Raw genomic sequence first — 288,358 nt, 5'->3', positions numbered from 1 at the left:
TGGTGCAGTGGATATTACTTTACGAGCTACCTAAAGTAATGAAGGAAATAAATTAGAAGATCTATAGTCACATGTAAGGTAATAGAGGGATTATCTAGAATTGATTATATCTTCATACAAAGATGACAATTCTTTGGCATTGTTGTCAAAGAGGGATATATAAGCCTAAGGAAAAAGAAATATACATCTACCTAGTAAGAGGGAGAAAGTATAAAGGTAGATATAAGAATCGAGAAGAAAGAGATGGATATACCTAAATATCAGAAAGAGGGAGTGATATTCTACAAGAGGGAGCTATAAGTCAAAGGGAGAAGAAGCAGTAAAGAAACTTGACAAAGCTCACATTACCCTACAAGAGGAAGGACATATACTACACTAATAGAGGGAGAAATTTCAAAGATTTATTTTCTTTTTGGTATTATTGTTGGTATTGGTTTTCCATTAATGACAAAGAGGGAGATTTTTGATATGAGATTGTTTTGAAGTGAAGAACCTGTAATGAAACAACCATTATTTTGTCAATGATGTCAAGCTTGCTACCTACTAGGGAGACATAACATTTTTTCTAAATGCTATGATTTAGTTGATTAATTAAGATGATTTGAAAAGATTAGATAACAATAGCACCTAGAGAAAGGTTGAGTTATTCGGTATGTAAAAGAAGAATTAAGACCAAGTAAGACATTTTTACTATAGTGTATTGTTTATCTACTTAAAGTCTAAAATGAAAGATTACTCAAGTTAAGACTAGAAGAAGATCAAGTATGAAAAGTGTTTGCCAAGACTTGCTAAGCAATCAGTGTAAGCCAAGAAAAAATTAATAGAACTCGAGTGAAAATAAAGAGATGATGAGAAAAGATGAAAAATAGTTCAAGCCAAGTGATTGTTAATATATGTCGAGTGACATTTAATTGGTGTCGAGCATTAGTAAACTTTAGTGTTCTCCAAGTAAACTAGTGTTGGCCAAGTGATAGAATAGTATAGATGCCAAGTGATAGCATATTGATGTTGAGTACCAATAAACATGTTAAATCAAAAATTGGATGAATTTGAGCTAACTATTTTATTTTCTTGAATTATGTGAAGTGCATGGAAGATAACTATGATGAGTTGGTGGTACAAAATTCAAGGTAAACTATTTTGAGGTAAATTCAAGGAAGGTTGTAGAAGGAGTTTCTAGAGGAAACAAATAAAAAAGTGGGTAGATCCAGTGTATCCTATATAATTCTACCTAACCCTAAAATGGATGATTATGGTTAACTGGCAAAAGATCTAAATTCTCTATTTATATAGATAGTTGGTTAGAAGCAAATTTTGTCATGTGTGAGAACCTAAGGAAGATAAGGAGTATATGGTTTTTCTTCATTCAGTGGTCGAACAGAAGTGACTACAGTTGTCATGCAAAGTGAGAAGGATTAAGTGTATGAATGCTTAAAGGGTGAACAAGGTATCAGAGCTGAAGTGTGTGAATGCCAAGCAAAATGGAGGACCAAAATAGAGATATGTAATCTACAAGTGAGTTGTAATTTGTTATCAAATCAAGCCTTATTGTTACTTTTTAATCATTGTATTAGTTAAGGGTAAATCCTTTGGATTAAGGTTGACCTAATAGTTATTTGTAAATCCTTTAATTAGGTGACATTTTAATGGAATGGTCTAAAGTCCTCTAATAAGGCTCACTCTTAATAGGGTGATTGAAATCCTTTAATCAGGGCACATTTAACAATGTGTATTGTAACCTTTAGCAAGGTTGGCCTTTCATAAGGTGTCACTTCAGAAGAGTGAGAATTAGTAGCATATTACTAGTGGTTTTTTCCAAATTGGATTTTCATGTAAAATCATTGTGTCAAATGTGTTATTAAATCTGTTATGTTTTATGTTTACATTTTTGCAAAGTTGTTTTGACCTAGGATAGTAATCTACAAAGTTTAAGTATGGTATGATCTAATGGATGCATGCATGATGAGGTTTTATGGATATGGGTTTACTAAGCATTGAAAAAAATTATTTGTACATCTAGACCTTGGATAACTGATTCACAACCCCCCCCCCCCCCCCCCCAAGTTATTCTAAAGAATTCTAACATTTCAATTATGTTTTTAATGCTATGATGGAGACTATAAGAGGAGATAAAAAGGATTTCAAGTGGATGCAAGGAGCTAACAAGAGTTTTGAGACTTTGAAGCAAAAGGTTGTTGAGTTACCTGTATTGGCTTTACTTATTTTTAATAAGATATTTTAAGTTGAATGTGATGCAAGTGCTAGTGCAATAGAAGTTGTGTTGAGTCAAGAAGGTAAACCTATTTCTTTCTTAAGTGAAAAGTTGAATGATGCTAAAAGGAAGTATTTTGTGTATGATAAAGAGTTCTATGCTATTGTTAAATCCATGAAGAAGTGTAGACATTATTTTATTTTTAAAGATTTTGTATTGTATATTGATCATAAGGCTTTACAGTATTTGGAAAGTCAACATAAGTTGAATCAGAAACATGTAAAGTGGGTCGAGTACTTGCAGAGTTTCACATTTGTGATAAAGCATAAAAGTGGAGTCACTAACTTGTTGTAGATGCATTAAGTCAAAGATGTTCTTTATTGACCAAGATGAAGGTTGAAGCTCTTGGTTTTGATGAGATGGAGTTGTATGACAATGATCCTAGTTTTTCTAAGGCATGCAAAGAGTGGAGAGCACTAAATCTATAAGATCAACCACGTAAGTATGTTGATTATTTCATTCAAGAAGGTATGTTGTTCAAAGGAATTCAGTTGTGTATACCAAGAAATTCTATTAGAATTAATTTGATTAAAGAAAGGCATTGTAGTGGATTGGATGGCCATTTTGGTATTGATAAGACATTGAGTTTCCTTAAAGACAAGTATTATTGGCCATGTGTGTATAAGGATATTTATAAGTTTGTAGGAGTTGTGGAATTTGTCAAGTTGCAAAAGGAGTAAGTCAAAATATTAAATTATATACACCTATTTATGTTCTTGAGAAACCTTGGACTGACATTAGTATGGATTTTGTTCTTGGGTTACCTAAGACAACAAGAGGGTATGATGTCATATTTGTTGTTGTGGATAGATTTTCCAAGATGACACATTTCATACCATGTAAGAAGACATTTAATGCAGTGCATGTTGAGGAGTTTTTCTTCAAAGAGATTGTTAGATTGCATGGCTTACCAAGAAATATTATCTCTAACAAAGACAACAAGTTTGTTTGTTATATATAGAGGACTTTGTGGAAGAACATGGATACCGAGTTGAGGTTTAGTTCTACATTCCATCCAAAAACAAATGGACAAATAGAGGTTGTAAATTGAAGCTTGGGTGAATTGTTGAGATGTTTAGTTGGAGATAAGTTGAGTAATTGGGATATGGTATTTGAATAAGTCAATTTTTCATATAATAATTATGTGCATGGGAGTATTGGGAAAACACCTTTTCAGATTGTTGCTAGAATGTAGTCTAGAGGTATATTAGATTTGAGGGATGTTGTTGGTGAAGAGAAGAGAAGTGTTGAAGGGGAAGTATTTGCTAATTTTACGAATTCTTTGCATAAGGAAATGAATCAGAGGTTGGAACCAAGTAATCAAAAGTATAAAGAGAATGTAGAAAAGTATAAGAGACATCATATTTTCAAAGTTGGAGATGAGCTAATGGTTCATTTGAAGAAATGTAGATTTCTTGTTGGAACATATAGTAAGTTGCAAATGAAGAAGTTTGGCCCTTATAAGATCTTGAGGAAGTTTGATAGTGGTAATTCTTATGAAGTTGAGCTACTTGATGACATGGATATATCTCCTATATTCAATGTTGTTGATTTGTATAAGTATCATGAGTTAGATCATGAAGTTTGTGTACCAGATGATTATCCTAAGAAGATGAAAGATATTGAACAGATATTGGATCAGAGAGTAGGAAAGAGTATACAAGGAAAAGATTACTATAAATATGTGATGAAGTGGAAGAATAGACTAGTGGAAGATGCTACATGGATTTCTCAATTTGAGTTAGGTTCAGCTTAGGTTGTGGCATCTCAATGATTTGAGAGAATCATTTCTTTCAATCTTGGTTGTCTAATGCAAGAACATTTTGAGTTTCTTTGCTATCCTTTTGATCTTTTTGCATTCAATTAGTTATTTTTGAGTTATAGTTGTTGTCAAGTTCTAAAATTAATTGAGTGGAGTGATTGTCGAGTGCAATAATGATTGAGTTCCCTATGGTGGCTGAGTTTCTTCTTTGGCCGAGTTCTTGTGGTTGTCAAGTTCCTTCAAGTATTGAGTGAGCTCATTGATTTGCTAATGCTCAATTCCTTCTTTGACCAAGTTTGTCTATGATTGGTTCCTAGTATGAGCTAACTTGTTTATTTAATTTGTGATGTGAATTTAATGTAAGGATTTTCCATTGGGATGCATGTAGACCACTATGAGGTCAGCCTTCTCTATTGTAAATATCTAGAATCTTTGGTAAGTCATTTTGGCAAGTATACATAGAGGTGTCTAGGCTTAGGTTAGGCAGTGCTTAGAGCGTTCGGAAAGAAATGTGAATGATCATAGAGGAGAAAGTTTAGAATCAGAATTTGCAGAGATCATGGGCCTTGAATTTGAAATTTTTATTTCTTTTGTTGGACACAACCTAGAAGGCCTCATAGTTGGGCATGTTTGCAGATAATATGATGAATCAATAATGAAAGTTGATGTTTCTCTCTCTCCTTAGTGTTTTCCTTTGTTATTTTCTTCTATTATATTTACTTGACAAGGTGTTTGGACAATTAGGTGTGCCTTTAGCCCTAATTCTCCAACCATCCCTATGTCATAGAAAGTCAAGGTAATGTAACCATTCTCATATCTATATAATTTTAAAGGTGACTATTGATTTTTAAGTTATAACTACTTCTAGAAGAATTATGAATAATATTGATTGTATCTAAGACCCTTTAGTTTATTTTATGATGTGTCTCACTTTTTATAGCTTATTTAACTCCAAAACTTTTGTTTGGATTTTGGGATGCCTTCTTTAAATAGATTATGCTTGTATTGCTTCTCTATTCATGAAATATTCATTGCACACTCTATTTTATATTTTTATAGCAGCCATTTATGAACATATAGATACACTAATGGTTGGTCTACATAAGCCTTGTGGTTTCTACTCTAAAATAACATATGCTTCAAAGTCTTCGAGTGTCTTCAAATCGAGTCATCCTTTGCATCTTCATCTTTTTCCAATCTTTTCTCCACCCTATGCTCAAAGACTCGGCTTATAAAATCTTGAAGATTGCACTAGTATGCAATCCAATCCCAAACACCATTTTTTCTTCCCATACATCTATTACACCCCACTAAAGAAAACTTTGGCTTGGGATACCAATTCTAATTATCAATAGTTTTCTTTTTTAGCAAACCTGATGGGACCACAGATTATGCTTCATAAAATGCTCATTGATTCAACAATCAAGTGCATCATTGTGTGAATTTATGTTAATATCATATTAGAAAGGTTAATCTAGGTCATGCCTCTCATGAATAGTCATGGAGGACTTTGATGATTCTATATAGGTTGTGAAGAATAAGGTGAAGAAGCTAGAAGAAAAGTATTAGAAGAAAAAGAAGGAAATCAAGACCTTGTTTGAATTCATAAACAGCATGACTCATCCAGTGAGAGAAGAAGGTTCATCTTTTTGTTCCTCCAACCATTGTTCCATCTAAAGAAATGGATGATATTGATAGTATCAAGTGAATTTCTCAAGGTGTTGTTAGCCATACTTGACCTCCCGCCAAAAATTGAATTTTTAGGTGATCAACATGTCCAACGGTCATATTTTCAAAAATTCTAATATTCTAATGTTATAGGGATACATTAAAAATCTTAGCTTATCCTTATATCCCTAAGTTTTAAGCCTTTCATGATATGTCCTAGTGAATGTTTCAAGTCATGACCATGTAACTACCTTTCATTACCTAGCCATGGGTTGTTAGCACTTAACCATCAAGGAAGTCATGAAGTTGTGAAATAGCTAAATCTACAATGAACACATATTCATAGCATTTTATGTTTTCATATGGTTTTATGTTCCAACTTTGCGATCAAGCCATGGCAGTCATAATTCATGTGGACCACAAGGTCGTGGGTGGTTAGGCTTAACCATGATAAAGGTAGCAATGCAATGATTCCCTTTATTTCTTGTTCATAGGGTTAAGGCATTTAATTTAATGATAAGTTGTGATTGAGCTATTTCATTTTAATGTTGGCTTCATCACAAGGTCACACTGAGTGAAGGGTTGACCATGATTAAGGTTGTGAGGTGGTGAAGGCCTATTGTGTGCATAGTCGTAGGGTTATGATCTTGACTCAAGGTTTAAGTTGTGATGTTGTGAGCTTTCCTCATTCACATGATCACAGAGAGGTTAGTGTTAATCATGGTCAAATCTTCGATACTATAAAAGATCTTGTTCAAATGGTTGCAATGAGTTTAAGATAATCCCATGTTAAGGTGGTGATTAGCGGTGGCAGTTTGGCTCATAGTTTTGTACGGTCTTAGACATTTAATGCTAGTAGGATATTAAGTTGTGGTGGTGTGATAAAGTAAAGGGCTCTAGCTTCATAGTGTCATAGGTAAGATAAATTTCAAATCTATAACCGTGATGATGGTGTGACGAGTCATTTTCATGAAATTGCAGGGTCACGACAGTTAAGGAAATAAAGTGATGAAAGGTTGTGAAGTAGTGATAATAGTTAGTTTGATGGTGTTGTGACTTCACAAGGTTAAAATGGCTAATGAAGATAAAGGTGGCAAAGCTGCCACTAGGGCAAAGACACATGTCAATGTAAGTTTGAATATTGGGATGAGGTGGCATAATGTTTTAATATCATTGGGCTATGTGGCAGGATGGATGATTGATTTTGTTTGATTTTCTCACATATATGATTTGGCAATAATCAAAAATACATAACCAAAAGCTCTTTAATGAATAGATCGATCTTTTGATCATCTGAAACTGCTATTTTGCATTCCCCATGCCTAGTGAATGAATTTTATATCTTCTTACTACTTTGGGTTATCCATCTACCCAATCTTTTAGTTATGGCCATCATTTTTGTCCCTTCTAAAGTTGAATATGCACATAGGGATCAGATTTTTGCATATGGACCTACACTGATCAAATCTTTTTGTTATCTACATTGATGTCTATCTTCTATAACTTGATGGTAGTGGTTTATTTTCTTGGCTTATAGTGGAAGTTTCTCAGTTGTGCTTGAACTATAAAAGTGAGTTTTGTATCCTTTCCAAGGGTTGTTCTTTTTCTAATTCTATAGCAGCAATTTTCTATAATCTACTACTATAATTTCCCTCACCTCTAAATTAATATAATTCTTTGTTGTATCTCTTTCTTCCATTGATATATTATGCAATACCTTCTTGCTTTGTTTTAATGTGTTGTCTTTATTCTTCAATTGTATGATTGTATCCTACTTGGCCCTTTGAGTGATATAGAGTGAAGTATATTCCTTATAGCATTCTTGTGGTTTCTGATCTATATGTAGTTATTGAGTTAAGAAAGGATTGAATCCATATATTTTGAGGTTATATTGATGAATTGTGCATTCTTAGATAGAAATAAGATTGAACATACTATTTTGGTGTATAATCCTCTTTAGATTAGATTAGGTAGTTTTCTTTCATGCATTCCTTCTCCCTTTTACTCTCAAAGAGTAGTTAGGTGCACCTTGATAGTAAGGAAGTCAGCCTTCTCTAGAGACTCAATCTCACAGTTCAAGTCTATAGCTTGGAGATTGTTTCCATGTTTCACAACGTTGCCTTTAGGTAAAAACTTTAGGCAAGGTTGCAAGATTTTGTGACAAGTGCATACGTTTGGGTGAAAATAATACAAAAGGAAGCATTCAAATGCATAGAATAATTGGTGCTAGTTCACACTAGAGTGTTATCTATACTCTTCAAGATCTAATGCATGGATGAGTCATGGGAGGACAAGCACATTAATCAAGATGAGGTGATATTAGATACACAAAATCTGATGGAGACTCACAAACAAGAATTGACAATAGTGGATTTGTTAATGAATGGGATGCATATGACTTCCTTTGGTGGTATAATGCAATGATCACAGCCAAGAAAACATTTAAAATCTTCGCCAATGATTTTTCTCAGTGTAGAACAGTAGTCAACAACATCTGACAATGGGTTTTTAACACAGTTGCATCCTTTTTGTTAGAAATATTGATAGAAAATGGAATAACAATGGATGATTTTAGAAGCAAGTTGGAGGAATTATTTGAGTTGAATTCTGTTGAGAGAGATGATTTTGAAAAATTCTCCATTTTCTTGAATACCATGCATGCCACTTGGAACTTGTTACCAAATCAAAAGGAAAATTTAGGAAAAGTTGAAAGTGTAGTGATAGTTCTGTAGTTCAAAGAAGAATCAACACCAAACATTAATGCAAAAGAGTTAGAGATAGTGTTGGATCGATTCCATACTTTCAGGCAAAAGAGTCGAGGATAGATGTATTTACTACATAGTGGGTGTATGTGGTGGTCATTTATTTCACCCTTCTCTCTTCCTAAGTAAGCATGCATAGTGGCATGATTTGGTCCATCAGTTATTATTTTCATTTAGGCCACTTATTTTATTCGAGGATCTATATAGATGCATCACTTCTCATTTGTAAAAGATAGGATTTTGAGATTGTTTCCTTGAGCTACTAAGAAAAAAAAAATTCATTGATTTTTAGTGAATACTTGATGTGTAGAAAAAATGTTGAGGTTGGGGTTGGTAAAAAAAATGTTGTGATTGGTAGAAAAAATGTTAGAGTTTGAGGTTGGTAGAAAAAATGTTGTGATTGCAATGGAAATTATGATGGTATTTTGATGAGTTTGATTGGTTCATACTTTTGACATTTTAGTGGATTGTAAGTCATTGTGCAAAGTTAGCCTAAACTCCTTTCATGCATATGCTTAACTTCTATCATTCACATACTTTTCCTTATGGTTGTGTTTGTGGTGGTACAAAAATATTTTACAAAACCATTTAGCAATGCAATTCACATGTAGTTGTAGCATAACTTGGCAAAATAGATCTTGGTAATTACAAATTTTGTACACCAAAGTACTCTCTATTGTTGTCATTACCCATAGGATTAGAATAGAATTTTCAAAACCCATCCCCCTTTCATTTTTTCATATTATGTGAAAATCCTTTTAAAAAGTACTTCATTGCAAACCTTTTGATAGCTCCCACGTCCAACTTGACTTAAAATGAACCTGAGAAAATATACATAAGGCCCCTTGTGATCATTATAAAATCACATCAACCACCAAGCTTATCTACAACCAAGCCCTAACATAGAAGAAATCTTGGAGTCATCATATGATCTTCTCACAACCTTAGCATACACAAGACCTTATTAAAGAGAGGATAAGATACCTCTTATTTTTGTTCTATTTTTTGGTGGGTCATAAAATTTACCTTCAATAGTGTTCTCTAACCAACAATGGCCTTATGTACTAATAATTAATGATCAAGTCAATAATAAGCGTCTATGTCAACAAACCTATAATGTCTATGTTTCAAATATGGTGGCAAATCAATGTAATTCACGACCCTCCCTAAACAAACCTCAACAAAAAAGTTAGCAAAATAAAGTGAAATCTAGTCATTATTTGGATAATGATCATTAGCATCAAGAAAGCATGGGTATATCAACATTAACATAGCAAGATCCTCATATCTAGTAATGCTCCCTTCATATACTTATGATTAACATAAAAAGGAAAATATTCTCATTTCAAGGTATCTTTGGGCACTAAATCATGTACCTCATTGAGAAAAATTTTAGAAGAAGCCTCTCACCTCTTCCTAACAAGAATAATCTCATTAGTGGTTACACCGTAAATTTCATCCCTGTTACTAATCAGGCTATCAAGAATGGACTGACAACTATTCTTCTAAACACTAGAGCTACTAGCATTGTTTATCAAATCTCTCAATATCTAGATCTCTTGATTAGTTCATGAACAAGGGGGAAATGGTCAATTTATCATGATGTGGATAATAATATCTATGTACCTAAAAAAAAATTTAAAATTAATGTCAAGTGATTTCTATATTATTTTTCTAAAATTTAAAAATAATTAAAGTGCAACTACATTCTTGAACTAGAATTGTTAGTGTAAATAATTAATTATTATTACACTTTACTTAAGTTTACTTAGGATAATGCATTTTTATATTAGTTGTCATGTAGACACTTAGGAATATGCATAGACATATGATTTGTCTTGTTGACAACATAGGAGTTAGCAACTTATTTGAGCACATGGTGTCTACAACATCTCTTTATGAGATACTCCTATGTAAACTTATCCTCTTAGCATCACACAAACTCTTGTACTCAATGGAGGATTAACCACTCTTGGTGGATATGTGCTTAGTTGTGATGTTTATCTCTTTGTTGACTCCTAGTCATTCTAGATGCCTTTATATATAGGCACTTCTAGGGTGTATTCATATCATATCCAATTATTAGATATCCATTATCATTTTAATCATTATTGAGATTCTCATTGGATCACTATTTGTCTCTCTTGTGCTATCTATTAAGCTTCTTAGTCTTGGTGTCAAATTATTACCTTAGGAAATTTTTTACATGGTATCAGAGCTATACCAAATTCTTACATGGGATCAAAGATATACCAAATTTGTACATGGTATCAGAGCCACAGGAGCTTCGTTGCATAGCCATTGGAGAGATTTTTTTTGCAGGTCAAGATTGGAGCTTGGTGGTGCAAATCAAATGTTGACATTAGATTCATAAGGTCAAAAAAACTACAAATCAACTTTCATTTCATCAAAGTCGGACACCTAAGGTGAAATCTAGAGTCATTTGATTTTTGGAGGTGCAACGGTAGTGATTCAAGAAAAATAATTAAAGAGGTGATTTTCAAACAGTGATATCTCCCTCATACAAACTCCTTTTTTCGAGTTATTTTTTTTGTTTTGGGGTAGAATTGTGTGAACTACACATTGGTGTAGGATGTTTGAGATCTTTTTTCTTGAATTTTTTTGCAAATCACAAATCCCAATTTTTGCAACTTTAAAGGCTTAGTTCAGGCTCATCTAGACACATATTCAGGTGCTATTTTTTTGAAAGTGCATAATTTTTTTTCTACTTTCTAGATCTAGTATCAGTTTGGAATAATTTTGAGTAACATAGTACTTTCATAATTTGGTATTTTTTGGCCTATTTTGGCACTTCTAATTAGATCCTTGAGAAATATTATGTGTTGTATTATTGAGTTTGATACAGCTTCATATGTTTTGTTGTAACCATCAAAATTAGAAGTCCACTTACACCCTAAATTGGGAAGTGGTCATTTTAATCACACTAAATATAAAGTTCCAAATCATGCATTGGGGGGGTTTCTTTGATTTTTTTGCATTTTGGGGGTGCATACATTATTTGATCTCATGGAGTCATGTCAAAAGTCTCACTTTGGTTTAAGATTCAAATTGACAAAAAGGAACTATCAAAAATGGAGTGCTTTGATGATTGATCATCTAAGAGAATATAAGGAAGTGTTTCCTTATCTATATTCTAAGATATTTCCACCTAATACTAATTGGGGACATCTGTCTCTTCTTCTTCACTTTATTTATAATAAGGAATATTTTTCTCCCCTTAGTAAGGTAAGTAGTTCTCATAACATTTGGATGTGTCTTTGGGAAGCATATGGAGATCCACGAGTCCCTCCATTACTAGAGGACATCCTACCTCCAGTCACTCTAGTTGTGGTACCTACAACTCCAGTTGAGATCATACCTCCTAATTCTCCTATTGCTTCTATTGATCCAATTCCAGCCACAAATGCTCCTAATAATGCAGCAAGAAACACCATGTCTTCCTATTTCAGCTTCATGGGATGACTTCCTTCTAGACATTAAAGTGTTGTTTGTGGAGTCTTACATTGAAAATGCGGGAGACATTATTAATGACATCCATCTTCTCTTTGTTGATGAGAATTCTTCTTCACTTGTTATGAGGGAACACTCTGACCCTCAACCACTTGATCTTTCTTTTGTGATTGACATGATTGTGGACACTTCTTTTTAGCAGTTGGAGGAGGACTCTTTTACTTCAAAAGAGACATATCAGTCTTTGGAGATTGTATTCCATTCTCCTCAAACATCATATCTTTTGAGAATTATTCCTACTAGTTGGGGAGAATTCCCTACTACACCTATGGCACCACTTCTTCCTACAAGGAGGAACATCATTCAGTTTTCATGGTGCAACTTCCTCAAAAATCAAGGAGCTTCTTTCATGGGTGTGCAGTCATCATTGATGGGAGGCTACATTTCTTCTCTTCCCATATCTTCCTATGAGGATGACTCCTTTTCTTTGGACTTTGATTCACTTTTATACATGGAAATGTTACCTTGTTTTCCACCTTCTTTTAGGGATCCACTAGATTGGCTTGTGGCATCTACATTCATCAAGGACTTGTCAACATATGAGCAAACTTTAGAGGCAGCAACCATATCATACTACATATGGATTCCTCATCCATCTTCCTATCCACAATGGGCAGTATACTTGCACCTATACTTGGTGTATCTCCTTCCTAAAGGGAGAAATGTCATTTGTAGGCATTTGATACTTTTTTGTCTTCATGACATCCTTGTAGGAGATTATTCAATATGGGGGATACCATCATCTATTTTTTCTTATGGGGGATATATGCTTGTATATGCATGATGCATGTCATACTAGGGAGGTCTTGATTACTCCATCCTTGCATGCATCTTTAATTTCTTCATCTCTCTTTTTGGAGAAGGCTTTTCCCATGAGGTTTTCCCTCCTTTATTTTCAAAGAGATTGCATTGCATCACATTATATGTAGAGCATTACATTTGTACATGGGTACCTAACATGACCTAGTAGTCGGGACCCACATTGCATCTTACATTTAGCTTTGTGAGCTTAAGTGCATTCCACTAAGTTGCACTTAAGGGGGGAGGAAGAGATCCATCTACATATTGAGAAACTTTTTCATTCATTAATTCTCACCATTTTTTAACTAAACATGTGGCATAATTATGTGGTATTAATTTTGGAACCTTAATGTTTCCCATAATGCAAGGAAAGAAAGATAAAAGCAAGAAGAAAGGAAGAATATCCACTATCATTTTGATCATTATTGAGATTCTCATTTGATCACTATTTGTCTCTCTTGTGCTATCTATTGAGCTTTTTGATCTTGGTGTTGAATTATTGTCTTAGGAAAATTCTTACATGGTATCAGAGCTATGCCAAATTCTTACAAGAATCAATCACTAAACTTAAATGTAAATAAACAAAATAAGTTAAATAAATTAAAAATTCTATGTATGTATATGTATGCATATAAATCTCTATGTGTGTCACACACGCACATAACATGTATATGGGTCATATCTATTCATATACATGTGTGTATGAATCATGATCTACATACATATATTGACATGAAAGACATGATATACATAAAACATATATTCATATACATGTATGCAGATGCATATACATAGACATGTATATTGATACATATACATATATACCTATATAGACATATAGGTTTATACACACACACATATATGTGTGTATATGTATATACACATACATACATACATACATATATATATATGTATATGTATATACACATGTATATATGTATATGCACATATATACATGTGTGTATAACTAAAAATATTAAATATAAAAAAACAAAAATATATACTTTAAAACATAGAAGTGTATACATATAAAATACTTTTAGAAGGAAAGCAATGTCTAAAAGGCAAAAGTTACCACTTCCAAAACTTCCAAAACCCTACCCTCTAAGTGAAAATGATGAGAGAAATTTCATATGAGGTTATAAAATCCTAAACTTTCGTACTTATGATCCAAAAAAAGTTACCCTCAAAATTTATTTCATTTTTTATATTAAAAAAAAGAGAACTTTAGTTTGAAAGCAATTTAAATGAGTACTTTTGATCGAAAGTGTTAAAGGTTTGATCGAAACTTTTGAGCAATTTCTATTGAAACTACTTGATACAATTTACGGGTTTGACACCTTTTGAGGAAATATTTCCTCCAAGATAGTGTAACCCAAGAAACATAGCACTATAAAAAAAATTGTGTTTTAGAAAAAATACTATTTTTCTAATTCTAGATGATTTATATGCCTATATGTATCCTATCTATCCACTATTATCCTTTTTCACAAAAGACCTAAGCAACATTTGGTTTTTGTCAATTGAAGAATTATTCCTCTTAACCTCAATCCACTAATGCCCTTTTTCACAAAAGACCTAACCAACTTTTGTTGTTTTTCAATTGGAGATTTTTCTCTCTTAGCCTAAGTCAACTATTAACTTTTGTTGTTTTTCAATTGGAGATTTTTCTCTCTTAGCCTAAATCAACTGTTACCCTTTTTCACAAAAAAACTAAGCAACATTTGGTATTTGTCAATTTTTAAAAAAAAATCCCTCTTAACCTCATTAGTCCACCATTACCATTTTTCATAACAGACCTTAGCAACAATTGGTGTTTTCCAATTAGGTATTTCTTCTTCTTAACCTCAATTCAACCATGAGTAGACTAGGAGGAATCAATAGAAATCTAATTCACTTCTTCAAAGGGGTGATATCTACCTCATGTGGAGAGATCCATCTCCATAGAGATCTGAGCTTAGGTTGTACTTGCATAGTTGATTGTCTCCTAAGCCAATGGTTATGCGGCAACATATATGAACCTGCTCTAATTTCAAAGGGGTGGTATATCATTGGGAGAGATCTATCTCCACAGATATTCAAGCTTGGGTTGTACTTTCATATCTAGTTGTCCCCTTAGCCAATGGTTATAGGGCAACATATATGCACCAACTCCCTTTGTTTGTAATGTAAGTGATTTATAATTATGCAATAGGGAAGTTCATTTTTGTGGCACCGTAGAGGACATCGTCTCCATAGAACCCATGAACCCCTTTTTAACACCATGTCCTTGTTCTCTTTGGATTCAAGCGTTGGGATGAATAAAGACCTAGCATAGAAGGAAAAAAATGATTTTATCATCCAAAGGGTCTTTTGGTATTTTTACACTATTAAGAAACAAAATACTTAACACTAAGATAATAAAGATCACAATAACCTAATGATTAGCTATTTCCCATAAATAGTTATTTGTTCTTTAGATTTGGACCCAACTTCAACAAAATCATAAAAGATTTTCTACTATTTTGGATCTACAAAACCAAGGTGGGTGCACCTGAGGGATGAAAGATTTTGCAACTTGGTACTACACACACATTTCACTCATTGCATGACATTTTTAACAATACACATCCCTTATAGCACATTGGTATTAGAGCCATCTACTTAAGAAGACTAGTTTGAAGGTACTAGAAGCACAAAGATTGAGATGTCTAAAAGAGAAGTACCCAAGCTCAATAGAGATAACTTTCCTACATGGAAAATTTTAATGAATCTATACTTGGAGATCATGCAGAATCTACCATTTTAGTGGAACATGTTGATCCAGTTGGAGTTCTAACTATTGAAGATATGAAGAAGAAGAAAGAACACAATCAAACGAGGTGGAGATTGCCTCTACCCTAAGCTATTCCAAATTTGATGATATCAAAGGTCTTGATATTGCAAATAAAATGTGAGATTCCCTAGCCACCATCTATGGAGGAGACAAAAATATTTAAAGAGCCAAATCTGAGAGTCTCAGAGGTAAGTATGATGATATGAGAGTGGAAGAAGGTGAAAATATTGCTCAATATGTTGTTAGAATAAAAGAATTTTTTAGTGCAATAAGAGGAGCTACTGGTCATATAGATGATGATATTGTGTTAAGAAAAGTCTTGAGAAAACTACTGCCTATTTATGTTGTTAGATTTCCTTCAATTCAAGAACTAAAATATATTCTAGGAAATGATCTAACCCTTGAAGGTCTGGTAGGGAGACTCACTAATTTTGAGCTATCTAACTTTGATAATTAAAAACTTGAGTCTTGAATTTTCTTTCAAATCTAAGTTGTTATTGAAGGACTCTAATGAGGTGAAGCAGAAGAAGAGGAAGATAAAGATAAAATATGTTGGAGTTGAGGAAAGCCAACTTCGAAGACGCCAAGATCACCTGCATGCGAAACCTATCAAAGAGAAGCCATAGAAGGGAAGAGCATAGAGCATGGGCAAAAAACCCTAAACGGACATGAGAGCCATCATAATGCAAACACAAGAAGAAATGTATTTACAATAAGAAATGATGTGATGTTGTTGTTCAAATACAATGAGAGAGAGCCCGAATATAAAGAGCTCATGGAAGCTTGTAGAACAAGCTGGAAGGTGGTAGAAGATAAGTGTGACAACTAGAAGGGAACAAACTCCCGTGTTGTCAACAACTAACCACTACATGCATTAAATACAAAAGTATTAAATAAATGCATGACCTAAGTAAGCTTAAGTAATAGAATAAATAATTAAATATTAATTATTTACTCTAACACCCCCCCTTAAGTGCAACTTAGGGAAATGCCTTAAGCTCACAAAACAAGGATGAAATGCATAATGGGTCCCGGCAACGAGGCCATTTTAGGTACCCAAGTACAATGCAAGAAAATGCAACCTCTGTAAGCAGGGAAAGAGAGAAAACCACATGGGAAAAACCCTCCCCTAAAAAGAGGTAAGAACCCAGTGAAGAGCTGAAGAAGTCTCCAACTAGGGAAATTGTCCCCTAAATCAGGAACAAAGAGTGATCATGAAGAAGCAGCATCACTGAAGCATGAAGAAGTTGCAAATCTGCCAAACTGCTGATCTGAAGAAACCTCCATGGAAGAAGAAGGCACGAACTGAGCATGTCTATATGGTAGATGATCCATCTCACCGAAATGCATAGGTAGCCAACCACTGCAATCGCCTTGTACATAGGATCAACCACTGAATACATAGTTCACACTATCGAACCATCGAATCATGGATGCATTAGAACACAACATAACCCCCCCTTAATGTAGACGAGGTGTGATGACAGGCAACTGAGAAGGTGAGCCAAAATCTCCTGCAAACGAACCAAGAACGAGGAAAGAGGAAAAGAGATACAGACACCGATAAAGACACGGTCTAACTGACTCTGCATGGGGCTAATGTCGTGGAAGGGACACTCACTTGACAAAGGGAGAATGCCTAAAACAGCAAACAAATAATCCCCCCCATGGTGCTTTATGAAATAGTGCAAGTACAACTGACTCAAAACAACGTTCATGACTCCCAGAATGCAAAAGTGACACTTTATCTCAGTGCGAAACAAAAAGGTGCTTCAAAAAGATAGCTATAATGATCATAACTGAAAAATAGCTGAACCAAAAGAAAGTACAGCCGAAAAGAAAGCAAACCATGCCAGGAAAACGATCCTCGGGCCTAAAACAGTCAAAATATCCACCATATAGCTAAAACGCCAAAACTATGATAGAAAGAGCAGAGGCCAAAAAACAAAGAAAAATAACTACATTTCTGAAAATATGAGAAAACCAGCTTTCCAAAAATATAAAGTTTTCCAAAAACAGACATGGGACGCAAAAGATATGATTGCCGGAGTCAAAAATAGGACTTCGGACTTCAACAGAAAAAACAAGCAATAAAAAAGCATCAAAACCTAAAAATACCTACACCAAAATCTTCGTCTCGGAACCAGCTTTTTGGTGCTTCTTTCGGATCGGAAAAATATCTCCGTATGCAAAAGTTATGGCCAAAAAACCACAAGTAGGTCCAAAAGTGAATCAGGCGAGGTGCATGCAAGGGCTGATGCAGCGCTGACGTCAGCATTTGACGGGAAAAAATTTGACGGCCCGTCACCCATCGCTGCAAAAAAGAGTGCCACGTGGCACGCCACGTGGCAAAACTGACGTGGCAGGGGTGACGTGGCGGGTCCACGTGGCAAGGTGCCACGTGGCGCCCAGGCCACGTGTCACCCCCGCAGTGGCTGATTCGGCTGACGGTGCTGCACAGCTATCGAGCGGAGGACTGGGCAGAGCGAAGGCGACGGAACCAGGAGGAGGTGGCCGCAGGGGCGGCGGACTAGGATGCGCCGCCGGTGGAGATCCACAGTCAGGCGACGGCCGGGAGGAGGTCGGGCCACGACGGAGCGCGGGCGGCGCTGCCTGCTGCGGCCGCTACGGGCTGCGTGCAGGTGGCGCGGCGGTGCGCCCCAAAAAGTTTTTTTTTTTTGTTTTTCTCAAGCCGTGCGTCCGTACGATCTGTACGGCAGCAACCCTAGAGGCCTCAAAAAATCGCCAAAATTGCCCTGTCTCCAAAAATGACAAGTTTTATATGAATCCTGACTGCAAACGGCCTTCCGGATCCATTGGTGATGTCCGTTTGGTCCCAAAGTGCTCCGAAAAATTTTTGATCCCCTGATTTGAAAAAAAATTGCACAAACAAACTAGGGTTTGTGACTCCAAATCATGGCTTCAAAATTTCTTCAACGAAGCTGCAGCAGGAAGGCTCTGATACCATGTTGGAGTTGAGGAAAGCCAACTCCGAAGACGCCAAGATCACCTGCATGCGAAACCTATCAAAGAGAAGCCATAGAAGGGAAGAGCATGGAGCACGGGCAAAAAACCCTAAATAGACATGAGAGCCATCATAATGCAAACACAAGAAGAAATGTATTTACAATAAGAAATGATGTGATGTTGTTGTTCAAATACAATGAGAGAGAGCCCGAATATAAAGAGCTCATGGAAGCTTGTAGAACAAGCTGGAAGGTGGTAGAAGATAAGTGTGACAACTAGAAGGGAACAAACTCCCGTGTTGTCAACAACTAACCACTACATGCATTAAATACAAAAGTATTAAATAAATGCATGACCTAAGTAAGCTTAAGTAATAGAATAAATAATTAAATATTAATTATTTACTCTAACAAAATATGTGTCTAGTGACAGTGATACAAATGAGGAAGATGTTGAACAATTGGAAGCACTAATGGCAAAGAGATTCCATAGAGAAAAAGGCAAGTTCAAAGGTAAGTTACCCATCATTTATTTCAATTGAAATGAGGTTAGTCATATTGCTGCAAGATGTACACATAAGAAGAACTATAGAGGTGGTGACAAGTACAAGATTGGAAGAGAAGATGACAACAAAGATTACAAAGATAAAGGCAAAAGGTCATGCTACATAGCTAAAGAGGAAACAAGGGATGACTCTGATAAACATAATGATGAAGTGGTGTATGTTACAATGAATAATGAATCTGATGAAGATGAGGCAATTGCACTTGTGACTTGTGTGAGCAAAAATGATAAATGGATTATTGATAGTGGATGCTCACATCACATGACTGGAGACAAAAGTAAGTTCATTACCTTAAATTGTTATGATGGAAATGGTATAAGATTTGGTAATGATGCACCACGTTTGATAAAAGGAAAAGGTTCTATCAAACTCCTAGATAAGATTTCCTGTGACAATACTTACTATGTTGAAGGACTAAACTATAACTTGTTGAGTGTGTCACAATTGAATAATTTGGGATGCAAGGTTGAATTTGGAAAAAAGACTACTAAGATATATGACACAAATGGGAAATTGATTGGAAAAGGTGATCAAACTAGAATTAATCTATTCTATCTTGATATAGAGGATGCTACTTGTCTTGTTGTAAAATTTGATGATGAATGTCTTTGGCACAAGGGTTGTGTCATGTTAATTTTGATAACTTGGTTAGTATCTAATGTTGTTAGATTTTCTTCAGTTCAAGAACTGAAATATATTATAGGAAATGATCTAACCCTTGAAGGTCTAGTAGGGAGACTCACTACTTTTGAGCTATCTAACTTTGATAATTAAAAACTTGAGAGTCTTGAACTTGCTTTCAAAGCTAAGTTGTTATTGAAGGACTCTAATGAGGTGAAGCAGAAGAAGAGGAAGATAAAGATAAAATATGTGTCTAGTGACAATGATACAAATGAGGAAGATGTTGAACAATTGGAAGCACTAATGGCAAAGAGATTCCATAGAGAAAAAGTCAAGTTCAAAGGTAAGTTACCCATCATTTATTTCAATTGAAATGAGGTTAGTCATATTGTTGTTGGATGTACACATAAGAAGAACTACAGAGGTGGTGACAAGTACAAGATTGGAAGAGAAGATGACAACAAAGATTACAAAGATAAAGGCAAAAGGTCATGCTACATAGCTAAAGAGGAAACAAGGGATGACTCTGATAAACATGATGATGAAGTGGTGTATGTTACAATGAATAACGAATCTAATGAAGATGAGGCAACTACACTTGTGACTTGTGTGAGCAAAAATTGATAAATGGATCATTGACAGTGGATGCTCACATCACATGACTGGAGACAAAAGTAAGTTCATTATCTTAAATTGTTATGATGGAAATGGTATAAGATTTGGTAATGATGCACCATGTTTGATAAAAGGAAAAGGTTCTATCAAACTCGTAGATAAGATTTCCTGTGACAATACTTACTATGTTGAAGGACTAAACTATAACTTGTTGAGTGTGTCACAATTGAACAATTTGGGATGCAAGGTTGAATTTGGAAACAAGACTACTAAGATATATGACACAAATGGGAAATTGATTGGAAAAGGTGATCAAACTAGAATTAATCTATTCTATCTTGATATAGAGGATGCTACTTGTCTTGTTGTAAAATTTGATGATGTATGGCTTTGGCACAAGAGGTTGTGTCATGTTAATTTTGATAACTTGGTTAATATCAGTAACATGAAGAAAGTTAGAATTTTCCTAAGTTGAAGAAGCCTGATAATGTGGTGTGCTGTCAGCTAGGCAAAATGACAAAGTTAAGCTTTAAGAGTAAAACCTATACCTCCAAAGAAATACTAGAGATTGTTCATACTAACTTGTGTGGACTGATTTAAGTGCAAAGCTACAAGGGAGATAAGTACATAATGTTATTTGTTGATGATTACTCTAGGATGATGATAGTTATATTTTTTAAATAAAAATATGATGCCTTTCAAATGTTTAACTGGTACTTGGCAAGAGTTGATAAAGAAATAGGTAAGAATCTAAAATGTTTAAGATCAGACAGGGGAGGATAATTCACATCAAATGAATTTGAGATGTTCTGCAATGATGAAGGAATCAAAAGATAGACATCTGCCCCTAGGACCCCTATACAAAATGGAATAGTTGAAAGGAGAAACAAGTCTATAATGGACTATGCTAGAACACTCATGATGGAGAAGAATGTTACTTTTAAATGCTAGAGAGAAGCTATAAGTACTGCTATCTATACCTTGAACAATGTGCAAATCAAGAAAGATACTCATTCAACACCTTTTGAACTATGGTATGGATATCCACCCAATGTAAAATATTTTAAGGTATTTGGAAGTAAGTGTTACATTTTTAAAGATGTTAGGAATGGAAAACTTGATGCAAAAAGTGAAGAAGGTATATTCCTAGGATATTCCACAAGAAGAAAATCTTATAAGTGTTTGATACTAACACTAACGAAATTGTGGAAAGTGTAAATATGAATTTTGATGTATTTATAGAAGTACATGAGGCTAAACCTATGAAAAAGCCAAAAGAATAAAAATCATTTGTATGCTTTTATGAAGGAGTGCCTGCTGAAGAAGATGTTGCAAATTAAGTTACAAATCAACAGAAAGTTTCACTAACTACCGAGTCACACCTTATGAATGTTGATTTGCATTCAGGAACTAAGTTGCATTCAAATGTCAAGTTATAGAATTAAGAAGATGAACACTCTAATTTTGAGATTAGCACACATGAAAGAGATGGTAAGATACCTGATAGAGATATACATAGTGATTCTGAAACTGAAAGACAAATTAAAGAAACAAGAGTTGAACCAAGATTGTCTAAATATGTCAAAAGACATTATCCTACTACTCAAATCATTGGAGATAAAGATGCTAGACCAATGACAAGAAATAGATTGAGAAGTGAATCATGTTTACTGAGCATGAAGGAACCCAAAATAGTGAAAGATGGATAAGAAGATGTGGACTAGTACAAAACCATGGAAGAAGAGATTGAACAAATAGAGAAGAACAAAACATGGAGTCTAATTCCTAGACTAGAAGACAAAAATGTGAGTGGCGCCAAGTGGGTATTCAGAAAAAAACTAGATGAGAATAGTGAAGTCACAAGAAATAAAGAAAGATTAGTTTGCAAGGGATATGCACAAGAAGAAGGAATTTATTATGGAGAGACATTTGCCCCTATTTCTAGATTGGAAGGAATAAGAACTCTCCTTGCTTATGCTACATATAAAGGTTTCAAAGTTTACCAAATGGATGTTAAATCTACATTCCTAAATGGCATACTAGAGGAAGAAGTTTATATAGAATAGCCAGAAGGTTTTGTTGATGATAAAAATAAGAACATGGTATGTAGACTACATGAAGCTCTATATGGTTTGAAACAAGCACCTAGAGCATGATATGAGAGATTTCATAATTATCTTGTGAAGATTGGATTTGAAAGGACTGATTCCAACAATAATCTATACATAAAGATAGAGAAAGGAAAAGGTATCTTGTTGTCTAAAATATTTGTTGATGATATCATATTTGGAGGACAAGATGTTTTATGTAAGGATTTTTCAAATTAGATGAAGCAAGAAGTCTAAATGTCTATGTTTGGAGAAATCAAATTTTTTTGTGGGTTTGCAAGTATATCAGATGAAGCATGGTATATATATCACTCAGTCAAAGTATGTCAAGGAAATATTAAAAACTTATGGATTATAGGATTTCAAACCAGTAAGTACACCTATGGTGACATGACACAAGTTGTCAAAGAATGATGATTCTGCTGAGGTGAATCAAACATTATATAGGTCTATGATTGGAAAATTACAATATGTCGTACATAGCAAACTTGAAATTGCATTATTTGTAAGGATATTTGCAAGATTCTCTACTAATCCCAGGGAGAATCATTTAATGGTTGTGAAGATAATAATGAGATATCTGAAAGGAATAGAAGAGTTTGGTCTGTACTACAAGAAGAATGAAAATTTTGAATTGAGAGCCTACATTGATACAAATTGGGCTAGAAACATTGATGATAGAAAGAGCACCAGTGGAGGAGCATTTTTTTTAGGCAAGAGACTAGTTACATGGACTAGCAAGAAACAAAGTTGTATTTCACAATCTACTGCAAAAACTAAATATGTTGTTGTTGTTGTAAACTACACAAACATTGTATGGATCAAACAACTACTCAAAAGAATGAAGGAAAATATCACAAAACCAGTGATACTTTATTGTGATAATACAAATGTGATCAATATATCAAAGAATCCAGTGATGCACACAAAGACAAAGCACATTGCAATCAAGTATCATTACTTGAGAGAGTTAGTTCAAGATAAAGAAGTGAAGATGGAATATGTCAACACAAAGGAGCAAATTGATGATATCTTCACAAAACCATTACCTAAGGATGCTCATGAGTATCTAAGAGATAAATTATGGGTGATACCCCTATCAAAGGCTATCTAAGTAACAAGAGGAGTGCCCTACATCAAGAAAGCTAACATTCATATGTTACAAATTGATGCAGAGGATCTTATTTTAGGAGCTACCTAAAGTAATCATCGAACTAAAACTTCAAAATAGTCACAAGCAAGGTAACAAAGGGAGAAACTAAAGAAACTACAAAATCTTATATCTACATATTTTTAGACGAAAAATTTTTGGTATATGTCTTTGGCATTGTTGTCAAAGAGGGAGATGTTCTACTGATCAAGAGCCAAAACAAAGAAAGGAGATATTGATCAAGAGCTAGAAAAGATAGATCAAAGCAATGTATAATCACAGAGGGAGATATTTGTTATAAATTTTGAGGGAGATATCAAGAGATTGTTGTCAAAGAGCTAAAGAGTTCTACTAATATTAGAGGGAGATCAGATAATTGTTGATGTTTCTGATTAGAAGAGGACACATGTATGATGAGGGAGATAGAGAAGAATGTAAGAAAGATGGAGAAATCCTAATCTATCTAGTAAGAGGGAGATACAAAAAGGAACTCAGAGGGAGTTATAAGAAAGAGTTTTGTAACTTAATTAGAAGATGGAAGTTGCTAATAGAGGGAGAAATTTTGATACAAGTTTCTTTTTGGTATTGTCTTATTGTTTTAACCTAGTTAGTTTGGTTGAATAAGTTGTTCATCATTTGATTGACTTAGTTAATCCATTTGGTTTGCCATCAATATCAAAGAGGGAGATTGTTGAGATTTGATTGAAAAGATCATTATTGAAAGAGATTATTGAAAGAGGGAGATTGTTGAAGAAGACTATGTGTTTCAATTATTAATTTTTCATTGATGTCAAACTTGTTATTTGTTGGTAAGACAACTGCTTTACATTTCAAGTACTGCCGATTAGTTGATTGATGAAGAGGATTTGACCAATAAGATGTAACAAAAGAACCTAGAGGAAAGCTTGAGTTATGATTATGTAATGAAGTACAAGGATCAGTTAAGACAATGATGACATGATTTATTGATAATCTACTTAAGGTTACAAATGTTGGCTGCACTTAGAAAGTTTAGAAGAACAAGTTTGTCTGCCAAGCTTGATTGAGTGGATAGTAGGTGCCGAGAAAAAGACAATGCAAGCTAAGTAGAAAGTTAGTTGGATCCGAATGAAAGAAAATTCTAGTAGATGTCGAGCAAGATAGTTGATGCCGAGCAAAGTTTAGTTGATGTTGAGCATCAATAAACTTTAGTTGATGCCAAGTGAGCTCATAATAAATGTTGAGCAATGTTGTATGTGTTGAGCATCAGAAGGTTGATAATATCAAGCTATTGCATTATGTTAATGATCAAAGATTCACTGAATCTAAGCCAACAAGTTTGTTTTCTTGAAACTTGTGAACCAAGAGGAAGATAAGGTTGATGAGCTAGTGGCACAAAACGCGATGTAAACAATTTTTGAGGCAAATTCAAATGGATTCTAGGAGAAGTTTCTAGAAGAGATACAAGATATGGGTTAGATACATTGTATCCTACCTAATCCATCCAAACCCTAATTTGGATGATGAAAATGAGCAAGAAAGTATCCTAATTTCATATTTATAGGAGTTTCTAGTCATAAAAAAAAAGTTGTCATGTGCGAGAACCTAAGGAAGAGGAGTCAAGGTTTTTTTTTCATCAAGTGACCTAAGAGGAGAATCTACAATGGAATGTTAAGCAAAAGGGCTTAAGGAGATGAATTCTTGAAGGGTGAACAAGCTATCAGAGCTATAAAGTATGAAAGCCAAGCAGAAATAAGGACTAAACAAAGATCTATAATTTGCAAGAGAAGTTGTAAGTTGTATCAGATGAAAGCTTTACTGTTACTCTCTAATAATTGTATCAATCTAGGATAAATCTTATGGATTAAGGTTGACCTAACAGTCATTTGTAAATCCTTTAACCAAGTGGCATTCTAAGTGAATAGCCTAAAGTCCTCTAACAAGGCTTACTTCTAATAAGGTGATTGAAATCCCTTAACCGGGTCACATTTAACAGTCTGTATTGTAACCTTTAATAGGGTTGGTCTTTCATAGGGTATCACTTTAGAAGAGTAAAAAGGAGTAGCATGTTACTGGTGGTTTTTCCCAAATTGGGTTTCCATGTAAATCATTGTATCAAGTGTGTTGATGAATCTATTATGTTTTGTGCTTAACATTTATGCAAGTTGATTTGACAGTAACCTGCAAGTTTTAGTGATTGCATAATCTTATGGATGCATGCATGGATATGAATGTTTTATGGGTTCACTAAGTTGTTAAAAGTTTTATTTATACATCTGGACCTTGGATAACTGATTCAACCCCCCCCCCCCCCCACCCTCTCAGTTGTTCTAAAGTATTCCAATAGTATCCTATTCCCTCTCTCCTCATATGCTTTTAGTATTTCTTCAAACTTGGCATTGAGTTCTAGGAATTTATTTTTCTCTTTTCCAACAACCACCATCCCAAAGTTCATCATTTCTTTATTCATTTTATTCACCTCCTCACTGTCCACTTCATTTTCTCTGTATACCTTGAGAGTGCCCGTATGTTCAACATTTGAAATTTCTTGTATCATGGTTTTGTCTCTTTTTTCAATAGACCAAATCACCAATGCTCAGTGATCATTGTTGTACTTTCTCCTCTATGTGCTTGCAAAATCTCCTCAATTTTATACTAGACATCCTTTTCTTTTCTAACAGAGTCAAAAATCATAGCATTAGCTATGTCCCACTCAGGTAATATCAAAACTCCTAACTCTTTCAATAATTGTCTTCCCCCTTTAGGGGTCAATTATGAAAATTCCTCCATGAAATTGGTCTTAACCTCTTCCTCAATCTCAAAGTCCAACTTATTTGGTTTCTCTTCTTTTATTGATTTGCACTTATTCTCAAAATTGCCAATGTTTCTTCTCCATAAAAAGTGTGCAAAGTCTCTAGATTTCACAAAAAAATTATCATCAATGAATTTTTTAGAGGCTTGTGCAATTATAGGGTCTATCTCCCTAACTCTATAGTCTACAACAAAAATGTCAAAAGATGCTATAGGAGGCTCTTCAGGTATTCCTCCTTTTATATCAATAGTTGTAATGAAAATGTTTCCTTCCCCTCTAATCTATCTCAGTTGTTCTCTTAGAGATGCCTCATCACCTATTTTATGTGGAGTTTAGGATGGTGAATATTCTCCTGCATGGGAAGATGATCCTTCATACTTTATCTGATTCTGGAAATTTTTTCTTGTCAAGATGGTCCTTGTTCCAACCTCTATTTTTTGGGGGAATTTGTGTCAAGTGGACTTTCTATGCTTGGCCTTTTGTATGGAGGAACATATTGTATATTCTGAGCCACAACATATCTAGCCTTTTTTTGTAATGTATATTGACCTAGAGTTACAATTATTCTACTATTTAAACTTCTTTCCACCTTAGCATCTTTTTTTGGATGTGCCTTTGCTATAATTTCTTTCTTCTCATTCAAGGTTTGCATAATTCTAGCAAAATTATTCATCAACATATCCATTTTGGCCCCCCAATAGTTCTTATCTACCAAAGGATCATATTTGGGCTCAAACGCATTTATAAAGTCCAAGGCTTTGCTTTAACTATCCATTTTTATTTTCTAACTTCCTTCTCCTATAGTGAGAATTTGTTTCTAATTATATCCTTAGGGAAATATACAGTTTATGTAAGAGCCTTAGCCTTACTTATTTTCCTGAGGAGATCATAGAATCCCTCTAGATCAATATAACAAGCATGGGATTGGGCCATTTGATACTTATCTAAAAATTTCCCCAAGCTTCATCATGTCTTAACAAACACAAAATCATGGATAACAGTAACCATTCAAAAGAATGCACCTTTAGACTTTCCTAGAAAATCCCTTTCATTAGTTGACCCAATTTTCCATAACAATTCTACAATTCCCACATTCAAAGGCACCTAGTAGGGGAGCACATGGGATTTTCCCAAGAAGCCATTAACTTTAAAAATAGTAGAAATAGCATAGGGGATGATATGTCCCCAATTATGACTTACCAACAGCCCTTTGGCATGATCTTTAGGTCTGATTAATTCTAACAGGGGTTGTGGTATTCTAGGGCTATCCCCTCTCAACAACAATCTAAGCCTTGAAGCAAAGTATCTATCAAATTTGACAAAACTAGCATCAATGACCTCCCATGTTATGTCTACACTCCACAACTGAACTAGGATTCGTTCTCCATCTCTCTCCAATTCCAATTTCATCTCTTTGGAGAAGAAAGTAACTCCTTTATATAGACATATATACATCAATAATGAGTACCAAAAAAAAGGCCTATTAACCTTAGCCTGTGCTATTTTAATTAGTCCATTTTGAATCTCTTCAGCTAAAAAAGTAGCAAAATTCAGAATTGAACTCATTCCATACTGTAAAGTTTGAGCTATAATGAGAACAATAGAGCCTTGAATGTGATATTGCTCATCCATTCCAAAGATTTTGCAAAGATAAAAATATAAGGTTTGTGCCCTAGGATTAAAATACTTTTTCAGCAAGGGTTCTGGGGTATTCAGCATGACCAAAGGCAATGATCCAATCTTAATAAAATGTTGTTGTAATGGCCCTCCCCTTAGATATGTCCATTGTGCATCATATCTGGCCTGATGGTCTTCCATGTCAATCTTCTCATGAACAACATGGTTATGGTTTAGCTTGAATACTTCTCTGATTAGTTTGGGTGAAACCCTAAAAAGGTTATCTCCTACATGGTTCTTTACAACTCTAGTAATTGGGTCATATTTCTTAGCCATGTCTATTTGTAGATCACCATCAAAGAAGACTCCAAGGACAATCAATTTGCATATATCAAATTCCAAAGCATTACTCATTGGAGTATCCAAATTTTTTTTTGTAAACCACTTCTTAAAAAGTTCTAAACCTCCCACTAAGACCTCTACATCTCTCAAGTAATTTTTCCTATCATAGAAACCCTCACTAACTAACAACCTAGGGTTTTTTTGAATGAATTCTCTACCCTTTGTTAATTTGTTTACTAATGGAGGTATTTGTTCTAGAAAATCATCATTAACTGCCCTTTTTAAGTAATCTACCTTGCCAAAAAAGTCCTTGCGAGGAGGCATTTTCAATTTACCCTAGCACAATTCACAATTTTTCAATTCTTAGAAGTTTCAAAGAAGTTACCCACTTCTTTTTGCCCTTTAGTCACTTTGCAAATTTCTAAAAACCTTGAAAATTCTTGCCTTAGCTTTTGGAAATGCCTGCACTGTGAGAATTTTACAATTGTGTGGCTTAATAATGATGAATTAGGCAATATACTACAATGTTAAGGTCACATGAAGTGGCACTAAACTGAATTAATGCTTCAGACATTCAATTTCAAGTTATGCTTTTAAGTTTAAATTTCCTTCGTCAATCATAAAGCATTGAATGGCTTGATTTGAAAATAAGAAGGTTGTGTTAAAACTTTAGAAAATATGCCATGCATCAAATAGGTGCATTCCTACATTACATAAACCTTGAGCACTTTCACAAAGCAGTGAAGCACTGATCATTGATCTTCTAAAGATCAACAATCATTAAAATTCATTACAACTTGACAAATATGGCTTTAAGATTACGACCCCACTAACACACTCATTTCTAGCTTAGCAAATACATGTGTTGTTTCACCAATCACTATGTTCCATATCATCATCCTTTTCCACCCTGGTGTGATTCGACGATCTCCTTTATGATAGGTCCCACTTTTCCACATGACGTGCAAGTGCTTTACCACTTTGTTTAAAGTTCTTTCACTTTGATGATGTAGATAAGTGCTACCCATTGATCTTCCAAAGATCAACAGTGTGATAATCTTGCCCCTTTTTATTCAGTCAACAAAATCTAACCAATAAATGCATTGCCTTTATCCAACGTGTTTGACATTTTCCAACTGTACACGCTATATTAATACCTTTCACAGCTATGGGTTCATGACATCATCATATGCTACGTGTCTTGCAGGCATTTTCCCGCATTACATAAACCTTGAGCTTGTTCATATTACAGTCATACACCACCTGTTGATCTTGAGAAGATCAATGGTGTACAAACCTTATGTTCTTTAAACTATGAAAACCTCCTTTATGACGTCACTGAAGGCATGTGTCACCAAGGCGCTTTATCACTTTGGTTAAAATCTGCACATCTTCACAAAATGGTAATAAGCCCACCGTTGATCTTATGAAGATTGATGGCTTAATGATATGGTAGGAAAAGTAACCCCACTACTTCACTCAACCAATGATATTTTTGGAAAATGGAACGTGCATTGACCCTTACTAATAGCTCTGAAAAAGTTCTGACAATTTACTAACAAGTTCTAGTCTTTGTGGCATAATTACAATCCAATGTCACCAAGTGCTACGTGGTACAAAGGTGCTTTCCCGCATCACATAAACTTCAAGAAAATTCATCTAGAGGGCATGCATTCATCGTTGATCTTGCAAAGATCAATGGTCATCCCAAACAAACCACCGCAGTTAAGATATTTCGCCAAATTCTTAGGAAATAACCATGGTTAGGGCATTATGTATATGAAAAGTTTTATTTCACAGAAAGTAATAAAATAAATTTGGGAAAAATAAAAACTTAGGATAAGATTCTCCCGCACAATTTTATTTAAAATATTACCTTTGATTACTTTGAGGGTTAGGGCAAGACAAAACAAGGGCTTATGGAACTAAGCAAATTTCATCTAAGGTTTTGACAAATTTCACAAGACTTCAAAACCCTAAACTAAGGTGTTTTACCTTAAGGTATAACAAAACATAAAGGGTGAAAAACCAGGCCAACATAGTCTAAAACAATAACTAGTTGTAGATGTGTTTAGGTGTCAATAATTTCCAGATAGTTGTCAAGTTTATGTGTGCATTGTCAACCATGAAGTAGTTTGTTGTCAATCTAATTGATAGTCATTTATGAATCTTGGTGGGTCAAGATATTGTATAAATATGCATCTATTATTCAATGATAACAAGCTTCATGTTTGGTTTTTATGTTTTTTTACTGTTGTTCCATTTTTTAATATGTTATCAAAGCCATCTTCGTGTTAATTATGTGTGTTACAAAAGAAGCAATCAAGGGGATGAGGCCTAGAAAAGAGCCACCAAATTTTAGTGGTGGTGATAATTTCATTAAAGATGAACTTATTTTATTTTGAGGAGGGCAATGGTTTGAACATAGGAAAGGATGTAATAAAGGCTAGATAGATGCTCAATAGTTTGAGGTGCTAATGGATCAGAGAAACTATACCTCAATGGGGTTATGAAACACATGTGTTAATTGATGTCCAATAGTTTAGGGAGATATAAAAATTTGGAAGCTTGGCATCCTACATTTACGAGGCTTATGAGACATTTCATGTGGAAATGGTGTCTAATGGTGTTTTGAAGCTGGATGATAGCTACATGACTATACTTGCAGTTGGGAGCAACTTGAGGAAGTCTTACTGGTCTATGAACAATCTTTCAAAGAACAATTTCTACATAATTTTTTTCTAGTCGTCACATTAAGTGGGGGCGTTGGAGTTAATTTTCCAATAGTCATAAGTGATTGTTGCATATGTGTCAACCTATGTTTGAGTTGCTGACAACATAAGTTGAATTCAGGTGTGAGTCATAGAGTTTTTGTTTTAAAAAAATAACTAGTTATATATGTGTTTGAGTTACGTATCAATAAGTTCCAATTAGCTATCAAGTTTATGTGTGTGTTATCAATCATGAAGTAGTTTTTTGTCAATCTAACTGGTATTCATTTAGGAATTTTGGTGGGTCAAGCTATTGTACAAATATAAATCTATTATTCAATGATAACAAGCTTCATATTTAGTTTTTGTGTTTGTTAATTATTGCTCTGTTTTTTAATAGTCTTGCCAACAAGAAGAAATTCAATCATTCACATAACCTCAGATAGATCTTAATAAATCTTCATATGAGTACATGGTCTTGGAGGAAGCCCTCCCAGTCACTCATGCAAATCTCTCAAACATGCACAACATAGGAGAGTAGTTATCCTTTATAAGGGGATCAAAATTTGTAAGAAGATGATCACTTTACTTTTTTGTTGATATTATTATAAATTTAAATAGAAATTTTGTATTTGTTCTGTATGTTTTTATCTTCAAGTCAAAACTAAAAAGATAGAAAAAAAAAAAAAAAAAACATAGATCCAATTTTTACATTGCTATTGTGATTTTCTTGTTGCTACTCATTATTTTGTGACTTTTTCATTAATAATATTATCTTCATGTGTCATCTATTTAATTATTTTAATTCCTATATTATTAATTAATTATGACTCCAAATTTTGTGACTTTTTTTTTATAATATTGTCTTCATGTGTCATTTAATTATTTTAATTCTTATTACGCCATAGGCATTTTCTATATGAAGTGTAGAACCCACTTTATTCAATCCATGGTTGAAATAGCATGAAAAATAATGAACGGCCATAGGAACAATCCCATCCCTCTATTCTCGCCAACTTACAAATGTGATGTAAATAGCTTGCCTGGATTGATGCAGCACTAGATTAGCCAACCGTCAAAGTATCTCTATCAAAAGTTGAATAGGTGTGATCGTACAAGTGGGGAAATCTAGAAAATACACATGTTGATACCCCAATTTTTCATTGATGGAAGGATTTAAATGGACGCTTGATATACATTACTATTGTGATTTTCTTGCTGCTACTCATTATTTTGTGATTTTCATTAATAATATTATCTTCATGTGTCGTCTATTTAATTATTTTAATTCCTATATTATTAATTAATTATGACTCCAAATTTTGTGACTTTTTTTCTTTATAATATTATCTTCATGTGTCATTTAATTATTTTAATTCTTATTATGCCATAGGCATTTTCTATATAAAGTGTAGAATCCACTTTATTCAATCCATGGTTGAAATAGCATGACAAATAATGAACGACCATAGGAACAATCTCGTCCCTCTATTCCTGCCAACTTACAAATGTGATGTAAATAGCTTGCCTGGACTGATGCAGCACTAGATTAGCCAACCATAAAAGTATCTCTATCAAAAGTTGAATAGGTGTGATCGTACAGGTGGGGAAATCTAGACCATCACCTGTTGATACCACAATTTTTCATTGATGGAAGGATTTAAATGGACACTTGATCACAAACCTAGGTCAGTGCTTTAAAAAACATCAGTTTGACAAGAGTAGATTTTCTCTGATGTTTTCCCATCTTGAATGATCACTCGAAGCCTTGAATTTTTGGCATTCAAATAGTCTTTGATAAAATCTTATCTCTACATTATGGTCAAACAAAACAAGAACCAGCACAGTTGTCTATGCAAATCTATTTCGTGGCGTAGTTTGGTTGATTTGCTCAAACAGAAGCGATGTCCTCCATGACAGTTAAATCTTTAAATAGGGTTAACATGCCTAGAAATAGGAAATAGGAAAGAGATGAGATTTAATTCTCATATGGTACATTACCAAGAGTACCCAATTACTGTTATAGGGAGTCTAAGATCTTTTTCTTGTGTTTTTTTCTTAATTATTATTTAGAAAGTTTTAAAAATGAAAATGTACATGTACTAATATTCCATCACACATGTACTAATATTTCATCACACATGTACTAATAGTTGATCATCTTCTAACTTCTTTTGGTTAGTGATTGACCCATTCACATACCATTGTTGGAACATTTCATAAAGAGTAATGGACCTTTGGCCACAAGTATTGACATTTTTTAGTGAACGACTATTGGTGCAAGAACATAGCATCACACAACACTATGAAAATGTCATCTTTTGATGACTTGGTGATCAACAATCTCTAGGAGAGATTTGTGAATACCCAGAAGCTGAAACCTTAGCTTTAAGAAATTCAATCACATACACTGAAAAAGGATTCAAAATTTGACTATTGTTTTAGTAGTTCTAGCTGCACAAAGCTTGGGTGGCTATTAGGTATTCTCACCTATAAAACAAAACAAAACAAGGGAAATGATGTATATCAAATGCCAGATATAAGGATAAACAATTATCATTGAGATCTCCCAAGCCTTTTTCCTACAAGGAATTAGTTGAACCTAAAATGTGACACCTACAACCAATAGATGTATAGAAAATATTAATCAACCAGCTCAAGGTTACTCTTTTTTTAAAAATGGGAAATGAAGAAGTGATGTTACTATTATGTTGTGTATAAGATAAGATAAGATAAATTTATTAATCTCCAAAAGGAGACCAATGAGGGTCTAAGGGACTAGAAATAGTACAAAAGAAAATGCTAGCAAGGGGAGCACCAAACGATGTTCGAAGAAAGAACATGAAAGAGAAACAACAAAAGAACTAAGAAAAGGAATAACAACAACTACGAACTCCTCATGGGAAAGAAGTAGTCCATAATGGAAAGGTGGGCATTAGAGAAATTAGGTACTCTAGAAGGTCATTGTTGAGTGTGATCTATGTAGGAACTCACAGATCTGGTGTAACCCGAGATAGTACAAGGAGGTCACTTCAATCCTCGGGTACGGATTGTAGGACTAAAGAAAGAGGTGATGAGCTATGTAGGGGTTGATGTCGAGCAAAGCTAGAGCCGTATAGTGTGCTCATGAAGCTGCATAGTCTCTTGAAGGTAGAGTGCAAAGTGTTGGTCAATATATCTGAAGAATGAGGGAAGAGACTGACACTCTCTAAACAAGTAGTAGAATCTCCCTCAGATCTCATAGTAAATGGGACAACAAAAAATAAAGTGAGACTTGGTCTCAACCTCCTCAAAGTGACAAAGCTAACATATCTTGTCCTCCCTCTAGATCTGGTGATCATTCTAAATACATAGCTGGTGAGATCCCACTCTAAAAGATCCCAAGGAGATGAGAAGAGCGTGAGTCCAATGACAAGTGAGGTATCAGGGGCATAGGATGATCCCATCCTAGATATTAAGGAAGTGCTCAACATAGAAGGCTGTTGTCTATAGATGTCAAGTCTAACATGCTCATTCAACTCCCACTAAGGTGGAAGAAGATGGGCTAGAGCATCTAGAGAAAACTAAAAGGGGGGAAGATGATCCAAACTAATACCAATCAAACCCAAGAGGGTAGAGACTTAGGTGTACTAGCAACGAGACTTGTGTCCAGAGTTTGAACCCGTAACCTCCATAGAGGAACAATAAGCCAAGTAGGAATATCTATGACAATCATCAGAGGAATCAACAAAGCTCTGAAGCTGATGAAGAAGCCAAAATAAATCAAAGATGGTCCCCAATTTGAAAGGGTAAGCACTAAACTCTGCTAGAACGATGTTTTGTGGTGTGGACCGGTGACACCTAATAATGCACTGAAGGAAAAGAGTTTGGACTCTCTCAACAGAGGCTCAATCAGAATCCAAGAGGGAGGGGCCCCAAACAGTAGAGCCATAAAGGACAGTCGGCTTGACTAGGGAGTCAAGAAGGGACATCTTAGTCATGGTGTCCTGGAAGTGGTGTCGAAAACATTGTCACTCAAGAATAGGGAGGGATTCAAGCCCCTTATGACTCTAGGCTACATGGCTAGTCTTAGGCTGAACTGAGGTCCAGAAAACTTAACCCCCAAGTAAGTATATGAAGATGCAATCTCGATCTCAGTACCTTGGAAGTAAAAATGGTGGTGTGATGTCCTCAAACAATTGAAGACCATAACCTGAGTCTTTCCCAAATTTACAACAAGCTCACGTGAGTTGTAGAAAGAGGCCAAGCCATCAAGGAGTCATTGAAGACCATCGAGGGAAGGTGCTAGGAGAATCACATCATCAGCTAATAGGAGAATAGAGATCAACACCTAATGCAAGTAACAACCATTGCTAGGGAGTGAGCGATCATGGAGAAATGCCTCAAGCTCATTGATGTAGATGCTAAAGAGAGTGGGGGAGAGAGGGCAACCCTATTTCACCCCGATAGTGCTCTGGATAGGGTCGGAGAAGCCCTGTGGAGTCCTGAATCTTCCCACAACACCCTTCTATAACCTCATAATAGCTATAAGGAGAATCTCTGAGATCCCGATGTCCATAAGACACTGAAAGAGAGTCGCCCAGGGAATAGAGTCGAAGGCATTGTGAAAGTCAACAAAATAGCAATAAACTTTTGTCGAGCAGTGGCGAGCCTCCTCAATGATGGCTCGTAAGGTCAAAGTGTGATCAATGGTCTAAAAATCTATATGAACCTAGCCTGACCTCTAGCTCGAAAATGTCATTGATCGAGCTCTCTAGACAGGATACCATTCAGCACAATCACATAGAGTTTGGAGAAGGTATGCCCAACCATAATGGTCCTATAGTTCTCAGGGTCAGAAGTTGGCCCGAATTTATGGAGCGGATAGATAATATGTCATGACCAAGAGTTGGAAAAGCCGACACAAAGCACTCAATTATAGAGCACTATAAGAAAGGGACCCAAGACAAAGATACCCAACTTGAAGAATTCAACTTGGAATTCTTCCTCATTTAGAGTTCTGCTACTGTTCATAACTCTAACTACCTCAAAAATGTAGGAAAAGGAGAAGAGGTGACAACGGATGGGGGGAGAGAATGAGATGGAGAGGAGGCTAGCCAGGAATATCATAGAGGGTAGAGGTGTGGGCGGCAAGGGAGTGAAGCTCCAAAGTGGAGGGAGGGGGGGTGGCAAGGAAACATGGTGTGCCAAAAGAGCTTTGGAGACTAGAAGAACGTGGCACAAAGAGATCTACACTGTAGCAAAGTGAACTTATATTTCTTATAGTGAAGAAAGTGGTGGTAGTCAAGCCTCAATTGAGAGGAAGAGGAGGAAGAAGTGAGTGGATCAAAGCGAAGCATGTGGTGAAAGGATTTGCAGTCCTCATCAAACCACTAGTTCATGGGGCAAGATCTACAAGTGGGGTGAGGGGTGAGCAAGGAGGTGCAATGGGGAATGGAGAGAAGGGAAAACTCCACAAGACAGATGCAAGTGAGTGGAAGATGGAGGTGATGTCCCCAGAGTTAGAGAAGGGGTCCTAGCAAAGAAGTCGTCAAAGGTGATGGATGAAGAGCTCCACGCCACCATCGATGAAGCAAAAAGAAGTGCGAGCATGGAGGGGAAAAAGGTGGGAGACCGCTAGAAGATGAGGGGCAAGAAGAAGTGAATAAGAAAGGGAGAAGAGGTGTCAAGGATCCCCACAAGGTGATGCTAAGGAGGGTATGGTCATCTAGAGGAAGACAAGAGATGGTAAAGTGGAAAATGAGAGGGATGAAGGAGGTCATAGAGAGAACACAGTCCACAATGCTAGCACCACCACCATGTGGCCAACAAGTGAAGAGTACAGAGCCAGGAAACTAAAAGAACCCATTCAAAATCACCAAGTCAGATGATTCACAAAGATGAAGTGAATTTTGACCATACCTAGTGAAGGGCCCCTAACAATCCTCAAAGAGCCGATGCAGACCCACAAAACTAGGATCAGAAGCAATCATACACATGGAATCAGCCCTACGATCATGGAGGGGAGGTTGTAGGTCTCTAGTCTATGCGTTAACGTCTCCCAAAATGTTGATGTCCCTCATGGAAAAGAATCTAGTAATGTTCTCAAGAAGGTCCTTATAGGGGTCCCCACTCTCAATGTTGTGAACTGCATAGTACGAAGATGTTAGCGGGAAGTAGTAGACAGCGATATAGGTATCACTATAGAGTGAGGTCCCTCAATCAATGTGAATCCACATGAACCTGGCATAGCTATCAACGTGAACCAAGGAAATAGTATTGAAAAGGTGGTCCCGAATAAGATAGGCAACCCCACCAGAACACCAGACCTCATCTCTAAAAGAGAAGAGCCACTAATAGCTTGAAATATTAGGAAGAGGATGCCTAGAACTCTCATGTGTCTCTATAATAAAAAGGAGGTCGACATAACCAATAGTGTCGTTAAGTAAGCTAGGCATAGACCAGAGGATACCATTACCGTTCCAACAATTAAGGCACAAAGAGCCTATGCTCAACTATCGTTGAGCCTATCATTTGGTCTTAGAGGCTACCCTTGAAACCTAGCCTATAGGAAAGGTGTCGCAAATTACTGCTTTAAGATTTTTTACGCTGCATATTTACCCTCTTGTCAAGCTACCATAACGAGGGCACGAGCTTGCTTGAGTTCTGCCACTTGTGATCGGGTGAGGTCCTCATCTAGGTAGATCTAAGGGGAAAGAGAGAATAACTTTCTCTTTTCCTTGAGAGCCCGCAACCTATCAGAGAGGGAGAGGAAGCAGATGAAGAGAGTACCATCTAGGCCTAACCAACACCTGTCAAGAGTGATGTCTGAAATGTCTAGTTGATCCTTAAGGAAAGAGTATCCAGCAGTTGAGGGATCATCAATGGAGGGGAGATGAGGCATTTCATATTAAAATGCATTCATCAAAGGCTTATTGATAAAGAGGGGCATGAAGGTTAGATCAAACCCGATGCTTGGGAATTGGGAGGAGATCATTCAACAAAGTGGACGAACTCAAATTTGCATTAACAAGTCCCTTGCAACCCACTGACAACTTACCTACAACATATTTCATGCTTACAACTCAATCATTGCTACTTCATATTCCATGATTAGCACTATATTTTATAGCTTTTTGTTAGATAGCCATGTACCTTGAATATGTTTCTCTATTTTTGATGCTCAACTATTGTCATGAATTTTAATACCTTCAAAAAAAATATAACCCTAATATGTTTTATGAAAGCACCCATCACCATTGATATCCTCTCCTCAAAGGAAGGCAAATGTATGATGACCCTCTTTTTCTTGGTTGGGGATTCACCCATCTAATCTATAAAGAATCTCTTTTTTTTCAAAAATTTAACAATGAACAAAATATAGATGTATTAATCAAAATGAAAAGATGTTAGAATATTATATTTCTTTCTCAAATAACTTCACTCTTCATAAGCTGCAAATATTATTTTAGATTAAAATTATACAAATTATTTTTAGTATTTTTTGAAATTTATTATATATATTATAATATGAAGTTTCAACAATCCATAGTATCATTTTGACAAGATTTCTCGATTTAACTATGTAACAAAATCATCAACAACATATTTCCAATAATGTGCATGGGTAGAACCAATATGTTTTTAATGTATCTCTTTAATTTAAATAGATGAATAGTAACAACCAAAATATGGCTTAAAATTTAAAAAGTTCATAAAAATCATCAAAATATTTAATCTATGTTAATCTTTAAGGTTCTTACATTTTTTTTCTTGGGGTAGCTTGGAAATCTTCTACTAAAAGGAAATTAAAGAGCTTTGAGAAGCCTAGTTGACATTATTCTTTTCATGGAAAGATTGTCAAGGGAAAATTTTACACAATTAATGTTGATATAATGGTGATTATTGAGCCTCTATTTGGAGGGCAGGGGGGGAATTGTGTGGTTGGTGTTGCTTTGTGTATGTGAGGCTTAGGAATGAAAATTTTGTATGGGAAATGTGTGAAGAGAGAAAGCACCTAAGGATCAACGCATGTCTCCTCGAAAAAGGGATGTATTGCATACTTACACAACACCCCTATTACAATATTGCTAATATAGTCATCTCATCTCCCTGTTCTTGAAATTTGGGTGAGACTCGATGTACTTATGAGACTATAAGTACGATTGTGTGGGTGTATTCATGAATTGGAAATGGTTGTGTTGTCTTTGCATTCCTTGTGAGACCTAGTTTTCAAAAGGGCCCCCTAGCTCAAAAATGTGTTTTCTAAAAAGACCCCTAGTTAGGATGTAGGCCCCCCTTTGGCTATGTTATCGTATTTGCATTGTAGATACTAGGTGGAGCTCTACATAATCACCTCCTTCAAGGATGGATAGGAATATGACAACTCCAAAAATAAGTAAAAACTATTTTAATAAAACTTATGTCGACAAGTTATTATTTAGGTGCAAATATAAATTTCTAGTCTTACATATGTATTTTATGCAAATATTAATGATTGAAAATACTATTTACCTTTCAAAATAGATATTAAAAAAATGGTCATATTGAGTAATGTTACTTTATTATAATAATTTGTCGATGAAATATCAATGGTTTGAAATTATTTTATATGGTTATTTATACATATGATGAAATATCATTTTAGTAAATAGGAAACACGTGATGAAAGATTATTAGCATTAATATATATATATATATATATATATATATATATATATATATATATACTTAGTTTTATGCGCATTGATATTCTTTATTAAAATTGGCATATTTAAGCATTCATATTTATATATTGGAGAGATAGGAATAGAAAGAGGGAGAGGTGCATAGGGGGGGAGAGAGAGAGAGAGAGAGTAATGAGTTCATGATGAATAACTATGGGGAAAAATCAGTTATTCCCATACACTTACAAAAACTTTTGATTTGTTGGTTAGTACTTAACAACCATCAACCACCTCTTAAGATATGTCAGTTAAAACGCAATAAATTGCCATAGCAATTACAAACATGAAAGCAGAGAAATCCTAACACAATCAAGAAACTGGAAAACCCATGAAGAAGCTATTTCTCATAAAATAAAATAAATGTAGTCTAGAATCACATTGGTTAAGGTCATTTTGTACAACAAGGCTATTTTCTTGAAATTATCACTACAACATGAAGGGGTACTTCAAGTAGGCTTCACTGATAGGGTGGCTACACCCTAGAAATATAATTAGGCTCATTGCTAATAGAATAAGGCCCACTACCAACAAAAGTATGGTCAATATAAATGATAGATGAAGTAAGAACCACCACAAAATATAGTTTTTGAACCTCTACAATTATACTCTGTTATTGTTTGTACCTCCTCCAATCAACTAATTGAGTATATTCACACATGTATCATATATCAATCATATATAAGAAACAAGATCACATGAGTTGTATACAAAAACTTAAATTTGAATACGTGCTTGCTTGCATCCTTCTTCAAATGATACTTTACTTATACTCAATGTGTTAGGATTAGTAAATTAGAAAAAAAAAATAAAGCACACAACAGAGAATGCATAACACAAAGACTTCATGTAGTTCACCCAATCCCTAGACTATGTCCACCAAACATCAAGTCCAATATTATCATCTAGTGATTTCAACCTGATTACAATCTACAATCCATCGCAATTGAGTACTGTTGCAAGAAGATATTAAATCATCATCACAATCAAAGAATCCCAACCCCGATGAGAATACATGGCAAGCGTACTGTACTTGCATGCTCAGTCACCACAAGCTAACACGATGCACACCACAAATTTGTCAACTAATTTTTTTTTGAGCTAGATCACACCACCTCGAGAAATATAAATCTTCTTGAGCACTTCGACATGCTACAATGATATTTGAATCCAATGGTTATGATGAAGACACAAGCAAAAGAGACATTGTGCTTAAAATCAAACCAACATATATGCATCACAAAGGAACAAACTAGAAAATGATCAATACCACCACTAAGACACAAAATACTAAAATAATTAATTCTCAACATTGATAAGATACAAAACTCAATACCCTGGCTATTGGTGAAAGATAATCAATGTGCAACCAATTGATACACCAATCATATGCCAAACTGACAATACACAACCACCAATACATCTCAGCTTAAGAGAAAGATGTTGACATCAATGACAACCATCAACCTCACATTCTCATAGAGAGAGACGTGAATATGGAGAGAGGGAGAGAGAGAGAGAGAGAGAGAGTACATATATGTATAGATTGAGGGACAAATGTGGAGATGTTGAGACTTAAAGGTATAGGAAGAGGGTGATGGAGCAATGAATGGATAGAGAGATTGAGATGTTTCTAGATATAAAAAGAGTAGAGGAAGACAGGGATGGAGATGAACATGGAGTGAGAGGAATAGGAGAAAAGTAGATAGAGAGATAAAAATAGATCGAGGTAAATATAGAAAGAGATCCATAGGGAGACATAGAGAAGGATAGATAGAAAGAGATCATTGAAAAATGAATAGAGTACCATTAGGACAATTCTTAATGAACTCATCCTCAATGATACGAGCCCCTCGACAAAATTAAATGAAGAAACGATGTAACTAGTTGAGAAATAAAGGAGTAGTGAGAAAGTTGGCTTCCCTATGCCGAGGGTTTCAATCATAATTATTTTAAATTTTAAGTCTCCAAACCATAGTGGCCTGACTTGCCTATTTAATGCGCAAGTCTTACAAATTCAAGGGAGGAGTTATTATTAGTTTCCTTGTAAAAATTGTGACCATTTCAAATGGGTTTTACATGTCAAATAATGATTTGTCTATTTGATTTGTCTCAAATGAAGGCTTATTCCTCTAGAATATTTTTTAAGAAATAGGTCCATAAACCCCATGTTCTAAGAAGCTTGAAAACTAGAAGAGATAAAGTTGGATTACACGCCTAATGAATCCATTCTCTATCCATTTATACTATCATGCCAAAACAAATAATTTACATGATCTAATTTTCAGTTACTTCAGAAAATTTATTGAAGAAATATGCAATCTTGGTGAAACAACTCCTCCTGGATAGGGAAAGAAGAATGTGTAGTAATCAGTAGTGGTGTTGTTCTTTGATTTCAGTAAGAGCTCCATGTTCTCCTTAATAAAGGAACATAATATTCTTCCTCTTGATTCCATGCAGTGTACACTCTACATTGCTCAAATTCCATCTCCATAATTTTGAAGACATAAAAAACCCTCATAACTTCACCGTGATGAACAAATCACACTATAAAGGTTTTTTTTATTGTAGAATGTCGATTTCAGTTCACTTTACACTAGAAATGTCCCTACACCTCTTTTGGAGCGTCATGATAGTAGTTGTTTGAAATGATAATTCTCAGCACATTATTTTTTTTAAGTATAATTTTCACATTTTCTATAGTTTTGTAAATATCTAAAATGTCCCTGATAGAGAGAGATGGATGGATAGAGAGAGGAAGATAAATTTAGATATGCAGGTGGGAGATGAAGATAGCTATAGAAATGAATATAAAGTGAGGATAAGAGAGAAATAGATAGACCGATAAAGATAGATTCAAAGGTATTTATATAGAAAGAGATCTACAAAGACAGAGAAGGAGAGATTGAGAGGGAGAGAGAGAAATAAATATAGATGGCAAGATAGATGGATAAAGAAATAACGAGATATAGAAAGGATGAAAGAAAGAGATAAGTAAAGAGGCAAATTCTTACTTGACCTTCCAAACCTCTACGGCATACCCATTGCACACTAAGGTGTGATTGCTAGTATTAATTAATTATGACTCCCGTTTGAGTCGTGATGTCCACCTTTATGAAGTTCTAAGTAGCATTGGCAGACTTAGGTGTGGTGGTCATGAAACCAAATCATCATCTAATCTGGTCTTTAGATTGCATGCACAGAATTGGATTCATTATCTAAATTGGTACTTCAATTGCATGCACTGCAATTACATTAAATAGTACAGGGAAAGAGACTGCGAGCTTCAATGATGGATACGATATTGTTCTAGATCCTTCTAATTATCATTTTAAAAAAGCTCCAAAAATTGACAACACATGTACTAATAGCTGATAACATATGTACTAATAGCCGATCAAACATGTATTAATACTTTATCATTTTTTAGCTTTCTTGGTTGCTGATTGATCCAGTTGTACAAAAAGTACTCTTTTTTTGGTGAGCAGCTATTGAGGGGTGAACATAACAATTCCAGACTGAAATGACACTTTTCGACCACTTTGCACTCTACGACTTCTACAGATAGCTCCGTACATGTGGAAACACCTAAATCTTAGTTTTAAGCTCTTCAGTCACTTTACCAAAAAGCTTGACAAATTTCGACATACAAAATTAATCTGGACAGCTACTAGATCTCTTCCCCTACATAATTTTCGTGTGCTCGAGAAACCACAATGTGAAATCCATTTGTTGAGCCCAGGAAGACTCAATTTGCTTACTGTTTGTTTGTATCAACGGCTTTCTGTGGGTGACGGTCTCTTATACATGGGTAGGCGAATTCAAATAAATTTGTATAATTTTCATTGATCCGATTTACACCTACACTAATGATAGTACAGTTCTGACTGTACGTGTAAAGTCTTGAATTGTGCTTTTGGAGGGGTTACAATGAGATGCAAGCATTGGGTCTGCCAATCAAATCTGTGAGTAATTACTACATCTAGACACATAATTTGCACACCCCTCTCTACATATTGGATTATTTGATGATTATTTTTAAGCAAGCAGTCTCCTATTTGAGATAATTACATCTTGAAACTCGCAGTCACCTATTTGACATTATTACATCTCGCTCCCAGAATATTGCAGTCTGTATATATCGCCGGCACTATTTTGAATTTTCATTACGAAATACATGACGAACTCAAAGACAAAATACAGAAGGGATACAAGACTGAAAACAACAATGTTCCTATTTTTAATAAAGTAGTGCATGTCCTGTAAGGTTTAGAATTTTTGCCCTACGTGTTCATTGCCATTTCTGACAACACGAGTGTTTTATATGGATTCTGAGCCTTGTTCAGAGCATGTTTTCTTAGGACAGAAAGTCTGTCAAAGTTCCAAATCCTGTTTGCAATGTATATCACATAATATCATTTTTCTGTCTTGTAATTACTCCGCAAACAAATATTTAGGACACTTACTTTAATCATGCAACTACAGCTTGCCATTGAGAATTTGAATTTTCTCCACATAACCATTGCTCATGTTTGTTCCCAAAAGCTTCTAGCTAAATTCATTTATTAATCAAAAAAGAAGGATCGTAAACATCGATTATTTGCATATTATTTAACTGTTTCTTGTTTTAACTAAGTTTCAGTTTTACATTTACTTTAGAGGTCTTGGCGGACATAGACTGTCTGCAGATGATTAAACCCGTCCACAGCATTTTCAACTTGCGTTGTGTGTGTACTGTCGATACACCTATTGGCATGCCCAGTGCACCTCAGGCTGCAACTGCTAGCATAGTAAGGTCAACATGATCATTCTATTTCTTGTAATTTACTGAAACTATTGCATGATAAATCATTAATAGCCTCCACAGTAACCTCCATAAATGTTAATAAGTTACATAAGTTAGCATGAAACTTTGAAATAATATTTTTCTGAAAAAATTTATTCTTTAGAATAAATACTGCCAATCTGATGTTTGGTATTCCTTCTCTGTGATCCATTACACTTTCAGTTACTCAGTCAAATTGAGCTATATAGCCCAAACTCTCTCAAAACATTTGCCTGTATAAGGTCATAGGTTAGCATGAAACTTTGAAATACCATAATTCTGAACATTGTTATTATTTAGAATAAATACTGCCAATCTGATGTTTGATATTCCTTCTCTGTGATCCATTACACTTTCAGTTATTCAGTCAAATAACTTGAGCAATATAGCCCAAACTCTCAAATAATTTGCCTGTATAAGATCATTACAAAAATTGCTTGAACTGCTTTTTCATCCTAAATTTATCAGCTTTGCCGAGCTAAGTTGCCAAAACAGGAACGGGAACAGGCACGGGCACTGGATACGAAATGTTGGTACAGCAGAAATGTTTTTAAAGGGTTAAGTACGTTTTTGGTACGTTCATACAAATTTACATACATACATTTAAAGACACACATATACATATGCAGCTAACAATAGAATTAAGTTTAGAATGTCATATACAAATACATATCCTAAAGAGAATCATGACAAATTTCAAATTTTAATTCATTTCCTTCTAATTGAAATTCAGGTTTCAGTATCAAATAGATCAACCTAGAATCTCATGATAGATAAGTTCAGAGTTCGCTAATCGGCAATGTAGATCTTAAAAATATCTAAACGATCAAAATAGAATCATTAAACATTTTGATATTTAAAAACACAAATCCAAAATGTGTACCCACAAGAAATTTGTTTCAGAATCCGATACCAGTAGTATCTTACCCAGAATTGCCCCAAACAAAATCCCACTTTCACCAACTTTGTTGCCAAGCAATTCCGAAAATCCTAAACAAAATGTTCCAAATCTTTCATAAGCTAAATGCTTTTCCCATTAGCAGGTCTAGATTGAAAACTTTTTTAAAACTACGTCTGTCAATGTTACGTAAATTTTTCAAATGCAATTTTTAGTTTTCTGATAAATTCCGTCTCTGGGCCAATATTCTAACAATTTGACCTCTAATACAATCTCCTTTCCAAGTAATCAGTTATACTTTCTGCAATTCCATCACTGCTACTTCCACTAAAATAACCTAAGGTGCACACAGACTACCCCTGCAGAAAACGAAGCCCATTTTTGTGTGCACTTCCTTTTTACCGGTGAATTGAAGGTTCTATTGGACCCTCAGCCTCTGGAACTCAACAGGGCCTCCATTCTCCAGGTGCATAAGCTCAATTGTTCACAGGGTAACTCAATCCTGGGTCTTCATTGCAGTAATGCAACTGTTTCACCACCCAGTGAAATCAAACGGACCCATTTTACTGCAATTTACCAAATCATATCATATGGCTTTTAACCTAAATTAGTCAGATAAGAAAAGTCTGTAAATTCACTACAATCCAATATACTAGATTGGGTTTTGTTTACCTACTAAAATTCCCAACTCATAACAAGATTGAGTTGGCCACCAGGGTGGTTTTCATTATCAAGTCTTTTAGCCAATTTGCTAATTTTTCATCTGATTTTTCACACCACTTCAAAACATAGATTCTCTATTTCACAGATTTTCTAGAACTTAAAGGTCACCAAATCTTTATGTATACTGCACATCAAATTGTTACCCATGCATACATTTGAAAGATAAATATTTTATACAATGCACATAAAATTGTTAAAAAATACAGACGTTTACAGTAAAATTTAAATATAAAATTGATGTTAACAACCAATAATTTTTATACATGCAGATATTTAGGAAATATATTCTAGTATTAGAAACAGTAAATCCTAGTCCCATCGGCGCAATAAGGCCACATCTAGACTTATAAATTTTAGAAATGTAATCCAAGATTTCAAGCGAACTTCATTAGAAACAGCTCATAACCAAAACGTGGGGGAAATGTCTTTAACTATTCTTCTACATCAATATTAGGCTTATTTTTTTGAAAAATAAGGTGGATTGTAGTACCGTTTTAAGACATTATCCATCGCTTCAGATTTTCCCCTTTGGCAAAGCCTAAAATACTGTGACAAAAAAGTAAATAAGATTTTGAAAAGCCTTTTAAATGCCAAAAAATTGGAAAAAAGAGGTAAAGGTTAAAATGCTTATAGTTCCATGGAATACTGAGATGGTTAGTCACTACGTCTGCCAAAAAGACCATTTAAAAACAATTATTATTATTAGTTACCACTTATATATTCCAGTTTCTTAAAAAACAATTAAGCTCTCAAAATTTTTGAGATATTAAGGAAAATTTTATTAAAGAATCATTAGATTTACATATCACCCAGGATAGGAAAATGATATATCATGTTTACATATGATTCCATGAAACACTGAAATGGATAATCAGTGAGCCCAATAGAAAGTGATGGTGTTTTCTCCCAAGTAAATTCAATGACAACCCTTCAATTTCTCTCAAACCCTAAAAGCCCTTGAAAATGTTCAAAGAGAAAAATTAAGACCAAAATGCATTAGATTTATAAATCCCATGAATACCACAACAGATATTCAACGACCCCAGCAAAAAATGAATTTTCCACTTCCACTTTAAACGTTCAAAATCAATTAAATCCTAAAAGCTCTTCAAAACGTTGAAAAGATGAAAAAAGGCGATAAAATCCATTAATTCGCATGCCATTGCCATCACCTGTATTTCAAAATGTGTACTCAACAAGCCCACCGCGCGACAAAAGGCATTAAACTTTAGATATTCACAGCTACACTCTCGTGAACGCTGAAATCCTTTGAAATTGTGTTAAGAGATTCTTTGATAAAAAGGATCATTGAAATTACATAGAAATACAAGCCCAATCAAAAAGTTTTTCTGTTTTTTATTATTTCTCTCAAACCCTACGAAACCAAGAAATTAAGATAGATATTATAAAAGGGAAAAATGCATAGATATACTTTTAATACTACGGAAACACTGAATAGGTACTCATCGAACCCGAAAAAGGGGAAAAAGTTTCCTTAAGATTTTTATCCGAAATCAAACCTTCGATTTCCCTAAAAACATCTATTTTACAAAAAACCCCTAAGAACTACTAAAATACCCACAAAGTAGGGCAACTATATCATTTACAATACCGATCGGCTTTCTTCTTCACTCTTGCGTTCAACGCCTCTTCTGCAGTTTTCGGATTGGACTCTCCAGCATACCCAAATTTTTTCGCCTCCACAGGGAATAGCTCTTCGTAATTCTTGCGCGAGGTTGGATCGATTGTGGACACAGGATTAGTATTACTAGTATTGGTATTTTCTTGTTTTTCTGCTGCCGAAACACCATCTTCTACTTCGGCAACAACCTTTTTCTTGTGCTTTTTGGACTTTTTTATGGCCTTCTCTGGTCCTAAACCGCCCTTGAATGTGAGCTTTCCTCCCTTCACTCGTTCGTAGGGTGTCGACATTCTCAAAAGCCAGCTCTCTGCAGATGAACTGAAAGAAAATCGTAAAGAGTTCCCCGTCGATCAGTGCAGAAATATTTCTCGAGAGCTTTTCATGCGTGGAAAGCAAAGCGTTTGTATGGCTTTGGGGGCTTCTATGAAAATCGAAGATAAATGAAAAAGAAGTCGATGTTAAAATGGTTTATGGTTTTACTAATGATTGAGGTTAAAATGATTGGCTTTTAGATTTTTCAAATATTTTATAATACAAATATTTAAAAAATAAAAGATTGGGTGAATATAAGATCACAATTAGGTCTTGTTGGTAAACAGATTTGTCCTCTTTTGTTTTTTATGAAGATATGACTCTTAATGCCTGAATGATGAACAATATCTATTTACAACAGTTGAAAAACCTCCTTTTTTTTTTTGATTACTGGCTTCTCTTTGAATTGGTAAGTACAGCTCCCTATGTGAATGATGTTCAAGGAATTATGTTTTATTCCTAAGACTAATGTGAGGTATGCTCTTAACCCGAGAGCAGAAGAGGCAAACCAAATTAAGCCTAACTAGAACTTAATTCAGTCAAGAAATACTTCTAAATACTGAAACAAATTCACGTATCCACACCTCTTATGAATCCATAAATCTATTCGCATAAGACTAGAACAAATTGAAATTCAAATCTGGACTACAACTGATGGATCAGGAAAAATTAACAGAATCTTTTAGTCAAATGAATTATAACAATACTTATTACATTCATTCGTATTCCAGAAAACAGGGGAAATGAAACTCTGTTCTTTCTTAGTTCTCTATAACACAGAAAGGAAATACTAACTAATCACAATACCTACTGGAACGAAAAATGATTGAAACAAAGTGCCATTCAATTGTCTCTGCAACAAATAGTACTTCACACCAAAATTTTGCCAACCTTTGATTAACCATTAAATTTCATACATATAGGATTTGAGAGATGATCGTTACAATAGGAATATCAATCGGTTCATCTTCTCTAGATGACAAATGGGAAAATGCCAATTTATCATATCAAAACATTAACAAAGATTTCAAAATTTACAATAGAAAATGAAGGGGGGGTAATCTGAATCACTTGGACTTCTTCCCCTATTCAATTTTAGTCCTATATGTTTTAGCAGCCACTATGATGGGAATCAATTCTTCATGATTGGGTACTTGCACGTTAGTGAAGCTCAAAAGCCACCTTGAATGTTCTAGAGCTAGTTCTTTTACTTCATTCAGCTGACTTGTCACTTCTTCAGCAGCCACGTGCACGCACCCGCAAAGTGTTTGCATTCTGTCACTCTATTTTGACTGCTCGAAGCTATCCCGGACAGATTACTCAAATATGTAGAGAAATTATTCTTCATCACTTCTACATTAATAAAGGATTTCCTTAGCCCACTGGTTTGTGGCTCAGTGTGCAATCCTCGCATAAGCTCAAATGCTCTGTCCTGGGTCTTCTTTGCTTCGTCCCTTGTTTCTCTGAGTCCCTTCTTAGCTTCTTGAATCATCTCTAGCTTGAACTACATACTTTGGAGCCATTCATTTAGGGGCTCATTTCCTTTCTTAAAATCTTCGCTTCAACTGCATCCTTTTCTTTCATCTGAATAACCATTTTTAGGAGAGAAATGCAATCTATACACCTCTCCCTTTCTTCAGCCAAGGCATTACTGTTAGACATAATATTATCCTTCTCAGTTTCTAGTTGAAGGATAATGTTTCCAATTTGATCGATTATGGAAACTCCATCTACATTGAGTTTCTCGATCCATTCCTTTCCAATCTAACCCAAATGTCTATCTTTCTGGAGCTATGATATGAAAGCTTGTACCTCTTCTACTGAAGGATTTTTAGTAGCAGGCACACCAGTAATAATTGCCAATGGAACAACCAATTGCCTGATAAACCTTCTTAACTCTTCTATTTCAGCTTTCATTCTAATCTTTGACAACTTGAGGTTCTCCAGTTGCTCTTCTATCACCTCATTACCCGATTTTCATAGGCCTACTTTTGTATCATGTCGAGCCTCTCCAAGATCAATTGAATGCAGAGTGAAGTCCTTTGGCATCATATCTTCAATTCTCCCTGCCTTGTTTGGTTTTGCCACCTCCATAGTTAAGTGCCCTATTTCTAGATCTTGTTCCAAAATTGACAAGGTCTTCTGCTTTTTAGCTTTCACTATGGCAGATCTTGAGTGAACCACTTGAGATACAACATCCTTTGAAGGAACAGTTTCATCTTTCCTTTTCCTCTTCTTTTCCAAAGTGTCCTCGAGCCAAGACTTTGTACTAATCACTTTGGAGGTCGTTCCAAGTGATTCAATGCTGAACATCTTCTTCTTTACTGGAGTCGTTGTCACTGTAGTTACAGAAAAGAGGTTCTCTGGATCTCGAGAAAGAAGTTGAGACGAACTTGGAGCTTTCTCTTCTTCTTGAGTTCTCTTTGCAACTTCATTAGACTTAGTGGATTCACTACTACTACTTTTATCATCTCCAATCTCTAATATTTGAATAGGAGAACCAACGGCCTTTTGAACAGAAGCGCTTACAGATGGAGTAAGGCTATGATGAGGGGATAAGACAGTGGTGCCATGAGGAGATGGAGTTGAAGAAGGCTGAGGGGATGAGCGTAGAGTGGCATGTGGAGATGAGACTAGAGCAGGAGCTCCATCTTTCTGCTCTTCTGTTCCTTTTTCAGCTTTAGCTTGAGCTCCAATGACTGGTAGTGATCCGCCTTGATAGGTTGGGGCTATTAGAACATTCTTTTCCGGGGGTTGATCACCTCCTCCTGCAGATTGGGCTAGTCCTTGAGTAGTTGTGGTAGTAGCACTGGGTGTGGCACTTTGAGATGAAGCAGAAGTAGCTGCAAGTGGAGAAGCTTGAGTAGTTTTACTCTTGCTCTAGCCTTTCTTAGCTGTCCACTCAACCCACTTCTCAGTCCTTTTGATAATTCTTGCCATCATGACATCGAAGTCTTCTTCTATGTCAACATATGGTTCAAAACTAATGGGAGTATTCCTCAACTTAGTCAAATATGTATTACTGTACATATTTTGACCATCATCTTCCAATCCTTCCACATCTAAATTTATACCATATGTCTTTACGTGATCAATTGTAAATCTGGCAAAGGCACGATCTCGACTCTCCAATTCATTCTTACAATCTACCCAATAATCCTCCATGGTTGTCACATGTTTGATTACACTTCCAATTTGGAGCACATCTCTAGCATATCCATTAGGATCAAACAGGGGCCTTACTACTTCATACTCTTCCAATTTGTATTTATTCTCAAATGCTTTGAGTATATTCTTTGCATCTGATTTGGTTTCACAACTGTATGCTCCAACTTTTATAGGGAATTCATACCCTTTCTTCCTCAAGCTGGCACTCAACACGTTCACTTGGATTGCTTTCCTCACTATCTCCACGAGCACGATCATATCATCTGGATACCTGGGCAGCTTCAATGGAAATCCATCAAAAACTGCAAGATGCAAATAAGAAAATGATGAGAACTGAATGAAATAACTGCCAAATTGACCGATGGTCGCCATCGCTTCCGGACTGAATCTCCACTCCGGACACCCTTGGAGCTCCCTGCAAATCCTCATGGTGAATGCATCATTTACCCGGATATACTCCACATAACTATTTTGTAATTGTAAGCATGGATAAAACTCATAACTTTTTACATTATCAGGAAAATTCTCAATTCTAGGGAGTCCCAGCCACATTTGGAGAGAAGCCAACATGTATATCAAGAAAGAGGACATATAAAATGAATTATAAAACTTAGCTGCACTAAGCGCCCTAGAAAGATGTTCATTGACCTCATATGCCCAATCAATATACTGTGTATCTAAGAAAATAACTTGCACCAAAAAGAAGTACTGCTCTACAAAATTAAAAGCTTCTACCTCACCTTTGAGTCGATGCGACAGAACCAAAATGTCAACAATTTCTAGTTTGAGGTTTGTTCTGAAAAGAGTTTTAGGGACTTTACTCTTAGCTCCCCTTGGCTTTTGAAACCAAGATTGCATGATCTCCTTCCTCCAGACCATCTTCTTTAGAGAGAACTCGGACATAGCTCCTCCCATCGTCAAATCAGAGAACTCCTCCTATTCTAGAATCCACAAGCAATTCACTACTGCTTGACGATCAATTGAAATCAACACCGTTTGATCAGGCAATAGAATTTGCTTTGTATCCGAGTTGTAATGATTGATGCATTCCAAAATCAACTCTGGGGCTTGTATTGCTACAGGAAACCCAGTTGCTTCCACTAATCCGCTTCTCCGAAGTTTCTCCATTATGGGATGAATTGGCTTTGCTCTTAATCTCCTTTGAAAATCTTGCATATCATAAAAATGGAGTGAACTATCTATGATAGTCAACCACGCTGACTTAATTCCACCCAATCCATCGAAACCACGAATCTTGTTGCCATTTTATTTGATGTATGATAGCAAAAATTCAAACAATTGCAAATGATACAAGAAGTAAACTCTGTAACTTTGAAAATTACTTGAAAGCACTATCCAATACAACAGTATAATAGTAAAATGGTAGTTTGAAAATCTGTTACTTCCCTCTTTATAAAATAACCCTAGATTTGCCCGTTGAATTTCATAAATCACACCACACGAGCGAAATTAAGGGTAAATCTGTTGGATTGGTGGATGTAAAGGTTCTAACGGATTTATCTATGTCTTTTCACTATTTTCATTGGCTTAACGGTAACTTTCATTAATTACTGGTTTACTTTCCATTTCATCCATCTTTCGAAAAAACAAGAACGGATTACTTCCTAGGGCAAAATCCGCTTAACTCAATTCTGCTTGCAAAAACCTTATCAATTCACTGATTTGCTTCTATTTACTTGCCCAAAATAATCTGCAATCAATTCACATACTTACCACGCTTGCAAGAATGATTTTTTCTTCAAATGCAAAAAATGACCTTCGAGGGTAGAAAACCCACGGCGGAGAAGCTGATTTTCGATTTTCCTCTTAAGCTTTCGTTTTTACCTTTTCTACCCTAAGCACTTTACTACAAGCCCTCAGAAAACATAAAAGAGGCTTTGCAAGAAAAAAATGGAACCCGCTAGTAATTTTATCCTTCTATTTAGGCCTTTGCAAAAAACTTACTTCTTGGTTCAAAGCCCGCCAAAGGAGAAACTACTTCTGAGTTTTCTGCCGATGCTTATCCCACTCATCCTAATGAGTTATGAGTAATTTCCACTATGAAAACATGATGATATTTGAATGATTTAACCATAATTTGGCTTACCTATCCTTGTTTTAGCCTACAATTAGCAGCTATGGATCCCTGCAGAGTTTCACCTTCTGGGTGCGAAAACCCGCTATGGAGAAGAAGAAACTTGATTTTCCACCAATGACCATCGTTTTACTTCTTCTTCCCTATCCACTTTAATTTAAGCCTTCAAAAAAAAAAATTTGACTTCGCAAGTGAGAGGTGGGGCCCACTAGCTCTCCTTATCCCTTTACATACACCTTTTCGAAAAATTGATTTCTGACTTCAGAACCCGTCCCGGAGAAGCTCTTCCCTGATTTTCTGCCAATCACTATTTTGGTTAGTTTTCAGACTTTAAAATGATTCTCGTTGTGTAATCATGACATCATTTGAATGATCTTTTCATAACATGATTCGTTTTACTTCAATAAAGCTTACAAATAACATTCGCCAGTCTTTGCGAAAATTCACCTTTGGGGTGTGAAAATTCGCTAAGGAGAAGTCAAAACCTAATTTTTTGCCAATTCAATTTTCTCTATCTCCAGATTAAATGAGCTGCAAGAAAATCAAATGATGTAGCACAATTCGAGAATCTCCATTGAGTATGGCTCTAAATTACCTCTAAGATTCATGACAATCAAGAAATACCCACCTGGGCTATATGTGACACAGGAGAAGGGAAAAGATGAAAACCCGATGGAGAAACTCAACATCTAAAGAGGAAAGACATATTGATCAGACTTTGACAAAACATGACATTAGTTCACTTTCCACTTTGCAAAATTTGTATATGTTGAAAAGTGGGGCAACAGATCTCAATTGAGCATTGACCGAAAAGCTAAAAATAACAATACAAAGAGTCATTTAAGTGATAAGAACAACTTAAGGAGGTCAAGGGGTCATCTCGTTCACCCCATAGATCAATGGGTTAAGGTGACATCAAGAATGGACCTCCCATAATTAGCTTTATTATCTTCATTCGTTGTCTCTTTCTTCATTACATGGTGAAGAAATCACCAATGCTAATCAAGGAGCCATTTAGAAGAAGTAGGTGCAAGCCAACCACTTCTACCACAAGTTGGTCATCTCATGCCCCCATAACCTATCATACAAAAGTAGTGCCCCTAGGAGGAGACAAGGAAGAGTGGTGTCTAAATGGGCTACTCCTACCACAAGAACAACAATGAGAAATTTGGCATTTAAGAGACTAAGAGCATTGAGCAGAGAAGCTTTGGCTTAACTCTAGTTGTAGAAGGAAGAAATGGCGGAGGGCACCATAATAGCAATACTAAGACATTATCCCAATGATAAAGTAGATCCTAGACATAATCCACCTTGAAGACCACTCTACTTGTCTAAATTTAAATATATAACATATTAGAATACATAATAGCTTCAACTTAAAGTGAAACATTATTATCAAGAAAGTAACGAGAAAAAAAATTACAATTTCTTTCCGTAAGGAAACTAAAATCTCACCCTAAAAGCATACTAAAATTGAGTATAATTTCCCCAAAAGGGTCATATGCAAAGAGAAAGCCTTGGAATAGAAGAGGCCAACAAAATCATGAATCCAACTCCAAAGGTGTTGGGCACAACAACATAACAAAAAAAGATGTTTAAGTGAATTTCATTACCCACAAAATGTACAACAATGTTTTTGAACACCCTATGTGGTAGAGATGAGACCCCACAAGCAAGCTATGGAAAAGAATACACCAAGTAAAGGGAGTGATCTTAGGCTCAATAATAACTAACCTAATATTGTGAAATTTGTGTTGTCAAACTAACAAAGGTCACTACAAATGCTACAACAAATTCAAAGCAAAAACCATGGGAAGGTGTAGAGAAAGCCAATAAGAACCAAAATATGGGTTGTAATTGCCAAAAAAAAGCTATGCCAAGGGCCCATTTCTAATATTTCCACCAAGGCTTGGTATAATGGATACTAATTTTATGAATCATAGCCGAGGCTTATCTTCCACACAGTTCACACAATCCAAGAAATCAAACTTGTCAACTCAAATTCACTGAATTTATGATCTTTCTTATAATATTGACACTCGGCATTAACTTACTTTTGATGCTCGGCACAAACTGTGTTGCTCAACATCCACTATCAAATCACTCAGCACGAACTAAAGTTTACTGGTGCTCGACATCAACTAAACTTTACTCAGCTTACGTTGTATCACTCGGCATACACTAAAATTTGACTTTTCTTGACTCCAACTAATTTTCTTCTAAGGTTACACTAACTTTGTTCGACACCTATTGTGCAAATTGTTAAGCTTGACATACACAATTTGTTTTGCTTGTTCTTCTAAACTTAATTAGTGTATCCATCCTTTGCAACCTTAAGTAGATAATCAATACACTATAATATCACTATCTTAACTGATCTTTGTACTCCTTTTCCATATCATAACTCAACCTTTCCTCTAGGTGCTATTGTTACCTCATTTGATCAAATCCTCTTCATCAATCAAACAAATGATAGCACTCAAATCATCTAAGAAATTGTCTTACCATCAAGTAGTAGGTTTGACATCAGTGACAAAACAATGATTGAAACACATTTTCATACTTGTATCAATCTATTTTCAACAATCTCCCTCTTTGGCATTGATGGCAAACCAAAATTAATCAATACAACCAACAATTATACCAAAAAGAAAATAATTTCTTGTATTGAAATCTCTCCCTCTATCAACAACTTTCATCTTCTGAATAGGTTACAAAAATTCTATTTCGATCAACATACAATCAATCAACTCATCCCTATGACTCCCTCTTGATCACTTCTTATATCTCCTTCAACACTATCTCCTTCTTGCTAGGTAGATTTCTCTATAGTAATCAGTAGGTACACTAGCTCCCTTTCAGTAGATATTCCATGTGTCTTCTATCTGTATCTTCTATAATCTCTCTCTCTAGAGTATTGGATTTCTCCCTTGATTTCTCAATACTTTGTCTTTCTCCCTCTATTTATGTTTTTCTCCCTCTTTGACAACAATGCCAAAGACTTCTCATCTTAATATGTAGATATGAACATTTTTTAGTCTCTCCCTCTATCACTTAGCTTGTGACTAATTTCTAGCTCCAGCTCTTTGATTACTTTAAGAAACTCCTAAAGTAAGATCCACTACATCAACGTGTAACATATGTCAATCATTATGTTTGATGCAAGGCACTTCTCATGTTTCTTAAATAGCCTTGGATAGGGGTATCACCCCTAGTTTACCTCTTAGATACTCATAAACATCCTTAGGTAATACTTTTGTGAAGATATCAACTATTTTCTCTTTTGTGTTAACATATTCCATCTTCACCTTTTTATCGAACTAACTCTCTTAAGTAATGATACTTGATTGTAATGTGCTTAGTCTTTGTATGCATCATAGGATTCTTTCATATATTAACACTTGTATTATCACAATAAAGTATCATAGGTTCAATGATTTCCTCCTTCATAGCTTTGAATAGTTGTTTGATCCATACAATGTTTGTACAATTTATTGCAGCAATAATATATTCAGCTTCAACGATAGATTGAGATATGCAATTTTGTTTCTTGCTAGTCCATGTAACTACTCTTTTTCCTAAGAAAAATGCTCCTCCATTAGTGTTCTTTCTATCATCAATATTTCCAGCTCAATCAACACCAATGTAGGCTCAAAATTTAAATTTCTCATTTTTCTTATAGTCTAGACCATAGTCTTTTATTCCTTTTAGATATCTCATTATTCTCTTAACAACCATCAAATGATTCTCCCTAGTATTAACAGATAATCTTGCAACTATCCCAACAAATAATGCAATATAAGGTCTATTGTGTACTACATATTATAATTTGTCAATCATAGATATGTGCAATGTTTGATTCACCTCAACCGAATCATCATTCTTTGACAATTTATGTCATGTCACCATAGGTGTGCTTATTGGCTTGAAATCTTCCAATCTAAAAGTTCTTAATATCTTCTTTACATACTTTGACCGAGTGATGTATTTACCATATTTCATCTGGTGTACTTGCAAACCCACAAAGAACTTGATCTCTCCAAACATAGACATTTCAAATTATTTCTTTATTTCATCTGCAAAAGCCTTACATGAAGCATCCTGACCTCCAAATATGATATCATCAACAAAAATTTCAGATAGTAAAATACCTTCTCCTTTCTTTGTCTTCAAGTACAGATTGTTTTTATCATCAGTCCTCTCAAATCTAATCTTCACAAGATAATTATGAAGCCTTTCATACCATGCTCTTGGTGCTTGCTTCAAACCATATAAATCTTTGTGTAGTCTACATGCCTTTTTTTTATTGTTAGCATCAACAAATCCTTCTAGTTTTTCTATATAAACCTCCTCTTCTAATATATCATTCAAAAATGTAGATTTAATATCCATTTGATAAACTTTGAAACCTTTGTATATAGAGTAAGCAAGCAGAGTTCTTATAATACTAGAAGAAAAAGGAGAGCTATAGAGGATGCTTCATCCTCTTCATCGAATCAGACTACAAAGGCTACCCCACTCCATAAGTACAAATGTACAACACAATGTCGTTGCTCCATTGCAAAATCAGAACAACAAGAAGACAAAAGAGCCACATCCTACTCCCATTCATATACCAGACCCTATGGTCACCAGAGTTCCAGCCAAGTCAGCATACACCCCTCTCAACATTGTAGATCAAATAAAAAGAACCAATATTAGTGTTCCTATGTGGGATGTTCTTGCAATACCATCTTAATTACAATTATGCAACAAGAAGTAATGATTGTCAGAGTACAGACCAAACTAGCTACCATGGACAATGCAACAAGTTTGGTACACCCAACAAAGGAAGGAGATACATTTAAGAAAAATAAACCTCCTCCCTTTTATGTCTTTTTTATTATAGGGGACAAACTAGTTCACAATTGCATGATTGATTCTAGAGCTAGTAGTTTTGTAATGCCTAAATGTATTGTTGACCTCCTTGGTATTAAGTATGAACCAATGGTTAGGGATGTAATTTAGTTGGATGGTAGCTCTGTTAAGATAGTAGGAATCCTAAGACATGTAGAAATGGCATTACATGCATGCCTTGGTTGTACTGTCACACTAGACATATCAGTAGTTGAGGTTGATCCATAATTTTCCATTTACCTTTCTAGGGACTTCACTACATAGATAGGTGGTTATATTGATTCAGATTGGTCTTATATGTTCTTCAAAACAAGATATGGGACAAAAGCCTCCCTAAGAGTAGAGCCTTTAGCCCTTAACCATATAGAAGTTTATACTCCTAGCCCCATAAACATGAATTGCACAATCTAAGAGGAAGATGAAGGATACATAACTCATGAACATGATACTTCCTTAGCAGAGGTCCTCGATTACCTTTTGGATGAGTGGGCTGCTACATATCAATTTGACCCAATGCAAGAGGTTGTAGAGATGGGTGTTGGAACATATTGCATATTTGAGGAGAATGCTCCTATTCCCAATCTCATGAAAATAGAAGAAGATGTAGGGCCCATTTGCCATTGCACCAAAAGCCATGACTGTTAGTGAAACCAGGCCAAAACCAGGCTCTGATACCAATTGTAAGGCCCATTTGCCGTTGCACCAAAAGCCATGACTGTTAGTGAACATGGAACACCACATAATTAACCACCTGTGGGCAGGGGAGCACGTCGCATCACCCAACAGAAGATACAAATGGATTGTGGAGTATGTTCTTTGATGGTTCAAGAAACAAAAATGGTTCAGGTGCTGGTGTTATGTCGGTTTCACTGAATTTGGAGAAATATAACTTTTCATATAGGCTCCAATTCAGTTGCACTAATAATGTGGCAGAATATGAAGCTCTGATCCAAGGTCTCCAACAAGCACAAATGAGAGGTATCAAACTCTTAAAAGTATTTGGGGATAGTGAGTTGGTTGTTAATCAAATTGGAAATTAGAATTTCACGAAGAACAACCTTCTCAAATCATACAAACATAGAGTTTAGGATCTACTTGAAGGCTTTTAGGCTTTCAATATTTAGAGTGTCCCAAGAAACAAAAATAAACATATTGATAGGTTTACAGCCATTGGTGCTCATTATGATATACCAGAACATGTTACTGATGAAAAGAAGCAACAAATCAGAATTGTTGTAAGGGCTATTGTCCTAGATAATTTCACAAATTGGCAAGTATTTGATTCTGATTTACAGATTGTTAATTTCTTGCAAAATGAAGAAGAGTTCTCTACTAGAAATCAATCCAAGTTGCAAAGTCAGTATGGGGACCAAATTATGAACCTAAACTCCAAAAAATTGCCTAAAGGTCTAATCACCTTAGAGGGCATTTTCAACTCTAATGACCAAGCAAAAGGCAAAGGTTCAAACCTAACCACAAAGAGGGATGACTACACACTTGTCACTATTGTTGATGGAAAGACTCTTAACTTGGGAAAGGTATGCACTGATGTTGAACAAGAAATTTTCATTAATTTATGTCAAGAATTCAATGATGTTATTACTTGGACATATGAAGATTTAAAGGGTTTTGACCCAAGTTTATTTCAGCATACCATAGATTTAAACCATGATGCTAAGCCTATTAGACAAAAGCAAAGGCCAGCTAACCCAAAGATTGAACCTTTTATGAGAAAGGAACTATCCAAACTTATAGAAGACAATATCATTTTTCCTATTAAGCACTCTTCATGGGTAGCCAATCTTGTTCCTGTTAGAAAACAGAATGGAGAAATCAAATTGTGTGTAGATTTTAGGGATCTTAATAAGGCTTCTCTTAAATATCACCATCCCTTTCCTTCTATGGAACAAATTCTATCCAAAGTTAGTGGCTCAGAAAGGTTTTCTTTCTTAGATGGTTTTTCAAGCTATAATCAGTTGTTGGTCCAAGAGTCAAATAGATATGAGACAACATTCACTACCAAATGGGGTGCCTATTTTTATTGTAAGATACCATTTGGACTAACCAATGCAGGTGCCACATTTCAGAAGGAAATGGAGATGGCCTTCAAGGGTGTGCTAGAAAATTTTGTACTAGTTTATCTTAATGATATAACTGTCTTCTCAAAACATGCAGCAGATCATTTGAGATAGGTATTTTAAATATGCAAAGAGTATGGTGTGTCCCTAAATATCAAGGCGTGTGTGTTTGCCACTGACCAAGCAAAGCTCCTAGGACATATTGTGTTAATAAATGAGCTAACAATAGATCTAGAGAGATTAGAAGCAATTCTCTCTACCACTTCCTAGTCATAAGAAAGAATTATAGAGCTTTCTTGTTAGGATCAACTTTGTAAGAAGGTTCATCCTTTCTCTTGCCTCCATGGTGAAGCCTCTCACAGCTTTGTTGAATAAGAATATGATGTTTACTTGGACCAAGGAGGGGAAGGCTAGTTTTGAAGAGATCAATAAATTAATTGCATCAACTCCCACTTTGGTCAATCCCAAGTTTGATAGAGACTTTGTCTTTTACTCCCTTGAAGGAGAATCAAGTATATCACCTATTCTAACACAGTTGAATGATGAGAATTTGGAGCAGCCCATTGCTTTCTTTAGTGAGGTGCTTAAGGATTATGAAGGAAGACACAACTATGTAGAGAAACAAGTCCTTGCTATTGTAAGGGCTCTCAAAAAATTCATACATCTTTTGTCTCACAACAAGGTTCAACTCTTGGTTCCACATGCAAGTGTAAAGGAGTTCCAGCTGAACAAAGATATCAATGAAAAAAGAGTTGGATGGATCACAAAAGTTGTAGAATATGACATTGATATCAGGATCACCAAACTTGTGAGAGGTAGGGGATTGTGTGAGCAAATGGTCTCTTCTTTTGAGACACCCGACAAAGCTGCCCTCTTAATATAGGATGATCAACCAACAGAGAATAAAAATTAGAATGATTGGTTGCATGATATGACTACTTTCTTGGTAGAGGGAAGATATCCACATGGCCTAAATAGAGCTAAGAGAAGACAATTCAGATTGTAGTCTATCCCTTATGTCTTGGTGGATGGAATATTGTTTAGGAAGGGTTCTGATAGGGTCCTATCGAGGTGTATCAAAACAGATCAAATCAATAGGCTATTAAAACAGTTTCATGATAGGCCTATTGGTGGTCATTTCTTAGCTAGGTTTGCAGCAATGAAGATAATCAAGGCTTGTTATTATTGGCCAAATATTTTTAATGATTGCCACAAACATGTGAGGAAATGTGAGAAATGTGCTTTCTTCTCAGGAAAGGAAAGATTGGTCACCCTTCCTCTCCATCCCATCTAAGTAGACCAACCCTTTGCACAATGGGGTTTGGATTTTATTGGTCCAATAAACCCGCCCTCTAGTGTTGGTCACAAATGGATCTTGGTAGCCACAAATTATTTCACAAGATGGACAGAGGCAGTAGCTCTAAAAGATGCAACAGAAGCTTCAATGTTTGAGTTCCTTGATGGAATAGTGACCAGATTTGGCATTCCATCAACCATCACATTAGATAATGCCAAATCTTTTATTGGAAGTCATATATTCTCATGGGCTCTAGAATATGGAATCTATTGGAGCACTTCCTCGAACTATTATCCCCAAGGGAATGGCTTGGTAGAATCCTCTAATAAGAACCTCATCAGAATAATGAAGAGGACAATTGAAGACAATCAGAGGTGTTGGCATGCTAAGTTGAAGACAATTGAGGACAATTGAAGAACCTAAGAGAGAAATTAAGAACTCACCCTTCATGCTAGTATATGGAAGGGAAGAAGAGCTTCTTATTTTACTTGAGTTTCCCTCTCTTGAACTATCTCATCAATTGGAGCTAGTTGAGGATGATGTTATGATAGTCAAGCTAGCTGAAATAATGGAACTGAAGGAAAAAAGACAAGAAGTTGTGCATACACTTGAGGTACATCAACAACAGATCAAAAGAAGCTTTGAAAAGAAGGTTATGGCTAGAATCTTCAAGGAAGGAGACCTTATCCTCAAATGTGATGATAATAGAGCTAAGTTAGGTAGGCACTCCAAATTTGATGCGATGTGGAGTTGTCCATATATTATCATCAACTGCAAAGAGGCCAATACTTTCCATCTATCCATGCCTAATGGTGAAGTTCTCCCAATCTCAACCATTCACCTTAAACCTTGCTTTTAGAGGAGGTTAAAGGTTTTTTGTACATATTAGAATTGTTTTATTACTTTCCAATATGTGCACAAGCATAATTTTCTCATTTGGAGCTTTTCCAGGCCTTTCAGAGTTCCCTAGAGTTTTTCTTTTGTAGTTATAATTTTTTGTGAAATTGCAAGTGGGATAATACACCATTTCTTGTTGATGTCTCTGTGCCAATGGATGCTTCAACTTACTAGTCTTATGCATAGCAGGCTTGCATCCCCTCTGAGTCACCAAAATTGTCTCTCGCCAAAAAATTGAATTTTAATGCCAAAGTCCACCTAACAGTCACTTTCCATATTTAAATATTCAAATTCCATGGGAATACGAGATAAATAAATGAAATAAACTTTATTTTACTTCTTATTTTTCCTAAGTTAACTTTTTGACTCCCAGAACTTTTCAGACTGTCAGATCTTACATAGATCCATGGCGGGTAGTTTCCTGCATTATGAAATTGCTCAAACTTTAAGCAATGTGGGTGAGCGCCTCACTACCATGTGGCATGTGGGACTATTTTCTCTTTGTGGGTCATAGAAAAGGAAAAGCTATCAGTCGAGTTGGCATTTTGATTAGTCGTTGCTTTTTAGCATTTTGTGTTCTGTCAAAATTTCTAACAATGCAGGAAAGAAACTTTCCATCATGTGGATTCGTGGGTCTAGCTTCTTCAGTGGGCCACCGCAAACAAGGTGGATGAGTTGTCAAAGCATGTTGGCATATGGAGAAAGTTTGGTGTTATGTCATTGGTCAAAGGTATTGACATGGACAATTTGTTGGTTGCATGTTTCTAGGTTGTCTAATCTTAGATGGATCCACGATAAGTGTTTCCTCGCTTCCTGAAGATGCGATATGTTTAAACATTATGGGGAAGCGACAATGCGATGTGTGGCATGTAGGACCTATTTCCAATTTGGGCCACCAAGATTTAAAAGATAGTGCTAATCACAGTGCCATTTAGGGCTGAGGTGGAAAGTATGTGCCAGTTACTTCATGTTGATTCGTCAGAAGGGTTGACATGCTTGATGAGGGTAGATGTGAAGTGTCTGGTGGGCCTAAAAGTTTTAAAAGAAAACACCACGATAACTAAGATCTTCCATGATCATTGATATTGTGGAGATCGACGATTAATGCTTTCCTATATTTTGAAGTTGCGAGGATTTTAGACAGTGTAGGAATTTTTCTAATCGCCACGTGTCCTCATGGACCCAGTTTGAAAGAAAGGCAGTCATAGTTAAAGTTAACAGTTATGTGACATCATGGTTAAGTTAAAATGTTGGCATGGTTAGTAGGTTATGTGGTCGAACGCGTGAGGACCCTACGAGGTTGCAGAAAGATAAGGGGCTATTGGCCCATGTGGCTTATCCCGGTTGCAAAAATCGGTTGACCTATTGACCTTTCTAACTCATGAGACAGAAACAAAGGGAAGAGATATTTTCTTGAAAGATCTGATTTTCATGATCGATTTAACCACTTTCCAATGAATGTCATGCCTAGTGAACAAAGGAAAACACTCCACCAACTTTGGTTTTATCCATCTACTTGGTTAGAATGATTTAATGGTGTCGTTTTATCTTCTCAATGCTCTATTTTTGAAAAATGTTCAATTTTATTCTATTTGAATCTATGCCAAGATCATATTTTCTCCAAATCTCTATAAGACTTAATGGCAGTGGTTGTGGAGTAAATTTAGGATAGAAAATATCTTATTTATGCTTGAGCTATAAAGGTAGTTTTTGTAAATTTTGTTAGGGTCGACTCTTCTCTATTTTATTGATATTGCTTTACAAGTTAATTGTAAATTCCCTTTGCCTTTGAACCTATAAGACATTCTACTTTATCTCCTCTAGACATTGATGTATTGTGCAAGATTTGTTTGCTTCTCATTAATGTATTGTGGATATCGGTAATCTTGCATAACCGTATCTCCTTTTGGCCTATGAATGATTTATAAGTGAATTCTCTTCGTCGTTGTGTCATTTATTTGAGTTTTCTAATCTACATGTCTCGATGTGTATATCTTTGGTGTCATGATGGTTCAAAAGTGTATGTATGGGCAGAGATTGGTTTGAACACTCTATTTTGGTGCATCACCCCTTAGGTTAAAATAGGTAGATTTTCTTTCATTGCATTCCTTCTCCCTTTTCCTCTCCAAGAGTAGTTAGGTCCACCTTGATAGAAAAGGAAGTAGACCTTCTCCAGAGACTCAACCTCACAGTTCAAGACCCATAGCTTGGAGGTTGTTTCCATGTTTCACAAGGTTGTCCTTAAGTAAAAACTTTGGACAAGGGTGCAAACTTTTGTGACAAAAATTATATGAACAAAGATATGGAATTAATCTTTAACCATGATATGACTGTGAAGCCCAAATTTCAACATTTGAAAGAACTAGACCTTTTCAAATATCATTTCTACCAAGAATTGGACACCAAAGAATGGATTCATATCATACTAAGTAGAATTCATGATGGAAAAATGTGGATGGAATATAATGTAGTTGATATTTTAGTCGACCTTATTCATGAGGTAATTGGTCTTATCAAACAAGGTCGTGTACCTATAGGTGAGAAACTTGTTAAGAAGAAGGTCAAAAGCTACACAAAAGTAGTTTATAATGGGAAGCCCATGGTGATCAACAGCATTAAACAAGATGAAGTAAGATTTCTAAGAAGAATCATTTCCTACTCCATATGTGCAAGTTCTAAGATTGATGAATTGTCAGCAGGATTCATATATGTAGCCTATAGATTTGTGTTGAGAAGGAACAAGTTAATCTTAGTGAAATTCTAAGAATGCAACTTCTTGAAAACTTGGAGAAAATCAAGAGGAATAAGAATGGTGTATTCAAATTTCAATCATTAATCAATCATATATTCTTTTATTTACTTAAAATATTTCCATACTTATTAGTTACTAAAATTATGAGCAGTGAGAAATGTACCATGGAGAAGATTACAGATGTATATAGAAGAAAACCCACAGATAAAATCTTGGATAGTGGAAATTTGATAATGAATATATTTTAGAATAGGATGAGACAAAGATTCAGAATTGCACCTACAATTGTAGAAAGATTTAAAGACAATATATGTGTTATGGTTGATATAAATTCAACTCATATTCAAGTAGTAGAACCTCGAGAAACATTTCTTGATCCCTGACCTTATGAGTTAAGTGATGATGTATCTATTGGATATATAAATCTATTGTTGAACTCTGAGAAGGACTAAACTGAGTATAGATTTGGGACTTGTGAAGAAATTACCCAATCAGCCCATCAAGCATCTTTAGAGAAAGCCTCTTACAAGAAGATAGAGACAATAATGAAAAAATAATTAAGGCAATTAGGTAGACCATGAAACAAGGAATAACATATGTGCAACCTTTATTAGTGTCTATTGCAGAGACATCCTCAGAACAGAGCATTCCATATCTTGTAGTGTTAGATGTATAGCCAAGTGATCCGAAGAGGAAATCAGAAAGATTAGTGGAAGCTATGACTAAAAAGACAAAAAGAGTCAAGCAATAGGCTACTAGACTAGGAAAGAGACAAAAGACATTATTGACAATTATTGAATCTAGTGAAGAACAAGAAAAAGAACAAGAAGCTAAAAAGGTAGAGAAAGTAACTACTTCTAAACAAAAAACAAGTAAAGCAAAGCAACCTTGGAAGCCGAAGATTGAAAAGATAAATTCAGCCATTGCTAATGAAGGAAACTTTGTTCATATGAACAAATTTTATGATTTGTATAATGATATTGAGAAAGATCATATTGATATCTCTACTATGAGATATATAATAGCTAACAATATGAAACTTAAGGATATTGAAGGTGTGATAAATTAGAAGGTCTATGATAGACTCATAGAGAAGAAGGTACCAGCTTGAAAAGAAGACAGAGCTTTTGAAGTCTATGATAAGGACCATATGCAAGACTAATGATGAAGAAGAAGTCAGGAATTTGTTTAGTAGTCTGGCACCTTACTTAAGAAACAAGGTGAGACCATTTCTATTTATGGTGGGTGAGAAGGATAAGATAAGAAGTGAAATAGCGGTAGCTATCAATCAAATGTTGACAGAATCTAAGGCAACACCTTCACCAACACTTAGACCTTTAGAAGTTTTAGTAAGTGGTTATACAATGCAGATTGATCAGGCCAATGTTACTATTAACATTGATGATACTAACCCTTTTAAGAGTTCCAAATACCCTGAATCTCATGTTGATGTTATTGAAGATCAATTGAAACAAATTGAAGAAGAGAATAGGCTTTTAGAAGAAGACAAGAGAAAAATAGAAGAAGCTAAGCAGAATTTGCTTAAAGATGAAATGAAAAGAAGAGTTGAGGAAGAAAGGAAGAAGAGATGAGAGGAGGAAGAAAAGAAAGAAAAAGAAAGAAAAGAGAAAGAAGAGAGAAGAGTCAAAGAGGCAGCAAAGAAGAAGCAAAGGGAAGATGAATCTAAACCTTCTAGTTCATCTACTCCACTTTTTCTTGCTAGCCTAACAAGTGATGATGATGATCAAATGAACTTGATCTCATCTCTATCAAAACTTATTCAAAAGAACATAACAGTGAAGAGCTTGCAAAGAACCTTAATGGAGGTAACTGATAGATTACACAATACTCTGGAAATCTAGCATACAGAGGCAGATCCTGAACAAAGAGCATAGGCAATGTTGAAATCTTTTGATAAAGAATTTACAATTTTTTTGAATGTTGCAGAGTCAAAGGCACAAATTTCACATGATGCTAATTTATTTAGCACCATTTTTCAGAACATCAAGAATGATTTGCTAAGTCTTGATACTTGTATCAAGGAACTTTGGAAATGTCAACAAGATGGAAAACTATTGTACTTTAAGTGTGCCTTATCTCATAAGTTGACTAAGGATTTTGATACTAAAATTGAAGGAAAGTTGAGTGAGCTAGAGGCTCTATCAAACTAGATACAACAACCTTCTAACAAAGTTGATGACTTTGAAAGACAAGTGGCCAATGTTCGTAGTGACATCAGGAAACTAGACTTCGAAAAGAATAAATTTTGAAGAAAGAATCAGAATTTAGAGAGTCTATTTCTCTAAGGATATATATTGTTGAGAAATAGTTAGAGGAGTGTGTCAAATCCAAGGAAACCTATTCAAACTTTTTATACTTCGATCTTAATGCATTTGAGATTGCATTATATGCCTTATGTGAAATTCTCAACTTTGCTGAAATAGCCAAGGATACATGGACAAAAAGTATAAACAGTCTCAAGGAAAATTTTGATGGTTGTATGAAGATATTATCAGCTTAAAGCATATGATTATAGTTTTTTGAGAGCAGATGGACAATTTTTGACATTCTAACCTTTGTCATTGATGTCAAAGGGGGAGAATATGCATAAGAAAATTGTAAATAAGGTAAAGGGGAAAAGATAAAATTGTAAGGTATGAAATCATATTGAAAGGGAGAGCATATGTAAGATGGATAAGTTGTAAAAGTTAATTAGTGTATTGTTAATGTAATATTTTGGACAAGGTTTTGATACTTTTGATACTTAGTCAATTTTCCATATTTTGTTGCCACCATTGTCAAAGGGGGAGATTGTTGACAATTGGCTAATAAAGATATGTAATTGTTGTCATTTATGGCAACACATGATGTACATCCTTGTAGGAAATCTCAAAAATAAAGATACTAAGCTTTTGGTACTTAGAAAATTGTCTAAGTATAAAATTGGTTTACAGTAGTATATTGTTTTGTATGTAACTTGTTACTAACATCATATTATGATTGAGGAAGTTAGATGGAGATAGTATACATGTTGATGATGGTGTGTATAACTTTGAAAGTCAATACAGATTGTACAAAAAAAAGATATTTGTGTTTTACCAGTGATACAGAACAATGGAATTATTAAAGGTAAAGGAATTATTTTGTTTACAAAATAATTACTTGACCAATTAGGGCCGACATCCTAGACGTTTACTCTAAGTTAGAAAAGTGTATTTTGGTCTTAGCCAACCCATCAGCAATTTGTGAAAAGACATGCTATTTATGCAAAATACATCTTGCGATAAGTAGTGTGAAAATAGTGTAAATGTGCATTTTGTATTGTGATGCAAACTTTTGTCAAAGCAATACATGCAAAGTTTTGAGAATTTGTTTTTGTGACTTGAAATCAAGTTGAAGATCAGAGATCAGTCAAGAAAGAAGTTACAACACCTAGATACTAGAAGACTAATTACTTGTTTTGGTAGTGAGCTCTTCTTGTAATTGGAAGTGCATGTTTGAGTTGTGGACTCATCTTACATCTACTATACTACAACTCCTAACAAGGTTGGAATCTCCTAACAAGGATTCAAAGTCTCCTAAAAGGGAATCTCTATACTAAATTTTCTCATTGACTCCTAACAAGGTCCATCCTCTAACAAGGAACATATATATTAGTATATTATCTAGCAGGTATCATCCCCACTAGAGTTTTTCCTTGGCCAGGGTTTTCCTAGTTAACAAAATATGGTGTTATGGATTATCTTTGTGCATGGTTACTATTATTTTTCAGCATTACTTATTTACTTTCTTATGTATGGTTCAAAGTAATAAATAATATCTAGTTGGCAACTAAAGTTTGTAAATTACTAATTCACGCCCCCCCCCCCCCCCCCCCCCCCCTAGTAATTCCTATTTCTAACAATTCTCATCTAAAAAATCAGCAATTACATCATCCTCCCACAAACACTTGGTTGGAGGCAAATTGTATCCCCTCATTTGTTTCAATGCAGTCGTAACCACACCATAAGGGTCATATGTTCTAGCAAGGGTAGTTAGCAATTTATAATCTCTTAAAAAGGCATCAGTCTCCTCAATTTCCTTTTTTCCAATATCAAAATCCCCAACTTTGGAGCATCTACACAAAAAGGTGTCTTTCCTGACATTACAACCTAAATATTTTGTATTCAAAGACATTAACTTCCATAAAAGCTCCATAATCCCTAATCTTTCTAGAACATATTTTGGGAGAATATCGGGTGGCTAAGGGCATCCATAAACCCTAATGACTATGTATTCTTCAAAAAGAAATACACTTCCCTAGCCATGCCCTAATTGTTTTCCCTCATCATAACACAGATTTGGCTTAACCAATTTCCTAACACTCCTAGGTACTGTTTCTACTATAGCCCCTAACATGTTCATAATAGGGTATATAAAATCATTACAGAAAGAAATAGTGTTAGAATAAGGGTAGAATATTTGCCATACCCTTGTCCACCATTGTATAGGTAGTCTTTCTCCCCATTCCTCTGTGCTCTCAAAGAAACTTTGATCAATGAATTGTACATTCTTGTACATAATCAAGTGCATGAACAATGAGTAGTGATGGAATTTGAAATTTTCCATCCTTCCCTCTTGTGTTGCAACAATCTCATCGTGAATTCTGCTAACTATGTATGCAACATAATTATGCCCTACATTAGTGTATAGGTCCTAAATGTTCAATGCCATAATGTATAGTGCACTAGTAGCATTCATGGTTCCATCTAAACCTAGGGCATAATTTAATCTAAACATTATGTTCGAAAAATACCTCTAAAAATATTCAAGAGGCATAAAGTCTCCCACCACCTTCTTCTTTGGTATTTGTCCTTTTTCCTTCTTTGACATTGGGATGTGTCAGGTCATAGCTCTACCCATGTAGAAATTATTATGACTACTAAAATTCTCATTGAATTTGTCAATGACAATTGGTAAAGACATAGGTGCTTGCAAGTCAAAAGCTATGAATGTTTCTTTTTCCAATGCACAAAGTATACTATTATCCCTACTGTGAAATGACTTGTTGATAGGGTTGTATGACTATATTAATACCTTCACTAAATCTACATCAACAAACACTTTAGGCATAATTAATTTCCCCAAATTCCTAGTCCAAGGGTTGCATATTGGAACCTTTTCCACCCTATTCTTATAGAAGTACCAGAAGAGCTCGCTTCCATTTCTGTCAGGTACCTCTACATCTCTACAAAATGAGTAGGGATCTCTAAATGCATGATCATTAGCTGATTGGAGATTAGATGATTCTAGTAAAATTTGTAACCACTCATCTACAAAAAGACTAGGGTTTTTTGCTTTTGACATAGACTGCTCAATTTGAGCCTGTGCTATCAATTCCCCTTCTTTTTGTGCCATAGCTCCATAGTATCACAACAATCCTAAATTCTATATGATGAAATTTTCTCTGCATCTCAATAGTCACTCTAACATTTCAAACACTATACAACTGGTAATGAAAATTCTTGTTCTTCTTATAATTTATTCATTTCTACAAATGGGAGCATGGCATTAATGTCATTAAAACTGGCATGCTTAAAATCCTTTCAATCCTTGAAAAGTTGGCAATGTCTTCACTTTTTTATTGTTCGTACTTCCAGCTCACATTTTTTTTTCCAACTTAGACATGGTCATTTTAATTCTATTTTGTGCTTGTAAAACTAAAGGTTGTGAAGTAGTGATCCCCTTTTATCTCTACTTCTCCATGGTTTCTTACTTTTCTTTTTTCCTAGTTGTGACCACGCGAAAATGGATCCTTTGACTGTTTCACAACTTCTCGACTTGAATCACTAATTGTTATGTTAACGTTGCAATGTTGCGATGAGAAATCAATCTCTAGGTCATAACTCTATTTTTTCATTCACTACATGGACGTATTGTTGGTCTAAATTTTCAAATGATAGAAATCATTTCCTTGGATATAAAATCTTTAGATTGTCTCCATGAATTGATAAATAGGGTTTCTAGATAAGTTGTTTGTTTGCAACCCTTTGAAAGTTTTATGAAAACCCTATGTCTTTTTCCCTTCATGAACGGTCGAGTGTGAAATGTTTAAAATTTTAAATCAGGCGAATATTCTGCTCCCTTTATATCTTATGTGCCCTAATCTACTTTTCCTCCCAAAATTTCTCCGTTGTTTGATCTAAGTAGATACACTGTTGTCGTTTCCTCGTTATGAAAACATGGGCACTCTTTATGTATAGCGAGGTAGTGAGTGCCTGAAAGTGTAAAATGAGACCACAAGATGAAGACATGACAGGCAAAAAATTTTAACTAACCATTCAGTCACAGACACCTAGAAAATGCTATCGGATCAGGAAAAGGGACCCAGTTGGAGACAATCAAAAATCGGTGTCGGAATGATGATTTCTCCGATATCTAACTATCTCGCTATCATAAAAGTTTGTCATATCATCGTTAGCAAAGTAGCGAGGTGCCGCAAAATCAAAAGCACGATGGCCTCGAAATTTATCAGTAACTATGGTATGACCAGGTGGCATGACAAGCAATAATTGTTGTCAGAAATAGTTGGCATGAACGATAACAATTTGATAGATCTTTGTATTTCATGGCACCAAGTTCTTTTCAATTCATCAGAGCTCGCTACCTTGCTATCGAAAAAACCTAACTCCTCGTTGTTAGCGAAGTAAAAAGGCACCGTAAAAACTAATAGCTGGTGCGACCTGAGGATACGTGGATGGCTGACCAGGCTCGAAGCAAGGTTTTATTGATTGCCAGCAGTGCAATTTCTCCTACGTCAACAATGTCTTGGACCTGTAAAAGAATTTGAGAGATCCCAATCGCCAGATCAAGTTTCAATCAACGATCCTCGCCATTTCGCTATAAAGAGTTGCATGATGTTTAGTCTTTGCGACATAACGAGTGTAGGGCCCACCACTTTTTAGGAAACTTCGTGCAGCTTCCCCACCTTTGATTCAATCTCATATCAATGGCCATCGTCTTCTCACCATGAAGAGTTGCTAGGGAGATACATATAGATACATAGCGAATAAGGGCCCACTACCATCTTTCTAAGAAAGTACAGTAACATATCATCTGCTAGATTAAGATCAGATCGATGGTTGTCATTGCTTCGCTATGGCAAGTTGCTCATTCTTTATGCATAGCAAAGTAGCGACCTGCCGACACATGTCCTCAGTTGCTAGCGGATCCAGACAGAAGCACCATCAAGGAAAGAGTTGTGTACGTGGGAGATTCTCATTGGATTAGACGGCCAACTTGTCAAGTGTGATACCTAGTTGTCTCTCTCTGTACCCCATGATCGTATGATTTTAAGATTGACAACAAAGTTTTAAATACTGAAGGTGGTGGCATTCTGCACATTAATAAGATGTGAAAAGTTTCGCATCTGAAGTTAATAACAGAGTATAACAGTCAAGATTTTCTCAGTTTCACCTTGCACGAACAAAGATTTTGAAATCTTTTTTAAACAAAGATAATTACTGTAAGGACTGAGATAAATCTAGCACGAGTGTGAAGCGATTGGTTCAAAGATAAATTGCAAAATTACAAAGAGCAAAAAACTTCAAGTTCATTCTCATGCCATAGTTTCCCATTTTTTTCAGTCTTGTATGGTTTAATCAAAGCATGGTTCCAAAGAGTTCACTAGATCTTGGGTTGTGGATAGCAGAGGGATTACTTGGTAAAAATACTTGAGCCTGGGATTGTAATATCCCGCATACCAGTTTGAACTTGTTTGCAAAAAAGAAGTGTTTTGTCTCGTGTAGAAGTATTCGGATTTTTGATAAAGGAAAAGTAGTAATCCTGAGTGTTTTTCTTAAAGTTTCATCTCTTTGAAACTATGGTAAGATGTCGTAGTCAAATAACCAAGGTTTTGAGAAGGATAATGAATGAACTTGGTAAGATAACAACCCTCTCAACGGTAACATCATCCTTTAAACAAATTTTCAAGATATCATAGCCTGATGCTAGGGTAGCAAAAATGTGTGGGGTCCTGTGCATAGTTTTTGAGGAAGATGAAGATTTCATACTCACGAGTGTGATCTTTCTCACTTTTTGTTAGCCTACACCTTTTTTGTATCAGTGGATGGAAAATTTTGGTCAAAGGGTGGTTTAAAAAGTAGACATGGCTGGGAAGCAGAAGTTACCCATTTTGTTATATTTGACAGCCACATTGTCTCCCTACTCCAAGGTTGTGCACTAAGTAACTTTTCCACTATTTATGAAGCCCGACATGATCAGAGAAGAGTGGGAAGTAAGGATGAATTTCACAAAGCAGTTATCTTGACAAAACCCACGGGTCAAGGATAGAGTGCAATCATCAGAATAGATTTTGTCAGGGACAAGCTTAGCAGTTACATATATGACAGAATCACCGTTGGAGCAAAATCAATGAAAGAAGGTGATAGATAGAAGCCCGCAAGAGAATGTGTGATTGGCATAACTTCTTGTTAGTCTTTTTCTTTTTTACGGATGTCTATGTCTTCCTTTTGTAAAAGACACCTGTCACTTTCTCTTAGCCTGAAGCTTGTTGCATCTCACACTATTTAAGTGAGATTCCAAGGCTAAAAAAGGGTCTGAATTCTATTTTTCTAAGTGATATGCTTAATCTATCTTTGGTCCAATGTTTTAAAAGCAAGTTTGTGATGTATTTTCTCTGTTATTTCTCTGAGAATACATGAATACATAATGATATGTGTTTCTTTCTGAAGGTCATTCTAAGTCTATTGTAAATTATATACAATTTTCAAGGAAAATGAATACAAATTTTGAACTGTCCCCATATCAGTTCTTTCTGAACTTTGTCTCCTTTTGATTACTTGGTTATCTTGATGTTGTATAGGTAAAGGCCTATGCAATTGAATGCAATCCAGTTAAGTTGTATATATGTTTATCACTACTGTTAATTCAATGGATTAAGTAAAAGCTTTGGTGAATGTGATAAGGTTGCTATAGTAGTGGAAAGGGTTTTGAATGATAAATTCTGATAAGAATTGCTGATAAAATTTGTTGTAAGGCAACAAATTAGATCTAAGGATTTGCTGTAGACTCTGAACCCCAATGGATTAGGCACTGATCAAAATTGATCCAGCTGAAAGAGGAGTATGTCACAAATGGTTATCGAAAATGCATAATTAAATCAATTTTACTTTTGTTTCCTGTAGATCTTAAAAGTTGGCATGTACTTGTCTGCATGGAATGTTTTAGCTTCAGTTAGCCACTATTGTTGAGAACATCTATAGATCTATAGAAGAATTTTTGGCCATATCTATTATATGGGATGTATTTATCAAGTTATCAAGAATTGTGTATGTATTCGAGGATTTGTGATGAGAATCAGAATGAAACGAGAAATAATCCTCATATAGTTTTCTCAGTCTTGAATCATCCCTGGGTATACCCACCCTAGTTTTGCAGAGCCAGAAGAGTAAAAAACCACCTTTGGTTTTGTTGAAGTTGGGCCCAAATGCTTTGCACATGCAATTGTTAACAAGAATTGGCTAGTCTTTATATTGTATGAGTACTGTCATCTTGGTATTAAGCATTTTGCTGCTTAGTAGTTTTAGTCCATTTTAAAACACCAACAAAATGGTGACTCTGCTGGGGACTGTATTGAATCAAAATGACAAAAAAACCTAGAGAATTTAAGAATGGATTCAATATAGTAAGAAGATGTGCATGGAAATGTTGCAAGAGTAAGCTCTTTGATGTGTTTTTCCAATTTTCTTACTTAGTTGTCATGCACCCAGTATGTTTTATCCAGTTATGCAGATTGTGTTGTTATTAAGTGTTATTTTCAATCAATTCAATCGATTGTGGTTTTCAGAATACTGATGTAAGATCAAAGTCAGAATTGTTGAATAAAGGTTTCTCTCTTCTAAGTGTTTTGAAGATTTACAAAATTTTACAAAGTTGACAATTCAGTTCAGATCTGTAGTGTTATGAATCATGTTTAAAATCTTTTTCACAATAGTGAGTGGAGACTCTCTCAAAAGGATCTTTGAACCATTGTAGATCGGTGATGTATAAATTGTATTCAAGAATTTTCAATTGAATCAGACAAATTTGAAAGTAGTGTTGAAATTTTTAAACGGAAGAGAGAGTATATAAGTTTCTGACTAGTAAGTTTCAAAGTGTTGTTTGATTTACTGTTAAAAGTTTTTGAAATGATAAATGCAAATCACTGCTGTGATTTCATTTCTATCCTCAAGGAGATGGCGACTCTATAAGGTTATGATCAGTGGTGTGAGGAATTCATGTTAGCACCAAACCAATTAGTAGATCGATGGTTTCATGCAACAACACTAAAGGTATTCTCATTTTCATGTATTTTCTTTTTATGAGAATTGATTGTTATACGAGTGTGCTCTCCGTCAAGTGAAGTTTTAGCACTAAGAAGAGGAGAATGGTTTTAAGGTTATACATTTCATTAGATCAGTTTCAGTTGGTTGTTTTTAAAGTGGTGAATTGTATTTCAGAAGTTGAAATGGGTAGAAGCGTATAAGATCTGCTACAAAATATAAATTAGAGGTTGTTAAAGCTAAATGAGGTTCAAATTTTGTTAAGAATGTCAAGATTCATTTCATCTAGTATGCAGCCCGTTAATGAAATTCCTAGATCCATTTCTACCAAGTGGTATATGCCATTAAGTTTTAATGGTATTCATGGTTTTCCAAATGTCATTCCCAATGATGTTAGAAAAAGTTTGCCTAAGTTCAGTGGAAACCATCTTGTTACAGCCAGTCACCATGTTGAGTTGTTTGCTGATTTGATGGGTGACTACGAAATTGCTCAGGAGGACTTGCATATGAAGTTATTTGTTCAAACCTTAGAAGGTGATGCTAGAGACTAGTTTTCTTTTCTGCTAGCATGCTCTATTTCATCTTGGAGTAAATTGCATTCTGCCTTCATGGAGCAATTTGAAGAAAGGGTAAGCGTATCTAACTCTTATGATAAGTTCTTGAAGATTCATATTTAGAGTGATGAACTTGTTTCTCATTTTAACATCAAATTTGCAAGAGTTTTGAATGAAATCCTTAAGAATTATAGACCTGATGATCAAATTTTTTTAGCAGTGTATTTTGATGCATTTGACAAGAAAATGAATTATCTACTAAGGGATAAAGAACCATAGACATTATATCAGGCTTTTGTGATTGCTAGGGATATTGAAAATAACTTGAGATACAGATTGACTAAAGGTCATTTTTCTATGTATGACTGCCAGTATAATGTATTTGAAAGAAAGGATAAATATGGTGTTGATGCTTCAGTTTCAAATAAGCATATCCATACCCCTACTGTAAGTTTTAATCAAATGAAAAATTTTGATCAGAATATGTGTGTAGGTAAGGTTAGCTTGGTTACAAATGACAACACACATGCTCATGATGCTACAACAATAGGATGTATCTCAGACCTTGATAGGGTTCAGCAATGTGTTGATATTGGAGATCAAGAATTAGATACATTAGCAAGTTCTTGTGATATTGATTGTATATATGATTCTGTTGCTAATGAAGTTTCTGCACCTAGATCTTAGTTTTGTGCAAATGAGAAAACTAGAAGTTATCCTTCTGATCATGGACCTGATGTTATTGATCCAACCGACCATGAAGAGATAACACAATATGATAAGGTTGATCAGCAAAACATGCAGGAAATGAACTATCTTATTAAGAGATGGTATTATGCTGAGAATGTTTTAAAAATTAAAATGGAAAAATATGCATCTCAACATAAGGATGAAGAAGTTGGAAGCCAATTTTTAAATGATGATAATGAAATTGTTGACCCAATGTGTTATCAAGACGAATTGTATGAAGGAGATGATGAGAGTGGTAACTTGAATCATAGTGAGGACAATGACACAATATGTTCAACTTCATATGAGTCTGATACTAAATGGGAGGAAGAGAGTAATGATGATAGTGAACACTCTTTTGAAGATAAGGGTATGAATTCCTCTTTTGAATCTGAAAAAGAAAGTGCATCTCAGTTTTTGTGTTACACGAATCAATTAGCAAATGAAAAATATGAAAGTGATTTATCCACAAAGTATGAAGATAAAGAGATGGTAAGGTCAGTTGATGCTAATAACTTCGAATATGGAGATTTCAGGGAAGAGTTGTCAAGTGCTTTTATATTAGACAATAAAGATTGAACATATAGTGGGATGTTTAGGAATGAATCACAGTCTGTTTATAATGGTTATCCTAAACAAGCTAATAAAGAGGATGTAATTATGGACACTATATATTTGATAGAAGAAATAAACAGGGAGTCTTCATATAGTTCTGACTTTTCTTCATACGATGAAATTTTCCATGACGATAAAATGGGTAGTGAATTTAAAGTATATGATAACGCTTTATATGATGATGCTTGTGAGGATGATCAACCAATTTTTTGTCAAAACGTTCAAAGAGGGTCACTGCATGGAGTTATCAATCCTCTATTTGAAGAAGACCTAGAAAGTCCAGATTTAGTTGAGAATGAGTTTAATGATGATACATTATCTTACTGTTGTGAGGGATCAGATTTTTCTACTTCTTGATATGATGGTGAAAATATTGTTGAGATGGCATCTTATGAAATTTATGACAAGGTGTCTGATGAAGATGTTTAAATTCAGCATGCACCTTGTAATGAAATTTATGATGAATATTCTAATGAGGTGACTAACCCACTTGTTGATCTCAGAGAATCACTTAAAGGTCTCATATTAGTTTCAGATTCTGACGTTGATGATATATATGAGTACTAGTCAGATTGTTCTTCAGAGTACCATCAGGGTATGCACATGGATACACAATTTGAAGGTATGAGTGATCCTTTTCCTCAAGTTGAATATGAAACTTTCATTTTTGAGATTGACAACATGTATAAGTCATTAAATAAAGAGGATTTTCAGTTTGGTATTTTTAAGCATGCTGGTCAGAACTTTCATGATGAGCAAATGTTTGAAGATGAAGCAAATTTTTATATGCATTGTGGAAGTCAAGGTCTAGATTCAGTTTTTCTAAGTGGGAGATTCAAGATATATATCTTATTGGTGAAACTGATATAAGTGATAATCCCAATTTATCTCATGCGAGTTCAGATGAAAATCATGTTTATGATAGAGGTAAAACTTTTTATTGAATTCTGGTGGCCTGGGGCCATCATTTTGACGTAACCTTAGTGGTAGCTTCTTGCTTTTTATGAAGCCATTCGAAAAAGAAAATTTTGGGACTCTATATGTGGTCTGCTTCTCCCAGAATTTCTGAGCCCTCATTTGAATCTAGAGAATTCAATGTCCCCAGACAGAGCCACTGTTGGTCTAAATTTTCAAATGATAGAAATCCTTTGCCTGGATATAAAATCTTTAGATTGTATCCATAAATTGATAAATAGGGTTTCTAGATAAGTTGTTTGTTTGCAACCCTTTGAAAGTTTTATGAAAACCCTATGTCTTTTTCCCTTCATGAACGGTCGAGTGCAAAATGTTTAAAATTTTAAATCAAGCAAATATTATGCTCCCTTTATATCTTTTGTGCCCTGATCTACTTTTCCTCCCAAAATTTCCCAGCCGTCGGATCTAAGTAGATCCACCATTGTCATTTCCTCATTATGAAAACATGGGCACTCTTTATGTATAGCGAGGTAGCAAGTGCCTGAAAGTGTAAAACAAGATCACAAGATGAAGACACGGTAGGCAAAAAATTTTAACTGATCATTTAGTCACGAACACCTAGAAAATGCTGTCAGATCAAGAAAAGGGACCCAGTTGGAGACAATCAAAAATCGATGTCAGAATGATGATTTCTCTGATATCTCGCTATTTCACTATCAAAAAAGTTTTCCATATCACCGTTAGTGAAGTAGCGAGGTGCCGCAAAATCAAAAGCACGCTGGCCTCGAAATTTATCAGTAACTATCGTATGACCAAGTGGCATGACAAGCAATAATTGTTGTCAAAAACTATTGGCATGAACAATAATGATTTGATAGGTCTTTATATTTCACGGTGCCAAGTTCTTTTCAAGTCATCGGAGCTTGCTATCTTGCCATCGAAAAAACCTGACTCCTCGCCGTGAGCAAAGTAGTGAGGCACAGTAAAAACCAATAGCCGATGGGACCTGAGGAAACGTGGATGGCTAACTAGGCTTGAAGCAAGGTTTTGTTGATTGCTAGTAGTGCAATTTCTCCTACGTCAGCAATGTCTTGGACTTGTAAAAGCATTTGAGAGATCCCAATCACCAAATCAAGTTTCAATCAACAATCCTCACCATCTCGCTATAAAGAGTTGCATGATGTTTAGTCTTTGCAACATAGCAAGTGTAGGGCCCACCACTTTTCAGGAAACTTCATGCAGCTTCCCCACCTTTGATTCGATCTCAGATCAACGGTCATCATCTTCTCACCATGAAGAGTTGCTAGGGAGATACATATAGCGACATAGCGAATAAGGGCCCACTGCCATCTTTCTAAGTAAGTACAGTAACATATCATCTGCTAGATTAAGATCAGATTGATGGCTGTCGCTGCTTCGCTATGGCAAGGTACTCTTTCTTTATGCATAGTAAAGTAGCGACCTGCCAACACGTGTCCTCAGTTGCCAGTGGATCCAGACAGAAGTGCCATCAAGGAAAGAGCTGTGTAGATGGGAGATTCTCATTGGATTAGAGGGCCAACTTGTCACGTGTGATACCTAGTTGTCTCTCTCTGTACCCCATGATCGTATGATTTTAAGATTGACAACAAAGTTTTAAATACTGAAGGTGGTGGCATTCTGCACATTAATAAGATGTGAAAAGTTTTGCATGTGAAGTTAATAACAGAGTATAACAGGAAAGATTTTCTCTGTTTCACCTTGCACGAACAAAGATTTTGAAATATTTTTTGAACGAAGATAATTATTGCAAGGACTGAAATAAATCTAGCACAAGTGTGAAGCGATTGGTTCAAAGATAAATTGCAAAATTACGAAGAGGAAAAAACTCCAAGTAAGTTCTCATGCCATAGTTTCCCATTTTTTTTCAATCTTGTATGGTTTAATCAAAGGATGGTTCCAAAGAGTTAACTAGATCTTGGGTTGTGGATAGCAGAGGGATTATTAGGTAAAAATACTTGGGCTTAGGATTGTAATATCCCACATACCAGTTCGAACTGGTTTGCAGAAAAGAAGTGTTTTGTCCTGTGTAGAAGTATTCGGATTTTTGATAGAGGAAAACTAGTAATCCTGAGTGTTTTCTTAAAGTTTCATCTCTTTGAAACTATGGTAAGATGTCATAGTCAAATAACCAAGGTTTTGAGAAGGATAATGAATGAACCTGGTAAGATAATAGCCCTCTCAGTGGTAACATTGTCCTTTAAACAAATTTTCAAGATATCATAGCCTGATGCCAGGGTAGCAGAAATGTGTGGGGTCCTATGCATAGTTTTTGAGGAAGATGAGGAAGATTTCATACTCACGAGTATGATCTTTCTTGATTTTTTTTAGCCTGCACCTTTTTTGTATCAGTGGATGGAAAATTTTGGTCAAAGGGTGGTTAAAAAAGTAGACGTGGCTGGGAAGCAGAAGTTACCCATTTTTTTATATTTGACAGCCACATTGTCTCACTAATCCAAGGTTACGCCCTAAGTAACTTTTCCACTATTTATGAAGCCTGGCATGATCAGAGAAGAGTGGGAAGTAAGGATGAATTTCACAAAGCAGTTATCTTGACAAAACCCATGGATTGAGGATAGAGTGCAATCATCAGAATAGATTTTGTCAGGGACAAGCTTAGCAGTTACATATACAACAAAATCACCATTGGAGCAAAATCAATGAAAGAAGGTGATGGATAGAAGCCCACAAGAGAATGTGTGATTGGCATAACTTCCTGTTAGTCTTTTTCTTTTTGACAGATGTCTGTTTCTTCCTTTTGTAAAAGACACTTGTCACTTTCTCTTAGCCTGAAGCTTGTTGCATCTCACACTATTTAAGTGAGATTCCAAGGCTAAAAAAGGGTCCGAATTCTATTTTTCTAAGTGATATGCTTATTCTATCTTTGGTCCAATGTTTTAAAAGCAAGTTTGTGATGTATTTTCTCTGTTATTTCTCTGAGAATACATGAATACATAATGATATGTGTTTCTTTCTGAAGGTCATTCTAAGTCTATTGTAAATTATATACAATTTTCAAGGAAAATGAATACAAATTTTGAATTGTCCCCATATCAGTTCTTTCTGAACTTTGTCTCCTTTTGATTACTTGGTTATCTTGATGTTGTATAGGTAAAGGCCTATGCAATTGAATGCAATCCAGTTAAGTTGTATATATGTTTATCACTACTGTTAATTCAATGGATTAAGTAAAAGCTTTGGTGAATGTGATAAGGTTGCTATAGTAGTGGAAAAGGTTTTGAATGATAAATTCTGATAAGAATTGCTGATAAAATTTGTTGTAAGGCAACAAATTAGATCTAAGGATTTGTTGTAGACTCTAAACCCCAATGGATTAGACACTGATCAAATTTGATCTAGACGAAAGAGGAGTATGTCACAAATGGTTGTCAAAAATGCAGAATTAAATCAATTTTACTTGTGTTTCCTGTAGATCTTAAAAGTTGGTTTGTACTTGTCTGCATGGAATGTTTTAGCTTTAGTTAGCCACTATTGTCGAGAACATCTACAGATCTACCGAAGAATTTTTGGCCATATCTGTTATATGGGATGTGTTTATCAAGTTATCAAGAATTGTGTATGTATTCGAGGATTTGAGATGAGAATCAGAATGAAACTAGAAATAATCCTCATACAATTTTCTCAGTCTTGAATCATCCCTGGGTATACCCACCCTGGTTTTGCAGAGCCAGAAGAGTAGAAAACCACCTTTGGTTTTGTTGAAGTTGGGCCCAAATGCTTTGGACATGCAATTGTTAACAAGAATTTGCTAGTCTTTAGATTGTATGAGTATTGTCATCTTGGTATTAAGCATTTTGTTTCTTAGTAGTTTTAGTCCATTTTAAAACACCAACACCTATGAAACAACAAACTTTGCATTTAATCCTTTATCTCAACCTCACAATTGTTTATTGTTTAATTTCACTGACCGCAAAGATGTTGCGATAGTTGCACCTTTAACCATGTTCTCATCTTCTCAACCATTTAATACTTTACTTTATTGACCATGGAGATCAAGTGAAACTAATACCTAACATCTCTTTGCAACATTACTGCCTTAAAACCAAACTGTGACTTAACCCTTATGACGACACAAAACTGCTTATCTCCACTTTGTTATTTACTTTCTTAACTATTACTTTAAACTTTTGAAGTGGTAATAACTTTTTGATTGACCGCATCACAACCTCTCCATAGATTATGGCTTTATTTTTTTATCACCTGCGATGGTGTGATGACATAACTTCTAACCTCATCGCCACTTCACAACCGCCAAACACGTAACTCCTTTAAACCGTGCAATATTGTGATGACTGTCATGATTGACTACTATTATATTTCACAGCTTTGCAACCAACAAATTTAACTCATGACCAAATCTTGTGATGGTGTGATGATTATATATCTCTACTTTACTACCTTAACCATGGATTATCTCCAACTACAATCAATGAAGCAATAGCTTTAATCTTGATTGTCTGGGTTACTTTTCACTACATCAAAACTCAACTATTATTTAGTGAAGCATAAGTGACAATGTCACAATTTCTAGCTTATCTCCACTTCGCAACTTAAAACATATTATCTACTTTTTTTCTCACGATGTTGTGAAAACACTTTGGAGTAAACTATAACCTTGTTTGCAGCTAGGCAACTTAAATCTTTAACTCACCTATTAACCTCATGATACTGCAATTATAAGTCATCTCCTCTTTGCTTCTATAATCCCAAGTTAACTTTAACTGCCTGCAATGTTGAGATGACTTTTTGACTTGACCATTATGGTTATCTTTCACACTTTCACAACTTAACTCTTAAGCCAAATACAAGTTGTGATCATGCAATCTTCCCTTAATCTCTTCTTCGCAGCCCAAACTTGAATGTTAGCACTAACACATGTGACACTGTGATGACCTTATTGATGACTATTTCATGACTTTGCGGTCACCAAAATAGTTAGGAAGGAAAATAGAGATATGAAGATATTAACAAGACTTCGCAACATCACATCTTAAAATCCATCTAGGGACATGACTTATAATATATGAAAATGATCAATGGGCTTAGGGATATAAAAATCAACATATAAAAAAAGTTTTTGATGTACCCCTCCCTATTTAATAATTACATGTCAATTTATGAATGATTAATCAAAATGTAAGATATGGTACTAGTTCTAGGTTTTTTTCTTAAGGATGACAACATTTTCAGAAATCCTAAGCAATTTAAAACTAGTTTCTTCCGCATATTCACAAGGTATGACAAAAAATTTTGGTTGGGTAAAAATCAGGCCATTAGAAAGAAGAGATAGATACTAAGGCTAAACTTGTTGGTGGATATGAAGACGCAAAAGCAATAATAATTGTAAGTATTAAGAATGCTTCCAAAGAAAAGAAAAGGAAAAAATGATTGAAGACCTAGAAGTAAAACTAGGCACCCTAGGCAAAGGGAAAGAACCATTACAATTGACACGAGGTCTTGGTGAAGATGAAGAAAAAGATTTTTGTGATGAGGAAGAGGAAGAAGAAGAAGGTGACAAGGGAAAGCCCTAGTTGTTTGTCATGCCACTGCAAAGGAAGGATAAAGGAACAAAGAAGAAGTTGGCAGTGACACCCATCCCTCCACTACCAAACAAGCCAAGGACCAGGGTAGTTGCTAGTGTCGAGCAGTCTACAAAGAAAAATGTAGCGGAAGCTACATAGTCTAGTTCCCCCAAAACTAGGAGAAGGAGATTGGTCAGAGGACCACCTAAAGGGCTATCTAAATCCATTAAAGAGGTATATTCAAATCTACGAGGATCTTTAGGGTTATCTGACTTTAGATTTGTAAAGTATGATATATTAGGTAGTATTGATCAAACTAAGATTGAGGAGAATATGGTGGATTTTTTTTTGAATCATAAGTTAGCTCCTCGAAAAATTGATAAAAGGATACTCAATGATTTGTATGATAGACTAGAAAAGAGATGGCAATAGGAAAAAATAGAGGAGAAAAATATAAGAACTAACATATTAGTTAGAGTTATGCCTGATCTATCACAAGAGCAACAAGACACATTTTTGGAACAATATAGGAGCATATTTATTCCTAAATACAGAATATTTTTTATACTAAAAAATAAAGAGGAAGTTGTACAATAGCAAGATGAGTTTCTTTGGAAAAGCAGTTTTGGGTTAACAACAAAGATAGGAGAGACAAATACTATAAACATCAAAGATGATTACAATAGTGGATAAAGCTCAGGTCTGCAAGGCAGCATGTAACCATTACATGCCGATACTCTTGACACTCCACAAGTTGATGGTGAAGAGAAAGAAACAAGTCTAGATAATAAGATTGTTTCAGCACCTCATATTGAGGAAAACAAAGAATTAAATAAAGTTGAACACTATGACAATTGTTGTCTTGAGCACAGATGCACTAGCACAACCAAGTGGTGAAACTCCCTCACCAACTCACAAAGTAGTGTTGAGCAGTAGTAGTCCTTCACCAAGCAAGAAGAGAACAATAAAAGATGTTTTACCAGATATTGAAGTTAGTCTAAATGAAATTATTGAGATGCCACAATTGGACAATAATTTTGCTGCAAGAAGTTTTGTCAAATAAAAAGAGACAAAAAGAACTAAGAAGGGAGCTTAAGCAGAAGCAGATACGACATGATGTAAAGCATATTTTTGTTGATGCTCTTGACATTCAAAATTTTGATAAAGATGCACCAATAATTAACTAGCTTGTAAATATAGTTAATCAAGTGAATGCTAGTAACATGGAGTCAAATGAGAAATTAATGATTTGGTCTACAAGAAGATTTGAAACTAAGGTTGTGGACAAAGTTTCCATAATTATTTTCGAGTGAAAAGTGTAACTACAAGAGAAAGTACAGGTTATTCTACAACTAATATAGAAGGTACAACATTTGTACACAATTTTTTTAGATGTGCCAAGATTTACAAATAGCATTCAGGCACAAATAAATCAAATTCAAGCTAAGATGAATAGATCCACCGGCATTATTTCAAAGTCAGCATAATCAAGCATTGATCATTTCAATTATCTATTGAATGCTCAAGGCACATTAGTCGAGCTTCAAATAGTTGACAGCAATATGAGATCCAAATTGATCTCTATTCAGGCAATGATGATACTTCATTTGGAGGTCATGCAAAGAGAACTGAAAATAGCCCAGGATCTAATCATAGAAGAGCATAATATTTCAGTGGTTGGTAGTTTAATTGATTTGGCTACAAGTCTTAAATTATAGAATCATGTTTTGGAAGCGGCAAGAACCACATGGGATCATACATTGTCCATGATCATCAAATTTCATAAGGAATTCATTGAGCAATATGGATTACTTCAACCTATTACACCCCAATAGTAGTGACATCAAGTGTTCAAAAACAAGGGGGGAAATGTACAGGAAATAGATTTGATAAAGGGAGAAATAAATTTTTTATTCATTTTTACATTTTTTATTCATTATTCATTCGCATAAGTCATAAGACTTAAGGGGAGAGCTCATTATCATATTGTATTGTAAAGATGTAAATATGACTACGTGTTTTTTCCACTAATTTCAAAGGGGGAGATTGTTGGTATCTCTAACCATTGTTGTCTATTATTGTCAACCACTTAGTCATTTACAAGGTAGAGTCAAATGGTCATCACTGTGACTGAGCTACTCTACATAGGCTGAGTCATGTACATAAGAAAGTATGTACTGAGCTCTATAGGAGTCAAGTAAGTGTATGGTCACTAAGTATCTTAATACAAGCCAAGCTCAATAGCGATCGAGCAAGTTTCAAGCATACAAGTGTCAAGTGACATAGTGTGTGTTGAGCACTATATAGACTGAGCAACAACACTGTCGAGTTTAAGAAAATAGTAAAGGCCGAGCAATGCAGAGTTTACACAAAAGTTAGGAATGGAACATATTATGAGGTAACATGTTTTCAAGCTGACATGGAAGGAAAATTTAATATTTGTAGAGGTTGTTATAGAGATTTTTACATGTGAAAGACATGGATTACATATCCCTATGGTTTGTGATCAATGATTTATATGGAGACGCTACTATGGAACCATCTAGAAACATCTTTATGGAACTCTTTAAATAGAAAAGATCCTAACCTAGATTAGAGCGCGCATGAGTAAGAAAGCAAGAGAAATAATGGAGAAGTGTATGTATGTGAACAAGGAGTAAAAAGGAGGATTGAGATCAAATTAGAAGTCAGTAATAGGGTTGTGTTATCACTTAACAAACCAAGTGACATGTTCATAGTAGTGAAGTGAAAGGGGAAGACAAGTATTATCAGATGAGAGGAGATGATCTATTAGCAAGGAGATGACTTGAAATTAGCTTACATAGTAAATCGAGGGTCGGGTACTGAATCAATTTTAATTGACTTGAGTCAAGATAAATCTTTTAACAAAATGGTCTTAACAAATCTTTGTAAATCTCCTAACAAAGTCCTTTATTTTTTGTAAGTGCTAAATCCTCTGATAAGGTGAGACCTAGCAATCTCTTAAGCTTTTAACAAGGTAGACCCCTCATAGGGTAGATCATATTTTATGATCAAACATTGTAACCATAATAGGTTAACTTTATTACTGCAATAGTGAAGATATGTGGGTGACTGGTCAGTTTAATACTTTAGTAATAAAGGATTGGACATCCTTTCATAATGATTCTATGGTCAAACAACATCATGTATCTTACTTAAAATAGTACACTGAATTCATTTGATTTATCAGTCTGGGAGAGTAAACTTGAAATGGTGACTGCAAAGTATATGCTCTAATTCACCTTTAAAGTCATTACAACTAAACCAAAGACAATGTTGAAGGAAATCTATGCTAGAAGTGGAAATGACAACTTAACTTAAAGCTTAAGATAATGTTACAAATGGTAAACCTATCTATACACCTATGCTACAAGTGTGGCTACAGGAGCAATAAAGTATATCTACTTCAAGAAATCTTAAATCTAATTCATACTTAATCACAAATTGAGTTCACCTTCTGTGTGGGCCCCCACAGAAGAGTGACTGGATTGAAAACTCAAAGACTAAGATCTAAAAACATCATCTATTTATTCATGAAATCATAAGCACAAGATGAAAATAATAGAGTTGTATTCACTACTTGTTGGATTACAAAATGGATTTCTTGAACATCTACTAACTCTTGAAATCACGAACTCCATCTTATTTATATACAACTAGAAAACTGAAATACTAAGAATTAGGATCCTCCCATTTAGGAATACAACAACGTTTAGTTACAGAAACATTTAATACAGGAGCAAACTACATTCACATATACCAAAATATAGGAATGCATGACTATTGGATTTAGACCAAAATAATCGTTGAATGAATTGACTTGGTCTACAATTGCAACTGCCACTTGACTGGAAATGATGGAGCCATTATGAATCTTGTAAGCGGCTAATTGGCTTGACTTTAATGTTGAGTCTTCTTTTTCCCACTAACTTATCCTTTTTTGCAAGAGATTAGTGCACATAAAACCAGCAACGCATACCAAAGGTAAAGATTTATAATAAGTTTTACCACTTAAGCATTATCCTCATCACATGGCTACAAGAATACTACCCCTTTAATGAAGAATGGAAAGAATAACATATTTCATCACACACACACACACACACACACACACACACATATATTCAATATATTTGTTTTCTCTTAAAAGTAGCAAATACACACACAAGCATAGCATAAAAACATGGAACGTCTAAATATTGTTTATGAGAACCCCATGAAATACCAAGTTTTTAAACCTAACAATTAAAAATCATAAACTAAATAACCATAAATTGGACTCATCATTGCCCCTAGCTTAACCTTTTGTTGTTCCCACAGCAAACATAAAGTTCTTGATTCTGGTTGTCATCCTGTAGTCAGAAGTTGTTGTATGTCCAGCGCCTCCCTTGGCAAGACTCCAATAAAATCTTTTGGTTTCCTTGTACCTTTCCCACCTGTTCACTTCTCCTACCATATCATCATTGTCTAAATTTTCTAGTAGAGGAGACAAAAGAAAAGGCTATTGAAATGTAAGTGGAATCTAAAAACTCTCTCTTACTCTTCCCAAGGAGATATACCATGGTGCACATCTATTTTCCATGTTGAGATTAAGAGGTGAATACAACTCCTTATCCCTTTGTTCCTTGGTTAAACTAAGCCAATGCCACTAGATGGAGTTCATGGTTGCAGGCAACTCATCATTAGCTAATTGTTCATACTCATCAAATGTTGCATTACAAAGTGGGTAAATGTGTTTTTTTCCTTTGTTTGAAGGTGCAATCCTTAACCAATGATAATAAGAGGTTCTTGGGTCCTTAAGTTTTGGCCTCACATACAAGGGAATTTTTTTGTCAAATTCCCTATATATCTTGGCTTGGGATTCTCAAATAACTTCATTTTGAATCCAAGAAATAAGAGCTCTCAATTGGATATCCACACTGGTCAATAAAGGATTCCAAACTCTGTTATTCAAAACTGCTAAATTATGGAGAAATAACTCACACTGTAAATCTTAATGGCTGGAGGAGAATTATGAAAAGCTTGGGTAAACTAAAGAGGTTCTTGCAATGATGGGGACCTATCCTACATGATGAAAGTAATCTGGTAATTCAACAACTGTTCCTTCAGAAATAAGTCATATATAGGAGATGGGGACCTACAACTCATTAACTCAGGAATAAGAGATGTTACTATGTTGAGTTTCTCATGCAGTTTCTGCTCTTTCTTCCTATTCAAGGGCTTCCCAATAATGCTCATCTATAACCCTACTCAATTATTTCTTTTTTTGTTTCCATTGTTCTCTTCAGAAGCTAATTGATTAGACAGCTGAAAAATAATAGATAATAGAGACATGAAACTAGATTTATCTAACATAGAGCTAATTCTTCCTTTTTCTGTTGAATGAAAAACAAGGGACTTACCATTTTTAGAACTCACCATTTTCATGGGATCCATCTATAACACCATGGATCTCTTCGTGTTACTGCATCTAATGCATCCAACCCTTTACTCAAAATCCGATCCACCACTTGGTTAACAAAATCCAAGTTAATACCAGGGTTTTCTTCAAACAAATTCTTCTTTGTTGTAGGAGATAATTATGGTTCGTCTTCTTCCATTATAAAATATCCCTCAGGCATCTCATCATTTTCTGAGTCACTCCAAATATTAGTTGTCTGAGGACCCTTAGAGGATGAACCTCTTCTTTGGAATCCAAAATCCTACTTTTCATGGCTAGAGTTATCACCAATTATGATAAAATATCAGTCATTTATTTCACAGGAACCAATTCTTTTTCTATCTCGGGAGATTCCATAAATAATTCCAGTTGAACATTCCTAGGTTCTTTCCTAGTGGATTCAGATTCAGCAGTTAACCCTTCTGGTGATATGTTTGTAGTCACATTGTGCTTTTGTCTACTATTCCTCAATAGAGTTTCATCCTTTTTCTCTGAAACTTTCTACTTCCTAGAAGTGTTTGTGGCTATAGGTGATTGTTCCTTTGTCTGTTGGTGAGTACTAGGGGTACTTTTTCCTTGCTTATCTTTGTTTCTTTGAGAAAACCTTTTTGACGTAGGAGTAGACTTTTCTGTAGAGGCCTTTTCCTCATCCTTATTCTAGGAAAGAGTCCTAAACCTATACTTTTTCTTAAAGGAAGATCTTGGTTCAAGTTCTACAATAATTGTCTTAACCCCTTGTTCAATTTGAATTATTTTCCATACTCTTCGCCCTATTGGCTCTATGATATGTTCTTTAAACCCTTGTGACAAAAAATTGCCCCATGACATTTATGATTGTTCTCTCAAAGTATTTTCAACAATTAGTTTAATTAAGCAATTATTTGAAACAGAGTTAAGTTTACCTTCTTGTACTAGAGCATCCCTCTTCAAAATATTGAACATGAAGCTAGGAACATTTGTGGTCCAATTTTCATCTCATAGACAGCTTCAAAAATTGAAATGAATAGAATGCAAAAGTGTCTGTCATCCTTCGTAAGTGAAATATTTGATAACATGGAATGAACACTGCCAAAGTAGGTTCGAAAAAGAAATTTTGAGCGTACCTTACTTCTTGTCAATATCAAAGGTGGGTCTGTGTGCAGGGTACACTATGTCCTAGTCATTACTGGATCAATTTTTTTAGAAAACTCTTTCCCTTCTTGTGGAAAACCCATAACATCTTCCAATACATCCTATCAAAAGGGTACCTTTAATCCCTTGACCGTGACCACTCCTTCCTTCAATGTTCTCAAAAACTACAATGCAATCTCTCTATCCCAACTGGTGAGCCTCTAAATATAATCAAGCCACCCTCTTTCTTGTAAGTATAAAAGACAAGCTTGATTGTCTAACAAAATATTGTGCACTGTAGGTTCATACTAGAGAATGTCAGCTTCCATCTTTAGGTTGTCAAATTACCCCAAAGCAAAGTTGTAAGAAATTCAGACAAGGAGTTTTTGGAATGGCAAGCAATAGGAAAAACTTTGAAGTGAAAAAGGTTCTAGTATTTGTTGATATTTGGAAAATGAGCTCTCAAATGAATATGAATGCAAGGATATATCACACATTAACTGCTCATAATTACATAACCACAAACTCTATACTAGCCATCCTTGCATGATATGTGTGAAATAAAATTGTAACTCTTTAAAGACCAAAGTAAAGGATGGCAAGAAGTGTGCAAAAGTACAAGTAAGGTTTGAAAAGAATAGAAGAATAAAATATAATAATTCGATGAATATGTAAGACAAAAAAATGAATATATCTCCCCCCCAGCTTAATTTGGCAATTGGTCCCACAATTACACATGTGACAAGGCATAGCTTAAAGTGTGAAAACAAATTAAGAAATAAATACCTCAAGTAGTGTATGAACCTAAAAATGTGCTAAGGGGATTTGTTCTTATCATCCATGAATGGAGAATGATGAAGTGGATGGGTGAAAAGACAAGAAATGATGATGTGGATTTTCATAAAGAAATTATTTATCATGGAGGTGACAAGAACTTTTAAAGAGAAGAACCTAAATGAGTGAAAGGCTCATTTCTAGAGGCTACAAGGGAGGTATTTCCATCGGTAGAAGAGAACAACTATAGGAACTCTACTTTACTTTATGGTTTGTGGTACAATTTCAACCTTTGACCATTGATTGGTAATTTAAATCAAACATGATCAACAATTGAAAGTTGGATCGCTCCACTTGGAAACACAACAACAATTTCATACGGTCCTAACCAACAAGTTTGAAACTTTCCTAGATTGTGATGATACCTAGAATCATAAAGAAGTGTCCAATCCCCCACAAAAAACATGTTGTCCTTGATAAAATTATCATGCCATTATTTTTGTTGATGTTGGATGATTTCGGTGTTATTCAATGTAGATTTGTGCCATTTATCAAGGCCATTTAAACTCAAAATTTGGTATTGTTTTGCAATAGTAAGTTACATACCAAGCTCCAAAGAAGTCCTTAATGTCTTATATTCAAACTCCACAGGCATTACAACTGACCTACCATAGAATAGCTCAAAAGGAGTGAAATTTATTGTAGATTTCAAGGTGGTTCTATAAGCACAAAGAGCTTCAGGAAGGTGTGTGGCTCAATCCTTTTTATGGAGTGCTACTATTTTGATGAGAATGGCTTCCAGCTCCTAGTTAGTAACCTCTACTTGGTCATTAGCTTATGGATGCTAGGGTGATGATTTACCATACCAAATGGTATATTCCTCCATTAAAGCAATTATCATATTAGATGTAAACTAAGCTCCCTAATTAGATGCCAACTCCCTAGGAACACCAAACTATGTAAAGATAGATTCATATAAGAACTTGACAACATTGCTATCCCTTGAATGTTTCATGGTTTGGCCTCTGCCCACTTGGTTACATAATCAATGCAAACTAAAATAAGGATTTACCTTGCGAAGAGGGTTCACTAGGACCTACAAAGTCAATCCCCCATTTATCAAAGGGTGTAATGACTATCTGAGGCTGTAGGGGCATTTCATCTGATTTAGTAGGTCTCCCCAGCATTGACACTTATCAAATTTCTTTGTCTATGTAGCTGCATCCTTGTGTAAACTCGACCAACAACATCTAGTGGTCAATATTTTAAAGGTTGTCTACTTGGCTGCAAAATGACCTCCATAGGACTCATTATGGCATGCCCTTAAGATTCATATGTTTCATTTGTCCTTATGCACCAATACATTACTTGATCAGGACTAGTATAAAACATAAATCTAGAAATCCAAGAATAGTTAAAGCTCTTTTCAGCTAATAACTTCCTTTCATTAGTGGAGAAGTGAACTGGTATCTTTCCTATGGTTAGCTAATTAGCAATATCTACATAACATGGATTTGTACTAACAATAGAAAGAGATGTTCGTCTAGAAAATTGTCATCAATGGTTGCAGGATCATCAGCGACATGCAACTGAGAGAGAAATTCAGCTACCACATTGGCCTTGTTGGGCTTATCTACTATTGTGATATCAAATTCCTACATAGGTAGCAACCAGTGAGCCAATCTTCCTAATATTGCAAGATTATTCATCAAGTACTTTATAGTAGAGTGGTCAGTATCAGCAAATATTTAATATCCAGTAATATAGTGCCTCAATTTATTTAGTGCATAGATAATTGCAAGTAGCTCCTTTTCAATGACTGTGTAGTTGAACTTTGCACCTTGCAACTTTTTATTGATGAAATAAATAGCATGTTCAACTGAATCTATCTTCTGACCTAACCCTCACCTATAGCATAGTCTGAGGCATCTATATGAATGTGGAAAGAAAGTCCCCAATTGGGCCCTCTTAATACTGGTGTTATGGTGAGAACCTCTTTAAGCTATAGGAAGGATGTAGTACACTCAAAGTCCAAGGAAAATTCAAAATCCTTTATTAACAACTTATAAAGGGGTGTTGCGAGTTGATTGAAATTCTTGATGAATCTTCTATAATACTCGGCATGTCTAAGGAAACTTCGCAGTTCCTTTAGCTTCCCTGGCGTGGGCAATGTACTAATTACCTCAATCTTTGTTGGGTCTACTTGGATGCCTTGTGATGAAATAAAATGACCTAATACAACTCCTATTATCATGAAACATTTTTCACTGTTTAGAGAAAGGTTATAGTCTTGGCATGTTTTGAGTACCTTTTTCTAGGCTTGTTTTTGCTTCATCAAAAGTAGTCCCAAAAACAGTAAAATCATCCATATAGATCTCCATATAGTTAGTAGATATATCAGAAAAGATACTTGCAATAGCTCATTGGAATGTGGCTAGGGCATTGCATAAGCCAAAAGGTAGGATTGAGTAGGCAAACATTCCCTATGGACATGTGAAGGTTTTTTTTTCTTGCTCCTCTAGAGCTATTTGTATCTATTTGTAACCACTAAAACTATCTAGGAATAAAAAGTATTTCTTGTCAACTAGGTTATCAAGAACTTGATCTGTAAATGGAAAGGGGAAGTGGTCTTTCTTAGTGGTTGAACTAAGCTCCTTGTAATCCACACAAACTCTACATTTTCCTCCCTTCTTTGGTAATATAACTAGGGGTGAGACCCATTGGCTATCAAAGATGGGGCAGATAAAACCAACACTTAATAGCTTCTACAGTTCATTCTTAACTATATCCCTCAAAATAGGGTTGACTTTCCTCTGAGGTTGTTGGATAGGTTTGAAGTTAGGATTGATGTAGATCTTGTGAGTGTAGAGCATAAGAAATAATCCTTTCATGTCCATGTAGTCCCAAGCGAATGCTTTTTGATTCTCCTACAATAACTACAACACAATTTTCTAATGGGAAGGTGATAGGACATTGCTAACATTCAGCTCTCTTCCTAGACCAACTTTCATCTTAATAACCTTATCTGCCATGAATATTTGAGAAACTAGAGAAGAATCCAACTCATGAGGTAATAATGAGTAAAGGAATTGGGAGGCTTTTGAATGTTGAGGTGTGTTCAAAGGTGGTAATATGGTTTCTAGGATACATTCCTCTTGAGGACACACTTGAGACTCTACTCCATACTCATTCATAATAATGGATGAAACTATCTCATCTTCTTCCCAAGAGGCTACAAATGACTCTCAACCTATCATTGTCAGCTGATGGATGGAATTGACCTTTGGATTATCATCACCCAAGTCTGGCCAGATTATTTGGTTATATTGCAAAGTGATTGAGCAAGGGAGTATAAAGTCAAGTTCTCAGTATGGATACTATTGGATATTGTCATCTTCCCAGATCGGCAAGCTATATAGGCATCTATAGTAGCTAATCATGGTCGCAATAGAATTAAAGGATATCCATCCATGTTAGCCTTTGGGGAGAGGACAAAAAAATCTATTGGGTACTCCCAAGAGGTTAAGGTGACTATGACATCTTCTATCATCCCATCTAGCTTATTAGTAGAACTGTCAGCAAGTTGAAATATGGTTGGTATTTCTCGAAGACCAACAATATGCAATTGAGACAATACCTCTTTTGTCATGACAATTATAGATGCTCCTAGGTCAACTAAAGCATTTTGAACTTGCATCCCATGAATGGTAATAGTAACCAAAGGATTCCCAGGGTCAGAATATTTGGGTAAAGTCAACCTCTCCAACATCAAATTAAATGATTCTCCTAAGACATGAATAGTTTTTGGATCCTTCTTCTTTCTTCCTGGTTGTTTGTTACATGCTTCCTTGATAGCTTTAGTATAGACAGAGACTTCCTTAATACCATCAAGTAATGGTATTTTTACTATCATATGCTTCATCTGATTAAGTAAATCAAATACTGGATGGTTTTCTGTAGGCTGACCTTGTTCTATCAACCTATGAGGAAATGAGGGTTCTTTGGCTATAGGAGAGGTTTGTTAAATCGATGCATCCATTGGTTCAGTTAGGGAATCTTCAACTTCAGTTATTATAGGCTTTTGTGTTGAAGGAAGAGCAGTACCTGACCATAAGAGGATATCATTCAAGGAAATAGCATAGCTTTGTTGTTGTGATGGTTGTTTGGTATTATTAGGATTAGGCTAAACTGGTAGATGAGTATGCTTAGGAGGAGTATTAATGGCTACAGGTGGAGGTATTAGAGTTTGCTGCTGAGGTGGTGTCATTAAGGCTTGTTGACTAGATTGGTTATTACAGATATGAGGTTGTTGCCACCCCTATTGGGGTTGTTGGAAACCCTACTAAGGTTGTTGCCAACCTTGTTGGGGTTGATGCCAACCTTGCTGAGGTTGCTACTAACCTTTCTAGGGTTGTCAATTATTATTCCCACTAAAACCAGTATTCTAAGAATTGTTATTGATTGTCACTTGTTGCCCCACTTTTCATCCACTAAGTAATGGGTTGATTGCAAGGATGAATTTGAGAGCTATGATCGTGCTTTTGCCAAATTCACAGTAGATCAAGTGAAAATGTATAAGGTTGATAATAATGTGGAGGGAGTGGAAGATGATGGGAAGAATATGTATAGTAATACCTATTTAACAAAGCTAAGAAATATTCCTATTAGCTCAGAGCCTTATTAGGATACTGGAGAAGATCTAGATGTCATGATGGCCCAAATTATTAAAAGGACCGGGAAGTGGGTCAAGTTGACTACAACAAGAAGAAGTCAAAGTCAAAGTACCCCCACTCAAGCTTCTCCAACAGCTGCCCCTGCTTCTTCCTCACAAGGTGGCACACCAGGTTGTAACCCTGGGCATAACTCAAGGACCACCTCAACCAACAAGTGGAGGTGATCAACTTCCAGAAAAAAAATATCCCTATGGTTAAGACCTATTAGGATAGCTCCCCCCAGTGATTGGTGCCCAACCAGAGGTTGAGAAGAAGGTGGATTTGCCAAGAAGACTACAGAGATAGAGAAAGGCTAAGAATCCTCAAAGCTCATTTCACAAGCCCAAAAGAATCCCTTCTCCTCGACCATGAAAGCAATTACTCCAATCAGAAGGAAAATGTTTAGCATAGAGTCTCTTGGGAGGACCTCAAAGGTAATAGGCACAAATTCATGGTTGGAAGATACTTTGGATAGGAAGAGAAAGAGAAAGGATGAAGGTGCTCTTAACAAGAATACCTTATCCCTTACTGTCTATTCTGGATCTGCATTGACTAAGGTTAAGAAACAAAAGACCTTGTCTATACTTGGGCAAGACCCTGAAACAAGGCATTTAAAAATGGAGATAGCCAAACCTACTAAAAAAGAAAGGATTGAGGATATGACTATAGATGATTTCACCATGCATTCAATGGATCTTGGGGAATCCAAACACGATACCAAAGTTGGCTTATGGAAGTCTACAAATGAAGTGATCAATGGAGAGCTGGAAAGTCTTATTCTATAGCTAAATCCTTGGGTCTCACCCTTACTGAAGTTCATGGAAGGTGTTATTCTATAGATGCTAAACAAGTCCCCTTGCTTGGACAAATCAAAGATGCTCAAGTAGCCTTAGCTTCTCATTTGGAAAAGAAACTATTATTGACTATCTTGGTTGCAAATATCCCAACAAACTATGGCCTTCTCTTAAGCAAGAGTTTTTGCCGAGATTTAGGAGGAGAAATAAAACTTGACTATTCTCAAGTAGTCATTCACATAGGGAGCAAGAAAGTCAAGTTGGAACCTAAGGAAAAGGCAAAATTTACTGTCTTAAAGTCAGATGACCCTTAAGCACAGGTCCTCTATCAAGAACTAGAGTTTGAAAATTACATGTTGTTTACTAAAGCTACCCTGAATGGACAAGGAATCAAAAATCTGGAACCTAAAATCCTTGGCGAAGAAAAAGAGTCTTTGTCCATATGGACATTAGAATTTGATGGAAGTTGTTCCTCGTCAGGATCTGGCACAAGTGTAGTGTTAATACCTCCCAAAGGAGAACCTGAACCCATGGCTTTCAAATTGGAGTCTGTAAACACTAATAACAATGTAGAGTACGAAGCCTTACTCCTTGGAATAATAGTTGCAAAGATGAAAGCCTAAGGTGATGCAGAACTTATTGTGAGAAAAATTAAAGGGCAATACTCTGTGAAGAACCACAACTTGGAAAACTATAGAAACAAAGTTTGGGATAAAATAGAAGGTCTTGAAACTTTTGCTATTGAAGCAATACCAAGGGAGATGAACACCAAACTTGACTCCTTAGCTGTTTCCGCTTCCTTCCTGCTACCTCACACTAAATTCAAGGATAAGAAATACCAAGTTGAGATTGTATATAGAGTCTCTGTACTAGACAATATAGAATTCTAGCAAGTCTTTGAAGACAACAAGAGTTTGCAATTGTTCTTAGAAAATGACAAAGATACTTGTAAACACTCATCAAAGGAAGATAACCATGAAGACCTCAAACCCGAAAATGATGAAGTCCAATTGTAAGGTAATATCATTCCCCCATATTTTGTATCTTTGGAAAGACTATTTAATAGACACAATGCTTACATCAAGTGAAAGAGAATGGAAAAAGGTCCTACTATAGGCAAGTATGAAGGAGTTAATATAGGAGATACTTATAGTCCCAAAATGATTAACATTGGAAAGTGTTGTTCATCTGAAGAGAAAGAAGCTACTAGACAATTTTTCATAGAATACCAAGATGTATTCACTTGGAGCTATGAAGATTTGAAAACTTATAGGGGTGGGAAGGTAAAACATCAAATTCCCCTGAAGCCTAACATAGTTCCCTTCCGACAGAAATGGAGGAATTATAATCCTAAAGTAGTTGATGCTATATTTAGGGAGGTGGAGAAGATGTTAAGAGCAAGGATTATCTATCCCATTCATCATTCCACCTGGGTAGCCAATATAGTGCCAGTTAGGAAGAAGAATGGAGAAATAAGGATCTGTCTTGACTTCTAGAATTTGAACTAGGCATCCTTTAAAGACAATTTTTCTCTTCCCAACATGGATTACCTATTACAAACAATAGCTAGGGTTGAAATGATGTCCATGCTTGACAGTTTCTCAAGGTACAATCAAATAGAAATGGAGGAGAAAGATCAATACAGAATGTCTTTTACTACTCCCTGGGCTACGTTTGCATACCATAGAATGCCTTTCAGACTCATTAATGTTGGTGCCACATTTCAAAGATGTATGAGAAAAACATTGGCTGATTTAAAAGACCAAATTATTGTTATATACTTGGATGATCTCACTATTTTTTTAAAGAAAAAAATCACATAGAAGATTTGAAGAAGGCATTGCAAAGGTATTGGGAACATGGAATCTCCCTAAATCCAAAAAAATCTATTTTATGTGTTACAGAAGGAAAGCTTCTAGATCATATAGTTTCCTAGGAGGGTATCAAAATCGACCCAAAGTGAGTTGAGGCAATTCGAAGGTTAAGCCTACCACTAAATAAAACAAGAGTTAAGTCATTCTTCAGACAGGTAAATTTCCTCAGAAGAATCATCCCAGATTTTGCAAAAACTACTAAATGTATCGTAGATATGCTGAAAGGGAACTCAAATTTTAAATGGAATGAGGCTGGAAAACAAGCTTTCCATAACATAAAGACCACCATTTCTAATGCTCTAGTACTATGTCATCTAGATTATAAACTAGATTTCATCATTTACTGTTATGCCTCTGAACACACTTTATCAACAATCTTGATGCAAGACGACAAAGAAGGAATACAAGCCCCTATAGCCTTCATGAGTATACCTCTGAAGAACCATAAGTTGAAATAATCACAAATTGAAAAACACGCCTTTGCATCAGTTAAGGCATTGAAGAATTTAAGGTTTTATATCTTGCATTCGCATTTTGTGGTCTACATACTGGACATAGGAGTAAAAAGTGTGTTGACGCAACAGGATATAGGGTGTAATGCTAGAGGGTCTTGGATAGTGAAAATTCAAGAGTATGACATTGAAGTCAAGCCTACTAAGTTAGTGAGAGGTAATGCCTTGTGTAAAGCAATTGCAAAAAATAGAATTGTTGACAAAAAAAGAGGAACAAGGAGAGAAGCAACTAGTACTGGCAATTAGTATGTAAGATTCTTGGTTTGAGAATATTACTTACTGACATACGGAGAATGTCCAAAAGGCATGACAAAAAAACTGAGAAGAGATCTCAAGTTGAAAGCAGCTAAATATGTAATTTGGATGACAAATTGTTTTAAAAGGCTATAGATAATACTTTCCTCTTATGCATCGACAAGAAATAGCAAGAAAAGTTGTTGAGAACCTTCCATGGTGAAGCATGTGCTAGACATTTCTCATCTTCAGTCATGGCTTGCAAAATATTGAGATATTGTTACTACTAGCTAGGAATGTTTAAGGATGCTTACTCCTGGGTGGCAAAATGCGAGAACTATAACATGTTCACCGAACAACCTCAGTTAGCTGCTCTGCCCCTTAGACCTATCATCATTGAAGGTCCTTTCCAACAATGGGGTCTTGATTTCATTGGACCTATCAATCTAGCGTCTAGTGTTGGTCAACAGTAAATTATAACTACAACTGATTGCTTCAGCAAGTTGGTAGAAACCAAAACAACTAAAAAAACTACTTTTGAAGTGGTGTGTGAATTCATTAAAGAAAAGATCCTTTGGTGTCCCCATCAAATTGATGATGGATAGTGTGACATATTTTTCTTCGGTTGAGATCACCAATTTTTGTTTCAAGTATGGCATCACAATCAGCTATTCATTTGATTATTTTTCATAGGGAAATGGTCAAGCTAAATCCGGTTTTAAAAATTTGATGAATATTGTCAAGAAATTGGTTTCAGATAACCAAAAGACCTGGCACAAGAAAATTCACGAAGCATTATGGGCAGATAGAGTAACACCTAAAAGGGCGATCGGTGTATCTCCTTTCGAATTAGTCTATGGAACTAAAGAAAATCTTCCATTACCCTTGGAATTAGCTACAAACAAACTGAGGACTCTAATTGAAGATGATATCTCTAGGAATGGTTTGGAAAAGAGAATTTTGTACTTGAGAAAACTCAAAGAGGAAAGAGAAGAAATCGTAGATCATATCAAACAGCACCAAATACGTGTGAAGAGCTTGTTTGATAAAAGAGCGAGACCACAAAAATTCATGATAGAGGACAATGTGTTACTATGGGATAAGTGAAGAGCACCAAAAGGTATGCATAAGAAATTTGATACTCTGTGGAAAGGCCCATTCACTATTCATCAGGCATTCGAGAACAACTCGTTTAAATTGGCATATCTAGATGGTGAGCTGCTACCCCTAACATACAATGGTCAGGATTTGAAACTTTATCAAATTTCAAATTGAGAGAAGGTAACCCATATATTGTACTATAGTTATGTTTAGTTCCTATTTATGTTTTCCTAGTTAGGTTTCCCTTGCTTTCTCCTTTTCCTTGTTTTTCCTTGCTTTAATTTTGTTGTGTAGCCACCTTTCAATTTTGTGAAACTAGAGATTTTGGATTCCTTGCTTGGGTATTGCTTACCCAAGTCCCTAGTCATAACCATTTGTTGCCCCACTTTTCATCCTCTAACTACTAGGTCAATTGCAAGGATGAATTTGAGAGTCGTGATCGTGCTTTCACCAAACTCACAGTAGATCAAGTGAAAATGTATAACGTTGATATCAATGTGGAGGGAGTGGAAGATGATGGGCAAAATATGTATAATAATACCTATTTAACAAAGCTAAGAAATATTCCTATCAGCTCATAGCCTTATTAGGACACTGGAGAAGGTCTAGATGTCATGATGGTCCAAATTATTAAAAGGACCAGGAAGTGGGTCGAGTGGACTATAGCAAGAAGAAGCTGAAGTAAAAGCACCCCCACTCAAGCTTCTCTAGCATCCGCCCCAGTTTCTTCCTCACAAGGTGGCACATTAGGTGTAACTCTAGCCATAACTCAAGGACCAACTCAACTAGCAGGTGGAGGTGATCAACTTGAAGACAAAAGTATCCCTATGGCTAAGACCTGTCTGGACGGCTCCCCCCAGTGATTGTGTTAGTTTGTGGTGACTGGTTAGGAAAGTAATGGCTAATTTATGACCGACATATAGTAACCCTAAAGTAGTTTAATACTTGTATAAAAGGGCTTAGGGTTAGGGTTGTTTCATAATGGTGATGCAAAATAGGTTCTTGCAGTAGTATTGAGCTGTAAGGGATTACGGATTGTAATCAAGTTGTAATCACTGGATTGTAATAATATCAGACTTGCTATTTGGTGGACATAGCCCAAGGATTGGGTGAACCATGTTAAATCTTGGTGCCTTGTGTTCTTTTCTGTGTGATCTATTATTTTCTGTTATTAGTTATATTTGCATGTAATTGTTATTTTCTGTCCATGGTTTAATTCTAACAGATCTGAGAAGAAGGTGGATAAGCCAAAAGATAGTGTCGCTACTCTGGTTCCCTCACCTCATAGTAGTCCAGTTCCATCTGCAAGCTCTGCACTTCTCCTCCCAAACAACCCTCATTGCAAGTAGTGGACATAGGAGATGGAGGAAGTAGTGATAGCGAGTCCACTGAGTCAGATGAACCAGCCAAGAAGACTGCAGAGACAAAGAAAGGCCAAGAGTCTTCAAAGCTCATTTCATAAGCTCAAAAGAATCCCTTCTCTTCGACTGCGAAAGTAATCACTTTGGTCAGAAGGAAAATGTTTAGAATATAGTCTCTTATGATGGCCTCAAAGGTAATAGGCACAGATTCATGGTTGGAAGATACTTTGGATAGGAAGAAAAAGAGAAAGAATGAAGGTGCTCCTAACAAGGATACCTTATCCCGTGTTTTCCATTATGGAATTGCATTGACTAAGGTTAAGAAATAAAAGACCTTGTCTATACTTAGGCAAGACCCTAAAATAGGGCATTTAACAATGGAGATAGCCAAACCTACTAAAGAAGGAAGGATTGAGGACATGACTACAAATGATTTTACCATGTATTCAATGGATCTTGGCGAAGCTAGACATGATACCAAAGTCAGCTTATGGAAGTCTACAAATGAAGTGATCGAAGGACAGCTAGAAAGCCTTAAGTTGTCAAAGATTCGGATCAAAGCAAAAATATAAGAATTGAATAGTTGCATAAGGCAATTAGTCACCCCTTTGGCAAGCATCTCTGGGATGCCCATTACTAGAGATCCCACCACTACAAATGTCCAAGCACTTATCTCCCAACTCCAAGTACATAAGCATTTTGGGCAAATCGGTAGAGAGTGGAGCGAGAAGATCAAGGTAGAAGGACTATCCATTATAGAGCAGATTGGTAATGCCATATTAAGATTGGAAATAGAAAAAGATAACATATCATCAAATAGAACCACCTTGGCTGCAGAAAAAATCAAGAGTGATGATTGTGTTTCCCTATTAAAGATGATCATCCACATGAAGGTAAAGGAGGTTGTTGAAGAAAAGATTTTTCCTAAAGGAGATGAGCCCCTACTTGAGTTGAGTGGTTTCAGAGCATGTAGTTCAAATCTGAAATGGTCATGGTAGCAGAGGAGGGACTTAAAGAAATTGAAGTCAAAGTAAAGGAGCAAGATAGAGATTATGAACTACTAAGAGGTTTGCATACAAATTTGCAATCTAGTGGACAAGGGAAGGAAATTATTGGAGTAACTGTCATGAAGAAAAATTTCTCCAATTTCATAGATGATCTGACAGGAATGACTTCTAGTCACCGAGATAGAATCTCTAAGCTTCAGAGGCTTGGTGGATGTGTGCACATGGCCATGGAAGAATTACAAGACCAATTGGGCATCGTTAAGGATGTGGCCCGAGAGCATTCTAATGAGATACACTAATGTACACATCCATTAACATGAAGAGCTAATTCCAATCATTGTTGCTACCAAAGCCTATAGGGAAAAGGCAGAAAAAGGAAAGAAGACGAGGTGATTCATATTCTGCCTTTTCATTTTTGTCATGTAATCATTGTAATAAACAAATTGGCTCCTTGCCATTTGTCATTATTTTGAGGAGATGGACCGATTGAACTTCCATTTAATGGTCATCTTGGAATCCTATATGTATGACAATGAAAGATTAATAAAAGGTCAAAAAAAAATTGGCGTGAAGTACTTGATGTTGCAGAGTAAATTGAATGGTATTTTTGTATCAATTATTTTCTATTCCATTTTGGTTAGTTTTTAAATGCTTGTTTTTCTCTTTATTCTAGATTGAAACGAGGAACAAACAGAGCTTCATTCCCCTATTTTGAAACAATGAGATGAATATGATAAGTATTGTCATTATAGGCTTAAAAGAGATCCTTTAGTTGTTTCACTCAATTTAATCTCTCTCTACAATTTAGTTTCTAGATAGATCAGTTAGCCTTAGGGCATATCAACTATGAGTTCAAAAGATGTGTGAGTTCATAGAATTAATCAATTCTCGAAATATCATTGCTTGCTTGAGTTAAATCCCATATAGGTTTGACTTGGTTTACCTCTCCTATTCTTTGGTTAAGAACATACCCTATTTAGATTTAGGAGTAAAAAAAATTCATTGCAAATTTCACAATAGGGAGTTGTACCTAATAATTCAGAGGAAAGTAAGTCTTCTTAGAAGTGACTTTCCAAATATTGTAATCAGATGTTGTTCACAAATTAGGGTTTTAAAGAGTTAAAATTAGAAAGAACAAATTTGTTTACCAACATTACTATTATAATTTTTTAGAGGATCTTGTGGCATACCTTGTCTTTGAGCCCATGGTCGTCGTTCAGCAATGTAGAGCACCTCTCCATTTTCATCAATGCCTTTAAACTCGATAGGTATTGCTTGTGACTCCAGACTTGCATCTACAGTTCATTTTCTTCTCTCTATAATGTGGACAGTATTCTACTAACATGGCATCAACTTCATCCTTCTTCCTTCTCGCTTGCATGGTATCCAGATGTGTCGCTACATCATTAATGATGTCTTGTTTGAAATCAGATAGAAGATTGGATAACTCCATCTTAGATAATCCTGAACGACCATTAGACTTATGTGGTAGGTCTTTAAGTCCCCTACCTTTCTTCACAAGGGCCCTTTAATAATTCAGACATATGTTCTTTATGTTAGCCCAATTTTCCTAAGTAATGTCTCCTCCCACCATAAGGTCTAAGACCTCAATACTTCCATCGATCACACCCTTCAGGGAGAGATGCTTTTGTGATTCCTCATTTAACTGGTGTTGTGTATTATGCTGCAAGTTGAAAATGAACTATGAGACATAATCCTCCAAGGTTTCATTCTCCTTTTGGGACATTTTGAAAATGTCATCCCCTTTTAAATCTCATCCCCTACAGTATTCCTTATATTTTGAAAGGAACATATTGCTCATTGTAGGCCAATCTGCTATAGCATTGGCACCCAACCCCATGAACCATCTCTAAGCAGATTCCTTCAGAGTAGATGGAAACAACTTCATCTTGTGGGCGCCGGTTGTAAAGTCATAACTCCTACAAAGGATGTCAAACTATAAGATAAATGTCTTAGGGTCTTTTGTGATAAGGCCATAGAGTTTAGGTAATGTAGCAATAGGTATGTTCTTCAAATTTTGGTTACCTTGCTGAGTAGGAATAGGAAAAGGAAATGTGGGCTAACGCTGAGCCATTCTTGGAGGACCTACTGCTGGTGGTTGATAGATAACAAGGGCAAGTGGATTGTCTTGATACTCTAGGTCAGCAAAAAGATCATTCAGATGGAATGATTCTTCAGAGGATGGAAGTGAAGGCAATCATTCATGCACATCAGCAAATATGTTCTCAAATGGTTCTTCTTCTTGTATGTTCTCAACTTGGGGTTCCTCAGGTTCTGCATTAAAAATCCTCAAATGGTTCATCTTGAATGATGTGAGGAAAGAATCTCCCAAGGTGGTCTCTTCTTCTTGTTAGGATTAACCTCAAACATAAATAATAATTACATGCAAATATAAACAATACCAATAAATAATAAATCACATAGAGAAGAACACAAGACACCAAGATTTAACGTGGTTCACCCAAACCCTGGGCTATGTCCACCAAACAACAAGTCCAATATTATTATGATCTAGTGATTACAAACTGATTGCAATATGTAATCCCTTACAGCTCAATATTACCGCAAGAAGCAATTTTCACATCACCCATTATGAAAAGATACCTAACCCTAAGCCTTTTTATACAAGTATTTTTGTCACTTTAGGGATACAACATGTCGGCCATATGTCGGCCACAATGTCGGTCAGGGTCCAAAAAAAATTTCCAAAGAATTATGAATATGTACAATACTTCCCTGATCAATCACCACAAATTAACAATCTCCCACTTGGGGACTAATTAGGCTCCACACTAGACAACAATCTCCCACTTGGAGACTAATCCTATAGCAATATCGCTACCACATGGGGCTCCCACTAGATCAAATCACCCTGGACTCAATTGTTCTTTTATTTTGTTCAGTCCAGAAGACCAACTGAAGTTGAAGAGGAATTCAACTTCTCCCTTGTCACTACCTTTGTAAACATATACATTGGATTGTCATCTGTATATATCTTGTCCAACTTTAACTGTTTATCATCCAAAACTGACCGAATGAAATGGTACCGCAACTGAATGTGTTTTGTCTTTAAATGCAGAGCAGAATTCTTCACAAGATGAATACACTCTGACTATCTATAAACAAATAATTATCCTTCCGAGGGTGTCACAATTCTTCCAGGAAGAACTAAAGCCATATCATCTCCTTGGTTGCCTCTTTAGCAACAACATACTATGCCTCTATAGTGGATAACACATTAACCTTCTACAACTGAGAAACCCAGCTCACATCTGCCCCACTAACAATAAATACATAACCTATAATACTTCGCCTAATATCAATACAACTTTTAGTTACAACATTCCCAACTTTCTTTCTCCAAATGGTCCATTCAGGAATACAACTTTTAGTTACAGCAACATTTAATAGAGGAATAAACCACATTCAAATATATTGAAATATAGGAACGCATGGCTGTCGGATTTCCTCCAAAACAACCGTTAAATGAATTTACTCGGCTTGCAATAGCAACCATCACTTGACTGGTGGTTATGAATCTTGAAAGCAATTCGTTGTCTTGACTTTAATGTTGAATCTTCTTTTGCCCGCTAACTTATCCTTTTCTGCAAAAGATTAGCACACACAAAACCTGCAACACATACCAAAGATAAAGATTCATAATAAGTTTTCCACTTAAGCATTATCCTCATCACATGGCTACAGGAACACTACACCATTAAAGCAGAATGGAAAGAATACCATATTTCATCATACATAATCATAGAATATATATATGTATGTATGTATGTACGTATGTATGCACATACATACATATATATGCTCAACATATTCTTTCAGTCCTAAAAGTAGCAAATACAAAGAGAAGCATAGCATAAACACATGGAAAGTCTGAATATTATTTATGAGAACCTCATGAAATACCAAGTTTTTAAACTAGAAAATCATAAACTAAATAACAAAAAATTGGGCTCATCAATGGGTATTGTCCCCACGCTAGTTTTACCTTCACCGTGGAGGGTTTCTAAACAACAAATATCATGTTGTGTGTTTATTTTCATGGTTGTGATAGATCGTATTTATATGTTACAACAGATTTACATTACAAGTTTATTGATAGATGTGAGTGAATTAGTGAAAAATTGAAGTGTTTAAGATTCTGATTCACCCCCTCCCCACGTTTAGTATCTTGTTTATCCTATTTATACCTCCATCAGTCAACAATATATACATACACACGCGTGTGTCTGTGTATCTATACATATACATGTATATATACATTATACATATATGTGTGTGTATGTGTATATATGTATATATTTATGTATATATATGTATGTATATGTATGTATAAGTATATATGCATATATATACACATATACATATATATATATATATATACATATATATATCTGTGTGTGTGTGTGTTTATATATGAATAGTATATATGCATTTGTGAAACCTTGTGATCAAATTTATGTATGCATATACACATGTAAATATATTGGTATACATTAGAATATATAATTAAGCATCAAACACATAAAATGTGTGTTTGTAAGTGTTTATATATTTTATTTTATTTTTGATGGAGGTCATCCACAAACAAGTTTTAGGTACACAATACAGGCCCATGCGTGCTTGAAACCTCTTCAGCTAAGAGCCAAGGACTAAGGAGCATCCACCCTGCCAAATTCACCTAGGGCACAATCTCAGCCTCATTCCTTATGATGTCTTCGAGCCTTGCAATCAACAAGACTTGATCCTTGGTGGGCTCTTTGTGAGCCATTCAAATTCGCTAGTAGACCAAGGGCCCATTGACGTGTTTATATATTTTTAATAATTCAAAAGTGTGATTTATTTCATAATATTCGACTATAAGTCGAAATGCTTAATCGTCTTAAAGGTGGCGAAGAAGTATCTCCTTGCTAATTGAGCTTGCAAGGTGTTTTATTTGTATCATGGGAAGATAATAAAAAGGGAGTTCTTATCTTCGACTCTTCTAGCTCTTACTACCTCTTAGCTCTAAGCTTATGGATTTGCACAATTATTATTCTCCAAGTATTGTTAATCTTTTCACCTATGTGTTCTCTATTAGAAACTGGAAACGACAAGTTATATCCATCCTCATAGATCATTTCTTCATTGTTTAGTTCATTCCAACTGCAAATGTTATGTCTTTATGATCAAGAGGAAGGATTGTTGGTTGATCCAACAAAGTCACAACATTATGTCAAGGATAACTTTATTAGTATATTGATCATTAAAAGAAATCCTTTTAATTTTTTAAAAAAATCTTGTTATGATTACTATATCTATAGCAAAAAATTATTGTCAATCAATTGAATTCACATATTAGAAATATGAGAGATGATGTCAAAAATCAATGTCATTCAACCTAATATTTGTCATCTCTAGTAATTGTCGTTCGATTGAAAATTTTGCATATTAAAAATGTGATATCCATCTATAATCAACATTATTCAATTGGCTCTCCATAAGTATAATGCAAAATATATCAGTTACGGTCAATGACTTTTAACTAATTTTATAGACTATCATTACATAGTACTTATAGTAAGCTTCATTGATTGGAAATTACAACATGACTACCCAAAGGGAAAATATATCCTCAAGTTGGAACATTTGTCATTGTAGATTTTTTCATCACACCAAAAGCACATACTTGTGGTGGAGAGGGATCTCGTCCAAGATATAGTCACTATGCAACACCCCCCCCCCCCCCCCCCCCAACACACACACACACAAAAGAAAGTCGAATAAAACCACGTGCAATGTCAGATTATGCACCTACTAAGTACCATATCAATAAGCCAAGCTTACGTGGACGAAGGGTCTAAGAGTGCAGGAGACTCAAACAAATAACATGCACTCTGATACCATGTAAAAATCGTCATTACACCAAAAGAACGTATTGGTGGTGGAGAGGGGTCTCATCAAGGATGTAGTTGGCATGCCAAGAGTTGTTGGACCATGCATTGGTTCAAAAAATTGATCAAGATGCATTTGTGATCAAGAAACTAAATTGACTTGTATCTACTATGCAATTACAAAACTCAGTAGCATGCATGGTAGAAAAGGACACTTGTCTTATTCTATTTTGATATTCAACTAGTAGTGTGTTTGAATCTAATATTAAGTACAAGGGATTTAATGCAAAGCCATTACTAAACTAAAACATAGTAGCAAAAAAAGAAAACCAAATCATATCCATGTGAATAAAAGGAAGGTAAATTATTTTCATTCAAATGAAAAAACTAAAAAAATCATACATGATCAAATTCTTATTTTGATTAAAAACAAATATTTGTTGGAAGGGTTCTTTCCTAGGTCATTTGACCATTAAAACATTTGAATATTTAACATTTTCTTATTAAGTGTCACCATCCCATTAAGGTCAAAAAATCATTAATATCAATAGACAATGGCAATTAACCTAAAGTTGGTCACGAAGATCAAGAGAGTCAATTGGACTTAATTGTTATATATGTCAACATCACAAATTATTGTTGGCATACCTATAAATGTTGGCCAAGATGGGACAATGCAAAATGCATGTGAACATTAGGTTGCATGAATGATTATGAATTATGAAGGTTCTAAACACAATGTTCAAATGGCAAAAAAGCCTAGCTCTACATCTACACCTCTCATGTAGGTTTGGGGTACATCCAATTGGAAGTTGTGTGGAGTATTGTTGATCAATGGATGGGAGATAAAGCACTTAATGTTGCTCTCCCTCACACAGTTACACCTAGACTTTACAATATTTCTAGAACGTACAAAAGAATAGATAAAGTCTTGTTTATGTATTCCTTGAAAAGATAAGCAAATGATGCTATTGCTTAGTTATTATTCAAATTCATGTGAAATAAATTGATCACTTGATTAATTAGTATTCAAGTTCGTGAGAAGGTAATTAAATGTGTTAGAAGCTTATTATTTGTGAACACTTGAAAGTAGTTATACTTGCTATTTATTAGTTCTTGGGATCATGTGAAGAGAAGTCATTTCCATTCAAGTTATAAATAAACGTAGAAGGAGAAAACTTTGTATTATCAATATTACGATGTAGATTGTGATTGATTTTTATTTGTTATGTTTTAGCATATCACAAAATGAACCATGAATTCCCATCCCTACGGTAATATTTACCACCTTGAATTTTCTTCTAATGGATGTTATCTTTATTGCAAGCAATAGCATGGAAGACAACAATAATGAACAATAATAGAGATAATATTGTCTATGCATAGACAAGTCAAGAAGCTTATGAACAAACTACCACAAGAGTAAAGCACTATTGAGCATATTTGTGCATATTGTTTACAGAAAATGTTTTTAGAGCCCATGAAAGAGAAACAAATTTATCTCATGTCAAATTGTATCAATATCCCAAATCTAAGGTGCAACAACTTATAGAGGTTTTGTGCTTAACATCAAAATCTAATAATAATATTGACATGTCATTCACACATCATCCACCTCTGAGGATTGTTGATGTTTGATAGCTTCAATCAGATAAACCTATATTATAAGATATATTTTTTATATTTATGTCTTTTTTATATTTGAGATATAAGGCTATCGTTGTGTGTGTGTGTGTGTGTGTGTGTGTGTGTGTGTGTGTGTGTGTGTGTGTGTGTGTGTGTGTGTGATATTAAATTTTTTGTTAGATTAATTATTCGATCAATTAATAGACATGTCTATTCATGGCCTATTCTCTATATATAAATCTAAGAGGATGTTGCATTTGGAACACAAATACCTAATAAGGTAGTGTTTAATACATTTGCAGCAGATCCATGAAAATCAACATGGTATTGGAGAAAACTGCAAATGTGAGAAAGGATTGATAAATGAATTTCTTTTATATGAAAACCAAATTCCAAGAACATCCTTCTCATACAAGGATGACACTAATAGTGATACTGCTTGAAATCCGGATGTGCACTTGATTAAAAGCATTCAAATTTTCCTGATGGTTAGCCCATTGCTCGGTAGAATCTGCAAGCGAAATCTTTTCTAAGGTGGCAAAATAATTGTGCAATGAAAGATGCTTTCATATATTCTAAATTGCTTTTGTGGATTATTCAGAGGAGAGGATTTTAAGCAGTCTTGGGAAAACAGTGAATATTGAGCATCGAACTTTCCCAATGTAAAGGATATAATATGTAGAGCATCTGATTCCATCAGGTTGGGAGAAAATCAAGGACACTATAATCCCAATCAGCAACATATAAGGCAAAGATCTAACATGTGTGTTTCTATCAAATAAGCAACATGGCGTTCCATCATAGACGTGACTTTCTCATTGTTTGATCATTTATATGGGATGAAGATAGTACAAAGGCATCAAATAAAAAGATGAAACCTTATTGGCTAGCAAAGGATATTATAAACCACACACATCAATACCAACCCATATGGCATTATTGCCAAATAAAAATCCAAAAGGAAGTTGAAGGAACTAATATGTATTAAAAGATACTAAAAAAAATTAGACAGTTTGCAAGGGCATGGAAACTTCCACTATTGATAAGTAGGAGATGATTTCCACAGCTAGTCAAATTGTGATGTGAATATCAGGATTTAACTGTGTGATTTTTGAGTCAAACTCGATGACCCATGTTTCATGAGTAGTGATTCAACATGAATCCATCTCTCATGAGAATGAATGGAACACTTAGCACTCATTGGATCTAGGTGATGCTCACAGGGGTGAAGCACCGGGACTTCCCGGGAGGTCACCCATCCCAGTACTACTCCAGCCTGAGCGTGCTTAACTACGGAGTTTCCTCCACAGTTAAACCCAAAGCTTGCAACCCCATTTGCAAAACCTTCACCAAGTGTTGTGCCTTATGAACCATTCATTAGAAAGCCCCTTAAGCTCATCAATTGATAAGTAGGAGATGATTTCCACAGCTAGTCAAATTGTGATGTGAATATCAGGATTTAACTGTGTGATTTTTGAGTCAAACTCGATGACCCATGTTTCATGAGTAGTGATTCAACATGAATCCATCTCTCATGAGAATGAATGGAACACTTAGCACTCATTGGATCTAGGTGATGCTCACAGGGGTGAAGCACTGAGACTTCCCGGGAGGTCACCCATCTTAGTACTACTCCAGCCTAAGCGCGCTTAACTACGGAGTTTCCTCCACAGTTAAACCCAAAGCTTGCAACCCCATTTGCAAAACCTTCACCAAGTGTTGTGCCTTATGAACCATTCATTAGAAAGCCCCTTAAGCTCATCAATTGATAAGTAGGAGATGATTTCCACAGCTAATCAAATTGTGATGTGAATATCAGGATTTAACTGTGTGATTTTTGAGTCAAACTCGATGACCCATGTTTCATGAGTAGTGATTCAACATGAATCCATCTCTCATGAGAATGAATGGAACACTTAGCACTCATTGGATCTAGGTGATGCTCACAGGGGTGAAGCACCGGGACTTCCTAGGAGGTCACCCATCCCAGTACTACTCCAGCCTAAGCGCGCTTAACTACGGAGTTTCCTCCACAGTTAAACCCAAAGCTTGCAACCCCATTTGCAAAACCTTCACCAAGTGTTGTGCCTTATGAACCATTCATTAGAAAGCCCCTTAAGCTCGTCAATTGATAAGTAGGAGATGATTTCCACAGCTAGTCAAATTGTGATGTGAATATCAGGATTTAACTGTGTGATTTTTGAGTCAAACTCGATGACCCACAGTTAAATCCTGATATTCACATCACAACTTCCACTATCTCAACAGACTACCATGGAGAAATAATGATGATACGTCACGCATTGTATCGGGTTCGTCATCCAAAATGGAATCTTGGCATGTTGATCGTACACATCAACCACCCCAAGTAATGTGTGTGTGGTGATACATTCTAGTTGACCATTAAATTGGTAAATAATTATCATTTATATTATTGTTTTTGGACTTCTATGATAATACTATATGTATATGAATATGGTGAAATAACATATTATGTATTAATAAATAATATGATATGGAATACAACTCAAGTAAAATTATAAATTTTGAATATGATTAATCATAAATAATAATGTCATTTGGACATTAAAGAATAGGATAATTATATTCTTTCAAGGGTTAGTATTACACCATGAATATCTGATTATTCGTAATATTATTATTATCTTTAAGAATCATAATAGTCTCTCTTATTTGGGTATTTCGTTGCGTATTATAAGAGTTATTTGTCTTGATATTTTCATCCCATAATGTTATTGTAGAAAGAGGGAGATCGGGATTCAAAGGGAGCCTCACATTTCATTAGAGGCAACCTTGAAAGAAAAGGAACAGACAGAGGATGTGATTCAATCAACCTTCGGTGATCTCGGTCTTATTGGTTCAGAGGGAGTAAACCATATTGAGATGGATTCTCTAGTGATCAATAAAATGTAGCAATCAAGAGGATTATGATTCATGAATATACCTTGTGACTATTTGATTTTAATGGGTCCGCCCCCTTGTGTACGTCATGAGGAAGTGACGACTTTCAAATGATGTCACGTATATTTGCAGAAGTTACTGTAAGATGATAACCTTACAATAACTTGTATTATGAGATCAAATAAATTGAGTATATGGTGAATCTCTTGCATCTCAACATTCTAGATGGCCATTTCTCAAAGAATATTTGGTGAATATCATTGATATTCTCAGAAGCCAATACTCTTGATATCAGATGTGATGTCAAATCTCATTTTGAGTGTTTGGTGAATATCATTGATATTCTAGGAGGCCAATACTCTTGATATCAGATGTGATATCAAACCTTATTTCGAGTATTTGGTGAATATCATTGATATTCTAGCAAACCAATACTCAATATCAAATGTGATATCAAAACCTTTTGAGTATTTGGTGAATATTGAATGTCTATATTTTGGGAGACTAGTACTCTTGATATCGTATGCAATATCAAACCATATTTGGGTACGTAATGAATATCATGTATTGATATTTAGGAAGACCAATACTCATGATATCAAATGCAATATCAAATGGTGGAAATCTTTTGAGATATCAAATGAGATGCTTAGAATTGTTGTAATACTATTTTAAAGTAATATTTATTTTTATGTGGTTATCCTTCTAAGCCAAGAGAGAGTGTTGATGTTTGATAGCTTTAGTCGGATAAACCTATATCATATATAAGATTGTGTGTGTGTGTGTGTGTGTGTGTGTGTGTGTGTGTGTGTGTGTGTGTGTGTGTGTGTGTGTTCTCTTTATATTTGAGATATGAAGTTGTGTATATGAGAAAATTAATATTACACACACATATATAAACCGTTTAATCAATGTATAAACATGTCCTATGAAGGGACGTGTCTATTCATATAGCCTATTCTCTATATATAAATCTAAGAGGATGCTGCATTTGGAACACACATAACTAATAAGGCAGTGTTTAATACATTCGCAGCAGATCCATGAAAATCAACATGTATTAATCCAATTTTGTTATCATACAGTTCAATGCTTTGCAATGAATTTAAGCAGCAAGTTTCCAAAACCCCCAAAATGATTAGAAATCATTACACCTTAACACTTGCATCTGAAAGCACAGTAAGCTCAGGACAAGCCAGCAATGTTACAAGGATGTGGAAATTACGATTCTAAGAAAATAGGATTAATGAAACATGCAATGGAATGAGCCAATTGTGTGACAATAAAACCATGCACTACATTTTCAAAACTCAGAAAACATCTCAAAATAAAAATTAGAGAGAACTTCCACCCAAGTCACATTCAAAGTTCCAATCAATGCACGAAGCCACTTATACAATTTTGGTTTTTAACAATATTGTTTCAGCTAAGTAAAGCTGCAGACTAGACAACAACCCTTGCATTTGCTTGATGTCTTTGATGCAGTAACTCACACACAAAACTCCATAGTTGTTACATGATAATCATCTGTGATGATGCATACATTTGTGATCACCACAAAAGCTCATTTGACAAACATTACGAGAATATCTCCTCCATTCTTATCTCTCAAAATATAGCTCATTTAGGAGAGTTCAATCTTCTTTGTCTTCTTCAGAATCTATAATACCAAAAAATAATTTGAAAGTTGCATATAATTTTGACAAAGAATTATCAGGTAAGAGGAAAATTGATTGCTGGTGGTTAACGAACAGTGAAGAGATAGACAGACCTGATCTGACATCTTCACTAATATTGCCTCTTGCCTTCATTTGTCGTTCAAGCATTCGGTAGATCAAAACCCACCAATAAATGTGAAGGACGAGTAAACAAATGAGGAGCGTGTTGAAGATGTAGTAATAAATGGGACCTTCTACTTTGTGTTTCTTTACATCTATACAATTAACAACTTCATAACTGCTCAAACATTAAAAACAAAATAAGTATCATCATATGTGATAAATGATAGGATCAAGAGTATGTACAGTATTGCTAAGACACCAAGATATAATTAAATACTGCAGTCAGATAGAATATCCATTTTATGATTTATCAAGCAAAAAAAGTTGTTAGGTGACACATTATGCAAAAGCAATATTTTTTGTATATTCACTATTAACTATTAGTCTATTTCATCTCAATTATACACAAGATAGATGATACGTTATATTATGCCTGATTAGTTTCAAGTTTTCTAAGTTACAGTGACTTCCAGCTGATTTGCAAATTTGGGCAGTGGATCCTGTTAATGTTTTGGGTGGCAGCAGGAGATATCACCTACCTGTGATGGTTTATCTTGTCAACATTGATGTGGCTGTGTTATTGTTGCCAGCTCATTTCATTGTGGCGGTCATTGTATTTTGAGGCATCAAGTGCTTGTGGAGAGTAATCATCACCTTCAATACTATCACCGTCCCTTCTATTCCGTGGGTGAGCAAGCGTCGGCAGTCTTGTATTCAATTGTTATTCCTGTGCGTGATATAAAAACTTTTAAGTCAAGTGGTCTTCAACTCTATACGGAATTCACTATCTTATCAAAGCATTGATGACATAGTGATGCGTGGATATAAATGATCGCTGAAAAATATGAAACGGCATATTTATGGTAACTGTCATCTGTACATGTGTTGCATTGCTTCACTATGGAGTTGTGTGTTGACTGCCGCCATTCATCTTTCATAACTTGTACTTTTAAGTACCACATGCACAGCATATACTATATAGTATATACTCCCCCCCACCCTGTCCCCCCTGCCTGGAAACTTGTCCCTTCATTCCAACGCCCCCCCATCCCTAGGATGGTGTAACTATGGTTTCAAGTTTCAACCCATGACTTCAATATTTATAAATAAAGCAGCCTCATGGTTAAGAAACAAGAAAACCATGAAAGCTTGGTTAGGAGTTTTGCAAACTTTGAAGAGAAAAACAAACATGGGTAAACAGGGGAGAGAGTTATATTATGAGTATCTCCTATTTCAGGTGAAATTTCTTGCAGAGTTGTTCAGCAAAAATAAAGGACATTTTGTTGATTACCTTAACAATGACAACAAAAACAATATCCCTGGAATTAAAATGCTACAAACTTATATCCACAATATCCTGAAACAACATTTTAAGGACAGCTTTGTAACTTGATATGACCTCAATGCACATATCATTAACTTATACCCAATATGTTAGACAATAAAAATAAAAGACATAAAGGTGACAAAAAATAACCTCACAATCAGCAACTCCAACGATTAAAATTAGAAGAAATCTAGAAACAAGAAAATCACAAAAGGAATCTATATGTCTGACAGAAAATATAAAAATCAATAATGAAAATCTTATTTTAAGTAATAATGATGAAAACATTACAGCCATTTTTAGAAGTTAGGTCAAAACTATTATATTATTTCCATGGTGACCACTAGGTTGGTTCACGAACCAGAAGTAAAATAAACAACAAAAGATACGAGAGATTCAACGGCAATTCTAAGGAGACAGATTAAAGCAAGTCAGGGACATTTTGTATTTAACATGCCTAAAGCCACATAAACCTTCCAACATGGAGTCATGCGGTCTTCAACATTGTAATCATGATTGTTATTCTTAAGAATGTCATTTAGTTATTCTAACATGGAATTAGTTGCACAGAAATCTATTGCAGTTTGAAAGTTAAGATAATATACTGTTCAAAATAACAAGGACCAGAAAATTCAATATAAAAAATTAAAATACTGAATGACCACAAAATTGCAAGTACCAAATAAATGTAAATTAACATGCCTGGTGCTCCAGATAATCCAGAAGGGAAAGTACACAAGGCGAAGCATGAGCCATGAAATGGCAAAAAGGACAAAGCAAATGCTAGGTATCAAGGTAGAGCCAGCGTATTTGAACATCTTGGCTACTTCCAAAAGAACATCGGATGCATCATGAATCGCCAGAACAACAGAACCAACTCTTGAAAACCTAGAAACAAAAATCATCCATCCACGTCAATAGAAATTATCATTCTAAATCATTGTAAAAAATTAAAATTAAAATGCATCCATTTAACTTTTTTGAATAACCATATGCATATTTAATCTCACAACAATGAATAATATAAACAACAGAAAACTGAATAGTTCCTTTTTAATATAAAATAATAAAAAACTTGATATCCATCAATTATTGAATATGAGCTATCAGAGTTAAACTCAATTGATTAAAACATTGGATTCTCATTCTAGTGACCCAAGTTTAAATCCCTTTAGTGACATCTAAGGTGGAATTCTAAGTGGTGAGTCTGGGACTTACATGCCTTCTCAGTTAAATAAAGTTGAATATGATGATTAAGTGGATCTGTCGGTTGAGTTGACCTTAATGGATGAAGGTTCATGGATATGGGACCCCATTTGTGGCTTTAGTAACTTTTGCTAGACTGAAAATTCCTTGAGTCAATTAAAATACTAAAAAATTATTGAATATGAATCTCTAGTCTTCAAAATTATTTCTGAAAACTGAATGCTCATGACAAAACCTATCTTCAAGCAAAGCTGCAAAAGAAAGTGAAAAACACAGTCCAAAAAGTTGAGCTTAATTGGTTAAAGTAGTGAGTTTTCATTGCAGAGATGCAAGTTCAAATACCCATAGGGACATCTAAAAAGTAAATTCTAAATTGTGATTCTTGGTCTTTCATAGTTCTCTTCTTATGTGGATGTAGTTTCTCAATAAGTGGATTCCTAAGTGATGACTCTTGTCTTCCATATGTGTTCTCTAGTGTGTTTTCTTGTAAATAGCTTGTATTGATGTCATATTGATGCTCATACGAGCAGAATATCTGTAAATAATATGCCATAAAAAAAAAGATGAAAAACACCCTAATTTGATGCAAGAGCATCTAGGGTGCAAGGGCAAGCTTGCAACAATCAAAAAGACCTTTTCCTAGTTAGTTGTTATCATCTTCTTCTTTATTTTGCTTGCAACGGTGGACATGCAATTTCCTACGAATTGTGGATGCTTCACGGCCAAGTAACCGCTTCTTCTTAAAAGGTCAATCAAGTACTCACATTTCAAATTTGAGGACCCAAATTCATTTGGGGAAATGATATAGTTGTGGGATGTTCCTAGCATCTAGGATGTCATGTTTCAACTATGAGAAAAATCTGACTAAAATTGTGGAAGTCATGCAATTACAATACTTTTCGAGTGTGGATGGCATGTTTCAAATTTAAGGAAGTTTTGAGTTTAATTTAGCAATTGCAAAATCTTCCTAGCATCTGGAATGTCATGTTTCAAATTTGAGGAAGATAATTCATTGTTCTACAGGGACATGTCCATCCAATACACCTTGCATCCCAAGTAGGGAGACGTTTCTAATACTTCAAGACTTGAAGGAAATGCCCCCTTACAACACCACCACCTCTGTCACCCCTATCAATGACATCAAGTCACTTACCATATGGCTCGTGCCCTTACATATTGTTTGCAACCTTTAACTTCACGATAACTAGTTTACCTTTTATGGGGGCACTAGCATAGATGCTATATTGTGACTTTACCTTGAGGATTTCAGTTCGCCTCAATTTGTATTATTATGTCATGTGCCACCACCCCTGCTCCACCACCTCACAACATTCATCCCCAAATTTAGGCCCTTGGTCTCCATGTCCCCACAACTGTTGCCAAATTCCCCATCAAGAAACGTTGAGGAACTATGGGAAGATTCAACTAAAATTGTGAAAGTTGTGCAATAGGAGGATTTTCCTAGTGTCTGAAATGTCTATTTAAAATTGGAGCAAGGTTCAAGCAAAACTATGAAATTTATGTCCTTGCAGCATTTCCCATGCAATCTTCGAAACATGCGCATCAGCTCTATATCTTTGAAATTTCCTTCAAATTGTTGTTGCAGATATTTTCAAGCAATGTGTATAATATCCACATACCCCTCAAAACTCTACAAATAGGCTTAACTTCCTTCATAAACATGTGATTTTGGAACTTTCTAGTCCAGTGGATATAGCCCTATACCCATCAAATTTCACAACTACTACCAGAATGCAAACTCTCATAAAAAAATGGCAAAGGGGTAGTTTTAAACATCTACAGAAAATCTATGGGCTCAATGAGCATTTTACACTTAACCTAACATGCTTTGACATGGGAAAATTATTTCTGCCCCACTTGTATGACATAAATCAAGATATTTTAACACAATTGGGGAACATTTTTAGGAGTCTTCTATAGATGTTGTAAATATCCTACATAAAGTTAGAGGATTTTGATAAGCGAAAACTAGAGGGATCTTATTTGGTAGATGTAGGTGGAATTGTAAGGCTTGAGAGCAAAGGCCAATATGTGCATTATAACCAGAATATATCCTACAAATGAATTAAGTGTTTTGAGCTTGTTGTAAATGTCTTATTTAGTGAACTATGTGTGTTTTGGTTGCATGATTGGGCAATCTAGTAAGAGGGCTCATGACTGTACCTAGTGGTATCGAAGCAAGTTGTTCACTAAGAGGATTGGTGAGGAAGATTGTGGCCGCATGTTGCTAAGTTGATATTGAGGTAATGTTAAAGGATGTAGGAATTGCAAAACCTAATAGACGTTGCAAGCATGCATTAAGTTATGTTGACTACCAGTTATGAGGTTTTCAATCCATCGCCCCATTGCAAATGGGGACCCCCTCTTTTTGCTGGTAGGTTTAGATAGTAAAGTGAGTTTGGCAACAATCTGGGATGTAGAAGGCCTTCTTGGAGCAAAAACTGAAAATTTGGAAAGGTTGACTAAGTCTACAAGTGAGAAATTGAAATAAAATTTGGAGCCACAAATGTGTGAATATACCTAAGTATGAAAGGGAGATGAGACATCTCTTTGTCCCAAATGAAAAGGAGATGAAACACCTCTTCATCCCAAGTGAAATGGAGATGAGCCCCCTCTTCGTACCTACAAGGACGGAGACAAAGCACCTTCTCATATCAAGTAAGGAACAAAGACTCTTCCCATAAGTTGAACGAAGCCTCTTCCCATCTCAAATTATAAGTGGAGAAAGCACCTTCTCATCTCATATTGGATAGAGGAAGGAGACAAGAAATCGGTTTGATCCTAGCTGGAAGAGCTGAGATTCATACTCATGGGCTCAAAAACCAATCAGATCTGAGTGTTAAACAAGACAAGCCCTGCCCCATATCCAGCGTATGGGTTGAAAGGCATTAAATCTATTTGTATTCGAAATTGGGCCCTGTCCTATTAGCAAACGTGTGGTGTTAATAAAGCCAATGGGCCAAAATTTCTAGGCAAAGCAGCCTTGGAAGATAGTGTATGGGTTGGGGATTGGGTCAAGCTTGATTTGGGCCCCATAAAATGAAACATGTGGCCTCATAAAGCCTATAAACCAAAGCACTCAGGCCCAGACCTGACCTTAACAACCAAATGTTGGACACAAAACTCGAGGTGAGATCATGTATATAATTTCAATGCTGAAAGAATGCACAAAACACAATGCAATTAATAAAGTAAATAGATTAATTAAATGCAGATCTAGGCACAAAACTCAATTCAAGCCCTTGTTATTTGAATTTGCCTCGAGCTTAACACACGAAGGTCTTTTATTTAATGTCCATTAACAATTACAAGGGGAGTTGGATTGATAAAAGGTTTTAAGACTCAAATTTAAAGATGGAATGCATTAATTCTGTGAAATGGATTTAAGTGCTGTGATTTTTTGGCATTCTTAGGCCTCTCATCCTGATGATGGATCATTGAGCATGATCCAAAACGTTGATGGTTAAAAAAGACAATCTCATCCAGAAACATAATATATAAGACTATGGATTGTGGAAATCTATTATTGTTAATGGATTTGAAGTTCGAGGTAGTACCCATTAAATAAGTGATCCCAAGTATTTAAAATCTAAATGGATTAGCAGCTGCCCTACATCCAAACGATTTACTATATAAATAAGGCAGCCATCCATAATTTAGAAAATTATTTTCATTAGGCAAAGCAAAAGTCACAGAGTTTGAACCATCAAGGGGGGCAGATTGTGGAGTTTTCGGACTCATTTGTTTCCAGTGCCATTGACTGGAAGTGCCAAAATTCAGTTTGCAGGTTAGCACCAACTTTTGCACTCATCTACAAACAAATATCAGTCGACTACCAACACCGAAGGCATCAATTTTGACCATTTCCCGCAAGCCCTAGCTTCCAACTTAATCAAAATCACTCAAACACCTCAAGGTTTCATCATTTGCAAAATTTCAGAAGTTAATCATCATTTTCAGGACTACTTCAATCTGTAGCAGGGTTTCTTTGCAGTGTACTTAGTCCTCTTCATGGTAAATCTTATTTAATATGGATGCAATAAAGGACTTAAGATATCTACAGCAAGGGTTTAATCAAGTTCTTATTACTTTTATGGCATATGTTGAATAAATTTCAGGTCTGATACAAATCTCAGAGATCTAATTTCCTGCAATAGCAAGTAGAAACTTTAGATTCAGCATCATATTCATATGATAAAATCAGATATTTGGTTAAGTGTTGGTGTTGCAAGCCTAGGTATGGAGAGAGGAATTGAAACCTCAAGGCCAAAACCCCAAGCCAAGGAAAGGAAGGAAAGCAAGAAGGGCGAAAATCAAAAGTTCAAGGAGGATTGATGTAAAAGAAAATGGTGAAGAGCCCAATCATCCAAGGAGGCAACTTAGAAAATCAAGGTATTGGTGGTATGCAAACCCTCCATCTACACCAACAGAGATTTAATATTGAAGGCTGAGTTGAAAACCGTTTGTTGGAACACCATATAAGATTAAGACAAGAGAGCAAGGGACAAAGATATTTAAAGATGATGTCATTGAGAGGATGAACCATCACAATTGAAGGCTTAGCAATGATTTCACATCAGCAAGGGGTATTTATCAAGCTTCTAGATGAGTATGATGAGGAGGCAGCCCTTTTCTCAAATAATGAGCACATGCCAAGTGTCCCCATGGAGACAATTAATGAGATTGTGTCTAGGTTCATTGATCTGAAAAGAAAATAGGATGAGGGACACAATTCCCAAGGTGGTGAGGTGGTGAGGTGGTGTAGACCCACATGGTCCTAAATTTGCTCATTAGTTAATAAATAAATGACTTATTCTAATTAGCCCATTTGGTGCCAGGTGACATAGGCCCACATGGCCATCTTTTTTATTGGCTCTTGGAAGCACTTGAATTTTCTCAATGGTCTGCTAGGTGGCAACATCTTCTACAAATGCTCTCCTCTTATCGGTGCACTTGTTACTGCACCTTATCTAGTTGTTAAGCGTTTGAGTTTTCTCATTAGTCCTTGAATATCAATGTAATTTTTCTATTAGCCCTCATGGTGATGCATAATTGTAATTGGGTGAGAATATAATATTTGTAGCTATGAAAACCCTAATTAGGGCTTTTGTGGATTGATCTTGGCCCTTGATTTCAAACTAATCTTGGTCATTCATTGTAATGGAGCCCCCTATATAAAGGCTTTATCATATCATTTGTAAGAGAGTTATGTTGGAGAATTGTTACCAACGGACTACCAAAATTGTTCTTTATTCATTGTTGCTCTTCTTGGTGGATATATATGATAATTTTGAGTATTGCATGGTTCTTTGCATGTCTCACTTAGATTAGGATTTCATTTCATGTTGTTTAGAATTAGCTTAGTTGGATGAAAGAAATTGTGGATGTTTACTTGCTTGACTCGAACGAATCCAAGCCACACACCTCTTGCTGATTGTAAGTGTCTTGTGTGGTTAGCTGATGATTGAAAGCACTTAAGTTCAGCTGATATTCAATCTTTAGTTTGCATCCATTTGAAGGGATTGAAGAGGAGATATTAATCTGAAAACCATTTGAGTATTCCTTAGAAGCTTGCACTAGGTGGGTGGAATTGTTGATTAAGTTGCATCTAGTAGAGTCCAAGTTCATCCATGCTTCCTTTCATCCTAGTCAAAAGCAAAAGTAAAATTTTAAGATTGAGTTGAAGTGGAAATTGAAGATCAAAACTATATATTTTTTGCGCTTTGTGAAGCCAAATCTTTAGAAGTGCAAGTAGTTGATATTCATTGAATGAATACATAAGTTCCTTTGTGATAACCAACAAATCACATCATAAAATTGAGTTAAGTCCACATTTAAGAATGGAACTTGAAGGCATTTCATGATCTTACTTTGCAAGCTTAGCATGAGAGATAACCTTATATCAAGATAGAATTGAGTGTTTGGTATTTCATCCCGAAACAGTGTGTATTTGTTTGTGCATGATGTAGTGGAACAAAACTCACATCAACACTACCTTCCAATAGAAACAAAGCTAGGCAAAAGATGTATTGAAGTTAATAGCTTCGGTTAGATAATCGTGAATGACGATAAGTTCAATAAGACTGATATAACTATGTGCATATATATATATGCATACACAAATTAATAATTGAATTTATATCATCATACCAATCTTATTGATGAATCGAACTTCCATTCGTAAATCTGATTGAAACATTATACATTTGTTCCAAGTATATGCTATTTCGATTATCGTTATGTATTGTTAAAATAACGTTATTATTATTTGGAGAATATCAATCTAATCGATATTAGAAATCTCTATAATTGCCACCGATTATAATTGAATGTTTGAGTGATCAGATTTACATTTGATTAAGAAGCATTCCACACCAAAGATAACAAACAGATCATAATTATAATTTATGCATGAATCGGTATGTATAGTCGCCGATCTGATTTGTTACTGATTTGGATTAGCATATATAATGAAGAGGCACGATGATGAATAGATACATCTCCACCTTGGTGGAGACATGCCTATTTACCATTGTACCCCTCTAAAGGATATATATACTCAAATTTGATTGATATGCTAAGCACCAAAATTTGTTAGTGAGGTTGCCGTTGCACCAAAAGACCGATCTGTCAATGCCTGATACAACCACTCAACTTATAGTACACAGGAGGCGGTTAAACCCTTGTCATGGATCCCGAGCAGAGCGCTGAACAAATCTCCAACAATCTCCCCCTCAACGTTACCCGTGGGTCTGAGGATTCAAACCTGTGACCAAGCTCTAATACCACTTGTTAGAATGGGGTTGTCGTTGCACCAAAAGACCAATCTGTCAATGCCCAATACAACCACTTGGGGTTGCCATTGCACCAAAAGACCGATCTGTCAATATACCTAATACAACCACTCAACTTGTAGTACACAAGAGGCAACCCTTGTCACGAATCCCAATGGGAGCACTAAACAGATCTCTAACAATCTACCCCTCAGCATTACATAAGGGTCTGAGGATTCGAACCTGTGACCAAGCTCTAATACCACTTGTTAGAGTGGGGTTGTCATTGCACCAAAAGACTGATTTGTCAATGCCCAATACAACTACTCAACTTATAGTAAACAGGAGGTGGTTAAGCCCTTGTCACGAATCCCAAGGGGAGCGCTGAACAAATCTCTAACAAAATCAACTACTGCAAAGTAATCTGAAGATAGATCACAATATTCATATTCAGAAATCAGTGATACAAATCTGAAACAATATATACCTTCCCATATTTTAAGAGAGATTATTGTCTTGCTCTTGTTACATCCTACAAGTAAGATATAAAAATCAGTAACAACTACATTCTTAAAAGACATATATAGTTTTTTTTTTTTTTTTTTTTAAGAGGGGTAAACGCTTTGACCTGGAGCTATGAACCAATGAGGCCACAAACGGGGGACCTCATCCCCATGAGATTTGAACCTTGATGGCAAGGATAACAACGCAACAACTTAACCATCACAACATGCCACTATTGGCAAAAGACATATATAGTTGAAATCTATAAGAAATCTAATCTTTAACATGGTATCACAATCTTGCTAAGGAAAGATCCAAATAGATTTGAGAATTCAGATCACCCAAAACAAGTATTTAGTCTCTCTTGAAATTGCAATCACATTCCATTCTTCATAATGTTGAGTGTAATCAGATTTGAGGATTGTCTAGAAGGTACAAACGAATTTTCATCATGGAAATTTAGAATCATGATGGTATTGAAAGAAAATAAATTAGACTCATTTGTGAAAGAAAACAAATCAAAACCAAAGAATGTGTTGAAGTTCATGAAAGATCAACCCCACATCTCCCAAGAATCACCTTTCATAGAAGAGAGAAGCAAAAAGCTATGGAGGCTGGAATTGCCAGATCCATAGATGAGACATTCTTGATAAGCAAAAAGAGAGATTGTTATTATAAAAAATTAATGAATAATTTACAAAGAGAGATTGTCCTTATAAAGGAGATCGAAAACCTAAAAAAGGTCTAACCTAGGTTGCATCATAATAATTAATAAAAGAATTAATTATTAGATGCCTAAGCTTTAGCTTAAGTAAAATAGAGTTAATAAGTGACTTAATAATTAAATCAATATGATTTAATTAATAAGTAAATACTTTATTACTCTAACACACCCCCTTAAGATAAACTTAGGGAGTAGCTAAAAACATAGAAACTACTACTGAAGAGAAATTTGGGTCTCGGTAAACAAAGTCTGATGAGGTACCCAAGCACAACCAAATCTCTAAAAATAGGAGAAATAGATAAAACTACATGGGAAAAACCCTACTCCAAAAAGAGATGGAAATAAAATGTTCCAGAAGATAGGAACAAAAGGATGATCATGAAGAACACCACTGAAGCATGATGTTGCAAACACTGTCAAACTGCTAATATGAAGAACCTCCATTGTATAGAATATGACTAAGTAGAGAAGACTAAGTCTGAAGAGCTGATCAATCGAAGATGAAACATATCTTCATGGCCTCCAAAAATAGGAATGAAAGAATGCCTATATGGTAAATGACCCATCTCACCGAAATGCATAGGTATCAAGTCACTGCAATCACCTAGTATATAGGATCAAATACTGAATACATAGCTCACTCCATCGAACCAAGAAAGCAATAGAACCAACATAACCCCCATCTAATGCTGAGAGGTAAGACATGAACACTGAAACTGGATGCAATGTCTCCTGTAGAAAGAAGAACCAAGAACATCGAGAGTGCAAAAGAAGTACAAACACCTATAATGGCGCGTGTCATCGACACATCATGAGGCTAATGCTGTGGGAGGAACACTCATTTGACAAAGGAAGATGGTGAATATGGCCAACATGAACCCCCCAAGGCACTTTATAATGTAGTGCGAGTATAATAAAAGACAAAGATATCCAAGATCCCAAAATGCAATAGAGTGACACTTTATCTCAGTGTGTTTGCAAAAAGACTACAAAAGGATGTCAACAAAGATCAAAAGAGACATAAAGCTGATACAAAAGATAGTACAACCCATGATGAATCATCTAAAGAAATATAATCGATCCCCAGACCTGAAACAATTAAGATATCCATCATAATGCAAAAAAGAAAAAAACTAAATGGGATGTGCCTGGAGCAAAATCAGGAAAATAGATTGTCTCAAGATATGTCTCCTACAGTACAAAATAGAACCTCTGACTTTAATTGCAAAAACAGGCAAACAAACAGCATCAAAAGTCCAAACAAACTGCACCATCTCAACGGGCTCGGAATCAATTTTCCGGCAATATCTCATTTGTGAAAAGCGGAGTCCGAATGAGCAAGTTGTTGGTTCCCAAAACTGCAAATTGGAAATTCAAGAGCCTGCCACTTCTCCGATAGGATTTCTCAATCAGTTCTGGCCAACGAACGGAAATCGCTTAGATTCCCCTGCACTTCGGGCTCTGCTACACCCAGGCGGGTTAACCTTCACCTTGAACACTGACTACTCAATTCAAGGGTTTTCTTATAGCAAATTTAAGCTTTGCAAGTTCCTCGGCTAGCAAGGTCCTTCAACTCGATCAAAATGAAACTGAAACTGGATGTTGAATACTTGATGATTGAATGTTTTGTATAAATTTTGTAAATAATGAATTTGATGCTTGCAGGAGGAATATATTGATTTTCTGACTTCAACAAAAAGACCAGTGCCTTTGCTCATCCGGGCGATAGAGTCAACTTCAGAGAATTTTTACATACAACTCATAATGTTCAATGCACTTGTACTGCTAACAATTTTGATAATCTAGATGCGACAGACCAATTATAATGCAATCTTAAATTAGTCCAGATTGAATTTTAACTCCACTAAGACAAACTGGACACAGTTGGGGAAACAATTAAATATTTCACAACACTTGCGATAATCAAATTTAAAATGGTAACTGACCATGTCTACTTATCTGATAACAAAATCATATACAGAACTCTAAATATAATTATGAAGGACGATTCCCTTGTGGTTTAAATCTCTACACCATTAACAACAAACAAAGAACATTTTTATTTTATTATTAAAATAAAATAATTTTATAATGATAAAATAATGGAATTTTATTATAAAATCATATTGAACCCTTATTCCTCCTTACAATAAAATATAAATATGAAATGCCTCTTCTCAATCTGAATGTTTGGATATCTCCTCCTCTATTTTCATTTGAATATCTCCTTATTTATACTTTAATGAGATAAGGATGTGACTCTTCAAAAAGTCATTTATTTAACAAAATATATTATCACCTTCTTCTATTAAAACCGCACCACTTCATTATTAATAACTAATCGATACTTTCCCTTTATACATCTTGTTTTTTATCCTTTAATGTATTTATTTCTTCAATCTTGCATTTTATCGGGCTCATTTTCTTATAATATAATTGCATCTTTATGAGCACCAACGATTATTAGACATTATCAGTGCAACTTCAATATTATTTCCTTAATATGATACGAATTGATGATAATCTCTACCGATTTAATAGTTTGAGACTTAGGTATGTATCAACTGATTGAGAATGGATGTGGTGGATGCGTGTCACTGAACTGGAATCTCTGCGTGTATAACACTGGCAATGTATTTCTGAAAGGTCCGTATAATATAAAGAAAGCCCATTCTTGATGCGACTTGGAAATGGTATTTCAAACAATCAGGATGTAAAGTCTTCGCTGCCCTTGCCATCATACAAACCTTAGTCGCACTATTCCAAACGGCTCCTTATTATTACCATTTGTGAAACTTTCAGGTCCATTCTCTTTGTATTAAGGTTATTAGATAATGACTTTGCGACTCTTGCTAACTCTGATTCAAAACTATAATTTTCTTCTTATCACCAATCCATAAGTCAATCTCTAGATGTCCAATTGCCACAAGTATATCTCTACCTTGTTTGATTTTAATGTGTCGTCTTCAGATTTGACTCTGTCCATTTGGGCTTTATCAAAATTTCTCAAACTCAACCTAGCTCCTTTAACAATATTTCTCATGAAGTTTAATCACAATCTTTGTGATTATATCAGGCTAAATGTAAATGTGCCTTTTCGTGTCTTTGTCCATGTAAAGCAGTCCCTCCATGGTTGACGGCAAACCATATGGATTAGTATTTGATACATATTCAAAACTGTACATAGAGTCAATTTTGTTTTCTGAGTGTCATTAGAAACCTCATCTGCTTGTCCACCATATATTATCGCAAGGATTTGGAATGGTCAACAATACTTTCCTCCCATTAGTATCATCATACCTTACTGTTGGAGGCTCCCATATTCCTTTAGCTCTGTATCATTTATGTTTGAGTATCTCATCCTAGTCTACTTAGCCACAATCCATAAAAACTTTCCACTTTTGCCCAATCTTAACAAAAATTGGAGACTCAAGTTTTGAGCTCCACCACAAGTTATGGCCAAAAAACCACATATAGGTAAAAAAAGCATTGGAAGGGAAAAATAAAAAAATTTACCGCCTCAAGGTCCATGCCAAAATGTTTCAAAAAACGTGTCCACCAGTACTAGAAATTACCTCAGGAAGCGTGCCAATTTTGAACCAAAATTTTCTTGATTTGCGTGCAAAAAAATCTCAATTTGCACCAAAAATCTCAATATGTATGCCCAAAAATCTCGATTTTCGTACCAAAAATACTAATTTTCGCACCAAAAATCTTTATTTTGGTGCCAAAAACTTTCAACCTGCGTGCCAAAAATCAAAAAATTGCCGCCTTGGGAAACATGTCAAATCTGGAAGCAATATTATTTTTCTCCTAATATTCCAACTATGTCCAAATTGGACAAATTCTATATGAAAATAGGGTTTTGGGGCGCTCTGAGCTCAACGGTGATGTCCATTTGGGTTCAATGTAACCCGAAAATCAGTGATCCCCCCCCCCCCAAAATCAATACAAAATAACTGGAAAAAATAAAACCTTCTAAAAGAAAAAGCACAGATCTGAAAGCCAAGCTAGACCTTTCATAAACAGAACAGGAGCATGAAGATCTGGAGCTCTAATACCATGTTGAAGTTGATGAAAAATCAACCCCACAGCTCCCAAGAATCACCTACATGCAAACACACGTTAAAGAAGAGAGAAGCAAAAAGCTATGGAGGTTGGAATTGTCAAATCCATAGATGAGACATTCTTGATGAGCAAAAAGAGAGATTGCTCTTATCAAAAGTGAATTAACAATTTACAAAGAGATATCATCCTTATAAAAGAGATCGAAACCCTAAAAAAAGTCTAACCTGGGTTGCATCATAATAATTAATAAAAGAATTAATTATTAGATGCCTAAAGTTTAGCTTAAGTGAAATAGAGTTACTAAGTGACTTAAATTTAATCAATATGATTTAATTAATAAGTAAATACTTTATTACCCTAACAGAATGATCCTGAGAAAACCCAATGGATTGAGAACAATAAAAAGGCTATGAAACTTATAGTAGATGCAATTAGGTATCATATAGTACCTCTCTTATCAAAACAAGATAGTGCTACCTAATGTTTAAATCTCTTGAAAGCACATTTAAAACAAACACCACTAGTAGAATCCTTTCTCTAAAGAGGCAACTTAATCATGTAAAAATGAACAAGGGAGAATCTATCACTACATATTTCATGAGAATCACTAAACTGAGAGATCAAATCTCAACAGTTGGAAATCAAATTGATAACAATGAGTTAACATTAATAGCTCTAGGTGGCCTACCAATTTCATGGGCATCATTTATTCAAGGAATAAGTGCAAGGTCAAAACTTCTTAAATTTGATAGGTTGAAAACAAATTGCTAACAAGAAGAATCTAGACTAATGACTAGAGGAAATAATTAACCCGTTAATGAGTATATTCATGTATTAAACACCAATTCTCATAAGAAAGGTAAGAAGAAAAATTTCAAAAGAAAGAAGAATACTTATGGAAAGGGATTATCCAATAAGAAGAAAGACATTTCCCAAGTACAATGTTTCAGATGTGATCAGTATGGACACTATGTAATCAAATGCCATGATAGAACAAAACAACAAGCATCTTTTGCTCAAGTTGAAAAGGCCAATATAGAACATGATTCTGAGAAATCTGTCTTCTACTCAACATTATCAAGCAAAGTAACAAACAAACTCAACACCTGGGTAGTTGATAGTGGATCATCAAGACACATTACGGAATTCACAGAACAAGTAGACACCATGATAGTGAAGAGCACACGATTATACTGAGAAGGGGGTATGAATCAATATATTAAACAAATTTCCCAATTTAAAACTTTTATCTAAATAATAACTTCAAATACTAAAATAAACAATGCACATGAACACAATAACACAATGTTTATTTGTAAACCCAATGTGGGATAAAACTATGGCAAAATAATTGTTTTTATATAGACTTGTTATTTTACAATGATTTGTAGGCTACAACCTACTAGAGGCTCCAACCCCTATATTTATGAGCACCAACTCACTAGAAGCTCCGACTCCCACACTTCATAGGATCTGACCTACTGGAAGCTACTACTCCCACATTTCGCAAGCTCTGACCTACTTGAATTTCCTACTCCCACTGCTAATGGAACTTATCTTCCACCTTTTCTTTTGTTGCTCTTACAACTGATGATGGATACTTTGAAATTTCTCTAACTTTGAAGTCAGTCAATATTTCCTCACACTTTCACTTGTTGCTTTAACATTTATATATATATCAGATTTTAAATCTGATTATATAATATATCCTTTCATATCTTTTCCATTAAGGAAGAGCTTTGAAGTGTACATGACCAAGTCTCCTATGCCATAGCTCACTTGAATTGATGGGGGGATGCACCAATACTTGAATTGAACAAAGAGAAGGTTTGTATAGTCTCTCTTGATGAACACCAATCATAAGAGCAGATTTGAAACTAGAGTTCTTTGGAGAAACAAGAACTTTTCCTTTAGAAAAATGTAACTTGATACTCTTTGTCCTCTAATGCTGAAATTGTGATCAAATTTCTTTTGATTCCTTGAACAAACAAAACCTCACTCATATGAAGAGGGATCCCAAAATCTAGTTAAAGAGAAGTGGCTCCAGCACCTTTTACTCAGTAACTTGTATCATCTCCAATTATCACATGTAAATCGGCTTCTCTTTCTACCAAATCCAAAAGATGCTTTTATCATCTAATGCGACACGGAGCACCACTAGCAATAAGTCAAGTGTTGCTAACATTGCTTGAGCGAGCTGAGATGAATGGAAATCCTCCTAAGTTTGTCACTACATTCCTTTTTAGGTGACATCTCATCCATATTTGCAGCACCAACATGACGTTTAGTTCTTTTGACACAATCTTGAGAAATGTGTCCATACTCGTCACATTTAAACATTTAATGTTAGAGAAATCCTTCTTCAGTTCAAGAGCTGAATCAGAATTAATGTCTCTATTCCTCTTGAAGTGTGAGACAAACCTGTAATCGCAGCAAGGATAAATTGTTGGTTGTCCTCCAGGAGAGATAACGTTAGGTAGAAAGTGCACAAAGTTCCTTCACTGCGAAAAAGAGGGTAGAGGAAGCATTAAGAGGTGTATCTTTCAAAATCCTTGTTGGGGTGAATTTGTTGCAGGTATGAAAAGAGGACCTGCAAATGGAGAGAGAAGCTTGTGAGTTGATAAATACCTAAACTTGTGTTACAAGCTGTAGAGGTTGTAGATTGCAGACAGTAGAAAGGGGGCACAATAATCTGAAAAAGGTATATTTAAAAAAAAATTGATGAAATATTGTGAGAGATTTGTTGCAAATTGGTTCGTGTAACTACAGAGGATTTATAACCTAATTTTTAGAGATTGCTGTTAAGAGAAATACTGTAATAGCAAGAGGACATGTGAGTTTCAGAGAGAGTTTGTAGAAAATTGTGCGAGTGTAAGAAGACGTCCACAGAAACAGGACAAGAAGGGTCATAATGAGACCAGTGACAATTTTATTTTTAAAAGAACAGATAGAAAGAAGGTATGATGAAGTTGTTTTTGAACAGTTGAAAAGAATCCAAGAAAGAATAGATGCATTAGGAATTGAGCAGAGGAAAGGTTGTAGGTAAAACAAAACATGATAAGCAGTCGAATACAGAAAGATTAAAAAAAGGGTTTCATGTTGGTTGGCACGAGGAAAGGATAAATTGTAATCTTTAAGGATAAGACTGTGATGAGCCTGATGAAATGGAGAACCTAGTGAGAGGAAAGTCGTCTTAGAAGAGGACATAGAATAGAGAAATATTGAACAAATAATGAAGAGGAGAAAAGAAGAAATGGATTAGATTGAAACCCATATTTTATCTAATGTTGAGAAGGGAGATCAGGGGAAACACCAAATTCTCAAGCAAGGGGGTTAGGGAAGATAAAAGAGATGAATCATATTGTCTGGTGACAAAGGCAGAGGAAACCCTCATGGAGGGTAATGAAAAGAACAGATTGGCAAGGAAGCAGCAGAGAAGTAGACAAAATGAACCAGATAAAGAAAAGGTTAGGAGGATGGACTTTGAGGGTCCTCTATTTGATGATGAAATCGTTGAAGATAAGGAAATCTCTTGTTAAACAAGGAGATGTGAGAGAGAAATAGATTGTTGGGAGAAGAATAGTTATAGGAACATGAGGAGATGATAAAGAAGATGCAAATGGAAGAAGGTGAATGCCAGATTTGTGAAGACATTGTTGGAAATGGAGAGAGAAAAGTTGCAACAGTGTCGTGTAGATGGTACTGAAGAGAGAAAGATTGTCATAACAAAGTATAGAGAAGAAAAAGATGAAAAGGAAAAGGTTGCAGTGTCTTTTTGAAGGCATAATGATGGAGGATGGAGTCACAACAGAAGATACCAAAGGGGTGACATTATTTTTCTAAGATATGTATCTATGATGTTGATGCTAAGTCACCTTCCGTATAGAAGAAAGGGTTCACGAGAGAGAGAGATTGAAGCAAGATATGGTAGCAACAGTTAAAGAAGATGATGATGGTGTAGAAGTTGTTGCGCGTCCTTTGGAAAGCTGAAGATGTTGGAGAACAAGGAGCAGAGCACAAGAAAATTTGGAAATGTGGGATATGAGAGGGTAGTTGAAACTTGAGATTAAAGATAGAGGTTGTAGCAGACAAAGAAAGCGTTAAGTTTGCAACCAGAAGAATACAAAAAATTAAAACTAAATATAAAAAAGAGCTCTGAAGGAGCTAGAGTCCCTGCCTTTTGAAAGGAAGAGAAGATTGATTTTTGTTTCTCTCATAAGAGAGTAGTGATTGAATGCAGAAGGGGGAGCCCGAGCCTTAGCTGCCTCTATGGACGATCATTACCGAATTCAAAACTTCTATTTGAATCTAGAAACTGGTAGCTTAACTTCAGAAGAATGATCTCTGTTTTGTGTCTGGTACAGAAAGACAGGTATAGTTGACCCACTTTACGATTGGCAACATCCTTACAGTGCCAAACAGAACCTCTATGACATGGTATTGACATTCTTATCCATGCACATGCTAGCAGTGGGTCTATGTTTCAAAAGTTCATTTCCCTCTCTAAATCTTGACCAACTCTAGTTAGAGTTTTGGCCTCTCGATTATTTGCCTTCTAGTTAGAGACAGTTCCAAAATTCATTGCAAACAGTCCGAATGCTTGATTTCCTAATTTTGGCCTTTGTATTATTTGTTTTTTAATTAAAGGTAGAGATTTGAAATTCATTATGCATGAATTTAAAGTGTGGAGAATAGCTTCATGCTGTGTGGTGACATTCTATAGGTTTTTATGCACCAAATTTGTTCATGGCTCTTCCTGTTCTACACCATCTAGTGCACAGTTCCACATTTGATAGGATTTTGCTGCTTGGAGAGGGTGGTATCCACTGTTAACCAGTAAATAAATAAAATTTGCCTTCTTCATTGTGATCTTTTCAGTATTTTTTCTGGTCACATAGCTTAGAAGGTTACCAGCAAAGTAAACAAAATATCTTTTAAAAAGTACTCTACATTCATCAATAATAGACTCAATATAAGAGGTCAATAATATATAATAATATAGTTTAATTTTATGCAATATTATATTAAGATCATGTAATTAATCATAGTTTGATTTTTTTTTTTAGTATAATTAAATTTATAATAATATTATCATTTAATAAACATATTAAATTAAGTTCAATAATGTATTATATAATAATCATAAATGTATGAATAATTGATGAATTTTTAGAAAATAAATAAATAAGGTTTATCATGTTCATTGACATGAGTGAAGCAAATTTTATTGTCTTAACAAATGTAGTCTCATCGATGGAGACAAGAAGTTATGTTGGTGAGAATGTACTAGGAATACTTTAAGCTGACGTCATAACTCCAATCTCTATCTCTTCTATCCTCGCTGATAAAAAGAGCCCTGCCTCCGATCCCTGTGAAATCAATCTGTTCTGGCGATGATAGCTGTCTGATAGGTATTAAAGAAAAATAATACAACTACGATCAGTACTAGAAATGCTTTGAAACTCCTATCCCTGGCTCTGATACTTCCTCCTGACCAACAATCATATCAGGTAAAACTATAGAGTACTCACTAAGGAAACTCTCCTCTAGCTCATTGACTCGCAGTTCAACTTCCAATTATTTGGTGCCGCTAAAAATTACAGAAATCCAGAGGATCCCACAGATATGCATATTTGGTCTATAATTTTATTCTAGGAACAATCAATCCAACAGAACAATGGCAGATATGACATAGCAAAACCTAAGAGCAGATGAAATAGCATTCATGGATTCCCATAATGTCAGGTTCAGTTATCAAAAATGGAGGATGAAGGTGAAGGTGAATATCTGCAAAGAGGAAAGATGGACATCAAAGCAAGAAGGGATAAGAATAAGTCCACTGCAGGCAAAGGTTGTAGAATGCAATGATGCTCTCAGTACTTAGGAGTGGGGAAATTGCGCTTCTCTTGTCAGGCTCCTCATCTTCCCATTGACTTTCTATAAACATGTGATGGAAAACACTCCAAGTCTTTCATACCCATTTTATTCAACTTCTCTCTAGCTGCTTCATTTGTCTGGAAAAAACAGAGACTGTAATTATAAATTAAAATCAAAAGTCATTCTGAATATATTAGTTGCTAATAGTGTTTCTCTTAAGGTTTTTAGTGAAACAGGCATTGGACTAGATTTAACTACTCGTGAATGATTTAGTGCTAGTTCAGACGACGCCCATAAAGGCTATTTTCATTTATGTTTTATCTGGGTTTGGCGTCACAAGTTGTGCTGCTCAAATGTGAGAAGGGCTACAGTGTTCCAAGCACGTAATTGATGGTGATTTTACCCAGATTTTTTGTGGTTTAAGGGGGATGCACACTATATCTGCACAGATTTTCTTTTAAATCTGGATAAGAGAAAGGAAGATTAAGAAACCACAAACCAGCATCAAGATCTTCTTCTGAGAAAGCGCACAGTTTGATATTATTATCTTATTTTTTATTGTTGATTGCTACTGGGGGTTCGTAACCAGTACTTCTGGAGATTAGCAGGGTAGACAGGGCTGTTGATTTCAGATCATGTTGTCCTCAGCTATCTGTGATGAATTCTAGAGTTCTCTGTGAAAAGAAGAAGTCTCTAGAAACTATTTTTTCCAATTTTTTGTCTAAAAATCATTTTTACCCGTCAGTTTTGCCACAAGCCAATAAAAAATTAGAATTTTTGATTAAAAATTAATTAAACAATAAACAGATTTTTTAACTTTAAAAAATGAATATTTTTTGGTAACAAAAATTAATTGTACCCACCACTGAAAACATAAGTTCCCTGCCTATGTATAGGCAAGGACTAATAAACAATACCAACAGAAAACACCAAAAGTACCCTGGGAAAAACCCTCCTCAATGAGGGAAACAACCCTGCCCACCAAAAGTCAATTCTTTATTATGATCTCCAAATCAATTACAAAATCTGTCCTTGAAGAATGAATGTTCAATACTCAATGATCATATATGATCAGAGATAAATTCTCAATACATAAATATGCTATATGAACTCGCAATATATTAAGCTTTACAATCTTAACAGTATTACTCAAACCAACATAGATTTTATACGATCATACCAGACTTGAGGAATGAATGGTAAAAGTTCTGCTACAGCAATAACAAACGATACAGTCTCTCAAATATCTGCAAACCATATATCGAATCAGGAACCCCAATCACCTTCCCACTAGTATCTCCTTTCCAAACCTCATGTGAAGAATGACTATGATAGAATAATAACCGTGGAGAGTCGAAGGTGAAAAGTTATAGGACCATGAATTCCATCTTTTCATAACTGACTAATACTTCAAAATTCCCAGCGACGACTACATAACATGATCACCAAAACGGTGAGAAACTGCCAGCTAGGATGGTTGACTCCAAACTTCTTAATCAGATGCCAAGAGGATAAAAACATGAACCATAAAAGAGCACACATGAATATGAATGACACTGGGGATAATTAAAACGGCACTTGAACACCTCAGAGAATATGACAGCACACCGAAAACTGATCTCGACAGTATATAGAGAACATTATCAACACATCTATAAAATATGAAATATGAAGAAACTTCTGCAATATTGAACCATGCCACTGAGGAGAGCAAGGAAAATGTGAATGGATGTAATTATAGAATATGTCACAATTCATGACAGCGGCATCAGCAGATCTCTATCGCTGCTACCATCTTCAACACTCCCTCTTAGCAAGAGAGAGATCTTCAGAGTGCCTTCTCTTGACAAATGCACATAGCTGCAAACGAGGATCGACATAAAAACGCATCATAGATTTTCTCAATAAACCATTGTTATCTCAGCATACCAATATTCACCATACTTACTCCTAGAGGGTTAAACATAAAAGAAAAGAAATATTCACTATAGCTACTTGTAGAGGGTGAATCGTAAAAACACAAAATGATGGAGACGAAGACATGATATGCCTACTTGCAAAGAGTGCAATCAGGACTTTCACATCAAACTTCTCCCAAAGAATAATGCATTTCCACCACGCCTATTAGCAGAAGGTTGATCCATCATACCTACTTGCAAAGGGCGGAACAAGGGATCTTACCTTGAACTTCTCTCACAAACAAGAACTCATTAACAAGAAATGAGTCGCAGGAGTTGAGACTCTCAGCAAGAGCATCATTTTCCACAATAACAAGCTTATCCCTGAAGTAACTAAACTTCATTCTTGGAAGTGGTCTGGTGAGACTGTCTGCAAATTGTTCCTCTGTAGAAATATACTTAAGCTCAATGGCTTCACTTTGAACCATGTCCCTCAAATAATAATATTTAATTTCTATATGTTTTCTCATGTCATGAAAAACTAAATAAATTAAAAGTTTCGCACAACTTTGATTATCACACATAATCATAGTAGGTTCAGAAAGCTGTCCAAATAAACAAGCAAGTCATTTTTTAAGCCACATTGCTTCTCTTGCAGGCACACAAGCTGCAACATATTCTGCTTCAGCAATGCTATGAGCAATACAAGATTGGTCCTTGCTGCATCGGGAAACCATTGTTGAACCCAAGTCAAAACAACATCCTGAAGTACTCTTACTATTAGGCACACATCCTGCCCAATCTGAATCAGAGAACCCCTCTAAAATCAGTTCAACATCTGAAGCATTTTTTTAACCATATCCTATTGTACCACGAACATATCTCAAAATATGTATGGCTGTTACAAGATGAATTTTCCTTGACTCACACATAAATTGACTTAATGTATTTACAACATAACATATATCTAACCTTGTGTTAGGACCAATTAGTTGCCTATACATAGTAGGATCAACCATATCTGGAACAGTTGCATCCTCATGTAAGTTTTTCAAATTTTATTTCATAGAAGTAACCATAGATTTACAATCTAGTATACCAGATCTTTTCAAGATATCTATTGCACATTTACCTTGACTTAAAATAATTCCATTTGTAGTTTGTTATACCTCAAGCCCAAAGAAATAATGCAATAATCCAGGATCTTTCGTTTTGAATTCTGAAGTATGTTCACTCTTACAATTAATTATAATATCATCACATATTAAGAATAAATCATCAACATAAGGCACAAGGATCAGCACTTTGTTACCATTTACTTGAAAATACAAATTTGGATTTGCATCACTCTTTTGAAAATGCAAACTTAAAGATAGTTATCAATTCTCTCATACCAAGCTCAAAGTCCTCAGTTGAGGCCATACAAAGCCTTTTTCAGCTTGCACACGTGATTCTCTATCATGGATTGCAAACCCTTCATGTTGTTCAACGTAGACCTCCTCTTTGATGACTCCATTTTAAAATGTTGTTTTCACATCTATTTAGTGAAGTTTAAAGCCTTTCACTGCTGCAATAGTTATGATTGGTCTAATAGAAGTATGACGAGCTACAGTTGTCTAGTAACAAATCTAGCCCTATATTTCTCTATACTACCACCAATAGCTTTAATTTTAAATTACCATTTAGAAGAAACCACAAACTTACCTTTTGGTCTTGGAACAACATCCCAAACATCATTTTAAACAATAGAATGATACTCTTACATCATTACATCCTTCCACACTTGCTCATTAGAAGCTTCTTCAACACTTGATGGTTTCGATACAATTATGTAACTCATTAATGCAACATAGCTAACAAACTTTTGAGGTATTTTACTTTCTCTGAAAGTACCACAAGGGGTTGCATATTTTTAAGCTTCCTCTATAATGTTTCTAGCCCATAAAGGTCTTTTCTTACCAGCTGAAGTAGAACAAGGACCTGCTGAAGCGTCTATATAATCAACTGGTTAAATGGACCAGCAAAATCATCTAAAGCTGCATTCTCCTTCTGAATCTTTGAAGGTGGATTTGGATCAAACATGACTAAATCTTGAGAATAATCAGGATTTTCATCATTTCCAATGTCAGATTCTTTGGATAACTTGCAAGCTATATCTTCATCAAATGTAACATCCTTGCTGGTTTCAATTTGTTTTTATCTTGGAATATAAATCTTGTATGTTTTTAAAGAATCACTATAACCAACAAAGATACCTTTCTTTCTTGAAGGTTCCAAATTAGTTCTTTTCTCTTTTGGGATATGAATATAGACTGGAAAACCGATAATTCTAATGTAACTAATGTCTAGTTTGATACAGGAAAATGCTTCATCCTGTATCATATTTTCAAGGACCTAATGAAGACTACAATTTTGAATATGAATTGATGTTCAACAAGCTTCATCCCGAAGAAATGTTTGAAGACTTTGATCATGAATCATTGTCTTCGCTTCCTCAAGAATTGTCTTGTTCTCTCTTTTAACCACACCATTTTGTTGAGGATTGTAGGGAACACAGAACTCCCTCTTAATCTCAGCTTCAACGCAGTAATTGTAAAAAATACCAGATACGAATTCTCCTCAATTATCAGATCTTAAGATCTTAATCCTTTTGTTAGACAGATTTTCAACTAATGCTTTGAATTCTTTAAAATGGGACAACACCTCATCAAATTTTTTGGACTAAAGAATATACATCCAACACTAATGAGAAAAATCAACTATGAATGTAATGTAATACCAAAAGCCACTAAGAGATGCAACAGACATGGGACCACATAAGTTCAAATTAATTAATTCTAGAATATCTTTAGCTTTAGATTTGCAATTATGAAAAGTGCTCTTAATATTCTTACCTAGAGTGCATCCCTTGCAAACTCCTTCATGGTTTTGATTCAGCTTTGGAAGTCCAATTACAGCCTTCACCATAGTGGCTATAGTTTTGAAATGCAAATACCCAAACCTCTTGTGCCATAGATCATTGGATTCTGAAGTATCATGAGAAAGTGCATGAATAGGATGGGCTGAAAGCTCGTAAAGGCTATCATGACAAACCCCAATTTTACAAGCATATCGAAAATCAAAATTATTTTTCCATGCCAAGACTTTACCATTAGCAAACGCAGCATGATAGCCTTTATACTCCAAGGATGCTATGGAAATTGTATTTCTTTTTATGCCTGGTACAAAAAATACATTGCTTAGGTGTAGAGGAATACTAGAATCTAATTTGAAAGATGTACAACCAACACCTTTCACTAAGTAGCTAGCATCATCACCAACAATAACTTGTACATGTGAATCTTTTTCTTTCATGTTAAATAAATGTTTTTTAAACCTAGTGATGTGACAAGATGTGCCACTATCAATCAACCAAGTATCATTATTTGTGGGAATGTTGCTCGAGAGTGCAGAGATGAATAAGAAACCTTCATAAATATTGCTAGACCTTCTTTAAGGAGAGGAATTCTCAACCTTAACGCCAGCAATATGAGGCAATGGTCTTGTAGTACTATCTCTTCCAAGACTGTTAGAATCTGAAAAGATTAATAACCCAGAAAACTACTGCAAAGAATAGATGTCTAAACTATGAATGCAAATGATACAAAATCAAAATAGCAACACAAAGTTAGTCTCCAAGAGAGTAATGCAAATGGTAGAAGCAAAATAGCATTAAGAGGATGCAAAAACAAGAGATGCAAATACAAGCTAGGTAGCATGCTACTATAGACTAGGAAGAGGGAGGAGGTGGCAACACCAACCAATGAGGAGCAACCATCTATCGGACTAAAGATAGCAAAATATCTTCCCAAGATAGCTAATGGATGCTCACATGTAGGAAGGTGACGCCTCGCAACCATTCACCTAATAAGACATGCTTTATTAACCTAAGCGAGATTATTAAAAGTGTAGGAAAAACCTAGCAATATAGGGAAAAATAAATAACCTACTAGGAAATAAAAAACTACACTAACACCCCCCATAAGCGAAGCTTAGGTGGATGTAGAAATGGATCCCAGCAAGTCAAGCCTGATGAGGGTACCCATGTAGATAAAATTCCCCCAAAAGAGAGAGAAAAGAGACCCACCCCCCAAAAAAAGTCAGGACTCTGAGTGAGGGGAAAAGGCCCCCCCAAAAGATGAAGTATCATGCATCCTCAGCAAAGCTCGCAAATGAAGGAACTTGCTCTTAGTGAAGGGTTTAGTGAAGATATCAGCAACCTGCTCGGAAGTCGGACAATAGCGAAGGTCAATGACATGACCATGGATGAGCTCCCGGATGTAGTGCATGTGGACCTCTATGTGTTTGGTCCGCTGATGATGAACCGAATTTCGTGAGATCTGAATGGCACTCTGGTTGTCACAAAATATGACTGATGGGCATCTAATCTGGATACCAAACTCAATGAGAAGATGTTTAAGTCAAATGGCCTCAGTGGCGGCATTTACAACCCCCTAATAATCAGCCACAATAGAAGATAGAGCAATAGCAGACTGCTTTTTGCTCAACCAACAAATAGGACCTGAACCAAGTGAGAAGTTGTAACCTAAAGTAGACTTGCGATCCTAAGAATCACCCACCCAATCTGAATCTATGTAGCCCACCAAATCAAGCTCAATACCTGTTGCATAGTGAATCCCACAACTGTGAGAACCCTGAATGTAGTGAAGGATCCGCTTGGCTGCTTTCCAGTGCAGTTCATGAGGCTCTTGCATGAATCGAGAGACCATGCCTACAACATATGAGATTTCGGGTCTCGTATGAGTCAGATAAATGAGACTCCCAACAAGTTGGCGATACAAAGTGCCATCAACAAGTGGAGAAGAACACTGAGCCTCAAGTTTGACTCCAGAAAGGAAGGGAGTCGGAGCAGGCTTACAGTTAGCCATATGAAATCTTGAGAGTAAATCTAGAGCATACTTGGACTATGTGATGGTGATCCCGGAAAGAGACTGAAAGATCTCAATCCCGAGAAAGTAATGCAACAAGCCCAAGTCAATCATCAAAAAATTGTCCTGAAGGGCCACTTTGACAGCCTTAATAGTGGGTGAAGAACTTCCTATGATCAGCAAGTCATCAACATACAAAACCAAAAATAGAAGTGAATCACCCTATTGGAGAATGTAGACATTAGGATCAAATGGCACTGAGTGAACCCAACTGATACAAGGAAGGAGTCCATCTTGGCATACCAAGCCCGAGGAGCCTGTTTGAGGCAATAGAGAGACTTTCGAAGATGGCACACAAGTGAAGAATCCTGAAGGAATCCCTGTGGCTGCTCCATGTAGAACTCCTCATGAAGGTCACTGTAAAGAAAAGCACTCTTCACATCCATCTGATGTACTCCACAATGATTAGTTGCAACAATGGCAAGAAAAAATCGAATGGAATTCATTCGGGCAACTGGCGCAAAAGTCTCAAAGTAGTCAATCCCAAGAACTTGGGAGAATCCTTTGGCGACCAAGCGAGCCTTGTGTTTGTCAAATGACCCATCTGCTCCAAATTTTGTCCATTAGATCCACTTACATTGAACAAGTTTTCTTCCCTTAGGAAGAGGGACAAGATCCCAAGGGTGAATCCTCATCAAGGAACTATACTCTTCCTGCATAGCTGTATCCCACTCAGGAATACCAAAAGCTTCATGAAAGGACTGTGGATCTGAGGCAGTAGCAATGAAGACATGTGGAGCATCCTGGAATTGTAAACGAGTCCACCTAGTGTCTAATGGATCCCCAACCCAATCACCTGCAGACTGCAAAGTCTATCTAGCCCAAAGTGGACCGGAAGATGGAGAATTTGGAGGGAATCATTAACCTCGGAATGATGACTAGGAGAGGAAGGAGGTGAGTTCTCTAAATCACTCTTTGCATCAGAAGTGGAGGTAGAAGACTGTTCAGGTGAATCTGACTCATCAGAAGATCTATCATGTATTCCAAGTGACTCTAATGTCAAAGTAGGAGTTGGAGAAATGATAGAAAGTGAGCTTGAAGATCCCTCCTCAAACTGAACACTCCTCTCAATGAACAACTCATGTGTAGTAGGGTGGAGCAATTGATAACCCTTCACACCATCAGGATCACCTACAAATATGCAAGGTCTACTCTGCAGATCCAAGGCCTTGCGTTTCTCTACAGGAATGTGGGCTCATGTAGGAGAACCAAAAACTCGAAAGTGCTTAACTGATGGTTTTTGACCTCTCGAAGCTTCAAAAAAAGTAACTCCCTTCAAGGCTCAATGAGGAACACAGTTCTGGATATAACAGGCACAGTTAATGGCCTTTGCCCAATACTACGATGCAAGAGATCTAGAGTGAATCATACAGTTTGCCATTTCCTTCAAGGATCTATTCTTCCGTTTTGCAACACCATTCTACTGAGGATTGTATTGAACTGAATGTTGTAAATCAATCCCCTTTGAAGTGCAAAATCTTTCAAACCGATGGTTGACATACTCACCACCATTGTCTGTGCGCAAAACTTTGATGGCTTTCCTGGATTGCTTTTCTACAAAAATTTTGAAGTCCTGGAAACGATCAAATACCTCTAACTTCTGTTTGAGAAAGTACACCCAAATATATCGAGAAAAATCATCAATGAATATGAAGACATATTAGGCCCTGCTGAAAGAAGGATGTTGAAATGGACCAGGCAAATCACTGTGAACTAACTTTAGTATCTGTGAAGCTCTCCATGCCTTACTTTTGTCAAACTTTTCTTTAGGATGCTTACCAAGAATGCAACCTTGGAAAACACCACCTGAGAACTGAACCGAAGGCAACCCTGTGACCATGCTCTACTGGTTGAGCTGATGCAAATAGCAGAAGTTAAGATGGCCAAACCACTCATGCCATAATTTACTCACATCATTAGAGTGAGTGAGCAAAACAGTCGAAGGAGGATCAAGAACAAAGTGAAAAAACAGATAGAGTCGTGACTGATGATCTGCTCTCCCAACTGCAACTATAGAATCACTATGCAACTCACATATCTCCATTGAATCAGGAGTGAACTCAACCCGCTTGCTTGAACCTGTGTGAGTGATTTGGTATACTGATAGGAGATTAGTTGATAATGAGGGTACACAAAGAACATGATGGAATGTGCCATAGCCCACATCAACAGACCCTCTCCCAAACACCTCAACAGGAGTGTCATCACCCATCAAAATAAAAGGCATAGTAGACGGCTCCAAGGATGCAAGTTCTTCCTTAGATGAAGCCATGTGATGCGAAGCACCTGAATCAAGAACCCAAGTGGATGGTGAGGAAGCAACTACAACCAAAGCCTTGCCCTTTCCTTTCCCCTTGCTGTTTTTTTTTTTGCCTTGTTAGACCCTTCATTAGAACTTTGTTTGATAGACTCAAGAACACTAATATTATTCTTCTCAAGAATGTATGCCAAGTGATCAATTTGTTTCTTCAAACATTTATGTTCATCATGACTGGGTCTTTTACAATAGGCAAATTTGACCTTTTCTTTCTTAGGCTTATCGCCCTTGGAAGATGGGGTATCAATAGTTTCTTTGAAGCAACCGATATCTGATCCTTCTTTTCCTCGCTATTATTTTGTTTCTCATCCTCACAATTGTTGTTACTAATTTGTCCTTTTTGTTCTTTTGTGCCTTGGTTGGCAACCAAGGTATGTGACTTAGAGGACTTAAGAGTACCCATCTAGATTAGCTTGTCCTGTTCTCGAATGAGATTGACAGCAAAATCATCTAAAGATGGCATGGTGAATTGAGTACCAAGTGCACCCTTAGTAGCATAGAAGATAGAAACAAACATAGAATATTCTGAACATAGCTTAGAGAGAATACTAAGAATCAGTTGTTCATCGTTCTTTTCAATTCCACATTGTTTTAACTACAGCCTTAGTGATTTCAATTTGGTGAAGAAATCCTGGATTATGTTGAAATTGCCTGGACTTAAACTAATTAGTTCATTTTCCAACATATGACCCCTCATTGAATCTTGTGTGCCAATTAGTGTTTCTAACTTTGTCCATATTTCATTTGGTGTATCCAAAGACTCAATGTGAAATAGCAAGTCAGGAGAAATAGACAAACACAATGTTCCATATGCCTCATCACATTTGTTAAACCACTTAGGCTTATCTTCATCTTTATCAGGTTCAGTTTCAAGTCCCATAGTTATCCTATTTAATCCAACTTTTTGTAAGTGAATTGTCATTCGTGATTTCCACTCAAAGTAATTGTATGGAGTTAGGATGGGCATATTTGTTTGATCCATGATGAAGAAATGCAGAGAAGAAACGCTAAAAAGAAGACAACCCAGCCACGACAATGCCCCCCTTTTTTTACTCAATCAAAGAACCCCCCCCCCCCCCCCCCCCCAAAGAAATATGATTTGGCACTTTATTTTAGTGCATCTACAACTACCACTAGCAAGAAATACTAAGTGGTCTTGATTTCAATGCATTACAAAAACCCTCACGAAGAGCATATGCTGAAAGCGAAACTTGGGCAGAATACTCAAGGAAACAAATAGCACCACTGTGATCTACTCGAAAAATATGCACTTTCAAAAAAAAATCACCTTGATACGAGGTCGTATGACAAAGTTATGATCCTCTTAAGTTTCCAAAACGAGAACTGTGCAAAGTCACCACTGAGAATTTGCAATTTCTGAAAAATTTATGAATGAAAATCAAAAAGCAACTACACTAGTTGATAGAACACAAAAAAATAGCACAAGAATCGTCAAAATCGAAGTCCATATGAGCAAGAACGAGGCATTTGAAAATTGCATTCAAATCTGCGACTGCCAACGAAGAGGGGTACGGCTGTAGCTTTCCACGCTTGATTCTGCAAAAAGCGTTTTTCCTACTGATGTACAGAAGATGTAGTTGTAGTGTAAATCAGATGCCTTTAACAACAAAAAACGGCCCCAACAACCAAAAACTGACCCCAACAACCAAAAGACGTCATAAAAAAGTTGAATCAGCTACCTAAGTCAATCAATGGCATGCTGGAACCTGCAATATTGATTGAAAACACCAAATATGCAAGTTGGTTGTCTGATTTGAGATTGAAACCCCAATTTCACAACTTGTATGACGGTCTCCGATCTCGGTAAAGTGAAAGCCAAAATATGACTTTTTGAAGCCTCCTGGACGCGTTGGAACAACTAGAAATGTTGCCAATATAACCAGAAATGTTGCAATCACCCAGATTTCATAAAATACATGTGTAAACCCCAGAGATTAAAAATGTTTTTATCAAACTTTTCTGATTCTCAAGATCATCCGAAAATGCAAGAGAAGAGCATACTGGGTCTTTCAAAAAACCTACAATAAGATTTATTAGCCCCCCCCCTTAATCTCTCAAATAAGGAAACTAAAATCTATTCTTGCACATAGAATGGCTTTGATACCATGTTAGAATCTGAAAAGATTAGTAACCCAGAAAACTAGTGCAAAGAATAGATATCTACACTATGAATGCAAATGATGCAAGATCAAAATAGCAACACAGAGTTAGTCTCCAAGAGAGTAATGCAAATGCTAGAAGCAAAATAGCATTAAGAGGATGCAAAAACAAGAGATGCAAATACAAGCTAGGTAGCATGCTTATATAGGCTAGGAAGAGGGAGGAGGTGGCAACACCGATCAATGAGGAGCAACCATCTATCGAACTAAAGATAGTAAAGTATCTTCCCAAGATAGCTAATGGATGCTCACATGTAAGAAGGTAACACCTCGCAACCATTCACCTAATAAGACATGTTTTATTAACCTAAGCGAGATTATTTAAAGTGTAGGAAAAACCTAGCAATATAGGGAAAAATAAATAACCTACTAGGAAATAAAAAACTACACTAACAAAAATGACCAAATTTATCACATATGAAGCACTAAAATCAAGAAAGGTTTCTCTTCTTTCTCTTGAAGTTGATAGCTAACAGAAAATTCTTGTCTCTGAATCTATAAAGCTCCCTTTCTTTCCTTTTTCTTTTGAAGTATTGATGCAGGAGCATCAGCACATGCAAAGGTCCTTATGGAAGATAAAAGGTGGATCAAAGGCAAAGAAGACTATGAACCAATAAATTGGCATGTGTTGAAGCCAATCATGGTCTTAGGAGGCATTGAGGATGGTAAAGATGTAATGAGTCCTAAAGGGCCTATAAGGACCTTAGGATCTCTAAAAATGAATTAAGCGTAGAAAGGACATATGAATTCAAGTGAAGTCTTTAGGAGTCCTAGAAGGATTTAAGGTTTGTTAATTTGGTCTAGAGGACCTAATAGGCAAGTTAGCAAAGTTAAGTAGTTGTTTTAAGCAATAAATTGTAAGTTGGAAAATTCAAATCTTTGAATTCCAACGGTTGGTTCACTTTTGGAGGGAAAGTAGTTTTAGGGAGTTTTATGCATAACCAAGCTCGGAAACCGATCCCAATCAGTTGGGGTAGTTGTTAGGAAGGTAAATAAGTTCAGATGGAGGCATTGTACAGCAGGCAACATTGTGGAACAGTCATTTTGTACGGACTGTGCATGAAAGATCAATAGAAACTCCATTTCGTTGATGAAATCTTGATGTTTTCTATTTAGCTTTGTGATCAAAAGATGTTCTAGCATTAGAGGATATAGTATTTGTATAAAGATCCATTGTACATGCTTTGAAATCACTTGCTGATCCCTGGTCTTGCATATTAGTGCAGACAGCATTAGGAATAGTGCTCTTTCTTTCTAATTTTTGATAAGAACTAATGATAGGATGATCATTCCATGAATGACATTGTTGATTCTCATGGAATGACTCATCCCTGACTTGTACAAAGATGTTCTAACACTAACATGTGCAAATGAGAGTTTGTTGATAGTGATCACCCAAGAAGGAAGTGTGAATGGTGAATGGAAATGCAGGTGTGGAGCAGCAGTAGGGGTTCTGTTGTGAGGTTTTCACACCATCGCCCCAAAATTTTTGGGGAGCCCCTTTTTCGAGCAAGCTTTGGCAATTTTCGAGGATTTTTGGAATTTTTTGGTTGCCTTAGCAAAATTTGGAGTTGTCTAGATGTTTTCTTTTGAATTGATGATTTTACACCTTGGACACCTTTGGGCCAGAAAGGGATTTGGTTTGTTTTCACCCGGTGCAAAACTTGATTTTCCTAAACATGTAATTTTATCCTTAGGCCAAACAGAATTCAACAACATTATTTTTCGATGGTTAAAACAATATTTGGCAGAATAAAATTGCAAATTTTTGGACTTAGATGGATTTTGAAAATTTGATATAATTGTATAAGCTTGAGCATTTTCAAAATGAAATTTTTCGATTTAGTCATTTTGGAAAATCTTGAATTTTTTTGGTGAAAAGGAAATTTTTTATAGTGAAATTGAAATTGAAGTTTGAATTTTGACTGCGAGGAAAAAGATTTATTTTGTTAAAAAATAAAATTGTATTGCAAGATTGAAATTGAATTAAATTGCAAAATTGCATTAATTTGGTTGAAATTTTGTTTAGGGGATTTTAGAAATATTAAAGGAAATTGGTAATTTGGAATTGTAAATCAATTTTGGCTTGCTAGATTTGATTTTAATGATATTTTAATTGCCAAAACACATTAAATGAAAATTTTGGCATCTCCTAGGCTCACCTTGTTTCTATTTTGCAATTTTTGATCAAAACTAGCAATTAAATAGGCCAATTTCACTATAGGGCTAAATAATTTTAATGTTGCATTTAAATCTGGGCCATTAATTAAGGGACTAAATTTTGTTTTCCCTCCAGGCAAGTCACACCACTTGGAGAGGCAAAAAGTTTGGTGTAAGAGGGGCTTCCCCCTTCTTATCTCCACATTTATTCTTTCCACCTCCTCTTGCAAGTTGGAGCGATTTCCTTCTAGGAAGCGAATTTCCAGCTATGGCTATTTTTATTTGGTGGAGGCCTGAATTTTGCAAGATTGGCAACAATTTTGAAGTCTGATTTTTCCTCCAAGGGCTGTGATTTTGAGTGCTGTGGTGAACAATGCGTGAGGGAATAGTGAAATAACCCCGACAGGTTATTGCCTCTTTTAACACCAAAAAATCAAACTTTAAGGGTTAGACATTTCGTCAAACACTTCGTTGACAAGCTCTGATACCACTGTGCTGACCCTTATTAAAATTACAACGAAAAAAAATAACTGATGCAGATTGATGCAATCACAAAGTACATGTAATGTTTTTAACAATTTCCATCATATGTGAGCAATGATAATCAAATTGTAGTTTTTCTTGAATCTAGAACTAAGTCTGCATTAATCATCATCAGGTCTGTACAAGAACAAATCATTTCTTTTAAAAAGAAAACTAATAGAACCTGAATTTCGAATTCCCCATAAAAACGTTGTCAATACACAAGCTGAGCTAGGTTGAGCTTCCAAGTTCACCGCTGTCTGATGAAAAAGGTTATGCTTGACTGATTCCGAACTGGCCCGTGCCCTCCTGCAATGGGTGACCAAAACAAAAAAAAAAAAACAACTGCGGACGTCGATTGTAGGTCCCGCGAATGGAGGTCGGCTCCTGGTTAAACCCTCGACCTGATGTTTCTTAAACTCCTAAGAGTCACGATAATGTGCTGAGGTCATGGAAAGATTTCCGAATCGGAATGGGAGGTTGCGACCCCGTTTTTTCTATTTCGGCTCGTGGATGGACTGGTCTAAAGATTTGCCTGATTTGTGTCGTCACTCCTCATACTCATACTGCGATTTTTTCAACAAATTAACTCCTCCCTCTGAGCTAGTACTCTTGACGCGGGTTAAGACAGATAACGATCCGCTTGCCAATCCGACCAAGGCCTTGCGATCTCTCTATATAAATTTACGTATTCTACAAAAAACGCCCGATTTGTTGTGATCTAAGTCAGACTGGTTACGGGTGAAACCAAGAAGCTACTTGCCATAAAAATTGTGATCCCAATCTGTTAATAGCAACTTCTTCCTCTGTTATTAATGGACCACGAATTTGACCTTAGGTCACCAATCTCTATCCGGGTGAAATGACTGAAATGTCACCTTCTGTTGTGCAATAATTCAGATGATAATTCACATCCTCAAAATTGCTTATCAATGGGAATTCTCGTTCCCAAAGATAATTGAAAATTTGCAGACCAATGACCACAAATCCCTCCAACTGGAATAGAAGTCGAATTCACAAAACCGCCTGTTCAAAATGGGAGCCTTATGTCCTCTATTTAGTCACTTCGCTGAGAAGTTTCTGGAAGTTTTCCGGAATCATCTTTTATGATGTACTTCATTATTAAACTTTATAAAATTAAATAAATAACTTTATAAAGTTAGAGTACAACCTTAATTTAATATTAGAATGAGTAGGCCCCACTTACTAAATTATTATTCTTCGAGAACAAAATTGTAATTATCGGAAGACAAAAATGACCCTCTTCCCATAATCATTTGCCTACGAGAGTCGATGATAGGCAAATCCCTTGTTAAAGTTATGTCGCTAAAAAGGGGACATGACAAATAGTGTCACGGGGGTGAATAGTACGCGGATGAACAGTATCACATGAACAACATCATGGGTGAACAGTGCGCAATGAACAGTGTCACGAGTGAGTAGTGCGTGGATGAACAGTGTCACGTGAATAGTGTGCGGGTGAACAGTGTTGCAAGTGAACAGCTCGTGTGAACAATACCGTGAATAGTGTCTCATGGAGACCAATGTGCCCCCACTTCTTACCTGGTTCCATGTCGATCTTGGCTCCTGTAGTTACTACTACTCCTACACCCCCTTTGACCTATCAAAGGGTCATTGAGACTGATCAAAGTCGAAAATGAGAACCAATGCCTATGGGAAACAATCCATACACTCTCAAAGACCATTGCTGCTCTAAAGGTACAAGTAGATGCTAACTCATCAAATCTTTCAAATTACTCTGCCACTCTCATCTCCAAAACAACAAACATTAAGACCCACTTTGAGATGGTTATAGAACAGCTAGGGGATCTTGACAATTTCAGGAAAAAAACAGGATGAATTGGTGGCTAAAGTTTAGACACACTTCACTTTTGACAGAGATGGAACAAAAGGCCAAATCTTAGGCATCCGTATGCACCAATCCCAAATCTGCCCCCCTCGCGGGTGTAGAAAAGATTGTCCAAGGGCAGATTACTGAGGAGCACTGGCGGCGGGCTTGCAAACTTAACCTCAAAGTTCGAGGCCTCCCCAGCTTTACCACTAATCCTCTAACAGTTAGACAGTCCTTTCTCTCAAACCAACTAGGTATCTCAAATATCACTTCGGACAAGTGTTGGGTGGGCCTACATGGCACCCTTTTTCTACAGTTCCTCTCACTTTCCAACAAATTACAGGCTCTTAGATCAAAGAGGGATCTTTTCGCTCTTCCTTCTAAGATCTTTTTGGATGAGGACCTTACTAGAGCACAGGTTGCAGAGCTCAAGCACTCGAAGGGTCTCATGGTTGAGGCTAGATGAGCCGGGAAATGGGCGGTGATCTAAAACCTCAGAGCTATTATTAGGGATTCCACTCCTAGCTGATGGGAACAAAGATCGGCTCCTCTAGCCAAATGACAATCCCGCCAGCAGTCACATGAAAGAGAACCATCCTCTATTTCTATTCATGTCAACTGCTGGAACAATAACGACACTCTTTGGTCTTTACTTGGTCTGCTTTCGGATGCAGTGGGCTCGGTGGATATTCTAGTTGTTATGGAGACTCATGAGAGTCTGGTCCACCCTCTCTCGGGGTTCTCAAGTTGTCAATGGCTATCTGTTTGCAGGGAGGAGGTTTGGGCATCTGGTGGTGTCCGTGGCTCCAGGGGTGTGGCTTGTCTGATCAAAGATGACCTCGTCAGTGCTACGACTATGGTTCTCTCCAACCACTCAACTAGATTTATGTGGATCCAAATCAGCCACGTTGATCACCATCTCAGGGACATCTTTATAGCAATTTGTTATTACCCACCAACCACCTCTCCTTATGCTATACATGATCCGGCGAATGGTGACCCCCTCTCTGATCTGTACGAGTGCATCTCCAAGTTCTCAAGCTTGGGTGACATCATCATTCTAGGTGACTTCAACGCACAGACTATAGATTTTCAAACCCCTCAGCATGACCGCATTTCAAACTTGACTTGTACCCATGAGACCGATCCTACCAATTTGGGTTTTCAGCACCACTCTCAGGACTCTCTTGGGCCTCTTTCTTCTTACGGTCACCACCTACTCCAACTCTGTGAGTCTTTTGATTTATTGATCCTGAACAGCCTCCCTTGCTTCCTAGGTTCCGAGCTCTTCAATTGCCTTATTGTAGGGGTGCTAGCGTGGTCGACTATGCCATCGCTCCAATGTTCTTTATCCCCTCAATTAGTCGCTTCACCATCAACCGCCTCCCTTTGGCCGATCACACCATCCTTAGCCTAGTTGTTCGCTTCACCCTCCCGCCCTCACCCTCCCCTCTCCACCCCCTGTCCATATCCCTATCCACTGGCCCCCGCACCACTTTCCGCTTCTCGAAATGCGATCGCTATCTCTTCACCTTCCATCTCTGTCGGCTTCTACCCCTTAACCGCTTATCTTTGGCCTCCCATACACCATCTCTAGTTGACCTTTTAGTTGCTAGTATATGGGAGTCTACCCTCCTCTCCATCCCCCACTGCACTTCTCCTTCCCTTTCTCACCCCACTCGCACGAAGTCTTGCCCCATGAATCAGTGGTATGAGGACGAGTGTAAAGCTCTCCACCGCTCCTTGCGTACGTCCTTTGTGACTCAGTCCCCTGACTATACTCAATTGTGCTCCTCTTACCATTGCCTTCTTCGCTACAAGAAGCACTCTTTCGTGGCCTCATAGTGCAAATCCCTCTGTGATACGCTTGCTCGTGACTCAAAAGCCTTATGGCGTACCTTGTTCCCCCGCCCTCGACCCTAGACTGGCACTCACTAGTTTCCCATACATCCACCCTTTATGATATCTCTGGCCACTTGCCCATTCACCCCCCCCTCTCCCCCTCACTACCACCTCTTCACTTTGTCCACCATTCGTGAGGCCATCAGACTCATGAGATGCAGTAGAGCTGCTGATGAGGAAGGATTTCAGGTAGAGCTTTTCAAGCTTGGTACCCCGAATTTGTGTTCCTTTCTTCCAATGCTCTTCAATAGAGTGGTGTGTAACGGATTCCCTGATTCATGGTCGAGACATGTGATTTACTCGATCTATAAGTTTGGGTTGGTTTCAGACCCTAGGAATTATAGAACTATTATGATTGGGCATACCTTTGCAAAGCTATACGCCATGGTCCTGAACTCTATTCTCTCTGAAGAGCTTGACTAGAGACATTGTCAAGCTAGAGGGCAAGTCGGGTTCCGTACTGACTATCAAACTATGGATCACATATTGACACTGCGGGCTATCATCGAGGAAGCTCGACATCGTGCAACAAACTTCTACTTTTGTTTCGTAGACTTTTGTAAGGCTTTTGACTTTGTTCCCCAAGGGGGCCCTTTTCCAAAGGCTAAGAGACATTGGTATTTCAGATATACTTCTGACAATGATTATGAGATTTTATGAGATGGTGGTTGGCAAATTTAGGACTCCTGATGGTTTTCACAACACCATTAGGGTAAAGCAGGGCTTCCCTCTCTCCCCCATGTTGTTCGGTATTTACATTGATGAGCTTGAGACCTTCCTTCGTAAGGCTTCGCTTCCCAAGGATGGTTGCTATTTACATCGGGTCCTAATCTCCATTCTCCTCTTTGTTGATGACGTGGCTCTTTTAGCTTCCTCGCCGGAGGGACTACAGAGGCTATTTGATGCTCTGGCCTCTTACTACGATCAGTGTTAGCTTGTTGTGAACCTGAGCAAGACTCAGGTGATGGTCTTCAACTATCGAAAGACCTCACATCTCCACTTCAGTTTTCAAGGTCAGGCGATCGAGATTGTTTCCTCGTACACTTACCTCGAGGTTAAGAGCTCTAGTCCCCACTTCAACATGAGACTCGCCCACCTACCCAAGGTGACCAAGGGTTTGGGCTCCCTTGCTCTTTTGAAGAGAAAGTATTTCAGACACCACTTTCAGGACATTGCATCCAAGTTATCTCTATTAGACTCTTTGGTCAAACCGATAGTTCTATATGGCTCTACAGTTTGGGGACCTTCTCTTCTTGATTCAAACTGGGCTTCGGTCGAGAGAGTCTAGACCCTTCTTCTTCGTTGGATTATTAAAAGTCATTGATACACTCCTCATAGTATTATCTTGGTCGAGTTTGGCGCTCACCCTTTCAAGGCTAGTGCCATCTTTCATTTGATTTGGTTCCTGCATTGCCTCAAGGGCTTCTTGGACTTAGCTAGTGGTCGCAACAGGTACTCCTATATCGCATACTGCTCCTTCATTGATATTGCCAACTCTGACTTGACAACTAGAGCTCATTGCTGGTACTCCCAAGCCACTACCATATTGAGCTCGATCGGGATTGACATAAATCATCTCCCATCTTACCAATTCTCATTGGATGCTCCCGCCCACCTCCTCCCCTCACAACAGGAGCTGAATGAGCATGTTAGGCTTGACATTTACAGACAGTACATCACTACGACCTGGACTAACCCTCATGGGGGTTTACACGCACAAATAGCCTTTTATTCAAAGCACTTCTTACAAATCCATGATGGGATTATTGCACGTCCTTTCTACTTGAGTCGACACTGGAGTCACGCCCTTCACATCTCCCTGGGGTCTTTTCGAGTCGGTTCACATTGACTTCGGCGCCAGATAGACCACCATTTGACTAGAGACGACTAGATTTGCCAACTTTGCACTTTGTCAGAGACAAAGAACCACTTGAGTTTTAGATGCACTATATACTATAAGATCAAAGACAAGTTCCATTGCTTATTCAGAGATTGCAGATCTCTTTCAGACTTCTTCAGCTGCCTCGACGAGCGGTGTCTAGCACTCTACCTTCGAGAGACTTCACAGCACCGTGACCACACTTTACAGATTTTGCTTCCTCAAAGTCAAGTCTCGGATCAGCTTATCACTGCCTTTTTCTAGCCCATGTCATCCTCCAGGGGCATGAAGCGGCCGCTTGCTACACCCAACTCCAAACATACCAGATTAGTTAGACCTCATCACAAACTCACCTGACAACAGCACCCTACTTCCAGTTATATTCAAAGACAAGCCCGAACCTCTAGTCACTTTGGGCCTTATCCTTCTGTGAAGGATTTCTTTTTACCGAGAAAGGATTTCTAGTCCTTTTCTTTTGTGTTGCTTGTTTTCTTTCTTTGCCTTCTTGTTCGCTCTTTTTCGACCACCGTTTGATGCTCTCGCTAGGTTGCTCTTCTTCCTTGTTGTATCTTTCAGTCCTTTAGACCCTTTTGTTGGTCTCTTGTTGGACATTAATATCATTAAATTATCTTATCTTATCTTCAGCTTGGCAATTTTTTTTTGGTGAAGAGCCCTGATTTTTGCAAGATTGGCAGCGATTTTGAAGTCTGATTTTTCCTCCAAGGGCTGTGATTTCTCCTTCCAGCTTTGGAAATTTTATTTGGTGAAGAGGCAAGGCAATTTAAGGTCTGAATTTTGGCAATTTTGGGCAAATTTGGAGAACCGAAATTCTGATTTAGAGTAGATTTTTCTGCCCTAGGGCAGCTATTTCTTTCAAATTGGGCAATTTTGACAAGGAGGTCAAGATTCAGTGGAAAGGGCAGATTTTTGCAAGCATTCCATTTGGTAAGGCATCATATTTTGTTGGAAGATTGAAATTTCCGAGATCTGATCTAAATGTCAAGAGGCCCGGTTATTGGTAACGGCAAATTTAAGGCAAAATTCTCATTCATTTTTACAAGTGAAGATCAGTTTTAAAGACGGCTTCTATTCCTTGTTCTTGTCTGGTTCGTTTCCCTTATTTTCTTCTTGCACTACTCATCCACCACTTCATTTCCATTGATAGGCTGAAGTTGGGAGATATAAGTGTAGATTTCATGATTGGGCATTTGGAGAGGCAGAAATAAGTAGTAGTCCCACCTCTAGGATTGAAGTTTGGAGATTGATAAGTGTAGAAATAAGACTTGAAGAGGCAGAAATAAGCAAGATTTCATTGATAGAAAAAAGGTTGGAGATCGATAAGTGTAGTCCATGTCATTTAGAACGAAGGGGCAGAAATAAGTGTTTAGGATGGTAGATGTTAGTGCAAGCAAGAATCCAAAAGGAACGACTACCAAAAAAAACAAGACATGATACCTAAGACCACCTTCTCGAACATGAGGTGAATAATTGATACCAATATCGGCATGGTGAACATGGTACAGTTGAAGGACAGATTGAAGGAAGGGCGATCCCCATGGCAAAGAAGATCTACAAGAGTGGAATTGTACACGCGGCAGCTTTCCCTTCTAGCTTGCCATGTCCGAAATTAGTAATGGAGTGTGCATCCCGATTTGATATTGTCACCAAGTCCATTTTTTATGAAGGGAAAAGAGTGATGGCTAACATCAATGGACAAGTGGTCGAAGAAGTATTCAATATTCCCCAGCATAGAGGCATGACGATGGTAACGATGGATCAAACAACCAAGTTCTTTCAGTGTAACCAGGAGGCCTACTTCATTGATCTAGAATAGAATTGGTTAAACGAAGGCAAGAAGGGAGTTACCAAGTCGTCAAAGCTCACCAAGTCAGATTTCAAACCGGAGTATGGCGACCTTATTGTGCTTCTCAGACGATTCATGGGCGTGCCTCAAGGTATGCAATTCGAGAACTGGATGTACTATTTTAATTGAAAATGGAAAGAAAATGTTTGATTGGGCTAGGATCATAAGTGAAAATCTAGAGTTGGAACTTAAGACAGTGCAAAATCAAAAGCAATTCTATATGGGATCCTATCTTTTCTATTCGATTGCAAGATTATATGAAAATCCTGGACTTAAGGCCTTAGGAGTGATTGGTAATGGTCGAGGCAATGTTTGGTTCATGAGTGTTATCCATAGCTTCATTTGCACAACACCAAAGATTATAAGATGTTTTATGACGCCTTTGCCATGAAGACGGTAATAATGATACAAGGGACACCTGCGAGAAGGCTCTCAACGGAAGCAGATGTTGGTTCATCCAATTTCCGCAATTCTCATATATTAGAGTGGCAGGAGGTATAGTTTGTCCCAAGAGACTTCCAAGGTACCCACCCAACAAGATAGTTTTGATGGAGTTGGCTAGGCAACTTGAGCATTATGACAAGAAGATGAAACTTAAGGATGAGACAGGGATTACCTTCTCATTTGGAATAGGCAATGATACTTGCCCCGATCCTGTCGCCTTTGCAGCTGCGGAGAGAGAGTTAGAATGCTTTCATCTAGGATGGTATAGAGCAAGACAAGGATTTGATCCTAATGGTCTTATCAAGGCATCTCACAAAAACACATTCAAACATATTACTACTATAGAAGATTTTTGGGCCAATGCACAGGATGGCTTTCATGTGAGGAAGCTGGCTTTCTCAAGATTGTCAGTGGGCATGATGAGGGCAATCAAATGGAGAGGCTTTGATATTCAAGATCAGCTAGAAGATGATGAAAATGTGCTAAGGGAAGATTATAATATAGTGGATGGAATAGAAATGGGTCCAGTGGATTGGGATGATCATCAAGATCTTTCCTTAGAGGCAGTTACAAAGACAGTTGATTCACACACTGAGTCATGGTACAATGGGAAGTTAAGGCAATTACAAAGTCAAAAGGTACACCTTACTTATGAGAGGATGAAACCGGAGGAAGAAGATCCAGCGGAGTCGGTCGGACAGAATAGTGGGGGTAGTATCCTGCAACAAAGAGTAGTTAAGAGCAAGAAGAGAAATTTGGAAGTTGATTAAAGTAAAGAACATTAGGAGCCTCCAACAAAGAGACAGAATGCAACACCGTCAAAGGGGAGCATAATTGAGGCTAGGAGCCAAGGGGTTAATACAAGTGGACAAAGGGTGTAGTAGAGGTGAAATCTGATTCGGAATCAAGTGGTTACAATGACAACACCGAGTACTCTCCTCTCTCAGAGAACCAACATGGAGATGATATGATAGTCACTAGTGAAGAAGAGGATAGGCCAATTGATATTGAGGAAATAAGCCAGGTGCCTGAGGCCGTTGGTGATGCTTTGCTAGTCGAACCAAATCCAGATTTGGGGAGATGCACTACACCACTATGGTTAAGGCAAATGCTTATGCCAAGAGGTGAGGTGGTGACTATTCGAACACTTGAAGATATTCAAGGGTTAGTGGAAAAGGAAGATAGTGAGAAATAGAAACAAATTGCAAATAAGGTGGCAAAGGTAATCACAAGTGATGATGAGGGTCACTAAAAAGTTCAGATTGCTATGCCAAAGGTTAGCAAGGCAATGGACGAGATTGTAACCCAGGAGTATGAGATAGTAGAGCATAACTTGGGAAGAATCAAGATGACATAGTGTGAGGAGATCCAGGAAAGCATGGTTTCAATTAGAGAAAGATTTGAGGAAGGCAAACGAGAGTTTTGTAAAGTTGGAGGCCAAGAACAAGTATTGGAGAGATTGCTAGCCTATCCAACAGTTGCATCAGGTAGCCCTTCTGCAAGACAGCGGGAGTAACATAGAAGAGATATCAGCTCAGCTGCGCAAAGTCAAGGATTGGATCAAGGATATAATTTAAGATGGGTGAAATTTCTTGTCTTCCTTTATCTTGAGATTCAAGTTATTGGTGGCTATTAGAGACAAATTCAGAACATTTAAAGGGGAGTGGAAGGATTTCCTTCCAGTCAAGGACTTAGTCATTCCCAGGCTACAGGTATTTATTGGGCTACCGGAGATATATTTGGAGAGAACCAAGTTGGTAGAATAAGGAGGAATCAGTACGGTGGAGTCTTGGTATGTTGCCTTGACCATCAGATTGAGGATACTTGAAGAGATACGGAATAAGATTGCATAGCACAGCCCAGGCATTGACACTTCCATTTCAACCATGATGAGTGATGTTGGGGCTGCACTTGATTTTGAAGATATCAAAGAGGAGAATGTCAATGAGACAGAGTTTGGATCGAGATTGGATGAGTTGGGAAAGGTTGCCATCAAGAAGAAGCATTTGGGCACCCTTGATTGGATATGCGAAAGAGTATGAGAAGGATCATGAGAAGACACTGCAAGCAACGAGCAACATGATGAATTCAGTTGAGCTCAAGATGAAGCACACGCCTTGCCCTCCCATGAAGGAAGTCAACGAAATGCTAGCCAAGTTCATTGCTTTGGCTAAAAAAATGAAAGAAAAGGCGAGAATTATATTAGAAGATCATTTGATGTAAGCCCAAGGTGGCAATTTCTCCTTTCTTCTTGGGTAGGATAGGTGTCTGATTCTGATTGGCTACCATTTTGGTGCCTTCTCATTGGTTGCCACTTTTTCTTTTTTTTCGTTGGTCCATTGATGAGGTGGCATCTTCTCATTGGCCAATAGGGTGGCAACCCTAATTAGGGTTTTTGGGATCTAATATGGATCGTTGATTTTGCCTCTTAATCTCTACCATTGGTTGTAATTTTGGCCCCTATATAAGGCCATTTGCTCTCATTTGTAACGGGTTGAAGAAAATTGTTGCCTAAGATAATACCAAAATTGCTTCTCTTATCATTGTTGTGTCTTGCATGGTAATAAGAACACTTGGTGTTATTGCATGGTTTCTACTTCCAATAGTTAGAGTTAAATTTCATTCAATTTGTTAAAGTAGATTTTGTTTCAAGAAAGTTGTTAAGTGTAAGAGTAGATGGATAATTGCATGGTGATATTAGTGGATGTTTGATAGGGATTTGTAGACTAGAACACTAGCATCCTAGCGGCTAGTTAGGAAGCCTCGCGTGGTAATCTAGTATTTTTTCCTTGAATCATTCCATCTATGGAGGTAGAGCCGCTGGTAAGCTTTCATCAGATTTGATCTCCGTCCATTTGTTAATCTTTCCATTCATAGGAGTAGAAGTAAAGCAGCAAGTAGTGTAGTAGTTGGAATTCATTCTTGGAGAAAGTTAGAAAAGCAGAGCATTGCTGGTGGACATACCCTCCATCGTCACCATCAACATCATTTGGCACTCATATATGTTGGAAAGTTAGATTTCATCACCATCGCAGCAAAAGTCCAAGTTATCTTCAAATGAATAACGTAAGACCGCCTATGTGATTAACCAGTAAATCACATTAATATAACTGAGTTAGTATCCACGGGTGTAAGGAACCTTGGAGTTTTTCTCATGTTCTTCATGAGTATTTATTTTTCAAGAGAGGGTTGAGTGTTTGATATTTCATATCAAGTATTCAATTGCTATATGTTATGTAGTGGTACAAAACTTTGACATCAACAAGTTCTAGCCATTGGAGGCTATTGTTCAATGATTGAAAGTGATTGAGCTTTTTGAGGACAAGATGAAACCACCTTTGTTTGATCCCAGGAGTGTGGGAACAACATTGAATTAGAAAGCCCTAGTTTTGAAGGGGTTGGGAAAGCAATTTGGGGCTTATGGTGTTGCAGACACTTTGAGTCTAATTCCTCTTTGAAATATGACATTCATGACCTAAGAAGAGATTGTCTAAAGTGGGAAGACTGGGAAGTGAAAATAACTCAGTTCCTTTGTTAAACTGCTCACTTTTAGGCATTTTTGAGCCACAATATAGTGACAATAGGGTTGGGTCCAAAGGAACCCTAGGTAACCTTTTGATATGTTGAAGAATGGCCAAATGGGTCTCTGAAAACCCATAGAACTATGTTTGGGCTTTCGAAAAGTTGGGAGGAAATCAAGGATCTTTGTCACCAGAGGCCTAATAGCTGAAAACCCATAGAATTAAGTTTGGGCTTTGGAAAAGTTGGGAGGAAATCAAGGATCTTTGTCCCTGGAGGCGTAATAGGGGCAACTAGTCCTAGAGGGCAACTTGAAGAGTTTAGAAGGGTTGGAGAGTTTGGAACAATCTGAAACCCTAAGAATCCTTAAATCCAAGTTATTACCATCCAAACATATCAACCCTAGCACTTGGAACCTTGTTGAGGAGCTCTTGTTAGATTTTGAGGACATTTGAGTACTTAAGGCCTTGGGAAACACTAGTTAACTTTCACAAATTTATGAACTTGTAGTTGGGCCATCCATACACCACCCTTACCTCCACATCAAGTATGAGCTGCAAGAACATGATCATCTTCATGATGATTTCTTCGACCATTTCCTCTTGCTTCTAATTTGTACTCTTCTTAGATGTAATCTGTCCTTAGCCTATCAAATTTTGGAAGCTCGTCTCTTCCACTAACACCCTGAATAAAGGATCTCCAAAAATGGGAAGTCCATTTATAGCAAGCATAAATAAATCTTTATCTGAAAAGCTTTCACCAATAGCACTAAGTTAGTTGGTCCTTCAATTCTGTAATTTGCATCAAGTATACAACTACAGATTCACCTTTTGTCATCTTCACATGCAATAATTGTTGCCTTAATGCAAAAAAATAGACTGGTATTGTTAAATTCATACAAGTCCTCGAGAGTATTGAACATGTCCAAGGTTGATTCCAATTTTGAGATGACAAGAACCAAATGATCCTTAATTGGATCAATCATGATCTTCTCAGCCATAATCTTGTCCTTTTTCCACTGAATTTTCTTAGTATCACCAGATGGCTCTGCAACATCAAAATTGATATCAAAAGATCATTTTCTTCAAGAGCAATCAAAACCCTAGTCTTCCATTAAGCAAAATTTGAAGACCCATCTAACCTATTTCAACTTATAAACCATTCACCATTTTTATGCACAGATAAAGGAGAAATAAAGAACACAAGTGCAGAATACTTCTGGTTCTGGATCGGATTCCTTCAAACCTGCTCGAATACCATGTTAAATTTGCAACCAGAAGTGAAATCAAAAGAAAATACTGAGAGGGGAAGGGGGTGAATTGGTATTTTAAATTTTAACAAGAGTTGGGAAAAATTAATAACAATAAAATAGAGACACTAACACCCAGGATTTATCACGCGAAAACCCCTTTTGGTAAAAACCATGATTCACTAAACTGAAAAGGGCTTCAACCAACTTGGCTTAAGACTGCACCTAGTTTGTCAATGAACTACAACTCAAACATTCAAATAGCTACAACCATAAAACATTAACCTTTTAGGCTAGAAGCAATCAGCTCATCTCACCTACACAAAAATTGAAAGGATCAAAGATTCTAAAATCAGTAGTTACACATTTTACTCTCCCCAAAGTAAGTTCAAAAGGTTTCTTCAAGATGTCATCTTTGCTATCAACACAGGACTGTATGGTACATTCCGCTTCACTGGTTATCTAATTTCACATCTCTTTCACATAAACCTTATTTGTGTGAATGAAGTCTTCAGCCTTAACACTGTGATTCACTCCAGCCACAAAAGATAAACAACACTCATGCACAATATCTGTATACAGCATGACCCTTAAAGATACACCTTTTGAACTTCAGCACACTTAAGAACTAAGTTCCCCTTTTTCAATCACTGCCAATCTGCTCACACACTTTCTCTTTAATGTAACTGCAGACCTTTTCAATAATACAAGCCCAATGAAAAACAGCAGTTAACAACAGCACGCATGGGCATTAAGAATGAAAACTGAGAGTGATTTTTTACTTTAATGTTTTATTTAAAACGTCTAAGTAAATGTTGCTTTTTAAATAAATATTTACACAATATGTAAACTATATAGTGTAAATAGTATATTTGACCCATTTAAGTGATATTTACTCAATGATCAATCAGACATGTCCTATATAGAAAGTTTAAGTTGTCCAACTCAATAACATGTCTTTTTTTAAATATGTCATGCAAACGCATCCAGCGAATGAGATTTACCTCTAGTATGCAAATGCAAATTACTAAAACATGCAAATGCATCTAGAGGGTGAGATTTGCTTTGTCTTACCCAAATGCACGTAAAGTCGAAGCATAGTTTCAACACATGAAAATGCACTTGGAGAGTGTGATTTGCACTTGAAGCCAAAAATAAAACATGCAAATGCATTTGGAGAGTATGATTTTGCACTCGAATGGAAAAGATTGACTGAAGCAAATGAAAAAGGAAGTCGTTTTAAATATGTAAAGGGCTCTCAAGAGTCCAATTTACATGAAAACTCCCTTTTACATGTAAAAACGTCAAATGTAATTGCACTCATAGAGTGTGATTTGCACTTCCAACTCAAATACATGCTTTAATTTAAAAATGTGTTTGCATGTCGAGTGTCTGACTTTTCTCTCCAAGCAAAAATGTTGGAATTTGAGGGAGAAATTAAATATGTAATCACATCCATAGAGTGTGATCTAGCATTTAGATGCATGCAAACACATTCAAAGGGTGTTTTTCCCTCCTTGCACACCAAAACGTCTCATGTAAAGGCATCAAAAGGGCACTTTTTCACCAAAAACGCCTAAAGACAATCACTTTTGCCCATGTGTTTTCATTTGGAGGGCACATTTTAGCATTTGAATGCATGTATATGCATTTGAAGTTCATATTTTTTACCATTTCAAGCAAAAAAGGCTCATGTAAATGCACTTTTAGGGCACGTTTTTTCTCCAAAAACGTCCAAGAACATGTATTTTGCCAAAACGTTTCGCATGTAAAGGAGTTTGGAGATCACATTTTGGCATCTACAAGTAAAAACGCCCATGCATTTGACCTTGGAGATCACGGTTTGCAACTTTGAATTTGCCAAAGGCTCTTAGTTGTTGCATGCATTTGCACTTGGAGAACCCAAATTTGGAGAAGACATGTTCATCTAAACTTCTCTTACCTCCATTTTTGGCTCACTGAGCTTCAAGTAAGCAGAAGGGTTCAACTTTGCTTGTATTTCTTACTTGTTTTGCTACATTATTGCATTCTTTGGCTCATTTTTGTCCATTTGTTCAAATGCAGCCCATGTCTTTTGCATTTTGTCTTTAAATAAGTTTGAAATCCTTTTATTGCAAATGCAAAAAACTCCTCCAAACTCCAAAAACGAAATTGCATGTAAAGAGAAGTTTTGAAGTTTGTCAAGTTTGAGTCAATAGCAAGAGGTATGTTTTTGTTTTGTTCTTAGTTTTCTTGTTTGTTTGTTGCTTGTTTTCTTTTCTTTTTCGGAAGGAAGTTGAGGAATCTCATCCAAGAATGCAAGTGCATATACATGCTTTCACCTTCCATGCCTATCCATACTTCATCCATTCTCCAACACATGCAATAACATCCTCCAAACCCGATTACAAGTTTACCTCAAGTAAAGATGATTCATTTTTACCACAAGTAATGACATCTAGAAAACCCAATTTGGGTGATAACTCACATTTTAAAATGCCAAAACTCTCATTCTACACATATCCAAATGCCTCCAACTTGCATTCTTGGTCACCCAAAGCAAAAACTTCTTTTTGCCCACATGCAATCCACTGTCGTAAACCCGATTTTGGCCATTTTTGCCCAAAATACAACTTCTCCTAAACATTTCCAGCCTTCCAAAGTGTTCAATAAGTATCTAATCCATACTTCAAACACTCATCCCTCATGGATCCGTCATTGTAACTCAAATCCCAAAGTTTTCATGGACCTTTCCAAAGTTTGTCGAATTTATTATGTTGTCCTTTCTTTTCATGGGCTTTGTCCCAATATAAGACCAAGTCAGAAATACTGAAGGCCTTGTTTTGTGCTTTTCTGTCAAACCAACGTTTTACTACCCCTTGATGTTTTGCAAATTTTTCCAGGGCTTCGTCTCTTTTCTCATCTAACTGCATCAGTTGAGTCAACCTGACTTGGACTCTGTCTTCGTTCTCATCATAGTATTCCTGTATGAACCTTAAAGTTGGAATTTTCAATTGAATTGGGAATACAGGGTCTTGTCCATAAACCATATGAAAAGGAGTGATCCCTATGGACTCTTTAACTCTTGTTCTATCTGCCCACAAAGCGTATCTCAGTTGTGTGTGCCAATCTTTTGGGTTCCTGTCTAAAAGTTTTCCAATCACAGTCAAAAGGTTCTTGTTTGTGGATTCTGCTAGGCCATTTCCCTGGGGATAGTAACCTGATGAAAATTTTAAAATAATCCCGTGATCAAATGCCCATGTATGAAATTTCAAAGAAGTGAAAGCAGAACCATTATCACAAACAAAAGCAGAAGGACACCCAAACCTGGTAGTGATTCTTTCCTCTAAAAATTTGATAACAATCTCAGCAGTGCAATTCTTGAAAGCTTGGGCTTCTGACCATCGAGTACAGTAGTCAGTTGCGGTTAGAATATACCTGTGTTGTGCTGAGGAAGGTGGATTGATAGGACCGATGAAGTCAAGTCCCCACATCGCGAAAGGTCTCACCTCGATGATTGGCCGCAGAGGCATTGCCGGATTCCTTTGTCGTTTTGCCGAAGTTTGGCAAACATGACAAATCTTTACGTGCTCGTGAGTATCCTTGAACAAAGTTGGCCAATAATATCCTGCTCTTAGTATCCAATGTGCTGTGGCCAAGTCTGATCCGTGTCCTGTTCCCCATTTATCATGAAAATGTTCCAAAATATTTCTCGCTTCTTCCTTTCCGACACATCTCAAATATATCCCTTCATGATTTTGCTTGTATAATACTGCTCCTTGTAACATATATCTTCTGCTCTTGAATCTCAATGCTCGCTTCTGTACTGGATTCAAATGTGAAGGGCACCGATGATTTAACAAATAGTTGGTTATGTCCTGGTACCATTCATCGGGATGTACATCCTCCAATTCATAAACTTGTTGCACAAGTCCAGGCCCCTCTGATGCCATGGTCTGTGCCAATTGTTGTCCTCTAACCAATTTCATTGGTAGGATTTCTATGTCATATTCTTGGATAGTGGCGACCCACTTGCCTCTTCTTTCTCCAAGCTCACTCTGCATCAGTAGCGTCTTCACTGCTATATCAGGTACAATTGCACGTACTTTACTTCTCAAGATGTAGTGCCTGAATTTCTTCATTGCCTTCACCAAGGCATAAGCTTGCTTCTCCACATTTGGATAATTCAATTCAGCTTCTCTGAAAGGTGCACTCATGAAGGCTATCGGGTGCTCTTCATCTTCTTCATTCTTCTGTGTTAAAATAGCCGCGCATGCATGATCAGAGGCGAAAGAATATATATTGAATGGCCTCTCATAATCTGGACTCACTAGAACTGGTGCATTGATGATAGCATGTTTTATCTCTTCAAATGCCTTCTTAGCTACTGGAGTCCAATCCACTTTTGCATCCTTTTTCAACATGTCATTCATTGGCTTCACGATCTCAGCAAATGCAGATATGAACTTTCTCACAAAGTTGATCTTTCCAAAGAACGATTTGAGCTCCTTCTTACTTCCTGGCATGCCAAGTTTGGAAATTGCTTCCACCCTCTCTGGATCTATCATGATACCTCTTTCTGAAATTATATGTCCTAGCAATTTGCCCTTGGTGACTCCAAACATACATTTCTTCGGGTTCAGAGAAATTCCATACCTACTACATTTCCTGAAAACTTTCCTCAAATCCAGAATGTGATCTTCTCTGTTCTTTGAAAATACGGTTATGTCATCCATGTAGATTATAATGCACTTGTCTTTTAAGTCCTTGAAAGCATAATCCATGGCTCTTTGAAATGTTGCGCCTGCATTGATCAAGCCAAAAGGCATCCTTCTGTATGCAAATGTTCCCCACTTCGTGGTGAAAGCCGTTTTTAACATATCTTCTTCTTCGACTATCACTTGATTGTATCCCGAGTATCCATCCATAAATGACATCATTTGGGCTCCATTTACAATTTGCAAAACCTCGTCTAGTGATGGCAATGGATAATTGTCTTTTTCTGAGGCTCTGTTCAAATTTCTGAAATCTACACATAGTCTTATCTCTCTGTTCTTCTTCCTTACTGGGACAAGATTGGCGACCCACGTTGAATGTCTCACTGGGAAAATGATCCGCGCATCTAGCAACTTCTTTACTTCTTGATATATCAATGGTTCTAACAAAGGATTGACTGGCCTCTGCCGCTGCCTGAATGGCTTACTCCCTTCCTTCAGTGGAATTGTATGTGTGATGATAGAAGGATCATATGTTTTCAAATCTCCATATCCCCAAGCAATTACATCTGGGAATTCCTTCATCAAACTCAATATATCTGCCTTCTCCTTAGGTGTGCAAACTTTCCCAATGTGAACTATTTTGGGACAATCTTCTGTCCCCAAATTAACCTTTTCACACTCATCGCCCCGTGTGGGTTGATACTGCATTTTGTGGAACTGGTCCATGTCAAATATCCTTTCTAACTCAATAATCCCCTTTGGAATAGTATTTTCTTTTAAGCTCATAATTCCTTCTGCATCAATCTCTGCTTCTTCATCCACTTCACCATCTATGATTTGCGCTGTGAAAACATCTGAATTGGTCAAGAATTTGAGGATATGTCTATCATCTTCAAACACTTGAAAATTCTTGACATTGTCTGGTACTAATGGAACCGATGCCAACTCAACTCTGAATTTCTTCAAACCATCCAACTTAATTGGTGCCAGCGAGCTTGCAATCTGTGCGAGGGCATTTGCCACCTGATTGTTCGCTCTATAGCTAAACTTGATATTGAAGGCATCGAAGTCCTCTATCAAATCCCAAACCCTGTTTCTATATCTCTTCAATCTCTTGTCATAGCAGGCGAACTTCTGTTTTATCTGCTCAATTATCAAATATGAGTCCCCAAGAACATGTAGTATTTTGGCACCTTTCTTGATAGCGCATAACAATCCTAAAATCAAAGCTTCATATTCTGCCACATTGTTAGTGCATGAGAATTGCAATCTATGTGCCTCTAAATATGTTGTCCCTGTTGGGCTGACTAACTCAAATCCGGCTCCAGCTCCTTGTTTGGTTCTGGAACCATCGAATCTTAGAGTCCATACTCCATTTCTTTCTAGATGCTTCTCCTTTTGGAGACTCTCTGACTCGTCTATTTCATCATCTTCTTTTATTTCCGCACTGGGTGGTGTAATTTGGTTCTTTGTTTCACCCATCATGTTGCTTTCTGCTTCATCAACTTGTTGAATCTCAACCTTCTCAACTTGTTGAATCTCAACCTTCTGTTTACCATGTTGATCTTCTCGTTTTAGAGCCCCTGGTATTCTCTTTTCCACTTGTTCTAAGGCTACTGTACACAGAGAGCAAGATAACTCCGAGTGGAATGCATTGTGAATTCTGCACCAATTGGGTAATAATAAGTCTCTTACTGGTGTTCGGTTACCCAACTCCATTCCTTGTTGCACGGTCCTAGTCACGAAATTCTTGAAATTTCCAAACATGCCTTCACCCTCATCGGACGAAGCATCTGGATCTGACTCAATTAGGATCTCAGTGGAATCCCTTCCTTTGCTTATGATATTCATTGTCAATCCTTCTACTTTCTTTGGTCTATAGGTGCTCATATTTGTCTCCACAAACAATATTTCGTTTGACTCCCCATTTTCGGTCACTGTCAATTTCAACCTTGGGGTGCTATCAATTCTAATTTGATTCGCCAAACCTTTCCATGGGAGCCACATGTGGGAGAAGTCAGTAGCCATCTATCCATTCAATTTTCTAGCCCAAGCTCTCCCTAGGATCAATCCGTAGGTATCGGCTACATCCACTACTGAAATGTCTACCATGTGTTCCATCCTCGGATCAGATGCCAACTGCATATGTATATTGTGTAATTCTCCTACCACTGGCACTTCCGTTTTATCCAATTGAGTAACTCTTCTGTTGGAGTCCAAAGGCGTGATTCCTAACCTTCTGCAAATGTTCAAAGGCATGACGTTGCTTGATGCTCCTGAATCTATCAAACAATTGTGAAGCAACTTCCCGAACATCCTTACTGACAACAAGAATGGGGTTGGTTCCTCTTTCCCTTGATAATATACCACAGGTGTCTTATGTGCTTGCTTTGGCTTCACTCCGAAATCTATTGTTTGAGTAATCTCTTCCTTCTTCACCTTTTCTTTATTGTTCACCGGATTTTGACTCTTTTGAGTTTGTTGTTCTATAGGCGTCGATCCTTGAGCCACATAAATTGGTTGAGGCCCTAACTGGCCATTGAAACTGCTAATGTCGCCATATGCAACCTCTTGTGTAGGGTTCTCCCCCTCACCATACGAAATTTCTTGAGATGAATTTGTCATATTCGCTCCTAGAGCGTCTTGGATTACATGCACCGAATTAGGAGGAGACCTCCCTTGAGTATGTGTTACTGTACTTTGAGTTTGAGATCCTTGTGGTTTGTTATCCTTCAAATTGTTAAGGAACGTATCCCTAACCTCTGCTATCTTCAGTAATTCGAACAAAGGGAGACTGATCTTGATCTTCCTCATCTCCTCTGTCACACTTTGTCCCAACTTCTTCAATTCTTCGTTATTGACAGTGTTGTTTCCCGTTCTTCCTCTATTTGTTTCTTGTGTCGACTGGACATTCTGTGATCTTTGAACATCTTGATTGTTCTTTTGTGTACCCTGTTGAAAATTCTATTGTCCATTCCCACTGCTATGGTTACTCTGCCTGTATTCAGGGGCATCCCTTGAACCATTTGGTACATTGCTCGCATTGGGGTGTGGAGGTGTATTGAAATTATTCGAGGGAATGGAGGATGTGAAGGGTCCGTCATTCCTCCTGTTGTTTCTCTGATAAAATCTTGCATTGCTAGCCGGTTGTTGAAATGTTTGATTCCCACCTGTTCCTTGAACTAGAACAGTATCCTCCAAAGGTGGGAAAGAAAAATCCGACTCATTGTTATATTCATTTTGATTTATCGCCTCGCTAACTGGCCCATTGGCTGATTCGGGTGGAAATCTTCCTTGGTGCTCTTTATATGCTTCAAATTCTGGCGGGAATGAAAACTCCTCAAAAGTCAAACACTGATCATATCCCGGGGATGGAACAATCTCATACCCCGTGACCTTCACATCTTCCTGACTATTTGACTCATCTTTTATGTTTTGAAACAGGTTAGATGCCCTCTTGAACTCAGCACATCCTAACTCCGAATGTAAATCAGTCTCATGAAATCTGCAATATTTGGACATAGCGGACTCAGCTAGAAATATTCTATCTACCGGTCTATTGTCCGCTGAGGCCTGATTATCAAGTGGCGACACCACATTTCCATTGTTTGGGCCTGTGTTCCAAGTCTTCCTTTGGTTAGACTGATTGCTATATCCTTGGTCTTGTGACTGATTGTTACCTTGATAGTCGTTGTTTTGATAGTTCCTTTGATAACCACCACCTTGATTGTTTCTTTGGTAGTCTCTATCCTGATAATTTCTTTGGTATCCCCCTTCTTGATGGTTTCTTTGATACCCTCCTTGATAACTTCCACCTTGATTCTGGTAATTATTCCCTTGGTTCTGATAATTGCTTCCTTGGTTGTTTCTATGGGAACTTTGGAGTTGATTGTTCTGATTTCTCAAATAGGTGACTTCCGTGGATAGCTTCTTGACTTGGTCAATCAACTCTTTCATCTCATCCTTCTCTTCTTGTGTCCTCGTGGAGGAACCTGCACCTTGTAGATAAACTGGTACTGAGGGTGGTGCTTGAGATAATGGAGGTCCCGGGTGTACCACCAATTGATTTGTAGGAGCTTGGTAAGCAAGTTGTGGAACTGGATTGTTCGGATACCTTACACCTTGAGGTTCTATTCCTTGTTGGCCTAATTGCCTCCCAATCTTGATTGCTTTAGTGTAAGCCTCAGTTAGCGTTGTAGGAGTAGGATTCGCCATCCTTGTGAACATAGCCGTCTGGCTGTCTAAGGCACTGTAGTATGCTTCCAATGCACCCGCCTCTGTTATTGTGTAAGGAGCTTGCAATCTCGTGTAAGCCTTATGGAAACGATCATTGAAGGAACTTATTGACTCTTTATCACGTCTCCTGATGTCCACAAACATTCTATGTAACTCCAGTGGTGTGGTGGGCATACCAAACTTTGCAATAAAGGCTTCCCTGAGTTGAACCCATCCCGTTATTGATGATGCTGGCAAATTGACAAACCAGTAATATGGTTCCTCACTCAATGAATAGGGGAAAAGCCTACATGCAACATCTTCTTCTTGAATTCTTCTGTTGCATAATGCCTCTTGAAACACTTTGATATGCTCTTCTGCTGTGCGGTTAGGGTTATTGACAAAAAACTTGGAGCAAAAAACCTTAGGATTCTTAGGTAGATCATGGTACTGTTGGAATGAAATGGGTGAAGCATTGTTTTGAATCCATGGTGGTTGAGCCATTGTTGGTTGATTGGCTTGAACTTGAACTTGAACTTGAACTGGCGAATTAACCAAAGCTTGGATTGTTTGACCACTTGAGGAGCTAGCCAAGTTTGAGATATCAGCTACCTGACGATTCCTTGACCTTTTGGGAGATTCTAACACAAGTAAGTCTTCTTCTTGGTGTGGTGTATTTCTCAATATCCTCTGTCTCTTATCCGATATCAATCTCTCAAATCTTTCAGGGGAAAAAGATCCAATCTTTCTATCCAGCTTGAATATAGTTCAGACCCGACTCAAGTGATTCTCTAATTCGAGTTTTCTTTGATAATAGCTTGAGCTTGTCTTTGCGCCTTTCTTTCTCTCTCAAGCTTCCTTTCCAATTCTCTTTGGCGTTCCAACTTCCTTTGAATTCTCCTTTCAATAGCTCTTGCTTTCCTTTCTTCTTGATTCAATACTTCAATGGTGTCCAAATACTCTCTGGTGTTTTCACTTTCCTCCCAAGCAATTGAGCCCAAACTGGCTACAAGGTGATCCTGAAGTGTTCTCCAAGTTGCTCTAGGTTGATTTGATCTAGGAAGCACCATTCTTCTTCATACTTATCTTGAAAGTTTCTCAAAAGGGAAAATTTCTTGCCCTCCTAGCGCCAGATAATGTTGATGCGAGTTTTGTGTCACTACATAACATATTAGTAATTGGATGCTTGATACAGAATATCAAATACACAATTCCTCTCTTGAAAAGTTATCTCTCATGGGACATGAGTATAACTCCAATGTTCCTTACACCGTTGGATACTCGCTCAGTTTTATCAATGTGATTTGCTGGTAATCACGTAGGCGGCCTTACGTTTTCTTGTTTGAGAAAAATTTGGATCTTGGTGAGAAAATGGAGATGGTGGTTCAGTGTGAATGCTAGATGATGTTGATGGCGCGATGATGGCAATGTAGGGTGAATGGCGATGGAAGGTGAGAATGCCGATGTTTTGGTTTACTTCTCTAACTAACCTCTTCTAAGCATGAAATTTGGCTGCTCAACTACTCCTACTCCTAAGAATGGAAGGTTAGTAGATGGACAGGGATCGAATCTAATGAAGGCTAACCAGCAGCCCTACCTCCATAGATGCAACGCTTCAAAGGAAAGTAAACTAGATCACCACACAAAGCCTCCCAACCAGCCGCTAGGATGCTAGTGGCCTAGTGTTGACCCCTATCAAACATCTACCAAAGCTACCATGCAATAATCCATTTTATTTTACTCTTACTCTAACAACTTGAAATGAAATTGCTTCAACTTGAAAAGAAAATTTAACTATGTGGAAGTAGAAAACATGTAATAACACCCAATGTTCTTAGTCAACATGCAATGAAAAAGAGAGCACTTTGGTATTATTTTCGCAACAATTTCTCCAACCCCCCCCCTTTACAAATGAGAGCCAATGGCCTTATATAGAGGTCCAAAATACAATGGACGGTAGAGATCAAAACAAGATCGACGATCCAGATTGGATCCCAAAACCCTAATTAGGGTTGCCACCCCATCGGCCAATGAGAAGATGCCACCTCATCAATGGACCAATGAAAAAAGTGCAAAAGTGGCAACCAATGAGAAGGCACCAAAATGGTGGCCAATCAGAAACAAACACTTGTCCTATTCTAGAAGAAAGAGAAAGTTGCCACTTGGGCTTACATAAGATGATCTTCTAATATAATTCTTCCTTTTTCTTTTGTTCTTTTAGCTAAGGCAATGAACTTAGCTAGCCTTTCGTTAACTTCTTCCATAGGAGGACAAGGTGTGTGCTTCGCTCGGAGTTCTGCTGACTTTGCCACGCTGTTTGCTGCTTGTAGTATCCTTTCGTGATCCTTCTCATATTCCTTTGCAAACCCAATAAAAGCATTGAGTGAGGAAAGGGTGTTCAGATGTTTCCTTTTGACGGCAGCCTTTCCTAACTCATCCAATCTCGATCCAAATCCTGTCTCACTAACATCCTCCTCTCTAATACCCTCAAAATCAAGCGCCACCCCAACGTCGCTCATCATGGTCGAAATGGAAGTGTCGACGCTTGGGCCGTGTTGTGCAATCTCATCATGAATTTCTTCAAGTGTTCTGAATCTGGTAGTCAATGCGACATACCAAGATTCAACTATGCTCAATCCTCTCTCATCAACCAACCGGGCTCTTTCCAAATATGCCTCCGGTAGCCTAATGAACGCCTGCAGCCTAGGAATAACCAAATCCTTGATGGGAAGAAAATTCTTCCATTCCTCTTCAAATAATCTGAATTTGTTTCTAACAGTCACCAATGACTGGAATGTTGAGATGAAGGAGGGCAAGAAATTTCGCCCATCTTGGATTGTATCATAGATCCAACCCCTTACTTCATGTAACTGAGCTGATACCTCTTCTGAATTGCTCCCGCTGTCTTGAGGAAGGGCTGCCTGATGCAGCTGTTGGATTGGCTGGCAATCTCTCCAATATTTGTTTTCGGCCTCCAACTTTACTATCCTTTCGTTTGCCTTCCTCAATCTTTCTCTGATTGATGCTATGCCTTCCTGAACCTCCTCACATTCCATATCATCTGTATTTCTTCCCAAATTATGTTCTACTATTTCGTACTCCTGGGCTGCAATCTCATCCGCTGCCTTATTGACTGTTGGTATAGCAATCTGAACCCTTCGGTGACCATCACTGTGGCTTCTGATTACCCTTGCCACCGTATTTGCCATCTGTTTTTGGTTCTCGCTATCATCCTTTTCTATTAGTCTTTGTATATCATCAACTGCGTGAGCCATTACCACCTCGCCTCTCGGCATAAGCATTTGCCTTAACCATAGTGGTGCAGTGCATCTCCCCAAATCCGGATTCGGTTCGACCAACAAAGCATCACCAACGGCCTTAGACACCTGACTTATCTCTTCAATATCAATCGGCCCATCTTCTTCTCTACTAGTTTCTGCCATATTTCCTTGCTGGTTCTCCGAGAGAGGGGAGTACTCCGTACTTTCACTGTAGCCACTTGATTCCGAATCAGAGCTCACCTCCACTGCGGCCCCTTTATCACTCGAATTGACCTCTTGGCTTCTAGCCTTAGTTATACTCTCCCTTGACGGCGCTGCCCGCTGTCTCTTGGCTGGAGGTTCCGAACGTTCTTGGCTTTTCTCTATCTCCAAAGCCCTCTTCTTGCTATTCCTAACTGTCTCCGATTGCCGGCCACTTCCTTCACCCTTCTGTCCGATTGATTCTACTAGACCTTCCTTTGGTTTCATCATCTCATAAGTAAGGAGAACCTTTTGTCTTTGTAGCTTTCTCAACTTGGCATTATACCACGACTCGGTATGCAAATCTACTGTCCTTGTGACTGCCTCCAAGGAAGGATCCTGATGATCGTCCCAATCCACTGGATTCAACTCTGTTCCAACTACTGTCTCATAGTCTTCTCTCAACACACTACGATCATCCTCCAATTGATCGGGAATATCAAGGCCTCTCCATCTGATATCTCTCATCATGTTCACCGACAATCTCGAGAAAGCTAGCTTTCTCACGTGAAAATCATCCTTTGCATTGGCCCAAAAATCCTCTATAGTGGGAACATGCTTAAATTCGCTTCCATGAGATGCCTTGATAAGACCAACAGGGTCGAATCCTTGCCTTGCTCTGTACCATCCTAGATGATACCACTCCAATTCCTTTTCCACAGCCTCAAAGGCGGCCCGATTTGGGCAACTATCATTGCCAATTATAATTGAGAAGGAAACGCCTGTTTTCCCCTCATTCCTCATTACTCTATCATAGTGCTCAAGCTGCCTAGCCAATTCCATCAAAACTACCTTGTTGGGCGGGTATCTTGGAAGCCTCTTGGGACAAACTGTACTTCCTGCCACTCTAATGTATGTGAATTGCGGGAATTGGATGAACCAACTCCCAAACTTCTTAATCCTTGCTTCTGCTTCCGATGAAAGTCTCTTAGCAGGCGCCCCTTGTAATACCCTTACTGTCTTCATGGCGAATGCATCGCAAAACATCTTGTAATCCTTGTTATTGTGCAAATGAAGCTGTGGATAGCATTCATGCACCAAATATTGCCCCGGCCCATTACCAATCTCTCCTAAGGCCCTAAGTCCCGGACTCTCATACAATCTAGCAATTAAGTAAAACAGATAGGATCCCATGTAGAATTGCCTTTCGTTTTGAACTGTTCTAAGTTGCAACTCTAAATTTTCACTTATGATCCTAGCCCAATCAAATTTTCCTTTTCCCTTTTCAATTTCATTAATGAAGAAGTACATCCAGTTTTCGAATTGCATAGCTTGAGCTAGGCCCATGATCCGGCTGAGAAGAACAATGAGATCGCCATATTCCGGCTTGAAATCTGCCACTGTAAGCCTTGTTGATTTGTTAACTCCTTTCCTTCCTTCGTGTATCCAATTCCGCTTTAGATGTGAGAAGTAGGCCTCTTGGTTACCTTGAAATGATTTGGCCGCCTGATCCACCATTACAACTGTCATGCCCTTGCTCTGAGGAATATTAAATGTCTCTTCAATTGCTTGTTCGCCAATGTTGGCCAACACTCTCTTCCCTTCGCCAAAAATGATGGATTTACTGTCTAGATCAAATCTGGATGCACACTCCATAATCAATTCCGGACAAGGCAAAGTAGGAGGAAAAGCTGCTGCATGTACAATTCCGCTCTTGTATATCCTCTTTGCCAAGGGGGATTGTCCTTCCTTTAGTCTGTCCCTCATCTGTATCATGTCCACTGTAGCGATATTAGTATCGGTTATTTTCTTCATTTTCGAGAAGAAGGAAGTTTTGGGCGTCATATCCTCTTTGTCTTTCTTAGCGTTTGCCCGCTTGGGATTCTTACTTGCACTATCATCCTCCATGCTCGTCGCCCTATTACGGGATGGTAGAGTGGTGGACCAAAAGGCAAGAAGAACCAAGTAGTGCAATTCTTAGAAAAGAGCGAAAGAATGGATGTCAGCTTAAGCACTCCTTGCAACTCTAGATGATGACTTTCACCTTAACTAATAATCTTACAGCAACTTTTCGGAACCCGGGATATGACATCAAAGAATTACAAATCCCTTTGCAAATTAGAAAACAAAGCCTCTAAGCTTATCCAACACTTGCCTTCTATGCAAAAATCAAACTTTCCTATGTATCTCTTCTCCCAACAAAATTGCCCAAATCTGATATAAAAATTGCAGCCCCTCTAGAAAATCAGAATTTTGTCTTCCACAAATTTCGGCCTCCACAAAATTCGGCTCCCACAAAATTCGGCTAAGCATGAAAAAAATCTGCCCTTCTACAAAATTCGCCCAAGCAAAGAAGGAGCAAAATCTGTAAAATCTGCCACCTAGGGCACAAATCGCAGCCCACAAAGTGGAGCAAAAATCCCCAAAAACGCAAAAAATCTGGCCCTTAGACAAATCGCCCAACAATGGCAATGGAGAAATTGCCCAAAAATCGCCAAAAAACTGCCTTCCACCAATTTCGCCCAAGTCTGGAAATCTGCCCTTGCTTCAAATTCGCCCAAGCATGAGGAGCAAATGAATTGATGAAAATGAAATGGGAGGGGACTCCCTTTATAGCAGCTTTCACCTTCCTCCCAGGCTGGCCGACTTGGTCCTATAGAGGAAAAAAAACCAAAATTAAAGCTAAGTTAGTGGCCCACTTTAAATACTTTGCCAAAATTTTAATTTTCTAAAATGAAAACTGCACTTTTAATTTACTAATTAACCACAAATTGCAAAACGAAATTAAATGGTGCCTTGGGGATGCTAAAAAATTTCTATTTAATGAGGGTTTGCTAATTAATACATCCTTGAAGTTGAATTTTGGCTAACCAAAAGCCATTTCTTAATATTAATTTACCAATTTCATTAAATACCAAAAGCTTTCAAGGCAAATTTAATCTATTAAAGCCAATTTTTGCAATTTTCCTCTAAATCGATTTTCCTAAATAATTAAAATTTTATGACAAAAAAAATAAAATTGCCTCTAGAGTAAAAATCGATTTTGCAATTTAACTTCATCTTACAAAATTAAATTCTATTTCACCAAAAAAAAAAAATAAGATTTTCCAAGAACCTAAGTCTAACGAAAAATTTCCTTATTTGAAAATCATTCAAATTTACAATTAAATCCAAATTTTCAAAAGAAATCGTCTAAGTACAAAATTCACAATCTTATCCTGCCAAGTTGAAATCAATTTTGAACTTATTCGGCCTAAGGATAGAACTGATAGCTCTAGAAAATCAAGTTGAAACCGGGTGAAAAATACATCTAACCTTCTCCACTGGCCCTAAAGGCGATTAAAAAGGGGGTCCCCAAGATTTTGGGGTGATGTGTGAAAACCTCACAACAGAGTTGGTGTTTGTTTATTGGTATCACCGTTTTCAGCTATTAGATATAAGTGTAGTTAGAGATTTCATCTTGCCCATTACTTGCTCCGTAGATAAGTGGATTCTTTCCTAAAAGATAAGAGGAAAGAATATCAGTAACACCCCTTTCAAAAAATCTCAACTTCTTGCTTACCTTGAGTTGCTCCAAGGAACAGTGAGAAAGGGGAGCCTTCCCTTAAAGGTAGGTGAGACTCTGTCTCATACGTTATGGCTGGTCTATCTATTTTGCAACTGAATTTTCACAAACTATCGGTTGCAAAATATCCACCGGACATGATCTACAAATCAATTACAAAATCTGTCCTTGAAGAGTGAATGTTCAATACTCAATGATCATATATGATCAGAGATATTATTCTCAATACATAAATATGCTATATGAACTCACAATATATTAAGCTTTACAATCTTAGGGTTACTCAAACCAACATAGATTTTATACGATCATACCAGACTTGAAGAATGCATGATAAAAGTTCTTCTACTGCAATAACAGACAATATGGTGTCTCAAATATCTGCAAACCATATCTAGAATTAAAAACCCCAATCACCTTCACACTAGTGTCTCCCTTCCAAACCTCAGCTGAAGAATGACTGTGATAAAATAATAACCATGGAGGGTCGAACGTGAAATGGTAGGGGACCATGAATCCCATCTTTTTGGAACTGATGAATAATTCAAAATTCCCACCGACTACATAACATGATGACCAAAACAGTGAGAAACTGCCACCTAGGATAGTTGACTCCAAACTGCTTACTTGGATGTCAAGAGGATAAAAACATGAACCATAAAGGAGCACACACGAATATAAATGATCCCGGAAATACTTAGAACGGCACTCAAACACCTAAAACAATCTGACAGCATACCCAAAAATAATCTCGATGGTATATAGAAAACATTATCAACACGTCTATAAAATATCAAAATGAAGAACACTTCTACAATATCGAGCCATGCCACTGAAGACAGCAAGGAAAATATGAACAGATGTAATTATATAATTTATCACAATCCATGACAGCAGCATCAGGAGATCTCTATCGCTGCTACCATCTTCAACAGAGAGAAGAGAAAATGTTGCAGCAAAGGATGAGAGAAGAGATGCTACAGTAGATGATAGTAAAGAACACATCACACTAGCAAAGAAGGGCAAATTAAAGGCAGAGGTAACAGTTAGTCCTTTGTATTTCTTTTGATAGTGATGTCATCTTGTATGCAACAGAGATGATGAGAATTGAAGAAGGTGAGGATGTAGAAGAATGTGAAAGAGAAGTGAGTGAAACGAAGAATTTAAATTTCCACAATCTTGCTAGCATAGATTTGTATTCAGATGTTGTAGATGAAATAGAGAGGGAAGAAGATTTTTGCCAGAGGAGACTAGAGCATAGTGTGTTGAACCCCACAAAATGAAGAAGAAAAGTTAAATGGTGGGAAGGTGAAGAGTATTGAATGAAGAAGCCTTTACAAGAGTTGGAACTATGATAGGTCAGCCCTGAAAGAGGGAAGAGGAGAGTAGAGCACAATTGAAGGAGATGGTCGAGAAATGGTAGACATAGGTCCACAAGAGGAAAGAAGCATGAAGAGAAAACATTGCAGGACAAGAGGTCACTTGGCCCAGAAAAATGTTGGAAGAGAAGTGCAATTTCTTCATGAACCTCCTATAGTAATGGAGTTTCTACAAGTTGTTTGCAAGCTGAAAGGACAGTTCTACCATCCAGCTCTGTTTCGTTAGCCTATGCTCACAAACTTCTTACCCCAAGTTTCTAATGGAGAAGCATCCAAGGTGCAAGGACAATCTTGAATCAAACAAAAAAATATTTTCATAGTTAATAGTTATTTTCTTCTTTGTCTTTATTGAAAGGGTGGTCAACCAATTTTTGAAGAATTGTGGATGATTCATGGCCAAATGGTTGTTTCATCCTGTTAAGAGGCCAAGTGGGTACTCACTTTGATATTTGAAGAAGATCTGAGCAAATTTGGCCAAGTTATGCAATTGCAGGTTTTTCCTAGTGTTTAGGATGTCATGATTCAAAGTTGAGAAAGATCCAAATGAAATTGTGAAAGTTGTGCAATTGTGGGATATTCCTACTATTTGGCATGCTATGTTTCAAATTTGAGGCAGATTTGAGTACATTTGGGCAAGTTGTGCGATTACAGGATTTCTTAGTGCCTAGGATATCATGCTTCTAACATGAGGAAGATCCAACTTAAATTGTGAAAGTCATGCAATTGCAAGATTTCCTAGCGTCTACAAAGTTGTCCCTTTAATTTGAGGAAGAGCCAAAGTTTATTTGGGTAATTTATGCAATTGCAGGAATTTACTAGTGTAAGGAATATCATGTCTCGAATTTGAGGAAGATTCAACTGTGAAAATTATGCAATTGCAGGATTTCCATAGCGTTTGGGATTTCATGTTTTGAATTTGAGGAAGATTTGAGCAAAACCATGAAAGTTATGCAATTGCAGAAAGCATGGTTTGCTTTAAGATATTTTGTTATTGCAGAAGCTTTAGGCTTTTATGCAATCTGGATATTATTCACATACCCCCAAATCTCTGCAACATCCACAACATCCCTAACCACAATTTTCTTTAAAAGACCTGCTATTGCAGAACTTTTCATGCTATGTGGTTATTATCCACATAGCCCTCCACAAAAGGCTTAATTTTCCTCCAAATTCATGCAATTTGTGGAACTTTCCAATCAAGCAGATATATCCCTGTACCTCTTGAATTTTTGGTAGTGTAGCTAGAATGCAATTTTTCATCAAAAAACGAAAAAGTGGTGGTTTTAACCAGTTGCATACAGATTCTAAGAATCAATGAGGGTTTGCATGTGTCTTAACATGCTTGGACATGAGAAACCCACCAGTCATTTGTATGCTATAAATAGGGATTATTGAACTCATTTAGGGAGTTTTTTTGGAGTCTTCTACAGAGGATGTAAGTCTTCCATACAAAGTTAGAAGCTTTCAATGAGCAGAAGCTAGAGGGAGCTTGCTAGGTAAATTTAGGTGAAATTGTAAGGTTTGAGAGCTGAGGCCAATGAGAGTATGATAACTAAAATGTATTCTTGCACATGAATAAAGTGCTGTGAATGTGTTATTTGTGAACTGTATGTTTTGGTTGCATGACTGGGTGATGTAGTGGAGGACCCCCTGGTGACTGCACTGTAGTTGGTTTCATTTGACTTGACTGGTTCTCAAAATTCCTAAATTAGGTACTTCGGTCAAAAGAGTAGATATCAATGTAGTTTTGTTTCATTTAGTTTATTACCTAACAGGTTTTCCAGTTTATTAATTAACTGTTACTTGGCTCATTGTTAAACATAGTAACAAGAATCACCATGAAATCATCTGAATTGCCAGTTTGGCGATTCGATTCATGGTTCCCAATTTTTTGTGAGCCAGTGAATCAGATCAGTGATTTCATGGCATGAATCGCATGAATCAGCGATTCATGCAATTCATGCAAAAAATGGCCTAAATAGCCTTCCTGAATCACGAAAAATCGGCCGCGTGGATAGGGAAAAAGTCAAGTCAAATTATAATAAAAACACTTTTTTTTTTCATTTCCTCTTTGATAGACATACGTTTCATAGATCTTCATCTTACATACATTTATGATTTGATGTCTTATGGATCTTCATCTTACACACATTCTATGATTTGACTCATTATGATCCTATGATTTCTATTTACTTCAGCTTCAATTTACATGTTACATGTAACGTAGTTACATATGTGATGGATTTATCATTTATTTTCCATATTTATGTATGTTAGCTTCTATTTGATGATCTTATAGTGTGTTTAGGTTATATTCAATAAAGGGTGCATGAAATAAGTTTAAATTGTTAAAATCTCTCAATTTTCAGAGCTTTTTAAATTTGTCGATTCACCAATTCGCAATCTGATTTGGCCTTGCCGATTCCGATCCGAATTACTTTGTCGTTAAACAATGATATGTTATATATTTCATAAAGCAGATTGTTTAGTCTGTACTATAATACATAAATCTCAACTAAAGGTAGGCAAATATGGAGAAAGAAATCATTGAATAGAAACAATAGCAATATCCAGATCCCAAACTAATCCAAAGAAAACCCAAAGTAAACAAAAGGAAATGGAAATTTTATCCAATCAGTCTGAACCTACTATTTTATAACAGCATATAATGCTGAGATCATGAAAGAAGAAACAAAAACAAACCTTAGCAAATATGATGCTAAAATGAGAATCAAAGTTGCTACATGATGAGACATGCTCACTCCAAAGTCTGATCGTCTTGTCTCCCAGAAAACTAAAGCAACAATACTGTACACATAGAAACCTGCTATGTACATGTAAAGGAGCTTTAACTTTGTCCTGCCAACCATTGCATCGCAGAATAAGAATGATGGTCAAGCAAAATGCATGCCAAAATTACATATTCTTCGGAAACAGAGTACATGATGACATTTTATAGCAAAAATTGTGTCTAACAATACACATTGTACTTAAAGAAGTGCTTAATAAAAATAGACAGCCTTACTTTACTTTTTGATCTGGCCAACTCTGGTCTCCAGGCCCAACCCAAAATTTGTGTGTGCTTGTAAACCATGGCTCATTGTAAGTCACAACCAACACCAATGATTCTGCCACAAAGTAATACAATAACTTCCAGGCAGATTCTTTAAATTTTTTGTGGCGTTTTTTGAGATCTTCTATTTGATTTTCACTTAAACCTTTCTTAGATCCCAGCACAAGCCACCTCCCTAGCCTCTGCAACTCTTCAGATATGTGAAAAACTTAAAATGTGTCGATATTATTACTAAAGAGACACTAAACTGAGAAGTTAAAATACATACCTAAATCAGTAAAATGTTCAATTCTATAACCATAAAAAGATAGGATTGTCTCAGCTTGGAAAAAGTTCTCAATGGCTAAAAAATCTTCTTTGTGGATTTATTTTCGTTAAACTCAATGGGTTGGAAATTTGAAGAGGAAAAGATATAACAATGAGTTAGTATTTTTATCTCAATTTGATAATTGCAACTTTTCTTCCTACTCATCAAGTATATTATTTTGTTTGGTTTTCATTATGTTACATTTTCAAGCATAATGGCTATTTTGATAACTACTAGTGCATGAGGACATATAGAAAGAGTTGGCCTCTTGCTGCTGAGCCAAAAACAGAAACAGTATTCTAAAATATTGCACAAACATTTAGTAAGCACTTCTACCCATAATCTACCAAATGATAAGACTGATCTTTCATAATATGTGAACATCATCCACCAATAATTCGCTATAAGATTGTTTATAGGATCAAGGTGACTAATTAAGATAGATTTACAGCTAAAAAGCATAGAAAATCGGGAAGCTTCATTTTTCTAATTTAGTTGTTTCTAAATTCAAATAGCACAACACTTCACTGCATGGGCCCATATTTGGAATAATATATGAAAAGGGTAAATTAAAAATATATAATATCATATCAAAAATGGACATACAGTTTTTGTAATTTTAATAGCTTCCTTTTTATTCACATTTTTCATTGAGCTTTCAGTACCTCCTATTTTTCATTTGAACTCTATTTTTTCATTTGAAAGCAGATTTCATTGGCATGCCAGACAACAAGTTTAAATGACACATAAAATTAACAGGCCACATTCAAAAAGATTCAAACCTGTTTTCTGCTCTCATGGTATTATATGTTCTCTAATAACTTAATATCAAGGGAACTAGGCTAACACAAACAGCCAGAAATGTATGATGTGCTAGGTCAGATCGATCTTAACATGCAAACTATAAAAGTAAAATTCATAAAGGTTGGTGCAAGCCAAGATAGAAGAACAACTAAATATTAGCAATGCAAATAATCCTAGCAAATCCCAAAAAGTTTTAGCACTGTACAAAATCCTAAAATTTGTCATTACCAGTGAAACAAAATTTTAATTAAATGCTTCAAAATAATATACTTTCGTATTAATTTCCCTATCAGGTGTTTGTTATAAAGCATTTTCCTAATACTACCTAGAAAAAACATGAGCCACCCTGACTTAAAATCAACACCTTTTAAAGGTAACCCAAATAATGCTATTTCTGGAGGCCTTTATAGAAACCACACAAGCCATCCTAGATTCATATTTTGCAGGCTACCATCAACTATATTTTTTAGACTTAGGCAATTTGCAAATTTTTACTTGTGGCCAGTCTTCAGACAAAGCAATACCAAGAAGCTCACAGCAGAATCTAAGATCCAATCCTATCTGATATCTTCAAGTCAAGCTGCCACTTTCACAAGAAGCTCACAGCAGAATCTAAGATCCAATCCTATCTGATATCTTCAAGTGAAGCTGCCACTTTCACAATAGCTTCTACCATCATTCCAAAAGAAAATTCACCTGCATCACCAAAGCTTCGGCCAAGCATTTCTCCTATTTTCATAATTGAGAGGAATGTATAGTGAAGGTATGGATCACCCCCAACACCAAGCTAGCAGATAACTTTCAGATTATTGTCAATGAAGAAAGAACCAAACAACTATTTTAGTCATCTAGATTTTTCTTGACCCAATCATGGGTAACTAGTCTAATTATGGAGGTTTTTGTTTTCATCTATCTTTTTCATTGCATCTTTTTTCCCCCATGTTGGCTGCTTAGTTTTTGATGTCCTTGCCTTCTTCCTTTTCCACTTCCTTTTTTGCACTGCTTTGTTTTTGGGATGTCAGGGGCATTAATTGCAAGTCTTTGCAGCTCTATTGTTCAATATCCTTAATTGATAGGCCCAGTTTATTCATTTCCCTCTCCCCTTCAGAAATTATCATTTTCCTTTCTCCTATGCCCCCCTCCCTTTTGTGACCTCACACATCACCCCATTGCAAATGTAGACACCCTCTTTTGCTTGGTAATTTGCCACCTTCCTTGATTTTGATTGCATGATAGTTGTTTTTGGCTTCTGCATTTTCTCCTTAGAAAAGCAAGCAAATCATCTGTTTCAGGTCTTAGATCCATGAGCAAAACATGAGTTGGGCATGAAAGGCAAAACTATACAAATTTCACAAGGTTGTCAAAAGATTGTCAAACAAGTGATAAAATGTTGTCAGCTAAGGGAATTGCTTCACAAATGAGAGATGTCGGTCTAAAATTCAAGAATTAAAATGAAGAAGTCTAGGGGTGAAGAAAAACGTGGATAAAGATGAAGCAATTCCGAAATATGAGCCATTACAATTCAATCTACATTGGAAATGCTAAAGTGTAAATCATAATTCAAGTTGCTAGGTGTTGATGTGAGTTTTGTTCCACTACAACATGCTGAATCAAATACTCAATGTTTTGTAGCGAAACATCAAAGACTCAATCCTCCCTCGAATGAAGCCATCTCTCATGCTAAGCTTGCAACGTAAGCTCATGAAATGACTTCAAGGTTCCTTCAATTGAGGACACTCGCTCTGTGAAATAATGTGATTTGCTGGTTATCACAAAGGGAATTGCACTATTCATTCAATGGATATCAACTCTTGCACTTCTAAATATTTGGCTTCAGAATGTGCAATGAAAATATAGTTTGATTTTTGAATTTTCTACTTTGCTCAAACTTAAAATTGCTAAATTTGACTACTTCTACTTCTAACTATGAAAGCAATGAATCATGGATAGACTTGGACTCTACTAGATGTAGCTTGATCAACGACTCCACCCACCTAGTGCAAGCTTCTAAGGAACACTCAAATGGCTTTCAAATTGATATCCCCTCTCCAACCCCATCAAATGGATGCAAACTAAAAATTGAGTATCAATTGAACTTAAGTTCATTCAATCATCAGCTAAACACACAAGGCACTCTTACAATCAGCAAGAGGTTAGTGGCCCGGATTCGTTCAAGTCAAGCAAACAATCATCCACAACTACTTCCATCCAACTAACTAATTCAACATGAAACGAAATCTATTCCAAGTGAAAGATTGAGGAAACCATGCAACACTTCGAAGCAACATTAAGTAATTCACCATGAGAACCAACAATGAAGTATCCATTACTTTGTCAAGCATTATAGCATGTTAGCAACAATTTGGTCAAGTCCTTCTGTTTATGTTTGGTAGCTTCAATCGAATAAAACTATGAGATATTACTATTGAAGATATATATACACATATATATATTTATTATATATGAGATATAACTTATATATATGAGATAGGAATTTATATATATCTAAAAATTATTATGTGAGAATTTTTATAATAATGGCATGTATATATAAGATAAGATAAGATAAAATAAATATATTAATGTCCAACAAAAGACCACAAAAAGGTTTATGGTACTAAAAGATTACAGCAGGATATCTGACAACAGAAGGACCACCAAACGGTGTTCGAGACAACCGAGCAACAAAAACAAGAAGAAGAAAGATACAGAGAGCGGCAACAACAAGGACTAGGATTCCTTTCTAGGCAAAAAGAAGTTAGCCACCGAAGGAGAAGCTAGCGGATGTATAGAACCTCTAGTCAGCTTTTGTGATTTTGTGGAAGATTGTGTTTAGGGTCTGACAAATCTGGAGTGACCACAGGGTCTGGTAGAACTAGACGACCCCTTCACACCACATAAAGGAGATAAGGGTGTGAAAAAGGCAATAATGAGCTGAGTAGATGAATGTCAATCAGGAAGTAGTGGCTATAAAGTACTATCCCGAAGCAAGGTAGCCTCTTGAAGCTAAAGTGCAAGACATCTCTGATCGTAGTAGCTAAAGAAGTTTGAAAGAGAAGAACAATCCTGAAACAAGCAGTAAAATCTCCCTCTGATCTCATAATAGATAGGGCAACAGAAAATAAAGTGGATCTCAGTCTCGACCTCTTATAAAGTACGCAACTTACAAATTCGCTCTCCACTATCAATACGATGGTCAGCCTGAGCCCAAAGACAATGAGAACCAACTCAGAAGGATCCTAGGGAGATATGCAGGGCATGAGACCACTACCGAGATAACTAACTAGGACAAACAATAATCCCATCATAGATCTCCAAAAAGTGCTCTGCATAAAAGGTCATCCTTGAACGTAACCCACCAGGCAGACTAGTCCAGGTAGTGATGATATATTGTCTGTAAATATCAAGTTTGACGTGTTCATTCAGCTCCTGCCAAGAGGGGAGGAGGTGATCAGGGGCATTCAACGAGAACTCGTAAGGGGGGAGGCGGTCAATATTAATCCTAATTGATCTCAACAAAGAAGAAGCCTGGACTTACCAGCAACGAGCTCGAGCACACATATCAGAACTCACAATATCAACAGAAAAACAATATGCCAAGTATGAATATTGTTCCCGGTCACCAACCGAATCTGCAAAACCCCGCAAACAATGAAGAAACCAAACTAGATCAAATACAACTACAAGACTAAACGGATGCGCGCCAAACTCAATAAGAATGATACTATGAGGAGTGAACCTATGGCATCTGATGATGTGCTGTAAGAGCAAAGTCTAAACCTGTTCAATCGATGCCCAATCAGAACCAAGAAGAGACAAGCCCCAAACCATAGAGCCATAAAGAACCGTCGATCGAACAAGGGGGTCCAAGAGGGATAGTTTGGATGAAGTATCCTGAAAGTGGTGTCTAAAACATTGTTTCTCAAGCATGGCAAGAGAACCCATACCCTTATTAACTCTAGACTGAATCGCCAATCTCATACTGAAGCGAGGCCTAGAGAACTTAACACCCAGATACATATAAGAGGAAGTGATCTCAATCTCCTGGCCCTGAAAAACGAAGTGAAGATGAGAAGTCTTTAAGCAATTAAAGATCATAATTCAAGTCTTACCCAAGTTAACCACAAGCTAACGCTGATCACAAAAGGAAGCCAAACCATCCAGCAACCTCTATAAACTCTTTGGGGAAGAACCGAGAAGAACCACATCATCCACAAAAAGAAGAATGGAGATTAGGACCTGGTGTAAGTAACAACCGTCACCCAAGAACGATGACTACGAAAGGAAGTCCTCAAGCTCATCAATATATAAACCAAATAAAGTATGATAGAGAGGGCAGCCCTGCTTGACCCTGATGGTGCTATGAATCAGATCATAGAAACCCTTTGGGGTCCTGAATCTACCCACCACAGTCTCATAAAGTCTCATAATAACAGGAAGTAGCATCTCTAAAATCCCAATCTCCCAAAGCCCCTCAAAAAGAGCCATCCTGGGAACAGAATCAAAAGCCTTGCAGAAGTCCACAAAGCAGCAGTAAACCTTCTCTGATCCATGTCTGGCCTTGTCAATAATAGCTCGTAAAGTGAAAATGTGGTCCACGGTCTGATAGTTGGTCCGAAAACTAGCTTGCCCTCTAGCTTTGCAACCTTCCTTGTCAAGCTCATTAGATAACATAGCATTAAGAATTGTCGCATATAGTTTAGCAAACGTGTGCCCAATCATAATGGTTCTGTAGTTCCCAATATCAGAGACAGAACAGGTCTTGTGAATAGGGTAAATCAAATTCCTGGACCAGGAAATCGGGAACCCGGTACACATCACTCTATTAAATAGCATAGAGAGATAGGGGACCAAAATCGAGGCACCAAACTTGAAGAGTTCAGCCTAGAACCCCTCCTCATCTGTAGCTCTGCTACATCTCATGGATCTAATGGCCTCGTAAATGTATGAGGGGGTAAATAAGTGACTGAAGGGAGGAGGAATGGGGTGAATAGAAGGCTGCCCCAGGATATCATAAAGAGTCGTGGTATGAGTGGTAAGGGAGCAAAAGTCAAGGGTGGAAGGTGGAGGTGAACAGCGGGGAAAAAGGGTGCACCAAAAAAGCTAAGGGTTGCGGATCAGCATGGAGAAAAGTGATTTGCACTGGAAAGCGGTAAAGGATCGTTTCTTACAGCAAAGAAAACGAAGATTGGACGAGCAAAGGTGACTAAAGTCGGGGGAGTGTACCTCAAAAGCAAAAGCCACTGAGCAATAAAAGGCTTTGCAGTCAACATCGAACCATTGGTTCATAAGGCAAGTGTTACAGCGCTTACTGCGGAGGGGAAGCGGAGGGCAGTGAGGTATGGAAAGGATGGTGGACTTCCAAATAGCTGTCACAATCAAGTCAAACATGGAGGAGGCCTCACAAGAGCTAGAAAAGCATGCAGGATTAAGGAGTCTCAAAAGATGAGAGGAAAAGAGCTCACCATCACCGTCGAGGGAACGAAAGCAAATGGGTGAACGAACAGTGGCTAAAGAGTGGTGAGGTGACTGAAGAGGAGGCGAAGCAGAAGAGATGCAAGTACAAATACTAAGGAGAGCATGGTCCACAAGAGGAAGGCGAAAGATGGTGAAGCTATGGATGAGAGGGGTGAAGGAGGGAGAAGTGAGGGCATAGTCAACCACACTAGCACCACCACAATGAGGCCAACAAGTGAAGATCTCTGATCCAAGAAAGGAGGGAAGACTGTTAAGGATCACCAATCCAGATGACTCACAAAGCTGCAAAAGATGGCAACCATAACTAGAAATCAGTGCAAAAGCATCATCAGAAGTACATTGAAGCCCCACAGTAGTTGGATCAATCTCGATGGAGCGGTGGAATCTGAACTAAGGTCATAGAGCAAAGTTTGGAGCTGCCTGGTCCTCGCATTGAAATCCTCGAGAATCATGATATCTCCCAAAGCAGCAAACTAAGAAACACTCTCGCTAAAATCAATAAAAGGGTCCCTGTCCTCAGTACCATGTATAGCATAGTGGGATGAAGCAAGTGGGAAATAACAAACAGCAATAAAGAAGTCTTTCTAACGGCGACTCTTACGATCAATGTGGACCCACAAAAATCTGGCAAATGTATCAGAGTGGACAATAGAAGTACGACTGAAAATATCATATCTAACCAAGCAGGCCACACCACCAAATCCATGGACCCCACCAAAAGCACAAACTTCCTCTCTACAAACAAATAACCACTGGTAACCTGTAAACCCCGAAAGAGGACGTGCAGGACTCTCATGAGTCTCGGTAATGACAAGTATATCCGCAGACCCCATAGCATCACGCAAAAGACCGGGTAATGACCATAAAGAGCCATTACCATTCCAACAGTTAATAAGAAGAGAGCAAGTGGGGATCTCCCTCTTGTCTGACTGCTGGCAGGACCGTCATTAGGTCTTAGAGACCTATCGCTCTTCCCATCCGCTAGGGGGAGGGATCTTGAATAACTGCTTCGAGATTTCTAATAACTACCAATTTACCTGTCATCTAGCTTCTGCAACAACACCACAAGCCTATTTCAGCTCTACAACCTGAGCCTTCGTAAGATCTTCATCTAGAAAGATCTTAAAAGGAAGAGAAAACAACTTCCCCTTAGCTTTGAGCCCAGAGTCTGTCTGCAAGTGTGAGAAACCAGATAAATAGGACATCGCCATGACCAACCCAACACTTATCCAAGGTGATATCGAAGAGACCAAGTTTATAGCAAAGGAAGGAGCGTCCAATAGAGAGAGGATCAGCTGAAGGAGGGAGACCACGAACCCGAAGATTGAACTCACGAACCTGCCTCACACACTCATCTTTAATCTTCCCTTGAAACATCTTGTCAAAAGAAGCAAGAGGCATAGTGATGTGTTATTGCAAAGAGAGGCCCAAGACTTAACTTTCTATTTGATTTCCGAGATAAGAGAAGAGTGCTTTGCTGCTATAACTGACTGTTCCTCTTCGATGGTATCCAGCCCCTCAATTTGAGCGATAATGGACTGAATATTGGATTGCAGACTTGTTGTCTCGAAGGTGAAAGTATTAGAAAAGCCATGAAGCAAAGACAAGTTGGAGCTTGTGGTATTCTTGAGCTCTGAAATAGTATCAGTCAATGTGATAACTTGCTGTTTTAATTGCAAATTATCCACCTCTAGCTTGGAAATCCTATCACAAAGCTATTGGTAGGTCAGATGCGGACCTTGTGATGAGCAATCCCCACTATCAGACATGTTTGGGACCTAGCAAGACAAGAGCTCATAAGCCAAGTGCAAGTGTACAGAGAGATCCAATATCCAAGAAAAATGTGGAGGAAGCAATCACGGCAAAAGTGTGAAGTTTCAAACCTTACAGGAAGCCTAGAGACCACTAGTGAAAAGCTAAGGCGCTGAAAGGAGGATCAACCGCATACACGACCCAATAGAAGAGAACACGGCACAACAATCACCCGTAATCATAACTTGGTCATAACAGAGAAGGTCACCTGCAGACTGGGCAATGGTCGTAGCAGGATAAGCTTTGGTCACAACAAACCTTGGAACAATAAATCGCCGGGGGGGGTGGAGAAAAGGTCACGGGTTGCGAGAAGAGTCATCGTATAGAAGTTATTAGATAAGTTAATGATATTAATGTCCAACAAGAGAACAACAAAAGGGTCCAAGGGCCTGGAAGATTACAACAAGAAAGAAAAAAAACCCAGCAAGAGCACCAAACGATGTCCAAAAAAGAGCAAACAAGAAAGCAAAGAAAGGGAACAACAATAGACGAGAGAAGGACTAGATGTCATTTCTCGATAAAAAGAAATCCAAGGATAAGGCTCGGGACGACCAGCGGTCCGGGCATGTCTTTAAGAAACACTGGAGATTGGGTGTCATTGATTGGTAAATCCACAACGAGGTCTAACCGATCTGGTATGCCCGGAGACGTGTGTAGCATGCGGTTGCTTCATGCCCATGGGGAGGGACATGGGCGGGAAAAAGGCAATGACAAGCTGATCTGAGGCCTGACTCTAAGGAAACATTAGCTGTAAGTGTGGTCACGGAGCTGTGAGGTCTCCCAAAGGTAAAGCGCTAAACACCGTTGGTCAAAATATCTGATAAAGGATGAAAGGGATCTATAATCTCTGAATAAGCAGTGGAACTTGCATTTGATCTCATAGTATATGGGCTACCAGAAGATCAAATGGATCTCAGTATCTATCTCCAACAAGGTGCAAAAGCAACAAATTTGGTTGCCTCTGGTCAACTAGATCTGTCTAGCACCAAAGTTGGTAAGAACCGACTATGAAGGACCCCGGAGAAATCTGGAGCGTGACTTGAGCATCGGCTCAAGTAGAAAGGACACACAATAACCCTATCAAGGATCTCCAAAAAGTGCTCAAAATAGAAGGCCATCAGCGGACACAGACCCCCAAGAGGGTTAATTCAGGTTGTAGTGATGTACTGTCTATATATGTCAAGTCTAACATACCCATTCAACTCATGTTGTGAGGGGAGCATTCAGTGAGAACTGGTAAGGCGGGAGACGATCAATCTCAATCTCGACCAAGCCCAATAAGGTAGTGGCTTGGGTATACCAACAACGAGCCCTACTCACAAAATCAGAGCTGACAATATCAACAGAGGAGCAGTATGAGAGGTAGGAGTATCTGTGGTGACCATTTGCAGAGTCCGCAAAGCCCTTGAGGCAGTAAAGGAACCAGATCAGATTGAAGAAAGCGCTAAGCTAAGTCACAAGGTTCGAGTTCAAGTTCGAATTCGACAACTATGAAGTTTGACAAGTTAAAAAATCGAAACAATCAACATTAAATTCGCCTTATGTAACTTTTAAAAATATATAAAGATAAGCTATTTATTATTATATGTTTATGAGTTTCATAAAAAAAAATTATACGTTTATGAATTTATTTATTGTTATTATTATTATTATATATTTATGAATTTATTTTTTATTATTATATGTTCGTTTATTTTTTATTATTATGCTATTTATTATAAACGTTTCCGTTTAATTAAAAAATAATAAAAAGAACCTTATCATAACCTATTAAAAGAAGAATAATAATAATAATAATGTTATAAATAATTTCAAACCTAAACCAATAAATGAAAAAATTAGATGGACTTCTGGTAGACAACTGTCGACCATGCTGGAAGAAACACAAACCCATTGTCGACCACACTAGACGCAAAAAATCGGAGATGCATAAAAACGCAGACATAGTCGGAAATGGAGGACAATCATCTTCTTGTAGCAAAGCTAGAAGACACAATCGTTTTTCTCCCTGCAGAGCTTTAAACGGATGCACTTTTAATAGACGAAAGGCATGGTTTTACAAGCTTTTTTTTCGGAAAACCCTAAAAAGAAATCTTGTACGAATTAACGACGAACATGAATGAAATTTTAACATTATTTATTGGTTCGCAAAATTTTGAACCTAGAGCCAAAAATTCAGCAAACCCTGTGACTAAGGCGCTAAGCCTGAAAGGGTGAGTCTCAAACTCGGCCAAAACAATATTGTGCGGAGTGTATTAATGACATCTAATAATACAACAAAGGAAAGGGATCTGGACCCACTTGACCCAGGCTCAATCTGAATCAAGAAGAAGCCCCCACACCACAAAGCCGTATAAAATTGTCTCTTTGACCAATGAGTCCAAGATATATAACTTGAACTTGGTGTCCTAAAAGTGATGCTTGAAGCACTCTCTCTAGTAAGGCGAGGGAACCCATTCCCTTGGCAACCCTGGGCCAATGGGCAGGTCTCGTGTTGAAACGGGGATCAAAGAACTTGACCACGCAATAAGTGTATAATGAGACAATCTCAATCGCCTAACCCTGAAAGTTGAAGTGATGATGCAGGGTCTTCAGTCAGTTGAAGACCATAACCTGAGTCTTGCTCAAGTTCACAACAAGTTGACGTCGGTCACAAAAATAGGCCAACCCATTAATAAGCCTCTAGAGCCCTTTTGGAAAGGAAGCTAAAATGACCACATCATCAGCAAAGAGGAGAATGGAGATCAGAACCTGGTGTATGTAGCGACAATCCAGGGGAGAAAAGCCTCACTGAGGAAGTCCTTGAGCTCATCAATATAGATACCTAATAAAGGAGAGAGGGGGAGAGGGAAATCCTGCTTCACCCCAATGGTGCTTTGAATTAAATCAGAGAAACCCTCAACAGTCCTAAATCTGCCAACCATTGTCTCATAAACTCTCATAATCGTTGTCGGAAGAGTATCAGAAGTACCAATGTCCCTGAGCCTTTGGAAAAGGGCCCACCCGAGGAATGGAGTCAAAAGCCTTACGAAAGTCTATGAAACAACAGTAGACTTTCCCAACATGATGTCAAGCCTTCTCAATGATAGCCCACAGTCTCAATATGTGATCCATAGTCTAGAAGTTGATACAAAAACCAGCCTGACCTCTTAGCCCTTCACTGTCTCTTGTCAAGCTGTCTGGAAAGAACGTTATTCAAGACTGTTGCGTAAAGCTTGGCAAAGGTATGCCCAATCATAATGGTCTTGTAATTGCTGAGGTCCAGAACCAACCAGGACTTGTAGATCGGATAAATCATATGTCTCGACCATGAATGAGGGAACCCAATGCAAACCACTTAGTTGAAGAGCACCGAAAGAAAGGAGCACAAAATCAAAATACTTTACTTAAAAAGCTCTACCTTAAATCCTTCTTCATCAGCTACTCTACTGCATCTCATGAATTTGACCTCACAAGCGGTAGAGTAAAAGGATGGCAGTGGAGGGGGTGAAGGGGCAGCTAGCCAAGGATATCGTGAAGAGTGGAGGCATGGGACACCAAAGAGTGCCAGTCAAGGGTGAAGGGTGGGGGGGTAGCAGGGGAACAAGGTACGCTAGAAGGCTTTCGAGTTGCGAGCAAGCATGTCACAGAAGGATCTACACTGCGAAGCCACGAACGACTATTTATTGCAACAAAGAAGGTAGTGATACAAGGAGTACAACTGAGTATAGGAAGGGGAATGAGATGCAAAGGAAACACACAAGGAGCGGTGGAAAGACTTACAGTCATCATCATACCACTAGTTCATGGGTTAGGATTTTTTACTAAGGGGACTAAGGGGGAGGGAGAAATGTGGAGGGAAATGGAGAGGGGGGAAGACTCCCAAATACCGATAGCCAAAAGGTCAAACAAGGATGAAGCTTGGGAGGAATCCGAACAATGCTTAGTGGGGACAAGCGGTCTGAGGTGGAGGGTGAAGAGGTAGTAGTCACATTCAAAGAAACGAAAAGTGGTACGAGGGCCTAAGAGCAAGGGCGGGGGATGAAACAAGGAGGGTGAGGGCAAGTGGTGAAGCAGACAACAAAGCTGAGGATGGAGTGGTCAACTAAAGGGAAGCGAGCAATGATGAAGAGGCTAATTGAGGGGATAAAAGAGGTCGACTCAAGAGCGTAGTCAACCACACTCAAAGCTCCACAATGGGGCCAACAAGTGAACAGCCCAAAACCAGGGAAGTAGGAGAGACCTTTCAGGATCAACAAATCAAAAGACTCACAGAGCTGGAGGAGATAGCGACCATAACACGAAAGAGGCCCAAGGCAATCCTAAGAGTGGCGCTAAAAGCCCATGCTGGTTAGATCAATCTCCCAAGTACAACTCAAGTTTGAAGTGCGGTCATGGAGAGGGGTCTGAAGACCTCTAGTCCATGAGTTGAATTCACCCAGAATGATGATGTCACCCAAGCTCGAAAACTTAACGATGCATTCATACAAATCGAAGAAGGGATCCTCCTCTACCGGACTATGTATGGTATACGGAGAAGTAATTGGCAGGAAATAAGACTGCTATAAAGATGTCTCTAAGGTGGTGACAAGTGTGGCTAATCCGGATCAACATAAATCTAGGTGAGGTGTCAGAGTGAACCACCACCATAGCCCTGACAAGGTCGTCCCTGATCAAACAAGTCACACCCCCTAAACCACGGACACCACCAAAAGCATGAACCTCCTCTCTGCAAACTGATAGCCACTAATATCCAGAAAACCTTGGGAGAAGGTAGAGTGGACTCTCATGAGTCTCCATGACAACCGAAATATCCGCTGAACCAACCACATCTAAAAATAGACTAGGTAATGGCCAAATAGTGTCATTACCATTCCGGCAGTTGACATTAAGAGAACCAAAGGAGGGTTCTCTTCCATACGACTGCTAGCGAGATCGTCATTTGGCTAGAGGAGATGGCCTTTGTTTCCATCTACTAGGAAGCGAATCACGAATAATAGCTCTGAGGTTTCGAATCACAGCCCACTTTCCAAACTATCTCGCCCTAGCAACCAATCCCCTAGAGTGTCTCAACTATGCAACCTATGCTTTAGTGAGGTCCTTCTCTAAAGATAAGATAAGATAATAGTATTAATGTCCAATGAAAGACCATCAAAGGTCTATGGGACTAGAAGGTTACAACCAGGAAGCTGAAAACAACAGAAGCACCAAACGGTGTCTGAAAAAAGCAAACAACTAAAGTACAGAATAAGAAGAGAGATAGAACAAGACGAAGAGAGAGGCGCCAAGACAAAGACAAGGACTAGGAATCCTTTCTTGGCGAGAAGAAATCAGTCACAGAAGGATTTGAATGTGAGTGCAAAGAAGCTCTAGTATGTCTCTGCAAGCTCGTAGAGGAGTGTCGCTGATGTAAGAGCCCAATACAGGGTCTATAAAGATCTTTTAAGGAAGAGGGAATAGCTTCCTCTTCGATCTAAGAGCCTATAACTTGTTAGAAAGTGAGAGGAACCGAAGAAAAAGGGTACCATCCGGTCCCACCCAACACCTGTCTAAAAGGATATTTGAGATGCCTAGCTGATCTAGGAGGAAGGACTATCCAATTGTCATAGGATCAGTGGTGAAACTAGGGAGGCCCCGAACCCTGAGGTTAAGCTCACGAGCATGTCTCCAACACTCCTCGATAATCTGCCCCTAGACAATCTTTTTCCACACCCGCAAGAGGAGCAGATTCGGGATTGATGTAAATGGACACCCAAGATTTGGTCTTTTGCTCAACCTCAGACAAAAGAGAAGTGTGCTTGACCACAAGCTCATTTTGTTTTCTCTGAAAGTGTCAAGGTCCCCACTTGCTCTATGACCGTAGCAAGATGGGTTTTGATATCAGTTGTTTCAAAAATGAGTGTGGCAAAGAAATTGCAGAGGATTGACGAGTTAGAATCAACCTACACTTTAATAGCAATGATGGTCTCAAAAAGTGTTTGGACAGTATCCCTCAAATGTTGGTTCTCAGCCTCCATTTTGATCAGTCCTTCATAAAGCCTCTGTTAAGTTAAAGATGGCGCAGGTATAACAGTAGAGGCAAGTACTAAGACAGAGCTAGGCACTAGGATGGGAGACTCAGAGGTCCTCATAAGAAGGCTAGCACAAAGGCAGCAAGAAGAAGTTCCCGGAGATTGCAGGAGTTGTTGAAAGATGCAATGGTCTAGAAAGAAGTAAGAGGAAGCACTAGAAACAATCCAAATTGCTGTAGAAAAATAGTATTGGCAATAACAGAAGTTGTCAAGCCCAAGTTTGTGCCCATAACTCTGTGCTTGTCTAGAAACCTATGATCAAAACCACGCAAAGACCAACACTCTGCACTATGTACAAAAGCAAACAAACCACCACGCACGAACAAGGAAGGAAACCAACTTGAAAGCAAACCTGCTGCCAAACAAACACACAGTCAGGTTGAAAGGAAGTAGAAATGTGAATGTCTGATGAAGGGACATGTCTCTTCTTCGATTATTCGCAATATAAATACAACAGATTGTTGCCTTTCGAAAACACATACTGTACAAGCAGTGCAATTACATTTGTAACAATCCTCATAAAAATAACATGGTATCAAAGCAAGGCTGCAAATGAAGATTGCAAAGACAAATAATCAACACAAATGACTATAACTCCAAATTAAGCATCTAAGTTTTTTTTGCAACTTGAAAGTAAAGGAAAACTAGCACACGGGTGAAACCAAGCCAGTCTGCTGTTAGATAGGACAAGGATAGAACAAGAAGCACAGTCAACATATGGACACAATGTGTCAACCCACAACTCTGTAAGGGAGTATGAGTCCATAATTATGTAGTAAGGTGTGGGTTCACAATCTGCGAAATCCAGAAGACAAAAGGACCCCCAAATCACTCATGAGAGGAAACAAACATGAAGGCACATTAATTTAGAGCATAAACACTTAGTCCTAATGCGAAGGCAACATCCATGAAAGCAATAATTCAAGCACCATCTCACACAACAAATAATGGTAAAACAAGATAAGTGGCCACATCAATATTCTAGGAAGGCCCACCAAATGATAAGGAATAGGATTGCATCAAAGGAATAAGAAAAATATTTGAAAAGACCTTTAATGGACCAGCTTTCCACTACGTGGCAGGGCCATGCATGGTAGACCCAATATAAGAGCTATAGCCGAAGTCAAGCCTAAGTGATTTGAACATCAACAGTTGTAAAACATTTAAGATAAAATAAGGCAAGAATTCGATTTGAATGAAGAGCTCGCCACAATATGGACAAGGAAGAAATATGAAAGCATCGGACCCATATTTAAAACCGACATGCTCGTACATTGTCAAGCAATACGAACAATTCCACATGCCACATCAATAGGGAGACTCACTGCTAATCAAGTGGGAAGAAAATAACACTGATATAATATAATAAAAAGACAACCAAGGTACATATGGGCAGAGAAAGGTAAAAAGCAAGTATAGTTATACGTGTTTAGTATATATCATTATATATAATTTACATTAGAAACATAAAATTATCTTATTCATTTATGAATATATATGATGAAGAGTTATAATATACATATGCACATATTTAAAAAGACATTTGTTATTAGAATATTAACATCAATTTCAAGTATTATCATTACAAACATTTTTTTTAAATTTTTATATTATGGTGAGCTAATATAAATCTAAATATGTGATCTCTAGTAATGGAGATATATGTCTTTTGATACCATAACTGTTTTGGTAATGAAATATGTATATATGGAAATAAAGAATACATACGTGAGAATTAGTAGTACTAAAATGGATCAAGTATTGTCTGAAGGACATTATCCTTTGACTACAAGAGATAAGTATTTTTTGATTATTATATCTTGTGAACTACCTTTATTTACTTCTTGTAGTTAATCTCCTATTTGTATTTCTATATGCACTATAAGAGCTATTTGCCTTGATCTTTTCCTTTTTTTCTAGGGATGTTATTGCAGGAAAAGGAAGATTGATATTAGATTCAAAGGGAGTCTAACACTTTATCAAAAGCAACATTGGATGTGGAGCTCGGATGATTCATATTCGAAGGGAGTATTAAAAAATCCATGTGTGTGACTACATGATTTTAATGGGCCTATCCCCTATGAAAATCATGAGTGATGACTTCCAAATGATTATCACTTGTATCTGTAGAAGTTATTGGAAGGTGACGATCTGTCAATAACTTAATCTACTATGATGGACATCTTATCATATCTAAGAAGATCATGATAGATTATAACTTGCGTGGTGGATTAAGTTCCTTAAACAAACCATGGCCTTCTTTTGTGATGGACATCTTATGATATCTAAACAGATCATGATAGATGATAACTTACATGGTGGATTAAGTTCCTTAAACAAACCATGGTCTTCTATTATGATGGACATTTTATGATGTCTAAGACAAATCATGGTAGATTATAACTTGCAAGGTGGATTAAGTTCCTTAAACAGACCATGGCCTTCTATTATGATGGACATTTTATGATGTTTGAGACAGATCATGGTAGATTATATCTTGCATTGTGGATTAAGTTCCTTAAATAGACCATGAATGTTCCAATGGTAAGTATCATTGAGGATACATGTCCACATACCTTATGAACATTTTTAGGGTACTTGGTGAATGTCATATGACTTGACATTCAAAGGCCATTACTCTTGATATCATGAGATGATATCTAAATGGTGGATATCTTTTGTTCAAAGATATCCTTAAAACTTGTCGTTCTTGATTGTACATCGAGGTAATACTATATCTTGTTTTATCCTCCCTAGCTAAGAGGGAGTGTTGATTTTTGGTAGCCTCAATCAGCTAAACCTATGAGATAATACTAGATAATACTATTGTACATATATATACATATATTTATTATATATGAGATATGATTTATATAAATGAGGTATAATTTATATATATCTAAGTATTATTATGTGAGAAAAATTAATATAATAATGATCTATATAATTTGTTATTGTATTAATTACCTAATAATGAATAGACATGTCTCTTTTTGGTTTATTTGCAAAATAAATGCAAGACATCGTTACCTTTGGAAAACGCATGGCGTACATTACATTTGCAGTGATCCTCATAAAAGTAACACCTTCCCTTACCTAGCCCTTCTACTCTAGCTTCTACTTCCACTACCATTGTCTAACTTTCCCCCTAACAAATGAGAAGGCCTTGGACTTTTATAGTTGTTTAATTACAATGAAGTGCTAAGACTAATTCAAGATTGAGGGCTGAGATTCATTCCCACAAACCCTAATTAAGGTTGCCGAATTTGCAACCAATTACATGAGGTTACAAAACATGGGCCAATAAGAAAATTACAATGAGTTTTCTAACATATGAGAAAATTGGATACATGGCATGTTTTGATAGAAAGTGTATGAATCTGTATTTTTTTTATTGGAGAAGACACCCCGATTCCACCTCACCATTCTTATCCTATAGCATCCACTTGGAATCTCAAGTATTTCCTAGCCTTCTTCACCAATGAGGATCATCTTGCAAAATAAGGGAAAAAGATGTATTAAGTTCACAAAATGATGAGAAAAATGAAGAAACTTAAAAACTTTCATGAAATAAAATACCTCCTTCCCACAATTGCAAATCATCAATCAAACTTTGGAGTTTAGAATTTTAATTAGCAAGCCAACGATAATACTCAAATTTGAAATTAATAAGTTAGACTTGCTAAATCCCTTAAATGCCTTGGTGAATCCTTTTTATTACCCAAGTTTGAAAAAGAACTTATAATTTCCTCAAATTAAAGAAAATTAAGAAGGTTCCACAAGTAAAGATGATGTCATTGGAATAATTCACCCTTTTATTTAATTAGGATTTGCTACCTTTAGATAAAGATTTAAATTGAGTTTTTATCCAATTTATTCAATCCCCATTCTATATTCAAGTGCTTTACAAGAAGGAAGTTGGAGCTTTAGTCTCAGATTTCTCCTCAATGGTGTTTTGATTACTCATAGAAGAACACCAAAACTTAGAGTGAAGCCCCCTAAATAGCACTCGAGTAACTCTCTCAGTAAATTGAAACTTATTAATTTTATTAATTTGCTCTCATTGGTCTCAATTTAAAGCATAGCATCTTGCTTCAAAGTTATTTGGATCCTTAATAATCCCAAGTTGTCACCTTCAAACCAACTCAATGTCCCTTTGAACAACTAATAGAATTGTTATCTTTCCTAAAAAAATCACTGCTAACTTTAGAAAACTTTGTTGATCAAATAGCAGGAAAAGAAAATGTTGATTTGGAGCAAAATGAATTAACTTGGCCTCTATTATACAAGAGATGTGAATGAAGCGACACGAACACCATGGTGAGGTCAACTTGGTTATTAGTTCCCAACTATGCCTAAAGTTGACACTCTAGAGATGAGGACAATGTGTGTTGATCTAAGGCACAGGGTTCTCTGAATTTTCAGCTTCAGATTTGAAATTCGGCAAACCCAAAAAAATGAAAAAAAAAATCGCTAAATTCGTCTAAAGATTCGTACAGAAATGTTTCCCTCATCATTTTGCATAAAACAATGTGTCTGAAGGCGTCTGAGGTTTATTGTTCAACCTAGCACAGCAGCAACTGTTCATCTTTGGCATCTGAAACTGTTGTTCATCTTTGGTCTCTGAAATTTTTTGTTCATCTTTGGTTGCTCTTCACCTCTGCTCAGCGATCGAAGCTTGCATTCATTTTGTTGACTATTCATCCTGACACCCAATGGTTGTTATTCTGCCTTGCCCAACGATCTCCCAGCAGCAGCAGCTCTGCCATTTCCAAACTTTCCCAGTCATCGATGGACGGCTATGTAACATATTTATCAAGATTTCATTTTGTTTTTTGGGTTTGAAGTTTAATAGTTTTTTTATTTATTCTTATTCAACAATGAAATATTATTACAAGTTTCAACATTTCTTATAATATATGCTATTTCTATTAATTTTTATCAACAAAATATTTTATGTATTGTTTTTATGAAAATATTTATATATTATTTATTTTTTACTAGTAATATATTAATGTTGTGTATGTATATTTTATTTATTTATTATTAGTAGTATATTAATGTTTTGTATGTTTAGTTATGATTATTAATACCATTTAGTAAAGTATTTTTTATTGTATAAGATTAAATAGAAAGAAATTTTTAAAATTTTGCTTATTAGTAAACAGAAATAATTTTTTTATACTTCAATTTTATATTTTAAATAATTTAGCTGTTTTTATTTTGTTATGTTTTAACATATGATTTATTTCACATGTTTTATATAGCTTATATCTTATAAATAATAAATGATATTTTTTATTTAATGATTTCAAATCTATTTTGTAATGTCAAACTATTTTGATAATTTATTGGATATGCAGTTGGAGAAATGTTTTGTTTTGTAGATTTGATTTGAAAAGTTAGTTTCATTAAACTTATAAACATTTTTAAAAATATATATACATATATTTTTTTGAAAATTATACAAGGTGAATTTAATATCGATTTTTGTTTTTCAATTTTCCTGCCTTGTCAAACTTCATCCGAACTTCATAGCAGTCGAACTTGAACTCGAACCTTGTGACTTAGGTGTTGATGAAACAAGATGAATCCCCCATGAAGGACAAATTTAATCCTCCTCAAGGATTATGTATCCTTAGTCATCATTAATCACAGCTTGTCTTTTCGTTATTGGGTGATTGCAATTTGTGATGCTCAAAGGAATACCTTAAATGGCACGGCAGAAATTGACTAAGACTGAGGATTTGTGTTGGGGTTGGGCAAAATTTAGACATCAAAGAGGATAAAATCCTCCCTAGAGGGTGAAATTTACTCTCCATTGAGGAATCTTCCCTGTCATTTCCAAATACTCATCATCTCCCTTTACATTAGACTCAATTCTTTCTAAGGGTTTAACTTCATTCTCACAATTTACCCTCCAATTCACAAGTGGAGGAGGTTTGCCTCAAATTTAATATACTTTAAGGATGAGCAGAAATATTGCACTCACAGGGATTGAGTCATGGAGTTGGGTGAAAATGTGGAAGGCCCGATGATTTTACATCAACTTGATCAGAGATTGCATGGCCTCAAAAATTTCTCCCTACACGCTTTCAAATTTCTTCACTACATACTCAATACCTCCATTCACATTAGACATTCAAAAAAATACTACTCATCGATGTTATTATAACAGAATTTTGGAGGCCTCAAGATTTCGAAGATAATTTGGGCAGAGAAGGATGGGAGAGGAGGATTAAAATCCTTGGTGACAAGTGGATTCCACCCCTACTGAAGGATTTTGACACTTTACTTCATCCATATTCTTGTCTCAACTTCCTCTTACTTTGTCGTTCAAGTTCACCTTTACCTTGTAAGGACTCAACTCTCGAATTCAATCTAGCTTGGGCTCTTAAAGCAGGGGTAGAAATTAGTTAATCCTGAGGACAAAATCCTCTAGGCGGGCAATCTTCCCTTTCTAAAGGACAACCCTCTATTAAACTTTCATATCCAGCATCCTAAATATCAAATGAATTCATTCCCGCAAGTATCGATCAATAAATACAAAGCAAGATCTAGAGAACAATAACAGTTCTGTATTTGAAACGTTCCTTATCTTCAGCAGTGCAAATACATTTGCAACGATCCTTTGCAACTCAATAATTCCAATTTCAAGTGAGTGCATATACGGAGCAAGGGTTTCAGTTCAAACATAACTCGAAAAAGAAAATCAAGGCAAACACAAAAGCAGATAATTGCCAATCTAGGGCAGAACAAGGTGAATTTCAAGCAACCCCTAGCAAATTAGAAGCATATTGGAAGACAAATTTGTAAGTGTGACTTCCAATAGATCTTAATTCGAACTTGAGGCAAATTGAAGGCAATTGAAATAAGATCTTCAGCAACAAAAGTAAATTACTTGCAGGTCCCAGAGAAACTTCAAATAAGCCATAACAAGAAATCCATCAAATTCAGATCAGAACTCAGTAAAGGTGTGAATCTATAAAGAAGAGCAAATTTGATCAAGTTTAGGGCACATTTCCACAATTTAAAGTGCAGATCAGAATCAAAAGAAGGCAAATTTCCACCTAAAATGTGGAAGTCCACCCTCAAATTTGGTTATTTCCACCTAACTTGCTAGATTGCATACACCATATCTTGGCAATTTCCTCTTTATTGTGAAATCATGCCCTCATTCAAGCCTTTATTTCCACCTAAAGGTTTCAATTGTAGCCAACTTCAAGTCACCATTTCCACCTAGAAGGTGAAATTGGCCCTTAATTTAAGTCACCATTTCCACCTAGAAGGTGAAATTGACCCCTATTTTGAGTCACACTTCCACCTAGAACTCTCAAACGCACCCTCCTTGCACTAGCGTTTCCACCTAAAAAGTTAAGACCCACTCAAAGGAAGACATGAACAATTTAAAAGCAAAATCAAAAACAGGATAAGGTTGGCTCTCCTTGAATTAGGTTGCACCCCTTCATCAAGAATCATGTGTACTATGTAAGAGAGCCCAAGGAAATCATCCGAACATCAATCAAATGCAAATTCAATATCATTCACGAGTGGATCAAGGGCCAGAGATACAAATCTCAGAATCAACGCAGAATTGTCTAAGCATCGACAAACAAGTTGATCAAATCAAGAAAAAATTCATTGCATAACTTTAGCAATTTCGAGCACAATTTTATTTTTAAGGGCAAATTTAAGAAGTGAATAGAGTGAATTTACACCTTAAAGTGCAATTTCTATGCCTGAAATTTGAGTTGCAATCAAACCTAAGCAGCGAAAATCAGAAAGATTAAAGTCAGAATTCCCAAGAAAGATTCGAAATCATGGACAGAATTATGGCTAAATCGGATCCAATGCAAATTCAATTCCAGGCTCAATGCAAAATTTGAGTTAGAACAAGGCAATCAAAATCAGAAAAATGAAATGTAGGCCAGAAATAAAGTGAGTCCATCAGCATAAAAGTGTATTTCCAGATTTGCATCAACAATTTCAAGGTGTTTCCAAATTAAGATTTTAAAGAATGAAATCAGATTTTCTCATCCAAATGCAAGTTCTATTGAAGATTTAAATTCTATTCTTTGAAGAATTGTTTATCATAAAAAGTTTACAAGTTCTTCAAAAAATCCACTTGTATTCTGTTTTATCAGTTACTTTGATCCAAGTGTTTTATTTTGCTTTGCAAGATGCACGGTGGTGATGATCGAATGATGCTGATTGCATGAAGGACAAAAAGGGAGCTTTCACAAATAGAGTCATATAAAGAAATGTGTTGAGAAAGCTCCTAAACTCAAAAGAAGGCATCAATATGTTCAAGAGAATTGGCTCAAGGATCAAGTTTGAAGATGAAGATGATAAGGAATTCAAGATCAAGAAGACAATATGGAGAGATAGTTTCACAAGTTAAAGATGCTATATAAATACATGGATTTCCTTTAGAAATCCAAGAATTAACTTGAAGATGATTATGACTTGAAAGGCTAATCAATGGAACAGAAGGTCAAGGACAAGATCAAGAGGATAACGGCAAAAAATGAAAATGGAAATGCAAGCACCAAAGCCCAAGTCAACAACCACGAGATAGATCAAGGCTAAGGGCATTCGAGATCAGAATCGTGAAGAAAAACACTTCAAAAATGAGGGAAGACAGAGAAGAAGATCAATCAAAGAAGAGATAGACATATGAAACGAAGCCTAAGGAAGACAATTTCAAAAGAGTTAATCAAGGTTAGGAATGTTAAGTGTCAACAGATTTTGCTGGAAATGCAAAAGACTTCTTTGTGACAAATAAGCTGATGTGACATCCACTAATTTTCGATCGATCAAATCATTTCACATCATCATCATGTCCACGTTCAATGAATTTGAAATCAAGGAAAAGAATAAAGGACACGTGCTTTTAGAAGATAGTTTACTATGATCCTATGTGGTATAGAATTTCCCTAGTCGCCATTAGAGGATGCCATATTTTCATTGGCTAGTATTTAATGTCTATATGTAGTAGTTAAAGAAAACCCGAATAAGGGTTCCTTTAAATTATCTTGGTCGTTGATCTTGAATCAATTTGGGCCCTTGGTTGTAACTGAAATCCCTGTATAAAGGCTTGCCAATTTCATTGGTAGATGAGAAACTTAATGTGAAGATGTTGCTGAGATACTGCAGAAAGAATGTGAATTCAGTAAGAGCTCAGTGAATACTTGTGTGATTTTGGAGTGTCAGCATGGTTTTCTGCTTCTCATAAGTTTAGATTTTGTCTATATCAAATTAAGTAGTTAAATGGAAGATTTGTGTTGTTTATTCATGGTGAAACCTTATATTCATACCATTTGTAATTTGTTGATAGCAAGTTGCAATGCATGGTTAAAATGAACTCATTTCAAAAGCTTAACGTCGATCACTTTATTATCATTGATTTGTATGTTTTATGGTGTTAATGTGCATGAGTGATGTGAAAATAATTCACATACCTATTGATGTGAGTTTGTGATCACCCCAACGTCCAGAATAAAATACCAAGTATTATATTTTGTCTCGAACAAGGAAACCCTAAATGCTAGATGATATGGCAATTGTGCGGTCAAATGAATTGATTCCAAGGTTTATAATACGAACAAGTGACTTTGTGTTGGATATAACTCATTTTAATGATATGATATGTTGGTAATCAAGCAAGGCTTTTACTATTCTTCCTGAGCTTTATTCATTTTTCTCCTGAAAGTGATTGGAAGCTTGACTCCCAAAAAATGACAAAATGGATGAAGGATTTAGAGTAATCTAAGCTATCTAAGGGAAAAGATGTCAATGGATGATGCTTAAATGAGTAAGTTCCTATAATCAAGCTTTGCTTCACCATATGAAACAACTACGAAAAGATGATGTTGTTGGAAGCATGAATGCTGATAATACTCCTATGGGGGAGTATTGTAGAAACATGATTAGATCATTATCATGATGATATGTTACATTCATGACTGTGTTTGTCATTGATGTCAACATAGCAGTTTTATGTGGTATCTGACAGAAGAACAGCAGTAAAGATCAAGTTGGTACACACAAATCGTTGAGTATTTTCACTAGTGAAGTTAAAGGGAGATACTACTAGGTGTCTAGTATATGCAGCTAACCTCGACAGCAAAAGATATTAAGTTTGGAATAAGTTATGCAAGTTTTGGTGAAGATTGTTCTGAGATAGAGTTTACAGAAGCATGTTCTGGTAAACTTGTTATATCTTTTAGCAGAGTTGTTATTCTGAAAAGCAAGATTAAAGGTGTGTAGAAGACATGTTGGAAATGACATGGCTAAGCTCGCTCATCATAATATTACACATACAGAAAGCTATTCAAATTACAAGGCGACAAATTGATGTTATCGCTAAGTAAAATGTGTTCTTAATGTGGTCCTATAATAATTAATTGAAAAGGTGTAATAGCCGATTCAAGGGAATTGTTTTATGGACTCGATATAAAGAAAGGACATTTTCCTTTATTATGTATGAAGGATTGTAAGAAGTACAAAGAGTGGAAAAGAAGAGAAAAGAGATGAATGTTGAGTAATTGTGAAGATAAGCAGAGTAAAGCGAAGTTGAAGAAAACTTCGTTGCCGAGGTTTTATTTTGAGATCCGTGGTTTGATATTTGGATCCGAGGTTTGTGACTTGGTCTACAAGGTCTGACAGTGATTGGTCTAGTTGACAAGACAGAGGAAAGAGGATAAAGCACAATACGAGCAATTATTCTGCAAAGAATAGTTGAGAGATCAATTGGACAATGAAGTTCAGTGGTCTTGCCCCAGAAGTTGTTTGGACAGTGGGTCCTTTTGTCTTCTACAACTCCTAACAAGGTTGGCACAACTCCTAACAGGGTTGGAATCATCTAACAAGGATTCAAAGTCTCCTAACAGGGACTCTTATGTACTGAATGTGTTTATAGACTCCTAACAAGGTTCATCCTCTAACAAGGAATATATATATCAATATATCTTTGTGGGCATCATTCCCACTCGGGTTTTCCCTCTGATCAAGGGTTTCTCTAGTTAACAATCTAGTGTAATTGTGTATGCACATCTTGTTATGGTTGTTGTTTATTTTGATTGAATGGTTACGATTAATTAAGGTTGATATATATTTTAATTGGATAATTAATTCACCCCACCACCACCCCCCCCCCCCAATTATCTTGGTGGACTATTATTTCTAACAATTGGTATTAGAGCAGCAGGTCCTTGAACATAAAGTTTAACAACTTTGGGAGAGCCATGGCTAGCATATTCAAAAAGGATAGTCCGAAGTTTGACGGAACAAATTATGACACCTAGAAGGAAAAGATGAAGACACATCTATTGTGTATGGATCCAAGATATTAGATTTTGACAATCAAAAAAGAAAATTATTGCTAAAAGTATGCTAGAAACTTGTACCGAAGATGAGAGAGAACTTTTTATGTGCAACATGAGAGTTAGAGAAGCATTATTGTCTGCACTTCCTAAAACAGAGTACAATCAAGTAAAAACACTTGATACATCTCATGAGATTTGGATAGCTTTGGAAAATAGTTTTGAAGGTGATAAACATTCTTAAAAAAATGAGGCTACAAAGCTGGATTTGTGCATTTCAAGATGCTAAAATGATGGATAATGAATCTATAATTACATGTGTAGGCAAAATATCAAAAATTATTGCAGGTATCGAATCTCAAGGAGGAACCAAGGAAGATGATGAGGTGATTTGGAAGGTATTGAAGAGTTTAATGCCACCATTTAAGCAAACAGTTCAAATGATACAGTCGTTGATCACTTGTACCAAAGATTTCACCAAGGAAACATTACTTGGGAGACTTGAAACAGTTGAGAATGAGCTTAGACAGTCTTCAGAATTGTCTAGAACAGAGACACCCTTCAGTGCCCTAAATATTCGACCTAATCTATCAAGGAGCACAAGTGCTAGATTTGCTAGCAATAGCAGATCAAATGAAGACAAAAAGATAGGAGTAGCCCTTCTTGTAAGAAGAGAAAAAGATGGTACGAAAATCTTTAAAGGTTGGACTTGTAATGAGTTTGGTCATTATGCATCTAAGTGTCCTAAAAGAGAAAAAAAGTATAAAAAAAAGTACAAACCTAGAAGAGATAGAGATTGTTTGTATGTTAATGAAGAAGATGAATCTGATGAACAAACAGTAAGTGTCAGTGATGATGAAATAGGATTTGTGGCTATTAAAGAAGAAAGCCCAGAGAAAATGGTTTTAATATCACAAGTTGAATAGAAATTTGATTGGATAATTGACAGTGGTTGTTCACATCATATGACTGGTGATATGAACAAGTTTGTTAATTTCAAAAGTTACGATAATGGCATTGTCAAAGTTGGAAACAATGCAGCTTGCCATGTTAAAGGTATTGGATCTATAACTCTTGATGGTAAGACTAATACTAAGGATGAATATTTTGTTGATGGTTTGGAACACAATCTTTTGAGTGTTGGACAACTAGTGGATAAAGGTTATCAGTATAGAGAAGACATGCATGATCATTAGAGACAAAGATGAAAGGGTAATTGGAACATGAATCAGATCTAGAGGTAATGTATTTCAGCTGAATCCCACTGAAATGACATGTCTGGTTGCAAAGGTAGATGACAGTTGGTTATGGCATAAGAGATTTTGTCATATCAACTTTGACAGCATTGTGAAAACTAGTAATATGTTTGCAGTCAGAGATTTGCCTAAGATTGTAAAGCCTATTAACACAATTTGCAAAGAATGTGTATTGGCAAAACATAATAGAGCTTTTTTTCCCAACAAGAGGTTCACTACTACAACAAAGTTGGAGATCGTACACACTGATCATAGTGGTCCTACAAAGACTAAAGTATTCTATGGTGAAAGGTACTTCATTATTATTGTTGATGATTTTTCTAAAATGAGGTGGGTTGCATTTCTTAAAGAGAAATCTGAGGCATGACAAGTTCAAGATATTCAAGAATAGAGTTGAGAAGGAAGTGTTGTGAGGTTTTCACACCATCGCCCCAAAAAATTTGGGGACCCTTTTTTTCTGGATTGCCTTAGAAAAAAATTTCGGAGTTGTCCAAAGGTTTTCGATTTGGAAATTTTACGTTTTGGATGCCTTCCGGCCAGGAGGGATGTGGTTGGATTTCTTTCTTCACCCGGTCTTAACTTGATTTTCCGGAACTTGTAATTTTATCCTTAAGCCAAACAAATTTCAAAGGCAACATATTTTTCAACAGTGAGAATCATATTCGGCAGGATAAATATACAAAATTTTGGACTTAGACAAATTTTGAAAATTTGATATAATTGTATAGACTTGAACATTTTCAAAATGAAAATTTTTAGATTTAATTATTTGGAAAATATTGTTTTTATTTTTTGGTGAAAAGAGAAAATTTTGTGATGGTGAAATTAAATTGAAAAATCGATTTTGGATGCTAGAGAAAATGATTTATTTTGGAAAAAAAATTAAAATTGCATTGCGAAATTGAAGGTGGGCTTAATTGAAAAATTTTGCATTAAATTCGTTAAAATTGCCTAGAAGATTTTAAATATTGAAAGAAATTGGCAAATTAAAATTGAAAATCGATTTTGGCTTGCTAGAGTTGATTTTAATGATATTTTAATTGCTAAAACGCTTTTAAATGATAATTTTGGCATCTCCTAGGCTTTATTAATTTTATTTTGCAATTTTTGGTCATAACCGGTAATTAAATGTGCAAATTTCACTATGGGCAAAATTAATTTTAGCATAGCATTTAAAGTTGGGCCATTAATAAAGCACTAATTTAATTTAATTTTTTTTCTCCTCCAGAGCTAGTCGGCCAGCTTGAGGGAGTGAAGAGAGTGTGGTATAAGAGAGCTCCTCCTCTCCCATTTCTTCATTCCATCACAGCCTTCCTCTCTTGTTTGGCAATTTTGCAAGCAGCAGCCTTCTACTTAGAGATTTTACAAGGAGCAATTCTATGTGTTTAGCGATTTTGGAGCAGCTTCCTTCTTTATGTTTGGCGATTTTCTCTTGGAGGGCAATTTCTTGCTTGGTGATTTGTTTTGAAGAGGCTTTCAGACCTTGGCGATTTTTGTTGAGGCAGATTTCTGGTGACTTGGCACCATTTTTTTCCTTCCAACTAGGGCTGTGATTTCTGCCCTAGACGATTTGAGGGGCAAAACAAAATATCTTCTTCTTGCTTGGCGATTGGAAAGGACTGATTTTCTTGCAAAGGGCTGGGATTTTTTGCACCAGATTTGGGTGATTTTACTTGGAGGAGGAAACACATGATCAAAAGTCTAATTTTTGGCAGAGTGTAGGCAGTTTCCAAGAGATTAAAATTCTGATTTTTCAAGGAGGCTTGAATTTTTTTAAGGTCTGATCCAAATTCAAAGAGAGCCCGACTATTGGTAAAGGTAAAATTAAAATAAAATTCAATTCATTTTAGAGCTGAAGATTGGTTCAAAGGCGGAATTTACTCCTTGTTCTTGCTTGGTTTCATTTCCCTTATGTTATTCTTGCATTCATCATCCATCACTTCATCATCTCATCTATAGATTGAAATTTGGAGAGATAAGTGTAGATTTCATAATAGGACACTTGGCGAGGCAGAAATAAGCTAGACCACCCTAGGAATGAAATTGGGAGATATAAGTGTAGTCCAACCTAAGGTAACAAAGAGGCAGAAATAAGTGGCAGTCCCACCCCTAAATTGAAAATTGGAGATTGATAAGTGTAGTGATAGGAATTGGCGAGGCAGAAATAAGTTAGATTTCATCAATAGAAAGAAGGTTGGAGATCGATAAGGGTAGTCTATATCACTTAGAACGAAGAGGCAGAAATAAGTGTTTAGGATGGTAGATGTTAGTACAAGCAAGAACCCCAAGGGAACGAATACCAAGAAAGACAAGGAAGACATGATGCCTAAAACCACCTTCTTCTCGAAAGTGAGGCGAATAAGTGATACCAATATCAGCACAATAAACATGATACAATTAAAGGACACACTGAAGGAAGGACAATCCCCCATGGCAAAGAAGATTTCATCGATAGAAAGAAGGTTGGAGATTGATAAGGGCAGTCCATATCATTTAGAACGAAGGGGTAGAAATAAGTGTCTAGGATAGTAGATGTTAGTGCAAGCAAGAACCCCAAGGGAACGAATAACAAGAAAGACAAGGAAGACATGATGCCTAAGACCACCTTCTTCTCGAAAGTGAGGCAAATAAGTGATACCAATATCAGCACAATAAATATAATACAATTAAAGGATAGACTGAAGGAAGGACAATCCCCCATGGCAAAGAAGATTTACAAAAGCGGAATTGTACACTCGACAACCTTCCCTCCTACCTTGCCTTCTCCAGAATTGGTGATGGAATGTGCATCCCGGTCTAATTTGGTTAGTATATCCATCATTTTTTATGAAGAGAAGAGGGTGTTAGCCAACATTGGCAGACAAGTGATCGAAGAAGCATTCAATATCCCCTAGTACAAAAGCATGACAGTGGTAATGATGGATCAGGCGGTCAAGTTATTCCGGGACAACCAAGAGGCTTATTTCATTCATCTAAAGCAGGATTGGCTACATGAGGGCAAGAAGGGAGTTACCAGATCATCAAGGCTCACCGTGTCAGATTTCAAATTAGAGTATGGTGATCTCATTGTGTTTCTCAGCGGGATCATGGGCCTAGCTCAAGGTATGCAATTCGAAAACTGGAGGTACTTCTTTATTAATGAAATTGAAAAAGGAAAAAGAAGATTTGATTGGGCTAGGATCATAAGGACCGTACAAAATCAAAAGCAATTCTATATGGGGTCCTACCTCTTTTATTTGATTTAGAGGCGGTGAAAATTGAAAAGTGAATCTCAAGGAAGAGCGAATTTCAAGGAAGAGCAAATTTGGAGGAAGTGATTTGAAAATATTTGAGGCTAGAGACCAAAGGGATAATTCAAGTGGAGAGGAGAAGAATGTCAATGAGACAAAGTTTGGAACAAGATTGGATGAGTCCGAGAAGGTTGCCATCAAGAAGAAACATTTGGGCACCCTTGCCTCCCTTAATGTCTTTATTAGATACGCAAAAGAATATGAGAAGGATCATGAGAAAACACTACGAGCAGCAACCAACATGATGAATTCAGTTGAGCTCAAGATGAAACATACGCTTTGCCCTCCCATGAAGGAAGTCAACGACAAGCTAGCGAAGTTCATCACTTTGGCTAAAAAGATGAAAGAAAAGGGTAGAACTATATTAGAAGACCATTTGATATAAGCCCAAGTGGCAAATTCTCCTTCTTCTTGGGTAGGATAGGTGTCTAATTCTGATTGGCTACCATTTTGGTGCCTTCTCATTGATTGCCACTTTTTTTTTTTTTCATTCGTCCATTGATGAGGTGGCATATTCTCATTGGCCGATGGTGTGTCAACCCTAATTAGGGTTTGTAGGATCCAATCTAGATCGTTGGTTTTGCCTCTTTATCTCTATCGTCGATTGTAATTTTGAGCCTCTATATAAGGCCATTTGCTCTCATTTGTAAAGAGACGAAGAAAAATGTTGCTAAGATAAATAACAAAATTGCCTCTCGTTATCATTGTTGTGACTTGCATGGTGATTAAAAACATTTGGTGTTATTGCATGGCTTTTACTTCCAATTGTTAGAATTAGATTTCCTTTGAAGTTGTTGAAGTAGATTTCATTTTGAGAAAGTTGCTAAGTAAGAGTAAAAGTAGATAGATAGTTGCATGGTGATATTAGTGGATGTTTGATAGGGATTTATAAACTAGGCCACTAGCATCCTAGTAGCTTGTTAGGAAGCCTTGTGTGGTAAACTAGTTCTTTTCCTTTGAATCATTGCATCTATGGAGGTAGAGCCGCTAGTTAGCTTTTATTAGATTTGATCCTCGTCCATTTGCTAATCTTTCCATTCATAGGAGTAGGAGTAAAATAGCAAGTAGTTGAGTAGTCGAATTTCATTCTAAAAAAGTTAGGAAGGTAAAAGTCATTGGAGCATTATTGCCCCCATCGTCACGACCCTCACACTATTTAGTGCTAGAACCTCCATCATCACCACCATCAACATCATTTGGCGCTCATACAATATCATCACCATCACACCAGAAATCCAAGTTACTCTTGAATGAACAACGTAAGGCTGCCTACGTGATCACCAGCAAATCACATCAATATCACTGAGTTAGTATCTCCATGTGTAAGGAACATTGGAGTTTTCCTCATGTCTTCATGAGTACTAACTTTTCAAGAGAGGTATTGAGTGTTCGACATTCCATGTCAAGTATTCAATCACTATATGTTATGTAATGGTACAAAACTGACCTCAACATGAATCAAGTATGAAGATTAAATGTTTAAGATCAGATAGGGGAGGAGAGTTTACTTCAAATGAGTTTAACATCTTTTGTGAAGCTAATGGAATCAAAAGACAACTTTCAGCTCCTAGAACCCTTGAACAAAATGGCATTGCAGAAAGAAGAAACAGGTCAGTAACAAACGCAACAAGAGCTATGTTAGCGGACAATGATGTATCGAAGACAGTTTGGAGAGAAGTTGTGAATATAGCAGTTTACACTATGAGCAAAGTGCAGGTCAGGAAAAACAAAAACAAGACCCCTTACGAATTATGGTTTGATCACTCACCTACAATTAAGTATTTCAGAATTTTTGGCAACAAATGTTATATCAAAAGAGATAATGATGTTGGTAAATTTGATGCTAGAAGTGATGAAAGTATGTTTCTTGTTTATTCATTGAAAAGCAGAGTTTATAGATGTTATAATTTGAGAACTAAGACTATTGTTGAAAGTGCAAGTGTAAGAGTTGAGGAGAAATTCAGGATACAAGAAAGAATAGTTGACTACAATTCTGATGATGAGAATGTTGTTGTTACTAAACCAAGGAATGATAAAGTATTCTTTGAGACTAACAATGATTTGCAAAATGAAGGTGAGCTAAGGCAGGAACAAAGTTTGGAACCTAGAACAGAGCCAAGAGTTGAGTTAACAACTCCTACTTCTGGTAAGAATATGACAAAGAATCATCCACTAAAGTAGATCATTGGCAGCAAAGATAAAGGTGTGATGACAAGAAGTAGAAAAATGAAGAACTATGTTTGATATCTCAAGTAGAACCAAAGAATACAAATGAGGCATGCAAAGATGACTATTAGAAGCAAGTTATTGAAGAATAATTGGATCAGATAGTGAAGAATGAGACATGGGAATTGGTCCCTAGACCAACAGACAAGAATGTGATAGGAATAAATGGATATTCAAGAACAAGATGAATGAACAAGGTGAAGTTGTAAGGAACAAAGAAAGATTGGCATGTAAAAGTTACTCACAACAAGAAGGAATAGACTATGAAGAAACCTATGCTCCTTTGGCAAGAATCAAAGCAATAAGGTTATTCTTAGCCTATGCAGCACATAAGAAATTCAAAGTGTATCAGATGGATGTCAAGTAGTGATTTTTGAATGAACTTTAAGAAGATGTATAAATAGAACAGCCTGAAGGTTATCCTTTAACAGAGGACAAGGATGTGGTATGCAAATTAAAGAAAGCATTGTATGGCTTAAATCAAGCACCTAGAACCTAGTATACAAGGCTGGACAAGCATTTGACAAAACTTAGATTTAGCAAAGGTATGGCAGACAGTAATCTCTACTGGAAACAAATAGATGATGGATTGATGATTTTGGTAATATTTGTTGATGATATCATATTTGGAGGAGATGATAATGAAAGTTACAAGTTTGCAGAAGAAATGAAGAAGGAATTTGAAATGAGCATGATAGGGGAAATAAAATACTTCCTACGATTACAGATTGTGCAAGATAAAGAAGGAATCTTTATTTCTTAGACTAAGTATTTGAAAGATTTATTGAAAAGGTTTGGTTTGGAAACATGTAAACTAGTTGGTATGATAACTGAACCGCATTATCTACAAAGGATGAGACACCTACTGTTGAGCAGATAAAGTACAAATCTATAATTGGAGGATTGCAATATCTGACTCACACAAGGCCAGATATAGCGAATGTAGTTGAAATTGTTGCAAGATTTCAAGCTGATCCCAAACAAGCACATTATGCAACAGTTAAAAGGATATAAAGATATCTAAAGGGAACACCAGAGTTCAGACTATGGTATGACAGATCTAATGACTTCACTTTATATGCTTATACTGATGTTGATTGAGCAGATAGTATGGATGACAAAAAGAGCACCAGTGATAGAGCATTTTTTCTTCGAGGAAGATTGGTCTCTTGGTTAAGCAAGAAGCGGGATTGTTTCTCACAGAGTACAGTAGAGGCAGAATATATTGCAGCAGCAAACAATTGTAATTAAGTTGTTTGGATGAAGTAGATGTTGAAGGATATAAGGATAGAATTCAGTGAACCTGTTGTCATACATTGTGATAACACAAGCACAGTGAATATGTCTAAGAATCCAGTGTTGCATTCTAAGACTCAGCACATTTCTATCAATATCACATGTTGAGAGAGATAGAGTTGTAGAAGCGGAAATCAAATTGGAGTATGTAAGCACCAAAGAGCAGATTACAAATATTTTTGCTAAGCCTCTTCCCTAAGAGACTTTTGAGTATTTGTGAGGTATGTTAGGGGTTATGCCCCTACCTACATCAAAATAGATGATGCAAGAGTTCATCAGTCCAGTGATACAAAGCACTATTATTTGTCTGGACTGAATGTTGATGCTTCCTGTATGGGCGAGTATCTGTGATGGACAAAGTCATCTAGGACTCTTGATAAATGTTGTTTTGAACAGTGTCTTTGGACACTTGAGCAAGTCAGAGATAGTTGTTGCAGAGCTCGATAGGATACAATGATAGATGGTTACTAAAACCTTTGACATTGATGTAAATGGGGGAGAGATTACAGCATGAAAAAAAAATTGATACATGGAGAAGTTACATCAATGGGGGAGAATGATTGATGAAGAGGATTTGAAAAGAAAGGATAACAGTCTTTAACAGTTAGTATTCTTGGAACTAGATGTTTTTTCATCTATATTGCCATCAATGCCAAAGGGGGAGATTGTTAGAAGCATGAATGCTGATGATACTCCTATGGAGGAGTATTGTACAAACATGATTAAATCATTATCATAATGATATGTTACATTCATGACTATGTTTGTCATTGATGTCAACATAGCAGTTTTCTATGGTAACTAACAAAAGAACAGCAGTAAATATCAAGTTGGCACGAGATCGTTGAGTGTTTTCACTAGCGAGGTTAAAGGGAGATACTACTATGTCTAGTATATGCAACTAACCTCGGGAGCAAAAGATATTAAGTCTAGAATAAGTTATGCAAGTTTTGGTGAAGACTGTTTTGAGATAGAGTTTACAAAAGCATGTTCTGGTAAACTTGTTATATCTCTTAGTAGAGTTGTTATTCCGAGAAGCAAGATTAAAGGCATGTAAAAGAGATGTTGGAAATGATGTGGCTAAGCTCGCTCATCATAATATTACACATACGGAAAGTTATTCAAGTTACAAGGCGCCAGATTGATGTTATCGCCAAGTAAAACGTGTTCTTAATGTGGTCCTATAATAATTAATTGAGGTGTAATAGTCAAATCAAGGGAATTGTTTTATGGATTCAATATAAAGAAATGACATTTTTCTTTATTATGTATGAAGGATTGTAAGAAGTACGAAGAGCAAAAAAGAGGAGAAAAGAGATGAACGCTGAGCAATTGTGAAGATAAGCAAAGCATAGCGAAGTTGAAGAATAACTTTGTTGCTGAGGTTTTATTTTGAGATCTGAGGTTTGATATTTGGATCTAAGGTTTGTGACCTGGTCTACAAGGTCTGACAGTGATTGGTCCAGTCGACAGGATAGAGGAAAGAGGATAAAGCACAGTACGAACAATTATTCTCCAAGGAATAGTTGAGAGATCAGTTGAACAGTAAAGTTCAGTGGTCTTGCCCTAGAAGTTGTTTGGACAGTGGGTCCTTCTGCCTTCTACAACCCCTAACAGGGTTGGAATCTTCTAACAAGGATTCAAAGTCTCCTAACAAGGACTCATGCACTGAATGTGTTTATAGACTCCTAACAGGGTCCATCCTCTAACAAGGAGTATATATATATATATCAATATATCTTTGTGGGCATCATTTGCACCGAGGTTTTCCCTCTGATCAAGGGTTTTCCTAGTTAACAAATCTGGTGTAATTGCGTATGTGTATCTTGTTATGGTTGTTGTTTACTTTGATTGAATGGTTATGATTAATTAAGGCAGAGAAATATTTTAATTGAATAACTGATTCCCTCCCCCCCTCCCCTCTCAGTTATCTTGGTGGACTATTATTTCTAACAGATGCAATCTCCAAAGGTAACGAAATATTTTCACATTGTCAACATTCATCCAATGCCTAATATTGTTGCAATCCAAATAAACATGCAGAATCAAACTTAGCGGTTAATCAAGTTCAAACTAACATTAAACTATGACTTGCAATCAACATGTAACTAAAGGTATGAAAAAAAAAACATCATACACCTTTGCATTTCTCCATTTCAATCAATGAACTCTAACTAAACTTAGAGAAGTAAAAACCATGCAAAATATTGAAATAAACACAATGATCCACTCTGTCTTCAATGAAAATTGTACATTAGCTTCAACATAGCCTTGGCAACAATTTATTGTCTCCTCCTTGACTTCTACAACTCTGATAGCTAACTCACTAACTCCTTACAAATGAGAAGGCCAAGCATTTTATAGACCTCTCAATTACAAAGAAGGGCCTAGATCGATTTGAATCAAAGGCCTAAATAATTCCACAAAAATCCTAATTAGGGTTGTGTTGATGGGTGTTTTATGACCACACCAACACAGAATGGAAAAAAACAAGGTATCTTATCATCTATTGAGCATAATCTCGTATATGCTAAAATTGTGAACGATCATACAAGTGACTCCATGGTTCTTTTTTGTCAAGTCTTGAAGTGCGTATAACCTCAATGGTCATTGTGATATGCTAGCAGCACAAAGGGACTTACATTTGAATCATTCTCCGTATCTTCTGCAATGTGGGCTAGAACTTTTTCATCGAGTATTGTTGTGATGCTTCTTCCTTGATTGACAAAACTGAAATGTACTAAAAGTAAAAAGGGAACGAGTGAAAGAAATCTACTCTATTCCTAAGGACAATGATATCAATGGATACTGCTCTAAGTGAACAAATTCCAAGATAACTAAGTTTTGCTTCACCAAGATCAACTACAACTTTGCAAGAAAAGGTGCAATCTTCCAAGTGCTATGCAAAGATTTTTTTATATCGAAATGTATACTATCATAAAGAGCAATCAACAATCAATGATTAAAGTTAAGCATCGATATAATTGGGGGTCAATCTAACTTTACACTGCAGCTTATAATCAATAAGAGGCAAAAAGTATAAGCCGTGGAAATTCATCAAACACCATCACATTCTCCATTGAAATCAAAGCACTTTATGTAACAATTGAGAAATTGGAAGGAAGAGCATAATGCAACAAGTTGAAATAAACATGAATCTGCCATATCTTCAATGAGATCAATATTTTATTTCTTTGAGGCTTACAATAATGTCTTCTCCTCCTATCCTATGACTCTAAGGAGCAAGAGCTCTTTACTTCTTACAAGCCAACTATGAGCTAACTAACCGTGTATGTGTCTATCTCCTTGTCTTATTCATTACGAATGATAACATAGGGCTTTTCTATAGGTTTTCAAATTACAAAATGCATTACGAGTCCAAATTTTGGCACCTCAATCCTAATTAGAGTTAGGTCAAGAAGAGAAATTCCATCATAAATAAGTAGGTCCACATGGACCAATCAAAAGAGGGTCACCCACTTAGTTGACACATGATGAGGCAAGATGTTTACTAAGCATTAAATACTCGTTTGGTCAGAATGGCCAATGCATGATTCCTTTCCCTAATGCAATGAATCTAGAAAGTATCATCTCCAATGCATCCCTAGTGACACTCAGTGTTGGGTCTTGCTTGAACTTTAGAATGCTTGTCTCAATTACATTTGCTGAAATTGATCTCCTAATTTAGCATTGAGTCCTAAATGGAGTGCATAATATTTGAGAATAGAAGCATTCTCTAAGTCATCTCTCGAGAAGGAATTTCTTTTAAAAAACTCTTTCAAGTTATTTGCAGTCCTTTTTTCTTCAATCAATCTTTGTGCAAACAGCGTCATAACTGTATTAAAGATTCCTTTCTAGATATTCCCAACCACCTTCCTTAACCGAGTTGATTCTTCATTTGATTTTGCAAAGTTCAAACATTTCTTTTGTTGTGACTAGTGCACTATACCAATAGGCCAAATCATATGCCTCACTCACTTTTACTGTTCCTCCATTAATCAGTGTTTATCTCGGAGTCTCCATCAAATCTACAAGTGTGGGATCATCTCATTCTGGTAAAGATGTGTACCATCCCACAACTAATCCATACATTGTATTTGATAAAGGATAGCTAGCGATCTTCCGTAGATCTATACAAAGTTCTCAACAAATTTTCCTACCTCATTCTGGATGCCTTTCACCAATTCTTTTGCGCCTTGGTTGATTTTTCTCATTTCCTCATTACCTTCTATTGATTTCCTTGGAAAAACCGTAGAGGCAATTAAATGTGGTCTTCTTGACTTATTGGATGAGATAGGTGTTGCAAATATGCACACATTACTTTGTTCTCATTCTTCACTTTCCAGCACTTCTCTTCCAATATCTTCATTCTTTTTTCATCGCTTGAGCAAAATCATCAATTTTTAGTTGCATGTCTCGGATCAAATGTTGTCACATTATATTCCTTTGAAGTAATAAGATCTTTGGCTTTATTAACCATAGGCATTGCAACATGCAGAATCTTGGACCTTGATTCATCCCTTCTGATCTTTGAGAATCTCTTTGCCTTGCCTTTCTCTATTGGCTTGTTGACTCGGTTTAGAATCTCCTATAACTCTAATGCAGGATCAATTCTACTTTAAGCTTCCTCAACATCCTTTCCTCTAACCAAATTAAAGTGGTAGCAAATTACCAAATACTAGCAATTGGAACTATTCCTATACCATCTCATTTATTTCATCTTCTACAATGGTCACTTTTTCCTATTCTAGATCTCTACCTGATATTATGTCAAGGCACTCTTCTACAGTAGGTTCTTGTTCTGGATTTCCTCGCTAGACAAATTCCTAATGAGTATTGATACTTTTTCTATCCTATACTAGTGGAGCACCGTAACCCTCTTGTGACCATCTTCTCCCATTGGTTCCAAACTCTTTTGTTGTAAAAGGATCAATTTTTTGCAAACTTGGGGTCCTATTGGGTGATGGTGGCATTGCATATGACCTTTTCCTCTCATGCCAAGGCTTTTCACTTGGCACATCAGACCTCTTCCTTGGTTGCACATCCTCAATAGTACATTTCCCTTTTTCACTAAAAATTTTCTAATGGATTCTCTTCCATTTCAGTCCTAATTTATAATGATTGCCTAGGTCAACCAGTTTTTGTCTCTTTATGTCCCATCAAATCATAAGTCAAGTAAACATTACTCATCTTCAATTTGCTAACTTGATGCCCAACCCACCATCTAGTGAATTTTAAAACTAGTCTAGATACAAAAATCAATATTTGTTATTTCATGCCTAGACCAAAGATGTGGCTACATGGTCATTGTTATTCTTTTCTCAGACTCAGCCTAGATGAAATTTGTAGCGTCTTCTACTTGATTTGATACTTGGATGATCTTGCATGCTCTGATCATTCTAAGTAGCAACTTGGAAAACATCTTAATTTCAGACTCAATTGCAGCATTTGCGCATAAATCTTCAAATTGAATCCTATGTTGGTACTTTCTTCCCACTACCGCTCTAATTTATTATAAGAATCATAATACATCCTTGTTGTACGAGATTTTAAGTGGTAGAGCTATAATTCCATTGCTAACCTTTCAGTGGCTTGCAAACATGGATATATTTCATAAGATTCCCCAATGGTGATTGGGAATTCAAGTCTTCCTTTCTTCTTCTTTTGAATTTTATCATATGTAATTAACTAACTAGTGACTTCCACCACCAACATTTTGTCAATCTGATACCTTGGAAGTCTATATGGCTCAAAAGAAAAAAAAACTTGAAGCTTGATGTAGGAGAAAGTTGGGAATTGGATGAACCATGATTCCTATTTTTCCACCAACTTCTTTGCTTCAGATGAAAACCTTGCATGAAATTCACCTTGCAAAGATCTGATAATGTGCGTAGAAAATGCATAATTAGCTCTAATGAAGTTGAATGTAGTGAAGAGATACAACTATGGATAACACTTATGCACTCTTAACTAGTTTGGACCACTTCCTATTAATCCCTTGCATCTCAACCCTTCATATGTGGTCATCACGGCCAGTATATATACAAAAAACAATCTCATATAAAATGTCCTTGATTGCTCCAAATTCATGAACTGCTCATCTAAGTTGTTAAATTATTCATGCCCAATCTTTGACCCCTTTTATCACTTCCTCTATAAAGTACCAAGTCTAAGACTCAAAAATGCATGACAATAGACATCCAAATATTCTACTCGAAATAATCACCAGATCATTGTATTCCCTCTTGAGATCCAACCAGACAAGTTGTTTGGGCAATTTGGAATGGTGGCGCTTGTTCCTATATATCCACATGTGGTTGATAACTCCATCACAATAGTCAACTCTAGAAGCATAGACATTGAGAGTTTGTTCTTTTGACTTCTGCACCTTTGAATGGTGTGTTGGAATTCCAAAGGCATCTACAATTGTTGGTAGAGAGATCTACTAGCACCTTGCCATTTAGAGCTTGTGCTAGAAGGAAGGAAGCTAGCTACTAACACAATTCCATTGCTAACTACCTTCTTGGCCAAGAATGTTGGAATAATCCTTATAGTTGAACGTTCTTTTGTTGAACTCGCCCATGTGGAGGCCTCCCAAATTTGTGTTGCCAACTCCTTCCCACTTTAACACCAACTTCGATTCCAGAAGGAACCCTTCCAGCTCATTTTTCATCAAAGCCTCCCTAGACAAGCTTGATCCTTTGGGTTCTGCCATCTACTTCTTGCAAAATAAATTAACATAAAAAATGTACCAAAAATTAAATAAAAATATTTCTACATCATATTCCAGCCTTGGAATGAAATAAAAACTTTGAAGAAGAAAGCCTCTTGAAAACTTAAAATTTACTAATGACTGTCTCACCAAAAACTCACCCCTCTACTCTCCAAAACTAGCAACTTCTCTTGAATTCTTCAAATTTCCATTGTGAAAATGAAATGTGATCGCTCCCTTATATAGAAAACTGCCCACCAACATGTCATATTGGCAACAAGCTAATTTTACGAATTGAATTTAACATCTCTCCATAAATCTCACAAGTTTTTGTTCTTGAGCAAGTAATCTTGAGTAGTCAAAAAAATTCTCATGTTTAAAGCCGCTTGTTATGCTTTTTCTTTTATGTTCCAAAGATTCCATTTTGGGTGTTTTATCTTCAAGATTACTCCCCTTACTCCATGGGCATATACTTGAAGGTGGAATTTCAAAACATTCTTAGGTAATTTAATTATTTCCAATGTTTGTGATTCAACTATTTAGCACCAATCAAATAGTTAGAAGGATTTCAAATTTACAATGAGTTTCCAATACTCCCACACATTCAATTTAACCTTGTGATTTTTTCACACCTTATCAAATTTTAAATCATTTCCATTTAAATTCTTCCTCCATGAATGAGCTTTAAATATATAGGTGGATTTCTATACCTAGGCAAAAAAATTAAAGTTTCTCACCATATTGAACCTTTGATTTTGCTCACTTATTTATGTCTACCTTTGTAATTCTCTTCATGGGCTTGAATCAAACACAGACATGGATTTTAAACTTTTTAAAAAAATATCATTATCCAACATTTTATTAAATGAAAATCACAACTTTGAGGTCAAATTGGATATAGGCATGGATTTTCAATTTAAATATTGGGTGCCAATTAAACATGTGACCAAATTCTACAACTTAAGCTAGATCTTGATATTCCAATGTTTTTATCAATAACCACCGTTTAGTTACATTTTTCCAACCTCTCCATAGACGCAATATAGACTAGGTGACGAATTTTCACTTTAAATGAAATTCCTTGCCTGTAGCCTTTTAGTGCTACTGGGCACATATTAGCGTGAATAGCAAATTTTTAAACTCTTAGTAAATTCCTTGACATCGTAAAATTGACTCTCATAAGCACTATTTACGCAAGGCACACGGATTTTGGTGTTTGAAGCCATTTCCTTGACCATGAAGAATCTGAGCGTATACTAACCTTTACAACGGACTGTCCAACCTTTGAAGAATTGCTTGAGCATCATGTAATATCACTCTTGGGCACATATGGGTAGGATTGGAGAATTTCGCACATTGAAACACTCTTCTTAGCATCCATGGACTTGTGATTTGGGGGCATTCATGCTATGTTCATGGATTTTACCTTTGAAACACAATCCTTGGCAAAGGGAAAACTAGCATTCTAGGGTGCTAATTGCACTTGGTGGTAGATGTTTAGACTTAAAAAATTCCTTGGCATATCTCAATTTATGTTCATGGGCATAAATGGATAGGATGAAGGAATTTTAGAGTTCTAGAAAATTCCTTGAGCATTGTATTTAGCACTCTTGAATGCACACTAGGCATGAGGGATGATTTTTCATATTTCAAGTGAAATTTCTTCTCATGGAGAGCTAACGTTGACGAGTGCATTTGAGATCAAGTGAAGGATTATTGTGTGTTGAAACATTTTCCTTGGGTGATGCAAATCTATGCCCTAAAACGCAAATAAGAAAAAGTAAATGATTTTGAAGTCTTTGGTAAATTCCATCATAATGCAGGAATAGCACTATTGAGAACATATGGGGGTAGTCAAGGACTTCTGCAACACTTGGTCAATTTTTTTTTGCATTTTACCCCCACTATTGACAGTACTTCGTTATTTTCACATTTTCCCTCAACTTCTACTTTGGGCACACTTGAGGGTGTGTTGAGGAATTTTTCATGACTTAGTCATTCTCGCACTTCTCCTTGCTTGCTTCATTGAACTTAGATCTTTTTCAACATTTTTCCATTTTGGGTGTTTATGATCAAAGACTCTCCATACTTTGTGATTCTTCACATCCTTTCCTTCTTTCAATACTATTTTAGCAATGTTGTTCAGGATTTACCATTTTTCATGCTTTTCCACTTCTAGAAATTGAGGACATTCCAAACTTAGTGCATTTTTGGACCAGCTACTAGACTTGTTTAACTTTCCATATTTTAAATTGGACACTTCTCTAGTCATCTCTTTGCTAGCGCTCACATTCCTCAAATTGATTCATCTTCATGCATGCTCTTCATCCTGTACATTTTGGAAGTCTTCTCTTTGAATGTGTAGTTGAAATTGCTCGTCTTGATATCTTCTCTTGATCCTCCTTAATGTCTTCAACTTGTCAACCTTCAGGTTGATATTGTGTTTCCTTGTTGACTCTTGGATTTCCAAAGGAAATTCAAGATTGAGATAATCCTCACTCACTAATAGAACCATCTTGTTCATTGAACTCAAACTTGGTGTGCTCTTCATCCTTCATTATCATCATGTTGATCTTTACTGTCTAGCATTCCTTGCATGCAACTTGAACCTCCTTCCTCAAACTCAATCCTCTTTAATCCTCCTCTTGAGTATATTCCATCAAGCATCATCTCCACTAATCATCTCCATTTACAATCCCTGCAAAACAAGGGACAGTAGTAATGTCACATTTATTTAATAATGAATAAAAAATTTAGCATATTTTCATGATAGAACATCTTTTCCAAAGCATATGGTTTTTAACATTCCATTGGCATTTGGATAAAGAAATGTGATTTCATTATTCACAACCTTGCTCTTACTCCATGCATCTCATTAAACAAGTTATAATTTGGATTAGAATTCGATTTTTCTGAGTTTGATTAAATCGCACCCTCTATTCTTGACCTTTCATAGATTTTTCAAACCTTATTGATCTAATTTTTAGGTCCATGGTTTCTGATTTTGCATTACTCGCAACTTGTTGATGTAAGTTTTTTTCCACTTCAACATGCAGAATTAAATACTTAGTATTCCAGGATGAAACAACAAACCTCCAACTCTCTCATGAATAAGGATGCTCATATGCTAAACGACGTACATGCACTGTGTGATCAAATGAGACAACCTCAAGGTTCCTTCTCAATCATGGATTTTCACTCAGTTTTATGATGTGATATGTTGGCTATCACAAAGGGACTTATGATATGCATTCAATGGATATCAACTTTAACTTCTTCAATCACTTGCAACCAAACAACTTGCAAAGATAAAAGGTTTAAAGAAAGCTATTCTACTCCTAGAATGCAAGACAATGTTGATAGGGAGTGAACCTCTAACCCGTCCTTGCTTTGTCAAATCAACTAGGCTTAGGAAGGTGCTAGCTTGTAGGGATGTAGGAATGATTTTCATGTTGTCAATATTCACCTAAACACCCCATAAAGGCTCAATGTAAATGAACATCTCCAACAAAAGTTAAACACTTGCAATTTAAGCCCAGACTAAAAGTTTTTTCACCATGAAGCCCAACAATAAATCATCAATCACATTAAGAGCATCATGGTAACAATTTCACCAAGTCCTCTCCTACTTTACTTTCACTACTAGTTAACATTAAGAGCATCATGGTAACAATTTCACCAAGTCCTCTCCTACTTCACTTTCACTACTAGTTAACTAACTTCTCTAATGTCTCGAAAATATAACTTTCTAACCCTTTACAAATGAGAAGACCTTGGCCTTTTATAGTTGTTCAATTAAAATGAAGGGTCGAGGTTGATTTGAAATCAAGGGCTAAGATTTACCCACTACAAACCCTAGTTAAGGTGGCAAGGCACCACTCTGTAGACCAATAAGAAAATTACAAAGCTTTTGAGAAACAATGAGAAAATAGAGACCTTTATATCATTTATTTGGTTTTTGTTTTGTAGCAAGTGTTTTTATGTGTGTGTGTTTGTGCACTTCTCTTTTCATGGTTTTTTTTTTTTCATTTAATTGTTTTTTTCTATTTTTTGTTATTCATATATCATTGGTGATGTTTATATGCATTCTTATTTTGTATATATATTTGATTCCATTTTTATTCATTTCAAGTGTTTTGCATTTGTTAGTATATTTCTTTTGGTTCTCCAACCTTCTTGGGTGTTCACTATTTCCTCTTGTTGACTTTTTTAGCCCCTTTTATTATGTTCATTTTTATATTTTTATTTATTTTCCTCTCCTTCTCTACATAGCTTTGTGTGTTGTCTCCTGATGTCTTCTTATACCTCTTGAGTGAGGCTTGTTCTACATCTTTTGCTATTTGAAATCCTGCACTCTCTCAACCTGATGATGGATCACCTAATGTGAATCAAAATGTTGATGCTAAAAAATACACATAATCAAATTGAGAAATAAACATGCTTTACAAATGGATTGTGGAAATCTGATAAAATTTATTGTACACTTGGCATAATATGATTGAATGTGCTTGTAACTTTAATTTTTTGATTGGTAGAAGACAAGTGGGTGCTACTTCAGTATTCTTATCATATAGACTTGATCGATCTCTAAGTGATGAGAAAATATCTCCCGATATTCAACATTACCAACCCTTCAATTGTGATGGCATATTCACAAATTGCTTCATCTTCTCAAGTTTTCTCCATCTTCTCCCTTGCAAACTTTCTTGTTGCCATGATCTTGAACTTGCTTGTTCTTGCAAACTTGATATCCTTTGCAATGCCTTGACTTTGGTTTTGTTCTATGGAGTCTTCATGTGGTTGAATTCTTTAAAATGAACTTGGATTTCTGGATAAAAGTTCAAGTTGATGAAAATTTTCTCACTTGTATCTTTTGATCTTGCCTTGAATTCTCCTTTGATAAACTGATTTTGCACTTTCTTCTCATTTGAAGTCCTTGAGTTACACCTTGCTTGAAATCTCGAGCTTGACCTTGCCATCAGTTTCTCGCCCTCCGAGCTATTCTTTGCCATTTTTTCTTGCAAAACCAGTAAGGGCTCATTTGGTTGCTGGAATAGGAATAGGAAATTAGGAATATGTTTTCTATTCTCCATTTGGTGCGCCAAATCGGAATAGAGAATAGGAATACATATTCCCATTTTGTCCCTAAAATGAGCATATGTCCATTCCAAAAAACAGATGTTATTGGAATAGGTCATTCCTATTCTCGTTTTGTTTTGACTATTTAATCAAAATTTCAAGTCCGCTTAAGCTTTTGCTCACAATGTTGTTTGCATTGGCGCTCCATACAATCTCTGTCGCGTTTATCTTTGTTTGGTCTTTTTCCAGCACGAATGCAACGGAGAGAAGGAAAATGGTCTTTCTAGACTCAGTAAAATTCCAAGGTAAAATTTCCGCTTGGGCTGAGGAGAATCGGTTGAAACTGATCTTGTCCTGCTGGAAAAAGAGTAAAGCCTCTGGGCATCTGAGATTTATAATAGCAGTCTACTTTTACTAAGCTACACAACACAGCCAGAGCTAAAAATAGTTATAGCCATTGGCTCTTCATACTCACCCTATTCTACTGCAGTTGTATGCCAAACAAGTCATCTCCAATATTTGCCCTTTTAATGTCCGTGGTTGATTTGAGAAGATCATTCCCTCCTGGGTATTTTCATTCACTTGTGGGTTTAAGCAAATGGGGAAAAACAGTTGAGGGGAGCTAAAATCCAAAGGAGCAGTCAGTGTTTTAATGGCAAATGCTCCTTGCCTAACAACTCTTCTGATTGGGATAAGAGAGTTAACAAATACAGGGATGCAAGTAAACAGCAGCAACAGGTGCAGACAGCTGCGTAGTGTTTATATTATTGTTGCTGTTGATCAGAGCATATGAAGTTGTTGGGAATTGCCCAGGCATCACTTGTTTTCCCACATCAACCATTCTGATATGAAACAGCAAACCAGTGGGTGTGCAGGGAAAGTGCTAGAGGAGGATCTCCTGGTGCTCGGCTGCCAATTTAGTTCCAATTTCAATTTGGTGGACCAAACAGATAGAGAATAACAAATCACAATTCCCATTCTCAATATCCATTCCCATTCCCATTTTCAATTCCAATTTCCAATTCCCATGCCAGCAACCACATGGACCCTAAAGGAATTGAATTGAGCTTATTAAATGATGAAATGAAAGCTGAATGTCTTCATTAAATAATTGCATCAATTATCAAAATAAAGGCCTTTGATCATGAATTCTCTCAAGCTTTAAAGCAAGCTACCTTTCCTCTTGCGAATCTTGAAATAATATTATGAGAAAATCTGGAAAATACATGGATTTTACAATACAACATGCCCAAATTTTAGTCTGTCTTACCACCTTTACCCTCAGTTTTTGAAAGAAATCTGCCTTAGTAATCCAAGATTGATATACTTTACTGTCTCAACTTGATCTTTTTTCTGCTTTCACAAGACACTTGCCGTATTCTATGATGAAATTCACTGCCTTAGCAAGGAGATAACAAGCTACTGGCTCTAGGAGGAAATTACTGCCTTATAGCAGGGATAAAAGTGTTTTGCTTTAATATTAAAATAGACTGATCCTCCTCCTTTACATAGGTGATCTGAATTTTAAAATGTCCTTCTTCCATGCAGGTCGTCTTGGCCTTTGCAAGCCAATGAATACATTTTTTAAAAGTTCATTTTTTAGCCCTCTAAGGCCAACAATTTTAAGGGAAAAATGATGGTTTTAATATTTTTATAACCCCTTGATAAAACCACTGCTTGTTCATTATTTGGTCAAGCGTCCACGTAGAGATGAGGATTTCATAAGGTAAATGAATTTCTTCTTCCCTCTTTTCATCTTCAAAATACCCTTTCAAATCTCTTCAATATCTCCTTGAAACATTTCTATCTCAATCACCATTTTGGAAAGCCCCCAAACATACATCTCAACATCCATATCAAAAGGCGGAATTCTAACACGCTAGAGGAATCAAGAATCCTTTGAGGGTGGTAGAATCCACCACTCTTAGAGGAAAATTCCTGATTCATCATCAATTTCCCTCAAACACTTTTTCTTCCCCAACTTGGTTGCATCACACAACCTCTATTTTGATTCAATCATCTCTCAAGCTTGGACCATCAACTTCATGTTTGCATCTGTTAGAAATGGAAAAAGAAATATGGAAATAAGCAAAAACCAGGAAAGAATCTAAGTGAGTTAATGCATGAAAAGATATTACCATAAAATAGGAGAGAGAAAGCTTCAAGATCCAACACCATGAGACAAGATATTTGGAAAGGGGAAAGCAAAGAAAACCCCTTGTGACATTATGAATGAGGCATGAAAAGCCTAAGAAGGAAAAGAGAGAGAGAGCAAGAGAAAGAGAGCAATCGCTCATACAATAATTGAGAAGAGGAAGAAAGCTCATTGGAAATGAGAGAGGAGGGTCATCTCTTAAATAGAGATGAGAGAGAGGAGTTAGAATGTAACTCCCATGTCTATGAATGCCACCATTCATAAGTGTGTGAGGCCAAGTGTGAGATTCCTCTTAAGGAGGAATAATCTAAATTACAAATTACAATAAATATTTGTCCTCACATATTCCACTAGATGACAAAATAAGATGTAGTGGAAAAAGGACAAAAAAGAAATATATTAGGATACCTTGGCTTATATCCTAATATATTATAACAATAAATAAAGGAGGTCTAACCTTGGTTTATAAACACACCAAGGAAAGATTACAACTTCTAACAGCATCTCATAATACTAAGCGGAAAACTAGGGGAGAAGAGGAGTCTTGGAGTCCATGGTTATAATCCTCATTGCTTCCATCACTTAAATTTGACCTCAATCTTCCATTCTCTCCAAACTAGCTCCCATCTTGCTTGAATCAACTTCATGTCCATATGAAGGTGGAAATTTCACTCATGAGAGAAAAGATAATTCCTCGTGGGGTGGTGGATTCTACCATCCTTAGAGGAATTTTCCTCAACTAACCTCTTTTTTCGCAATGATATATTGTCCTCTTGGATTGGTTTTGTCACTCGAATTTGCTCACGTCTTTGGATCATCTTGTATATTTTAAGTGAATGAACCATGTTTTAAGCCCCCAAGCATAGGGCGGAAATCAGCATCTAAAGAGAAATTTTGGAAATCTTTATCTTAGCTCAATTTCCATCAAAATAAACCCAGTCTTGCTCTTTCCATCCTTTCATCATTTGGATCAGATTGTCATCAATGATCAAGTCCAAACTTGTCTTGGTCTTGATCCTTCACTCAAGATAGGGGCAGAATTTGGGTTGAAAGAGGAAGAAGAATTCTTCAAGGCATGGCAAAATCCACCAGCCTTGGAGAAGTTCTCATCCTACACTTTGCCTTGACACTTCATCATTAAAACTTCACAAAATTGCCTCCATTCCGTTTGTTTTTTTATTATAATGCAAGTTGGAGGAATTGTCTTCATATTTGACCAATTCTAACTAGGGCAGAATTTGAGTTGGAGAGAGAAATTTTCCCTAAGGCATGGTGGAATCCACCAGCCTCGGACAATTTTTCCTCATTTTCTTCTTTCATCTTGGATACCACATTAAATTTTCACTCCATCCCTTAGACTTGCAGTTTCTTCCTCCATACTATACTTGTCTTCACTTGGTGAATTTGATGCCCTTGTAGATTCAAGGCGGAACTTAGGAAGGCAAGAGGAATTTTCCTCTAGGGCAGGCAGAATCCACCATGTCCAAAGGAATTTTCGACATTGCAATATGCTTTCTATAAATAGTCATTTTTTTAGCTCAAAGGGTGGGAAGATTTATATAAAATATAACATTCAAGAAGTTACATTTACTTATACTTTAAGTCCTATTTTACATAAGTATTGGCAGATATTTGAGATAGGTTTCAGCTTCATAGAACTTATAATAAAAATTCTAGATTTTGAGACTTATCAAAAAATCCTTAACTTAGCCAAATTTCAAGATTCAACATGCCTTAACTATATTACCTCTCACAACCTTTCCTGGCTTTCTAGGGTCAAACTAAAGCTAGAATAAGGATTTTCACAAGGTTCAAGCTTATTTCATCACAAGTGACTTGGTTTCAACTCTACCTCCCTATCTAGGTTAGCCCAGCTCTTGCTCACCTCCCTAATAGGCTTGAGTTCCCATCAAGTCGAAATTGCTCAAACTCTCTCTCGGACTCGGAGACTTGAAAATGTTACCAACTAAAAGCACCTAAGATCACTACACCTATTGCCAAAGCAAATAGAGGGGGTCCCCATTTGTCATGGAGTGATGATGTGAAAACCTCACAACACAACCCAAAGTCATTTGCCTTCAAAATATTTAAAACATCACCTTGTTTGTTGAGAATTTGCATGTATATGCCTAAATCTAATACCCTCTTTTGGGAATTCAATGCTTGAAATATGAGTCTGCCACCAAATTCGCCTTCAAATGACTTATCCTAAAAGTTAATTCTTTATTCAGTTTCTTGGGTTCTAATTTTGCTTTGTCCTTGCTCAAATTCACTCCTTGACATCTAACTTCTCTCTTCTTCTCATTCAAGCCTTGTCTAATCTGCCTTTACCCATTTTGTTTTTGTGTTCAAATTGTTGTGTGTTTGATATGCTTTCATTTGATCTTTTATAGGCTCTCCACTAAGAGTTGCACCCTTTAGACAAGTAAGGCCAACCTTATATAGCAATTAAACATTTGATTTGTGGAAACTTCATTTCTCCTAGCAGGTTGATTTCATGTGAATTCAAATTTCAACATAATGAGAGTGGTTTCACGCATAATTTTCGCTTGAAAACTTTACCCTTCAAAGAGTGGAAAATCAACCTATAGAAGAAAGGTTTTTCTTGTCAAAGGATGGAATTCATGGTTGACCGTGAACTTTCACTCTTTTCTCTCATTTTTCATTGTAAATTTTCCCTTAGAGTAGAAAATCAAACTACAAAAGGAAATTTTGTTTTAACAAAGGGTAAAGGATAGAACTTCATGATTGACCATGAAATCCCACTCTTGATTTTCATTTTACCTTGCAAATTTTCTCTTGGAGTGGAAAATCAACCTTCATAAGGAAGTCCTGATTTTAAAAAAGCTGGAAATTAATGGTTGACCATGAAACCCCACTTTTCTCTTTCATTTTGCCTTGTAAATTTTTTTTTAGAGTGGAAAATCAACCAAGACCATGAAGAATTCACCTTTCTTTCATCTTTCATCAACATTTGACCTCTATGAATATAAATTTGAGGGGTACAAAGAAGTTTTTCGATTTCTAACTTGTCAAAGAGTGGAAATTCATGGTAAGCCATGATTTCCACCTTTTATTCACCTTTACTTATAAATGTTGTTGAGGAGTGGAAAATCAGCCAAGGCAAGGAATATTCCACTTTCAAACCTTGAAACAAACTTTCATCATTCAACTCTTGGTTTCAATTATCCTCCAAAGGGTGAAATATAAAACCACTAGAAGGAAGTTCCTGAACTTAGCTTACCTTGACTCAAAAAAAGATGATGACCAATGTGGCCTTGATAACTCATTTAAACTCAACTTTCTAAACCCAACAAATTCCCTTGAACTTGATCAAAGTTCCACCCGGTCATGACAAGACTTCTCAAATGCCTCGAGACTACGACTCAAACTACTAAGAAGATTGACTAAAACTAACAAACAGCTACGACAAACTAAGCTAAACACTAAGCTACAAAGCAAAAAGTGGGGATCCCCAATTATGATATGGTGTGTGTGTTTACAACACAACAATACTCTTGGGAGATTACATCATCTTCGCGTAGTTGTTCCTTCTAGTGAAGTAAAGTTTGGTTCGATTCACCAAGTCATCAATAGGTTATTGCATTGTTAGAAAAAGATTACATTCATAAACTCATCTCTTTTTTGCATTTTATTTAGAAACTCTCATTAGGATTCGCTGAAGAGCCTGCATTGCAAAATCATTCAACGTTTAAGAGCAAGTTAATAAATCGAAGAAGAATAGTGTAAGTTGCTTTGTGAGAACCAATAGTATCACATCCTTTCAATAGAGTTGTATCCAGCACAAAGTTGTTAGTTTGCATTGTAAACCTTGGGGTTGCCTTATTTGATCACAAATTGTCAAATTGTTTACCATTTGACATTTTCTTGTTCAAGATCAGATGGAATACTTGGTATTTTATTCTATGTTGAGAAGTGTCACTAAACATGCATCAACACCTCCCTTTTCTAGTCATTTCACCTTTGCTCTAGTTGTTACCTTGCATTCTCCATTAACTTGTTTTCCATGGCACCATGGTGGTTCCCTTCGAGTTTTTAACAAACCCTTGGCAGCCTTGGCAACTGTCTCTGTCCTCTTGCTAGTAATAGAAATACTCCCAGTCAATGAAACAGTCTTCAGTGGTTTATTTGTCCTCAGATATTTAAGCTGTAGTACTTTTTTCCCTATTATTGGTTTTCCCAAGTCTTTTGTAGTTGTTCTTTTTCATGTGCTCTATAAGTTTTCATCTGGGCTTCTCAATTAACATAAGCATAAGCTCCTCCATGCAACCCTGAAGGTTCCAGCTCAAACCAATTAATCTTCATTAGCAGTTCTTGCTCCCATTGCCCTTGAGAAAATGGTCTTTGAAGGGCCAATCACCATATCTCCTCATCCTCCACAAGCAAGCATCCAACATGTGAACATGATAAAGTACAGAAGTAGAGTTAAATACCACCTCCACTGAACATGATAGAGTGTTGAAATTGGATGAAAAAATGCAAAGTGAAAATGACAAGAAATAGAGTTGGGTAAAATATGACATCCACCAAACTGGACATAACAAAGTGTCAGAATTAGGCAAAATGTTTCATCCAACATGCTGGACAAGAAAGTGGATGAAATACCATATGGACATACCATAAATGACCAAGATGCAGGACTAAGTAAAATATGGCATCCAACAAACTGGATGTTATAAAGTATCAAAATTAGATAAAATATTTCATTCAACATGCGGGATGATAAAGGGTTTATTGAAACTGGCCAATTATTTCATCCAATACGTTTGAAGTGCTAAAATTAGTTCATGTAACACATTCAACATGTTCGGCATGATACAGTGCCATAAGTAATATAAGGTGAGATAGAAATCCCAGGTAATTTTGACAGAAGAGACACCCCTTTCATGACATCTAAATTCCAGGGTTGACCTAAAAACAGAAGATTTACCAAATTACAAATATGCAAGGATGTATGTCACTCCAGGGGATTCAACAGAAGAGACATTCATGATTCTGAGCATCTAAGCCAAAGCTTGCCCTGAAAAAGGCAAGTTTTCAGATTATTAAACATGAACAAGACCAGGCTCAAGTACAACGGCGACTTTGATTGCAGAGATACTTCGTGGCATTAAAGCTGAAGGTTCCCCTAAAGGAAGAGAAGTCAACAATTAAGAATAAAACTAAAAAAGTTGCAAGTTTCAGATAAAGAATATGTTGTGAGGAAGACCTTCTTTTGTATCGTCTAAGTTGAATATCGCGTGAAACGAAGGTAAACACACTAAATCAACGGCCAGTATCTGACACAAGTCCCTGGAAATTTCGATAAAAGACATAACCCTCCCTTGTCTCGTCTAATTCAAACGTTGCCACAATAACTTCAAATATACTAAATCAACCTATGAAACCTAATACAGATCCCTGGTGACTTTAGCAGCAAAAGATACCGAATATACTTACAAATTTAAATATGGAAAATGCCGAATCTAACTCCAGGACGACTCTGACCAAAGGGATAACCTTAAAGCTTTAGGTTGCCTAGGGAAAAAAAATAGAAATAAATATGGAAACACAAAAGAAATAAATTTACTAACAAATTCCGTGCATGGAATGTCTGTCGATTCAGTATTCTACCGTACACTGTATATTACAGTGCTCAACGGAGAAAGTGAAAAAAACAACTTACTAAACTATTTGAGAATTCAAGCTTCCACAATCCAATGTAATAAAAGAGAGATTTTCTCTTGAGAATTTGCGAAAAACAAAATTTTGTTTAGGTCGTAGTGTCGAGCCATTCCTTAACAAAGATTATTATTTATAATATTATTTAATAAAAAAAAATTAAAATGCAGATAATTAATCACCTCAAGGATAAGAGTGTCCAAGAATAATCGGACTGTAGGAAATAGCAGCGCAAACAGAGGCACCACCAATAGATCGCTCTTTGAAGGGTACGCTTCGTCTTCCCATGCTGTCAATTGTAATACGCTCGCCATTAGCTCAATAATTGATAACCCTGCGCAAGAAAATGATCATAGTTCCGCACAGATTTTTGTGCAGACGCTGAAAGCCCGCCAAATGTTTGAAAATGCGAAAGCACGCGCACGAAATGTTTTTTATTTGCTTTTTGCAGACAGGATTCGAACTCCAAACCTTTCGGTGCTAAGAATTCTTGGGGATCGCAGTTGAATTGGGTTCAAAATTAACGGCGACGTCTGTGCGGGGACATTTTACTTATTTGCATGGATGGGATTCTCCAATGGCGAGAGGATCAGCAAAATAGAAAGCAATCCACGTATAAACGGGAATTGAATCTGATTTATTTTAAAAGGAGAAGTTAAATTTGATATTGTTAAAATAAGATTGTAATTTAACCTTTTTTTCATAAATTAAATTAAATTTTTATTTTTTTTGGGTTAATTGTCTTAGTTGATTTTTTTTATATTTTTTCCATTCTAAATAAAACTATATTAGTTATTAATAAAAAAATTTAAAATATATTATTTCATGGTATTTTTTAAAGATGGATTTTGTTTTCGTAATTCTAAATTTTGTTTCCATGTTATGATTTTGACCCTATCTATTAAATAATTGGAAATAAAAAGTTCAATATTTTTTTATTAGGGTGTAAATAGGCTTTGAAGGGACTTGAAACCCTTTACAAACAAATTTTAAAGGGGATATGGAACACCACTGAGACGGAAAACTGCAATAGATAGACGACAACTAAAAAATAAATATCAAACAAGGCTTCAACTACCCAACAAACCACAAGACAAGAGATAGAGCCTCATGACAAAGAGTGAGACTCTCAATCAAGGAGATCCATAGGGTTTTGAAAGGCTCCCCAAACCACAACATTGGGGTTTAACATGGCTCACAAAACCATAATACAACTTCAAGAGATTGATCATCAAAAAGCCATCTAAAAGCAAGGAGAAAAGAACTCCCCGGCAATCATGGGATTTAATCTGACTCCCACAACCACCTTGGGTTGTGTAATGGCTCTAATAACTAAGACAAAAGTAGCTAAATAAGATATTAAAACATCCATAGCATCAACTATCAAGCATCTCCCAAAGCCACACCAACATCTACCTCCATCTTAATGGAAAATAGATCCACCTCAATAGGAAAAGTTAGTGGAGACCCGAGATGCATGTTCTAAATCTCTTTCTTAGAAGAAAAATACTTATGATCCAAAGAATCCCCATGAAAGATATAGTTGAATAAATCATAAAAACTTGTTTTGCATCAACTCTCAAGTTGCATCTACTAGAAACAAAATTGACAATCATCTCCACCTCTATAGAAGATAGGTTCACCTCTATAGGACAAGTTAGCAAGAATTGGAGATGCAAAAATTGAACCTCATTCCATAATAGGAGAAAAGGGGGTGGGAATGAAAGAGGAAATGAGGCAGCAACAATTAAAAGAAGTCATAGGTTTCATCCTTGTTACCTAGCATAGAATCAAGGTTTCACCATAAAAGAAAATTGTGCATGAGTCCTTTATAAACTCATGACAAGCCATACCACAAAAGAAAACCTAACTAAAAACCACCAAAAAAGAACCCAGGAAACTTGGGTAGCACCAAACAAATTATAGCTAAAGAATAATCCTCAAAAGAATTGCAACACCTAAAAATAAAATCCTTATGGATACATGAAATAAATAACACATTAACATCATACCCACACTAATACATTTGGTGTGAAATTTTGATGGCAATTTCTGACATAGAAGGCATTTTTGTGATGAATTTGCATTTTTTTCAAATAGTCCCCATGTTCGTTGAAATTATGACTCTTCTGTAATAAGGAGTCAAAATTCCAACGGACAATGCTATGTAATAGGGAGTCAAAATTCCAATGAGCAATGCTATGTACTAGGGAGTCAAAATTTTGATGGACAATACCTATGTAATAGGCAGTTAGAATTCTGACACCTATGCAATAGGCAATCAAAATTGTGATGCACATGAGGACTAGTTAAAAGAAACATTCAACCACAAGTACATTTCATTTCATTATAGTTATGTGGGAAGAGGAGATCGGGTGCATGATATTCAATGAGAAGAGGAGGGCTTTGCTACACCACTTAACTATTTGTTGATCAATATTCAATGGGAAGAGGAGGGCTTTGCTAAACCCATGTGCTAACGTGAAGAGAAGGCCTTTGCTACACCATTTGCAATCTTTGTTGATGGGAAAAACCAAGTATTGAGGAGAAGTTTTTGGTATGTTTATAATTCATTCTTACACCATTCACCATTTTGCATATCAAACAATACCTTCCTCATACCAACAATATGTTTTTGGAAGCCAGTTTAGGTTATGTTTCTTTCAGTGAAAAGAAACAAAAGCCTTGGTTGTGCATCTTCTAACCTTGGCCAACCCAAGTAGGATGAGTCACATATGTTGTTATGTGAAGCCTAATCACACTCAAAGGTTAATTTCTTCCTACTTCATTTGGCGCGGTTTTGCCCCAGATTATTCTACAGGGGTTTGGGGGCAATTCCCCCAAGACGAGGTTAAGGGACAAAGCCCTAGGTGCACATAGGTTGGGGACGAGGGAAAACACCCCCCAAAAGCTCAATTGACTTTATTATTAGCATTATCAAATTTCCACAATCCATTTGTCACATGAATTTTGCTTCTTGATTTGATTGTGTGTATGTTTTTGGGCATCAACATTTTGGATCACACTCTGTGATCCATCATTAGGATGAGAGAATTTAAGAATGTGATCTGAAATGTTGATGCCAAAAAACACACACACAATCAAATCTAGAAGAAATATTCATGACTTTATTATTGTAAAAGGCATCGGCTGCTTTTTTTTTGTTGGACGACTTATTCTAGCCTTAATTTTGTAAGCAGTAAAAAACTTGTATAAAATGGCTTAGGGTTAGGGATTTCATAATGTATGTTGAGATTGCAACTTCTTGCGGTGGTATTGAGTTGTAAGGGATTATGAAATGTAATCAGGTTATAATCACTGGATAATAAGAATATTGGACTTTTTGTTTGGTGGACATAGCCTAGGGATTGGATGAACCACATTAAATATTTGTTTCATGTGTTCCCTTCTGTGTGATTTATTATTTTCTTTTTTTTAATATATTTCATGTAATTATTTTTTTTGTCTCTTTAAATCCTAACAACAACAACAACAATTTCCAAGGGTTAAACTCCAAAGATTTCATAACGTTAATTTTATAAAAAAAGAAAACAACAATGAATCAAAATTCACACTAACAGTGATTTAGAAAATATCTTTCCCAAGTCATCACCACCAACATAATCATCATCAACCTTTCTTTGCAACATTGTCGACAGTATTATTCTCCATCGTAAATCAACTCTCTTATAAATCTGCTAAATTCACAAAAACCTTGATACCAAAATCCTTGGTCACAATCTATATGGCATCTCCAAAATAGAAAATAGGGCAAAATTGAATTACAATAACAACACCAGCTCGATGTGTGGGAAGGGTGGGTGTTTTGTCTGCGTAAGCAAAATCAAAGCACCACAATCATAATTTACAACACAAAGTATTATTTTGTTGCTCTTCATAGATAATCTGATCTCTCAACCATGAATTGGATTTATTGCACACAGCAAATTTATATTAAATGTATCTATGTTGACAACACACCAAAAAAAAGAAAAAAAAATCCACACACACACACATATAACAAAATATCCATATAAATCAAAAAAGAAAAAAGATCCATATATATCATATATAGAAAACAATATTGTATAAATAAAAAAATAAAAGTCAAAAAATCCACATGTTAAAAAATCTTCAAACATTCACATCAATGAGTTATGTAATAATTTTGTCTTCATTTTCAATCATCAAATCTAAAATGTTTGAGAATATTAATCTAATGACCCTTCTATTTCATGTTGAACTAGTGTCAAAATTTATAGGTGTCTCCTCTCAATTGGAAGGCCATGTATACCTCAAGGGTTTTAATATGAAATTGATGGTGAGGTCTTAATTTGAAATATTTTCAAATGCCTAGTCAGATTGTCAATATCTTGATAGTAGATTTTTTTTAGCATGCATTTAAGTTGATTTTTGTTACAATACCACATCACAGAGTTAGACATATATCATACCAAAATGAAATTAATCCATATTTTTTGCACCATCAAATTTGTACCTTAGTGTTTCTTAACACTTCTAAGTACATAATTTTCTATGGCTCAAAGAGAAAACTTTTTGATGCAAGAGGACGCTGGGTGTAAAAGCAATCTTGCATCACCCAAAGATATTTCCTTTTTATTTCTTGAATAAGGGTAGTGCAGAGTTGTTGTGTCTAGAGGCTTTCTACTTAGTAAGTCATTCATACAAGTTTGGAATGTCCTAATTGTTAGAAATAGATAATACTCAGAGGTGGGGGGGGGGGGGGGGGGGGGGGGGTGTGTGGGCTGGGGGCTAGGCGGGGTACAAACTTTTTCCCACAACTGAATATTGTTAATTACTTTATAACTTACATATGAAAGTAAACCAACAATGTTGAACAATAAATATAACCATGCACACAGTGAACTCATAACACCATTATTTGTTAACTAGGGAAACCCTAGTGGGGATGATACCCACTAGATGATTCACTAAACAACAGGATCATGTTAAGGATATTGACCTTGTTAGGAGTCTATGAAGTATATATAGTGTCGTGAGTCCTTGTTAAGAGACTAGGCCTTGTTAGAAGCCTCAACCCTGTTGAGAGTTTCTTCAACCATGTTAAGATTTGGTAGAAAAAATACAATGTATGCAAGAAGAGTCCACTGCCCTAACATGTAATTAAACAATTCATCTCTTCACAAGAATAGATATACATACAATGCTTGTTGTCTGTTTTAGTTCTCACTTGTTCTAATTATACATCAAAATTCGCATTACATAAGGCTCGCATATCTTTTAGATCATTCACACAATAATTCACATCTTGCTTCACATCTCTTATGTTATTGTGCAATATAAGAATTCTACCTATACCTTGCACATTAACAAAACTCTACTCAAATGACCTTCATATGTTTACATGCTTGACATAATAATGTCCATGGTCTGCCTCACAATAGGTATATAATAATCATGCTCTAGGCCATGCATAGGAATAGTGTATTCATTCTAGGGATTATTTTTCTCACTATGAGGTGCATTTAATATTGTCAACCCAGGGATGTATACTTGAAATGGTCGGCACAATATGTGCACTAGGTCTCTTAATGAGTCACTATGCTTATGTTGTAGGAAAGTAAAATGCAAGGAAAAAAATTTACACTATTGTTGCAGGAAATTAACACACCTAACTCTTTATGAATACTGTAAATACAATGAAAAGCTAACATAAATTCCAACTAAGTTCATCTACTATAACTGTTCTCACATATGTTGTAGGAACATTCACAAAGTATGATGCTACAGAAAGGAACTTACAACTTCTACTTGCAATACTAGAAATGCTTGGAAATAAATATATAATATCCTAATCTAATCCACCTCCCAAGTGGATCCCCTTGGTTGGCTTCAACTAAATTACTAACACAGGATAGAAGCCAAAAATTATTTCATTATATTTCAGAAATTCATTACATGGGAACAATATGTAGAACTGTAAAAACAACTCACTACAAAAGTTAATAGTTTGTTTTCATAAACTTTCTCCTTCTAACTAAACAAACACACTTGGTTTGATCCCTGTATATAGAAGATTGACGCTTATTTCGAAACAAAAAAGTAAACAACCTAGTTATAAATTCATAGGAGAGAAAGAAGGAAAATAACAACTCAAGTTGGGAAGAAAAGATAACAGCTCAAGGTGGGAATAATAAAGTCTAAACAATTACTTGCCATAATAATAAATGTAGAGAATGTAGTAAGTCTTCATAGCTCCTCCATACTCGTAGCCGTGTCGTTTGGTACCATTATGATTTTTCTCTACCATGGCTAATCTTCAACATTCTTTTCTCCTTGAATGCTCTTGGTTGTCTTCAACGTTCATCTTTGAATTCTTCCAATCATCTTTAGCTTCATTGCTAACAGGTTAGTTATAATGTAGAGATATTTGCAAATAAGCATTATCAAATTAAATTCAAATATAAGAACACACATTCTGATAATTATATGAAATACTGCATCATATATATGATATTGGCAAAAGATGGCATATTATCTATGTTGGAAATATTCAGGATATGACAGGTTACTAAGAGGGGAGGGGTGAATCAGTAAGCTTAAAACTTTTTATTAATTTACCATACATCCATCTATGCTACTGCATGCATTAGTTCTTAAACATAAAACAATCATTGCATAAGTGAACACAATATTTGGTGACCCAGAAACCTTCCAAATAGAAAGTAAAACTGGGGTGGGGATGATACCCACAAAACTTCAATACTACAATATAAAGTTGGCCTATTAAGGCTTACATTGACCACTTTTGGTGATCTGCCCTATTAGGAGCACAAAGGACTGTTAGGTTCACCTTGTTAGAGGATTTGCAAACATACAATGAAGTATGCACTCTATTAGGAGATTTGTACAAAGATTGTTAACTCTGCCTTGTTAGAGGATTTGAAAATTTGATTCACCTGTTAGGATGAAGCAGTGGATCTGCTTGCAACTAATTGCTGATAAGATCCCTTATGCACTGATCACCTCATGTGATGGATATAACTTTTCAGTCTCTAAATTGACCTTGTTGTGTACCTTGAACTGCTATTGATGATCTTTCACATATACTTCACATTACTTCACAATTACTTCTCATTCCATGCATCATACATACATTCATTCATTCTTGATATCTTATAATACATCTTACATATATACCTTTCAAACTTACAAAATTACAAGGTCGGCCAAAATACAAGTAAACAAATACATTACAGATTCGGCCCAATAGTAAATAACTCGGGTTCACTGAACTGACTCGGTGACCTTTTGATACTCAGCGTCCATTGCATTACTCGACATCGTCATGCACTTGATAGAATTGAAGGCTCGGTCCATACTAATCACTCGATGTAGTTCTGAACTTGGTAACCATTGGTGACTTAGTAGATGAAGTGTCACTCGGTAGATACTGTTCACTGAGTTTACCTTGCTTCACTCGGTAAACACTGAATCTTTCATTTCTCAGTTTGCATTGAATCTTTCATTGCTTGGTAGACACTGTGAAGCACAATAGATACTGAGAAGCTCGGTAGACACTGCTAGACTTCACATTGTCTGTATTTGCTTGGTAGCCACTGTTTACTCGGTGTAAACTGCTGAATTGCTAAGTTTACAAGGTAACCACTTGATGCTCGATAAGCATACATAATTGAGTAATTGTTGTCACTAATGACAAAATAATCATAATGCCAACAATCTCCTCCTTTGGCATTAGTGACAAAAACACTTATGAATCAAAACTTACATTCTGATTTACTCTTCTATTTACATATCTTATATATCTCACATATCTCCCCCATACATATGGTATGCATATCATTTATTTGTATAATGTCTATCTTATTCCTTATCTATCTATCATATTCCCAATGACAACAATCTTATCTCCCCCTACCAACAATCTCATATCCCCCTTTTTGACAATAATGCCAAAGAATGTATATACAATAAATTTAAATTAAGACACCAAAATGTGAGAGAAAATCTGAGTGTACCTTGAGAATAAGAGACAATGTCTTATCCCAATTGTCTTGCAGAATCTTGCAGGTGGAGAGAGCCACTTGAACTTCTGCAGAAAGTTCAATCATATGATCTGCTATTGAAAAATTGATATCATGAATCAATGTTTTTGAGTAGGCAATGTGTTTTTGCATTTGATCCATGACTAGAAGAATCATATTTTGAATGTCAATCAATGTAGACCAGATTCTGGCTTCTTCTCTAAGTAACTTTTCTTGCATTTCGGACAAAAATTTCACCTTTGTGTAATGAGATGAGCTTGAACTATGGTCAAGCTACAACTTTTGAGCGCTATCTTTCATTTCCACATCTAATTTATTCAATTTTTCTTTGACTTCCTTAGTGAACTCGGTAACATCACAGAACTTGCCAAAAAGTGATGTTACAGTTGTGAACGCTTGATCAAGATTGCTCAAAACTGAGGTTAATTCTACCTACTTTATTGCAATGTGCTAAGCAATGTGCTCAAGCACTTTATTATCAAATTTCTTCTCTGCCTTTTCAATGAGTTTCTCTTGCCCAGAGGTGTCCTCATTGAACTTATTTACAACCTCTTCTAATTGCAACAAAATGTGTTGAGATGAATCAACATCAACACTAATAGCTTTAGTAATTATATTTTTTGCATTTTCAATTATAGTGTATTCTTTGTCTCTTTCTTCTATGAGTTTCTTTTGCCTTGCCTTCTACTCTAGAAGCTAACTAACCATTCTCATTTCTCTGGCTAAGGCATTGTCCAAGTCTATCTTAGGAATAAAAATTTCTATATCCAAATCTATATCTTCATCAAATTTTTTTCCAGTAAGCAGAAGTTTCAGAGGAGTCTTGGGCTTTACTTCTGTGCTTACTTCCTTGGATTTTGAAATAGAAAAAATAGTTGACATGGATGGACTAGCAGAAAATATTTGAATAGGTGTAACTGGAGGAAAGTTGAGAGAAGTACTGACTGAATCCAAAATTGGTGTGTTTCCCAAAAATGATGTACAAAAAAGTAGTGTACAGACTGGAATATTCACAATTGGAGTTGTAGATAAAATTGTAGAAAGAACTATAGAACTTACTTTACATGCAACAAAGGAGGTAGACATAGTTGATGCTACAGTGATTGATTGTTCGGGTGCTAATGAGGAAGGCTGCAGCTCAGTAGATGAAGTAATGATTACTTCCATAGATGATGCTCAAAGCTATGGGGAAGCAGAAGTAGATGATGTTTCTGATGTGGTCAATCCTGCTGAAGCTGTCTCCAACCCTGATGATGTTGCAGTCTTAGGTGGAGAGTGAGGAAGGGAAGCAATGACTTTTGCTACTATCCTGACCAGATCATCTTCATCCTTTTCTTCCTCCACTGTTTCTTCCTCCTTCTCCTCTTCTTCCTTCTCCTCTTCTTCCTTCTCCTTCATCAATTCTTGCATATCTTCATTAGTTACTGTGACCAAGGGAGTATTATCATCTTCCTCATCCTCTTGGTCACTTTCATCATCCTTGATTTATACAGGATCATCACTGGGCTTTTACAGATGATAGATGCCCTTCCACATGTTTATTGCATCATTAACAACATGTTCAATATCTTTGCTTAAAATCAAACATGTATGGAATCTAATCATCATTCATCCTTCATTGTTCTTCATTGCTACCTTTATTTCTGCCTCAGTAAGACTTGGTAGAAGATTCTTCAAGGATTGCTCATATATGTCCTTGGCTGTCTGGGCGGCTGACTCCCACCTTGGTTGCAATCTTACCAACAGCTCTTTAGAGATTTGAGGGGCAATCTGGTCTAAGGAGTACTTCCATTTTCCCATCTTGGTAAGTACCACTTCCTCAATCTGCGTCTTATCTGCATCAGTTCTTGTTTCAAACTTTAGAGCTTTGAAATTTGTGATGCCAGCTCCCTCTTCCATCTATTTCAATCTTTCTTGGAAGGTCAGTTGGGGCTTGTTGAATACTACTTCATCCTTATTCTTACCTTTACCTCTTCTTGTGAAAACCGTTGTGGAGGCCTTGGGTGGCTTGGTAATGATTACCTTGCCCTTCTTCTTGACTGGTTCTACCTCTTTCTCTGATTCTTCCTCTTCATTTTTTGGTTCCTACTCCTCTTCTTCATCCTCACCTTTTCCCTTGGTAATCATTAAAGGCTCAGTAGCAGTTTTCAACTTAGCAACCTTTCTCTTACCTTTACTGATTGCTTGGGGAAGTTTGATTTCCAATTCTATTCTGGCTTTAGCCTCATCATAGGTTCCAAAAATTGGTTGTTTGGGATCATCAATGTTTACCTCATAAGGTAGAGGTTTTACCCATGCAACTTGGGGCCTGACTGCTTGAATATATACTCTGTCGTAGTCAACCATAAAACAAACATCATCTTTGTAATCTTCAACTAGTTTAGGAGGGATTCTGAACTTGTTGTTCATTCTCTCCTTGAAGTCTTCAAAATATTTGTCCATTATACTATCAAAATTGACACCCATTTCTGTTATAAATTCATTAATCTGATATAGAATGGTGACATCCTTTCTCCATAAAACAGAACCTTTGGAGGGAAAGAATTTTTGTACATAGAAGAATAAACATGTCAACAAGGAGCCGAATTTATAGGGGTTATTCTTGGATGATCTAATACTGTCCATGTTCTTGTTCAGCTGCCTTAGCAATAGCTCAAACAAGTCATACTGCAAATTCTTCTTCACAACCTTAAATGCTAGGTCTACGGCCTCACGCGACACACTATTCAATCAAATTGAACTGTAGATCTTGTGAGCTATCACATGAATTCCATATCTAAGTTCAACATCAGTAACAATGCTAATCTTTAATACTCTATCGTCCCACTCAGCTAGGGTTTTCTTCTGTAGTTCATCCCGACCTAGGGTTTTGGTAGTTTTAGCTTTGCTGAGTATGGGAAGTCTAGTAATCTTGTGAATCATCTTCTTGGTGATTAATACGGGTTGCTCCAACCATAACTGACCATTATGCACATGGTTAAGGATGTATTTAGTCCATTTTATTTGGAAGCTTCTTGGCATATGGGAGATGTGGGTCAACCCTTTTGTCTCCAGATGTTTATGCTCGGGTTTTAGAGAGCCATCAACACACATTTCTTCTAACGTGCTATCCATTTCTAGGGTTCCTATTTCTTGAATTGAACATTTGAAATGAGTTTGAATATCATTGATTAAAAGTACCTTTGGTGGAGTTCACAATTGTGTGCCATTAGGGTCTAGTGCCTCTGCTACTGCGGGAACCAACTTAAAGTTCGGTGCTTTCCATTCTACGCCCTTGACCAACATTTTGGATCCACGTTTCACCTTGCTGGTTCTTGTGCCTGCAGAAGCCATTGTTGCTCAGTAAGTGATGGAAATCTTTGAACAAATTTCTTTATTTACGAACTCGCTCAAAATCGCTTTGAAATTGGTTGAATGTACTTGGAAATCTTTTAGCTCTGAGAATATGATGAAAATGGAGTTGAATTCTACCCATTTTGATGAAGTGTTCACCATTAATGCTAGGTACCATGTTGTCATAATGCATGACAAACTATCATCCACTAACCTAACTCGGCATGAGTATCAACTCGGTAGACTTACAAAATTCCTTTACTCTCATCCTTGCTCGGTAAAGTCTTTAACCACTTTGCTCAATAGAGTCTAATGCACTTGGTGAAAGATAACTTTTCTATGATCCTGACATATCTGTAATACTGATTGGATCATTTGCTCTCTTTCATTTGGAACTACTCTAGATATAGCTTGAAGATACAGTTCCAAATCTTCCTTTATGAATCTAATTGGAAATGGTGGAATCACCCACTTCTTGAGTGACGTGGCCATCATTTGAACTGTTATGCTTGGTAGATTTAGGAATCCACTCTTGTCTCATCTGCTTTTGAATGTTATCAGCTTTAGCTTTCTTTTCATCTTCAATTCTTCCTATATTCATGCAATTTTTAGCTATATGACCAAGTTCAATGCATGTATAACACCTTATAGTAGTGTTCTTTTTCCTTAGGTGATGTCTTGCATAGTTTATACCAATGTGTCCATATTCTCCATAATAATGACATCTACACCAAGTATTGTAGTCCCATCCAAATATTGCCTTTACAAGTTGTTCAGTTGGATTGAATGTTTTGGATCTACATTAAGATGCCTTGTGACCATGCTTCTTGCATTTGTGACAATTACCTTCAAATTTTGGTTTCTCCTTGCATTCATTGGCTTTGTGACCATGTTGATTATAGTTATAGCACTTTCCTTTGAATTTTCCTTTTTTATTACTCTAGAATTTGTTTGATGTGTGACCAGTTTTTCCACGATTGCATGAGGGTTTTAAATTCCTTTTTGTACCTTGCTTGGAATATTCACCTTGTTCTTCATTGTATCCAAGTCCTGCTTTATCTTTTTTCTTATAAGGATTCTGCTCATTTTACTAAATCAGTTGATTCATATCTTCTTGTGACTTCATCATTCTTTCATTGATTTGTTTTTTAGTATTTACGTCACTCTTTAATTTTTCAACAATTTTCTTTTCACATCTTAGTTCCATTAGTATTCTTTCATTAATTTCCCTTTCACTATTGAGATCACTTCTTATTCTTTCATTCTGTGCTTTGAGAATCCTGATATCTTGATTTGCTCCAGAGATTTGATCCATGAGGTCTTCATGCTGATTGGATTGATTATTTCTTGCCTCCAAGTCTTCATTTTCCTTATTTCTTTGTTCCAAAACTTCACATAGCCTGATTGATTGGATTTCTTGTTCTCTTTTAAGTTTTCTTAATTCTTCCTGCAAAGAACCATTCTTTGCTAGGAGTTCCTTGATTGCCTCATTAGCTTCATCTGAACTGCTTGATGGTAAAAGGTCTTCAATCTTTTCTTCAACATACTGATGGTTATTCATTTGTCTTGCAAGTTCCTTCCTTCTTTTCAAGGATTGGAAAAGATGCTCTTTTGCTTCTTTGAGTTGAGCCATGGCCGTTTCCAGATCTAGCTTTTCATTTTCAATTGCCTTGTCAAGTCTAAATATCTCCATCTGTCCTTAGATCTTTGCTCAAGCTGCTAAACTTTTATCCTGAGAACCACAATGCTCTGATACCAATTGTTGGAAATATTCAGGATGTGAGAGGTTATTGAGAGGGGAGGGTTGAATCAATAACCTTAAATTTTTTTATTAATTTACCATACATCCATCTATGCTACTGCATGCATTAGTTTTGAAACATAAAAAAATCATTACACAAGTGAACACAATATTTGATGACCTAGAAACCTTCCAAATAGAAAGTAAAACTGGGGTGGGGATGATACCCACAAAACTTCAATACTATAGTATAAAGTTGGCCTGTTAAGGCTTACATTGACCTCTTCTGTTGATTTTCCCTGTGAGGAGCACAAAGGACTACTAGGTCCACCTTGTTAGAGGATTTGCAAACATACAATGAAGTATGCACTCTGTTGGGAGATTTGTACAAAGACTGTTAAGTCTACCTTGTGAGAGGATTTGAAAATATGATTCACCTGTTAGGATGAAGCAGTAGATTTACTTGCAATTGATTGCTGATAAGATCCCTTATACACTGATCACCTCATGTGATGGATATAACTTTTCATTCTTTAAATTGACCTTGTTGTGTACCTTGAACTGCTGCTGATGATCTTTCACATATACTTCACATTACTTCGCAATTCCTTCTCATTCCATGCATCATACATACATTCATTCATTCTTGATATCTTATAATACATATTACATATATACCTTTCAAACTTACAAAATTACAAGGTCGGCCAAAATACAAGTAAACAAATACATTACAGAGTCGGCCCAATAGTAAATAGCTCGAGTTCACTGAACTAACTCGATGACCTTCTAATACTCAGCATCCACTGCATTACTCAGCATCATCATGCACTTGGTAGAAGTGAAGGCTCGGTCCATACAAATCACTCGATGTATTTTTAAGCTTGGTAACCACTGGTGACTCGATAGATGAAGTGTCACTCAATAGATACTGTTCACTGAGTTTACCTTGTTTCACTCAGTAAACACTGAATCTTTCATTACTTGGTTTGCATTGTATCTTTCATTGCTTAGTAGACACTATGAAGCACGATAGATACTGAGAAGCTCGGTAGACACTACTGGACTTCACATTGTCTGTATTTGCTCGGTAGCCACTATCTGCTCGGTGTAAACCGTTGAACTGCTAAGTTTACAAGGTAACCACTTGATGCTTGGTAAGCATACAGAATTGAGTAAGTGTTGTCACTAATGACAAAATAATTATAATTATATGGAATACTGCATCATATATATGATATTGGAAAAAGATGGCATACTATCTACCCATAGGTTAATCATTTGTTTAGGTAAACATAAGTTCACAAATGTCTTGATGAGAATGAAATAGAGTATTAACAAAGTGTTTAAAACTATCATGAAATAGAGGTCTCATCATTTGCCCCCTAGTAAATTGATGTTTGTCCTTAAGCATGGAATTTCCTAGTTAGTGACCTAAATTCCCCGACTTCTACCCTTCCTTTCCTATTGCTCTTGAAGGTATAATAGAATCCTTGTGTTCTTTCCCAAACCTCCCTTTTGTTGTCCTTCTGCAACTTCTCAAGTCTGTCAGCATTAATGTCATATAAAGGCCACATGAGCATTGGAGGTTGCATAGTGAGTGGGCACCATAATTCTAGTCTAGCTTGTTTCCCTAACTCTAGATGCTTTGGAGCTTGGTGAAGGGCAGCCTCCAAGTTGATGGGACTATGTGGCTCTGACCTTTTAAGTGACTCAAGTAATCTAGCCCATCTACTTCTAGCACCAGCCATGGCTCTCTAGAAAGAAAAGTAGGGTAAGTTCTCATAATCAACATAGGCCTTGGTTATAACAATGAAGATTATATCCCTTACTCCCTTGTTCTTATCCCCATAAGTTAATCTGAACTAGTCCCTAAGAACTTCTTCTAGTTTACTACTCTCGACTCTTAATGGTAGGGGCTCTATCATTTCCTCATCTTTGTAATTATTCAGTTGCCTATCATAGTTTGCTTCATTGGACATTCGGGACATCAAAGCTCTTAAATGTATATCCCCTTTATAGAGTAAAGGGTTCCATTAGGTTTTTGAAGGGATAACAAAATTATGCACATATAATTCACAGAGAAAATTCTGCTGCGAGGATGGAAAAGTCTGATATATACCATAAAATTCCTGGGTTGATTTAAATTTTGCATTTATATTCTTAAGGGTTAGCATAATTTGGAATAAAAAAATTGCTCTTTTAAATAGAGAGCATAAATCTGTGGTGGCAGTCTACAGACTAGTGCTTGATCAACCAAATTGAGGGCACGATCCATTCATTGTTTTTGATTTGCTAATTGCTCCTTCAAATTTGTAGTTTCTGCACTTAGAGACACTATGTCTTTCTTCATTCTTTTCCTCTCCTCTTCCCATAAGGCCTTAGCAAACATATGTTGCCGAAACAATTGGAAAAGGAGTTTCTGCAGGGTAATGGAACCATTGCGCTCTTCATGGTTTGTTTTCCTCTTTCTCTATTCCCTCCATAATTGTTCTACAAAATCAATAAGCCATGTTGATTTTTAGGGAACTAGGGAAATGTTTGGATCAACTTGCTTAGGAACTACTTCATCTTTACTTCTTGAAGTACTTGGTTGGCCTGCTAGGGCATCATTTGGATTTTCATCAACTTCAACCCTACATTCCTTGTTAGGGTTTTCAAGAATGTTTGTTGTTTCAAGATGAAGAGGAGAGTGATTAGGAACAATTTGTATAGGGGATTTTTTAGTAGATAGCTTGGATGAGGGGGATTCTTTAGAAATTTTTCTCTTATTCTAGGACTTCTTCTTACGGGGGTTTCTTGTAATATCATAGCCTTTTGCCTACCTCTTCCTTTTGGTGTCTTTGCTGCAGGATTAACTGCTGCAGGACCCTTCTTAGTTCTCTTTTGCCTCACGACTGTAGGGTTTGGCTCTTCTTTTATTGGAGTAGATATTTCTTCTTGTAATTTTTGTTTTCTCTTTGCTCGGCTAGAGGTAGGTTTCTGGGTTTCTTGAACAGGTAAAGGCACAGTCTCCTTCATATTTTCTTGCACATTGCCTTGCACATTTTTGGCCTCAACCTCTTGAGTGCTTTTCTTAGTAGGTTCATTAGTGGGAACTACATTCTCCTCACTGGTCTATTCATGAAAGGCAGCTTGGGGTTGTAAGGTTTTAGCTTGGAAAAATTCCACCCACGTCAAGGGAGAAACATCCCTAAGTGATCTTTCTATAAGTAATTTAATTAGGTCATGATGGGTGATGGAATTGTCCTTTCCCTTTTGAGTTTCTTCTGCTCTAATACACAACATATTGTATAAGAAATTGAGAACATTAACTAGATGATTATGCCTTATACAACTAAGCAATTTAAAATGATGTGCATGCAAATATGAAAATATTCCTTTGCATGTGAGGTACCTAATAATGTGCATGGCCAACTCATTGTATGGTGGTAGAAGAGATGTTCTGTTGCAACCTTGCTTGGTAATATCCATCTGAGGATCAGATGGTATGACAAACTAAGCCCTGGCTAATCTTGCATCATGAGTATTGGGATAATGTTCTCCTATCGTGGGTAACCCAGTTACTTCTGCTATATGTTCTTCTGTAGCAACCATTGTTAAGCCCCATACAAAATCTTCTCCTTCATCAAATGTCCTTGTGAACTCTATGGCTGCTTCTTCATCAAATGCAGTCAAACTTAGGAAATACCCTAGCCAGCCACACTCATTAAATCTCCTCACAACCTCTACATCTGAGAGAAAAACAATATGCTCCATTGGTTCTCGCCTCTACAATTTTCCACTCATTTCTGCTTAACACTTTCACTATCTACACTACTTGCACAATTTGCCCCTTTACAAATTCAGGCTTCTTTTGTTGTTTTACAGACCCATTTTCACATTTCATTTGATAGGTAATTAATGTCATAATGATTCATTATGAGCAATAATACAGCTTTAATGAGAGTAAATCATAGAAGTGTGTAAAAATTATCCAAAAATGGGATTCAAATTGCTTAAAATTTAAATATAATTCACATCACAACCTGACAATAAAATCATTCAAAAATAAGGGGTACGACACCTAGACACTTGTGTACTTAAGGAAATATGAAGATTTGGAAAAATCTTTATGATTAAATAGGAATGTCATTGGGTTCTAGTAACCTTCCCTACCCCCTACAAAATATGGACAAGTGTCCACACTTGTCAGACTTAGTACGAGGTATGGAACTGGCATAACACCGCCATAATATAAAAAATGTAGTATTAAATATAATTAATGAAATTAGTGGACTATAAATGAATTATAATTTGAAAATATTATACATGTTGATTGATTTTTTCACATACCGAAAGGTGGCAGAAGTTACATCAACAATGGCAACATCCGTTAGCAAACTTGTGGTGTTTATTGAAAGCATTAGAAAATGATGACGTGGAAAGTGGGTGGGTGGAAGGTAGAGAAATGAGATGAGGTGGATGGGTGGAAGGTAGAGAAATGAGATGAAATGAGAAAGTGAATGGAGAAATTTGGAATTTTATGTGGGTATAAAGTCTTTATTATGAGCATGCACAAATAAATTAGTGTTTAAGAGTGACAAGTAGAAGGTTAACACCTTTGGCTATAGGAAGAGTTACCTGGTTTGTATTTGAATTTGGTCGCTGGAACTGCTGCAGGAAGTCCTCTTTTGTTTGGGGTCATTTATATAACTTGAGTCTTTGACCATTAACTAATAATTTAAAAGGCATTGGATCAATGGTAGTTAATTGAATAGCTCCATTATCAAAGACATGATTAATTTCATATGGACCCAGCCATCTTGTCTGTAGCTTGCTTGGCATATCTTTAAATCTGGAATCATAGAGTAATGCCCTATCACCAACTTGAAATTGTTTATTGATAATATGGGATTCATGCCATTGTTTTCTTTGTTTTTGTATAATTTTAGTGCGTTCCAAAGAAGTTTTGCGCATTTCATCCAAAGAGTTAAGATGCAGAAGATGTTCTCTTTGTGCTACAGGGAATTCAATGTCTAACTCTAGTGCAATTCTCAAAGTTTTATGTTCAAATTCAATGGGGAGCATTGCTACTTTCCCATACAGGAGCTCAAATGGTGTGAATCTTGTAGTAGTCTTCCATGTTGTTCTGTAGGCCCAAACAACTTCTTGTAATCTACTGGTCCAATCCCTACAGTGTAAATGAACTATTTTTGTTAGGATGTTCTCTAGCTAACAATTTGTGACCTCTGCTTGCCCATTAGCTTGAGGGTGATAAGGACTTGATTTTCGATGCCTAATGTTGTATTATTTCATCAATTCTGAGATCAGATTAGAGGTAAATTGTGCACCTTGGTCAATGACTAACTCTTTGGGTACACCACAGCGAGTAAAAAATTCTTCATACATAAATTTTGCAACTTTTTCATCACAAGCATGCTTCATGACTTTGACTTCAACCCATTTTGTTAGGTAATCAATGCACACAAGGATATAGGGTTTCCCATTGGATGGAGGATCAATTGGACCAATGAAGTCCATGCCCCATTTGTCAAATGGTGTTAATGCCATCTATGGGTTAAGAGGCATTTCATATGTTCTTATTGGTTGGCTTATCCTTTGACACTCATCACACTTCATGTATAGTTGGTTGCATCTTTGTGAAGTGTAGGCCAATAATAATTAGTTGCCAAGATTTCCAAGGCTTTTTTTTTGCTGCAAAGTGTCCTCCACAGGCTCATTATGACATGCATGTAGAATGTCATATGTCTCATCTTGTCTCACACATCTTCTCATTACTTGATCAGGTCCAGTGTAAAACAAGAGATTATCTATCCAAGAGAAATGGAAACTTTTCTCTACAAGCAGCTTCTTTTCCTTGTAAGAAAAATGTTCTGGTATTTTATTAAGTGCAAGGTAATTAGCAATGTCCACATACCATGGAGTTTGAACAAAAATATGAAATAAATGCTCATCTAGAAATGCATCATCTACCAAAGTAGTGTCAGTATCATCATGATGGATTTTTGATAAATAATCAGATACGACATTAGCTCTTCCAGGCTTATCAACAATAGTTATATCAAATTCTTGCAACAATAGTAACCATCTTGCTAACTTGCATGTTATAGCAAGTTTGTTCATGATATATTTAATTGCTGCATGATCAATATGAACAAATATGGGATAGCCAGTTATGTAATGCAAAAATTTCTTCAAGACATAAACTATGTCTAGTAGTTCTTTTTCAGTCACTGTGTAGTTTAATTCTAGTCCATGAAGGCTCTTGCTAATATAATATATATTGCATTTTCAAGATTTTGAGATTGTTGTGCTAGAACTGCACCTATGGCATAGTCAGAAGCATTTGTATATATATATATGAAAAGGTAAATTCCAATCAGGGCCTTGTAAAATTGGGTCTATAGTGAGAAGTTTCTTAAGTTGCAGGAAGGCTTCATCACATTCAGATGTCCAACTAAATTATGCTTCCTTTGTGAGTAATTTATACAAGGGGCTAGCTATTTTGCTAAAATATCTCACAAAAAATCTATAATATCCAACATGACCGAGAAAAGATCTTACATCTTTCGATTTTGTAGGTATGGGCAATGTTTGAATTACCTCTATCTTACGTGGATCCACTTGTATTCCTATAGCTGATATGAAATGGCCAAGTACCACACCTTCCTGCATGAACATGAAACATTTTTCACTATTAAGTGCCAAATTATGTTCTTGACACCTTACCAAAACCTTTTCAAGATTCATCATTGCTTCCTCAAAAGTGACTCCAAATGTTGTGAAATCATCCATATATATTTCCATACAATCATGTGATATATCAGCAAACATGTTAATAATAGCTCATCAGAACATTGCAGGAGCATTACATAGACCAAATGGTAAAATAGAGTATGCAAAAGTACCCCATGGGCATGTGAATGTGGTTTTGTCTTGATCTTCAAGAGTAATACTGATTTGATTATAACTGCTATACCCATCTAGAAAAGAGAAATACTTCTTTCTAGCTAGAGTGTTTAGAACTTGGTCTATAAATGGTAAAGGAAAGTGATCCTTTTTGGTGGCCTTGTTTAATTCCCTATAATCTATACAAATTCTCCATTTTCCTCCCTTTTTGGGTACTATGACCAGGGGTGACACCCATCTACTATCAAATATAGGATAAATAAAACCAACATCAAGCAATTTTTGCAATTCAATTTTAAATATTTCTCTAAGGGTTGGATTTATCCTTCTTTGAGGTTGAAAAAGTGGTAGACACCCTTCATTGATGTGTATCCTATGCGTGCACAATGTAGGACTTAATCCTTTCATATCACCATAGTCCCATGCAAAGGCCTTTTCATGCCTTTGAAGCAACTTTGTTAATTGTTCCATCTATGTGGATGTTAATTTGGGATTAACATGGAGATTATGACCTTTAGATAGTTCAACAATAGTGATAGACTCTATCATAGTAGCTTTAGAGATTGGACTTGCTTCTAATTCACACGGTAAGAGTGGATGAAGAATATCAGGTTCTTTGAGCAGAGTACAATTCTGATCACATTCCTCATATGTGATTAATTCCAACACAGAACTTTCAAATACATATTTTTCTACCACACAACTACTAGTAAGAATACTCTGAAGTATTGAATCTTCCTCCTGTAGCTTTAGAAAGGATTGTCTATGTAACATCATGAGTTGTACTACAAAATTTAACTCTTCTTCTTCATCTCCTAAATTTGGCCAAACAGATGTGCTCAAATCTAGTAATGGTTGTTCTGGGGGATATAAATCAAATTTCTTTGTTGCTTGGCCATTGGATATGGTCATATTCCTTGATCCACAACTTATATTTGCATCAATTGTGGCTAACCATGGTCGACCTAGGATGACAGGGTAACCAGATAGATTAACTTTGGGGGATAGAATCATGAAGTCTATAGGATACTCTAGAGAATCTAAGGTTACAACTATGTTTTCTGTCATCCCATCAGGGGTGACAGTAGAACTATTTGCAAGTTGTAGAATTGTTGGAGTAGCCCTTAATCCTTTTATTTTCAACTTCTTCATAGTGTCCTTGGTCATGACATTTATAGCAACACAAAGATCTATTAAAGCATTTTTAACAGACTGACCATTTATGCTCACATTCACTACTAGACTACCTAGATCAAAATATTTTGGTGTGATCAATTTTCCTAACATAATGTCAGCCAATTGTCCCACAACATGGACTCTAGTGGGGTCCTTTTTCTTCCTTCCAGGCTTCTTCAAGAAGACAGCTCTAATGGCTTTTCCATAGATTAGAACATCTTTAATGACTTGGAACAGAGGTATTTGGACATGCATGTTCTTCAACTGATCAACAATATCAAAAGGTTGTTCCTTTGTTTGTACAGGTTTACTTCGTATAAGCTTTTCTAGAAAAGGAGGTTCCATCGTTGGTTGAGCTTGGGTTGAAATGGTGACATTGGTTGGGTCAACTGCTTTAGCAACTAAGGGTTGTGATGTTGTAGGAGCATCTATTATTTCAGTTATAAGAGGTGGTTTAGGCACTGGTAAATTTGTACCAGATCTTAGATGTATATTTGCAACACTCAAAGTGTAAGCAGGATATTGCTGAGTATCAACACTATACATGAGTTGCTATTGCTATTGGCTATTTGGATTTGGTTGAGGTTGTGCAGGAAACTATCTACTTTTGAGGTGTAGGATTTGCAGGTGGTGGCATTAGAGCAGGTGGTTGAATTGGAGATGGTAATTGTGGAGTACTAGTATTTTGGTTAGGCCATTGTTGAGATCCCCTCCATTGGTTCGTAGACTACCAATTCCCTTGGGGTGGTTGCCATTGGTTCTGCTAGTTTTGCTAGTAGTTCAACTAGTTTTGCCATTGATTATTTTGTTGGTTAGGCCAGGATGGTTGGGAATTTCGAGTCCATTGGGGTTGTTGCGGATTGTTTTTTCTAGCATTATTCCAATAAGGTTGATATTGTGGAGGACCTTGGGGATTATAGTTTTGCCATTGGTTACCATATGAATTTGAATTTTGCAAAGGGTCTTGAGGCATACCTTGACATTGGGCCCATGGTTGGTGTTGAGAAACAAAAAATACTTGCTCATCATCTCCATCTATCTTAAGGTACTCAGTTGGAAGATGCTGGTTCTCCATGCTTGCAACCAATTTACATTGGCAATCGTTCTTTTGCTTTCGGAAATGAGGGCAGTATTCAGCTAGTTGTAACTTATCTTTTGCATACTTCTTCTTTGCAATCATTGTGTCAAGATGTGTAGCGACATCATTGATGATGTCCTATTTAAAATCTGGCAATAGGTTTGATATCTCAAGCTTTGAAATCCCTTGGCTGATTCCTTTAGTGACTATGGAACAAGGTCCTCAACCTTTCTTCATGGTTGACCTTGAATAGTTCTGATAGATCTTCTTGAGGTTATCTTAGGAAGCTTGATATACATCACCACTAGCCATCAAGTCTAGTGCTTCTAGACAATTATCATTCACACCTCTTAGAAAGATTAGCTTTTGTGAATCCTTGGACAACACATGCTGAAGGTTCTTCTACAATGTATACAAGAAACATGAAACATAGTCTTCCAATGTTTCTTCCTTTTTCTATGATATCTTAAAGACATCATCTCCTCTTGAACTAGATGCTTTGCAATACTCTTTATACTTATCCAGAAATAGAGTTTGCATTTCATCCCAAGTTCCTGCTGCATTGGCTCCTAAGCCCATGAACCATCATAGAGTTGATTCTTTCAATGTTGCTGGAAATAATTTGAGCTTATGGGTATTAGTGTTGTAGTCAAAACTATGATAGAGTATGTCAAATTCAAACATAAAAGTATTAGGGTCTTTGGTTGCAAGGCCATAGAACTTTGGAAAAGCAACTACAAGTATATTCTTGAGATTATCAGTATTTATGAGGCTTGGGAGAGGAAATGGAAAAGTGGGTTGTGCCATTACTGGAGGTATTAGATTATGAGGTTGCTACTGAAAAGGAACATTGGGTACTAGATTATTAACAACTGGTGGATTTAAAGGAGTATTATCAAGGAAACTAGCCAAAATTTCAATAAAAGGTTGAAGACCACCTGTATCTATATGTTTTGGTCTTGAAGATGATTCTGTAGGAAAAATAGGGCTTGCATCTTCAAAAGACAACTCAACTTCTTCAACTTCTTTGTTCAAATTAACAGACTCCCATGGAAGAAATCTTCCATATTCATCTCATCATCTTCCTCTTTGATGCATGCAATTGAACTCTTCACACTGGTGAAGGAAGCTTTAAAACTAGAAATTTCTAAAAAAAATTTATCTAAGAACTATGACTCAAGAATGCTCCTAGCTTGACACCATCCCCGACAACGACACCAAAAAATGGTCTGCCTCACAATAGGTATATAATAATCATGCTCTAGGCCATGCATAGGAATAGTGTATTCATTCTAAGGATTATTTTTCCCACTATGAGGTGCATTTAATCTTGTCAACCCAGGGACATATACTTGAAATAGTTGGCACAACATGTGCACTAGGACTCTTAATGAGTCACTGTGCTTATGCTGCAGGAAAGTGAAATGCAAGGAAAAGAATTTACACTATTGTTGCAGGAAACTAACACACCTAACTCTTTATGAATATTGGAAATACAATGAAGGGCTAACATAAATTCTAACTCAGTTCATCTACTATAATTGTTCTCACATATGTTGTAGGAATATTCACAAAGCATGATGCTACAGGAAAGAACTTACAACTTCTACTTGCAATACTAGAAATGATTAGAAATAAATCTATACTATCCTAATCTAATCTGCTTCCCAAGTGGGCCCCCTTGGTTGGCTTCAACTAAACTACTAACATAGGATAGAAGCCAAAAACTATTTCATTACATTTCAGAAATTCATTACATGGGAACAATACATAGAACTATAAAAATAACTCACTGCAAAAGTTAATAGTTTGTTTTCATAAACTTTCTCCTTCTAACTAAATTAACACAACTGGTCCAATCCCTATATATATAAGATCAACACTTATTTTGAAATAGAGAAGTAAACAACCTAGTTATAAATCCATAGGAGAGAGAAGGAAAATAACAACTCAAGGCGGGAAGAAAAGATAACAACTCAAGGAGAGAATAATAAAGTCTAAACAACCACTTTCCATAATAATAAATGTAGAGAATGCAATAAGTCTTCATAGCTCCTCCATACTCGTAGCTGTGTCCTTTGGTACCGTTATGATTTTTCTCCACCGTGGCTAATCTTCAACATTCTTTTCTCCTTGAATGCTATTTGTTGTCTTCAATGTTCATCTTTGAATTCTTCCAATCATCTTCAGCTTCATTGCTAATAGGTTAGTTATAATGTAGAGATGTTTTCAAATAAGCATTATCAAATTAAATTCAAATATAAGAAGACACATTCTAATAATTATATGAAATATTGCATCATATATATGATATTGGCAAAAGATGACATACTATCTACCCATAGGTTAATCATTGGTTTAGGTAGACATAAGTTCACAAATGTCCTGATGAAAATGAAACAGAGTATTAACAAAGTGTTTAAAACTATCATGAAATAGAGGCAATATTTAGCCTCATTAGTCCACATAGTTGGCTCATTATAACTTAGTAATTATTTCATAACCAAAATAATTCCTAAGGTCATACAATCCAATTCTTTGCTATGCTCTATTCTGCACTGTTAAATACCTGTACTGGTATTTAATCACAACTCTCGTCGTATTGTCTGTACATATCTACACACTAGAATGCACCATCATGGTACTATCATGAAGTTGTCCTTAACTGCACATGAGCTAACTCTCAATGAGTCATCTATACACTTAACATATGTTTACTGTACTTCTATAAACTGTTTAACACTCACACAATTTTCTAACTCTAAATGCATAAATGAAATGTTGAATGTATGTTTCCATAAATGACAACCATAAAGACATCTATCTGACCATATTGCCAAAAATATCCCCCTTTAGAATTGATGGAAACATTTGAGAAAATTGGATAAGTCCCAAAATGATGTCATACATAACAAAAACAAAATAGAGGTACCTACAAGAATTGCCTCCAAAACATAACAATTTTATTCATGTTTTGATGGATCATTACATCCCTTATCACTCCTCTACATTGATACATACATAAGCTCCCCCTTACAATATTACTTCCCTTTGTGTATACTTCTTCTTAGTACTAGCAAACATACAATTTCCTTACATATTACTCTCCCCTTTTGACATCAATGTCAAAGGTGCCAAAATATGCATATAAAAATTTGGGTGTTCTATTGTTGATCAACCTATTAATCTGGAAAAAAAATCTGCATACGCAACCTTTAGTCATTCTATCTCTTTCTTCCAGTTGTCCTTCATTGTCTTTGAGATGTTGATTAGTGTGCAAAGTGCATAGGATGCCACTTAACTACACTCAAGTCAGTATAGGCAAACTTGTCATAGGAAGCCTTAGCTATAAGATATTCCTCAAGTTGTATCTACAAAATACTAATTTTAGATGAAATTTTTTCTCTAATATTAGAGAATCTCCTTGTTTCTTTCTCTTTCTCAAATTACAAGGCTCTGATCATACCATGTATCTTCTCCACTTCTACTCCATAGTCTTCAATTCTGGATTCTGGGAGTTGTAACTTGACAATGAGTGATTCAAGTTCACTTACTTTGCCTATTATTTGACTCTCAAAGTCAGCAAGGTACTTGTATGACTGTGCACATTGTCCATACACACTTTTTCCGTCATCAATATGCTTTCTCAGTCCCTTGATGTTTCCATCAAGTACCTTCAGATCATTGAACACATTGGTGCATATTGTGTTGAATAGTACTACATCATGTGTTACTTAGGCTTTCATTGAAGTTACTTCTACTAAAGTTGTGAATTCCTAATCAAACGTTTTCACAAACTCCATGGCCTTTGACTGCAACTCTGGAATAGCTACAACTGAAGTAATTGTCTTCTACATTCTGTCCAAGACTTTGGTGGGAGTCTTCTCCAAAGACTTTACTAATTTGTTTTTCTTAAACAATTTTCTCAATGTGCTCATCAAACCTTTCTAATCTTCACCATTTGATGTTACTACTATTTCCACTAATGGACTAGTTGTTGATGTTGCTACTGTTGTTACTAGAGCTATTGCAGGAAAGAGTGGAATTACTTTCAGTTCTACGGTTTTCTTCTCTTCCTTAGCCTTCTTCATCTCTACAACTAACCTTTCTACTTCTTTCCTTGCTTCCTCAGCTATTTTCTTATCTTCTTCTTTCTTTTCATGTTATTCTTCTCTTTTCCTCCTTTCTTCTTCCTTTTTCTTTATGTCTTCTTCTAACTTCTTTTCTTCCTCTTTCATTTTCTTCTTTGCCTATTCTCTTTGTATCATTTCCTTTCTCATTGCCCTTGCTTCTTTCTTCTTCTTTTCTTCCTCATCATTAGAGTTAGAGTAGGCAATGAAATTGCCAATAATAGTTGCTCCATATCTTGCAAAAGGATTCTCCTTTATATCCACAATTATGTGTGTACCATTCACTTGCATGGGTTTAGTACCCATAATGATTTGAGGTGGTGAGGGTGTCTATTGTGTCTCCTTGTCTTCTTCCTTTTCACTAGAAGGTTTATGTGCCTGTACATACACTACACTATCAGCCTTTATTTTTGCACTCACCTTAGGTACCGAGGACATATATTTCACTATAGCTTCCTTTGTTTCTTGTCTAACTTCCTCATAATTGCTTCCCATTAGAAGAATTGCTCTTCTTTTGTTCCTTAGAAAGGGTTCAATGCTCTTCAAAAATTTATTGGATTCCTCTTTTGATCCAACATCACATAGTTTATTTATTGTTTTGATCCTCTTCCAACACTTTCTTCTTCCTATTAATCAATCTATTATATAGGTCTTTAGGAATCTTATTTTGTATATTCTCAAATTTCTTCTTCTTCAATATCATATTTCTTATAATAGCATTCGCTAACTGCCTTCTATCCATATAACTATACATATTGTAATATTTATTCAGTTGTACAAAATTATCATCATTTATTATCTACATATTCAAATTCTCTACCTTGGGTTTCCAAGCTTTCTTTCCTGTTTTTGTTCTTGCTTCATGCACATCTTGTTCAACATGTTTATCTCTAGCTTCATCTTTAGAACTTTCAGAGTTGCTTATCTGCATTATTTTCCTCCTCTTTCTTGGTCTGCTGGCAATCTGCTTGACCCTTTTCTTGGCTTGTGGTATAGGTTCTTGCTTAACCTTTTGCCAATCTCTATTATTTCCTCTATGCAATAGGTGCTTCCACCTCTAGCTACCTCCTAGTATGTTCATATCTTGCCCTTATAGGTTGCACTTGTGCAACTACTGCATAAGGTGTAATAGGAGCTTGCACACAAGGTTGTGCAACTGTTACTCCTTCTAAAGGTCCTACCACAATAATGGAAGTTTTTGCCAACACCTCAGTTGACCATTGGCTTTCATCTCTAGTGCAATTCCTTTAATCTCATTGAACTCTTGTCTTGTCATGTTAGATTCCTCAAGAATGGAATCTATCTCCTTTTCAACCTTTTTCTTGCTTTCTTTTCTATATAGTTTAGATTGAACTATTCTTGATCTCTCCTCATAGGTTTCCCATCTAGGGCACTTTGTGTCCTACTTAGATTCAAGTATGATCTTCACATAACCTTCTATGAGCTCTGAGCTCATCTCATAACCCATAGGCTCAATGAATTTGACTCTAGGAATCACTACTTCCATGCAGGTGTTGTCTATTTCCACCATGAAGAATAAGTCTTCCTTGTACTTCACTACTATAGAGGGAGGTATTCTATACCTTAGTTTCATCTCTGATTGGAAACTTTTCATCATTCTATCAATGTCATCATCTCTGACATTATCTGGCTTGGATCTGTAGCATTGAGTCACCATCTTCATTGTGCACTCATTGCTAATCCAGTTTATCAATCCAAGAAAATTCCTTGTAACATAAAATAATATATGAGTCAATAAGGACTCAAATCTTGCAAGGAACAAGATCAGGACAACACCCTTAAGGAAAGGACTCTGGATGATGGAGCTAGGAAACCTACTAGATCCAGCACCAGGAAAAAAGATACTCTGGCCCTAGTTCTAGAACTCTCAGAGATGAAAGAGGAGGTGGGCAAGTTATTTGAGCTTTAAATTAGCACTACTGAGATGCTCAGAGACATCATTTGATGTTCCCTAGCCTTTGGTGGCCTATCCTAGTTTTTTGGTGTCTTTCCATGGTGCTTTCCTGTGTTTTCTTTTGGGGGATGTTGTTTCTTTTGCTTTTTGGCTCTTGGTAGCCTTTAATGTTATACTGTTGACTATTTTTCTATGTTTAGGGTTTCAAGGCCCTTTTAAAGCCTATTTTCCTTAATAAAAAACAAGGACTCAAATCTAAATACTACATTCTTAGTGTTCTTCAATGTTGCAATGTTATCCAACAATTGCATTCTAATAATCTCACATAAGTTAATGTTTCTTCCTTCAACTACCATTACATAAGCCACATGAAGAAATCTAGCTGGTACTAAGTTAACCCTTGATCCATGGTTCAACTTGTACCCTAATATCTTGGTTAACAACTTTACTCCTTTATCTTGAATAGGTTCAACATTCATGTTCCTTCCATCGAACTTTGTCTTTAGGTTTGTCTCAACCATTTTCTTAACATTCTTCTCATTTACAGGATTACATCCTTCATTGCTCAATCCTATGACCTTGTGAATTAGGTCATTTCCAATAACAATCTTCTCATCTCCTAACCCAAACATACCATTATGTACCCTACTCAAAATAATTTGGGTCCAGTCATGATTATCAATTTTTTTGTAAAACATATACTTCACCAAATTCAAATTCTCTAGGTGCACATACTCAAACTTCAAAGATAAATCATTGTTGCACATATTTCCCAAATCTTCATGAATTTCATCATCACTTATGCTCTCAATCTTATAGTGAATGTAGCTTCTTAAATCATTGACATGTAACACATTTTTTGGAACTTGTGAAAATGTGCCCATTGGATCATCCAATAATGATACAAATGGATGCTTCTTGAATTCATAATGCGGTCTATCACTTATATCATGCACTTTATGACTTTCCATTTGAACTGTAACTAAAATTACCAAAAAAATGGATTCAAGCTTCACAAAATACCTTAAAAATGCAATTTAGGGCTTCTGCAACTTTTCGCTTCTCAAACTACACTTTGCACTTCAATTCACTGTCAAATTGCTCTTTAATTCACTCAAGACACTTCACATGAATAAATGGTACATACAATATTTTTGTGATCCTTAAATCATTTCAAATCTCATTGCGTATTAAATGCATATCTACCACATATTCAAATACTATCTCTATTTACTAGTAAGTTTGATTTCTCAATTCCTACTCACTACGATCATATCAAGACTTGTGCACTGGACCATAGCCTTCTCTCTATGTCCTTAACCTCCTGTTAACTATGCAACTTCCATCTCTCTCTCTCTCTAACATCAATTTTGACTAACTGATGCTCTACTACTACTACTAGAGCTTCTTAATTTAGGTAGGATGAGTCACAATCAATATGTGACTTCAATGTCTTATCAGGTGCATCAAAAAAATGTTCCTTCAAAACTATATAAGAGCTTTCTATATCTTTAGTTGTCACAAATGCTTCCTTGAATTCATTAACATGTTTCTTAATTGCTTCCTTCTGACTATTGTTACTACCATTATCATTCCTTCTATCATTCCTATTGTTGTTCCTTCTATTATTCAAATTCCTATTAAGGTTCCTTCTATCCATTTTGTAATATCTTGTTGTGTGTCCAAAGTTATTACATAAGTAACATATAGATGCATTTCTTCTCTAATTAGTTCCATTTTGATTCTCAGGTGCTCTACAATTCCTTGCAATATGTCTAGGATTATTGCACTTGTAACACATGAACTATCTCTTCTCTCCATTAGCTTCCTCTCCATAATTGGATTTGTTTTATGATCTTCCTCTTTCATTACCTATAGGGCTAGTATTCCTAGACATTCTACTATTTTCATTATTACCGTCAAACTTAGGTTTCTTACATTCTACTGCCTTATGTCCATAACCATGATAATTATAACAATATAAATTAGTAATGGGTTTAAAAGACTTACCTCTGTAATATCTTTTCATGTGTCCCAATTCATTACATATGAAGCATCTACCTCTGAACTCATGTCTTACTTCCTTGAGTGGTTCATCTTGATTAGGCTTATCAACTTGCTCTATTTTCTTAGGTTCATCAGGTTTAGCTGACAAATCAATTAACTTGACTTCCTTTGATACTTCAATAGATGTGCTTGATTCTACTTTACTCAGATCAAATTCCTTAGGGGATTCAATAACTAGATTCGGTTCTCTTCTGATTTTAACTTTCTTGGTTAATTTCTCTCCAATAAGATATCCAAGCCCTATCTTGTCATAAGAAGGTCTCTGATGAAATATCTATTGATCTATTTTTCACTACTGGAGTAGAGTTTCTCTAAATGTTGCTTAGCTTGTGTCAATTATCCTTTCACAATAATATTGTACTTCTCTAATTCAACATGTTCAATCTTGGTAGTATCTAGTTTAGATGTAACTTAACTTAACTGGTATCTAAGATCTGCATTCTTAGTTTTTGATTCTAGTTCATTCTTGCTACATTTCTCTTAAGACTCAACTTAAGTTCAACGATTTTTAGTTCATGTTTCGAGATCTCATTTTTCTTCTGAAGATCTCCTACTTCATCACTATCACTAGTCTACGCAATTGGTTCCTTGGCAGATTCTAAATTATTATTCGTGTCTTTTAACTTGCCAATGTAAACTTTTGCATCTTCATACCTATCTTTTAGGTTATCTCTTTCTTCAGTAAGAAGGTCAATCTGCTCAAGAGCTTCTTTTAGGTTTTTCTTCAACTATTCCATATCTTCAGGAATCTTACTTAAGTTGTTAAACTTCTTCAAAGTAACTATACCCTAATACCAATTGTTAGAAATAGGCAATACTAAGAAGGTGGGGGGGGGGGGGGGGGGGTGGGGGGGTGGGGTGAATAAGTATTCTACAAACTTTTTCCCACGACTAATTATTGTTAATTACTTTATAAGTTGCATATGAAAGTAAACCAACAATGTTGGACAATAAATATAACCATGCACATAGTGAACTCATAACACCATTATTTATTAACTAGGGAAACCATGGCCAAGGGAAAACCTCGATGGGGATGATACCTACTAGATGATTCACTAGAAACAATAGGATCATGTTAAGGGTATTGACCCTATTAGGAGTCTATGAAGTACATATAGTGTCCTGAGTCCCTGTTAGGAGACTAGGCCTTGTTAGAAGCCTTAATCCTATTAAGATTTGCTTCAACCCTTTTAGGAGTTGGTAGAACAAATACAATGTATGCAAGAATTTCCCACTACCCTAACATGCAATTATATAATTAAGTTCTTCACAAGAATAAATATACATACAATATTTGTTTTCTGGTGTACTTCACACTTGTTCTGATCATACATCATAATTCACATTACATAAGGCTCGCATATCTTTTAGATCATTCACACAATAATTCACATCTTGCTTCACATCTCTTCTATTACTGTGCAATTTGCACATTAACAAAACTCTACTTAGTTGGTCATCATGTGTTCACATGCTTGACATAATAATGTCTACATAGTTGGCTCATCATAACTTAGTAATTATTTAATAACCAAAACAATTCCTAAGGCCATACAATTCGATTCTCTACTATGCTCTATTAAATACTCGCACTGGTATTTTAAATTTTAATCACAACTCACATCGTACTATCCGTACATATCTATGCACTGACACACATCATCATGATATTGTCCTGAAGCTTTCCTTAACTGTGCATGAGCTAACTCTCAATGATTTGTCCATACACTTAACATTTTTTTATTGTGTTGTTGTAAACTATCTAACACTTAGACAATTTTCTAACTCTAAATGCATAAATGAAATGCTAAATGTATGTTGCCATAAATGAAAACCATCAAGACATCTATCTAACCATATTACCAACACTAATTTTAGAGGTGGATGTTCATCTTGGACAAATCATCCTACCAGTTGAGGCTCACTTACATATCATGAGTATTTGTAGATTTATTGTGAAATTTTGGAGTGAAATTTTGGTATGAAACTTCAAGCTCAACATTGAAGAACTTAGAGGCCTTAGATGATCTTCAAAATGGGTTGACTATGTAAGAATTAAGGAATAGTGAGAAGGGGGTGAATCAATATTCTACAAACTTTAGCCCAAAACTAGATATTATTAATTGCCTTATAACTTGCATATGAAAGCAAACTAATTGTACTAAATAGTAAACATAACCATACAATAAGAGAAATCATAACACCATATTTTGTTAACTAGGGAAACCGTGTTCAAGGGAAAACCCTGGTGAGGATGGTACCCACAAAATGATCCACTAATCAAAAGTATCTAGTTAAAGATATTGACCTTATCAGGAGTCTATTACATGCATATAGTGTCTCAGTCCTTGTTAGTGTAGACACCTAAATTTGATTACATTGCTTTGGTAATCCTATTTAGTTATCACCAAAGACATCATTAATTAAATTCCTATTTAATTAAATCTTTTACCCCCTTTTAGCCTAATCCACCCCATCCACCCATACTAACCAAGCTTAGCCACTAACTCACCCACCCTCATGAATGCCATCCACTTGCAAATCTCTAACATCCCTAATCTAATCCTAAACCCAAGCCTAATCCACCCCCTAATGTTGTCACATTCCCTAAGCAAGCTTAAGACTTTCCTAAGCCAAGGAAAGTCAACAATCTCAACTCCCCTCAAAATATCCCAACCACCCAACAATGAATGCTCTTACAAAAGCCATAAAGACTCTTACAAGCTCTTACAAGCCATAATGAAGGATCTTTATGAAGATATTATCCCTTGAGCCTCCTTTATTGACTCATCCTTCCCCTTTCTTCCATCCACTCACCTTGTGACATGTGTCACTCCCTGATTGGTGCTAAACAAGCACAATCCATGTGCTCCCTTTTGAGTGCATCCTAGCCCTCCTTAAGCTTTCATCTTTCCTTCCATCTTAGCCTTCCATCCCTCAAGCCCTTAGTCTATAAATTGAATCCCCTCCCAAGCCATATCATGAAAAATCTTTGAGCTAAAGTTACCATGCTATTTTGAGAATCAAAGTCATCAATCTTAACCTTATAATGCCAAATTGAGAGCTCACAAGGCTACCAATTTGTCATTACCCATCTCCATTAAAGCCATTTTGAGCATTTGAGCATACATCCACATCAAAAAACACATCTACAAAATCAATGAAGTATGGAGTGTTTTCTCTTTTGAGGTTTCCATTTCTTGTTTGCTTTCTTTGTCTAAGCATAAATGTGAATTTAGTTTTAGTTTGTGAATGTTTCTCTTATTGTTAATGTTCTTTGCACACTAGATCTTGTTCTACATTTTGGCACGCCCAGTGGGACCCCACTATGGGTCATTTAATCATCAATTTCTATCTATATGTTATTTTTCTAACAATCTAATGTTTCTTGTTGTTTGAGTGAGTTGTAGGGTGTTTTTCTTGTTTTTGTAGGTTAAAGAATGCACTTAGGAAGAAGACATACCCTCAAAAAACTGAAAATAACGAAAAATTAAAAAAAAAAATTGGAATTTTTTTTTGCGTTTTTTCAGCTTTTTTCGCGCAGTATCGTCTCTGCAATTTAGCGTCTGCGCCTACAAACTGTCGTCTCTGCCAGCTACTCTGTCGTCTCCGCAGTTTGGTGTCTCCGACTGTCATCTACGCATCTTGGACTGTCGTCTCCGCAGATTAGCGCCTCCGCTGGCTACTCTGTCGTCTCCGCAACCTAAACTGTCGTCTCCGCCACCGCCAACTTAAACTATCGTCTCCGCCGCCGCCAGCTACTCTATCATCTCCGACTCTTTCTCTATCGTCTTCGCAAATTAGCGTCTTTACAGATCAGCGTCTCCACAGTTTGGTGTCTACACCTGATGGACTATCGTCTTCGCCTGTCTCTGTTGCACTTCTGTTTTAAAATCTTTATTTCTGCACTTTGTAGTTTTTTTTTTTTTTAAAAGTGACTTTTAGTGGTTTCGTAGGATTTAGACCATTTAAAGCATTTTTACGCATAGGAAAAATAGCAAAAAAAGTTAATTTTTTTTTTCTCATAGTTAAGCTTTCATTTTTGAAGATTTTGAGTAACTAACTAAATTGCTTTTTTTTTTTTTTTTGTCTCATTGCAGGTTGGAGCACATATAGAACCACTAACCATGTTTCTTGCAGGTTCTCATGTTACTAAAAAATGAACTTGAATGTTTAACCATTCGTCTTTGAATGCATGTTGCTAAAATGAACTTGAATGGTTAAACACATTTTCCATTGAATGAATGTTGCTCAAAACACACTCTTGAATGCGATGGATTAAAATCAATTTTTCTTGGAATGCATGCTTAAAAAAAAAATCAAATCTTGAATTCCAAGGATCAATTAACCATTGCAATATCAAACACTTCATTTGGAGCTTCTAAAATTGAATAAAACAAATCTCTTTTTCACATGCAATTTAGGTAAAGTTTAATTTTTGGACAATTAAGAAACTTTGTTAAGTTAAATACAAATTTGCAAAAATCAATTTGAGTAGTTCCTTGGACTCACCTCTTTTCTAATCACCCATCAATTCAACCATTGGTTGCAATCTCAGTGTCATTTATGGGGATGGGTCTACTTGAAAAAGGTGTTAAATGTTCCACAATCTAACTAACTCACTTGGTCTTTGAACGTTTGCTTTAACTTTATCAAAATTCTTAAATGACCAAAATTCAAGATTAAATCGATCACACTTCAAGTTTGGGTACTAAAATTGAACAACAATTGACGTGGAGAGCCTCCGGGTGCGCGCTTGAAATCGAATCTCACACACTTTTGTTTTGGGCTTAAAACAAACTCACACTCAATCTTGAATGCCTTAAAAAAAATTAATTGATACTTGACGTGGAGGGCCTCCGGGCACGGGAGTTTGCTTTTGTTGACCCTAACTCTTCTTATTGTTTGCATTCTTTGATCGATTTACTTTTGTTGGCGCTTCAAGTTGGAATTGAACATTGTCTCTTAAACATGAGTGCTTGCAAAGTCTAAATTAGCACACATAAGAGTCAGTTGGTAAAAGAACAAGCGTGTCTTTTAGCCCAAGGTCATCCAAGTCTTCTCTCCCCTTGTCTTTCGAGGCCATCTTGGGTGCATAAGATTAGGATCCAAAACCTTATTTCTTTTTAAGAGGCTTGCTTGGGGATTTCATCACCCCTTGGACGACCTCAACTCCAGCATTCCGACGGAGTATAAGAATCGGGAGGTGAATCGAAAGACACCTCTCTTGGGATCAAGATTTTGTCACTCGGGCTAAGCCTCAAAGAACTTTATACCCTTGAGAAGTGAAAGAGGAGAAGTGGGTTACCGCTCCTCTCGGCTGTGTGACATCTTTTTGGTCTCATCTACGGATTTGGGCCTCACGTACCTTGCGTATATCGAGGACTCCCTAGCTAAACCAACTGTCAGCCTTGCAAACAACCATCTAGGATGTTAATGTGTTTGAAGTGACTAATCAAAACATTTGTAGAACATACACACTCCTCAACGCAAGTATCACATTCTGAGAACCACAAACTTCTATCTGGGTGTTCCTATCTATTGCTTGATTTTATTTTACTTGTTGAATGAATGTTTTCCAAACTTGGTCAATCCTAGCTTAGGGCACACTTAGCATAATCACTGCCTATTTTAGAAGTTGAACGAGTCAAAGCAAAACAACTGAGATCTCTCAAAGCTAAGCAAATTCAGGAATTTATGTTGGAACAACCCAAACCCAAACAGAAGTTTCACAAAGTCAAACTCAAGCCATCTCTAGCATACCAAGAACTTTCAGCCAAGAGAAAAAAAATAACACCAAGCCCGCGAATTGCCAAACTCCACAAAGCAGAGGACAAAGCTACCGAGAAAGCACTTCAAGAGGCCTGGTTAGAGCGCACCATCAAATTTAGCCAACATCCAGGAGTTAATCCTACTTATGCCTTACCAACTAGGCATGATTTCTATGATTAGACACCCTTGTTTCTCCACATCTTCTTGGATAAGTTTCACTTTAGAGTCATCTTTGTAGGAAAGCCAACCATCTTTAGTCTTCCCCTTAAGCATTTTAGCTCATCCATCTCATTTAGAATTAAACCATCTAGCCAACAATCCAAAGACTGCACATCTAAGCCTTCAAAATTGTTGTCACCTTGCCAAAATTTTACCATTCCTAAAATCTTTCAAATCCACCAATCTCACCAAGGTTATCCCTTTGACAGAGCTTTGTCTAGGGTAATCTAGCTTTGTCACTTGTTATCCCTCATCACCTTGAGCTAAAGGTTGGGATCCACAAGTGGTCAATCTCGTGTTCTTCCTAAAGGATCATTAGTCTATCCTTGACACAATCACCACCAAGCTTGCACATAGGAAAGCAGACCTTTTGTGCTTTGGCAACATATCTTTGAAGTTAGAATCCCCAACCCAATCCTCCTTAGGTTTTATCATATAGCTTTGCCTCAACCTAGGAAATCATTTGCATAGAAAAGCCTTCCCCCCTTTTGCATCCAGCAACATTTGTTGCATCTCATCCCTAGAAGCATTTTTCATGCCACCCGTCACTCGCTTAGCCAAGAAGAACGAAACAATGGAGCCCTATCATTTGGATCGAACAGCATCACCCCCCTTGAGCACTCAGCCTTCCTTCAACCCAGAGAAAGCTATGCCATCACCTATTGACATTGAAGCTTTCATGAACCAACTAGGAAATGCAGTATTGGTAAACACCATTATAGACAAGAACAAAGAGACAATCATGGCTAATTTTCGAAGGGACAATGTAGGAACCTTTGACTTTGGAAGACCCCCTCCATTATCAGATCCATCTCACCCATTGTTTGGGCAGCTGCCACCACCCATAGGCTCTTATGATCCAAATTATCCTCAATATATGCCAAAAGAAGAGCCTCCAGCCAATCCATATGATCCAACAGACCCAAACATACCATCATCCACCCAAGTTGAAATCTCCATGCCGCAAGCCAACCCAGCCACCACCACTCCATCCTTGGTTCATACCTCTTCGCTCCAAACCCCCTTTACCCAAAACACCTCACCGTTCACCCCCTTCACTATTGCTGCTGCTGCTCCCCAACCCAGCCTTCCAAATCCACCCATCTCCCAAATCAGTGCTAGCATCTTTGGCCAACCTCAACAATATACAACAGGGATGCCACCCATGGGGCCAAGTAATCAACCTTTCATCACCCCTAGCTTGTTCACCATAGGCCAAAGCATAATCCCATCATTTCCATTAGGTCTTGGGAGCTCAATACCATCAGCCACAAATCCACAAGCTACTACCCTCGCTCCACAAAGCTATCAAATCCCACAAGCTACTGCCAATTTTCTGCCAAGCTCCCAAGTGACCCTAGCTCTCGCCACCACTCTACCAAGCTTCCAAATCTAGCCACCAAGCTATCAAACCCCATCAGTTTCATTCCCAAGCTTTCAATTCCCACCACCTCCACCACCAACTAATCCATTACCTCCTATTACCAACTACTTTTCAATGCCACTTCTAGGAGGTAATCCACCAATCTAGCCAACCACCAATTATTTGCAGATACCATCCCAAATGGGGGCACAACCCACATATATTGGTCAAACCCCACAAGCCCCCCGATCCTTTCCCCAAGCCTCACAACCATCTTATACCTTACCCCCACAAAGAAATCCATTTATCCCACAGCCAGCTTATGTTCCTAAAGCCCAACCTCAAATCCCATATCAACAGCAAGCCTCGCAACACATGTAGCAATATGCGCCACCTCCCCCTCAACAACCCATCAACCACCATGCAGCTGCCCAAACAATGTACAATCCCTATCAACAAATCCCTCACAGCCATCCACATTCAGTGGCCCCATCTAGTGTATACCTACCTCAAGGCACTCCTACATTGGGGGCACCCCAATCATCACCTATCAATTCAGAATGGGAGCAAATGAAGACAGCTCTGAAAGCCATCCAAGAAGGGAATGATCCAAAGACATTCAAGTTTGAGAATGTGTGTCCTTACCCATTTGATAGAGCCATTACCATGACACCATTTCCAAAACACTTTGAGGTACCCAAATTTGACAAATTCAGAGGAAAAGGAGACCTTGTCACACATATCAAAGAATTTTACATGCACTGCCAAGATGTGGCATACAATGATGTCTTCCTCTTGCGTCTTTTTCCCAAAAGCTTGGCTGGACCAGCTCTTGAATGGTTTTACAGAATCCCCTATGGCACAATTAAAAACTTTGCTGAATTATCTGAGGCATTTGTAGCCCAATATGCCCATCTTGTTGAAACAGAGTTATCAATAATTGATCTTGTCCACACCAAGCAAAAAGGTGGAGAAAACCTTGCCGAATACCTGCAAAGATGGCAAACCCTTACCACCCGCATATCCTGCACCTTGCCAGAACGCCATGTGGTGAAAATGTTTATTAATAATGCACATCCTAGCTTGGCTCACCACATGACCATGAACTGTTTGCAGACCTATAAAGATATCAAAGAGAAAGGAATGATCCTTGAGCAAGGACTCATCAAAGATGGTGTGGTAAAGATTTACAAAGAGACCAACCAAAATCAATCACATTCCAATGACAAGTCTAGGTATTGGAACAAAAACAAGCATGTTGCAACAGATGGGGTTACTGACACCAGACATGTGAATATTGTTGGTCCTTCCCAAAATTAGTCTAACCCACCATATCAAACAAACAACCAACAAGCTATCAATTACCAACAATAGAATAACCAAAGCTATCAAAACCACAATACAAGACCCAACTTTCAAGGGTCTAACAATCAAGCTAATGCCATCAATGTAGCTGCAGGGCAAAAACCCAAATTCCAACCTGCATCTAGAAACTACACGCCCCTTGGTGAGCCATTGGATGTCATTTTTGAGAAATTGCCTAAGGAAAACCTCATCAAATTTCCTCCTACCCAGCAAATTGATCCAAGCTAATCCAAAGCTGCATGGTACAAGGACAATGAGTATTGCAAGTTCCATAGGGTAAACGGTCACACCACCCTCTGATGTATGAAACTAAAAGATTATGTGTAGGACCTTATTGATCGAAAAGAAATCACTGTTGGTGCCAAAACCTCTCCCAATGCAGGCTTACAGATTTATCAAAATGCATTTCCTCCTCATAACCAAAATCCTGAAAAAGCACCTATCCAAAACAACAACAACACCAACAACCGCCAACCAAACCAACAACATGGGAAGAACAATGACCACACTTCATCCTATATAGACTATGGTAGCCTTATAGGTTGTATATTTGAGAAAGAGCCTTCTATCAATGCTATCAATATTCGAGGACCAGATAATGAGTGTGTAGTCACCACTCGAAGAGCGCGATTTAACATCGCAGGCCCACCAGTTTCATCAGCACCATCAGCTCCATAAAAAAGCTTGTACAATATCTTGGAACACCTTGGGAACATGCCAGCCCAAATCTCCATTTTAGACCTTCTCCACACTAGTCCTGTGTACAAAGACATCCTTGACAGTGCTCTCATAGAATCCCGTGTCCCTTCTGATATCAATGCTACTGATTTTCATAATCTTGTTGGACACCTTTCATCCTCATGTGCCCTATCATTCAAACCCACCGACATACCTGCGATCGAGCTAGATCACACCCTTCCGCTTCGCATAGCCATCATGGTATCCAATTTTTTCGTGAAAAGAGTAATGATAGATAATGGATTAGCCTTGAACATTTGCACCCTAAAATTCATAAAATAAGCTGGGTATACTGAGGCAGATATGATCAGTGAAGTTATCACCATCAAAGCTTATGACAACTTGGAAAGGACCATAGAAGGAACTATTTTGCTACCAATCAAGGTTGGGTCGATCATCCAAGAGACAGTTTTCCATGTTGTTGATCTAAACCTACCATTTAACATCCTCCTTGGTTGCCCATGGATTCATGCTATGAAGGCCGTCCCATCCACCTACCATCAGTGCATCAAATTTCTGCATCAGGGCACTGAGGTGACCATCCATGCCGATCCAAAACCCTTTGCTTACTGCAATACGGTTGAAGCTTCATATACAAACCATTGCCCTGGAATAGACATCGGCATAGCCATCGCTAGCTCATCCCACACTTGTAATGACACAGAAACCATCCTCGCCTCCACCCTATCTACCGTAAAGATCAACAACAAAGGCTGTGGAGAATATAGTCTATCAGATGCATTTGCTATCAGAGCAATCCCACTTGATCCACATACCCATGGACGACCGACATATCACAAAGCTAGGGAGATTCCACCTCCTCGATACAAATAGTTTGGCCATGTGCTTGAAGTGATTACTCAAATTTTTTGTAAAAACATACACACTCCTTGGCACAAGTATCACATTCTAGAGATCAAAACTTCTATCTGGTTGTTCCTATCTATTTCTTGATCTTTTACTTGTTGAATGAATGTTTTTCAAACTTGGTCAATCCTAGCTTAGGGCACTTAGCGTAGTCGCTACCTCCAAAAACCCCACGGTTGTGATTTTAATCCTTGGAAATATCTCATGTCAAGCCATCCCAAGACTAAGTTTGAGAAAGCTAAGCTTCCTCAAATACCAGCCTATAAGGAAATCAAAGCAGAGCATAAGAAGCATACCCCTAACCCTAGGATTGCCAAATTGGATCAAATTGAGAAAGATGCAGCTGAGGTAGCATTACAAACTGAATGAGACTACAAAATCCAAAACCTAACCCTTCGACGTGGTGTTAATATGAGCCTTATCAACAACTCTACTGTTACTCATTCTGATTAGGTCCTTCCTTTTTCCGCACACACTTACACACTTATAGGTTTAGTCTCTCATCTAGTAATTGCACTATCCCATTCAAGCATTTGAAGTTAGACCATCTCCTCTCATCTTAGGTTGTTGAAGAAGAATCCTCCACTAGCATTATTAAAACCTTAGCATTATTTCCTCACTCAGAAACATTTTTGCATCACATCTCTCATCATCTTGAGTATCTTCGAAACACAAGACTTTGCTAGGAATAGGTTGTTTTTGGTGTCCCATATCACCTTGAGCCAAAGGTTAGGGTCGCACCTTTTGCATCACCATCACATTTCCCATATTCATATTTTAGGAAAAACATAGGTTTCTTGCACTTAGCACCATATCATTTAGACACCCTTAGTATCATCCCTCGCTGCATTTGCATCTTTAGGAAAAGCATCCTTTCATGCCACCCACCACATGCTTTGGTAGGCACACACCAAAAAAAGACATGGATCCTAGTCATAGTGGTAACACATCTCGAGCTCAATCGTACTCTATAGTATCTTTGACACCATCAGACCTACCATCTCAAATCCCAAAAGAACTAGGATCATCCATAGATATTGAGGCTTTCATGAACCGACTTGGTCATGCTACTATCATAAATGCCATCATAGATCGCAACAAGGAAACCATCATGGCAAATTTCTTACGAGACAATGTTGGTGTCTTTGAGTTTGGACGTCCACCACCCATCAACATAACAGATCCTACTCACCCATTGTTTGGATGGCAACCACCTCAGGTGGAACCAAAAGACCCAAATATCCCCTCGACCTAGGTGCCGATTCCTATTCCACAGAACACTCATCCCATTCCCACTCAACCATTAGTGCATACTACATCTCAACCAACCTCGAGTATACCATTTGCATCTGTTTCCATCACTCACTTTTTTGCTCCACCAAATCCTCCATTTGCATCTAGAAACACTACCTTTTTGCTTCCACCCCATATTGCATCTAGTTCATTTGCTACTCAAATGCCACCATTAGGGTCCAATACCTCATCTTCCATCCCACCAAACATCACTATCAACCCCTTTGTAACTAGCCAAAGCTCTTCAGCTGCATTTCCTTTGGGACCTTGGAATATTATTGCGACACAAACACCTATCATTAGTCTTCCCCCTAGCATTACAGTCACAGTCGCACCTCTGAGACTGTCATCCACTGCTTTACATAGCTATTCACTCCCATTCCTCACCAATTATTTTTCCATGCCACCTCTAAAAAATAGCCCAAATCCATTGCCACTATAGTTCCCTACAGTAAACACTTTGCTACAAATTAACTACCTTGTGCCTACTCCAAATCAGTCCTACTCTCAAGCAGGTGCACAACCCACATATATTAGGCATGGTATGTATTCCTAGAGCATAACACAAGCATTATCTGCATTACCACCATTCTAGCCGCAGTCTTTACATCAGCAATATGCCCAAGCACCCACACAGAACTATCTCTTAGGGCAACAACCTTGTAATTATCTACCACACCAACCTCAGCAAATGCAACAATATGCACAACCCACATTCCAACAAACCATAGCATCCACTCCACTAGTTATGCAAACCATTTTTCCACAGACGACATATGGTCATTAGAGTTCTCCATATCACACTTCAGATTCTGGCACATATCCTACTCTGGGGGCACCTAGATCGAGGGCACCTGCTCCTTTGCTTGTAAAGTCTAAATGGGAAGAGATGAAGAATGCTCTCAAAGCCCTCAAGGATGGGATAGACACCAAAACTTTCAAATTTGAAAATGATTGCCCATACCCTTTTGATAGGACTATCACATTGACTCCATTTCCTAAACATTTTGAGATCCCCAAGTTTGACAAATTTAGGGGAAGAGTGATCCAGTCACACATGTTAAGGAATTCTATATGCATTATCAGGATGTCGCTTATAATGATGTGTTCCTCATGTGGATCTTTCCCAAGAGCTTAGCAAGACCAACCTTGGAATGGTTTTGTCGTATCCCTCAAGGTACTATTCAAACTTTTGCAAAACTTTCTAAGGCCTTTGTTGCTCAGTATACCCATCTCATTGAAATTGAATTATCTGTAGTGGACCTTGTCCACACCAAACAAAAGGGAGGGGAAAGTCTTACAAAGTACTTGCAATGCTGGCAAATCATCACAACAAGGATCTCTTGCACCATCCCCGACCGCCATCTTGTCAAGATGTTCATAAACAATGCACACCCTAGCCTCTCTCATCATATGGTTATGAACTATTTGCAAACATACAAGGACATCAAAGAAAAAGGAATGGGCCTCGAGCAAGGCCTCATTAAGGATGGTGTCATCCGATTGTACAAAGAAAATAACTAGGACTGTGGTTTGAGCAATGAAAAAACTCGATATTGGAACAAAAACAAGAATACAGTAATAGATGGTGCCACTAACACTCGACAAGTCCATATTGTTGGGGCGGCTACCAATATTCCCACCACATTTTGCCAACAACAAACTTATCAACAGCAACCTCCTGTGTATCACCAGCCACCCATGCAAACTCATCAACAAATACCTATTCCTCATAATCAAACTAATGCTATCACATTAGCAATAGGTAGTAAACCCCGTGTTCAGAGGCAACCACAAACATACACCCCATTGGGGGAACCTCTTGATACAATCTTCAAAAAATTGGCCAAAGATAACCTTGTTCGATATCCACAAATGCAACCCTTGGAACCTAATTAGTCTAGAGCATCTTGGTACAAAGATAATGAATATTGCAAATTCCATTGTGTCAAAGGGCACACTACCCTTAAATGCATGCAACTTAAGGATTATTTATAGGACCTCATTGACCGAAAATAGATCATAGTGGGGGCACAACCCTCACCTAATGTAGGATTAATGATGTATCAAAATGTTTTCCCTCCTCATAACATGAACCCAAGAAAGGCACCTACAAACCCTCTTATCAACAAATCTAACAATGCTGTGGTAAACAAGGTGACAATTGAGACACGTCTCAGAATTATACCTCAGCATACTTAGACTATGGTAGCTTAATTGGTTGCATATCCCAAGTTGAACCATCTGTCAATGTCATCAATATCAAAGGCCTAGACACTTAGTGTACAGTTGCTACCCGTCGAACATGACTCAATATAGCTGGTCCACCTATATCCACACAAATCAGACCACCATCAGCATGACCACCTCCATCTCGAGCATCTCCATCAGAATCACCTTCACTAGGGCCATAGTATAACATTTTGGAACACCTTGGAAACACACCAGCCTAGATCTCCATCTTGGATCTCTTACGGACAAGCCCACTTTATCAAGAGATCCTTGACAACACTCTACGTGAGTCATGCATCCCCTCTGCCATTAATGCCATTGAGTTTTGCAACTTGGTTGGCCATCTTTTAGCCTCTTGTGCCTTATCTTTCAAAACCATTGATATCCCAGCAGTTAAACCCGATCATATCCTCCCACTTTGCATCGCTATTATGGTTTTTGAATTTGTAGTTATACATGTCATGATAGATAATGGATCAGCTCTAAACCTATGTACTCTAAAGTTCATCAAGCAAGAAAGATATACTGAAGCAGATATCATCAATAAGGTGATCACCATCAAGGCATATGACAATTTGGAGTGTACTACTGAAGGAACCATCTTGCTCCCTATCAGAGTCGGCCTAGCCACTCAAGAAACACTTTGTCATGTAGTTGATCTCAATCTTCCATATAACATCCTCCTCGGTCATCCATAGATTCATGCCATGAAGGCCATTCCATCCACATATCATCAATGCATCAAATTTTTGCATAATGGCACTGGGATAACCATCCACACAGATCCTAAACCCTTTGCTTATTGCAATGTGGTTGAAGCTTCATACACCAATCACTGTCCAAGGATCAAAATTTGCACCACCATGGCCAGCTCCTCTGGCACCTGCCACGAATCAGACACCATTTTAGCCTCCACCCTCTCCACAGTTAAGATCAACTACCAAGGTTGTGGCGAGTATAGTCTCAAGATGCTTTTGCTATTGGCTCTCTACCACTTGACCCACATACTCAAGGATGCCCAATACATCAAAGGCCTATACCAGAAACCACCTCTCAACTTCACCAGTTGGGCCCTACCACATTTATCACCAAAGGTATCCTTGATGGAGTAGAAAACACACTAGACATAAACACATGGCTATACAAAGAGCCACCTCCTAAAAGTGAAGCACTTCTTGATCACTTTAAATAGAAATATCCATGGTCACATCGCTTGGCCATAGAGCAATGGGATTATCAAGGAGGTGGTTTAGGATGCTAGGAATCAGACATGAGATGACCTATAGAAGCACACCAAGGGTAGAAAACCAAAGGCTTGGGCTATGGACTCCCTGCAACTGGGGGCACTACAACGGAAGGCCACACCTTTATGAAGATCCAAAACACTCTTGTCGAGGTTGAAGACATCCCTAAGGAAATTGAAAAGAAAGCTTACGACGATATGTTCCTCAATGAAATAATCCTCAGAGCCTCAGTACTCTGCCAGTTATCCCTGAATCTCATAGACCTCCCCCTTGCTCACCCCGAACTCATCGATTGGGACCAACTAAGTGTCGTTCATGTTGACGAGTTCTCTACCGAGCACACACTCCTTAAATTCATGGGGGTATAAATGTCACATAAATGGTCACCTCCACCATTGGCATATGTCTACAAGCTGGATCCTGAAGGTTACTTCAAGGAGGAGGAAATCTCTAGTCGCAAAAATGAAATGCTAAAAGAAAAAAAAACAAAAAGATAAAAGAAAAACATCCCATGGTGAAAACTCCTTTGAAGCGTCATTGGGTGACTCAAAAAATGAAACAAAGATAAAGGACATATCCAATGGTGAAAACCTCTTAGAGGCACCTGCGGATGGAGATTTCATCCTCCCCCCACAAGAGCATCGACCTCCTATATCTTCAGTTTTGATAGAAGAAACTTGGCCTCTAAACATCAGTCTGACAGAGATACCACCTGAACAAACAAATCTTCTTCTTGAAGTTCTCCATGAAAATATGGGCCACTTTGCATGGTCATATCAGGATATGCTAGGGTTGGACCCCAAATTAGTTGTACACCATCTGGCAGTGGATCCGGGGGCCATGCCTGTCAAGCAGAAACTTTGATAAATGCACCCCAAAGTGGCTTTATTAGTCAAAGCAGAGCTAGGGAAGTTGCTAGAGGCCAAAATCATTTGACCAATAGATTATTCTAAGTGGATTTCTAATATGGTACCTGTTACCAAGCCCTCTGGTGATATCAAAATTTGCACCAATTTTAGGGATCTTAATAAAGCTTGTCCAAAGGATGACTTCCCCTACCAAATATCGACATGATTGTGGATCTCACCGTAGGTCATGAACTCTTGTCACTAATGGATGGTTTCTTTGGATATAATCAAATTCATATAGTAGAAGAAGATCAACATAAGACAACATTTACTACACCTTGGGGCAAATTTTGCTACAATATGATGCCATTTGGGTTAAAGAACGCTGGGGCAACCTATCAATGCACAATGACGGTCATCTTCCATGACCTAATCCATAAGATACTTGAGGATTACATGGATGTTATTCTAGTCAAATCTCTCAATGCTTTGGATCACTTATCTCACCTTGAGGAAGTGTTCAACTGACTGACAAAATATCGTCTCATGCTAAATCCAAAGAAGTGTGTCTTCGGTGTTACTTCAGAAAAGCTCCTAGGCTTCATCATGTCATAGTGCAGTATTGAGATTGACCCTAAGAAGGTCAAAGCCATCATGCATATGGATCCTCCTAAGACACTCAAGCACCTTCGTTCTTTGCAAGGAAAACTCCAATTAGTCTGGCGGTTCATTTCTCAGCTTGTTGATAAGTGTCAACCTTTCACTCACTTGCTTAAGAAAGATCAAAATTTCAAATGGAACCCAGCTTGCCAACGCAATTTTGATCAAACAATACTTAGCTAATCCACCTATTTTGGTTCCTCCAGTTGCAGGGTGCCCCCTCATATTGTACATCACAGCTACTCCTACCGCATTAGGTGCTATACTAGCACAACTTGACAATGTAGGAAAGGAACGAGCTATTTATTACATCAACCAAACATTAGTGGGCTATGAGCTCAACTACATGCAAATGGAGAAGGCATGCTTAGCATTGGTGTTTGCCACTTAGAAGCTACGTTGCTACATGTTGAGTCATACTGTACAATTGATATCAAAGATTGATTCATTGAAATATATGCTCTCTCGTACAATACGCACCGGATGCCTAGCAAAATGGGTTATGCTTCTCAGTGAATTTGACATTCAGTATGTTGACAGAAAGGCCATCAAAGGCCAGGCTATTGTAGATCACTTGGCTGATGCACCCTTAGTAGTAGATCACCCAGTCATCATGGAATTTCCAGATGAATATCTCTGTTTGATAGAAAAAAATCACTTTGGAAGCTATATTTTGATGGCTCCTATACATCTCATGGCTCCGGTGCAGGCGTACTCTTGGTTACACCTCAAGGCGATTATATTCCTAAACTTTGAAGCTACAATTTTGGTGTACCAATAATATTGCAGAGTATGAGGCCCTTGTTGTGGGACTAAAAATTTCCATTGAATGGAATATCAAAGAGCTTCAGGTCTATGGTGATTCTCAACTTATCATCAAACAAGCTTTGAATGAATATCAAACCAAAGATGACAAGTTACTACCTTACAAGGATATAGTTGATCAATTAAAGGAGCATTTCACTCAGATCCAATTTATATAGATACCTAGACTCCAAAATAAGGCAAATGATGCTATGGCTACTATTGGTTCTCTCTTAGAAATACCACACAAAGCTATGCAATATAAATTCTTGGTTGAGCAGCTGCACGAACCCGCATACGAGAATGATGAATCAACACGAGTCTGTATCTTGGTTGGTCCCCAATCTCCATGGTACCATGAAATTCATGCTTACCTACTAAATGGTATCATATCTCCTCACCTCACATGAACCCAAAACCTTATTCACAAAGCCTCCTATTACACTATCATTGCCCAAACCCTATATCGTCATGGTTATCATGATACTCTTTGTTGATGTTTAGATCAAAATGAGGCTGCGATGGCTCTCAAAGAGGTACACACTGGACTTTGTGGTGCTCACATGAGCAGGATGGTGCTAGAAAAGTAGACCCTTTAGGCTAGATATTATTGGCCTACTCTCGAACATGATGCATGTGAATTTGTGAAATGATGTTTACCTTGTCAACAACATGCCTATTTAATCCGAGCTCCAGCACAGGACTTGCAACCCATTGCACCACCATGACCTTTTGCCTGCTGGGGATTTGATCTTGTTGATCTTATTGCACCACTTTCTTCAGAAGGGCACAAGTGGATTATCACCGCCACTAATTATTTCAGTAAGTGGTTCGAAGTAGTTTCCCTTGTTACGGCCATGGGAGTTTAGGTGTCCAAGTTTATATTGTATCATATCATATGTCGCTTTGGCATCCCAGCTACCATTTTCACAGACCACGGAGGTAATTTTGAAAACTTAAATATGGAAGAATTGTGCACTTCCCTCCGCATCCACCACCACTTATCGAGTCCATATTTACCACAAGGTAATGGTCAGATTGAGGCAACTAATAAAACTCTCCTCAAAATCCTCAAGAAAGTTGTCAATGACTCTGGTTGTGATTGGCATTTTCAAATTAATCCCATCCTATGGGCATATCGTACTTCATTTCGTACAGCCACTGGCACAACTCCATACTCCTTGGTCTATGGTGCTAAGGTAGCCCTGCCTATTGAGGTTGAACTCCCATCACTCCACATTTCTCTCCAAGGATAGATATCTGATGAGGAATATAGAGTGGCTCGACTTACTCAACTTGATCTACTTGATGAAAGAAGGCAATAGGCCTATGACCATCTGATGGTCTATCAAAGTTGCCTCAAGTGTAATTTCAATAGGAAAGTCCATTTGCGCAGTTTTTAGGAAGGTGACATGGTCCTTAAAGAGAATATGAAGGTTCAAGCTGATAGAGAAAAGAAAGGCAAGTTCGAGCCCACCTGGCTTGGTCCTTATGTGGTCACAACGTCTTTTGGCTCTGGAGCCTATCAACTATCTACCCTTGAGGGTGAAGTCCTAAATGATCCTACCAACATTATTCACCTCAAGAAATTCTATGCCTAAGCATAGAATTTGCAAATCAAGGAAAGAAAAAAGGCACAAAATAAATAAAGCATCCAATGGTGAAAACTTGGCAATTCAAGCGCCTTGGATAGGTCCTTGGTGAAAACCTAGAAAATAGGCGCTAGGTGTACTACAGCTCTTCCATTATCTATCACTGATACACACCCCTTTATCACCCCTCCATAATATATCACTCATCCCCCCCTGCTTTTCCAAGGTGTTCCTTATTGTTATTCACCATGCCTTGCAACATCACCCTCTAACACTTTGCACTATGTAAACATCCCACCTCATTTATAGCATCCTATGTATCATACTCGATGTATCCAACCATTGTACTCTACTAGATCTACCCTATCAAGTGCTTTTTATTTGCCTACTTTACCAGATGTAGCATATGCATCCCATATAACATGTGTCTCATACTTCTTGCACTAACCCTTGTCTCCCATATACCATACCTATGTGAATACAACGATATCCGAACCCTTGTACATAAATCACGCTTTACCTAAACAAAACCATGTATTATAACAACACTATCTCCTCATCCTGAGCTTTCCCCCATCATGCATATACCTACTACTATGTTTTGTTATCTAGTCACGATTTCCCATATCCTTAACTAGTCATACTTGTACATACTGTCCAGGTCTTGTTGCAACTTGTCAATAGCTCGTCAGTTGATCCCTTTGACAAAAAGGTTCCTTTTTCACTTTGTGAAATCTTTTGTTGTTTCTTTTTTTGATTAATTATTTCCACATATCTTTTGTTGTTTCCTCCTCAAGATCGCCATGATCATTTCATATCATGGTGTGTTTTGACTAGGACAACTAAGGAGGTTGGTTTTGATCACATTCTTTTGCTGCTTGTGAGTCAATTTGATATTATCGTTACATATTTCCAAAATGTTTTCATCTTTCGATAAAACATGATGCACTTGGGTAATCTCATTTTCTTATGGATCATCTAGCATCATTCCAACACTGATCTCTTCGAGACTCATGTGTGATGCTGGGGCAATCCTTACTTGCTTGTTTGAGTTAGTCCTATGGAATTTTGGGGAAAAGGCCTTGATGTTCTTAGTAACCTTGGCAGATCCCTAACAATCCTATATCAACTAAAGTGTTTACACTACAAAGTGGTACTTCCTCACGAAATATCCCATGCTCAAGCTTCCCCTACACCTCACTTTTATTTTTTTAGAAACCCCTGGGTATCTTCCTCCTTATCATCACCCCTCTCCCTTGAACTATCACTTTTCACATCCTCAAAATCATTTGATTCAAAGCCTTGAAAATCAATTCTTATTTATTCTCATCATGATGCGATCCCTATCATAAGTTACTATCCTAGCTCTAAAAATCTCTGCTATCCTCCTGACTGCAAGTTTGTTGGTCACTTTTTTTCCAACATTACTCTCCTTAGAGTCAGTATCTCCTATGAACACTTTTCATATCATAGAACACTATCATAAGTCAAAACATTGGTTATCTTATTCCACCATCATTGTTTGTGTTGCATCTCCTAAAAACTCGTATGTTGTATTATCATAGCTTGTATCCTTTCTCATATCGCGAAATATCATCGCATTTAGTCTTTTATGTTATTTCTCGCCTGCTTATCATAAATCTCAGGTGTATCTTTTAGTGTGTGTTCTTTTTAGCATATCATAAATTTACTGTTCTCTCTTTTAGTTCATTTTTGCATTATCATTCATCATTAGATTCTGATTCATTTTAGCATAGTCACTCATCATTAGATTATGATTCATTTTAGCATTGTCGTAATTCATTATTAGATTAGGTTTCATTTTAGCATTAAGGTTCATCATCAAAGTTGTACTTCATTTTTTGTATTTTCATCTTTTATTTTGTCAATTCATTTATTTTAATCTTTTATCCATCTTTAGTTTGTGTTAACATATCCTAAGTGTCATGACATTATATTCATTTTTCCATATCATAAATATGTTGTTCATCCTTTAGTTGGTAATTCATTTTACATTTTTCACTTATTTTTATATATAGTTTGTACTCATCATCATACAACATCATATCAAAAAAATCTCCAAAAAATCAAATTCTCCGGGATCACATCACATCCATTATAAAGCAACATCACATCCTCAGGATCATATCAAAAACCTATCATACTACATGACATCTATCATACAGCAAAATCACCACATCTACAATATCATAAGGAAAATCATGTCATCAAGGATCACATCAAATCACATCACATTTGTGCTCTCATAGGTAAAAATCACATCACATCATATCTGCACTATCATAGTCAAAATCACATCAAAATTATAGTGTATCATCAAATATCACATCCTGCATCACAAACTGTCAGCACAATCATAAGATCATAGCACATATCACATCTTGCATCACCAATCGTCAACCATACCATCAAAACATCACTATCAACCACTATACATAACACCACCAGTCCATAACACATATATCACCAAAATCATCAGATCTATATATCAATAAAAGAATGAAAGAATAAACAGTCCAAC

General features: G+C 36.6%; 2 protein-coding genes across 2 annotated transcripts; both read right to left on the bottom strand.

Annotated features, from left to right (window-relative positions):
* Positions 1–47,649: 47,649 nt before the first annotated feature.
* Positions 47,650–48,337, bottom strand: LOC149528278 (uncharacterized). Its single transcript, XM_089810671.1, has one exon. It carries the CDS (start codon positions 48,176–48,178, stop codon positions 47,846–47,848), a length of 333 nt encoding a protein of 110 aa, XP_089666797.1. The 5' UTR covers positions 48,179–48,337; the 3' UTR covers positions 47,650–47,845.
* A 66,463-nt stretch (positions 48,338–114,800) lies between these two features.
* On the bottom strand, positions 114,801–237,033 carry LOC149528277 (ASC1-like protein). Its single transcript, XM_089811643.1, has 7 exons — positions 236,888–237,033; positions 236,599–236,750; positions 182,898–183,127; positions 182,576–182,731; positions 117,311–117,496; positions 115,272–115,456; positions 114,801–115,160 (listed from the first exon to the last, which is right to left on the bottom strand). The coding sequence occupies exons 2-7, from the start codon at positions 236,728–236,730 to the stop codon at positions 115,135–115,137; spliced, it is 915 nt and encodes a 304-aa protein (XP_089667769.1). The 5' UTR covers positions 236,731–236,750; positions 236,888–237,033; the 3' UTR covers positions 114,801–115,134.
* Positions 237,034–288,358: the final 51,325 nt, after the last annotated feature.

Source organism: Cupressus sempervirens, chromosome 11 (genome assembly GCF_028749045.1).
Source record: "Cupressus sempervirens isolate cs-2001-9-10 chromosome 11, ASM2874904v1, whole genome shotgun sequence".
Classification (NCBI taxonomy): domain Eukaryota; kingdom Viridiplantae; phylum Streptophyta; class Pinopsida; order Cupressales; family Cupressaceae; genus Cupressus; species Cupressus sempervirens.
Note: the sequence above shows the minus strand (reverse complement) of the source record. Positions and strands in the feature narration are given on the sequence as shown.

Coding starts and splice junctions, on each gene's coding strand:
- LOC149528277 (XM_089811643.1), bottom strand. CDS start 236,730: ATGGCGAGCGTATTACAATTGACAGCATGGGAAGACGAAGCGTACCCT. Junction 183,128..236,598: donor TGGACACTCTTATCCTTGAG/GTGATTAATTAT, acceptor GAAGAGTTGCAG/AGGCTAGGGAGGTGGCTTGT. Junction 115,161..115,271: donor TAGTGAAGATGTCAGATCAG/GTCTGTCTATCT, acceptor TTGGTATTATAG/ATTCTGAAGAAGACAAAGAA.
- LOC149528278 (XM_089810671.1), bottom strand. CDS start 48,178: ATGTCGACACCCTACGAACGAGTGAAGGGAGGAAAGCTCACATTCAAG.